Below are 267,440 nucleotides of genomic sequence, written 5' to 3' on the forward strand. Positions count from 1 at the left end.
AAAATGAAATGAAATCATGGAAAGATACCTGAAAAGGTCAATAAGAAAAATATGTAGTTATCAAAATACGATATCTGAAAAACCAACAGAATTACCAACACCAGATTCCCCAGATACTTTGGAAGAAACCATGACAAAAAAAAACTAAGTAAAGCCCTGCTGGATCAGAACATTGCGGCATCCTGTTTCCCATGATGGCGAATAATATTCCCCAAGAAGTTTTAGGGATACAAGAATAATTTACATTTGTAAAGTGTGCATCACAGGTTGGAAGCAAAGGTTGGAATGTTAGATAATTTACAGTGGGTAGCCGTGTTAGTCTGTCTGCAGCAGTAGAAAAGGGCAAGAGTCCAGTAGCACCTTAAAGACTAACAAAAATATTTTCTGGTAGGGTATGAGCTTTCGTGAGCCACAGCTCACTTCTTCAGATACCTGAAGAAGAAGTATCTGAAGAAGTGAGCTGTGGCTCACGAAAGCTCATACCCTACCAGAAAATATTTTTGGTAGTCTTTAAGGTGCTACTGGACTCTTGCCCTTTTCTACTGCTTCTATTTATTTTGCCGAATGGTTTTCTGTCCCCCTCCCCTGTATCTCAAAGCAATGATGTGTATCTTCATCCACCCTCACAGTAGTAGCCCAACGCCTTCTATATAGCAAATTCTGACTCCAGGGTGTCATAACCATCTGTGCTGTCAACAGTCTTCCTTACCATTTTCAAGTTAATTGTCCCTGCGTAGGCATGATTTGTTTGAATACCACATGGAATCTTGCAAAAAGGTTGTGTAGGAACCTGGGAGCAGTGTTTGGAGACACTTGCATAATCAAAAACCCCTTCCCACCGCTTTCTGCAATGCTACATTCTCTTGTCTTCTCCTCTCCAAGGACAAGGACGAGATTGCGGGTTAATCAATTGTAGTGTTTTCTGACACTGAAAATAATTAGAAGCCTTGTCCAAGCTGAAGAGCTACTCGGACATTTTCTATGCTAAGAAAGAGGCTAGTCAGCTCCCACCTGCACTGCTTAATGACATATAAGGCTTATGCATAGTCCTTGGTTTTGATCCAAGAAGTCTTCTTTTGAAAGACTCTTCAGGACTTTGGGTGAGAGCGTGTGCTGTTTATTGGAGGGGGGGTGATCGTGTATAGTTAACAGGAGAAAAATAAAGATGGGGAACAAAACAAAAGATCAATATCAGCGTCATTCGACTGGGTGATGAGAAGAGATTGCCTTTTAAATTTGTATGAGCAGAGATTGCTTTTTCCCCACCTCTTCCAAGTCGATGTGGGGATAGTGAAGGAGCAGCATGGCTCCGCTCCATCCAGAGCAGCACAGAACTCTTGGCAGGCAGCATGTGGGAAGTGAGTTAATGAAGGCAGTTGAGGACTAGTATAAAATACACTTGAAAACACAGAGCGGACTAATACTGAGTCATTTAATTTGATTATACTCCACCTTTCTCCCCAGTGGGCACCCAAAGCAGCTGACATCATTCTCCTCTCCTCCATTTTATCCTCGCAATAATCCTGTGAGGTATGTTAGATTGAGAGAGCATGACAGGCCCAAGGTCACCCAGCAAGTTTCCATGAAATGCGCGGGGATTCAAACCTGGGTCTTCCAGATACTAGTCTGACACTCTTACCTGTTCCTTTCAGCTGGAAATGTTGGGCATCAAACCTAGGACTTTCTTCATGCAAAGCAGATGCTCTGTTACTGAGCTATGGCTTTTCCTGAGGAAGCTTAGTAAGCACAGTGAATAATCTCAGTATTTACACCAAATGCTTTGAGTGTTCCAAGGGCTCCACACACATTCACATTACTTTATTACGATCCTTACAACCATCCTGTATAATAAGTAGACAACATTCTCCCCCATATTGTGTGAATAGCCTTAATCCCTGTGAAGAAGAGTCTGTAACTTTTCAGTCTAGTTCATAGAATCTGCCTAGGTCGGTGAAAAGAATTGGCCTAGGTCAGTGAAAAGTGTGCCAGGTTTCTCCCCCTGCCTGAATACCTCTGCAGCTACTTTGCAGCCTCCTCTCTCCTCATTGGACTTCTGCTGCACAGACTCCCTGCGATTCTCAACTTCTCTCTCACCTTGGGTTAGGTAGTATTAATCTCTTTCTCTCCCTGCCCTTGTCTCTTCTCCCTCATCCTTGTCCTCATTCTCAGTTCCATGCATGTGCATGTGTTTATTGGGGGAGAGGGTGGTTTTTATTCTGGGTTTTTGCATTTGTAGTTGCATTTGTGGTTTTAAAGGTTAGAAGCAATTTTGGTCTACCTATAGTAAGTCTGTCTGAGTGCTAGTAAATAAATATTTCATTTAGTTTGAATAGGTTGGTCTCTGTTGCTTGTGTAGGAATAAAAACTTTGTTTACATGGGCAAAAGATCCCTTGTTTATCTGGCTGGAGACCCTAATATGCTAATTCCCCCCCCCCCTCTGGGTCCAGTTCGGGTAACACTGCCACCCAAGTCTTAGGTATTAAGGGGAATTTTGCCGTGGGGAGTTCCCTTCCTCCAAACAGCTGCTCCAGTTCCTCTTTGCTTACCTTTGCTGGTATTTGTAGAACATCTGTTCTTCCCCCTTAAAAGGAAAATGAACATAACATAAGAACATAAGAAAGGCCCTGCTGGATCAAACCAAGGCCCATCAAGTCCAGCAGTCTGTTCACACAGTGGCCAACCAGGTGCCTTTAGGAAGCCACAAACAAGACGACTGTAGCAGCACCATCCTGCCTGTGTTCCACCGCACCCAAAATAATAGGCATGCTCCTCTGATACTAGAGAGAATAGGTATACAGCATGACTAGTATCCATTCTAACTAATAGCCATGAATACCCCTTTCTTCCATGAATATGTCCACTCCCCTCTTAAAGCCCTCCAAGCTGGCAGCCATCACCACATCCTGGGGCAGGGAGTTCCACAATTTAACATTTACATTTAAAATGGATGGGTGTTGCATTATTATGTATTGTGTTTGGGAAGCTATAGAATTAAAATGTTATTATCATTGTTACGTTATCCCTCCACAGGCTAATTTCTGTCTGGTTGATCCTTTCCACTCTAGGAAAAACAAAATTCATGGTTTAATAACAACAGCATCGCCCCCAGACGTATCTTCTCTCCACCTGAGCAATCAATCACTCATCCACCTCATCAGCAGCTGAGCCTAATCCACCTGGATCGTTCTGTTCATTGCATTAACTTCATTTCTATTCTTGCTTCGTCCCTCCGAAAGCCAAGTCTCCCTCTTCCAGCTCCTTTTGCTGATCAAATCGTATAACTCATCTCTGGTTTTGGAAGCTCTATCCTGCCGCACATGGCTCTGCTGATTGCAGCCTCCTGCACCCCTGTCACCTATGCACCACCTTTGCTAATCAGCTCTCGGCCTGAGCTCGCTTACCATTGGTTGCATGCACATTACCAGGCTCTGACCCTTGAGGCTCATGCCCTGCCATGTGTCTGCCTGGAACACACTCCTGTGCATGTGCCAACACCAGCTACAGCTTGCCCTAAGCTTTTGACCCATCTATATCTGTATGCTACTGGACCTTGCTGATAGAGAGGACAGCCCTGTAATAGTACGAGCTGTCCAGAAAGAGCCATGTAGCAAAATCCATCATTGTTGTTTGCATTATACTACTCAGGAACAAATATGGGGCAGCTCCCCACTACCTTTGTTTGTTTGCATTTTTATTTTCTAGTTGCTTTTCTGTTCTCTAGTAACCTTCTCGCTACTCTGTTTTTGCTTTATAGTGCCACTTAGGAATATACGTACAGCACTAGGCTGCACAGCCGAGTGTAGAACTGAGTTGTGACCCTGGCAGAGCTGAGAGCTAATCCTTGCTTTGGATGACAGCAAAGCAAGAAATGGAGAAACAGAAGCGTTGGAGGACAGGGAGCTGGTGAAGTGGGAGGCTGCATCTCCTTCAGCAAGCAACTACCGCCCTTCTTCAGCTGACACTCTTCATGGGTGTTTTACCAATTCCTATTAAAGTAAGGTTGACACATTGCACTTACATTCAGCTCAATAGCAGAGGATATTCTCTTTTTTCCCTGTAAAGCCAGCATGGAGTAGTGGTTAGAATGTCAGACTAGGATCTGAGAGACTTGGGTTCAGATCCCCACTCTGCTATGGAAGCTCACTGGGCGACCTTGGGGCAGTTGATGTATCTCAGCCTAACCTACTGTGCAGGGTTATTGTTGTGAGGATAAATCTGGAGAAAGCGATAATGATGTTTAAGCTGCTTTGGGTCTCCACTGGGGAGAAAAGCAAGGTATAACTGTGTAAACAAATAAATACAAACATTGGTACTGTACTCTACTACATAAAATCGCAGGAACGGAAGGGACCAAGGGAAGATCCTATCTAAACCCTTCCCTTTCCTCTCTGCTCCTTCCAGGAAAGAACACCCATCTAGTGTGTGTGTGTTAAGTGCTGTCAAGTCGCTTCCGACTCATGGCAACCCTATGAATCAATGTCCTCCAAAATATCTACCTGAGACCCCGGAGAGCTGTAGCCAGTCTACTCAACTGACATCGATGGACCAAGGGTCTAATTCAGTATACAGCAGCTTCATGTGTTGTGTCGTATCATTAAGAGCCTTGCTCAGGTCTTGTAAAACTGAGCGCAGTGGCTTCCTTGATAGAGTCAATCTCAATCTCTTTTCCTGCTGCCTTCAACTTTTCCTAGCATGATTGTCTTTTCCAGTGACTCTTGTCTTTTCATAATGTGACCAAAGTATGATAGCCTCAGTTTAGTCATTTAACTTCTAGGGATAGTTCAGGCTTGATTTGATCTAGTACCCACTTATTTTTTAGCGGTCCACAGTATCTGTAACAATCTCTTCCAGCACCACATTTCAAAGGAATCTACTTTGTTCCTGTCAGCTTTCTTCATTGTCCAGCTTTCACACCCATATATAGTAACAGGGAATATGATGGCTTGAATTAACTTGATCTTGGTTGCCAGTGACACATGCTTACACTTAAGAATCTTTTTTTCTAGCTCCTTCATGGCTTCCCTTCCCAGTTTCAATCTCTTTCTGATTTCTTGGTTGCAGTCTCCCTTTTGGTTGATGATGGAGCCAAGGAATACAAAGTCTTGAACAATTTCAATTTCCACCCATCTAGAGTGGACTAATAAAACACTGCCTGCTTGGGGGGGAAACATGGCTGGTGGGAGCACTACATGTCCTACCTACTTTGCCAAGACACGCCCATCACAAACCCCTCTCAGTCTGCCCACCTAATGCTCCTCCTCCTTGCACTAATCTAGCTCCACCCATGCATGCCCTCCCTCTGAATAATGCAAATTAAACAGAACTTCCATTTTCAGCAACCGTATGAACAATAAAAATGGCTGCCTAATACTGAGGGGTGACGTGTAAATTTTAAAAAAGGAGATCACAGAGGAGCCTCTAAATCTTGTTTGTAAGCTTTGTATAGGCATTTGGCTGTCTATTTTGGACAGGATGCTGAATTAGAGGGTGACTTGCCCACGTTTACAAAGCAGAGGTAGCATTTGAGCCTCACATTCCAAACCATTCCACATTTGCTACTGGAATATCACTTTTATAGAAGGCAAATTAATGAGGCTTAAGCTGCTTGCCCATTAGTACAAATCAAATGCAAGGCAGAACCTGGGTCTTGCAAAAAGGCTTCTTTCTGGATTTCTTGGGCAGTCACTGCCGGTCAGTGTGGAATAAGCACTATTGGTTCAGATGGACAACAACAGTATCAAGCAGATCCACATGGCCATGGAAGAAGGTGCTTCTGGAGTTCAGGGACAGTATCTACAAGAGTTTCCTAAAGCAACACAGAGTTCAGATTGATTCCTGTGATAAATTTGGGATCCCTCAGTAGTATATGGGAAGAAAAGAGCATGGGATTTTGTATTGCTCTTTGGAAATAAAGCTGGAGCCTTGCACTTTTTTATTGTACGTACCAGTCTTGAATGTCCATCAAAGGATCTTGAGATCAAAGTGAGTCAGACATCAAAGTGAATACCAGATAGGTGTATTAGTAGACTATTTCATGAATGACATGAGCCAAAGTCCCATACTGAATTAGTTTTCCAGTAAGTAGGATACTTTGCCAGAAAAAACTACCAACAGTGACTCTTTTATGATGCCCCCATCATTCTGTTTGCTCAGTAAATAGAACTCCTTGTGAAGAAATAGAAAAGGACTTTCCTGGCTTCATTCCTCGTTGATGCCCTCTGGCTGCCCTATATATTTTAGATACTAGTTTTCCTTTCCCCTTAGAGTCATTGGCTCTAACCTGCCACTTATTAAAAAAAAAAATCCCCAGCTCCCCCTCTCTGCTGCAGTTATATTACAAGAAGGTTCAGCCAAGGTGTCTACAGGGCAAAATGGGGGACTGGACAAGGCTTTGTGGACTCCACTGCTGCAGGTCTCAGGATACAGTGACACCTTTCCCCTAGTCATCCTGGAGGACGCCAGACAGGCTGGAGTTGCAGACCAAGAGCTCTCAGAATGAAGTAAGGTCCTCCTCACAATTGTCCCAGTTGGTGCCTTCTTTCATTGGGTGAGGGGCAGCACACTGTGATTCCTTCCTTTTGGTCAACACAACAGTCTTCCCCTCCATACCAGTAAACCTGTGTATTATCTTCTGCAGCTGCACATGAACATATGAAACTTACTTAGTCAGGCCATCTACAAAGGTTGGCAATTTGTGCTCCAACTGGCAATGGTTTTTCAGTGTCTGAGGTTGGCAATTTGTGCTCCAACTGGCAATGGTTTTTCAGTGTCTGAGGCAGAGGTCTTTCTTGGGATGTCAGCCCCCAGATGGGACCTGGGGGGTTCCCCAGAATTACAACTCATCTCCAGACTACAGGGATCAGTTACCCTGGAGAAAATGGATCCTTTGGAAGGTGGACTCTATGGCATTGGACCCCAATGGTCTCTGTCCTCCCCAGGTTCCACCCCTATATCTCCAGGAGTTTCCCAACCTGGATCTGGCAACCCTAGATTTTTCACATCTACTGTTACCTGATCCTTTAAACTGGAGATGCTGGGGTTTAAACCTACAACCTTGTGCATGCAAAGCAGATTCTGTACCACTGAGCCACAGCCCCTCTGCATTCATCCTCCACAGATATTCTTCAGCAGCATGAAGGAAGTATGCATGTATCACTAGGGTTGCCAGGTCCCTCTTCGCTGCCGATGAGAGATTTTTGGGGTGGAGCCTGAGGAGGGCGAGGTTTGGGGAGGGGAGGGACTTCAATGCCATAGAGTTCAATTGCTAAAGCAGCCATTTTTCTCCAGGCGATCTGATCTCTATCGGCTGGAGATCGGTTGAATTAGCAGTTAACCTGGCAGTTGGCAACCCTATGTACCACCCTTGCTATGGAAATTTTTTGGGGGGAAACAGGAGCCATTCCAGGCCCTGCAGTTCTACTATAAGGGTGGATCACTATCCAGGTTTACAATTAGGTCAGTGAATGGATGTAGTTACTGTATTAACTACTATGTATTTCACAATAATGCTATGGGCTCAGGCCTCTGAGGGCACTTTCCAAATTAAACATTCAGAATAGCTGTAACTTTGGCAGAAATTGGTGATGTGGGATTTGCCTTTTATTACTGGGAATATTCCTATTTATCCACTTATGAAAATGATTCCTAATGTGGTATTTGGTGGACCTTTTGCCCCATGTATGAATCATAAGTAATTAAACCTCATCACTTTCTTTTCCTTCATTTTAACTCTTCTCTGTTATCTTTAACACGGCTATGTAGGACTAATGATTGCCATTGTTTTCCCTGACAGCAACATTACAACTTTCACACCTGCATGACACACCCTTCTCTAGCCTGGTGGTGGCACTGGGATGGGAACTGCATCATTTCTTGAATTTCCTTCGACAAACCAAATGGCACCCCTGCTTATTTCTGGGATCAGTTTGAAGTGCTGAAGATCTTTAAAGCCCAAAATGGCTTTGAGGGCCTAGATATTGAAAGAAACTTATTCTCCAACAATAACTTGTTAATCAGTTAAAATCTTTATACAAATCCCTTCTCCCTGTACATTCCATCTTTTTTATTAATTAAAATATTTATAGTCCACCTTTCCCACTGTCAAATTATATATCTGAGAAGTGGCAGGTGGCTGTTGGAGACAGAGCCTCTTCTGTGGTGGCACCTAAGCTCTGGTGACTGGAAATACATTGGTGGGGGGCAGAGCTCTCATGCATGCCACATTGGGGATGACTGGGACAGAGTATTGGACTAGGACTGGGAAGACCCTGGTTCAAACCCCCAGTTGTCATGAAACTGACTGGGTGCCTTACCCAGTCACCCTCTCTCAGTCTAACCTGCCTCATAGGGTAGTAATAGGGTTGCCAACCTCCAGGTAGTGGCTGGAGATCTCCTGGGATTCCAACTGATCTCCAGGTGGCAGAGATCAGTTCACCTAGAGAAAATGGCCGCTTTGGAAGGTGGATTCTATGGCATTATACCCCACTGAAGTCTCTCCCCTCCCCAAACCCTGCCCTCCTCAGGCTCCACCTCCAGGAATTTCCTAACCCAGAGCTGGCAACCCTAGGTAGAAAGGAAGATAAAATGGAGGAAGAAGACTCATGTATGAGAGCTGCTTGGAAAATGGGTGAAGTAGAAATAAGTGTTGGCATACTCAAATTCAGCTATTAATGTGAAAGCTAATACTAGGCTTGCCAGATTTCTACTTCAGGCAGGGAATGTCCCACCCCGATGGGTCCTTCCCACCATGGCTCTGCTGGGCAGTGGGAGGAAAATGGGGGAGAAATGGGGATGGTGATTGCTGGGTTCTGATGCAATGGCGTCACTTCCACCATGACTGAACGCTAGAAAATTGCTGGTGGCATGGTGACATCACTTCCAGTCAAAATTCTAAAGTTAAACCGTAGACATATTGCTGATTTCTAGAGAGTCTCTGGCAATGTGGTGATGTCACTTTCTGTTGCGCTGGAAGTGACATCATCGTGTTGCCAGGGATATCATTGCATTGCCAGGGAGTGCCCCCCCCAACAAGTCAGTCTGCTAACACACTAACCTCTGTGCCACATAATGTGCCCTAACGTGGTTGGAGGAAGCATAGGAATGAATGTGACAGCCCAGCAAAAGATCTGAGGACATAAAATGCCTCCCTACTCCTAAAGCTAAGCATGTTTGACCTTGTAAGCTGCTTGAATGGGAGACTGCTTGGAAGCCATGTGTAAGCTTGGCTGAGCCCTTTAGACGATGAGAAACGTAGAAGTCTTAAAAACCTTAGCTGAAATTTGAGATTAGTCATTTTTCTAATTTCTGATGTGACAGTCCTGTTTAGAACTTTCCGCTGAATATTTTAAAGTAATCGAGACCAATAAAAATGTATGTTATTATCTATAGTTGTGTGTATGTGTGGGGGTTCATTTTTACTGTATGGGAATTGTTTTTTGTTTTTTTTGTTGTAATTTTTCTTTTTATTATTAATTATTTATTTTTATACAAGTTTCAAATATATATTTCTTATTCAACATACATTGTTTGTATATCGTACTTTTCTCATTCCCTTTCCACCCCTCCCATCCCCCTCCCTAACCCCGCTCCTTCTCCTTGTAATTTTTAGTCTCTTAACCCCAGCTACGGGCACAAAGTCTGGATCTTCCACCAAATGTCTTTTCTTCCTTCCATTGATATCCACTCTAAGTAGGTGATATGGCAAACAAGGGTTCGTGGGGGGAGAGAGAGACCTGAGATCAATATTTCAAGAAAACAGTTTATTTGCAGCTGCTGACTCAGAGGCCCTAATGGGCAGAAATCTCTGAGCCCCGATCATACTGAGGAAGAGTCCTTGCGGTTGCCCCACTTGCTGTATCTCCCGGCTTCGGGCCTGCCCTTGGCATGGGGGTTCACCAAGGTGGTCCATAAGTGACTGTCAATGAGATCCCAGCGCCATGCGGCGTTGTGAGAGGCCCGCCCCCCGGCCGCCAGTCACCGGGCGTCGTGCGCCCTGTCCCGGAGCGCGCCTGGTTCCCTGCCCTCCGTTGGCTGGGGCCATGATACCTGCGCGGGTTGCAGAGACACCGGCAGTCTAGGTCCGCTGCTGTGGCGTGATGGGGGGGGGGAGCGAGGAGCGGGGATCTCAGCGGCAACCGGCTGCGTGGAGGGCGAGCGGGGCTGCGCGGAAGCAAAACAAACCGCGTGGAGGGGGAAGAATGGCTGCGGCCGGGGGAGGGCTGCCTTATATCCTTCCCCCCGGCCCGCCGGCCGGAGCGTGCCCATTGGGTCGGGGCGGCCCCCGTGACCCCTGGGTCAGCCCGCCAGACCACATGAAGGGGTGGGCGGCCGGCCGCGGGGGTGGATGGGAGCCTGCGGCCGCTATGGCCCGTCCCGGGCCGCCGCACGTAGGGCCCGCGCGGCCCCGACCCGTGGGGCCAGCCGGCCCCTCTATCCCGACCCCTTGGACCAGCGCCGCCGTCTCGGACGGCAGCGCCGCCGGTAAGTGGGTGCGTGCCCTGCTCCCCCGCTCCTCCCCCCCCCCGCAGGTCCGCAAATCCGGATTCCCCCGATCGGGGATCCGCTGCTTCTTCCTTCCATTGATATCCACTCTAAGTAGGTGATATGGCAAACAAGGGTTCGTGGGGGGAGAGAGAGACCTGAGATCAATATTTCAAGAAAACAGTTTATTTGCAGCTGCTGACTCAGAGGCCCTAATGGGCAGAAATCTCTGAGCCCCGATCATACTGAGGAAGAGTCCTTGCGGTTGCCCCACTTGCTGTATCTCCCGGCTTCGGGCCTGCCCTTGGCATGGGGGTTCACCAAGGTGGTCCATAAGTGACTGTCAATGAGATCCCAGCGCCATGCGGCGTTGTGAGAGGCCCGCCCCCCGGCCGCCAGTCACCGGGCGTCGTGCGCCCTGTCCCGGAGCGCGCCTGGTTCCCTGCCCTCCGTTGGCTGGGGCCATGATACCTGCGCGGGTTGCAGAGACACCGGCAGTCTAGGTCCGCTGCTGTGGCGTGATGGGGGGGGGAGCGAGGAGCGGGGATCTCAGCGGCAACCGGCTGCGTGGAGGGCGAGCGGGGCTGCGCGGAAGCAAAACAAACCGCGTGGAGGGGGAAGAATGGCTGCGGCCGGGGGAGGGCTGCCTTATATCCTTCCCCCCGGCCCGCCGGCCGGAGCGTGCCCATTGGGTCGGGGCGGCCCCCGTGACCCCTGGGTCAGCCCGCCAGACCACATGAAGGGGTGGGCGGCCGGCCGCGGGGGTGGATGGGAGCCTGCGGCCGCTATGGCCCGTCCCGGGCCGCCGCACGTAGGGCCCGCGCGGCCCCGACCCGTGGGGCCAGCCGGCCCCTCTATCCCGACCCCTTGGACCAGCGCCGCCGTCTCGGACGGCAGCGCCGCCGGTAAGTGGGTGCGTGCCCTGCTCCCCCGCTCCTCCCCCCCCCCCGCAGGTCCGCAAATCCGGATTCCCCCGATCGGGGATCCGCTGCTTCTTCCTTCCATTGATATCCACTCTAAGTAGGTGATATGGCAAACAAGGGTTCGTGGGGGGAGAGAGAGACCTGAGATCAATATTTCAAGAAAACAGTTTATTTGCAGCTGCTGACTCAGAGGCCCTAATGGGCAGAAATCTCTGAGCCCTGATCATACTGAGGAAGGGATATTTATCCAAATTCAAGATATGACAACCCATCAACATTCAGGGTAGGCTGATAGAACTCCAGACATAGAGGCGGCGCAGTACAGTTCAGTTCTATCCAGTTTCTCCTATCAGTGTTTATAGTTCACTCTGACTCTCCATGACTCTTAACCCACTTCCTTAGCACACAGACATACAGGGATATTCTGCCCAGCAACAAGCTATTCCCTGGCTGTCCTAATACATTTTACAGAAAGGAAAAGAGATTATTACAAATTGCTAAATCAGTGGATCTTCCATAGTCAGGGGAAGTCTACCTGCTGTCACATAGGTCTTCCATCTACTCCTGATTTCCCTGTTCTTATCTTCCCATGAAGTCTTCTGACACATCATCTCGATGATATCCAACTGTATAAATTCAAACACATAGTTGTGCCAGATTTCTATAGTCCATTTACTTTTATCCTTCCAACCCAGAGCTATTACTGCTTTGCTTGCTAATAACATAGCCTTGAATGTGGCTTGATCCCTTTTGTTTACCTCCAAGTTCCCTGTTGTACTCATTAACATTAGCTTAAAATCTATGGTTAAGGGTACTTTACAAATTCTCCTTATAATTTTTAGTATTTGTGTCCAAAAGTCCCTAACCTCTGGGCATTCCCACCACATGTGGGAGAACCATCCTTTAGATTGTCTACAATGCCAGCACATGGGGCTTAGTCCCGGAATCATATTCGCTAATTGCGCTGGTGTTATATACCATTTTGTAAAAAAATTATGTTCCAACTCATTAAATTTAATCACTTTAATTTCCTCTAATCCTTTCATAATTTTACCTGCTGTGTTTTCTGATATCTGACCTTCCTTACTCCAAGTTTTTTGTAAATATGATATTGTCTTATCTTTTTTTGATATCATTTTCCTATAAATTTTTCCTGCCAATTCTTGTTTTGATTTTTGCATTTCTTTATATATTTCTTCCATTGGTTCCTCTAACCATATTTCCCCTTTTTCATTGATCATTTTAACCCTTCTGTAGAGGCCTGTTGTTTTTAACCAATGTTGCTTGCCTATCTCTTCTACTATCCCCTGTAAAGGTTTTAGGGTTCCTCCTCTGTACGTATATCCCAGTCTATAGTATCCTTTTGACCTTAGGATTTCCCACCATTTACATTCCCTCATTTCGGTGTGCATAGTCTCTAGCGGTGCCCATCTTGAAGTCCTTCCTAGCCATAAAGGTTGCCATTTATTCCATACCTCTAGCGCTGAGCGTCTGGGCCCTATGGTTAATTTTAAATCTTTACTTGTAACTTTTGAGAAAATACCAAATCTTCCTATGTCACTGTTGATCTTGTTTTCAAATCTAACCCATTTCTGGTCACTTTCTTCCCCTATCTCTAATAATGACTTTAATTGAAAGGCGGAGTAGTAGCTATTCAAATCAGGGAGTCCCCAACCCAATTCTGATCAGTGGCTATATACCAACCTTTTTAAATTCTACATTTTTTGCTATCAAATATCCACCCTCTTATCATTCTTTTCCAGTGTTCTATTTTTTTTGTACTAATTCCTAGTGGTATCGTCTGAAATAAATACTTTAACTTAGGCACCCAGAACATTTTAGTACTTCTTTGGTTCTTGTAGGTTATCCGGGCTGTGTAACCGTGGTCTTGGAATTTTCTTTCCTGACGTTTCGCCAGCAGCTGTGGCAGGCATCTTCAGAGTAGTAACACTGAAGGACAGTGTCTCTCAGTGTCAAGTGTGTAGGAAGAGTCAGAGAGGGGTTGGGTTTGAGCTGAGTACTGTCCTGCAGAAGTAATGTGCTAATCATTGCCCTGTACTTATCAAGATAATGTACTAATGAGGGTGTGGTATGTTAATATGGAACCATTGTATCCTGAAGTGATTTGTTAATGTGTGAAATCCAAAGCTAATCTGCATGGCTATTGTTGACTGTAGCCTTTGTTAGTCTGGAGGTTTTTCAGGGCAGGAAGCCAAGCCTTATTCATTCTTAAACTCTTCCTTTCTGTTAAAGTTGTGCTGATGTTTATGAATTTCAATGGCTTCTCTGTGCAATCTGACAAAATAGTTGGTAGAATTGTCCAGTCTTTCAGTGTCTTGGAATAAGACCCTGTGTCCTGTTTGTGTCAGTCCATGTTCAGCCACTGCTGATTTCTCAGGTTGGCCAAGTCTGCAGTATCTTTCATGTTCTTTTATCCTTGTTTGTATGCTGCGTTTTGTGGTCCCGATGTAAACTTCTCCACAGCTGCAAGGTATACGATATACTCCTGCAGAGGTGAGGGGGTCTCTTTTGTCTTTTGCTGATAGTAGCATTTGTTGTATTTTCTTGGTGGGTTTAAACACTGTTTGTAGGTTATGTTTTTTCAAAAGTTTCTCCATCCTATCAGTGACTCCTTTAATAAATGGCAAGAATACCTTTCCTATGGGAGACTGTTTTTCCTGAGTTTTCTGAATTTTGTTTGGTTTAATGGCCCTTCTGATTTCATTCCTGGAATAGCCGTTTGCTAGCAGTGCGTGATTTAAATGATTAGTTTCTTCCTTGAGAAACTGTGGTTCACAGATCCGTTTTGCACGGTCCATTAATGTTTTGATTATTCCTCTTTTCTGTCGGGGGTGGTGGTTGGAGTTTTTGTGTAAGTAGCGATCTGTGTGAGTTGGTTTCCGGTAGACCACTGGTTCCCAACCAGGGGTCCGTGGACCCCCAGGGGTCCGCGAGAACTAAATTAAGGTCCGCGAAACAAAGTTATAATCCCATAATAAATTAATATTTTCAATTAAAAGTTCTCTATTATAAAAATATACATTCAAATATTATTCTAAGTTTAATGTTTAACTAACAGTTATGATTAAAGTTTATTTTCAAATTCTCAGAATTTTTATTTTGAACCTTGGGGTCCCTGCACCGAACAAAAAAGTCCTAGTGGTCCCTGGTCAAAAAAAGGTTGGGAACCACTGCGGTAGACCTTGTGACCAAGACACCGAAAGACTGGACAATTCTACCAACTATTTTGTCAGATTGCACAGAGAAGCCATTGAAATTCATAAACATCAGCACAACTTTAACAGAAAGGAAGAGAGTTTAAGAATGAATAAGGCTTGGCTTCCTGCCCTGAAAAACTTCCAGACTAACAAAGGCTACAGTCAACAATAGCCATGCAGATTAGCTTTGGATTTCACACATTAACAAATCACTTCAGGATACAATGGTTACATATTAACATACCACACCCTCATTAGTACATTATCTTGATAATTACAGGGCAATGATTAGCACATTACTTCTGCAGGACAGTACTCAGCTCAAACCCAACCCCTCTCTGACTCTTCCTACACACTTGACACTGAGAGACACTGTCCTTCAGTGTTACTCCTCTGAAGATGCCTGCCACAGCTGCTGGCGAAACGTCAGGAAAGAAAATTCCAAGACCACGGTTACACAGCCCGGATAACCTACAAGAACCAATGAACTCTGACCGTGAAAGCCTTCGACAATATTTAGTACTTCTGATTCTAGAGGAGATTCCTAATGTTTTATTTCTCCATCTTTTCATATCCTTCTCTATCTTCCTCCATACGTTATTATAATTGACCTCTGATATTCTATTAATATTCTTTTGTAATACTATACCTAAGTATTTAAACTTTTTAGCTCCCATTCCTATATTTGTAATTTTATTTATCTCTTTTTTTTCCGTCCTTGTTCACAATGACATATATAATTTCTGATTTAGCCATATTGACTCTTAACCCTGAATACCTTTCAAAGTCTTCTAATATAATCTTTATTTCTTTTATCCCTTCTTTAGTGTTTGTCGTAATAACTATAATGTCATCAGCAAATAAATTAATTTTCATTTCTTCTTCCTTCATCTTATAGCCTTCTACCCTATTTCTTACCCTTTCTGCTAGCTGTTCTATCGCTATGATAAATAAGAGCCGTGAAAGTGGACAGCCCTGACTAACTCCTCTCTGAATCTGAAAAGCTTGCGAGTGATCATTGTTAACCTTCACCACTGCTGTTCCATCCCTATATATCTCCTGAATTGCATTTAAATAATTACTTCCTATTCCGTACTTGCGCATAACCTGCCACAGGTATTCTTGGGAAAGAGTGTCAAAGGCTTTGAATACATCCAGTTTTAGAAGGCCCAATTTTTTTCGTTGGCCATGTTGCAGGACGTTAATTATATTTCTAATACGGTGTGCTATATTCCTGTCTTTTACAAATCCATACTGGTCCTCTTTTATTATATTTGGGATAACCCTCTTTAGTCTATTTGCCAATATTTTTGTGAATATCTTATAGCCTTGGTTAAGAAGGCTTATAGGTCTATATGACCCTACCTCTTCAGGGTCTTTCTGTGGTTTTAAAATCACTATTATTTCTGTTTGTCTCCATGAGTCTGGAGCTTTCTTACCCTTCAAGACTTCATTAAACACTGACTGAAGTTACTGTATGGGAATTGTTAAGATGCAACAATTTCAGTGATTTGAGTGATGGGATTTTCTCTGCTTATAGCAGCTTACAAAAACCCAAACTGTGCAGCATATAGCATAATTTATTCCTAAATCAAAAAGAGGTGACACATTGAACACTGATTTTTTCAGACCTGTACCACAAGCAGCTTTTATACCTGTCAAAATTTCAGTTTTATAATCCTATGCTTCTTACAGCCAGGTGTAAAACTCTGGAGAAATACAATTAACCATTTCCATCCAGAGGGAATGTAGGCACTTGAAGCAGTCTGAACCACTTGTATTGTACAAAATCCATTACCATGCCTTCGATCTTTGTATTAAAAAATAAGCACTTCAGCAAAGGATGGGGGGCATATATGGGAGGCAGCTACACTTCATTAGATATTGTGCTATTTTCACTCTGTAGCAATCATTTGCAACTGAACTGGTTTGTCCGCATGGGATAACTCAGTTGCCAATAGCTATCATAGTTCATTGACAGTGCAATATCCAGTAATCTGCAGATACAGCTAAGTATCATTCAGACTTTCCTTTTCAGGTGAAAAAAATAACAAAGTCCCAAATCTCACGCCAATTTTGTTTTTTAAATTATGAAAATGAAGAGTACAATCTGGCCATTTTATTGTCTTTTATTTCCCATTGAATTTGTGTTTAATTTTGGCTGGGATTTTTTAAAGTTATTTCCTGGCATTCATGAACCTAATTAAGACAATTGCAATATTCTCTCTCCTTTTTTTAAAAAAATGGAGGCATTTATGTGAGACCTAACGAGAATATTGAATGTAATAGTATATAATTATTAATATTAGGATTTGCTGCAGTGACCTGAAACAGTAATTTGATGATTTATTAGTTGAAGTTTGTAATATAATCTCACTAGATTATACAATACCTTCTTGGCAGCCCGCGAGATTAATAATCAAGTTAAACCGATAATCTAGACAGGTTCATAATCTTAACATTTTACTTTAATAAACCAGAGTTAATATTTTTTTAGCTCACCAACACATCCGAGTGGGGTTTTGCATTCATTAATGGGCTTGACCTTTGAATATTGCTTTTTCAGCATCCCGCTGCTTCATTACATCTCCTGTAGTGAACTTTCCGGCGGCAACATAATGAACTCTTATTGTTATGTCTCATCGAGCAAGGGAAGAGAATTAGCTAAAGCAAATTTGGTGTAGCAGGTGATTTGCACATCATTTCACGTTGGGATTTATATATACATATATATTTCCCAATGCTAATAAATTTGCATTTGCAAGACGGTGAGAAATTTGAAAGCACATTGCATCGGCTTACAAATGTTTACATAACAGCACAGTCCAGGAAGACCAAATATTAGAGACAGTGGAAGCAACTCATGCGCAGCAACACAATAATCCATCAGGCATGGTGACTTAATAAATTCTGCCTACAAACACTGGGCACGGTCAGGTTTACATAGAGGTCAGGCTCATATAGATGTTGTTCTAGGGCTGCTTGACTCTGATTTTAACTGAGGATGTTCTCAGAAAGACTAATAGTATGCTAAGAGTACCTTTCCATTGCCCCAGTTTGTGTTTGTTAATGGATGTTGATGCAAGATGCCTAGAAGGGTTCAGACAGGGTGAGTCTGAAATTAAGTGTAGTTCTGTATACTAATCAGCAGTAAGCAAAGTAAGAATTTCAAACCCTTAGAATACAAAATATATTTTTACTGCTACAGCTGCATGTGACTTTAACTGTAGCCTTGAATTACTCTTAACACCTGAAAATGATTTTGCCCTTGATAAATTTGGATGGCCTTCGGCAAACTGCATTCAATTTCCCAGAGTGAGATTACCTTCCAGGAATCATAGCAATTCTGCATTTAATAAGAGACTAAGGATTGCTGAAGGGACAAAAACTGGACCTATGGTAATTGGACTGACATCGTTACACCAGAAAATACCACTTGATGAAGAGCATGCTGTTAAGGTAATGAAAAGATCCTGATAGTTGTTGAGGTAGAAGATTAACAAGTTGTGAGGGGGGACATGATTGCTCTCTTTAAGTATTTGAAGTTCTGTCACTTAGAGGAGGTCAGGGGGCTATTCCTATTGGGAGCAGAGGATAGGACTGGTAATAATGGGTTTTAATTGTGGGCGGAAAGGTACCGGCTGGATATTAGGAACTTTTTTTACAGTAAGAGTTGTTCAGCACTGGAATTGGCTGCCTAGGGAGGTGGTGAGCTCCCCCTCACTGGCAGTCTTCAGGCAGCGGTTGGATGAACACTTGTCAGGGACGCTGTAGGCTGATCCTGAATTGAGCAGGGGGGTTGGACTAGATGGCCTGTATGCCCCTTTCCAACTCTATGATTCTATGATAAGATAGATATTTCTGCAAGACTGAAAATGTCCCAGGTTTACAGAAAAATCTGACATCTAAAGATCTGCCGGGGAAATGGGTTACCCCTTGTTCAGGATGGGATTCTCCTCTTACAGGAGTAGGTTTGTAGCTTGGGGGTGATCCTGGACCTGGGCTTCCTGATGGATAAACAGGTGGCAGCAGTGGCCTGGGGTGCCTTCCAATAGCTTCGGCTGGTGAGCCAGCTGCAGCCCTTCCTGGACAGAAAAGATCTTAGCACTATGGTTCATGTACTGGTAACATCTAGATTAGATTACTGCAATGCACTCCATGTGGGGCTGCCCTTGAAGACTGCCCAGAAGCTGCAGTTGGTACAGAATGCTGCGGCCAGAGTGTTCACTGGAGTGGGGTTGTAGGGACCATATTATTCCAGTCTTGTTCCACCTACACTGGCTTCCAATTTGCTTCCAGGCTCAATTCAAGATGCTGATATGGACCTTTAAAGCCCTGTACAGACTGGGACCAACATACCTTAAGGACTGCCTTCCCCCATACAAATCTATCTGCTCACTCTGGTCATCCTTGGAGGCCTTGTTTTGGTTGCCCCTGTCATCTGAGGCTAGAAAGCTGGCGACTCGAAAAAAGGGTCTTCTCCATCATGGCACCAAAACTTTGGAACAGCCTCCCCCAGGGAAATTTGTTGGTCTCCCTGTACTGGTGACTTTTGTCAGCCGGGGAAGACTTCTTTGTTTTGTCTAGCATACCCCTAATAATGGCTTTTGGCCCTCCTTCTAGCATTGCTTAGTGTTTTAATTGAATTTTATATTTTAACTGTATTTTAATTGTTTAAATGTGTTCATGTTTTATGTTCGCCACCTTGTGGACCCTGATTGGGTGGAAAGGCGGCATAAAAATGTTTTCAATAAACAAAATTCTGTACCAACTGGAGTTTCCAAGTTGTCTTTAAGGGCTGACTCATGTAGAGTGCATTATAATAGTCTAGCCCTGAGGATAGTGAGGAATGGTTCTATATGGCCAGATTGGTTGGGTCAACAAACAACTAAAAGATTGTGATGGTACCAGGAAGATCCTTGGAGGAGTTCTATAGGTCAGTCATAACCATAGAAAAGGCTCTATATCTGGCAGACTCTCACAGGCAAAGGCACTCATTTCCAAAGGCACAGTATCCCAGAGAAGGGCGTCTGATGATGATCCCAACTGACAGGCAGGCTTCTATGGGAGAAGATGGTCCTTCAGCCACCCTGGCCATAGACCTTTATATGAAGTCACTCATTTCCAGATGTGGTTTTAGACACTGAATGCATTTTCAGACCTTGACATTAATGGTATGTATGTATTTTAAATGGTAGGCCATGAACACACAAAATCAGGATCATAAACACGATTGCCAACTTTTATTTACCAGCTCTGCTCCTGAGTTGAACAACAGCCTAATATATCCCTAACAGCTATATCTCCATGCCAGGAAAAGCTTCACTTTCTACATTCCTGGTGTCACAAACTCAGGAGCAGCTTCTTCCCCCCACCCCCATCAGTTCCTAGATTACATTTTTAGACAGCAAGCTGCCTTTCCATGATTAAAAACACAATATAGGAACAATATACATGCAAAATCTGAGAAAGAGGAGTTTCTAAATTCTCAACATATACAGATCTTTCTCAAAAGCAGAAAGGGGTACAAACTTCCTCCCTCCACCACCCCCATTGCTCTGAAACACAAGCATTATCCATGCTTTTATAACATTCGAAGATAGATTATACAGAAACATAGAGCTGGAAGGGAGCTCAAGGGATCATCTAGCCAACTCCCTGCACAACACAGGAAAGTCACAACTTCCTCCCCCTCCACTACCCCAGTGACCCCTGCTCTATGCCCAGAAGAAAGAAAAAAACCTCCAGGATCCCTGGCCAATTTGGCCTGGAGGAAAATTGCATCCTGACCCCAAAGTGGCGATAGGCATTATCCTGGACTATTTTCTCCGATGTAACTCTACCTGGTCTTTGAGGTCTAGTGAGAGAGGAAATCTATCTTCTGTGGGGCCGTTAGCAACAGCTGCATTCACCAGTTGCAATGTATTGAGGAAAGAGAGATATTTAGAAAAATCTGAAAAAGAGACTGGGGTATGTCTTTGTTCTGGGGCAAGAGGGATCGTAGATTGGACTGTTGTCCCGAGGCCCAGGTTGGGGAGCAAGGGAGGGAGCCAGGGATAATGAGGGGGTACCACAACCCACCTTCAAAATCCCCAGGCAGTGCCTGATAGAGAAACAATAGACGGAAGCACAAATATGTGGCCTTTCTACTCTTAATGTGTGAAGAGGAAAAACAGACCAGGTGTATATATTTGCGCTGTTGCTTTCCTGCTTCTGTCAGGAAGGTATGGGCTCCGGGACAAAGGGAGAGATGGCTGTTCCTGCACATTCAGCTTCTCACCAATGAGCGAGGCCAGGAATAAAGAACAGTTCAGTGCCCAATGACGCAAGGCCAACCTGAAGCACAAATGAGTGGCCTGCAGAGAATCAGTGGCATGCAGGACTCCTGCAGCTTAATAAAAATGTCAAGTGGTGGTATAACTCGGCTTGCTCTTCTTTTTTACTCTCACCATGTTAGAACAGCAGCTTTGCTCATCATTGCATTAACCGGACTGCTGCTTTTGCCAATATCAGTTCTCATCCTGTGGAACAGCTGTAGTCAGTCAGGTTTCTTATCAAGTGGCTCAGTGGTAGAGCATCTGCTTGGCATGCTGAAGGTCCCAGGTTCAATCCCTGGCATCTCCAGTTAAAGGGACCAGGCAAATGGGTGATGTGAAAGACCTCTGCCTGAGACCCTGGAGAGCCGCTGCCGGTCTGAGTAGACAATACTGACTTTGACGGACCAAGGGTCTGATTCTGTATAAGGCAGCTTCATGTGTTCACAAATTTCGGGTTGGGAAATTCCAGGAGACTTGGGGGTGGAGCTTGTAGAAGGCAGGGCTTATGGAGGGAAAGGACCTCAGTGGGGTATAATGCCCACGTCCACTCTCTAAAGCAGCCATTTTCTCCAGGGGAGCTGATCTCTGTTGTAATTGGTCGTAATTGTCTGTTGTAATCCTGGGAGATCTCCACGCCCCGGCTAGAGGTTGGCAACCATATTAACAAGTCAGAGCAAAAAGGAGGCTGCAGCTTCATTTAGGCAACTTAACACATCCCCATGTTTGGCGGGTGTTTGTCATGCGCACATCATGAAAAGCCTGTTTTTATACATGCTATTGATGTGCAACTGTCCTCTTTTCTGGTTTCGAAAAATGGATTTGTGTCCTGCACTTCTGTCCTCTGCTTATTTGTTTCACTGAAAGAGCAGCTCCTTAAGATATTGTTTGCTTAGCTGCCACTGGATAGCTGGCGTAAGATAAAACTTTTGCCAGCTTTCTTTTCAGCAGCTGGCCCATGTGCTATTAAGGAGAGCAGCTGGCCCATGTGCTATTGAAAACTCAGCTTAACACAAACACTTAGGTGCAGCTAGCAGAAGACCTAGACATTTTTCACATAGACCACCTGTTAGTCTACTGCCTAATCCTGTGTAAGTTTGACATGGCAGGCAGAGAAGTGAAGATCCGTCTAAGCTGACCTTTTTTCTCCTCATGTATTTAGCCTGGGTAGGGCCACTGGCCTTCACGGCAGAGGAAGGAAATGATCTTACAGGTTTGTGGCAGAAAGCTTGCAAGGCGAAGTCCATTTCCACTTTTCCTCCTCCTCTTACTGCAGGTATTTAGCCTGGGCAGGCCCATAGGTATTCCTGGAAAGGGGTGTATGTGAGGATGATCCTGCTTGCTACCCAGTAGCAAGCTAGCAGCAGCTGAATTCCATCTAGGATTCCCCCCCACCTTCCTGCAGGTATTTATGCCTGGGCTCTGTCAGAAATATGAGCTGTTGCCCCTTGCTGTGATGCATGGGACCTATGGTAATCAACTTGGTGACCCTGAACCAGCCTACGTTTGTTGTTGTCTATTGTATAAATTATTTGGTAACTTGGAGCTTTTTTGTAAACTTTGTGCCCCTCCAGGGAGAAAAGCAGGCTTAAAAAATGTTTAAATAAATAAATGTGCACCAGCACGAGAAGTCTGAGTTGGGAGAACTGACAGTATCACTTCAGACTGCAGATAATAGTTCAAGCTATGAAATATTCCCATAGGCAAATAAAAACCCTTTCTGCTAGAAGAAGAGTTGGTTTTTATATGTTGACTTTCTCTACCTTTTAAGGGGAATCAACCCAGTTTATAATCTCCTTCCCTTCCTCTCCCCACAACAGGCACCTTGTGAGGTAGGTGGGGCTAAGAGAGCTGTGACTAGCCCGAGGTCACCCAGCAGGCTTCATGTGGAGGAGTGGGCAAACCAACCTGGTTCTCCATATTAGAGTTCACCACTCCTAACCACTACACCACGCTATACAACAGGGACTAGGCTGTTTTAGAAACTCTAACACGCTAAGGATGCTTCCACATGGGGAGTATTGTTTATTAAAACAATCCTTTCCTTATATTCTGATGTAGCATAGTTCAAAATGCTGTCACCTTTTAATGTACATTTCAAATGTGATGCTGGAAAGCAAGAGGGATTGCATTGTCTTGCATTGGCACAGCATCTCCTTTAACCTGGACTGTCCCTCCACGTAAAGCAGTGATGTGTGTTTAGTCAGCTTTCCACACTCAAGTGTAATGCTGGCATGTTCGCTAAGCATGCTTTCCTACTTTAGCCAGGCAGCAACCCAGTTTAAATGAAGAAGGTTAGTTTTTATATGCTGACTTTCTCTACCACTCAAGGGAGAATCAAACCGGCTTACAATCACCTTCCCTTCCCCTCCCCACAACAGACACCCTGTGAGGTAGGTGAGGCTCAGAGAGTGTGACTAGCCCAGGGTCACCCAGCAGTCTTCATGTGTAGGAGTGGGGAAACAAATCCAGTTCACCAGATTCGCCTCCGCTGCTCATGTGGAGGAGAGGGGAATCAAACCCGGTTCTCCAGATCAGAGTCCACTGCTTCAAACCACCGCTCTTAACCACTGCACCACGCTGGCTGAGACGCTGTGTGAGAATGGAGTGCCACAAGTGAGTTCTTTTGCTTCGTCAGCATCATTTTAAAATTAGGCCATGTTTAAAGTGGGATGCTGCACAAACAATCCCACTACATGTGCTGCATCAGCGTACCACAGCAATGTTTATCCAATCTTTGTCTCTCTGGCATGCTAATACTGCATGTGTAGCAGCTGAGGCCCAGTTAAGAGTTTTCTCCCTCTCCCATAATACTAGAACGCGAGGTCATCTGTTGAAGCTGGAGGGTGACAGATTCAAAACAGATAAAAGGAAGTATTTTTTTCACACAACGCATAGTAAATTGTGGAATTCCCAGCCCCAGGATGTGGTGATGGCTGCCAGCTTGGAGGGCTTTAAGAGGGGAGTGGACATATTCATGGAGGAAAGGGGTATTCATGGCTATTAGTTAAAATGGATACTAGTCATGCTGGATAGCTATTCTCTCTAGTATCAGAGGAGCATGCCTATTATATTAGGTGCTGTGGAACAGAGGCAAGATGGTGCTGCTGCAGTCATCTTGTGGCTTCCTAGAGGCACCTGGTTGGCCACTGTGTGGACAGACTGCTGGACTTGATGGGCCTTGGTCTGATCCAGTAGGGCCTTTCTTATGTTCTTAAGAAGAGCTGCTCAGTGCATGCAATATGGCTCAGTTTCTTGTCTGCCAACGTCATTTTTCATTAAGCACTTTAGGTGTGGGCTCCACATGCAACCAAATTAAGTGAGGAATTTCTGAGAATAGGCTGGATCTCTTCAGACTACAGGTGACTGATCAATCTTTGTGAATAACTTCTATTTAGATAATTTTTGACTTGCAATGTGGAAGTATTCTAATGTTGCATTTTCTACCTACAGCCTATACAGAACTTTACCAACTCCGATTCCCCCCATTTTCTGCTACATGTATAAAGCAGGTCTCTAAGTCATGTGATAAGCCACCCAAGACTAGGGTTGCCAACCTCCAGGTGGTGACTGGAGATCTCGTGCTATTACAACTGATCTCCAGCTGACAGATCAGTTCAACTGGAGAAAATGGCCGCTTTGGAAAGTGGACTCGATGGTATTATACCCCATTGAAGTCCCTCCCTCCTTAGGCGCCACCCCCAAAATCTCAAGGTATTTCCCAACCCGGAGCCGGCAACCCTACCCAAGATGCTCGTTAGCCTACTGAAACTGGTTTGTCAAGTTCTCAGCCCTACCTGCACATTATCTGCTGTGCTTATCCACTAAGCATCACTCTAGGAATGCCATTTCCCCCCATGCTAAAAGAATTGGACTTTTATTTACTCTTCAATAACACTATGGTTAACAGTAGACACTGTGCTACAAGTTAAAGGAGGGGAGGAGAATAGTGTGGTCTAGGAAGGCTCCAGCCAAATGAAGAGGTGGCACCTTCCTAACGGAATTCTCTCACAGATATAGCATTTCTGAAGTATTGTGTCATACCATGCTTAATTAACTGCAGGGAGTGCCCTGGGGCCAGCTGATTCCTCATTGGCACTCATGCAAATTAAAGAAAAACCAAGACATCCCCTCTGTGACTAATCGCCTGGCTGGTTGATCTGCTGTTCTTGTTGTGGTAATGCTGTTTTCTCATTAACACATTTGATTTAATTGGCGTGCACTTAGCTCTCTGCAAATATTGGAATACTCTTGCTTAAGGGAACGAAAGGGTAAAAAGAGCAAGCAGAAACTGGCTTATTAAGCAAATACGTCTTGAATGCTCACGTCAGATTGCTTAGCACTGGCTTTGCATTGCAGTTTCTTCAAGACCTAGATACCTTAATCCACCAAACTTTGTATTTCTTTATTCCAAAATTTCAAAGTCTAGATTGGGTTGATGGAAAGAAGACCCTACTAGACTGACTCATTTCAGAATGTCCATTATAACTGCAACAACTGTCTTTTTATTTGTCCTGCTTATTGTATATGGGTTATCCCTTTGTTTTCTCTTTACCCCTCACCTTGGTTAGTGCACCAGTTATTAAAACCACCACCACGCCCCAGATGTTCACCTCAAAATCACCAAAAGTAATGCTTTGAATTGAAATGGGTTTGCAAAAATGTAGGCGCATGCATGCCACCCAGTTGTTTATGAGCGGACTGAACACTTCACGGCACAATGAAGCTGGGCTCCTTCTGCCATCACACTGAACTAACTTACAGGCTGGTAATTTTTACCAGCTTCACTGGGACTTGAGAACATGCACAGGAGTTTTTTTTTGTAAAAGTGAAAATAAACTATAAGCTGTTCTTCCAATTTCATGATCTGCAACATGTTAAAAAGAGACAAGATAGTGGCAACCAATTATACACTATAATTTATTATAAATTGTCTTTAAAAATTCAGGTATACATAATAGCTACATGAACAAGTTAGGTTTGAATGAAATTGTCACAGAAGGCCTGAAATGTATTACGTTGTTACGAAGCGATCTGTACTAGACCTGAAGCAATGTGAAAATAAGTCCCTCTATGCCTTTATAAATGAACCTGATAGGAAAGGGGCTGCTCATTTGCAAATCAGAGAACCTACAAAATGCTTCCTGTGCCTTGTTTCTTGTCATTCGTGCTCCCTCCACATCTGATTGGGGGCAAGACAAAAGTCCCACTTTCCTCAATAGATGGGGTGGGGTGAAGGGAAGGTAGGCTACTGGACCTCGGGAGGGAAATAATTGGGAAACATAGTAGTGCTGACCTCTCTTGATATGTTGGCTCTGGTAAAAAAATAGTAGGTTCTCCGGGATGCAAGGCTAACCTTGGTGGGGAAATCACCTATACGAGGCATTACTATTTAAACAGGCATTTCATACACTTGCCATAAAGCTGGATATTTTCTTAGGAGTCACACGTATTCTGTTGCTACTTTAAAACCAAAGTACACTTTCAGTAGTCTATTTCTTATAACAGGAGTATTCTTTATTTCCATCATTATTTTGTCGACTATAGCTACAATTTTTTTTCTGGGAATGTCTAAGTGGTTGCACTGGAATATTTATTGATTTTTAGAAAGGAGACAGAACCATCTGCACGGCATCTTAGGGTTCTTCCACCCATTTTCTCATCTTACTGGCTTTTTAATTACCATATCCTTCTATGGAAGTATTTCTGATGCAAAAACACCGTTTCCTAATCTGAAACACTAAGTAAATGTAGGAAAATGATACAGCATAAATTTACATGACATGTGGTCTAGTTCAGTTGGACTAAGTCTAATTTATGGGATGGTCACCCTAAGAGTTGGTTAGAAAAGATCTTTCAATGACCTCCATACTAGCAAAAAATTCCAGAAAATGCTTGTATTGCAAAGGAACAAAGAATTGCATCCAGCAAACTTTTAGCATCAGCTGTCCAGAATATCCAGCCTACAGTACAGTATTGTCTGTGTCTTCAGACTTCTTAAACTTGAGCAATGGAAGCCACAGCCTGTTTGCTTTCTAACTTCTATGAGTTCCTAACCTTAGCCGAGACAAGGAGGAGAGTTATTGAGAGCTACCCTCATTCCCTGCGACATCTGGCTTTCTTCCTTAAAGGCGACTGCCCTGATGAAAGCTCAAATAGCCTTTCTTTGCATAGCCCATAACTCTTAGGTTTCTTCTTGTGGAATCAAGATCCAGCCTCCACGCTCTATGCTTGGCCCTTATGCTTAAAGTACGGGCAAAACAAAACAGGTGCCTTTTTTTTGTAGATGTCAATCAGTGTTCTCACTGCATGGCCTGGGCTGGCCTCAGGAGCACACCCACTTGCGGAGGGATAAAGGTGCACATCAGTGTAGACTTTAGGGGTTGGATGAGCACACACATCTCCCACCTGAAAGCCGTTAAAATGGACACACCTTTAGTGTCTTACACTTCCTAATTATGGGCTACATGCCAGCCGCTGCTTTCACAACTGCTGTATGTTGCACTTTCAGTCCACTTTAGCGATCATTTGCAACGGGGATCTTTGCTATTTCACACAATAGCAAAATTTCCAGTTGCAAAGTGGACTGGAAGTGCATTATTCAGTGTGTGTGAAAGCACCCCCTATGCTGCAACATGGAGTTAAACCGTTGGACAATTCAACTTTGAACTCATTAAATGACAAAACTGTGCAACACATCACTATCGGCAGGCAGTGAATAACAGGAAAAAACTTTCATTGAGGGGAAAAAATCAATAAACTAATGTTTACAAATAGCTACCCTCAAAGATGGTTGAGTACCCTTAGTCTAACGCCTTCACCAGTGGAAATGTTCCCATTAGACAAGTTGATTGAGAATAAACCCTGCCCTTTTTTCACCTAATATGTCCAGAGACAAGCCCCTCCCCCCAAGACCGGGTACCACTGGATGTACCAAGCAGATGACTCTCTAGTTTAGCCTATGGAAGCAGCATTTCCCCAGCTGGAGAGAGTAAAAAAGCTTCAGCCTGCCCTCTGGCCAGCACAGCTGACGCTCCGCTATTTAAAAAAATATTCTAAAGTACTAACTTCTCTCCTTTGTACATCTGTATAAATTAACAGATTTTAAGAAAAATAATTTATGACATTTTTCCAAGGGAGGCTTCAAAGCCTGGCAAAGTGCTGCTTCAGTTGCTTGATGAGTTGCTGCGTGTCCAGGTGTTCTGGAAACGCTGCCTCGGACTTCTGAGCAGCGATGTAACTTCTTTGGAGATCTCCGACCTACAAGAAAGGTGTGTGGGGTTGAAAGACGTGAAAAGGCTTCAGACACTGTTAACTGGTAATTCAATTAAGTTGTGATAAGCTATCCTATGTCTTTCTTTTCCCCATAAAAAATTCAAAATTTCCTTCTTCCAAACTTTAAAAATCTTTACTCCTTTTATAATCGGCAAGTTCTGAAATAAAAAGAGCATCTTTGGTAATACCATCATTTTGATTACTGAGATCCATCCCCATAATGATAACGGTATCTTCTCCCTTTGCTTGAGATCTTTAACAATTTGTTGCCAAATTTTTACATAATTATTCCGAAATAAATTAAGATTATTTGGAGTTAACCATATTCCTAAATACCTGAATTTAGAGTCAATAGTAAACCCTGTTTTACTAGTTAAGTCTGCTTGTTGTGATAGAGTCATATTCTTTACCAAGATTTTCATTTTGCTCCTATTTATTTTAAATCCTGCAAGCTTTCCATAGACCTCTACAATGTTATTCCATTTTTCCATTTGACAATTAGGATTAGTCAAAATACACACTAAATCATCCGCATATGCTTTAACCTTATAATGATTTCTCCCAATTCTTATACCTACATTATCATCATCTTGTCTAAACTTATTCAATAAAACCTCTAAAACTAAAATAAACAATAAAGGTGAGAGAGGGCAACCTTGTCTGGTGCCCTTTTGAATTTCTAATTGTGGTGATAGTACTCCATTAACCATAAGTCTAGCTGTTTGTTGAGTATATATACTCCCAATTGCTGTTTTAAAACCAATACCCAATCCCATATGTTTTAATTTTTTTCCCATAAATTTCCAATTAACATTATCAAAAGCTTTCTCTGCATCTAAGAAGATCATAGCCAGTGGGGTTGGAGTATTCTCTGAGTATTCTAATAAATCTATCACCGTTCTAACATTTTGACTGATCATTCTACCAGGTAAAAAACCAGTTTGATCTTCATGTATATAATCATTTAATACCTTTTTTAGCCTCGTGGCTAAAATGTCAACAAATAATTTGTAATCGTTATTTAACACCGAAATAGGCCTATAATTCTTAACTTCCAACAAATGTATAAATTTATAATTGAAACAAATTTAGAGCAAGAGAGGATTAAACCAGTCATGATAAAATGGATGAGAGATTTGGGGTATAATATTAATCTTGAGGTTTGGGAAAGATTATGGAAAACAGAATTTAAATTCACAATCACTAATGAAATAAGAGAGAATTTATATAAGATGTTTTATAGATGGTATATTTCACCAGTTAGTAAATTTAAAGTGGGAAATTCTGATTTATGTTGGAAATGCGGATTGGAAAAAGGAACTTTTATGCATGCCTGGTGGGTTTGTAAAAAAATTAAAAAGTTTTGGAGAAAAGTAGTAAGGGAGACTAACAACTTGATTAATACCAAAATAAATATGAATCCAGTTTTTTATTATTAGGAATCCCTAGAGATAATATGAATAGGAATGATAGAGTCATATGTCAATATAGTTTTCACCAGCAGGGATTATTATTGCAAAATCCTGGAAGCTAGTACATAGACCTCTAATTAAGGACTGGAGAGAAAAATAATGGTTATATATGTGGATGGCTAAATTAACAGATTCCCTACATGGGAAGAATTTGTGGAAGAATTTAAAACTATGTGGTTAAAAGCCTTCACATATTGGGACAAGCTGGCAAAAATGAATTTTATTAATACAGTGAACGAATTGTAGATTCAATTTTTGGTAATTCAAATTATTATTAAAATAATGTATTAATAAACTGTTTAGACACTTCTCCGGAAGTTCAACACGGTGGTGGGAGGGATTAAGGGTACACTGGTGGAGGGCGGTGGGAATAAAATGGGTAGGATAAATGTAATAAGAATGTAATGAATGTATTTTGGGTCTTTTTAATTTTTTTATATATATATCATTCTTATTATGTAGTTCTCTATACTGTTATACTTTTGTTTGTTTGTATTATTTTTCTTTATGTTTGAAAATATAATAAAAATTTATATATATAAAAAAGATACTGTTAACTGGTCCCCCAACCAGTCAGTTTAATCCCATTTCAGCGGGTCCCCCACCCAGTCAGTTTAATATCCCATTTTAACAAATATATCCTAATATACTCCATCTGTCCTTTCATTTGTTTTAATGTGGAAGCTAAGAACATGTCTCTCTCCTGATGAAATCAATACTATTTCAAAGAGTTTAACGGTGGTAAAATCATTCTCTTACAGGCTTTCTAAAGACAGGGTTTGTTTATGCAACTTCGATTTGCTTTGAAAAAAAAACTATGCAACTGCAAAGCAGATTACTTGTTCTGTGGACATTTATTTCAACAAGACTTTAACAAGAGAGTTTTCCAAATTGTTCAGTTGTATACTGTGATCAGTAGGACTTAACGGTGCATGTGTCAGGGTAGACTGTATCCAGGACACGAATATTCCACGATCGACTTTTAAACAGGTAACGAAACAGACACTGCAATTCAAAGAAAATCACTTCTGGAACCCGCTTGTCGGACCAACTGCAGATAAAGGCTGCAGTTCCTAAGACCATGTTTTAGCGCACAGTCATTCATATGGAAATTTCCTTGATAATGCAGCGAGAAATCGTGATGCTCATTACGCTGCCTTGAGCCAAAAAGGAAAGGCTGGATATAAACATATATACAAACAAATAAACAAACAAATAGGCTTTATAAATGCTGTGGGATTCAACACACAACAACAACAAAATTAGGAACAGCATTACCTTATCAGACAGCACAGCGATATTGAAGTGTGGCTCGTAGATATGAGGTGCTAATGACGACGCAGTCTGCAGAAACACTCTTGCCTAAATAACAAACAACATAACAACACTTGGCTTGTGCATTTGTATAAGGCAAGAGACTAAACACTCCTACATTCTATGTCTCTGCGGCAGCAAGAATCACAGAGCCTGTTCGAGCCCTCAAAACGTGCTGTACATACATAGAGGAGGAGCAGGGTCACACCTGCTGACCCTATCCAGCATTGTTTTGAGGAGTCTAATGGCACATGAAAGTGTATGAGAGCAGGGGCTCCCTGTGGATACTGAAGTACAGATGTGTCATAGCAGTGGCAGTGGGCATAATACTGCTCCCCTGGACATGCATTCAACATTTGGCAGCTTTGAATTCCTGGACCAGCCTACGGTTAGTGGCAGATTTAGCAACGTACCATGGCTGAAAAAAACAGGACTGCTCTGAAAACCAGCAGGGCAAGAGTGAATTCTGCATCTGGTTGTATTATGTACTAAATGCATCTGGTCCTCCTTTTCCCTCAAGGTAAAATAAAAGGCCCTTTGTCTAAGTTCTTTATGAGATCGAGCACACTGTCTAAAAGCTGGGGGTCACATGAACACATGAAGCTGTCTTATACTGAATCAGACCCTTGGTTCACCAAAGTCAGTATTGTCTACTCAGACCATCAGTGGCTCTCCAGGGTCTCACCTACTTCACTAGTCCCTTTAACTGGAGATGCCGGGGATTGAACCTGGGACCTTCTGCATGCCAAGCAAATGCTCTACCATTGAGCCATCGCCCCTCCCCTTGAGAGATCACTAGTGGGATCACTAGCTGAGAAAAAACACACACACCCCATACACATATCATATTGCGCAAGCCTGCTGAGCTCCAGGGCTGGATCAGTCACTGCTCACCTACCTTGACCTTCAGTAGTTCAGTGCTGCAGTTCAATTGCCCTGTTGTGCTTTCTGCTGAGAGGCAGCTGTCCAGCTAATCATGAGTTTGAGTCTGCACAGCATGAGTGTGTGTCTATATGCATACATGCATTTTTATTGGTTAGTTTGTTTTTTGGAGGCAGCGGGTTAAGATTACCTACATCTCTCCCTGTAGTGTGGCTTTAGCCCAACCCCCATTTCTGTAATTGATCTCCCACTGCCTTGTAACATGCTAAAGAAAGCCCATATAGGTCTATATTATTCCTGTATACCACCTATTTTTGTACATTCACGGCTTTTTAACAGAATCTGTAACAAAATACAAAGACTAGTTTCCAAACCCGTGGCTGAGACTATTCAAGGTATAGCACAACGTACACCCTGACCCACGCACAGTGCAACACAATCCGAAACTGAGGAGCCACTTTTAACATTCCAAGATCCTGAGATGGAAAACATGAGAGGGGAAATGCCTCTGCTTTCATGCTGCCAACCCACCCCATCCTTTTCTGCTCCCAGATCTGTTCCTGCAGGATGGCAAGGGATTAGAATTGACAATTTCCTGCATTGTGCAGGGGGTTGGACTAGGTGACCCTGGTGGTCCCTTCCAAATCTATGATTCTAAGTGTTCTATCTTTTGAAGAGCTTGTAGAGCAGAATTCTTATCTCAGTGTTCCCCAGAGGCTCACCCCCCCCACAAAAAAAAAGGATTGTCAGAGAAAAATGACAAGCTGGACATATTTGCAGCCTTAAACCCATTTCACTTAACACTCATTTGCACAGTCTAAGAACTAGAGTAAAGACCATTGCAGTTCTGTTCTAGAGAAGCCAGAAGAAATATTTTTTTAAAAAAATCATCATTAAAAATAAGAGGCTCTGTAGAAAAGCAAGCATTTTTTTCTCATTTCCCTTGGCACAAAGGCACATTGTTGTTATGTATGCAGCACCCTCAATGTGCATTGCCTGCTACTGAGTACATGAAGACAGGTCTCTGCCCCAAGGTATGTATAACCTAAAACTGGATGTAATGGAGGTGAGGGTGTGTGTGAAAATGAACAGGGGAAACACATGTGTTCGTTCCAGTAATACATTCTTGTGCTTAGTTTCAGTAGGCAAGGGTTTAAAGGTTGTGCCAAAGGCTTAAAGGAAAAGGTGGGTTTTGAAAAACTATTAACATAAGAACATAAGAAAGGCCCTGCTGGATCAGACCAAGGCCCATCAAGTCCAGCGGTCTGTTCACACAGTGGCCAACCAGGTGACTCTAGGAAGCCACTAACAAGACGAGTGCAGCAGCACCATCCTTCCTGTGTTCCACCGCACCCAAAATAATAGGCATGCTCCTCTGATACTAGAGAGAATAGGTATGCAGCATGACTAATATACATTCTAACTAACAGCCATGAATACCCCTCTCCTCCATGAATATGTCCACTCCCCTCTTAAAGCCCTCCAATCTGACAGCCATCACATCCTGGGGCAGGGAGTTCCACAATTTAACTAAGCGTTGTGTGAAAAAATACTTCCTTTTATCTGTTTTGAATCTCTCACCCTCCAGCTTTAGCAGATGACCCCGTGTTCTAGTATTATGGGAGAAGGAGAAAAGCGTCTCCCTGTCTACTCTCTCCAAACCATACATAATTTTATAGACCTCTATCATGTCTCCCCTCAGCCGCCTTCTTTCCAAGCTAAACAGCCCTAAGCATCTTAACCGCTCCCCATAGGACAGTTGCTCTAGTCCCCTAATCATTTTGGTTGCTCTTTTCTGCACCTTCTCAAGCTCTGTATCCTTTTTTAGGTGTGGTGACCAGAACTGTACACAGTATTCCAAGTGTGGTCTCACCATAGATTTGTACAAGGGCAGTATGATACCAGCAGTTTTATTCTCTATTCCTCGTCTAATTATAGCCAGCATGGAATTTGCCTTTTTTTACAGTAGCCGCACACTGGGTTGACATCTTCATTGAGCTATCCACTACCACCCCAAGATCCCTTTCTTGGTCTGTCGCTGCCAGTGTATATGTGAAGTTGGGATTTTTTTGTCCCAATATGCATCACTTTACACTTACTCACATTGAATCTCAATTGTCATTTTAATGCCCATTCTTCCAGTATGCAGAGATCTTTCTGGAGCTCTTAACAGTCTGATTTTGTTTTAACCACCCTAAATAATTTGGTGTCATCTGCAAACTTGGCTACTTCACTGTTTAACCCCAACTTCAGGTCATTGATGAACAGGTTGAAAAGCACTGGTCCCAACACAGATCCCTGAGGCACCCCACTGCTCACATCCCGCCATTGTGAGAACTGACCATTGATTCCTACTCTCTGCTTCCTATTTTTCAGCCAGCTCTCAATCCATAAGAGGACTTGTCCTCTTATCCCGTGACTATGAAGTTTGCTTAGCAGTCTTTGGTGGGGGACTTTGTCAAAAGCTTTTTGGAAGGAAGTGAACACCTGTTCACTTACGGGTTTGGACACTAAACCTTATGAAGAAAGGCTGCAGAAAGTGGAGATGTTTAGCTTGGAGTGGAGCAGCTTGGGAGGGATATGATTATCCTTTAATTTTTTGAAGGGCTGTCATTTCAAGGATGGTAGGGTCCTATTTCAGTTGGCAGTGGAAAATAGGACACATAATAATGTGTTTAAATTACATGTGGGGAGGTTACTGGTTTGATATTAGGAAAAACCTTTTAACAAATAAGGACAGTTCAGTGTTAGAACTGGTTGCCTAGGGATGTTGTGGGTTCTCCCTCCTTGGATGTATTCAGCAGAGATTGGACATTAATTTGTCAGGGATACTTAAGGTCATCCTGCAGGGGATGGACTGGATGATCTTTATGCCCCTTCCAACTTTTTAATTCTATGTACACATGAAGCTGCTTTACATAGAGTCAGACCACTGGACTATCAAGGTCAGTATTGTCTACTCTGACTGGCAGCAGCTCTCCAGGAACTTAGGTTGAGGTCTTTCACATCACCTATTATCAGATCCTTTCACTGGAAATGCCAAGGATTGAACCAGGAATTCTCTGCATGCTCAGCCATTGATCCATGGCCCCTCCCTGAGCCAAAAGAGGTTGCATCACTCTGGTGTTCCGGGAGGCATAAGGAGCACAGGCATTTCAGCAAGTAGGAGATTTTAGGCCTGCTGAAGGTTGACAAGGAGGGGTGAAGGTGTTTTATGGATATATCAGGATATGTGAGTGAAGGGAGAACAAGGCACGAAAGGGCTTTAAAAGTAAGGCTGAGGAGTTAGAGCTACATCCAGGAGCAGACAGACAGGGATTTAAGGAATCGGATCACAAGATTGGAACAAGAGGGCTGAATGATTTTGGGGTCAAAGTGCTGAAAAGAGAAGGGCAAAGTGCATCCCCATAGAAGAGGAGAAAGGTTACAACAGCCAAGATTAGATGATCACAATATGAGCTAGAATTTAACAATGAGCAAGCAGAGAGGAAAAACTGCATCTTCACAGTTTTGGAAAGGGAAAGGTGTCACAATCTAGGGATGGACTAAATACAGGAAGAAATCAAATTCAGAGTCAAGGATTTGGGCTACAAGATAGGTGGTGATGTTCAGAGAAGGGACAGAGTATAAAGAGAAGAAGCCTCAGGAGGGGGGAAAATCAGAAGTTCAGTCTTGGGCATGTTGAGATTACGATCTAAGTGGAGATATCTAAGAGGCAACTGGAGATGCAGGACTGCATGCAGGGAGGAAGTTCAAGGGTAGAAAGGTAGAGATGGGGGCCTTCAGTTATAGGAGGTGCTGAAAAACATACAAGTTGACAAGATCACTCAAAGATAGATACTTGGTGCCAGAGGAATAAGACCTATTCCAAGAAGACCCCAACTGACAGAAGTAGAAGATCTGCTGCCCTCTGTGGAAACAGTGAATGAATGGTTACCCGGCAGGAAAACAGCTGAAAATAGAGGCAGGGTGTGAATAGAATCAAATCAGGAAAGAGTGACCAGCCTAACATCTTGGGAGGGAAAAGCAACAGGTTGATGAAGTCAGGCAGATACCTTTGACTTTGGCAGTTAGGAGCTGTCAGTGATTTTGGTGAGGGAGTTTCAGAGAATTGATAAAGGCAGATGCCAGATTATAGGAGACCAAGAGAAGAGATGAAAGAGAGAAAGATGAAATGGGAATAAGAAGCATGCTTCTGGAATTTGGAGGCAAAAGATAGAAAGGGAACTGGGTGGCAGATGAAGTGGGAAGATGGATCAAAGAATGACTTTTTAAGAATTGGGGGGAATCAATGGAGCGCTTCTGGCACCCATGGTTTGAAGATTTGGCCTTATTGCACATTGTGAAAGACTACTTCATAAAAAGGTGTTAGGCTGGTAACAGCAGCTTGGTGGCAAGCTGCAGCCAACCAAGTCTGGCCTTCTAATAACGCAGACAAGGCAACATTCTCAGACGGGAGCGTGAGATGGAATTTAGGGACTGCAAAATCTGAGGCAAACTGCTGCTCCAGGATTATAATCTGACCATCTGCAGCATCTTGCAGTAGTGGCGGCGGCAGCAGCAAGGAAGAATGTCTGAGATGAGAACAGGCATTCAGGCTGCATGAACATCTGGGTCTACGGCATGCAGAAAGCCCCAGACTCAGTCACTGAAATCACCTGATGAAGTATGTGTGTTGACAAAGGTATTTTCCCCCTGCTTTGGCAAAGACCTTTCTTCCCAGAGTCCTTGAAAAACTGCTGCACGTCACAGCCGACGAGGCGGAGTTAGATGGATCAATGGTATAAATGAGCTTTAAATACCGAAAGTTTCCTTCTGACGGCTGCCACGCTAAACCTCAAAAGGCAAAAAGATGCAGGCGGGCCCCGCAGTCACCATAATAGAAATTATATATAATTGAAAAAGGAGGCTTGTATGGAAGTAATAATCATTTTTTTCAACAAGTCACTTCTGCTCTCGCTGTTGTTATAGATAACATACATTAAGCTCCAAATGAAGCCTAAGTACACGCCAACTGAATACAACTCTGTAATGAAAGCTGATCATCATCTGTCACGGTAGAGAGCGATGCAGGAGTGCATTTGAATGTTGCCATAGTAATTGCTGGAATATTTATTATGGTAGCCCTGAAAGCAAGTTGCTGCTTAGAAACAGAGATTTAAATAAGGATTTATGCTATACTGTAGTTCATCAGCTGAAACTCTAAATCCACCAAAGCACTTTCACTATCCATTTCAAAATCCTCATTAAATCTTGTTCGCTGCAAACCAAGCTATAAGGCAGAAGCTGGCATTTTTAGAAATGTGAGTGCAATCAGAGCAACTGCAGAGATTTCAGTTCTTTGTTTGGTTTGGCAGAGATGACTGAAACATTTAAAACTGCTACCCCTAAGAAAAAATTTTAAGCCTTGCACAATGCTCTCTCCTTAAAAATGTGGCCAGAATACCTAAGAATTCAAAACAGATTTTCTTAGATCTTGGTCTTGCTGTGATTTTTACTGAAAATACCTTGCTTGCTTTTTGCCTATCTGTTTCTCTAAGGCTCAGTGCAGACATCACATGGAAACATGGTTCATTTAAACTAACTACGGCTAGTGTGGTTGTCTGAATGCAAGCCACTCTATTAACTATGGTTAGTTAGGGTTCATCAAGCCAGGATCGGAAGTTGGTTTATTAACCATAATTAGTCTTAACTATGGTTTCGTGTGATATCTGAATGTAGACATCCTAGCTTAATCTTGGCTTGTTCTCTGGTGTCACCCACCCAGGCCACAGAGAGAAGGCAATGAAACCAGCTCGTGCTGAGGCAAACCAAGATTGGAGTGACTGCTTGAGAACTGAGTCTTGGTTTCACAAATCAACAATAGTTAAAATAAACCATGGGTTCAGCTTAAACCTGAACCAAGCCTAAAAGTTGATCACTAGGAGTATTTAGACGTCCAGTACAAAATCTGAAATGCCTATTCAGGTCCAAGTATTTATTTTCCAACCAGAGTCCCCAAGTCCTGGTAGCCAGCTAAAGGTAAAGGTAGTCCCCTGTGCAAGCACCAGGTCATTCCTGACCCATGGGGTGACATCAATCATGATGTTTACTAGGCAGACTTTTTATGGGGTGGTTTGTCATTGCCTTCTCCAGTCATCTACACTTTACCCCAAGCAAGCTGGGTACTCATTTTACCGACCACAGAAGGATGGAAGGCTGAGTCAACCTTGAGCCGGCTACCTGAAACCAACTTCTGTTGGGATCGAACTCAGGTCGTGAGTAGAGCTTGGACTGCAGTACTGCAGCTTACCATGCCGTGCCACAGGGCTCATATTTATATACCAACAGGAGTCCCCAAGTCCTGGTAGCCAGCTACACAATAAATAAAGAGCATCTCATTCCAACACAGTATGTCTCTTCATTATTTTGTGCAACAGATCCCATACCATTTCTACTTTTCCTTTCTCCCAACCAGTATATTCTAATGTGATTGCTTTATTTTATGTGGACTTCGATCTACAAATTTAGGTTTTTTGTCCCTGACTCTTCAAAATTCTTAAAACAATATATGCTACAATGATGCTAATCAGGCTCTGGGGGTTAGTTGAGATGGTAGTTTGAGCATCTCATATATGGTATTGAGCAGGAAATCTAGGTGCCTAAAATCAGTGTGTCGCACTTTGAAACTCTGCCAGCTCTCCTAGCTAGCCTCCTCTCTCACGTTAACCAAAAAGTCCCCTGAAACAAACACATAAGCTACAGGTGCTCCTGCTTCCCTTCCTAATTTAACACCAACCTGCTCTATGCGGCCTTTTTGCATTTCCAGCACAGCCAAGTTGTTGTAAGCTTCTGCATGGTCATTGTTGTTTGCCAAGGCCAGCTTGAAACACTGGAAAGCCAAGCTCGTATCCCCTATCCCCTGAGGAGGAAAAGCAAAACAAAAATTATGACAAAGCTGATATAAAGCCAGCCACCAATACTCTGTTGTTCTACCAACATACTGTCACACTTGAGTGTGACCAAGAAACAGAACTGTGGATAGAAGCAGGTCCGGTTCTTAATGGCTGGTGACATCATTGGCAGGAAAGAGAATTTACCCCCTTTCCAACAGTGATGTCCTCAAGTGCATCACTTGACTTTCTTCCATAAGTGAAGGGATACCCTTCAGAAAAAAAAATACTTGTCCTTGATTATGACAGAGAACAGGAAAGTGCTACTCTTGATGGAGACACTTGCTCTCTGGCAGTGCTAATGGGTGGCTCATTGTCAGAAAGTGGTGAAGAAGGAGGAGGAGGAGGATATAGAGGAGGAGAAAGAAGAAGAGTTGGCTTTTATACTCTGCTTTTCTCTACTGTAAGGAGTCTCAAAGCAGTTTACAATCACGATCCCTTCCTTTCCCCACAACAGGCACCTTGTGAGGTGGGTGAGGCTGAGGGAGTTCTGAGAGAACTGTGACTAGCCCAAGGTGGAGGAGTTGGGAATTGAAACCGGTCCTCCAGATTAGAGTCCCTGTTCATGTGGTGAAGAGGGAATTAAACCCGGTTCTCCACATTAGAGTGCACTGCTCTTAACCACTACACCACGCTGGCTCTCTGGAGGGATGGGGGAGGATGCTATGTACTCTCATGCACAATGCTCACTAAACCCCCAAAGAGCCCCTGCAAATACAACACTCCTCTCCCCACACATACCTTCATTCCCCAACATAACATGAATTTTGCTAGAATATAATGAATTGCAAGTTGGTTTCGTGGCCTGCTCCTCCATCTCTTCAACTGCCACGCCTACCCAGGCAGGAGAGATCATCACAAAGGAGGAAGAAAAGGTGAGGTAACAGGCTGTGTTTAGGGAACCTGTGACCTGACACCCCTTAGAAATATCAGAGGGGAAAACCGGTATTCAAGCCTGGGCACAAACAGGTGCAAACCTTTGGGGCAAGAGCCAAAGGGCTCTTTGAATCTATGGTTCAAAGTCTGTGACCCCAAGGGGCACTTTTAAACATGCTGAATAATGCACTTTCAATGCACTTTGCAGATGGATTTTACTGCGTGAAATGGCAAAATCCACCTGCAAATGATTGTTAAAGTGGATTGAAAGTGGACTGAAAGTGCATTATTCAGCATGTATGAAAGTGCCGCGGCCAGAGTGAGCTGTCCAGGGGACCCATGACCAGCCCAGGAGTTGGTTGTATTTGCTGTTGTTTATATTATATTTTTGTGTTTCTTTGCAAGCCACTTTGTGTCCCCAGCAGGGAGGAAAGGTGTGCCTGATCCTTCAGGACAAAGTACAACCCCACCCGAACCCAATCAATTCTCTCTTGGCAAGATGTTACAGGCCATGATAGGTAAGGATCGAGCATAAAAACTGCAGCTCACATCTCTCTAAGCCCACTGTTGGTGTTCTCAAGCAGCAACAAATGACATTCAGTTGCGGGAAAGGTAGTCACTGCTATGGGGATGTCTTGCTAATGAAGTAGTATCTGTTTCAGAATGGGTGCTAGTGATTTCATCCACAAACTGCTTTCCACAGCAATTCCCCAAGGGGGTCCAATACTATTAACTATCTAGGACTTTAAAGGCTTCTGAAAAATTCCCTAGGCTTGCATTAATGTTTCAGCTTTTCTGCACAACTGTTATGGTGATGTAATCTTGCTCTTACCACAGCGACATGTCCCAGGTTGTACCAAACATCGGCCACCTCCTCTTCGTTTTCAGCCAGAGAGAGTGCACGTTCGAAGGAGCTGAGAATCATGTCATACTGCTGGGCGTAGAAGCAGCAGAGGCCCAGGTTGTTAAACAGCTGGCAATTATAAACACCCATCTGCAGAAGCCGCCTAGTTCAAGAGAAATGGGTGCGTTTATTTGTAACTTTGCAGCATGGTAGCGTGAAACTATCCAAATTACACAAGCATCTCACTTCATATTGAAACGGGCACTCAAGAGAAGCTTTAGAAGCATGGGAGTCGCTGTGGCATGGAACCTCACGATGCTAATGGGAAGCCTTAGAAAAACGTGGCCACATGGGAAGAATCCATAATCCACTCCCTTTCCTGTGTCTGCACAGCTCTCCTGGGAGCTGGAGCGAAGCTGGCTTGGGGACGAGATGTGGACTCTTATCACATTGGAGGGGAGGGGCTGTGGCTCAGAGGTAGAGTATCTGCTTGGCATGCAGAAGGTCCCAAGTTCAATTCCTGGCATCTCCAGTTAAAGGGACTAGGCAAGGAGGTGATGTGAAAGACCTCTGCCTGAGACCCTGGAGAGCCGCTGCCAGTCTGAGTAGACAATACTGATTTTGATGGACCGAGGGTCTGATTCAGTATAAGGCAGCTTCATGTGGTCACATATCAGAACAAGAGACTACAGGAAGCTGTGAAATCTCATCCCTAGTAGGTTTTAAAGAAAAGGTTGTACGGACGCTTATCAGGGAGGCTCTAAGCACAGCTAGGGCTGGCTCCCCCCAGGTCTACGATCCTAGGATTTCTGCTAAGTCCCATTCAGTCAGTTCAGTTTAATATTTGCTTCAATTTCCCTTTTTATGCAAGCATTTTACTATCTCACATAATTTCTGCACATGCAGAGACTTCCTCACCTATAAAACCGCAATGCTATCTCAAATTGGTCTGAATAGAAATGATTGCTTCCAATGCATGCAATGGCTTCCACATGTGTGTTGTCTTGTTTTAAGACTTCTTTATAGTATTCCGCAGCTGCAGAAATGTTGTTCATTTCCTACAGAAAGGTGGAAAAATTAAATTTAAAAATGTGTCCGCAGTTTTTATTGTACCTGATAACTATAGGTAAACTATGAGACCAACAAGAAGCAGAGGACCTGCAAGGTATACAAATGAATTGCTAGAAAAGAGACAATTAAGTTAAATTCAATCCTCTGGTTTAATTAAACAGTGTCTAGTGTAACTGGCTTACATATAATCTTATAAATCCCTCCCCCTATTATTTTATTGTTGAAGAACAAATGTATTTCAAATGATGTGCATACACACAAGTGTAAGTATTTCCCACTTCAAAAAATGTTCCACATATAAATTTTAATTATAGGATAGTAAGCATATCTGGATTTCACCTTTAAAGATACTTTAATTTGTTTATTTGTAGCAACATGTAAACATAAAAAAAGATTATTTTGGTGACTGGAATATGGCTTCAAAAGGCGATTTGCAATGTTCTAGTATATTCAGTGGAAAAGAGCAAGAGTCTAGTAGCACCTTAAAGACTAACAAAATTTCTGGCAGGGTAGGAGCTTTCTGAAGAAGTGAGCTGTTACTCACGAAAGCTCTTACCCTGTCAGATATTTTGTTAGTCTTTAAGGTGCTATTGGATTCTTGCTCTTTTCTACAGACTAGTACGGCTACCCATTGTGCTATATTGCAGATGTTCTAAATAACCCTATTGATCTAACCATACCTTTCCTACTGCAAGACCTTTCCACTAGAGAAGTTTGGGCTGGGAAGACTGGGGAAGGAGCCTGTGCTTCTAATGAACATTTGTTCTGCTAAAGTGAGACCTGTCTTCCACTTTGGGAAATGGGGCCTTTTAAATCAGATTTGGACTGTTACGAACAGAAATGATGGGGTGAACAACCAGAAATTAGCATGTTTTCAAGCTGCAGGAAATGGATACTATTATATAGTACTGTTTATCCTGTGGCAGTCTATAAATAGCAAGACAAAGTCAATAAACTACAGCCATTTAAGTGTGAACAAGCTTGCAGAAAACACCTTGGGCACCATTTAAAATAGACTGTTGCCATTAGGAAAATACACTGAAATCACTGGAAGAGCATTAAAAAGCCTTAAGCTTAAAACAGATGCTTCGCATTATACCCGTCTACCATCTTTTATTATGGAATGATCTACCCCCCGCCCCAACCCTCTCACACAAACACAAGGCCAGGAAGTCTGGGCTCCTTGTTTACTTTCAGGAAGCCCTATGTGAGCTTGGGTCGGATCCAGACTAAATTGGCATTTTCAATCAGTTCCCCCTTTGCGCTGCAGACTTCCGTCATGACATACTTCTGGGTCCCCAGTCCCCCAGAAGCGGTATTTTGTGAAGATCAGTGGGCTGTAGAAGGAGAGGGGGAGACAGGGAAATTCCATTCTACCACTGGGAAAATTTAGTCTGGATCCAACTCATCTGACCTGACTTGCAACCACTCTTGTTAGTATACAGTGTAGATTATTTTTGTTGTCGTCAGTTGAGCTGTGCTGTTTTTAAAGTTGTAATTTATTCTTTGCGTGTCTTGGATTGTCATGTCTATCCTTCATAACCTTCTCTGAGCATATGGAAAAGAGATCTATACAATGACTTCAATAAATACTAACCTTCTTTCTCTGCTGAAAATGAACTGTTATTTAATCTCTGGGGTATTTAGCCTATTCAGTAATTCTTACTGACTTAATGAATTCCCAATTACTCCCTTTGCTGATGAAGCACTGATCTGAAAAGACTAATGCTGGTTAATCCTGCTGATAGGCACTATGCCACAAAAAACATTTGTTGCTTTCAAACGGAAAAAGCAAGAACTACATAAGGAAGACCTAGGATCACAAGCTCTCAGCTAGTCCTGCCTCCCTTCACTGGATGCAGTTTTGCCTTCAAACTAGGAAATGCCGCTCCATCATAACAAAGTCATCTGGGCTTGATTTTAATTTTTTCTGTAGCATTATCCGATTAACATTTGAAAATGCTGGAAATCTATCCAGTGAATTTTTGAGGGCAACAATGGGCGTGCTGATCCTTTCTGTAAGCTGGTAGCTGGGCTTGCGTACCTCGTAGATCCTGGCCATACCACAAAGGAGGGAGACTTCTCCGGGAAACCGATCTAATCCTTGCTTGAAAACATTTAAAGCTGTCAATGGCTGATCCAAGCGGGAATACACCTGAGCAAACAAACGGCAGATGGGCCTGTGTCACTATACAAGATCTACACAAAGGTTCCGTAACTGACAATCGTAACCTAAGTGCCGCATGAGTCTACATACAAAACCGGTTGTAAGAATAATACGCAAAGGCAGAAAACCATGCTGAGCCTGCGCAGCAAGTGCCATTAGGTTTCACTACTACCTCTCCAGACTTCCATGATCATATTGAGCTGTACGTAAATGAGACATAGCTATGTTCTCAGGTTGGACTGACAATCTATTAGGGCTTTCAAAAAAAAAAACTGAGTTGCCCTTTTCATAATGTTTAGGGCAGGCCACCTTGCGTCTTTGTGCCCTAATGCAGAGAACTTTCCTATCCCCATTAGCCACTGTTGTGGAGGGAGGGAAATGTACACCATAATACTCTATGGCAAGTTGCACTGAATGCTACAGAAGGGAAGAACATAACACGCAGGTGGCATTCTGAGTGGCTGTACTGCGCAGTGTTTCTTACATACTTCCACCCTTAGATTCAGTGCCAACCAAATGCCATAGATGCAGACTACGGCTTGGATCTCATGAACTAGTCCTATGTGCACTTTTCTGCTGCAGTGCATGCTTCCTCTTCTTGAACACATGAATCTGCCTTATACTAAATCAGACCCTTGGTCCATCGAAGTCAGTGTTGTCTACTCAGACCGGCAGCGGCTCTCCAGAGTCTCATGTAGTTGGTCTTTCACATCATCTACTTACCTAGTTCCTTTAACTGGAGATGCTGGGGGTTGACCTGGGACCTTCTGCATATCTAGCAGATGCTCTACCCCTGAGCCACAGCCCCTTCTTCTAAAACACAAGGGCCCACTGAAAGCCATTGCTTGTGTGCAAACAGAAGATTCAGCAGAAAGAGGAAGCACACTCTGCAATCGAGTGTGAGCAGAATTTTTCAATAGGATTCCAGCCTCTGTAATGTCCAACAAGAATGAGGTAATACTGGATCTCCCACATACAGCCAAACTGGCCCCCTCTGACATTTTCTTAGCCAACCACGGAGGCACACAGGCACACAATAAACAATCCGTTCCTTCAGTTTCACTGTGCTTGCTTGCACAGCATTGGTATATTTCATCAAACCCATTGAGATCAAGTCATACCCATGAAATGACATAATGAATAATGTAATGCTGACACAGCCATACCAAACAACAGAAAGCCAGCTGTCACTGGTGTTCTCATTACACATAATAGGCAATACGGCATCGCACAAACTGTACCCACTTTAAAGGTAACAAAACAGATTATTGCTATGGCTACAACAGCAAACACTTCCAATACATAAATTGTGGCATTTTGACTGGGGGGAAAAAGACCACAACTGTCCTCCTTGAAAAAATACAACCAGCTCAGGGTTAACAACACCTCCAACAAGAACTATGTGACAAGCATACTATGGGAAAGGTTGACAAATCGGCTTAATGAAGAGCCATAAAAATAAGAACATCGGGATCAGTGCAGTAACTTTGCTAACTACTTCTTAATGTCTCCTATATTGTCAGGCAAAAGTAATTGCTTCTTGGGTAAAAGTAATAAATGAGACTGGTTAGCTTTGGTGGTGGTGGGGATATGTGAAGCTCTGGCTACATCAAAAGAGACATTACTAAGAAAGGAGTTGTTTTAAGCAATTTGACTGCAACAGCCTTTTGCTGGCAATTCTCATTTCTTGAGGTCATTGCTAAAGCTGTCTCTAAAGCATCCTTCAAAGCATTCGCTGTGAATTTCTGTTTATAATCGGTGCAGCAAATCTCAAAGGACTTGTCTCAGCCATGTCTGCATTAAACTCTACGGAAATTTCGACCTTGTGGCTGTCATAGTTATTTTCACTTTGTTAACACACGACATCTGAACTCATTTCTTCTATTAACATCACATCTGTGTAAACTGTTTCAGTGACAGATTTACATATATGAGGAGACTACAGGGCAATCTATTAGGTTTTTCCCCCACCCCTTCAACCTGGTCTTGGATTGCTTTTAAAGAACAGCTCAGCATGAAACATTTTGGGAAACAGCTGCTTTCAAATCTGACCTTTCTTAAAAAAACGAGGACAGGCTCATCAATATCAGCACCTTGGACAGTACCTTGCAGTTATACAGGGGGAGCGCCATACATACAGCCAGAGCAGTCTTTGAAGCGTCAACTGCAGCCACTCACACAGCTGGAAAGGAAAACTCATGTCCATTTAGAAAAGCCGTGTCTGTTTAATGGGGGCAAGTGGCTGCGGGAAAAACTTCACAGTCATCTGTACATACATTACTCCCCCAAGTACTCACATAACTTGGAAGGACTGTATAACCACGTGCTGAGTCTAGGACAAGTTGAACTTGCCCCCCGACCCACTTCTAATCAGGATTTTTGAAAGTGTATTCTTGTCATTTTACGAAATTATTTCTTTACCGAACTGAGGATACAAGAAATAATTGCAAGGTTGTTCTTGTTACAGCAAAGAAAAAAAAGAAAAAAAAGACTACTGCAAATACTACAACTATGATAACATGTTGAAAGTCTGGAGTGTCATTAAAATTTATTAAATATAAGATTTTTAAAAGGATAATAAAAAATGGCTGTATTTCAAAGTAACTGAGTGTTCTTTATCAGTGAATGAAAAACACTATACAAATGTTTCCACTGTCACATTTGAGCCTATAGTTCCACACCATTAACCTGAAAGGATGAATCTTAAATGGTAAATACCAACTTACTTTTGCCAAGTACAGTATTGTATCTACCATATCCTGCTGTTTGAGAGCCGATTTAAATTGTGTTTCTGCTTCACGATACAATCCTAACCTGAGGAAAGATACAATATAAAGATATGTATGAAAAACACACTATTTGGGGATAATTTTATGATTGTTTAAATTATGAGCTACAAAAAGGATAGAATACATAAAATTCATCAATATGGAAGAGTCATTGCATTAGAAATTACATTTCCAGACCCCCCCCCCCAGTTATATAATGGACTTTGAAACCCTTCCTGGACTTGCCCAAACATTGTTAAGAGTTCGCTTTACCCTAACAGTATTCCTGTTGGATACACCTTCCCATAATTCATTTAAAATAGAAAAAACATTCAAGGGGGAAATTCACAAACTATTTATGTGGGTAAATTATCAATGAACTCATTGGGACTATACTTATATATGATCTATAATATTTATGGTCCAACTTTTTGTTCCTTTCTGCAGTGCCAAAATATATTTTCCAGGGAGCACGTGAAAAAGTTACTGTAATTAATGCCTAAGTGAAGTTTTAAACCCTAATTTCATCCCCTTTCATTCACCAAGTCAAAGTGTGCAGGAAATTACTTAACAGCAAAATATATTAAGCTGGATTTCCCTCTCTTCTTTTCCTGCAGAACTTCTTAACAAAGACTGTGAAAATGAAGAGTTCAATCACAGCCCTATTCATTCTGCCTTCTCTTTCAGAATATGTTTAACGCATAGCAGGTTAAAAGGTAATGGAAACATTGTATTACAGCCAATTTATATATTACCGCAGTTGCATGGGAGCTATAAAAGCAACAGCAAGATTAGCAATGTAATAAAGACCCTTGAAGGCCTCTAGCTGCTCTGCATTATTTGTATCAGAAAGCATTAACAGGTCACAGAGAGGACGTACTAGACTAGTGGTTTAACTCCTCAGCCTCCTCAGCTCTAACTTTTAGCCACTCGTTTAGCAGATTCTGTGACAGCAAGAATATGGGTATGTCTCCTTTAAGCACTGTGCCAGGTTGTTAGTACTTTAAACCACACATGGGAGGAAAACCCATTATATAAAATTGGAATATCATAACCTTTTATTCCAAGAATATAAAGAAAACTAAACTGGAAACTGACGGATAGGACTATTCCCTTTAAAGGTTTGAGATACTGTTGTTTCCCTTGCTTATAAACATGTCTTAAGCCATGAATCACCAGACACAGCATCCTTGGGTTAATTTTGCTTCTGCCCTCTATAATGTCCAGAAGCCTTCAGTCTATGATATTGTACATTTCCTTAGACCCCACTGTATCGGAGGGATGGGGAAGCTCACATGATGGTAGTCTTGTGTAACAAGGAAAGGAGGTTGAGAGAGGAATCTGGTATCTGGCTGGAATGTCATGACACGAGGAAAATGTTTTTCCAGCTTCAGATATCACATGTTAATTGTCCCCACCGCTTGCAGTTCCAAACTCTTATCGATCAATTCTCTCTGTTTAGTTCTCTCTGTGTCAGCTGTTTGTTACATACATGTTTCTCTCATTATATAAATGAGTTGGTACAGAAGTTCCTCCAAGTCAGACATAATCCTGCGCTCCCCAGGGGACTGCATCATGCACTAGTTTGGAGAACGGACGAACTGTTTTTACCTGTAATAACACTTCCCAATTTGCACTTTCCACCACCAGTCCTTGAATTGGCCGTGCTGGGTGGCATACGCTGCCAGATCTATAGCCTTTAAAAAGAAATCACTTTTTGAAAAGGTCAGCTTCATTTCTGAGCTAAAACGTACTGTAAAGAAATAGCAAGATATAAAAAAAAAGTACAAGATTAAAGTAAAAAATTACCGGTATGTCATGCCAGAAGAAAATGTTGGTTTTCGCTTGCCTTCCCCATATTATGCAATACAGTTTAAACAGGGGGAAAACCCTCATTGTAGTAACTCTTGATGTTGAGCACTTGCAGAATTGATGGATTTGTTTTATTAATGCATTCTTGAAAAGCCCTCAAGACCAGGAAAAAACCCTTTAAGTTATATAATCAATTGCCAAGGCACTAAGAATACAACTCTTCCCCATCAGGAATTTTAATCACGGGCAAAGTGGATTGCACCTTAATCTTGTATATTCATATTAAATAAGTGTACAGATCATGAGAATGTTCCAGTCTCCCTGTACTGGTTGAGGAAGAGGCCATAAGGTTAGAGGCTGGCGAAAGCGGCAGAAGCAGCAAGCAGTATTATCAACCTCTGAAACCAAAACAAGAACAATGACCTCTATAGTCAGGAACAGCACGGAGGCACCTTTTAAACAGTGGCTGGCTAAGTAGCATCTGGCGATACACAATATGTTTCCCTTGCCCCTGAAGCCTCTAGGTTGAACTGCACAATTCCCAGAAACTATTTTTTGTGGGGGTGGGGGACTAAAGCCTCTGTCAATGGCCACAAATGGAGGCAATTTTTTTTAAAAAAAAACTCTGACGGAAAAAGGAGAGCAGGGTTCGTACAGCCAAAACACTTAACAATGCTCGACATGATATAAAATTCTTGTTTGAGCATACCAGCCCTCTGGCATTACCACCGCAAGGGATTGTTTTTACTCAAGCTCACCGACCTCCAAACTAAAAGGGGAACTTCATAAAGATGGCCTCACCAGTCAACCTGCCATCTCAACCCAGTCGTAGCTGTGCAGGGGCAGCGGATATGTCACTTTCAGGGATTTCAGTAAGTTAAGAAGGAATTAAACAACAAATGCTATTTAAGATCTAGATGAAGAGAGGTCATCAAGAGGTATGAGCTGCGGTGTCACCAATATGCGGATGATAGCCAGCTATACTTTTCTTTTCTGTCTAATTCTGAGGATGCTATTGATGCTCTGAACTGCTGCTTGGTGTCAATAATGGGCTGGATAAGGGCGAACAAGCTGAAACTTTATTTAAAACATTTATTAGCAGCCCTTTCTTCCATACAGAGCTCAAGGCCTCTTACAACATAGACAAAACACACAAAAATACATTACAAACATAAAACCCAAAATTTAAAATTACAACTCAGGACTGCTAGTAAACTTAACTGAATGCAGTCCTAAATAAAACCATCTCCAACGGCCTCCTAAAGATAGAAAGGTGCACTTCGAAAGATCGAAATGTGCACTTCCCTCGGGAGGTTGTTTCATAACTGTGGAGCTGCCACTGAAAAGGCCATCTCTCATGTACCCACCACATGAGCTTCTTTAATTGATGGGACAGTCAGGAGGGCCTCTCTCTGAGACCTTAATTCCTGGGCAGGTACATATCGGAGAAGATAGTGTAGTGGTTAAGAGTGGTGGTTTGGAGCGGTGGACTCTGATCTGGAGAACTGGGTTTGATTCCCCATTCCTCCACATGAGCAGTGGACACTAATCTGGTGAACCAGGTTTGCTTCCCTGCTGTTCCACATGAAGCCAGCTGGGTGACTTTGGGCTAGTCACAGCTCTTAGAGCTCTCTCAGCCCCACCTACATCACAGGGCGTCTGTTGTGGGGAGGGAAAGGGAAGGTGTTTGTAAGCTGGTTTGATTCTTCCTTAAGTGGTAGAGAAAGTCAGCATATAAAAGCCAACTTTTTTTCTTCTTCGGCTTCTCCTTCTTCTCTGAAGATGACCACAGTGGTTGGGTAGGTTTATAAGGCAGTAAGCAGACCTTCAGGCATGTTGGTCCCAGACCATACAGGGCTTTGAAGGTCACCACCAGCATCTTGAGGCTCTTTTCTCATTTTTTGGCATATGCCACATAAGCAATTATTCTATCCTTGGCACATACTTTATAGTTATCCCAAACTTTGAATCAGTAAATCCTAAATTCATTTCAACAAATTCTTTTTCTTCTTTCTGTATTTGGGAAACAAACTGCAGGGTGTTTGGTTGGGAGGAGTTGACACCTAGGTTTAGATTTTTCATCATTTCCCATTAGTAAATTTAATACTACTTGACTATGGTCAGATATGACCATAACAAAAAGGGTACCTGCTTGAATTAAAGTGGTGGAGTTGTGATATACATGAGAAAGGTGGGTTGATGGATATGTTTTAATTTTAATGGTTCTTAGTTTACATTTCTGATGCTGCTTTAAGATCTTTTCCATTGTGTTTGGAGGAGAGGGGCTGATACTGTATTCTGATTTGTGGCCTGGAAAATCTTCAAGCTCATTGTCAGGTTAGAAATTTTCTAAATAAACAAATATGAATTGCCTTATGTCTACCAAATTATAGTTCTCTAGGAAGGTTTATAGGGTATCTTGAGCTTCATTCAGTAGTCAAGAATTTGATAATACAAATGATCCAACAATGTAGATTGTGCTAATTACTTTTTCCAGTGGGGAAATTATTGAGCTAAACATCAGGAGCCAAGCAACAGATCTTCAACACCCTCAATTCATGCCATGTGCTCTTTTTATAGTTATTCGCGCACACATGGTTCACTGAGACAGAAACATCTGTATAACTATTATGTGTAACGATTTTGCATTTATCTTGTCTATAAGAACCTGCATGAGATCAGAGGGTGAACCTGAAGACTCTGCTATCTTCGATTCCTGGGATGTGTACTAGAACATTTTGTGTCTATTTTCTGCTTCCTCTCTAAAGATAATAGGGTTCGCCTGTCAGGGATATCTGTGTCAATATCCTGATGAATAATCAAGTTAACAAGAGCTTGAACTAGTCACTTTCCATTCCTGGAACTCTTCCCCTGTGCAATCCTTATATTTATGAGTTCCTTGTTAAAGTAAAAACATCACTGTATTTAAAGAGGACTCTAAACACAGTGTGGGTTTGATGCATCATCCACAAATGTTCTTCCTTTTGATAAAGAAACTAGTTATAGAAGGCCAATGAAATCAAAACACTAGTCAGAAACTAACCCTGTTGAGGACTCATAAATCACTTTTGGGAATCACCTTCTATTCTCACATGTTACTTTCTCCCAACCTCAATCATGGTTTGGTATTATGTCTGTGCAGAAATTAACCATGGTTAACATAAACCTGGTCTTGGAGGGCACTTAAGACAGGTTTTGGAGCCCATGTATTTCACATATTGAGTTATAATCACCATCCAAGGGATTCTTCCTGCTGAACTATAGACAAAGAATCCCCATTTTACAAGCTATTAGCATTCTCTCTTGTAGAGCAGGCACACTGAGATATGGGATGAGTTATTATACCTCCATCCTTTCTCAGTGCTAGGATTGTGATGTGGACAGGATGTGGCCTTTTTCCTGATCAGAAATAGTGATGTGGACTGAACCTCCCTCCAGCCTAAGGAGTGTTCCTCCAACTTAAATTACTCTTCTGTTGGAGGAAGAACAACTTATGCTGGAGGAAACCTCTACAGGAAGGTTTCCAACTTTGCTTAGTGCAGTGGTAGGATAAGAGTAGGCTCCACCCCACTGAAACGTGATAAGCCTGCCCACAGTACATGAATCCTGGTGTGAAGTTCATTTATTTCAGCAATAGGCTAAACATTAGGAAGAACTTTCTGACAGTTAAGAGTGGTTCCTCAGTGGAACAGGCTTCCTCGGAAGGTGGTGGGCTCTCCTTCTTTGGAGGTTTTTAAGCAGATGGCTATGTCAGCAATTCTGATTCTGTGAATTTAGGCGGATTATGAGAGGGAGGGCTGGAAGGGCTGCACCAGTGTTTGGCTCTCATGGCCCTTTCTTACATGGCCAGGGTAATGCCAATCACCCCTTGGGAGTCAGGAAGCAACTTTCCTCAGGCCAGATTGGCCAGAGATCCTGAAGGATTTTTGCTGCCATCTTCTGGGCATGGAGTAGGGGTCACTGGGGGTGTTGTGGGGGGAGGTAGTTGTGAATTTCCTGCGTTGTGCAGGGGGTGGACAAGGTGACCCTTGTGGTCCCTTCCAACTCTATGATTCTAACAATGTGCTTTCAAAGCCAGAGGACTTGCTTGGAGAAAAATTAAATGCTTTCAAACAGTGGATAACAGTGAGCTAAGGAGCGACAAAACATTTGGCCTTCCTTGGCCAGCAAGCTTTTTTTTTTTTTTTTTTTTTTTTAAGAAATGCGAATAGGCAAACTCATCCATAACTGAGACTTCTCAGGGAAATGCTGTGCACAGAAACATTAATCATCGTCGATGCTGGAGAAATAGGTAACTCTTCTAAATGGATGATGTGATCTGCCTGTAAGGTACATATTTGTAGACTTGCTAGGGCCTGAATCCACACCCTTATGCTGGTTTTCAACTGCCTGTCATTTTATTGGACAAGGATCCAAGATTCTAGAACAATATGTACAATTCTATGCATAAGTGTTGAGTTTCAATGCCATTTCCTATTTAGAAGGAATTGAAATTTTAAATAGATCTTTGGAGAGAACAAAATATTTAATAAACACTGATATAAGCAGAATTCAAGATTAACGGTTTGCATATGTCATGATCCTAGACCTAAGTTTAAAGACTGAGCAGCAGGTAGGGGGTTCCACTTGGTAGTTTGAATACTGAACAAGTGGTTCTGCCTGCTACCAAAAGAGTTGCAGCAACCCCAGAAGAAGCAATAGTACTCATTCCTTTTTTGGCAAACAGTAGCCAACATTTGTTTATAACAAATGCCACACCCAGCCTTTCTCCCCAGTGGGGACCTAAAGCAGCTCACATTTCTCTCTTCTCCATTTTATCCTCACAACCCTGTGAAGTAGGTCTGGCTGAAAGTGTGTGAATGGCCCAAGGTCTGCCAGCGTCTTCCAGTGGCAGAATGGGGATTTGAATCTGGATCTCCTCAATCCTAGTCCAACATTGTTAAACACCCATTGTTTTGTCAGAGAGGGGATGTTTTCCAGTCTTCCCATCGGCTGCCTGCACTTTAGTCCTTTTCCTGAGCAGAACTTTGCTTCCATTGCAAATAGCAGGGAGATGCTGTGGAGCTAACCTGTGCCAGGATGGGCAAAATTCTGTTCACTTTGGCACTGCAATTCCCACCGTTACCCTGAAGCTGGTCATCAAATCTGAGACCCCCCAGCTTTATTTTCTGAGAAGTTATCTCTGCCACATACAGAATGTCTCAGTTTCCATTGGAAATAGCAAGGGGTGAGCTGTTGCAATGACCTGGGCAAGGATGGTCCAATTCCCTTAATCTTGGGCACTACAACTCCCACCATCATTCTGAAGCTAGGGACAAATTTGGAAGCTCCTAGCTTTATTTTCGGATGAGTTATGCTTGCCAGGGGCAACTGTAGCCTCCATTATAAATGGTCTGCGCGTGTTTATGGCATCCAAACATTTGAGAGAATTTCTGCTGGTTTACTATTTTCTCTTTTAATATGTTTAATTGTAAGCCACCTTAAGGGCTTTGCAAGAAATGAGGGCATGTAAAAAAATAAAATAAAAAGGAACAAATGGCAAGGAAACAAAGATCAGGGTTGCCATAAGCTTATCCAGGTTTTGGCCAGATTCTTGCCATGGTACCTGGAGCATATTTGGGCCATTACTTTGGCCTGACACACAGCACGGATTTACAAATTATCAAGTCCCTAACCCTTGCACATGTAGAGGTATGAGGGGAAATGTGCAGGAAGCATTTTGCCTAATGGTTAAGTGAAAATAGTTATTGGTTGTATAGTAAACAAGGGCCAAATACAAAGGGGCACTACTTGCATAAGGAGCACTCTGAAATGCAAATACATTTCCCCTTAAAATATAGTGGCTTGTATCCTGCCACTTTTTTTCTGTCAGAGGAAGGTCCCTTAGCTTGGAGAAAGGCTTCAAGCTTTGCTGAGCAGATCCAAGTCAACACAATTTATTTTCAGCCCAGATAGATTAAAGTTTGGGATCTGGCTGCCCATTTTGGAGCTCTAATTCTGGGGAAATGCAAACTGGACAGCTATTTTAAAAACTTCAAGACATTGGTGGAAGAGGACAGTAATAACCATAACTCTCTTAACCTCAGGGCGGCCTAACATATACGATTTTCACTGCACACGCATAAATAGAAAAGGGCAAGAAACTGGTTATTGGGAAGCTTTTGAAGCATACTCCAATTTTCATGTCAACAATGATCTTTGATATTTCAAATACTGTGCCCTCTTCACCCTAGCCTTTCCACAGCGTTCCTGTCAACGCTATAGATAAAATATTCATTTGGTCTATGCTCAGTCACACTTAGACAATGTCATTATTTAATAGCAACTGCCAAGAAAAATAATGCTTTTTCTTCAGAGAAGCACTGCAGGGAATGCAGCAGGCTCCAACCATCCTCCCTGTGTGCTTTTATTTCACATTATGCTTGAAAAAATATTAGGAGCCCACATACTGGCTATCGCTAAGTTTGAAGGCCTACATGTATTCCTCTGGAAACATATGAAAAGCCTTCCTTCACATTTAGGCGGACAAAGAAGAAGGCAGAGAAGGTCGGCATATAAAAACCAACTCTTCTTCTCTAGCTGTCCTGGTGGCATCATTAACATGCTGCTCCCTGACTAGTGAGCTACAGAGTTGTTATGGATTCCAGGTCAACGGCAATGTTCCCTGCACATTGGAGTTGGCTGGTTTTGTGCATATTTCCCCTCTGCTGAGTGATTGTAAGATACTGACTAGCAGTGCTACATTTATGTCAGCAATACATGGGTGTCAGGACCTTGGGACTGGGTTGTAAATCCCTCAGTGGTAACTCATGTGTAAATCCCTCAGTGGTAACTCATGTGTATACTGTAATGTAATTTTGCTTCTGAAATTTCCACTTGCTTGAAAGTGCCAATTGCTGTAGAAACAATTTACATCTTTCACATCCCGCTGTTCTGATATGACATTTCAAAGGTCTGCACTCGTCGCTGGCTGTATTTTTTTATACCACTAAAGTTCAATTATCTCAAAATGTGCCTGCGCAACCAATTGATTAAGGCAGACAATTTAGACTAAACTGAAACCCACACACTCCCTTTCAGCTGCAGCAATTCCAATAAACGTTAACAGAAACTGTAGGTGCACTTGAAAATATTTCCAAACATGGGCTGGGATCCCAAAGAGAATGTATGCCTGATGAACTCACACTCCTGCAGAGTGTACAAACGGCAAGTTTACTGGCATCACTGCCCCTGTAAAAACCTCTTGCATCAAATTATTCTTTAACACCATAGACCTTAAAAAGGAAATCTGGGGGTACATGGGTGGCCCCTTCTGAAAGGAGGAGGAGGAACTGGTTTTTATACCCCACTTTCTCTACTGTAGGGAGTTTCAAAGCGACCAACAATCACCTTCCCCTCCCACCCCAGAGGCATTTTGTGAGATAGGTGGGGCTGAGAGAGTTCTAAGAGAACTGTGACTGGCCCAAGGTCACCCAGCAGGCTTCATGAAAAGGAACCTCTGAGGAAAAACTCAGGTCTTCTAGACCTTGGCCATGGTCAACTAACATCACTGTGGGAAAAAATACATCTTGGAATGTTGAATTTAAAAATCTAAGGGCTGAATTGTACATGCTTCTGCTATCTAAGACACAGGCAAGTTAAGAACATAAGAAAAGCCATGCTGGATCAGACCAAGGCCCATCAAGTCCAGCAGTCAGTTCACACAGTGGCCAACCAGGTGCCTCTAGGAAGCCCACAAAGTGACTGAAATCAATTGTACGTACAATTCAGTAATACACACACACATGCGTCACAAGAACACTATTGTTTCTTAGACTCTTTTCTCTCCAGCTGCTTCCTCTGTTTAAACATTCAAGCTACGTTTTACGATTGGAGAAACAGTCTGCAGCTTGGAGGAGAAGGCCTGCTGGAGGAAAACAGCTCAGCAATGCATCAGTGTTGCTAATCCCACATCTGTAAAGCATCTTGTACCACACATCGGTGCTACAACACTGAGAACATACACAGACAATTCTGCTTCTTGAACCTCTAGCACTTACTGCTTTCATTAAAAAATAACTAATGTATTGCCACATAGAAAGTAAAACAAAAAAACCCATTGAATTAAACAATTATATCTTTATTTTGAGATGGTGATCTGGTAAATAAAATAAGTGAAACATATGCTGCAAGGGCACGATTAGACAGTGCCATGAGCTGCAGAACTGTGACTTCTTGAGCATAATTTGTTGACTATCAGAAACCAATGGCTTCCTTTTTTAATATTACACCATTATTATTAACGACAGTGCAGGCATTAAAAAAATAGATTCCTAGGACAGGAAGGAAGCAAAGAGTAACTGATTGCAACTACCTGCTACATGGGAAGATCCTACAGAAAAGATTCTCCTGTAGACAAAAACACAGCATCCAGACATTGGGGGCAGACCTAAGCAAACAAAGAACGCACACAATGGATTTCCCCCATCTTTCCTTTCTTACAGTAGACTTCCGCACACCCTGAAAATCCTCTGCTGAAGGTCAGTGGTGGTGGTGGGGATTCTCAAAAACAAAATACACAATGGTGGGGGGGGGTCCTGCGGTGATGAGGGTGAATCAAGCAAAAGATCACAGTTTCTTCCTCTTAGGTAAACCCAGTAAGCTCCAAACCCAGCTCGCTGCACACATTCACGACCAGGGAGAAACCAACTCCAGCCCCCGCAGCATTTGGTTTAGAAAGCTCCTGACCAATCCTCAGCAGAAGATTTTCAGGGTGGTACAAGGGGACAGGGAAGAAGATGCAAGCAATCCTGTTCACACAAGGTGGGACCTATCCTACAGTACACTTTCCAGTCTAGGAATTTCTTTCACATTAAGAAATGTAGAAGGGGTTCGGTACTTGTTGCAAACAATACAGGTGATGCTCAACATGTTTAAAGTGCAGAATTTCCACAAAGCTCCCTAACCTATCCTGAATTCCCAGTTCGTAATTCTCTGCTCTCAAACATTTATTTATCTAAGGCAGGAAGAGCATGGGTTCTATGGAGCCGCCAAGTTGCTGCAGAAGCCCAATTGTATCCGTTCTTTCAAATGAGTTGCACAACATACCAAGCAGTGCACAGTTTCACAGACAAAAAACTTACATCGTGGCTATTTTTTTTTTGTAATGTCTCTGAAATTGACAGAGTCAAGATTCTAACAGCTGCAATTTCATCCCAATTAAAACTAGACTTTCCTTCAGCTTTATCACAACGGAAGGGCTTACATTCCAAGTGTCAGTTCAGCTGAAAAAAAGTTGAGAGTTCCAAAAATAAATAAAATAAAGAAGAGCAACTTACGTTCTTAACATCGTTCTCATGGTGAAAAATGTATTCAAACAATGCCTGGAAGGGGAACAATTTACAACACACTGTCAAGGTGGGAGAAACAAGCAAACACCATTTACAGTCATACAAAAATAAATAAGCACTGAAGCAGCTCATTTAAAATGTCCACGGATGCAACAGGGAACTCACATCAGTAATGCCTGCATATGCTGCTGGGTCAAGAAAGGAACCTTATTTTGACAACTTAATCAAGGAAATGTTTCTGTAAAATGGGACTGGACCCAAAGAGCCCCGCTTCTGAGCAGAAAATGTTTCAGTGTGCAAACAGGGAAGGAAAGAGGTGCTGGTTTTCTTTGCAGCTGTTACTTTTACTATTTATTGATTTCGTACATTTGTCTCCCATCCTTTTCCTGAGGAACTCATGGCGGCCTACATCATTCTCCTCTACTCCATTTCATTTTCACACACACACACAAAACCCATGAAATTGATCAGGATGAGAGAACAAGAGAGAGAACGAGAGAGAGAACGAAGCTGGGATTTGACTCCTAGCCTCCTAGATCCTTCTGACACTGCAACTGCTACAATCAGTAGCACCTGGCGCCAGCCTGGTGGAATGCTCTGTCTGGTGACATCAGGGCCCTGTGGGACCTTAAAGAGTTCTGCAGGGCCTGCAAGACGGGGCTATTCAGCCAGGCCTATGGCTGAGGACAGCCGCAAATATCATCTGCTGGCTTCCCTATTACCCCTCCTTCCTGTTATATTATCCGTGTCAACGGAGGGGTGACCTGCTGCAAATATCCAGAAATACGAGTGTGGTTAGGCACCATTTGAAATTTTGTAATTTTGTGTTTTAAGTTTTACTTGGGATTTTATTATTTTAAAATTAGATTTTTATATTGATGCAGTAATGCTTTTATATGATGTTATCTGCTCTGAGCCAGCTTAGGCCGGGGAGGGCGGGTTATAAATCACAAAATAAATAAATAAATCACATTGGCTTCCTTACCAAAGGATCATCACGCTGGCAACAGCAGATTGCTTGTGTATCTGTATGTGCAATGGAGGTGCAGAAAAGCCCCACTGCATGGCAGAACACCACATGAAGCCCTCTGGTTCCAGGCCATCATATATCAGACAGCAATGGGTGGCCTTCCCACAGAGGTAGAAAATCCACTGGAGGGAGGGAAGGGATGTAACCAGGGCAAGGGCACTTGGCTTTCTTTTGTAATCCTCTCCGATTTCCCCCCCCCCTTAACTGTGCTCATATCTGGACAGCATGATAAACTACACTGTGCTCAAAGGAGGAAGGAAGAGAAGAAATTAAGTGCATTGGCAAAGAAAGGAGTGGAAGGGAAAGAGTGCTTGTGGCATGCTTCTTGATCCTCCAGAATCATGCCTTGGAGGACTGAGAATATAATGTCTGTGCCTTTGATAATTCTGTACTCACATTCTCAGTGTTGTTTAATAACACCAATAACATTAATGATCATGTACCAATGGCTCCTTTCTCCCAATGGAATCCTGCCCACGCTGACAGAACTAATCTACCCAGCTGCCTATTTTGATTGGTTTGCAGATTTATATCCCACCAATCTGGCCCCATAGGCAGCTTGCACAAAGACAATGAGATACAGACAGCCATTGTGTCCTCTCAGACAAGGTATCCACACGAAATTTTAGATGTAGACAGTATCTATAACTGGATCCATTCAGGCACAATCTCCCTTGGGTGTACCTTGGGAAGGAAGAGGGAGGGAAGGAAAAAAGGAGGCTAATCTTAATTCCCTGCTTCTCTCCATGACCTTCCTCAGTGTGAAGATTAATCACAGGTCAGGGGCCCCACATTCCACAAACTGCAGGTTATTCACTTCTCCCAGTGACAAGAGCATGAGGGAATGAAGCAAGCCAACAGCGCACTCCTCATCTCTCCCCAGGGAGCAACCTTGGCCACGGGAAGGGGAATAAAATCTGAACAGGCTGTCAGAGGATAGCAATGAGCTGTGATCGTTTCTGATGTGCCCCTCAGTGCTGAACTAGTTCCCTACCCTTGCATTAAATACTGCCACCAGCAAGCGGCTGAAAGCAAAACCCAAAATGCACAGATTGCGACATAATGAGGTGAGGAAAGACAGACAAGTTTTCATTTTGGCTGGCTTTCAGTTTCCTTGACAATAATTATGAGAAGTGTATTTTTTAAAAAATCCAGTACTCTAATAAAGGGGGGGAAGCACTACAGCTACCACCATGAAATCAAAAGGAAAAAATCCATGCAATATGAGCTTTTAGATTAACAGAACATTCATACATTTGTATTCTGAGTGCATCTAGAAAGCTGGCCAGAGATTTTTTAATGTTTTGTTTGTCTTCCACATATGCTTTAAAACCCATTAGCTAAGGCTATTTGCTTCCTTTCAACTTAGCAAGTGTCCTACTTCCAGCAAATTATGAATTTATCTGCAATGCCTCTGCTTAAATCATTACAATTGTATTTTCTGTCCGCATGGTAAGAAAAAAGTGCAAACACATCTGGAAATAAAAATATAAACGCTCTCAAAACAGAATTACATTTAACTATAGTTTCTTCACATGATGACTCTATGTATTCGATATGTCTGAAAAAGTCATAACTGTAGCATCATACCACTCCAGGGTAATATGCAAGGCTACCATTAGTTTTAAAATAAGCCCACTGCTAAGATTGCACACATTTGTTCAAATTCACTAAAGCACCTTTCATTTCAAGTCGAGTCCCTGGAGAGCAGCAAGAGACAGCTGAAGCTAGGCTGGCCCCTATTGACTTTGGCCAGATGCTGATAACATTTAACCATAGCTAAGTCATTGGGATTGGACTGCAGGGTTTCATGCTCTCTTACTCCTACGCCTTACTTTTGGGAAGGGGAGTCCTGCTGCCAACCTTAACTACATTGTGAGTTAGCTTAAGCATAAGACAGTTAACCACTGTTAAGACTAACCAGGACTGCTGCTTAATCAGAATTTAAAAGAAGCTGTTGATGTGATACCCACCCATGATGGTAGGAACTATGTTAAAAAAGGGGGAGCGGGAGAAGGAAGCACAGCCTTGCTAACACTCAGCCATGATTAAACAACTGAGTGTTGTGGCTTGGATCCCACCTAGAATTTTTACAGGTGTGCAGGGTGTGTGCGTGTGTGAGAGTGTCGCTTATCACCACCTTTTGCTGGACACCTCTGACCCCCCCTCCCCCAAGATACTCCTGGAAGTCTCTTGTCCTCCAGGAGGATCATGGGAGGGACATTCAGGGCTGCTGTGGGAAGAGGGACATCACCTCTCTTTATTGCACTGGACCAGCCCTTCACACCTCCTTCTGAGACCAACCTAGAAACAGATCCCGATTTGACCACAAGAAGCAAGAAAGCTAGCTGCTTCAGAACTGATACACTGAACGCATATACCAAACATCTATTGTAAATAAGGGGAGAAAGATATTCAGAGACACAAGAAATATTGTGTTCAAGCAAACACATACCTTTGCTAACTTTGGTTTTTGAGCATAATTATTTAAGTTCAGTTTAGCCACATTTATAAAGGGGCCATCAGGATTTGTGAGCAAAGAGGCCTGAAGAAGGAAAAACAATACAGAACTGCATTAAACACATGCTTGAAAATTACTATTCGCAGAAGAAACTCTGAGGAAAGAAATATCTGAATGAAGAATGAAATTTACTAAGGGGAAGTAACAGCTGTCGTTTACACATGTTTGGGATTCACTTAGATCTCGGTGATCACTGGCTCCCAGCCCAGAAATGCACACACAAAGCTTCATATACTCAATGGAGATTTTAAGCGTCTTTCCTTAAAACACCTTTCCCAATGAAATTGCTTCTGTTACTCATGAAGCTGTCAGAAGCAGCTTCTATTCTGGTGCATAGTAGCTGCCACTTTAAAAAAAAACTTTAAAGACTGTATCATCACTAAAACAGACAAAGAGCGTTGAGAGTTAATCTAATGTGATTTACAGTAACTCTGCACAGGACTGCACTATTGGCAGCTTCATTTTACCTAATGAAAACTGATCCCTAATAGAATTGTTTATCTGGATGGTTATTTAGGCTTTGCTAGTGAAACTCCTATTACTTTCAGATTGACATTCTGTCTTTCCCCCCTAGTTTCTGGAAGTATCAAGAGTAAATTATTCCCATTCTATGGGAAAAAAACAAAACAAAGGACTTATTGATGTTTTGCATTCAGCGGAATTGAAAAATCCCCATATTTTTTTTGCGAAAAATGAATTCACCTACCCTGGGAGGCTACACCCTGGACTTTTGGAAATCACAGTTGTCAACCAAATTCTTATACGCTGAAACTTTACAATCTCTGATGTTAAACATGGTGAAAATCCACTGACAAGATGAAAACAAAAACTGAAGCTTTGGTATTTTCCCCCATTGTCATTAGTACAGAAACTATATTGTGGGAAGCTTGGCCTTGCTAGTATGTCTGGAAGACTGTCAAAGTTGGCAGACCATCCTCCTCTATATATAAATAAGTAGTAGCTTTTATATACAATGCAGATTGAAGAGATTTCAATTAAATGCCCTACATCATAGAGATAATATTCTGAAGTTGCAACTTTTACAATTACATAGTGGGGGGGGGGGGAACTATGCAGCAAGGTAAAGTACACAGTATGGACTAGGCAGACCAACAGGAAGGAATCAGCTTGCTGGTTTAGCTTATGGGACGTAGTGAAGACAAACAGAGACCACGTGACTAACAGTACAAGCAGTTTGATCTATCCAGTCCCTCACCGTTCCAAGCCTGACATATCTCCCAGAAGCACTAGTCATTGGGCGGGCAGTGCGGGCAGTTCTTGGAGTCTTTATGGCCTGTTCCATAGTACCTGGACGTCCGCTTTGTGTGCTGGGTCGCACGAACCCTGTAATGGGTCTCCCTGTCTGAGTCACTGGCCTGAAATGATACACAGATGCAACGATGCTAGTGCTGAACTGACATGCTCTACTGGTAATAACAAAGAAAGCTTACATGCCCAAACCTGGAGTTTTAAAATAAAGATATACCTGCTTGTTTTCATGTGCATGCACCTGACTATATCAGTATACGGCTTTTGTAATCCATACCTTTTTGGGGGGAGGGGTTGCATAAAAATAAGCAAGTAATTAGATCGGTAACCATAACTCAACGGCTTGGGTCCAAGCGCACTGTTCCCCCCCGTGCTGGTCTCTGGCCATTGCAGAGGCTTTCCTCTGCTGCAGCGCTCACTTTTTCTGCCTCTAGCACATCAGTGTGTGCACGGGCTCCTTGAAAAACATTGATCTTGAGTGAAGGTCTCCACGGAAGCCAGAGAGAAGCTCGAGGGGAACAACGTCATAGGATCCAAGTAAGCGTATTTTTATTAGGACAGATGATCTATATCACCCTTCATACTGACTAATATTACTTCCCCATTATTCAAATGTTTATGGGTTTAAAAAATTAACTAATTTCTTCCTATTCAGACTTCCAGGCAATCCTAAAGACACTTTCCTGGAGTAAACCCCATTGAATAACATGGGACTTACTTCCAGGTAGACCAGCCTAGGATTCCCGCCCCCCCCCCCCCGCTTCAGCTACCTCCAATCCCAGAGAGCTAGTGTTTCCACCGTTTTTGTTTGCAATGCAGCACAATTATAGTTTATGTAATGACCATACAACTGGGGGAGGGGAAATCACCCAGCCCCCCAAATGAGCCAATCGTTCTATTTATTTAAAAACATATATTCTGTATTTTAATAACACAAGGTGGCTTATAGCTCAATAAAATACAACGAGAACTATAAACGACATCATAACAACCAGCAGAATAAAATCAAGAATATCTCAGAAGGGCATTATCAACAAAAATCCAAACAAACAAATAACTTCTTCCTCCACCACCTTAATTCAAAACAGGATAGTTGGGACTGAAGGAAACACACAAGGGTAGGAAACACCAGAAAACCAGCAGGGGGGTAATCCAGCACAAAAGGAAGTGTGAAGAGTAGAAGGGACAAATACTAAGTCACCTGAGAGACTTCTCATTGGATAGCATTTACCAGTTAAGCCCAACAGTGACCTGAGTACAATAATTTTTTTAACCAGTTAAGCGAATTGAGTACCTGACAGCTTGGCTGGGACCTCCACCCTGACTAGTTCCAGGGAGCTTCAGTGAAGTACCAGGACCTACACAATAAAAAGGTGTCATTAATATTTTAAAGCTCAATTCTGCTTCCATTCTTTCTCTCCATTCACCATTTTTTTCTTTTGTTGCCTTCCCCACTAAAAAGAAAGCGAGGCTCAAGTCACAGGATCTAAATACAACGGGGAACCGCTGGCATACAAAGGGGCTATCTCAAATAATGCAGATAGTGCAACTGGATTATCATGTTTGTACATGCAAAGTCACTCACTGCTGACAATGTCTTTAGGCATACAAAAATTTAAACAAATAAAATGAAGACATTAAAATTCGCAAGATGAAGTCAAGTTAACAGAACAAAATTTTGAAAGCGTGTATGTCTAAAATAGACAAATCAGTTTAAAATACTTTACAGGGCAATTGGCATTCATTAGACAGTGCTCATATCCACAGTATACCATGTGGAAACATAGTCACCATGTAAGCAACTGTTAAATAGTTTTGAAACCTTGGGAACATAAGAACATAAGAAAGGCCCTACTGGATCAAACCAAGGACCATCAAGTCCAGCAGTCTGTTCACACAGTGGCCAACCAGGTGCCTCTAGGAAGCCACAAACAAGATGAGTGCAGCACCACCATCCTGCCTGTGTTCCACAGCACCTAATATAATAGGCATGCTCCTCTGATACTGGAGAGAATAGGTATGCAGCATGACTATCATCCATTTTAACTAATAGCCATGACTACCCCTTTCCTCCATATGTCCACTCCCCTCTTAAAGCCTTCCAAGTTGACAGCGATCACCACATCCCGGGGCAGGGAGTTCCACAATTTACTATGCGTTGTGTGAAAAAATACTTCCTTTTATCTGTTTTGAATCTGTCACCCTCCAGCTTCAACAGATGACCTCATGTTCTAGCATTATGGGAGAGGGAGAAAAACTTCTCCCTGTCCACTCTCTCCAAACCATGCATAATTTTATAGGCCTCTACCATGTCACCCCTTAGCCGCCTGTGGTCTGAATGACCAGGAATTAAGCCAAGCAAAACCCCCAAATCCTTGCTTTTTTAAAACTAGGTACAAGACATTCTGAGATTCAATTATAGCTACAACAAGGCGATAAATTTTGTGGCTCCTATAAATGCAGTGCTTACGTGCAACTTGCGCAATAGCATTTTCATCAAGCATGATCTCAGCAATGCCTTCCTGATCCACATCTATTTCATCCACATAAACCATTTCTGTTAAGGCTCGTATTTTCAAGCACCAAGCAGCCTAGATCAGAGATGAAAGGACCAGCGTTAATATTCAGTCGCTTGAAATGAACGTCAAAGCAACACAGCATAGCATTGGCGGGCTTTAATGTTTTTATTTTATATATGAGACTATACATTAATCTATAATAATGTGGAAGTAGGAAGAGGGGATCAAATGGTGGGACATTAGGACTGAGTGGAAACTGACTGGATTCTCACTTGCAGCACAAGACTGAAAACTAAAAGCTAGAAAGAACCACACGAGAAGACTGAAATGGGTAAAGACTGGCGAAATACGGCTTGCATCTTCCCCTTCCCCCAGAAGCCCCTTTTAATGCCTAAAAAGGGGATGTTGGATGTTGCAGGACTGATAGGGACAAAAAGAAATGCAGATCAGGCAGCTGCACTAAGGGGGCTGCAGCAGGGCTGCCAAGGGGGGGGGACCTGGGGGACAAAATTCCCAGGGCCCAAGACAGCTGGAGGGCCCCTGAAGCCAGTGTCATGCTGCAGTCACAGAATGCATTTACTCTCCCCCCTTCTAGCTTGTCAAGCAGAGTTAGATCCTAAAAAGTGACCCAAATGTCCAGGAGCTCTAGTTGAGGACTCTCTCTACTAAAAGTAAAGAATCTTTAAAAATCAACACTAAATTAGGGGATTCTGTTACCAGGATATTTGACTAGTAAATGTATTAATTCACCATATTTTACATTATAATACATAACAGTGCATCACCCATACACTGATTTTCCTCAGTTTGCTTCAAAAACAAGAAATACTTTTGACATATATGGTTTTCTTCCAATGCCCCCTTTTAAAAGCTCTTGTACCAAATTTTGCAAATGCTTAGTTCAACGATATTTTAAAAAGGAGGAGGAGAAAGTGTGTGTGAGCTTTCTGAGAGGGAAAACTCTTGAGGAAAACTCAGGTGCAGGTACAGATCTGCCTGACACAAGTTAGAAATCCTGATTCTTCAAGGATAGGCAGGTTTAAAAAAAAAAATGGAAAAATATCCATACCCCCACAGCAATAATTGCAAATGGCTCTGGTAAAGATCTGCACTGACCTCAACGAATTGCATTAACTAGATATCTACAGTGTTCAGTGAAGACAAATCAGGTTATCAAATGAAAGCTCAAAACCTTCCTTCTAATGGATAAAAAAACCCCATGGACAACAAGAAGTGCAGGTCCACATGTTCCCCTGATAACTAGAATGCCGGAAACTTACAAAAATGAAAGGAAAGAGCTAGAACAAACTACCATATTCTTTTGGAGTAAAAATTGGGCTTTTATCCCCCACAGCCTAAAAAAGCACAGCAAAGTACGTATTTCAAACCAAAAGAATAATGGAAAATATGGATACAAAAAGCCCAACCACCTACAATAAGAGGATAGTTAGCAAAAAGCTATTACAGTAGTGGCAATTGTACCCCTTCAAAATACAGTATACAGTTTAATAAAGGAACAGCTTAATGCACTTCAACTGTCTAAATCTTATACAGGCTACAGCCTCTCAAAAACCTTTCATGTATTCATCCCAGGAGGCAAAGGCCTCCATGAACAAGTAGGAAAGAAAGCAGTGTACTTTAAGGCAGTCCAGACACTGGAAGACAATGTTATATAACCAACTATTTACCACGCACTTTAAAATAACCTACAGAAAACAAGATGCCTATAATATCTAAATCTATGGCAAATATGTGTCCGCGTTCGAAAGGAGCAGAGCAGATACGGTGCACATTTTGCAACCAATAAAAAAGTCCCTGGCCATCCCAGAGAGAAAAAAAAGGGGGGGGCAGAGAGCCAACAGAGGATGCAGGACCAGCTTATTTCAGTCACTCTAACTGGAGGAGGCCCTGACCTGGATGGCCCAGGCTAGCCTAATCTCGTCAGATCTCAGAAGCTAAGCAGGGTCAGCCCTGGTTAGTATTTGGATGGGGGACCACCAAGGAATACCAGGGTTGCTACGCAGAGGAAGGCACTGGCAAACCACCTCTGCTAGTCTCTTGCCATGAAAACCCCAAAAAGGGGTCGCCATAAGTCGGCTGCGACTTGACGGCACTTCACACACACACACACAACTGGAGGAGAATAGTAATTTCAAGTGGAAGTCTGACTCAGGGTCCAGAATTCAAAGTCCATTCCCACATAGGTTACCTGCTCTAGGCTCAATGCTGTTAGGAAGTGGGGGGGCTACTGCTTCCCACAGCATTGTGGTGCATTTGTGCACCTGCTGGGGTTTCCCTGGCTTTTGTCCAATCTTTTTCAAACCTGCTTTGCTTCAAACTTTTGGGAAAGACTGCAGTAAAGCCTGGATGGATACCAGTTGGGTGTGAAAATTCAGATTCAGACAACAATATCTATCACGTGTTCTGTGAATTCCCAGCTTTCATTTACAAAGGAAGTCTCTAGCCCACTATCTTGTGGAGACATGCTTGATGCACAGGGATAGAGACTTTTTTCCTCCAGGAATCTGGGAATTCACAGAATCTGTTACACATATTGTTATAACATTGTACAGGTTGAGTATCCCTTATCCGGAATGCTTGGGACCAGAAGTGCTCTGTATTTTGGATCATTCCGTATTTTGGAATATTTGCATATACATAATGAGATATCTTGGGGATGGGACCCAAGCCTAAACTCTAAATTCATTTATGTTTACATATGTTTTGTATACGCTTTATACACATAGCCTGAACGTAATTGTAAACAATATTTTAAATTGGTTCTTGTAGGTTATCCGGGCTGTGTAACCGTGGTCTTGGAATTTTCTTTCCTGACGTTTCGCCAGCAGCTGTGGCAGGCATCTTCAGAGTAGTAACACTGAAGGACAGTGTCTCTCAGTGTCAGGTGTGTAGGAAGAGTCAGAGAGGGGTTGGGTTTGAGCTGAGTACTGTCCTGCAGACGTAATGTGCTAATCATTGTCCTGTAAGTATCAAGATAATGTACTAATGGGAGTGTGGTATGTTAATATGGAAGCATTGTATCCTGAAATGATCTGGTAATGTGTGAAATCCAAAGCTAATCTGCATGGCTATTGTTGACTGTAGCCTTTGTTAGTCTGGATAAGGCTTGGCTTCCTGCCCTGAAAAACCTCCAGACTAACAAAGGCTATAGTCAACAATAGCCATGCAGATTAGCTTTGGATTTCACACATTACCAGATCATTTCAGGATACAATGCTTCCATATTAACATACCACACTCTCATTAGTACATTATCTTGATACTTACAGAACAATGATTAGCACATTACGTCTGCAGGACAGTACTCAGCTCAAACCCAACCCCTCTCTGACTCTTCCTACACACTTGACACTGAGAGACACTGTCCTTCAGTGTTACTACTCTGAAGATGCCTGCCACAGCTGCTGGCGAAACGTCAGGAAAGAAAATTCCAAGACCACAGTTACACAGCCCGGATAACCTACAAGAACCAATGAACTCTGACCGTGAAAGCCTTCGACAATATTTTAAATAATTTTGTGTACACTGAACCATCAGAAAGCTTCTAGGCGCACTGCTGAGGGCCTGTAATATGCATGCAGGTAGGCTCAAAATGTCCATATTTCGGATCTTTCCGTATTTTGGATGTCTGGATAAGGGATACTCAACCTGTATCGATATAACAATATTCTACTGCTTTTTTTTCTAATAAAAAAGCCTGAGTGGCCCTGTGGTGGGTGGGGGAGAGATAGCCACTGTTGGGGAACTGGGACAGTTGAAACTACAGAGAAACCTGCTATGTGATCTGGCCATGGCAATTTATGCTCTTATTACATCCAGGTTAGAGTACTGTTGCAGCCCAATTAAACCAGTGTGGCCTGAGCTTGTCAGGTTCTGGGAGCTCAGCAGGGTCAGCCACAATTACGGAGAGCCAGCGTGGTGTAGTGGTTAACAGCAGTGGTTTGGAGCAGTGGACTCTGGAGACCTGGGTTTGATTCCCCACTCCTTCACATGAGCAGCGAAGGCTAATCTGGTGAACTGCATTTGATTCCCCACTACTCCACATGAAGCCAACTGGGTAGCCTTGGGCTAGTCACAGCTCTCTTAGAGCTCTCTCAGCCCCTCATCGTGTGTCTGTTGTGGGGAGGGGGGAAGGGACGTGATTGTAAGCCGATTTGATTCTCCCTTAAGTGGTAGAGAAAGTTGGCATATAAAAAAACCAACTCCAACTCAATTAGTACTTAGATGGGAAGTCTCTACCAAGGAAGGCTGGAATTGCTCGGTGGAGGCAGGCAAGTGACAAACCACATTGGCTCATCACATGCCTGGAAGGCCACATGGAAGAGGTTGCCATGAGGTGGTTGCAACTCACCAGTATGTTCTTCATCTTCTTTGAAAACTGTCATACAATCTACATGGGGCTGCCTTTGAAAATGGACCAGAAACTTCTACTCATAAGACAGCTATGCTGCTGTCAGGGGCAGGATACAGGGATCATATCACTCCAGTGCTGAAATACCTGCACTGGCTGCCCGTTTGCTTCCAAGCACAGTTCAAAGAATTTAATGGTAAGGATAAAGTCCTAAATGGCTTGGGGCCGGGGTACTGGAAGGATCGCCTCCTTTCACGTTGTCCAGCCCATGGGCTGAGACCCTCCTCACAATCCCTGCTCACAAACCAGGCCTAAAGCCAGACTAAAGAATCTAAACAATTGGCTTCCTCCAGGAAAGCTTAAAGTCATTCAATCATCTTGCTCAAGAATAAAACATCTGAGACTGGTTGATGGTTATTGAGATCTCCGGTGTCCAAGGCAGGCGTCCTTAAAAATAGACGCAGAACAGCCTGTTTCAAGGCTGAGGTGAACACCCCCTCTCTGAAGCATTAACTACCTCTTGGATTCAGTCAGCCAGCTGCCCCACAACCGATTTAAGTAGCCAGGAAGGGCAAGCGTTTACAAGCAGGTGGTACGCCCCATACCTCCAAGAAGCCTGTCCACAACCTCAGACTGAATAAACTGAAGAGTACCCCAAACAACTTCCCAAGGCAACACCCTGGCTCCATCTGACCCTGTTGAGTCCAAGTGCGAACAGAGGCAGGAACTTTTATCTGCAAAGTGCTGAGCAAAACGGTTACACTTACAATTCCATTTAATAAATTTTATTTCTGGCTTTCGCTCTATCCAAACCTCACTGTTTCTTCCAAATATGTAGTGGCACCTTGCCATTTGAACACAGATCATTCCTTACTAATATGCGAGTCACTAAGTATAAAGAGGTCAGTGTAGAACCTAAACCAGAAGCTCCAGACTGAGCAATATAGGGTGAGAGACAACAGAAGGTAGGTAGCTTCCTATGCTTGGACTGTTTTAGTGTGAATTACACACAGCAACAGCAGGAGCTTGACAAAAGACATAAGGGGAACATGTTTGTGCAGATTACAGACACTGCACCAGCCTGAAAAATGCAGCTTCGCCAATCTTCAGAACAACCATTCTGTCACAAAAGGCCATGCTGCTTGTACAAGTCATATTTTACCACAATATATCTGATGACATATGAAAGAGAACCTACCATCTATAGCAAGTAGCAAGTAGATATCAGAAATATGACATGGCTATGAAGGAGCCAGATTCAAACCCCAGCCATTCCTGTGTTGAAAAGCATGCCATTGGGGTAACCATGATGTTTGCTGCAGCAAAAGCACGCAAGTGTTGTGGCACCTTAAAGACTAAAAAACCCAAAAAACAATCTTACTCATCACAGGTCCCAACTATCTTAGCAAAACTTGGGACTCTCTACTCAGCACAGGTGTCAACTGGTTTAGTACGAATTGTAAATGGGCCCTGTATTTTTCTTGATTGGATTTGATTTTTACATAATTACATTTCACTCGGTACTTCCAGAATTTCATGGGTCCTTGATGGTGCTGTTTTTTCATATCTCTACCTTTAAAAGACTGCTTAGTGAGGAGCTGTTTAGTGCTTCTGAACAGGAAGCAACCAGTCCATGAAAGCTTATGCTGGAATAAAATTTTGTTAGCCTTTAAGGTGCCCCAAGTCTCTTGTCTATCCTATGTTAAAGAATCAGACATAGTGTATCCCTTCTCTGCACTACACACTATGACCAAAAGGCAAAAGTAACCTGTTATATCAGGGTGAAGGTAAACTAGATAGTGATCCAGATAGATACAGATGCTGTTGTTTTTAAACAAACCGTGACTTGGAAATACCAGAGCATTTGGGTCTGGTGGCTCCAACCCACTAATTCTGTGATAGCCACAAACTGGAACAGATCTACTTTTGAAAAGTTAGAGCCAAGGAAAAGCAATGGGGAAGCTGCCTGTCACAACAGTGTGTGTTGACCACATCTAATTGTGACTGAAGGGAATGGTCCTCCTTTGCCGGGCAGAAACTGGCAGCATAAATTGGACTGGAGAGCCTTACATCATGTCAGATGTAATAAAGACATTACAAGTGACTTAGAGACAAAAACATTGTTTTTATGCAAGAGATAAAAGCAAAGATAGAATTTGGAAAGCTCCTGTGTGGTAGAACAGGAGCTTTCCAAATTCCACAAAGCATGCTCAGTATCATATGTACTGAGAGAACCACTGGACAGGAAAACAAAAGTACCGTAAACACTAGAATTTTCTCTGCAGGGGCACTTATTGTGTGGGCCCATAGTTGTGGTGACTAGCAGATCCTGATAAACGCCTGACGGGAGTTGACTAATATCCAAATCCCAGACCACAGGATCAGTTTACTAAAACTGCAAGGGGGTGGGTAAATTTATTCCTAGTCCAATGAGGGCTGAGGTAGCCCCTGATAGGACAGAATCAAATGCTGTTGAACATGAGCAGGTATCAGGAGACGCACCTAGTTCTCCACACAGATGCTCTTAGTCACTGTGAAACTGCAAACCACTAGACAGGTTAAATTTGTGTGATACATGGAACAGTTCTCTTAGAAAGACTGCTCTGTTTAAAACAAACAAACAAACAAACAAACAGGCCCTGGTTGTTAAACTTGTATTCTAATTCTGCAGTGAACAAAAAACTGCTATTCCACTGTGTGTTTGTTCATTCTACTGTTTTCTAGGTTTACATACTTTTTGCTCTCCAAATAAAGCTAGCTTGGGACTTCACAATGTCTATCATGAGAAGTCCATACATCTTGTCTGAACTATGGCATGAAGACACAATTGGGGGATCTGGATGCACAGCTGCCTATGGCTGATTCAGGAAAAGTGGCCTTGGCAGCCCTGGTTTATAGGGCATACTTTCTTGAATTAATGAGCATTCTTGACTGCGCATTAGTGGGGTGAATCCCACAGAAGCTTCCAGGTGTGGAACAGTCCTTGTGCAAGTGTAAATGCTAAAATTACTCCTTGCTACTTGCTTGCAATAAGTGAAAGAATTGTATTCCCCCTGTGTTTTCCATGCCCTGACCTGGATAGGCCAGGATAGTCCAATCTCATCAAATCTCAGAAGCTAAGCAGAGTCAACCCTTGTTAGTATTTGGATGCAATACCAGAGTCACAGTGCAGAGGCAGGCAATGGCAAACCACCCCTGAATGTCTCTTGCCTTGAAAACCTTACGGGGGTCGCCATAAGTCAGCTGTGACTTGATGGCAAAAAAAGAGAGGGTATTCCCCCCTATATGCACTAGACATTAAGTATTTCTTCTGATATGTGAACCCTATGTAGTATGTTCCATTGTTCCACATGGGCAATGTTATTTCATTAAAAAAAATTAAGAAAATGCTATGTGTTGTTGCAGCTTTTGTGCTACTTTAGCACAATTTCAGTTGCACTACATTTTCCTTTCTGCTCACACACAGTTAGATCCAACACTGTAAGCTGCATTTATATAAAGCAAGAAAAGGGAAAGCAGCTATTTCTTTGAAAATAAAAAGTACAATAAGGAATAACTAAGTACTGGTTTCAACAGAGGTAGCCAATTACTTAGTCACCAACAATTTTTTTGGAGGATAAATTCACGGTATAGGCAAGATTCAAATTTGTTTATCAGGAAACAAAAACTCCATGCAGTATCTGAACTTGTATTTTCCTGAGGATGGCTAGAAATAAACTCTGTTCAGCTGAGCCCCCTCTCTGAAACCCTCTAATTAAGCAACAGCGAGCAAATTGGATCTGCTAATTAAATATATTTCTATGTAATTAAGGAATTAATGTTCCAATGGGGGGGGGAAACAAATTCTGATGAAAATAATTCCATATTTAAATTGTTGTAGAAAGAAACTATCTTATCAAATCTTCACAGGCACAAAAGATTAGAGAACTTTCCATCAAAAAATGAGAGCAGAGAAAATGGCATTTGCGTTCTTCTGTTAATGCTGGAGATGTAAAGTAATCCCTTCAGCAAGTTGCTAGAGAAAGGACTAGCCTGGGAAAAGTTTATGCAGATGTACTTTTGATGAGAATTTTAAAGATGGGCAGGGAATGTGCACTGCAAAGATATACAGTAACAACATGGAAGACAACAAAAGAAAAAGCCATAATCCTGAGGCAGGAAGAGAAGTAGCAAAAGTAAAGCCAGTGCTGGAGGAAATACCACTGGAAATGAGCAGCGAGCAATGAACTGCAGCCCTATTGGTGCTGCTGCAGCCCCCTTAACTATCTCATCCTTGGTAAACCTCAGGTACGCCTTGGATGTGGAGACAGCATGACCCACAGGCTGCAAAGAAGCAAAAACACACTGTTGTGACTGGTTACATCAGTTCCCAACCAGGAGCCATCAGCCTATAGAACATTGCTCTTAAACAGCAGCAGTTCAGGCAGTCACAAGCAGTGGTAATGACGGCTGCAAAGATAGCAAGAAATTATCTTGCCTCTTTCCAACAGTTCCAGTCTCTGTGGGATGATCCATATACATATAAATCTCAAAACCACATTTAGAAAAATTTGTATCACTCTCAAATAAAAACAGGCTGGCTAGAGGAAGCAGAACAGTGTCTGGCTAGAAGCTGATTAGTGAAATTAAGTTTTTAAATGTACATTTCTGCAACAAAACCAGTTAAGGTTGAACAGAGGGTTCGTGTTTTGCTCAAGATAAATACAACATTAATACACAAAGAGGCTCAGTGATAAGAGCACCTGCTCAGTATGCAGAAGGTACCAAGTTCGATCTCTGGCATCTCCAGTTAAATGTATCAGGTTGAGGTGAAAGCCCTCTATCTGTGGCCTCTAAGAGCTGCTGTCAATCAGAATAAACAATACTGATCTTGACGGACAAACGGTCTAACTCAATGCAAGGCAATTTCATGTGAGCATCAAAGGCATGCTTCTGCACCACTATCACACAAACCATCTGGCTGAATATTTTTTCCTCCCAAATACTTAGAAAAAGTAGTTTTACCTGAAATACTGTGAACTCAGAATCTGATTCCTGTAAAGTATAACAAAGGACAGGTATAAACATATCAGAAGTACAGTTGACAAACACATTTGATTTCTATTTTTTTATCTTTATATTCCCTTAAAGCTGGGTTGCACCATTTACAAGATATTGAACATTACTGTTATTAGCAATTATTGCTAGAAGCAAATTTCTGTGCCCAGAAGCAGCATATTACTAAACACCAAATACTGGGGCAAAGCAACATGTGGCCATCATGACCTGCCTGAATGCTTCCTGGAGGCATCTGACTGCCCTCTGTTGGAAACAGAATACTATGTCTCATTTGATTCATCGTTTCATTTGAAAGCATCCCATGCATATCAGGAGTAGAAAAACTAACAGTGAAACCCTAAACTCTGAAGGTTCAGAAACAAAAAAGGAACAAGCAGTCCCAAGCATTTTCAAACTTCTGCCTGGCAGAAGATGGCAATCCCAAAGCCTTTATGCATACCATCTGGTGGGAATTTAGTGGCTAGTACACAATCAATAACTACCCAGTCCATCTGCTCTGAGGATTAACTGACCCAACTTTAAAATATTACAGATTTTCTGAGAGTAATTTTTTTTGCAAGTTAATGTTTTTTGGGGGAAAGGACACAAAACTCAGATTACATTTGAGTGTGATTGTTAAACACTTGTCCGCAATCAACATTTCAGCTAAAGGTACTGTGATATAATGATACTGTGAAACAAAGTATTGTGTTTCTCCCGCTGAGATTTCTGCAACATGACTTATTCTACAGCATAATAAAGACCAAATAAAATTCAGTTCAGTTTTGGTTATGGCCCACAGGCCATGCAGAAGCAGAAAAAGAACACTTTTATAAAATGAACTACCTACGTAAAATCTCAGCAACATCATTCATCTTAAAATAATGTATAACGTAAGGGTTAGAATCCAAGAAGATTATACATGGGATTTAACTAGGCCCGTATTTTCATTACAGAGAACAGAAACTTAGCCAGCTACAGCAGTTCTTTGGTCAAGCCCTGCCAGTAAGATTTTGAAGGTCTTCTGCTCACTGAACAGTTTTTGATCAACTAACGCAGGTCCCAATAAATCCAAGCGTGCCTCTGCACACTTCAGCAGGACACATACTAAAATTGGGACAACCAAATAAAATTACATTTAGCACACAAGGAGGGAGGATAATCAAATTAATTGTAAAATCATTGGCTACCAGTCTATGTGCAGGGGATTTTTGTGAGGGGGGGGGATTCAGCTGAAGATGCTTCTTTAGAAATAAAGGTAATGATAGTACTTTGCAGCTATGTAACACATGGAACATACGCTCCAAAGGATTTCACGTGCATCACCTTTACATCAACCTTTGAAGAAGGAGTGAGTCAAGTGGCTGAGAATGAGAGGCAAGCTTAAGACTTAACAGCAGTTTCATGAAAGGCAAGAGTGGAACTGAGGACATCCTGATTTGTAGCTGTCACTAAACTACATCCCCTCTCAGGGTTGAATTTACGTTTCTTACGTTTCTTGCCTGGAAATATGTTGGTTTCTTCACACACACCCCAGTATTTTACCTTTGACCCTTTCTGTACAGAAGGCACGTAAGTTTACCTCAATAAGCAAATCATGTATTTAAATGGGAGTTTATAATACAGAATTTTAACACTGAAAAACAAATTGTAATAGCACACCTCAACAGGGGTACACAACTATTTTTCCTTTTTGCGTACATCAGTAAACTACAGTTCATTTCCTGCCTTCAAATTGACATATGGAACACAAAGGGCAATAATCAGATTAGCCAACTAAGCAGGAGGATCAAGCAAGACAGCAGCACAGAAACATGTTCCTGCTAGGTCATGCTACTGCAATAAACATAGAGAAGCAAAGACACTAAAAAAAACATGGCTGACATTATTTCTAGCAGCAATTGCTGATTTTGTTTTGCCCTCAAATAATTACAGTTTTAGCATCAAGCCAAGAATGTTCCTCTTTTGAGTTATATATGATATATATGTATTATTTATATTACATTTTAGTTATTTACAAAATTTATACCCCTGCCTTTCTGCCTTCATCAGGGCCACCAAGGCAGCTAACAGATTATAATAAAAACACATCTTAAAAACAATTAAAACCAAACAAAAACACATAATTCAAACAATTAAAACCAGAGCACACATACAATACAATACATACATATACATAAGCAACAATTAAAAACAGGGCAGGAAGGAGGGCTCAATGACTGAATGCCAGATGAAACAAAGAAGTCTTAACTCGCTGGTGGAAGATGCCAACAGACGAGGACAGGTGAATCACTCTGGGGAGGAAATTCCAGTTTCGATGCCATGACTGAGAAGACCATCTCCTGGGTTGCCACCTGCCTAATCTCAGATGTCAGGGGCACTTGAAGCAGGGCCTCAGAAGATTACCATAGCGGCCAGGCAAGTTCATAAGGTTTGCATACGTACACACACATAAATGGTCTACGCATTCCATACGGATATTTTTTTTAAGTTTGGTAAAATAATCACTCAGTAATCAGATCTTAAGAACTACAGTAAAATATCATAAGGGCACATATTTTTGGATTAATATTTTGAAAATAATACTATTAAATGAATAGTTGTTTAAAAATCAACACAGTCTTTCAGATATGAGGAGACTGGCTCAGTCCGCTTTTGAATGAAAAACATGTAAGCTCTTGATCAGATAAATAGGGAAAATTAAAATCTAGAAGGGGTAAGTCATGTACACTTAAGCTCCTTGGGGGGAAGGACAGGATAAAATTGTTTAAATAAATATAAACTTTGGAATAATGCTACTTAAAATGAATATACAAGTGGTGGTAATGTTTAAGAATACTACATTAAAAATCTCTTTTCAAATTTTCTCTCAGGCATGCAAAACATTTTATTTAGATATGTATTTAAAATATTTATAAGTGGCTTTATGTGCACAATTCAAGGCAGCTAACAGAACAGCAAAAGCAGCAAAGATGAAACGGTGTCCATTACAACCAAACCAAATTAAAAACATGCAGTTGAAAACAGTTCACCCTCTATCAAATGCCCTCTCCAACAGAAACAGCCCTGCACGCCTTCCTGAATGAAGGCACCCAATACACTAGGGTTGCCATCTCTGGGTTGGGAAATTCCTGGAGATTTGGGGGTGGAACCTGGCAAGGGTGGGGTATGGGGAGTGCAGAGACCTCCTCTGGATATAATGCTATACAGTCCACCCTCCACAGAAGCCATTTTCTTCAGATAACTGATCTCTGTCATCTGGCCAACACCTGGAGGTTGGCAAGTCTACAACACACTCACATTCCAGAGGAATGGACTTTCCTCAGAGAATGCCCATGACCTAAGTGTTACCAAACAAACAATCCCACGTGAAGGTTTCACTAGGAGAAGGCTATCTGAGGACCATAACAGGTAAATGGGAATACATTGGGAGATGTGGTTTGAGAAGTGTGGTGGGTGTGGCGGGCCACATGGGGGATTGTCTAATGTGGATATCCCCTCCTCCCAGGAGCCCTCTAGCTTCACGCTCTCTCCTTCCCTCTTCAGCTCTGGAGCTGGCAAGCTACCACCACTCTGATCTGTGGATTCAAACCGGGAGGGGGTATAAAAGTACCCTCTTCACCCTTCCAAACAGTACCCCTCCACTGATGAGGGCGTTGCCAGGTGAATGGTCAAGCTTGAGGCATAAGGAGCCAGGTAGATTAAAACAACCTGTTTTACTAAACAAAGTGAGTAGTAACCAAACAGATGAAGGGGAGGCACATTTGGAAACAACAATATGTTTTCAGCCAACAAAGCAAAATTAGCAGCAGCAGAAGACTTGGTTTTTATATGCCAACTTTCTCTACCTTTTTAAGGAGAATCAAACTGTCTTACAATCTCCTTGCCTTCCCCTCCCCACAACAGACACCTTGCGAGGTAGGTGGGGCTGAGAGAATTCAGAGAGAACTGTGACTAGCCCAAGGTCACCCAGCAGGCTTCATGTGAAGGACTGGGGAAACCAACCCGGCTCATGAGATTAGAGTTCGCCGCTCACGTGGAGGAGTGGGGAATCAAGCTAGGTTCTCCAGCTTAGAGTCCACCACTCTTAACCACTGTACCACACTGGAAAGAAAATAAAATGTCCTAACGCAGCTGTCCCTAGGGTACCTGTTCCTTCCTGGGTCCAACCCACCCTCCTTGGATGAGGGATCCTCTCCTGCTGTTAGCAGCCTCTCTGCAACTCAGCTCCTGGGAGAAGAACACCCTCCCGCTTCAGGGGGGCCTTATATTATTTTTCTCAAGGCCCAGTCTCCTTGGTGGTGACTAGCCTTCCCTTTCTCTCCAATTTTACCCCAGTCTATGTAAAAAGCCATACCAAACTAGGAAAACCGTGGTCACAGGGGAAACCTGCCGTGCAACACTCTTGCGCAAATGTTCTAAGAAAGAGGGGACAGAGGCTATAACCCCACTGCGCACATTTTCGTGTCCATCCGCACAGGGCCCGAGCAGCAGGCACAACCGTCTCCACCCGTTTTATTGCACCCTCTCGACACATATGTGAAATCCTTAAAACACTTTTTTTGGGTGTGTGTGTTAAGTGCCGTCAAGTCGCTTCCGACTCATGGCGACCCTATGAATGAAAGCCCTCCAAAATGTCCTATCTTTGACAGCCTTGCTCAGATCTTGCAAATTGAGGGCTGTGACTTCCTTTATTGAGCCAGTCCATCTCTTGTTGGGTCTTCCTCTTTTCCCGCTGCCCTCAACTTTTCCTAGCATGACTGTCTTTCCCAGTGACTCTTGTCGTCTCATGGCGTGACCAAAATACGACAGCCTCAGTTTAGTCATTTTAGCTTCTAGGGTCAGTTCAGGCTTTGTTTTGATCTATAACCCACTGATTTGTTTTTTTGGCGGTCCACGGCATCCGTAACCCTCTCCTCCAACACCACAATAGCGGAGGCGTAAAATTATCCTCCAACACCACATTTCAAAGGAATCTATTTTCTTCCTATCAGCTTTCTTCACTGTCCAGCTTTCCATAGTAATAGGGAGTACGATAGCATGAATTAATCTAGTCAAAAAGGGCAAGAGTCCAGTAGCACCTTAAAGACTAACAAAAATATTTTCTGGTAGGGTATGAGCTTTCGTGAGCCACAGCTCACTTCTTCAGATACAGCTAGAATGTGAATCCATAGGTCTTTAAGTAGAGGAACAGTATGTAAATGTGAATAGCAGGCGTGATGGGATTAGGTGTGATATGCAGAAGAGTCTGTGATGTCCAGGGGAGAGATGGGTGTGGAGAAATCAGCATTGGTAATGGGCCATGAATGCAAGGTCTTTATTCAGCCCAGGTAAATGCATTACAGCCCAGGTAAATGCCCAGGTAAATGCATTGACTTTGGTTTGAATAATGAATTAATCTAGTCTTGGTGGCCAGTGACACATCCTTACACTTCAAAATCTTTTCCAGCTCCTTCATGGCTGCCCTCCCCAGTCTCAATCTCCTTCTGATTTCTTGGCTGCAGTCTCCCTTTTGGCTGATGGTGGAGCCAAGGAAGAGAAAGTCTAAACCCCAAGACTCCCTCAAGCCAAAGCGACGAAGCCTTCCTGTAGTTTGCATGCATGCATGCAAACAGGCGCTCGCGCTGCAGCCCTGTGCAGAGGGCAGGAATAACTTCCGACACGGGATTGCACCGTCGCTTTGCGAGGTCTGGTCCCGCTCCGGCCCAGAGCCTCGGAGTCTACACTGGACTCCTTCCCCCCCCCCCCGCTCCCAACCCCCTTATTTTAACGCCGTATCCCAGTCCCGCTCCCCCAAGCTCCTCCTTACCTGGTCGCCCGGTTCTTTCTCCAGCAACTTCGAGCAGAGCTCCGAGCACAGCTGGAACTTCCTCCGCCTGAAGTAACTCCAGGCGTGGAGCAGGGGGTCCATTTCAACCCACCCCCCACCGGCGCACTAGGCGGCGGCCCGGCGGCCCAGAACCCCCTACTTCCTCGAGTCCCTGGCTAGGCCCGGCCTGCACGCCTCCCTTTGCCAAGCAACGCGGCAGCAAAGGTCCCCGCCCGGGCATAGGCGGCTAAGCAACTGCCTGAGGAGGAGGAGAAAGCAAAGCTGGGAGATGGCCAGCCGTGAGGGTCGCCGCCCTCTTCCAGCCATTTTCGGTTTGCTACTCTTTAGATGCGCTTCTGCCCCATCTATATTCTCAAAACTCAAAGAATAAGCCGCCATGCAGAGTTTTGAGAATTCAGATGGGGGAAATGTGCATCTCTAGAGTGGCAAATCCAATGCAAAATCCTTCCATGAATAAATGGCCAGTGGGTAGCCGTGTTAGTCTGTCTGCAGTAGTAGAAAAGGGCAAGAGTCCAGTAGCACCTTAAAGACTAACCAAAATATTTTCTGGTAGGGTATGAGCTTTCGCTGTGGCTCACGAAAGCTCATACCCTACCAGAAAATATTTTTGTACCATACCCTACTAGAAAATATTTTTTGTACCAGAAAATATTTTTGTACCATACCCTACCAGAAAATATTTTTGTACCAGAAAATATTTTTGTACCATACCCTACCAGAAAATATTTTTGTTAGTCTTTAAGGTGCTACTGGGCTCTTGCCCTTTTCTACTATTTTCGAGCAGAGCTTTTCTCCCGCTCTACAATGAGTCGTCCTGGACAAATTGCAAAAAGGGCAGGGTTGTTCCCCCCCCCCCCCAGCATCGAGGGAAGGGAGGAAGCTTCCCCAGTGTCCCTTTAAAAAATGCACAATGGACTTGTTTGATGCTCTACAGCCCGGTTTGGAGAGTGGAGGCATGGCAATCCTGTTTTGGGAATAGGGCTCTAGAATTGGGGTGGGGGAAGGGAAACAGATACACTTTCTGAGGGGTGCAGTAGAACTTTGCTCAGGTTGCAAGCCTTTTACCATAATATATGCTGTTTATGTAATCTAATAATAAAAGGATCTGTCAGTTTGTTAGTGGCAGGCATCATTCATCAGGAAATGAAGCTTGGAGGTTCAGGGTGCTGATCTCGATGGACATTACAGTGCCAAAAACAAAGGGAACTGGAACATCCTGGCCCAGACCAGAGTAGCTCTTGAACATAGGGTTGCCAACCTCCAGGTACTAGCTGGAGATCTGCTATTACAACTGATCTCCAGCCAATAGAGATCAGTTCAGCTGGAGAAAAGGGCTGCTTTGGTAACTGGACTCTATGGCATTGAAGTGCCTCCCCAAACCCCGCCCTCCTTAGGCTCCGCCCAAAAACCTCCGTCTGGTTGCGAACAGGGACCTGGCAACCCTACTTGAACATCCCTGTACTATCTGTAATGAATGCAAAAGTTTGCTCATGAGACGCTAGTAAGATGGAGGCAGCACAGAAAATATTCCCTCTGCTACAAAACAAAGGGGGCTTAACAACTTCACTGGCCTATCAGAGCTAGTGTGCTGTAGTGGTTAGAGGATCTGACTGGGGTCTAGGAGACGCAGGTTTGAATCCCATCTCTCCCACAGAAGGTTGCTGAGTAACCTTGGGCCAGCCACAGTCAGTCTAACGTACCAGTGGGCTCTTCAGAGGACTATCACTAAACCGGACCATGTTTACTGGTAATAATTCCAGACAGGTATCCATGTGAATCTGTTGCAGTAAAAACAAACAGGAAGACTTGTGGTGCCTTAAAGACTGACTTTAAAAAATTGTTCTAGCCCGAACCTTGGTGCATCTGACAAATTGGGCTCCAATCCTACAAAGTTTAGCCTAAATAGATTAAAATTTGCTATTGTTTAAGATTCCACAAATCTCCTGTTGCTCTTTCCCAGGTGCTGTGCATGGGACTTCATGCAAAAGGCTGTGACTAGGGTGATAAACAGAATTCCTGGAACTTTGATCATTGTATAGCAAAAGGAGTCTTTGGCAAAAGGACTAGTCTAAGAAAATTTACTGGGCTGAAATTAACTATTCTACGTCATTCTTAAAGACAGAACTGTCCTCCTCTTTGTTTGACCACCCTAAATGTGTCTCTTCTGTATCCTTAGAATGCCCAGCACACAATGCTGGGAAACAGGGAGGTAACAGAACATTTGAGAACCCATCAAAGGCAACATGTGACTGGCACTGCCCATTGGAACATATTTCCCCAATATTTAAAAATATGTACCTTTTTTTTACCTATAAAGCCCTAAACATCCTGAGACTTAAGGGTGTTTTAAAAACTTCTTCCTCCCATTTGAACTTGACCATCAGTAAGTATTTTTGTTCAATATGTTTATTCAGATGCCTTTACCTTCAGAGACTAGACAGATGGCTACCAGGGTCTTTTTTGTGGTGGTGTCCCAATAAGGGAACCCCCCCCCCCCCAGCAATAGAGGGAGCTGCAGCTGTGTAACCTCTTCTCTGGAGGAAAAGCAGATCAGTCATTTGCTGGGTACGTTTTCAGAATGAGGTAACCTGAATTAGAAAAAGAGGACTTGAATTAAATGTGTCAGTGGCTTCTTGCAACTTTATGATCACAAGTATATAAGAAACTGAGAAGTAGGGGTACTTATATTTTACTAGGGACCTGCCCCAGCTTGTTCTGCTTGCCAGCCCTGTAGCTTGATGCACTCACAACATTTTGTAGGGGCTCTGTCCCTGCGCATTCTGCAGGCTAACTCCAAAAGTGGCATTTGGCCATATTTTTTCCTATAGCAATAAGCATTTGGTTCAACAAAAGGTAACTATTCTGTAAAAGAAATTAATTAGAATACTGAAATTTAACAGCATGCTGAATTTGGATGTTAATTGGTTAAAATGTCATGCATTTTTTATATAGAATGTAGCAATTCAGTTTAACAATATTTGATATTGGACCCCCCCCCCCCATTCCCTTGCTCCACTCACCAATGCCATAGCTCAATGTACTTGCAATATTGTATAATAGGGACTCGGCCCCTGTACACTCTGCTGGCTAACACCAGCAACTGGTGTTGGCCATGTTTTTCTTCTGTAAGTATTTCAATTTAGTTGCTTCCCCTAGATCTTCCTTTGGTGTTTCTTCTAAAGTATTCTTTGTGTGTATACCATGCTTAAGAAGGTCTGTTAATTCCTTGTGTAAAGGAGGGCATATACTTCATCCTCCCTGTATACCGCCTCTACCTTCCTGTCTTCTTATATCCTGGCCTAGGTCATTTCTAGAAACACCCTTCCCCTTGCTACTTGCAATTATTATTACTTCTTTTATATCCCGCTTTTCTCATCAATAGGAACCCAAAGCTCCTTACAGCATTCTCCTCTTCTCCATTTTATTCTTGCAACAGCCTTTGAGGTAGATTAGGCCGTAAGGGAGTGACTGGCCCAAGATCACCCAGTAAGATTCCATGGCAGAGTGGGATTTGAACCTATAGTGCCAACTCTCTGGAACAGACTGCTGGAGGAGATTCAAAAGGGGCCTACATTGGTCTGGTTTTGGATGCATTTTAAAGTTTAAATTGATATTTGGCAGAGGCTGATGTCTTTCCTGCCAGTTTGGGGAAATTGTATATTGGTCTGTGTTTGAATTTTGTTGATTATGGTTTTTAATTGTTTAGTTCAGTACTTGGTTAGCACCATTTTGCAAGGTGCCTTGAGCCCCAATGGATGGTGGGAAAGGCACGTATAAACATTTAACTAAATAAATAGTGAAAATTTTGCCCATGCAAGGTAAACAAGAAAGAGCACAAATTCTGGACAACAAATGTAAGTTGCCAGGGTGGGGAAAAATAGAATACAAGAAACACATTGCTAAAACCATTAAGACAAAAATAAGAATTTATTTAAGTATATCAGAGGGAGAAAATGAACATGGGAAGCAGTGGTGCCCTTAAATGACAAAGTGGTGAAAGGATTGCTAAAGGGAAAAGATTGCAGAGAAACTGACTGAATTCTTTGCATCATTTTTCACTTTGTAAAGTGTGAGCCTGTTCTCCTACCAGAGCCCCTATTTCAGGAAATAGTATCAGAGGGTAGCCATGTTGGACTGTAGTAGAACAACTGGATTCAAATCCAGTAGCACCTTAGATATTAACATGATTTTCAGGGTATTTTTTGAGAGTCAGGACTCCTTTCATCAGATGCCTTCATTACTGATTCAGCCACTGCCCTTCAGTGCCATTACCCTTCCCACGGAGAGCCAGCAGACAGGGAGAGAAAGACCCACAGACAGTGTAATACCCAGAGACGCACATGTCCTGAGCATCCCCCTCCCCCAGCCCATACCGGAAGAGCACCTGTGCAGCTGACAAGGTACCCACCCCTTCCACATCAAGACTGACTGGCAGCAAAACTGCAACCCACATGCAACCATCCCTGCTTGAAGCCACACACACCCTTCCTCTGTAAAAGTAGTTTGCGGGGCGGGGGGAGAGAAAGAGGAAAAAAGAGGCCAGGCTCAAATTCACAGCCCCACACCCAAGAATAGCATCCTACCTATTGGGCCAAGAAGGCAGATGGAAAGTAGTCAGTGTTAGTAGGCACTCCATTGCAGCCCTAATGCCACCACCAGCCACATGGTGCCAGGCAGAGAACATTGCAAAGACAGGCTTGGCTCAGTGGAAAGGCACTGGGATGGTATGGCCAGGGTTCCTGGTTCTGTCCCCACATGGAGAGTGGTGAGAGGCAGGCAAAAGCCTAAGAGCTGATATTTTGCCCCTGCAAACTGCAGAAGGGGGAATGGGACACCCCTTCACAACCCTTCCATGCTGCACCCATGATAGAAGCTCTCTTGCTCCTCATCCACCTGGGCTCCCTGTTTGCATGGACTACTACTCTTGGGAGTATGCCCCATTGCATGACATGGGGAAAACTGCTGGAAGGGCCTGGCTTGGGTCACCCCCATACAAATATACCACAAGCCTTGGGTGTGGGAAGCCAGCATTGTTGACCAACTAGCACCCAGGCGCATGTGAAGGGGAGGCAGGTGTGGCCTGCTGGTCCGGGGCAGCTGGATATCCTCACCTGTTCACATGTTGGTGCATGGTCACCCTTTTGGTTTGTGCCCCCAGAAATTGGATACTTGAAAGGGATCTGAAACTAAGACATGTTAGCTGCATAGTATGGATTTTGCTCTCCCCTTTGGGGTGACAGTGTTACGTGGTTGCTCAGCAGTAATAAGTGTCCTCTCTTTGCCTCTCCTACCATCAAGGTGCAACACTGTATGTTCTATGTGTCCACATCAGAGACCTGTGCCACATACCTTACCTACTGAGCTATGGTGCATCCTGGATGGAATTTATGTAGTGTTGGGGAGGGGTACGGAACAGGAGGATTGGCCACCTCTGGGGAGATGAGTGCTTGGCTGTAGCTGGCATCCTATGCTACACTGGGGTTTGTGGGCAGGGACTTGCCAGTGTGGGTGCATTTTGACTTTCCCACTGTTTATGTGCCTATGGACTACATTGTGGTTTTTGCTGGCATAACTTTCTGCTGGTTCTTGGGAGCGTCACCTGGCTGGGTGGCTAAGGCAGTGTTTCCCAACCTGTGGGTCAGGAGCCAAAAGTGGGTCACGAAGCCTCTGAAAGTGGCTTGCAGGCCAGCCCTCCCTAATGGCGGCTGCTGCCCTTTGCATCCATCTCTGTCTTTTCTCCTCGCCAACTTCTCACATTCTCATCTCTGCGTCTCTCTTTGTGATAATAATGAAGGGGGAAAGCCCATCTGGAAACTAGTAACTTCATGATAGTAGCTGAAAGAAGGGGGGGGGGTTGGAGAGTAGGTGGGAGCCATTCCAATTGCCATGGAAAAACCAGAGGAGGATAGAAAGGGGCATGTTCCTGTGTGGGTTCTGTCTTGGTGCTTCTCCTTCAGCAGCCCAACCTCTTGCTTTAACCCAATACACCCCAAGCACCCCTCCTCAAACTCCAGCTCTGGCCCAGCTGGCAGAGGAGGACATGAACTCCCATTTGCTTGGGAGGCACTGGCACCCTTTGTGTGATGTTTGTTGGTTTCTCAAAAGATCTGTTTGGGCACTATAGAAGAAGAGTTGGTTTTTATATGCCGACTTTCTCTACCACATAAGGAAGAATCAAACTGGCTTACAATCACCTTCCCTTCCCCCTCCCCACAACAGATACCCTGTGAGGTAGGTGGGGCTGAGAGAGCTATAACTAGCCCAAGATAACCCAGCTGGTTTTATGTGGAGGAGTGGGGAAACAAATCCAATTCACCAGATTAGCCTTCATTGCTCATGTGGAGGAGTGGGGAATCAAACCCAGTTCTCCAGATCAGAGTCCACCGCTCCAAACCACCACTCTTAACCACTACACCATGCTGGCTCTCTATAGAAAATGGAATTCTGGAATAGATGGATGTCAAGTTTGACTCCTTGTGCACTTTCACTCCCCTTCCCCAGGATTGTGCTGTTAAAATATGTAGTTTAGTGACACATTTATATGCATCAAATATTTACAAATATAAATATTATATGAGATTTAGACTAATGAGCCTGGAGTGTTTTAGTTATACAGAAATATCCAAAAAAACAAGAAAAAATGAATAATGCATTTAAGGTTTATATCATTTAGATCACATTATGATAAGCTGGAACCAGCTCTTCAATTGCTGTCACAAAACTAGAATTTAGAAGAGTTCTATATTTAGTTCTGCTGCACTTCTGAATCGATTTCATCTGAGAGATGGAAATCAGATTTTCCATGAAAGAACACTGGTAGGAAAGGCAACGAAATTTAATCACCCTGCCTTTATGCACTTCATTTAGTGCCACTGAAGCTTTTGCATACAGTACAAGTTGATTGTGTTCCATGTAGATTGTCAACCTAAACAAGTTGGATTACGGTACATCCATTCATGAACAATAGACCAGCAGTGCAAAGATGGAAACAAGCCATGGAAACTGACAGTGCAATCCTTCACTGAGTTATATCCTTCTACATTGATTGACGTCAATGGGCTTTGAAGGGTGTAACTCTGCTTAGGATTGCACTGTCAGTTCTTTTGCACCTGGTGATTTTGAAGTTTGAGTGCATGTGTGTTAAGTGCTGTCAAGTTGCTTCTGACTCATGGCTACCCTATAAATCAGTGTCCTCCAATACATCCTATCGTTAATAGCCTTGCTCTGGTTTTGCAAGCAGAGAGCCTTGGCTTCCTTTATTGAATCAATCCATCTCATGTTGGGTCTTCCTCTTTTCTTGCTGCCTTCATCTTTTCCTAGCATTATTGCCAGTGCGGTGTAGTGGCTAAGTGTAGTGGACTTTAATTTGGAGAACTGGGTTTGATTCCCCATTCCTCCTTATGAGCAGCGGACTCTAATCTGGTGAACCGGGTTGGTTTCCCCATTCTTCCACATGAAGCCTGCTGGGTGACCTTGGGCTAGTCACAATTCTCTCAGCCCCACCTACCTCACAAGATGTCTGTTGAGGGGAGGGGAAAGGAAGGTGATTGTAAGCTGCTTTGAGACTCCTTAAAGATAGAGAAACTCGAGGTATAAAAACCAACTCTTCTTCTTTTCTGGTGAGTTACTGTAAGGGAAAAAATGTGAATAATGTTGGAAAACTCTTCTGACTAATAGCAAATAGTCAAAATTTTTAAGTGATGGATGCCACATTGGTTACCAAATTCAGGATACATTTTTTGCAGTGACTAGCAGAAGCATGAAGTAATAATTTTGCTGTCATTGATATCAGGTATTCTTTGGTTTCAAATCTTCAGTACAGCACCCTGTAGATTAATAATTATAAGCAAAATGAAACCATTTATGACTCTAGCATTTGTCATCAAACTTCTGAATTTGTTCTTACAAATAATACGTTATGTTATATTATTAATCTAGAACAACAGGGCTCAGAAAGTCCTCTATATGGGTCTTTGGAGAGCTGCTACCAGTGAAAAGTAAACAATGGTTAGCTGGACCACTGCTCTGAGTTAACATAAGAACATAAGAAAGGCCCTGCTGGATCAGACCAAGGCCCATCAAGTCCAGCAGTCTTCACACAGTGGCCAACCAGGTGCCTCTAGGAAGCCACAAACAAGACGAGTGCAGCAGCACCATCCTGCTTGTGTTCCACCACACCCAAAATAATAGGCATGCTCCTCTGATACTAGAGAGAATAGGTATGCAGCATGACTAGTATCCATTTTAACCAATAGCCATGAATACCCCTCTCCTCCATGAATATGTCCAGTCCCCTCTTAAAGCCCTCCAAGCTGGCAGCCATCACCACATCCTGGGGCAGGGAGTTCCACAATTTAACTGTGCGTTGTGTGAAAAAATACTTCCTATTATCTGTTTTGAATCTCTCACCCTCCAGCTTTAGCAGACGACCCCGTGTTCTAGTATTATGGGACAGGGAGAAACCTCTCCCTGTCCACTCTCTCCAAACCATGCATAATTTTATAGACCTCTATCATGTCTCCCCTCAGCCGCCTTCTTTCCAAGCTAAACAGCCCTAAGCGTCTTAACCGCTCCCCATAGGACAGTTGCTCTAGCCCCCTAATCATTTTGGTTGCTCTTTTCTGCACCTTCTCAAGCTCTGTAATATCCTTTTTTAGGTGTGGTGACCAGAACTGTACACAGTATTCCAAGAGTGTTCTCACCATAGATTTGTACAAGGGCAGTATGATATCAGTTGGTATAAGGTAGGTATAAGGTATAAGTTGGTATAAGGTAGCTTTGCATATTAATATATTAGAAAGCCTGCAGATGTTTTCCATTGTTCTGGAGATACTGTCTTCTTAGTTGCAGAGTAGGTGTCAAGTGAATTCCATCAAATAGAAGATGACAGATTCACTGTGCCATTCATTACCAGCTCCACTGGAGAACAGCGTCACTGGATGATCCATGTCAATCAGCAGGTTTCCATGTTAGCCAAGTGCCACCTGCACTCTAGTCATTCCACCCACAGTTCTTCTTCTGTATTCGAATGGGCCAAAGTTTTTGCTGCATGCTTGGAAAATTCATATAGAAATTGGCAACATGACTCAGCCTTAGTGAAGGCTTTAAAAAGCAAAATCTGTACTGGCTGTTGCTTGAAAAAGTGTGCTGTGTACAACACTGAACAGCAAACCTGTATTTAACTTAGTAGCATACACAGTAGCTGTTTGAAATAAATATACAGTGAATCACTAAGTAACAGTCACTACAATACACCTAATTAATGTCATTGTGTTTGATGCAGAACATAGGCAAGTATTATGCCACTACTATGAATCCAAGTTGTTCCTAATCTGACAATTAGTTTTAAGTCCTTGGTGCTCCAGGAGTTATATTTGGAGTTCTGGGTTGTGGTAGTGGCCTGGAATACATCCCTTTGTAGTATTTGAGGCAGCTTTTTTGAGAGGCCGATTTTACCAGTGTGGTGCCTCTGTAACTTTAAGGCTATACTGCTGTTGTAAACTCTTTGTGGGGCACCTTTCTCTTGGCTGGTACAGAAATAGGACAGCCCATTTCCTTACAGAGCATGCTGCTGAAAGTATGCAGTATTCATGCTCCAGTTTGGGTGCTTCCATTTGTTTTAGGCAAAATTCATTGCACTGGTTTAGAGCTTTAACATTGTGTGTGTGTGTTGTAAAGATTTACTACAATTAGTCTTTCAATGTAAACCTTGATTTTTTTCTTAAGGTTCTGAGTTTATGTGTGTGTGTGTGTGTGTGTTAAGTGTCGTCAAGTTCCTTCTGACTTATGGCAAACCCATGAATTAATGTTCTCCAAGATGTGCTGTCATTAACAGCTTGCAAACTGAGGGCTGTGGCTGCCTTTATAGAGTCAATCCATGTCATGTTGGGTCTTCCTCTATTTCTACTGCCTTCAACTTTTCCTAGCATAATTGTCTTGTCCAGTGACTCTTGTCTTCTCATGTGACCAAAGTACCATGTGTGTGTGTTAAGTGCCGTCAAGTCGCTTCCAACTCATAGCGACCCTATGAATGAAAGTCCTCCAAAATGTCCTATCTTTGACAGCCTTGCTCAGATCTTGCAAATTGAAGGCTGTGGCTTCCTTTATTGAGTCAATCCGTCTCTTGTTGGGTCTTCCTCTTTTCCTATTGCCCTCAACTTTTCCTAGCATGACTGTCTTTTCCAGTGACTCTTGTCGTCTCATGACGTGACCAAAATACGACAGCCTCAGTTTAGTCATTTTAGCTTCTAGGGTCAGTTCAGGCTTGATTTGATCTATAACCCACTGATTTTTTTTTTTTTGGTGGTCCATGGTATCTGTAAAATTTTCCTCCAATACCACATTTCAACGGAATCTACTTTCTTCCTGTCAGCTTTCTTAATTGTCCAACTTTCACACCCATACATATTAATGGAGAATACTACTAACATTATGAGGCCAACGTAATTAAGGGAATGCCTCTGTCCATCTCAAATGATCTCTAAGTTCAAAGGCAGAGAGTCTCTTGAGTTTACTGTTTGCCAAGTTTAAATTGCAAAGATATATGACAAAACATTCTCAATTGTTGAACTCCTCTACACTGGAGATTTGCCAAAATCCGAGTCTGATTTTATTACCTTTTTATTTGCACAGATTTTTGATGGTGGCCTGTGTGCAAGTAGTGGTGGTAATGGTGAAGGTTAGCATTCATTATGTTTTATCTATAAATCCTTTTTACTGCATAGTGTATATGCTGTGGACTGCTATCTTATGCAGTCGTTTGCAGGTACGAGGCATTTAAATCAATGAATCACAGAGAGCTGCTTTATATTGATTCAAACCATTGTTCTAGCAAGGTCAGTATTGTTTAATCTGACCGACAATGGCTCCTTGAGTCTCCGATGGCGTTATTTCAGATCACATACTGCCTGATCCTTTCTAATTGGAGATGCGGGAGATTGAATCTAGGACCTTCTGCAACAGCTCTACCACTCCCAAGTGCATGTAGGACTGCATCCTTGATAGATTGGGTAACAACAACTGTAACAATAATACCCACACAACTTCTCCTGTCCTTTAACCAGAAGTCAGATCAAAAACCATGGGAAGATAAAACGTGAACAACACTACATTCAGCACCATGGAGAGCGTAAAAAGCCTCTCGGTGAACAAAGGCCGTTTATGCAGGGGAGGTTTTGCCTTGGGTTTGCAGCTTTGTAGATGCACATTTCCCCCATCCAGATTCTCAGAACTCTGCATGGGGGATTGTTTTTTGAGTTTTGAGAACTCCGATGGGGAAAATGTGGCTCTACAGAGCGGCAAATCCAAGGCAAAAAACCCCCCGTGCATAAATGGCCAAAGTTTGCCTGGCGTGAGTGATTTCAGGGGACTTGCTCTGCAACAAACGACCACGAGCAGCGAGAGAGTTCAGCGGAATCAATGCTATTCCTATCGGGGTTTTGCGAAGTCCCTGGCGGTGGGTGGGTTGTCATTGTGACCCGAACAGGGGTCTAGTCATCGGCTTTTTAAAAGCCTCGGTTTTTCCTAGTCCAGCTGAAGCGGCGAGAAAGGGTGGACGTTATGTTTGCGCTTGGACTTGGTGAGGGGAAGCGGGGAAGCCCTTTCCCCTCACCTCACGCCCAGGGCGACATAGGGAACGTTTGGCTTTAAATACAAAAGCGGACGAAGCGACGAGATTGATTCTCGGGACCGGGCGACAGGGCCTTCCCCACTTCAGTCAAGCGGGGAGGTTGGGGGGGGGGGGAAGGGAGGGCCGCCATTCCTGCGGACTTGTGCTTTCCGGGTCCTTTCGCGTCCTTCGCAGCCGAGCGGCTTTGAACCGCAGGGCGCTCTTGTCCTCCCCGCCCGCCCCCCCCCCCACTCCACCTCACACGCGCCCTTTTCCGTGAGGGCGAGAGAGCCATTTTGTTCCGCCCCTCCCCCCACCCCCTTCGCGCCCTTTTCCGTGAGGGCAGGGTAGCCGTTTCACCGCATCCCTCTCCACAGTCCGAGGGGTGGGGGTGGGGGCGGTGAAAGGAAAGCCGCGCGGAGACCCCTTCCGCCTGTTGAAAAGGCGCCATGAGGGGAGGCCGGCGACGAGGGCGAGAGCGTCCGCGCAGCCGCAGAGCGCCGAAAGCGGCAGCGGCGGCGGCGGCGGCAGCGGCGGGTGGGGGCGGGGAAGGGCCTTGACGTCGCGGGCGGAGCGCGAGGCGAGCCGGAGCGCGGCGGGGCGCTGAGGCGGGGAAGGGGCAGGGATTTCTGTGGGCTCGGAGCTGCCGCCGCCGCCGCCGCCGCCGGGCCCAGCGGGCGGATGGTGGCCGGCGAGGAGCCGTGTGGCCGCGCAGCCCTGTCCAGCAGCATGAGGCAGAGGCGAGCCCAGCGCGGTCCGCGGCGCCCTCTGTGAGGAGGACCGACTGGCGGCGGCGGCTGACGGGGGGAGGCTCCATGGCGGCGGGCAGGGATTAAGCGAGGCGGGAGGGAGAGGCCGATCCCGGCGGCGGGAGCGGGGGCGCGCCGCCGACGCCTCCCTCGCTCCCTCCCTCTGGAGCTCCGGGCGGGGAGGGGGCCCCGAAGCGGGAAGGCGGGCCATGGCCGACCGGAGCCCCCCGAACTGCCACCTGAGGCTGGAGTGGGTCTACGGCTACCGGGGCCACCAGTGCCGCAACAACCTCTACTACACGGCGGCCAAGGAGATCGTGTACTTCGTGGCGGGCGTCGGGGTGGTCTACAGCCCCCGCGAGCACCGGCAGAAATTCTACCTGGGGCACCAGGACGACATCATCAGGTAGGTAGGCATGGACCCCCCCACCCCCTCCCCCCACACACACGCACGCCCTTTCCCCTCCCCCCTCTCTGCAGGGATCCCTGTCACAGGACGGCGCGCTCGGTGGCCTCAGACAGCCGCGTCCTGCCTCTCTCTCTCTCTCTCTCTTCCCCCTCCCCCCGCTCTCCGCTCGGAGAAACACAGCAGCGACGTGCAGGCGCCCTCCTTAGGGCATCGGGTCCTCGGCTGATCCCTGGGCGAAAACGCATGGGAGGTTTGGCCGCTCTCTAAATGCACATTTTCCCCAGCCGAATTCTCAAAAAGAAGCCCCCCCCCCCCCTGCAGAGTTTTTGAGAATTCAGGTGGGGGGAAATGTGCATCTAGAGAGCGGCAAATCCAAGGCGAAGCCTCCCGTGCGTTTTCGCCAGATGCACTGGGGTTGCTCTTCGGGATTCTTCATGGGGACTGTGTGTGTGTGTGTGGGGGGGGGGGGTTTCATGGCAAGAGACTAACAGAGGTGGTTTGCCAGTGCCTTCCTCTGCACAGCAACCCTGGACTTCTTTGGTGGTCTCCCATCCAAATACTAACCAGGGCTGACCCTGCTTAGCTTCTGAGATCTGACGAGATCAGGCTTACCACTGGACAGTTAGGTGGCATTAGCTGTATCTGATTTCCCGATATATTTCCCTTGAACTTCAGTCTTTCCTTTTGAATGATCTTTCTGGCATACAACAAATGGCGAGCGGTGTAAATGCCATGTGTGTACCCTTGAAAAGTACAAGCATCCATAGAAACTCGATTTCATTTAAAAAGTAAGACCCCTTTCCAGCCCATATGGCTGCAGGATTTGTGGGCAGGGTCTGATAAAATCTTGGTTGCTTAGAAGGGGTTGCACTGGCCAGGGGATGGGTTTTGAGTGATCTGCATATTTCTTTGCTCCTGGTGTGTCCTCCCTTTCACAGGCTCTTTCCCCCCCTTGGCTGCAGTTCTGCTCTCTTGTTCTTGACCCGGCAAATAGTCTGGGTGTGATCTTGACTCCAATGTCAAGGGCAGTGCCAATAAGCAGTGGTATATTTCCTCCCGCTCTTGGGGGAGGGAGAAAGGAAAAGTTTGGGTCCATGTGCATTTGGCTGGTGTGTGTTTGTTAAAAAGCGCCAAATTCAGAATCCATTTTTTAATTCTATAAATACCCTTTTGCATTCAGTGTCCAGGTTTCGTAATCCACCTCTACTTCTTTCTGCTTGTCTCTGTTGTGTGCACACACATCTGTTATCAGTGATCCGGAATGTTGCAGTGGGTGAGATCAACTGAGGACAGACTCTTAGTTTCATCCTTATGGCAGGTTCAGACATCAGAAGCATACGGCATTCTTAGGCTCCTGTCTTCCCCCTGTACCAATAAAATTCGTTCCCCTTGGAAATTTGCTGAAGCCCAAGCTTGAACATATTCCTGAAGCTTTTATTATAAGCTCTCTCTGTGTCATCCGAAGCAGGTTTACTCAGAATCTTACTCATCTAGTCGGTTGGGCTTACTCCAAGGAAAGTGTTCTTGGGTTTGCACTATGAATTTCTGGAGGGGCTGAAAGGTGTTGTGGTAATGTTAAACCTCTCCCTAAAATTTGGATCTGGATATATGTGATTCTTTTCATTCATTTGTATGATGTGCACTGAGGTGATTTGGATCATATTTGCCAACTTTGTCTCCCCCCTCCTGCCCCCCATCCCATGCTGCAACAAAAATCTGACCTATGCTGGCACTGCAGTACCATATACTTCCTGTCTTTGCTTCAGGTCATGGATTTTCCTGAATCTCTCTGGTTTGTTCAAGTCACTAAACTTAAAAAACAACAAAAACCTTCTTACACATTATGTAACTGTGACCCAATTCTGCAGCATTAAATATTATCTATATTTGTGTCAATACAGCTGTAGTATATGTGACTATGTAATCACAGTTGTCTAGTATTGGCTTTCATAGTTAAGGCAGAATTGCCAAATGATCTTAGAAAGGGATATAAAACCTTGGAAGTAAGTACTATTAATTATATATAATCTGTTTAGTGATTTAATATATAGTGATAATTGAAGAAGCTGAATATTGAATATTTGAAGCTGTTTTGCTCTGATAGTTGATGTTTATGTGTATTTTACATACACAAAATCCGGCAGTTGTGGATCCCTAGCAAGATACAGATAATTGCTTCCCAGTGAATTTTAAGCTTAGGTGATCTATTTTTGTGTTAAATGATGATTTGGGAAGTTTTAGTTAAATATCAGAATAAACGAACCATTGATTTGAAAGAATCTAAATCAGTTTCTGAGTGATGTTATTTCTCATTAATGCATTTTGACTCTGTAACAGACATTTTATCTTTGGTTATTTGTATTCCTGATTGTTTGCAACTGGAGTAACTCCCAAACATCCATTGGTACCTCAAGAAGACAACAGAATATATTTGCGTTTGCCCCATAAAATACCACTGGATAGTTGGGTGGCATTAGCTGTTCTAATTTCTTGATATGTTTCTCTTGAATTCCAGTCTTTCCTTTTGAATGATCTATCTTGCATACAACAAATGATGAGCAGTGTAAATGTCATGAGTGTATACTGAAAAGTACAAGTGTCCATAGAAACTCAATTTCATTTTAAAAGTAAAATGACTTTCTAGCCCATATGGCTGCAAAATTTGTGGCCAGTGTCTGATAAAATCTTGGGTGCTAAGAAGGGTTTACACTGGCCAGGGGATGGGTTTTGAGTGATCTTCATATTGCTTTGCCCTTTTTGAGCAGATGCAGTATAAAACAAGGGCAGAAAGGTGGGGTATGCATTTTGTAAATAAATAAAAATAAATTATCCCATTCTGTGGCTCAAGTTTTTGTCTTGCCCTGGTCTCGTGGCTAAAGCCCACACACACCTAGTTGCAGAAGTAGCAGCAAATTGTGTGGGCTTGATTCCAAATAGATCAGATGTTTACTGTGATGTTGGTCCAACAGTAAAAGCCAAGAACACAATAATGCACAATGGATTGTGTACTTCAGTACAAAACTAGCAGTGGAGCTGTCTATTGGGAACACTAACAGCAGGTCAATGGAGCTGTCCAGCCAGGTATCTAGGGCTAAACGCAGAATATATGCAAGTGGGGGTAGCGGGGTTTCAGCAGATTCCAGATTCTGGAATCTGGCAGGTTCCACCATTAGATCAGTGAGTGTCCCAGGACTGCCTTTAGGATTGGTTAAGCTTCTCTTAGAGCCCCATGGCACAGAGTGGTAAGCTGTAGTACTGCAGTCCAAGCTCTGCTCATGACCTGAGTTCGATCCTGATGGAAGTTGGTTTCAGGTAGCCGGCTCAAGGTTGACTCAGCCTTCCATCCTTCCGATGTCGGTAAAATGCATACCCAGCTTGCTGGGGGTAAAGGGAAGATGACTGGGGAAGGCACTGGCAAACCACTCCTTAGCAAAGTCTGCCTTGGAAACGTCGGGATGTGACGTCACCCCATGGGTCAGGAATGACCGCTTGCACAGGGGACCTTTACCTTTTAAGCGTCTCTTGTTTTCATTAGTAAACATGGCCACTCTTCTGGGGCTGAGAAGCTCCTGTCCAGATGCCTGAGTCCTAGTGACTCCGCCTACCCTGAGGATGTCCCACCAGGTTCAGGCTCTTCTGGTTGGTAGCTGATGACAAAATTATATCCAGATTTCCTTAATCTGCATAATTTATACAGTTTCTGAAGCTTTCTTTTCTTGGTGCAAAACATTTACTTTTAATGCATGACAATGGTGACACGTGTCTGTATCATCAATATTTCAGTGTTTTAAAGCAACTACTGAAAACCAGTAGGCAGCAGACCTGCTGAGGGAATACATTTATTTATTTATTTATTTATTTATTTATTTATTTATTTATTATATTTCTATGCCACTTCTTCAGAGTCTTGCTTGAGGCATCTTACAATTAAAAAAACATCACAATATACAAACATTAGACATAAGCAGCAGAAAAGGTTTCTATAAAACAGAACCAGACAATTTAAAAGCTGGTATCATAAAACCACTAATTAAAAGCTTGGGTTAAAAGATGTATTTTGGCCTGGTGCCTAAAATAAAGTAAAGTAGGCCCCAGGTGAGCCTTAATGTTCATAACTCTACATTGTTTTGTATAACTATGCAACAGCGCTACTACACCGCAGGTTAGGTGAAAATGCCATGAGATCAATGGCCTAGATTTTCTGATGCTGGAATGCATTGTTTATTTGTGATGTAAACAAAGCATGATTTGTATTTGGGTAAAGGAACTATGAATGAAATAAGGTTCTGGTAGAATCCCACCCAGAGTTCTTTAGCTGCTGGAATTTTTGTTAGTCAACAAATTCATTTTTATTTAAAGCATAGATTTGAAAAACATTGACATAATTGTATAGGAGTCATGGAAAATGTGAATGTTACTTATGTTCTTAAAACATTAATTAATGCCTTACTTGAAACACAGATGTATTGTTACAAGGGATTCTGAGAATTTTCACACCAACTCAATTGCTAGATGATCTAACTGTGAACAAATTTATACATGAATTAAGTCGCTTTGCTAGGTTGTATCAGTGTTTTGTTCAAAGTTTGGCTCCATTGCCATGCTGAACAGCTTCGTGGCTGTACAGTAGCCACTTGTGCTACTGGGACATGGCTAGGTTGTGCCTTGGCAGATAAATTACATTTGTAACATATATATTGAAAATTGTGGCTGCTTTTGCCCCTGTGCTGCTGCTATATTTAACATTGGAGAAGAAGGTGCATGTACCCCAGGTTCATATTCAGATCCATTGAAGTAACCTACTTGTCAAGCACATAGTCACTTTGTGGTTCATCCCCTTTCTTCCAGTGCATAATTTAAATAAACTATAGTTAATACATTGTCTGTAGTTTTGTTTTACTTTGTGCCTGTCGCATGACTCAGGAGGCTGCCTAGAGAACTATAGGTCTTCCCATGAAAAATAAATACAGCTTCACTGCAGGAATGTGCATGCATGAATTGATCTGGATCCAGACAACTTGACTGTCATTGGACATTCAGTGATGCTGCCATAACACACATAGAGACACCTAAGTGGTAGGGGTGGAAGCAACTGTGGCAGAGTTGTTTGTAATTGCTCATGTGGAGTTTTTTTCATATTGGGTAAGGGGGTACAATTTTATGGGTCCCCAAAATGGGTACCCCATCCATCCTCCATTGGAAACAATGGAGGAATTATGGAGCTCCATAAAATTGCCCCCCTGACCCAATCTTTACCAATCATGGGGGTTCTTCTAAGGAGAGTCACCAGCAACTATGCTGAAAATTTGGTGCCTCTACTGTTGGATGTAAATATACACTCTCCTCTGTGACCAGATTTATTATCACAAAGTAGAGACGACACCAGGTTTAAGAAGCAAAGGGAGAAAAAAAAGCTTTTTTTATTTTGCCAGGCAAAAGAGGAAGACATTTCAGCCCTTTTTGGGTTCAAAAGTGAAAGTCTCCTAACAGACTCCGCCTAGTTCTCATATTTATACTTTTCCAGAGTTCTTTGTTCTAAGAGGATTTGAATATCTCCTCCTCTCTAATCCACCCTAACTCTGATCTCATTTTGTGGTCACATGTATATGATCTCATCTGTTATTTGGTGATATCCTGTACCAGATACGAAAGATCACCTGCTTTGTTCAGTTTAAGTTAGACAGGACTATTTTCTACTGACTTATATAAATAACCACAGCTTACAAATATAATAGAAAAATAACATTTTTCCAATATGCTAGAATTAAATTAATTAAAAATCTTACACATCCCACAGTCCCCCCTCATGATCAAAATCAAAATTATTTTGAATCTTGATCATTCTATTATATTAACTTGCAATTTTAAAACAATAATGTAGACACAATGTTTCCCTAGCCACTTTTTCTTAACCCAAAGGACCAAATAATACATCAAAATGGCTTTCTAAAAGAGTCTCAAACATCTACTCTTGTTCTTTAGCTAACAATTGTGCTCTGGTTTCCAAGTTTTCAATCATAAGTCTTGTTGATTTTTGAATAAAAATTAAGTTCGCCTGCAGGTTCGACCAACCACTTCGAGCCTCTTGCACTTGAGCTCTCTCTCCAGTTGCAGTGGCTTTGGCTGCCACGACGTCATCTACTGCCCTTCTGATCTCGGCCTCACACGGTGGTAGCACTTTCTTGCATCTGGATTAATGGACCCAGCCTTCCTTTCCATTTACCTTCACTGCGACATCTGTGGTGAAAAGAATTTGGAACGGACCCGTCTACCTGAGCTGGAGAGTAGTATGCTTTTAAGAATTTACAAACACCCAGTCTCCTATTAAAAAAAGAATGGACAACAGAGTTTAGGGGGAGAGGTTGTACAACACAAGCCAGTTTTTGGGTTTCCTTCAAAGCTGCACTTAAAGTTTTTATATAGTTTTTCATATATCTGTTTCCAACCTCTTTATTGGGTGTTCCCTGATTCTAAAAATGCTAAAAGAGACATTCATACAGAGCCTCAAAGGGCAACAACTTGTGTGGCCCCCGGGCTAATATACGGATGCGTGTCAGTGTGATAGGCAATACATCTGACCATTTTAAATTAGTTTTTACACAAATTTTAATTAACATCTCTTTTTAGGGTCTGATTCATTTTTTTTACTGTCCCTGATAACTGGGATCGCCAAGCCATGTAAAAACTATATTTTATTTTCTTTCTTTCTTTTTTTTTTAAACTGTTCTATAACTTCCCTAACAAATAACCCCCTCTGTCTACATATACCCTTTGATATGTTACATGCTTTTGCTATGTGTTTTGTTTTCTGATAGATGCCCTTTCCATTGTATGATTGCAAGAATATTTCTGTTAACCCTGTTCCCCAGATGACTATTTTAGTGTAATTGTGTGAGGATGTGTGTGATGTGTACCCTTAGGCTTTTTTTTCAACCACCCCCCTCTTGTTTCTGTAGTCCCTACTTTTGCCATCCAGTTCCTTTTCTTCTTCAGTGCAGGGCCCTGTAGGTGGTAGTGTAAAAACTGGGGTTAAAGTCATTACCATATCACAGGATGTTGATTTTGCTGTAGTCACTTTTGCCATTTCATCAGCTCTGCAATTTCCTTTGGCCTCCTTGGTATGTCCAGTTTGATGTTATTGTCACCTGTAACTAAATATTGTCCAAAACCTGTAAAATCAAATTTCCATGCTTTACAGCTCCCCACTAGCTGTCAGGACTCCTCGTTCTTTTCAGATGTATTTATATGCTTGTACAACTCCAAAAGCATCTTTGCTGTCAGTATAAATGTTCACAGTCTTACCTGCTGCTTTAAGTAAGGCCTGGTTCAATGCATATAATTCGGCTGCTTGTGCTGAAAATGACGCTGGTAATGGCTTTGCTTCAAGCACTTTGCACTCAGTCACCAGGCTGTATCCACTCTGCCTTTTTCCACTCACCACTCGAGAAGATCCATCAATCCAAATCTCGAGATCTGTGTTGTGGGTAGGCTCATCCACCCGTGCCATGGTGCACATATCTACAGTCTGTAGACAGTCAGTTGTTACAGGCAGCAGACTAGCAGGATTTTTGTAAGCCACTTGGCTCCTTTCCGTTGTAACAAAATAGTCACTGCATGAGGGCAAAACACTCTGATTGGATGTTCAATAGTCAATTTTTTGCTTCCTTCACAGCCAGGGCAGTTGCAGCTACTGCCCTCAAGCATGGAGGCCACTCTTGTGCCACTGGATCCAGCTGTTTTGATAAATAAGCTACAGGTCTTTCAGTTAGCCCACAAGTTTGTGTGAGGACCCCCGCCATGCAACCCTCTTTTTGCAGGTCAGGGATACCCAGAGCTGGTGCTGTCATCAAAGCTTGCTTCAGCTCTTTTTACTTATGTGCATTTTCACGTTCCCACTACAATACTTCTGGTTCCTCATCATGGCATATTTTTATAAAGTCTCTGGTTAGTTTACTATATTCTTTTATCCACTCATGACAAAATTTCAATATTTCCAAGAAGGACCTTAGCTGTTTCTTAGTTTGAGGGAGTGGCATGCGATAAATAGTCTTCCCTGTGTTATTTTGTGTCCCAAATAAATTACTTCCCTTTGGGCTACTTGGAGTTTTTCTTTTGAGACCCTATATTCTTTCTGTCTTAAGAAATTCAGCAATTAGATCGCTCCCTCCAACACCAGCTTTTCTGTTTTTGCAGAGATTATCTGGATTCTTTTACCTCAGGAGAAACAGGTCCTTAGAGTTGGCATCCAGTGGAATGCTAAAAAGGCATTTTTCAAATTTGTCACACTAAACCATACATGGTGTCCTGATGGGGTGTACAGGAAAGTGTGAGGATCTGACACCATTGGATGCCCATGTTGAACAATCTCATTAATTTCCTTTAAATCCTCAACTAATCTCCATCCTCTTCTCTTTCCTTTTCTACCTGGCTTTGGCAATGCCAGAATAGGGATGTTGTCTCCCATTTGTCAGCAACTGCTGTACTACTGGTAATTTTAACTGGCATTTACACTCCCAGTCAAAGGTTACCTGTATGGGTGAAATGTTCAACTGGCCTGCATTGTCATCTTGCACTTACAGCATTCGTTTACAAATAATATATATATACCTTTTTTTTTTTAATTAATGATGCCACTTTTATGTTATAACAACATAAAAACAGAAAAACATAAAATAAAAAGACACTGTCCTTCAGTGTTACTCCTCTGAAGATGCCGGCCACAGCCGCTGGCGAAACGTCAGGAAAGAAAATTCCAAGACCACGGTTACACAGCCCAGATAACCTATGAGAACCAATGAACTTTGACCGTGAAAGCCTTCAATAATACCCTGGCTTTAATTTGACTGTGTTTTAAAACACTTAATATATTAACATGATTTCTCCGTCCCTGGAGAAAACAGGCACCTAGCATCACCAATATCCATCTCATTGAATAACCATAACTATCCTCTCTCTTTATAAACCCTTCTGCTTTCCTCTCTTAAAGTCTTTCCCAACCATACATAACACCTTTCCTCAGCCCTCTTAAGCCACAACACTTGCCCCTTCACAACACACTCAAAACATGCTCTAACTTTCTCATAACTTACTTATTCCCTCATATTAATACACATTGCCTTTCCACCTTGTAAGCATTTCCAGTCTGTTTCTTTTCTTATAAAGTTTTATACAGTTCACAAGACTCTGCTTTCCAAATTCCAAACACTTTTGACTTGACCCCTCCTCCTGCGTTCAGCAAGAGGGCTGGTTCAGTCAGAGTTAACTTAAAATTCCATTTTTTTTAAATTTTGTTTCACATTTTAAACTTCAGAGAAAGAAAGGATCTTCTGTTAACAAAACAGTATTTCTGCCTTGATTTACGACCAGTCTGAGAGAGAGAAGAAGAACAGAAACACTTTGAAGCGGAGAAAGGAGGGGCATGGGGGATTTTTTCTCTTCCAGTCTCTTCCTCAGAAAGAAGACAACCAGATTACTTTTCTCCCAGCAAAGAACAGATTTTCAACAGAAAACAACAACAACACACACAACAAAACCAGACTACTCAAACAATTTGATTTCCTTTCGGCAACACAGTTTGAAGGGAGGAGGGAAATTCCTTTTGGCTGACGCCGTCCAGTATCCCAGGCTGGCCCCATAAAAAAATAAACACGTTAACATTTGTCAAATAATTACATAACCCTTTATAAAATACTTCACAGAAAGAGAGGACATATAAGAGAGGACAAATCACGCTGGACAAGACAAAAGACAAAGCTACGTTCCCTTTTCTAGGCATTTACCTCTTCCAGTGCCCTGGAGGCAACTGGAAAAATTCCGGATCAGCACAGGATTCCACAATCCCTGCTCTTGCTTTTCACACTGACAATAAAATACCATTGGCTGAACCCTCTGTTACAGCCCCCGTTACCATTCCAACTCAGTGGCGTCCCACTGAGCCCCTTATCCATGGTGGCGTTGCTTCTGCCTTCTCCTCTTAGAAGGGCTTACCTCTAAGATCTGCCCCACCATTAAGGTCCCGTAATTCCTTTCCGCGGTTCCTTACCTCCAGCCCGTTGCTTCTCCTGGGTCGGTTTAAAAGTGGGACTCTGCAATTGCACTCACCCCCAGATGCTGTGTCTGCCAAGCTTGAGGACCAGCGAAATCGCCGGGTGCACCTGTCCTACAAAACTTCGACACCCGTCATCTGTGAGCAGTTGACAACCAGATGTCCCATTGGGGTGCCAGAAATCTGTTGGATGTAAATATACACTCTCCTCTGTGACCAGATTTATTATCACAAAGTAGAGACGACACCAGGTTTAAGAAGCAAAGGGAGAAAAAAAAGCTTTTTTTATTTTGCCAGGCAAAAGAGGAAGACATTTCAGCCCTTTTTGGGTTCAAAAGTGAAAGTCTCCTAACAGACTCCGCCTAGTTCTCATATTTATACTTTTCCAGAGTTCTTTGTTCTAAGAGGATTTGAATATCTTCTCCTCTCTAATCCACCCTAACTCTGATCTCATTTTGTGGTCACATGTATATGATCTCATCTGTTATTTGGTGATATCCTGTACCAGATACGAAAGATCACCTGCTTTGTTCAGTTTAAGTTAGACAGGACTATTTTCTACTGACTTATATAAATAACCACAGCTTACAAATATAATAGAAAAATAACATTTTTCCAATATGCTAGAATTAAATTAATTAAAAATCTTACACATCCCACACTACCTTCAAAAACAGCCCCCCCCCCCGAGCCCTGGAAAGATTTCCCATAGGCTACAGTAGAGCCGAAGAGTTAAATTTGAAAGCCCTGCAACCTGGTGCAAATGTGCTGATCGAAGAATTTTTTCCTTTTAAAGGGATCTCTTCCCTTTCTACTGTTGTAGCTGGGGATCCTGAAATGATCCAGAAAAAAGCTGGATTTTTGGCCGTTTCGGGATCAGGATTGCCGGGCACTACTGCTTAAACCACCATTTTTTCTGCTGAAAAAAAGCCAAAAACACCTGTAAGGTATTTTTCTTTCTTTTCTTTGGTTAAGCTTTATCTAATGTACACCCCTAGTCAGGAAGGCTCCCATTCTCCTAGCTTTCCGCAAACTATGCAAAACTGAATGATTCAAGAGGGCTTTTCTACGCAGGCAATAGGGCTTCACAAAGGTACTTGGATAAATGGTCTGTACTACTGTGTATAGTATTCTGTGGGTTCTATCCTGTTGTGTAATTTTGCATCATTTCATGTGTCATGTTAACAATTATATTTTGCTTCAGTTCTGTTTTTTAGACTTCTGGTTAGTTCTGCAATCCAAATCCTATTTCATTGTTTATTGAATATCCCATCTTGTTGATTGTATCGACTCACCCTGTGTAATCCGCCTTGAATCCCAGTGAGAAAGATGAGACTATAAATAACCTAAATAAATAAATTCAAGGTGCTACTTTGCAGTATATATTAAAATTACAAAGTACAGTATGCAAAACTACCTGGGAGTAAGCCCCCCTTTAAAAATGTATTTTGTAATACGTAATACATAACTATGCATAATATGTAATATTATATCCATAAAACAAGAACCTACAGTCTAAACCAGATTCAATATTTCTTTTTTAACTGATCCTTTTAACTAATTGTTATTCCAAAAAGTAATAAAAAGAAACCGAAGTTGTACACACTTATTTTTTGCATGTCTGGAACATATGACGATAGTGAGTAGGAAGGGAAAGGGTGACATAGGAAACTGTAAAGAAGAACAGCCACTTTAAATTCTTGAATAAAACTAGGCATAATTTAAAAAAAAAGATGGAATGACATAAAAGGTACATATTTGTACATTCTAATATACAAAGGAGCCCTGTTAACTTGCTTATTTAATGTCTTTTTACAAGGAAGTTTCATCTAGGTGGATAGCCACCCGAGTTGGTAGGAAATACTAGTATAAATGTGATATTTTATTGATATCAAGTTCTGTTTCCTTTGCCAAGTGTTATTTGTGAGTGAGCAGAGGGAAAAATTGAGCTTGATGGCTTGCCAAGGTATCATTTTCGATTTCTCAGCTTGATAGAATCTCCCCCCCACTCAGCAGCTTAACAACAGTGGTTCATTTAATTGGAAGATTCTGTGACCCTGCTGCTGCTCCAGCATGTTGCTCCCAATTTTCTTTTCTTTCCCTTTTCTTCTTTTGATTTGCTCTTTCTGATTTGTTGGTGACATTTTTTCTTTTATATTTGTTTGTGCTTGCTCTTGGTGCAGCTCTGTGAATGTGCAGTGTTTGTTTTTATGCAGTGGTGGCTGCAGGGAAGGTGGAACAGAAAAAAGGAAGGAGTTACTCATAGAGGGAGCTAGAACAGTAAAAAGGGGGAAGAGAAAGGTTCCTATGAAGCAGACAGTAATTTCCTTCTCTTCCTCAGAAACCCCTGATCCCAAATACTAATACAGCAGTATTGAAAACCCCTGTATTCTCTAATCCACCCTTCCTGTTGCAGCTTCCTTGCTTTTTATTACCTCTGGGCTCATACAGCTTTTGTTTAAAGGTCTGCCTAGGGCTGCAAAAATAGCACCTGCCAGGCCACAATATATTGCTTTCAGCTTGGAGGATCAAAAGATTGGTAAACAGGTCTAAAGTTTGTATACTAAAGGTATAGGTTTGTAACTGTATGCCAAATGTTAGTGTGAAGTGTTTTGTGTATAGCCTGTTGAGTCGGTAAAGTTGGGTGAGAACATTTTAAGTACAACATTTTATGTAGCTATGTATGACTTTTTTATTGGCTGTGAAGAGAACTCTGAGCATCTTGGTCCTTATCAACAATTTCCTCCTTCCAGTGTTGTGGTGATCTGTGAAGAATAAAGGTTGTGACTGACAGCTGTGTTTTCTTGCCAGCTATTTTGAGAGACAAGAGAGGAAGACATTCACTGGCACAAGTTTTTCTTCTTATGTTAATTTGTCCTTCCTCCAGCCCTTTACTTGCCAAGTGTGTTAAATATCACACAAAAGTTCTGCTTCTTTCAGAACTGTTTAGCAAGCAGCTGTTGCTTTTCTATAGAGAAAAATTCTGGCCTGCTGATAAGGCATAGAAGAGAAGAGGCTGCTTTTTATGATGTTGTAGTTTATATTTATTCGGAGACTGAAATTTCAGCACAGTTTTTGCTATGCATGAGGGATCATGTCACAGTGTTCTTTTAGTTACCTGTCAAAGGTCAATTGTAGAACTCTGTACTGTTCAGTTGTAGACTGTGGTTGTAGATAAACTTGAGGTAAACAATCTCCTTTTGGCCAACAGTTATGTTGTCTTGTTCTCATCAAGAATAGTACATGTATAACTTACCTCTACAACTAGAAAATCTTTTACAGTTTCCCAGGTAGACAGATCAGGAGAAATCATGATTATGACCACATAACATCAGACCACAGCTCCCTGAAAGAAAGTCAGTTAGTCTGGCAGAACTTGATTCTTCTGGGTTTGTGTTCAGAAAAGCAGGAAGGCAAGGGCAGAAGGATCTTTAGAAAACTGAAGATTTCTTAAAAGGATGCCTACTGATCCCCAGCATTCAAAAATAAGACAGGACATGGGACATGTCTTTTGTAATGTATTGATTTAGCTGCAAGGCATGGTAGATTCAAGAAGGGGCTCACCTTACATGTAGTGTATGAACTTCCCTGAAAGGCCCATATCACATTTTAAAAAGTACTTTTCCTATGCATATTGGAAAGGGAGGTTTTACTGACTGTACTTGTTCCAAACCAAGTTAACAGATACCAGTCTGATCAGGGAGCCTCTTGAAAAACAAAGTGAATACAGTTAGTTTGTATCTTATAAAAATATCATTAAGGAAAATGCAAAAAAAATTGCAAGAGAAACGGTTCCTGATCAGTTATCTAGATTTGTTCCAAATGCAACAAACCAGAGTTAGATGAGAGTGGAAACAGATGTTTAATTAGATATGGAGCTGCTGCTGCTGTGGCTGCTCCATGCATTTTTCTCCCTTTTTCTTTGTTTAACATAATGTGAAGTTGCCTTGTTCCTGCTGCCACCAGTCAGTGTTGTGAACTTGGGTTGGGCAGTACCCAGCATAATTCCTGTTATGTTGACTTCGATGTTGCCAAGAAAAGAGAGACAGAAATATGGAGTTGTGGCAGCTTTCTGTGTCTCATAACATCTAGTTCTGCTTTGAGTCATCCCATATCTCCGGTGGCCCATAGTCTGCCTCTCTATAGAGAATGTTAGTTCCTAATAGCACTGCTTTGCACAGTGATGATAGGGATCAAGAATCAAAATGTTTTGTTTTTCTCTGATTCTTGTGATAATGTTTATTTTCCCACTCTGGCTTATTTTTTCATGTGTGTTATTCTTGCAGTACAGTCCTAAGCAAAATTATACTCTTCTGAAGCCATTGACTTCAGTGGCCTCACTAGGGTGTAACTCTGCTTAGGGCTGCACTGTTGTTGACTGTAGTAGTGCAAATACAAAATATGTTTGTATGTGTCTGAGAGTGTGATGATGTTCCTTATTTTGCATATTTTGCATATCCTCTTACATGAGGATATACCAAATAAGATTGCAGATTTGTGCATCTCATATTCCTTCTACCCAATTCTTCACTTAGTTGTCCTCCCTTGCCTGTCATCAAGCAATATTAAAGTCCCACTTGCTATGTAGGTATGGAAGTTACAGTGAGCAAGAAAAGCAGAGGAAGAACGGCTGGGAAATATGGTGGATGCACATCTCATCTCCCTTTACAACATTAAAGGGTGGATGTGATTCTTCAGGTTGTGATCTTACAAATATCTCAGTTTCATCAGTAAACTGCTCAGTGTTTCTAGATTGTTTCTTAACTAATCGGTCATACATTTTTGAACCACATTTCTAGCTTTTCAAAGTACCTTCCTTAGATTTAGTCTGTGGGCAAGATCAGAGGCAGTATCAGGTAAGGTGGCAAAACTTCTTGATGTTTTTCTGAAAGGCGTATGTCTATGTATTATGTTTTGAAGTGATAACACATTCTGATTGGTTGCTTAAGCTTTTTATGATGTCATCAAGATAGCCGAAGCCAGTTTTTCCTACCTTTCCTAATTTAAGCTGTCACTTGTGAACCAAATAGCTGATTTAAAAATTTTACGTTTTTCAGAAAAACATCAAGAAACTTTGCCACCTTACTTGATATCATTATGCCAATTTTTGGGCCTTGGCACATGTACTAATTAGCATGTTTTGTCTGGCATCTTGATACACTGTTCGGCTCACAAAGAGATTATTGTACCTCTATCCTCCAGCTTTGGGGTATCAGAGGATGTTGCAGCTAGAGAAAGGATATTGAATTGGATGTCATATACTCCAGTAAAATGACATGCTACATTGGCAAGCCCTGTTCCATAAATTGCCAATGTATCACAAATGTGAGGGGGAGAGGTGTGTGTAGGGGAGAATAGGTAGATAGGAGGGTGCATAAAGACTGTTTCAGTGGGTAGTTTTATATTCTAGTTCTAATGGATATTTGACTGTGGGTGTTTCTTACTTCCCTTCAGTAATGTGCACTGGTTGACCTTGTCTTCTTCAGCCATCACTTAATATGGTGGCTCCTGTGTTCTTTAGCCATCATGGTGATTCTTATTCACTCCTCCTATTTTCTTGTAGCCTATTGTGGTTTATCATGTATTCAGTTGGAACATGATAAACCACAGTTTCCCCATAAAATGTCTTTGAGGGAGTGGACAGCTGGACTTTCTGATACTATCAACTCCCATGCCTCTACTATTGTGTTTTGTAATTCCAGTCAAATATTTAATTAAAATATAGTAAAATGTGATGTATATTAAGTAATGCCTTAAACTGTGGGCATGTGAATTTTTGTGATAATACATCCATTTGAAAATGTCATAATAATGTGAATTCCTTTGCCACCACTCTCTGAATGCAGATCTCCCCTATCCTGAGTAGAATATGCAGTTTTTTTCCAAATAATTAATCTTGCCCAGTGGGTCTAAACAGACCATCTGCCTAATTTCTTGGAACTTGGTCATATTTTCTAGTTATATTCTAATTATAGAAGTTAATTTGTTTCTCTTGGTCTTTTTCACTGTCTTGTCTGCTTGATCTGTTTTTCACCTGAGTTGAGCATTTAACTGCTAACAAATTCTGTCTCATTAATCAGCCATCTTAGCCAGTTGTAATTAGTTTTCCATTCTGTATTTAGATTGCTACTAGCACTCCAGGCAGGGAGAGAAAGAGAAAATTAAATTTATCAGAGCCTCAATGACCTGGTTCACTCTCCCTTTAGTGTTCAAAGCTGTCTCTTTTTTTGCTCTTGTTTTTTGAACAGAAATTACCTCATAGGTGTTGAGCTGGACATTTAACTAGAGTAGATTTGTTCCTGCCTGTGTAAATCCAGTGACAGAACTTATGCTAAAGAGAAAAAAATGACAAATCATGGCTGTTAAAAGGTCTTTTAATACCTGATGATATTGGAAAGTTTGACAATCTTGCTAGACAAATTTTTTTTCTACTGAAAAGTCAAAGTAATAATTTTAACGTATGTGAAAAAAATCAGTGGTAATCTGAATCCAGAGTAATTATTAGAAGTTTCAGCATTAATTTTTCCTTCTTTTTCTTCCCCCCCCCCCTGAAGTCTTGCTTTGCATCCTGAAAGAGTATTGGTGGCAACAGGTCAAGTTGGGAAAGAGCCATATATCTGCGTCTGGGACTCGTACACTGTGCAGACTATATCGGTAATGAAAGATGTTCACACACATGGTATAGCTTGCTTGGCATTTGACTTAGACGGCCAGGTATGTTTATGCATTCTGTGTTCTAGTTTCAAAACTGTACAATGTACAAGCCTTATATATCCTATGTTTAACTTTTCTATTTGTATTTATAGACATTTTTAAAAAATAGCAAGAAAGATGCAAGTACATCTACCTAGCTAAAACAGGTCCTGCATCATTCTCATATATGGAAAGCAAAATTATAGCATACAAAGTGAATTTCACCTCCATACTGACCAATTTAGTTTGTCCAATTGTATCTCTGAAGCAACATACATGATGGCAGTTCCTCCCAAGTTAATAAAATCTACCTGTAAAGCAAGCATTGACAAATTTTCTTTGGCTCTAGGCAGGAAAGATGCAACATTGAGGAAACACCAGGCAAAACAAAAGAAATCTTTACCTGCTGGCAGAAGTCTGTGGCAGAAAGGGACAAACAGACAGATATCCCTCAGGAGCATTCCATAGTTCAGGTGCAACATCTTAGAAGGCCCTTTCTCACATTGCTACTTTCCTAAGCTCAGAAGGTGGAGGCACTCAAAGTAGGGCCTTGGATGACCTTAGCAGTTGGGTGGGTTGTATGGGACTAGATGGTCCTTCAGATATGCTGCTCTCAAGCCATATAGGGCTTTAAAGGACAAAATGAGCAACTTGAATAGTGCCCCAAAACAGTGTATATGAGTCAAGACTGGATTGATATGGTCTCTATGACCTACTCCAGTCAACATCCTGGTTGCAGAGTTTTGCACTGTTTGAAGTTTCAAAGTATTTTTTAAGGGAGCGTGCATTTCAGTAATCTTAATTTAGTTGTTTCCAGGGTGTGTGTTCCAGGTCCAATCTTTTCTGCCCAAGAAAGGATGCAACTGGCTAACCAGTCAAAGCTAGTAAAAGGCACTTATCCAGCAAGTAGGCCTGGGTCCAGGAGAACCCCCAAGCTACAGGCCTAATCCTTCAAGGGGAATGCAAATCCATCCAGAACTAGTGATACCTTAAATCATGCATCAGACCTTCCGTTCACAAAACGTATTTCCATTCTGTCAGAATTAAGCCTCAGTTTATTAATTATTTATTTTAAACAGTTTTATCTTGCCTTTCTATCCGATCAGGGTCTCCAAGGTGGCAAACAAAAATGATTAAAACATTTGAACAATTAACAACAACATTTTAAATTATAAAATAATTCAATAAAACACATCAACCAACACTAGAACCAGGAGGAGGGCAATAACCATTATTGGGGGTCTACCAAACAAAATGAAAACACCTTCTGGCGGAAGATACTGGTAGCCCACATCTACCTCAAAACTGCCTCCAGGCACCAGTTCAGGGTCTCTACAGCCTCTCTGTGATCTGCCAGAAGCATGAGATAGAGCTGTATCACCCCCCCCCCCCATAGTGCTGACAGCCCAGCCCAAATCTCTGGATGGCCTAACCCAGCAGTTTCATGTAGATGTTGAAATGCATGGGGGAACAAGAAGGGATCCTTGCAGTACTCCAGAGGCCAAGGGGCTGAGCAGCAGACCTCCAGCACCACCTTTTGAAACCTATCTCCCAGGTAGGGCTGGAACCATTGAAAAGGATACCATGACCTTCCCTAGCCTGTCATTGACATGAATGAGTATAATCTTTACTTTTATAAATTTTGATATGTAAGGACACTGGCACAGATTTTCCAAAAACTAATTTCACTGTTAAGTACTTAATTTTAATTGAAGATCAGTGAAGGGTAGATACTTGTGTATCATTAACTGAGATCCTCTATGCCAGTCCAGATATTTGGTATGAGATTACCTTAACAGCAGAATGGGCAGTACAAGATGTTTTGAGTGATGCATTATGTCATTTACTGTACATGAAGGGCTTGCTTGCGCAGTAAGCTCAGTTGCTGCTGTCTGTAAAAGAATGAAGGAAAATGAAAGCGTAGTACCTGGAAAATATTGGTAGTAAAATTAAAGTCATACACAGAATTATTGCCAGGATTGCGATCATTCACATCACTGCTCACAATTTGCATGGTAGCACTTGGCATTTCTTTATGCATTCATCAAGTATAGCAGAGTGAACATAAGGTTTTGATGGAACTTGGAAAGAACCCATTGCAGAATACTGAAGGTTACTAATCCACCTTTAAAGATATGGACTACTGCTTTGGAAGGTTGCCGGTTTCTAGACTGGCCTAGAGGATCAATAAGAAAATGGGAATTTTCCCCCTCTTTTTTCTTTGAGATTCTCTATGCCAGCCTTTATTCAAATTAGTATCAGTCTACTTGTTACAATGTTTTAACTTTGAATAAATTACATTTAAAAGAAATATAGGAAGTTTAATAATGAGATGAAATGTTGCCTAAGGAAATGTGGGCTGTCTTCAAAATTGTTGTGGGAGCTAACAGAATTGGCAAGCCCTTTGTATACAGGGAATGACATTACCAAAAAGGATTTGTGTACTGTTTCCATCTGCTTGGCAGGGAGGATCTATATCCAAACATTTGGACTGGCACAGAAGCTCATGAAGAAAGGCAATTCTGAGGTAAGAAAACATTTCCAGACTTTGAAATTGTATGCTTTGTTCAACTGAATTACATGGGAAATGTTGTGTTTAAACGTATTTAAATGCAGAATTTAGATGAAAGGTTAGAGTAACTGACAGGTTTTTTTAAAAAGGGAATGCAAAACTGAATAATTCCTATCCTCAGAAGCCAGCACAGTATCATTTAATTTTGTACACCCAGTAAAAGGTATTGCCCCGCCCCCAATTAACATTATATTGACTTTGGACTGGATCCAAAGTTTCTGTATCACTGAAATTAGTTTGCCCTTCTGTACAGAGCCAGCGTGATATAGTGGTTAAGAGCTGTGGGCTCTAATCTGGAGAACAGGGTTTGGTTCCCCACTCCAACACACAAAGCCTGTTGGGTGACCTTGAGCTAGTCACAGTTCTGTCCGCTCTCAGTCCCACCTACCTCACAAGGTGTCTGGGGAGAGGACGTTGTAAGTTGTAAGTGATTGTAAGTTGGTTTGAGACTCCTTAAAGGTAGAGAAAATCGGGGTATAAAAACCAACTCTTCTACTTCTTCTTGTAGATTATTTGTGGTAAAACATTTGGATTACATTTGAAATATTTTAAAATTAAGAATAGGTTATTGCCATGTAAGTTTTCCTGTGTTCAGGAAGGTACTTATTTCTTTTGAGATGAATTCCTTTGGTAACAGTTATTTTATCTTGTCTATAAAACACTAAATGGGTAAACCCTTTGATAGTTTGACTTTAGAACTTTTGTTGATCCATCCTATAGCTAGAAAGAAACTACAACCAATAGCTAGAAAGAAACTATAGTAAATGTGCTGACACGGGTATTATGTTTTGGCAGCTTTGAATGTGTACTCACTCTACAACAGTTCATGAATTTTGAATTTGGGCCTTTTTCAGTAGTATTTTAGAAACTCGCTACCAGAAATCACTACACACATGTGTTTCAGAAAGGCTTCTGTATGCAAATAGCAAATGTGTTGACATGCATACAAAAAATCATAGGCTACTGTGTAATATAGAAGGATGTCGTTAATATATTTTGGCATTATGCGTAGTTCTACTACTTCACGTGTGATTCAGCCACTTCTGACTTCATAAATATTCAGATAATTCCATGGAACTAATGAAAATCATTAGTTTTTTTACAGAAGAGGGGAAAGACAGGGCTGAAAAGAGAGATATGAGAGGCTTTTGATTTTTATGAAATCAATTTCGTAACAACAACCAATGAAGCATGCCCTTGAGTCATTGTAACAAATTGTACAAGATATTCAGGCATTTTTTTAAAAAATGTCTTATAAGACATTTTTTCCCCTCTTGCTCTTGGGCAGTACAATCCTGAAAACTGCTTTGGTGGTGGAGGCCAGCCGCCACTGCAAAACCAGTGCCACTAGTCCGTTCTTTATGGGCATTCCATATGGGGAAATAACACCCCCCTCCATAAGGCCCAGACAGCATAGTAAGCATGCCAGAGTCTATATCAAACTCAACAATATCAGACAATTAGACAGTGGCAGCCAATGATGCCCCTGTAAGTGGCACTCACAGGTGCAGCCAATCACCACCCACTGACCTAACACTGCCCTTCAGTATCACTCCCCCCCCCAGAGGTAGCATACAGGTAGGAAAGATCCAGCAACAGCACAATCCCAATTAGAGGTACATATCCTGAGTTCCTCCCCAGCCGATGAGGAAGAGCACCTGTGTGGCAAGCAAGACACTTACCCTTTTCTTGGTAAAAGTCTGACTGGCAGCCACAGTGCTGCCAACATGCAGCCATCCCTGCTCTGAGCCATATACCCCCTTACTTTGAAAAAGTAAAAATGGGAAAACAAGAAAAGACAGGCCAGGCATGAACCCACAGCCCCCAAGCATCCATCCTAACCACTAAGCCAGGAGAGTAGGTTCAAAGGAGGGATGCCAGCAGGCATTAGGCACTCCACTGCACCCCTGACATCACCTCCAGCCACATGGGGCCAGACAGAGACCATTGCACAGACAGGCATGGCTCAATAAAAAAGGCCTGGGACAGTACGAACAGGAGTCCTAGTTTGATCCCCACATGGGGATGGGTGAGAGGCAGGCAAAAACCTTGGAGCTGATGTTTTCCCTTGCACACTGCAGAAGAAGGAATGGGACGGCCCAGGTAATGGCCTCCTCAGAGATCATTTTGGCAGGGACACTGTTCCACAACCCCTGTATGTTGCACCCATGGCAGCAGATCCCTTGCATCCACCCAGAGTCCTCTGTGCCTGCACCACCAAGCTGCCTGGCCTATCAGATGACAACTGTGCATTAGAGGAGTGTCGGGCCCAGAGACCTTCACCTCATGCTAAAGTAGCCACATACCCCCTTGGACCACCTACCATCCTGTTCCACATGCAGGGTGCACACATCTATCAGAGAGTGTGTGTGGGAAGGTTGTGGGGACCAATATGTGGGATCAGCCTTTAAGGTGCCACTTTCATCCTCCTGTGTTTTGCAGTTGAACAAAACAGAAGTCCACTGGCTCCAGAAAAATCAGCAACAGTGATCCCAGCATGGGCATCCCTGAGTCAGAGTCCTCCTTCTTGGGCGAATGAAAGGGCAGCCCTAAGGGGAAGTTGCAGATGAGGAGGAGAAGGTTGGACAGGGAGGGGCACGAACCAAGTCTCATCCCATCACAAACAGGGACAGAGTTATAGAACACCCCTGACTTTATTGAACAGCAAATCATGAATGAATTGGTAGGCCAGATTCCTCTGTCCAGTATGGCACCTGTGCCTTTGCAAGCTGCCCTGGGGGGACCATGAGGTGACAGGCTGAGCTGTCCCTAGCACAGCATGCATGTAAGTGAGGCTTGCTGGTCAGAAAGCCCCCCACCATCATAGGCAATGTTCCTGGGTACACTTTCCTGGGCATATGCCCCATTGCATGACATGGGGCATGATGCCAGGTGGCCCCAGCTTGAGTCACACTGATACACATATACACTGCTAGCCTTGTGTGTGGGAGCTGGCATGGTTAAGATGGTGCCCAGCCTTGTGCGACTGGTATGGGGGAGACTGGTGCAGACTTTTGAGCCAGGACAGCTGGATTCCCTGCCCTGCTTGCCTGTCCATGCATAGTCCTCCCTTTAGGTTGAGCCTCAAGAGATGGGGTACCTGTAAGATTTCTGAAATGAGACATGTTAGCCAGAAGGCATGGACTTTGCTCTCTCCCTTAGTTGTTAGTCCTATATGCTCCCTCATTGGTTCTAAGTGCCCTCTCCCGCCTCTGAATTGCAAGACCTCTGAGAGAGAGTCCTGTGTCATATGTCCTACCTACTGAATCATGGGGCATCCTGTCTGGCGATTAAGTAGTACTGAGGGGGGCTGTGATTGGGTACATGGAAGGGGGATTGGCTGCCAATGAGGAGGACTGTGATTGTTTGCCGCTATAGTCAGCATCCTGTGCTCTGTTGAGGCTTGTGAGTGGGACCATGCCTGTAGGAGGGCGCTTGGCCTCGCCTGTTCTATGGACTCCTATGGGCTACACTGTGGTTTTTGATGGGGCATCTTTCTGGCAGTTCTGGAGGGTGTTCCAGGGCTGGGTTGGTTCAGGGAGCTGACATAACTCCTGCCACACCTCTGGGTCTGCCCGTTTCTCTGCCAGCTCAGTGGTTTGTGCTGGAGTTGCTCTGTGGTGTTGCCATGCCAGAACCCAGCAAGGGCACAGCTCTGATGTGGTACTCCCCAGGAGCGTCTCAGAGAAACACTGGCGTACCACCTAGTAGACTCACTGGGCACTTTTTCCATGCTATAAGAAAATGTACATTTCCTTTCTGTCAAGTAAAGCTTTTTGGCATAATTCAGAGTTTCTTAGGCATGCACAAATGTTTCCATATTCCAACCCAGTAGATGCATAACACGGTTTCCCAAGTCATTCTCATGATTTTGAAACACAGATTGCAAGGAACTGGCATTACATCTGCATTAGGGATTTCATTTTTTCATATCAACCACGGTTCCTTCTGAGAGTTTCTGAAGCTCTCCATCAGGAAGTGTGGAAGGTGCTTTCAGGAGGGGGCAGAAGCCTTGTTATGCAAACACAATTTCCCCACATGGTCCTTTGGAAACAGGCCAGTGACTTCAGGACAATGGTAGTATATGGCTGACTTTTAAAAAATGCCTTGTAGTTGAAGTGATGTCTATTTTGTTTTTTAAAAAGTACATTTTGAATGCCAGTATCTTTTACTCCTTTTTTAATATTTTGGATATTTTCAGCGTTTGGTTTCAGTAGGTTTGGATTCAAAAAATACAATCTGTGTGTGGGACTGGAGAAAAGGAAAAATGTTATCTATGGCTCCTGGTCATACAGACAGGGTAGGTATGATTTTTTTTAAAAAAATAGCACAGTTGGAGATTTTACTAGTTACAACTTCTTTATGTATTTTATGAAATTGTTTTCAAGATATTTCTTAATATTTTAGAAGTGCACATTACACATAGTTTAAAAAAGGTAAAATAAGATTTTATAGCTGAAAACACAGTGGGTATTGGAATGAAATAAACATACAACAGTTGGCATTTCACCATAGGATTGTTACAATGTTAGGACATGAAGACCTTGCTGCTTCACTTAGTTTCATTTTTGTCATATATGGCTATTCATCTCTCAGCTTGAATATTTAAGACCATAAGGTTTGCCTTGCTGAATCAGACCATATGATGCTTCTGGATTTTCATAATGAGATCCACATAAGTTTATTCTCAAGGAGATCGTGAAGGTAATGACCTTCCCTGTTGATTGTCTGCAGCACAGTACTGAGAGATATACTTGTTCTAGATGCAGAGATTCCACTTACCGTCTATGTCATGGATAATAGATTATTAATTTAATTGTCTTCTAAAGCTATCAACATCTGACTGTAAAATAAATGTTAAAAATAAATGTTAGGAGAAAAGTCCAATTGATTTTAGTGGCATATACTGATAAAGACTGAGCCGTGACACCATTCAGTCCCCCTTAATCCTTATTTGGTTGATTCTTTAATTTTTTTGTCCGTTTTAGATTCTGGTACTTATTTTGGGGTTGTCAAGTACCTTTATTATATTAATTTCATCTTAACTACTGTAGTACAATTGGGGGACCTGCAGGGATTCATGGAGAGGGAATCTCATGCCCTTTCTATCTTTTACCTTTTTTGTCTCTCTCTCCTGCTTCCTCATGTTGACACTAAGCCAGGCTTAGAAGCTTCAGCAGTGTTGGTTCAGGGTGGCTGATTTTTCACATGATTCTTGCACTGGATCCAAGTTAATTTTTTTTAAACAGTCACCTTGATATTCTTCATTTATCATGAAAATAATCAGTACAGCTGAAAATCATTTGAAAGTAGAATGGTCTTACCTTAGATGTTCACAAGTTTCTGGAATCATAATACTTATGGTGAAGTTAAATATATGTTTAGAACAGGGAATCTGTCATAATCAAGCTTCTATGAATTAAAACCGCGGTGCCAAATATTATAGATTATGTTATATAAACTATAGTACTGTGAATAGATATATGCCATGGATGATATGAGTGTTGCTTTAGAATCACTGGAGAAATTCTCTAATAGAAAAAATATTTATAGGACAGCTTTATGTTTAGATTTCACTTTGTCATCTTCATGCACATTTTTTATCTTTCTCAGTTTATGGATAGTTCGGATTAATAGAAAAGCAATTTTCAGAACCAACTTTGACTATCTACCATTTCCCTCCCCAGATATTTGATATTTCTTGGGATTTGTACCAACCAAACAAACTCGTCAGCTGTGGTGTAAAACACATTAAGGTAAGGACCATTTGATATTTTTGTCTGTTTTAAAATCATTTTGACAAATTTATACATTGAACAGCAATTTTCAGCCTATAATATCCAAGTGCCATATTTATTTATTCATTTATTTAAAATATTTTACCCCACTTTTATGAAATCCACAAAAAAATACAATAAACTAGTAACATAACCCTTGCTCCTGCCCCCAGAAAGCTAAAGGGCAAGATGTTTCCGTGTCCTCTCTCCAGTCCTAAAGATGTTCCTGTTACAACTGCTGTGTCTGTTTAGGCTATAGTTGCCATGAAAAGATTGCTTTCCAGCCATCCCAGAAACAGGCTCTGAGTTATATTTTCTGTCAGTCTGTGCAGTCACACAGTTTTCATCCATGTGTTTCTGTCACTGTGTCTGGAACCTAGCTGTTATCTTCTTGGCTTTCTGTTGCCCAAAGAGGTACTGTGAAGCAGATGTTATTTCAGTGTTGCCTCATAAAGTCCTCAATTCTGTGGTGGCAGGACTGCTATCATCCCTCTCTCCAGTGGTATCAGCATTTGCCTTTGGAAGGTGGTGGGGGAGAGACCTTAGCTGCAGTTGGCCAGACATGATGGATTGGTCCCTGGCTGCCGCCTCCCTTCCCTCCAATGTTACAACCGTGCATCTTTCTGATAAAAACCCATACTTCTTAATGGAAAAAGCTATACACTTCCAGTGTTCCATTCCTCAACATATCTGGAAAGGTCTTCTCAAATATTCTGCACAGCATTGGACTAGTCCTAAGGTCAATACTGAGAGATCTACGTAGATGTTTTATTTGCTGCCTGGGTTGTTTCTGTATCTGTAGGATAGGTCATCATTCAGTTAGCCATTGAATCTTTCAACAGATGCCTGTCTGTCTTATCTGCTAGGTTTACAGTCTGCCCCATGCTGGATTAGAGTGCTTTACACAAATAACCTTACCCGCCCCAATACAAAAAAATTCCACAATCCAACCAGCAAAACAGAATACAGTTTTATCTAATTCATTTAAATATCTTCATCCTTTCCTGATAACTCTGAATCTCAAAGATTAACCCCAGCAGATAAGTCTTAGAACACTTCAGAAAGATGCTTGCGCTTGGACTTCGGCAAGCCTGAAGTAGGAGGTTGTTCAGTAATTGTGAAGTTGAACCACAGAAAATGCTTTTCTCTGTGCCCTTAGTATCTGATTTTTGTTTACAGTCTTGCAGTACACAGTGTTGTTTTTGAAATTCTGTTGACACTAATTTAAGATTCACATAGGGCTAATTCACACACAATACTTTTCCTTTATTGACATAATCAACATGTAGGAAAGAAACTTGTACTGTGTTGTGTCTAAAAATGGTAAAAAAATTATTTTACTTTGGAATCTGGACTGCAGGTGACTCCCAACCATGGACAGTGTTCTAGCTTTCACACAATGTGATATGCAAAGGTGTAGATTTTTTTCCTACATACAGATTATATAGGAAAAATATCATGTGTGAATCAGGCATTTTTGTTTGAGAACACTGATTTGACTAGACCTGGAAGTTGGGGCTGTTATATGTTACATCCAAATTGACACAATAATGATGTGTCTTCAGTGCTGTTATTCTGTACCTTTGGTTACTTCCTTAAATATTGTTCAATCAACTTTTAAACTTTTTAAATTTATAACTTTAAAAATTGATCTAACTAGAGGACAGCATAACAGTGCAGAAAGATATCCAAAGATTTCCTAACAGAGTACCCAGCTTTTGTTTTGTGATTACTATGAAAAGATAAAAACTAAAAGTAACAGGAAACTGAAGTACAGGGAAGATAGCAGAAGTTGTTAATCATTTCACCTATTTGACAGAAAACTGTTTTCAGATACTAGAATCTAACTTGAATTGCTAAGGATACATCTGGCAACTCCACCAAAGTTAAAAAGAAAAATGTGGCATTTCTATAAAAAGTATATTCTTTTCAGAACTGTGCCCTGGTAGTTTCAGATTTATTAAAATAATACCTGTTAGTTAAGCAAGATAGCAAGAAACTGGATGTATGTGTGCCTCTCAAAACAACAATTGGAGATAGCGTATCTCTGGTCTAGAGGTAACATTCTTGAAAATTGAGCACTAAAGACTGTAATTGAGGTCAGGAAGGATCACTAGCCAGCTCTGGACTGTAGTCAGCAACAAATGCATCCCCACTTAGCCTAGTTACATCTGATCATTACCTCTCCTGTGGCTCTTCCTAATGTTGGCAGTCAAGATACAAAGTGGTAATGAATGGTTAATGCCTAGAGTTAATAACCTGGAGTTAATAAGGATACTTTCCTGTTAAATTATTGTGCAGTCTATCTTATAACAAAGGAGGACATTGGTCACAGTGATAGGGAGATGCCCTGGCAAATGCCTACGTATACACTAAGATATTGCTGAAATAGATCCCTTGGCAGCCCACTGTTCAGAACATGATACAGCAAAGAATCTTACCCCCAGCTAAAGAAGTGTTCATGAAAGTAATTGATTGTCTTGTCAGAACCCGGTCAGCCTTGCAGCTCAGACGTGGCACTGATGGATTTCATGCTTCTCCTGGTTTGAGTGATCTAGTCTCATACTATGTTGATAGCTGGTAGAAGGCCAGGCAGCTGGGACAGAATAGCAAACAGTGCCGTCCTAAGCAGATTTTATCGTATTTTTGTAATTTTTGAAAACTTGATTAGCTGCCCTGAGTTTCCAGCTATGGAAAGAAATGCAGTATGGAATTTTTAAATAAAGTTACTTTTTTAAATAAAGTTAAAGTTAAATAAAGTTACTTTCCTCCTGGTTTTGTTCACAAATTATTTCCAATGATTTCCTGTCTCGTTTTAGTATTTATATTTATGCACCACAGGACAGATTATGTGTTAAATTTGTAACATTGTAGCTGAGTGCTCTGAAGTTTTGCACTGTACTTGTGGACAGAATGTATACTGGCCAAACATTTTGGCTAGGTAGAATGCAATTTTGTTTTAAACTGTTGCATACTTTAATTGAGGGAGTTCCATTAGCTTGATAGCTGTTCACCATCCCATCTATGCTAAAATGCAGAAAGGCTGTTTTGTTGATGCTGCAGCATTTTTCATCAAAAAATTTATACAAGACTCGGAATCCTGTCACAACCTATCAATTACAAAATAGAATTTTAGCATAACTCTAAAACATGCTATGTTTGGGTTTTTCTCCCCACTAAAGCAATAAATGCTAAAATGTTTTAAAAATTATACCCCTGGCCTAGGATTTAATTGTGATGATGTGAGCAGAAGTTCTTCCTGTTGGGTGTGTAGGTCTCCAGTTCCATTCTACCTCCCTCCCCCAGTCAGAGCCCTTTTCTCTACTTTGAAAAGCTGCTCCAGAGGGTTGGGGGACCCACTGGTACAGAATGTGGCACAACACAGGGAGCTGTCACGGGGTGGGGTTGGGGCACTGGTTTTTCTCCCCTGTCATGTGCTAGTTAGCGTAAGTGCTTACACTCACAAAAGTGGATTTTAGGATCTCTAAGCCAGTGACTTTGTCTCTGTACAAGGCTGTCTGATGAAACTTGTTTCAGCACAGCTTGCTGGAATACTTTCCTATTATTGTGCAGAAGGGCGTGCTTAATAGTATATTTTGTGAATCTATAAAATTATTTTATCCAGATAGTTGGTAGATTTTTCTATATCTACTAAGACTACTGTTGCAGTTCTAGGAGTGTCACAATTTGAATGGTTTTTCATATGCAAATATCTGTCCTTATACAGAAATATTAATTTCACATCTGATAATTGAATAATGGTGTCCATTTAAATAGTATTTAATTAACTAAAGCTTCATCCTGTTCTTGTTCCCTCTTTTTCTTCTTATTACATTGCGGTTTCAATAGTTACTCCTTACATAGCATTATATAGGCTCAGTGATCGAAGCAACTACATTATTTATTTTAAAGTCTAAATAATTTGGAACTTTGGTAACAATATGGCTTGCCTATACTATGGCGGTTTCTTGTTATGCATGATTTACAGCCCAGCCCTTGCCATGTTAACTCAGAAGTTAGACACAATACTTTCAGTGAGATTTAATTAAGTTTATTGAGCCATAGGATTGCAGCCTAACTGCTGAATCCCAAAAATATTTTCTCAGAAGCAAGCCCCACTGAATTTGTATGGACATTTTCTGGACAGTATGCTTACCGGTAGTTTAGAATTGCAGCCTAAAGTTGTAGTCCTGTGGACCCTTCCTTGAAAATAGTGACACCCTCCCCCAAGTAAATGTGCATAAGAATGAGATGTAAGTCTGCTTTTTGTAGTACTAATGGATGGGAGTGGGGGTGGGGGGAGAGGCTGAATATGAGCCCTGATGTAGTAAAACAATTCTGCAGGAGGCAATTTCTATATTTTATTTTCGCATTTCGCATAGGTAGTGTGTGTGTGTGTGTGTGTGTGTGTGTGTGTGTGTGTGTGGTGTAGTGGTTAAAGTGTTAAGGATGTGGGAAACCCAGGTTCAAATCCCCACTTGCGTCATGGAAGCTTACTGGGTGATCTTGGGCCAGTTACACACTCAGCCCTGACCCTGGCTAGTATTTGGATGGAAGACCTCCAAGGAATACCAAGGTTGTGACGCAGAGGCAGGCAATGACAAACCACCTCCAAAGGTCTCTTGCCTTGAAAACCCTGCAGGGTTGCCATAAATAAGCTGTGACTTGATGGTATAGTAAAGCTTTAATTGTAATTACGTTTGGAATTCTTAGGCAACATTCTTTTCCTTCTCCATACTGTGTTGCTTAAGGGGATGTATTATACTGTCTGTAGTGCCGCATCCTGTAACTGTGAAATCCAGTTTATGTGATGTATTATACTGTTTCTATTTCATTGTTCTTTAATTTGTGTAATCCAGTATTATTGCATTGTCTTTTATAAGTCTGTAATCCACCTTGAGTCTCAACAAGAAAGGTGAATGATAACCAAAGTAAATGAATAAATGAAAGAGATGTGGCCGCTGCCATTAATAGCAGCCCTTCATCTTGCTACTGTCATGATATCTACTGTGATGTGACATTATTATGATCCGAGCTTCCCTGTCTCCACAAGCATCTACTTGTGAAGTGGTGCAGAGGCAGAAAAACTTTAAGCATGGTAACATCCACATCACACTGTTGGCTTACTTCAGTCTATAGAGAAAAGTAAGAGAAAGAGATGTGGATTTGCTGTTTTCAGCGACAGCCACACATCTACATCTAGTTCCATCCTGAAACTTTGAATTATTTAAAACATTTTGCATGAACGCTGTCAACAAAATTACTTTGTTTTGCAGTTCTGGAGTTTATGTGGCAATTCATTAACACCGAAGCGTGGTGTTTTTGGTAAGACTGGTGATCTCCAAACTATATTGTGCCTCGCCTGTTCCAGAGATGAAGTAACATATTCTGGTGCACTTAATGGAGATATATATGTATGGAAAGGAATCAACCTTGTACGAACCATACAAGGAGCACATGCTGTAAGTAGTCTTTCAATACAATGAATGAAATTTTAAAGAATTTTTGGCTTTGTGAGATACGTATATTTTAAACTGAATGCATTCCAGTTAACCTATTACAGGGAGTTTTTGCTTGCAGTTTGAACCAAAAGATACACTTTCACTTGTGGTAGAGCATTTCACAAATTCAAGCTGAGTATAATAGAAGCTAGAGAAATTACAACAGTTTGTGCTGCAGATCAGTCCTTCACATTGATGTCTGGAACTATTTTTCTGGAGTCGCTGGAATCTGTGTGCATTAGTGGTCAGGAAGGAAGGTTCCACATTTGCAGCTCCAGAATCTGTTCTGGGTGAAGTTCAGGATGAATATGCATGCAGAGAAGTTGGGCAGAAATCATGTGGTCATCAATGTATTGCTTTTAATGCCTCAGCCCTCAGACAAAGCAAAGATTCCTCTTGATTTATTCCATGAGGTCTTCAATAGAACATCTTTGTGTACTTTATGGAGGGAACCACATGGTGTCATTTTATGTATCAGGTTTATATCTGCTTTTCCTTACAGGATCTTCTACCTCGTCTTCTAAGCAGGGGTGGGGCTGTGGCTCAGTGGTAGGGCATCTGCTCTGTGTTCAGAAGGTCTCAGGTTCAAGCCCCACCATTTCCAGTTAAAACGATCAGGTAGTTGGTGAGGTAAAAGACCCCTGCTTGAGATCCTGAAAAGCCACTACTACTCAGCGTAGATAATACTGATCTGATAAACCAACAGTTGAACTCAGTATTATTTATTTGTTTGTTTGGCTGTTTATACCCTGCTTTTCTTCCCAATCGGGACCCAAAGTGGCATACAGCATTGTTCTCCCTCTTCCATTTTATCTTCAGAACAACCCTATGGGATAGGCTAGGCTGAGAGATAGTGACTGGCTCAAGATGTTTCAGCAACCTCCCATGGCACATCTTCCAAATGCTTTTACAATACTCACACCTCTCCATTATACTGGCAGCTTCTTGTGTTCCATACAGACACTATTCTTGGATCTTGTTCATATGTCAGCTAGCCATTTCCCAAGCCTTACTGTGGTTATTAGAAGAAGCTGATGCTCATTACATCATACCCTTTGACCTATAAAACAAAAGAATGAATGGACGATGCCTTCTAAATTCACAGGAGTAATGACAGAAACACTACTCTATAAAAACCCTTAGAAATTTCATAGTAAGCTAAATGTTTTAGGAACTGAGGAGTGTGTGGTAAAATATCAAGTATCTGTAATTTTTGCAGGTCTTCTTAGAGTTCTCAAGCCAGCAAGCTCTTTACTGTGTGTGCTACGTACAGGCTTAGGGGTCATGGCTAGGCTTCCTGCTTATTCAGCAATGGTCAGAAGCTAGTATATAGCTCTTAATGATCTTCCCACACTAGCACAATCACATAACCCAGTTTTCTTGCTTTATGCCTCCTATGGATTTCCTTTCTTCTATCCGTAACCAGCAACAGATTTTACCAGCTCCTATTCTGTGACGTCACCCCATGGGTCAGTAACGACCCGGTGCTTGCACAGGGGACTACCTTTACCTTTTATTCACCTTTTATTTATCCTGAGGGGCCATTGGCCAGCTTGGCAGTGATAGCTGTAGGTGACCTTGGCCCTCCATCAATAAAGCAAAGGCTTGAGAATCTCCAAGAAACACATATGAGTTCTTTAACCATTTTGGGTCAAAATACTGGACTGCTGTAATAAAGACTTCAAATGTTGTCAGATTTGTAAACAATGGCAGTTGTTACACAGTAAAGCTCAATTCATGGAAACAGATGTAGGGAGAAGATAGTCTATTGAGCATTCCCTGCCTGAGCTGTTTAGGGCTTTCGAGGTGAACAGTGACTTTGAATTGTGCTGAAAGGCTAAGGAAAGTCTATGCAGATTCTATTGCTCTGTTACATTCTGCACTAGAACCTTCAAGACAGTCTTCAAAAGCAACCCCATTTATACCAAATTGCAGTAACTTAAACTTGCATGAATAACTGTCCACTAGTACTTAACCAAGATAAAGATTAGCGGATAGCAGTCATCTTCAGTCTTTCCAGACCCGGAAACCACTAAGCAGAAAATATGTGAATGGAAACCATGTCAGACCAGTCATGTGACAAGAAGAGGGGGAAGCAGAGTTATTATGAACTCACCGATGTCAAGATCAGAATCCTGTGTAGCAGGACAAAAGAGATGGGGACAAAAACTACCACCCAAGTGAGAAACAAGTCAAGAATTAGAGGAATCTTCACCACCTTGGCATGACTTTGCCTCACTATCCTGCTGCTGTTCTCAGCATGCGTATAAAGAGAGGCAGAAGTGCTCTCTATGTAGCACTTCCTTCCAAATGACAGCAACAAAAAAAGGCAGCTCAGGAGGGGTTTCACAACCCATCTGAGAGTGCCAAACCATGGGCTGAAGACACTGATAGGTTGCATAGCAATTTACAGATTCTTTTTTCATTCAGAATTTCAAAAATTTGACAAATTTCAGGAACAGCATGCTTGCAAACATATATTTAAACTATTAAGGATGCGAGGTTGTGCTGGTAGGACTTTACATGGGAAATGTATATAATACACCTTCTTAGCGGCTGAATAATTTATTTCAGTATTCTTTAACCAAGGTGAATACTCAAGTTGTGTGGATTGAAGCCAAAGCTGAGGTCAGATAACAAGCACCCTGTATAAAACATCACCCTGCCATGTTGCTTCACCAACTTTTAATTAAATATAAGTGGAAACAATATAGCAAACTTAAACGAGTGTTCTAACCCAGTTGTGAGCCAGCACATAGCACCCATTTTTTTTGCTCTGTCTTCAAGTACCAACCAGGATTATTTAAATTAAATTATTAGCACTTAGATTTGGGGTAACAGTCCTTCTTGTCGGTTCTTTATCCACAGCTCTGTGTACATGCTCACAACATTTATAGAGCTAGATTAATATTTCAGAATGTAAGGGGGAATTTAAGCTGGAACAGGTGCAAGTAAGAGAAAATAAAATGATAACATAAATGGAGAATGTGTTCTGTTTAGCTTTGACAAAAGATAACTTGGGGTGGGTGGGTGATAGCACTATGCAGCTGTATACGGGCAGGCAACACAATGGAGGCCAGAGAATGCTTTAGTATAAAGAAGACTGTGGTACAAAAATAAATGTCAACTAATTGGACACTAACTCTCTAGCAAATGAGTGAACATTTCACCTAATATTAGGTAAAACATTTTACCTAATAGAAGTGCAAATTGTGGAATAATATCCTAATATGCATTTTTTCTCTATTTCCATGGGGGCTTCATAGGCTGCCACAATTATTTATCCATTTACGTTATTTATACTCCGTCTTTCCCACTTGGATTTAAGGTGGATTACAGAGGGTGAGTCAATACAATTGATGGCTGGGACATTTAATAGACAGTGGAATAGGATTAGGGCCGTAGAACCAAACAGAAGTCTAAAAACAGAACTGAAGCAAAGCATAAGTATTAAATTGGCACATTAACTGATGCAAAATTCCATAGTAAGATCCAAGTTTCAGCAAGCTATACACAGTAGTATAGAGCACATTCCCTAATTTTTCTAAGCAACTTTGTGAATCATTTAGTACAGTTCAAATCTTTTGCCTGTGTAGAAAATCCCTCTTGAATAATTTAATCTTGCAGTTTGTGGAAAACCATGAGAGTGAGAGCCTTCCTGACCTCCTCAGGCAGGCCATTCCACAAGGTGGGAGCCACAATTGAGAAGGCATGTGTATGGGAGTTGTTGACTTTGCCCATTTGCAGGTTGGCACTTGCAGAAGACCCTGCTCCGATGAGTGAAGCTGTCATGGTGGAGCCTAGGAGGAGATATGGTCTCACAGATATGAGTGTCCAAGGCCATGAAGGGCTTTGTATGTGATAGCTAATACCTTAAATAGAGCTCAGTAACTGATGGGCAGCCAGTGAAATGCCTGCAGGATGGTAGTAATATGCATGCACCATTAGCTCCCGATAATAGTTGAGCTATGGCATTCTGCACCAACTGGAGTTTCTGAATTGATTTTGAGGGGAGGCCAATGTACCATTGTGATGGTTTATTCTCGATGTTACTGTGGTGTGGACCCAAGTGTCCAGATCAGCCATATCAAGATCATCCGTATCAAGATAAGGGGCCATTTTTCAGGCTAGGCTGAGTTGGAAGAAAGAATTTTTAGCAACTGCATTAATGTGTTTCTCCAGTACAATCATAGAGTTGGAAAGGGCCATGTAGTCCAACCCCCTGTAGGATCAGCTTAAAGCATCCCTGACAAGTGTTTGTCCGGCCACTGCTGGAAGACTGCCAGTAGTGGATTTGTGATTAGCCTATTCATCCAGTGATTACACAGGGTGAAAATGTTTGATATTCGTTAAATTAAGCTAACTAAATGAAGAAAATGTTTTAAATCATCCAGGTCATATGCTACATTGATCGTTCCCAGACTAGTATTAAAAGGACTTGGACATTTGTTTGGCACTTACTGGTTCATCTGTGTAATTGCAGTGATCAGATGGAGCTGATTGAAGTTTGGGGTATGGGAAAATGCACTGGCAGCTTTTCCTAGAAAACCTGGATAGAGTTGTATGTAGTTTTTTTAATGTTAATGCCTTCCTAAAACACAAGAGATTTGCTGTTTATATAAACATACAGTGCTTTTTACAGTTTGATGGCTACACATTGTGACTCTTGAACAATTGTTTGCATAATCATGCTTGCATATAGTTAAATGTATTCTTTTCCCCCCTTTAGGCAGGAATTTTCAGCATGAATGCATGTGAAGAAGGCTTTGCCACTGGTGGCAGGGATGGCTGTGTTCGCCTCTGGGATTTAACTTTTAAACCAATTACTGTGATTGATCTCAGGGAAACAGACCAGGGGTATAAAGGTAAAAGTAAAAGTACCTTATTATTTTAATGACTTTATTTATTTGGGAAATTTATATGCCCTCCTTTTCAAGAACCTAGTTGAAGCAGCTTACAGCTAAAATAATAGAACAAAAGATGGTTAAACCATTAAAACAATCCAATGAAGAAGTTTTTTTAAAGTAAGAAAAAGGACATAGTAAAGATATGATTCTGTCCTGTGTGTGCAGAGAGCAGGGGGCACAGTGTTCAATGGGGAAAGATCCTGTGTTTTTGCTGGGGGCTGTAGGATAATGTACATAGTTTTGATGGTGATGGAATAGGGGGCTTCCAGTTCCCTCTACAACCAGGCTGTTTTGGTTACGGGATACAAGGAGACCCTACCCACATGTCTATATTGCCTTGAAGTCCCCAGAACAATATGTGGTGTATGTATTCTCTGTATAACATGTGAGCAGGTGCCTGTGGTAATGGATACCTGGATAGGGATAGCAGAGTCATGCCATTCTCTGAGGTGGGCATGCATCTAGAAGAAGAAGGGTTGGTTTTCATACCCCGCCTTTTCTCTACTGTAAGGAGTCCCAAAGCTGCTTACAACTGCCTTCACTCCTCCTCCCCACAACAGGCACCTTGTGAGGTAGATGGGGATGAGAGAGTTCTCAAAGAACTGTGACTGGCCCAAGGTCACCCAGCAGGCTTCATGTGGAGGAGCGGAGAATCAAACCTGGTTCTCCAGATTAGAGTCCACCACTCTTAACCACTATACCACGCTGGCTCTCTGGCACAACTCTTTCTCCCAGTAGTGTGGGACCCAAGGTATGTTTTTAAAGGGTTAAACAGTAAAAAAAGTCAAACAGCAAAAATATAGATTAAAACTTAAATCAAAATCTAGAAACAAAATTCACCAAGGTGCTTTGTCATCTAAAACTTCTGTACAGCTGCTTTCTAAAAAATACCATGTGCCTGTCTCTGATTTATCTCAAGTCTTCTGCCAATGATGCTCTAGTAATCTCCCAGTCTGTTTATTTCCCTGGTAAACTACAGAACTGGGGGCCTACCAGAGTGTGGGAGGGGATGCCAAGGGTGTGGGAGGGGATGCCAAGGGTAGACCCTGTTTACAGACCCAACCAGCACATCCTTTCATGCAGCAGCAAAAGTTCTAATCGAGGCTTACTCCCAAGTGTGCATAAGATTGTAGCCTTATTTCATTAATTTTCTTATATATTCTTCTGGAATATGATGCATAACACCTTGAACTGTTTCACAGTAACTGTTTATTATTTATATATGTATTGTATAATTAAATTTGTATACATCCTTTCAAAGTCAGTTCTCAAACTGGTTTGCAGCCTAAAAACAATACAAATTACAAAACAAGCAATAAAATTAGTGAAATAAGCAAGCCAAATATCTGTAACCTCAAAATCTGTCCTAAATGCCTAGTAGAATAATTTTGTCAACTCCCTACAAGAGTCAAGCAATAGGGCCAAATGCATTTTCTCAGGAAAAGGATTCCACAGCAATAGGCATTCGTTCCACAGAAAAGACCACAGCTCTAGTGGATGCCAGTCTTGCAAAAGGAGGTGCCCAAAGCAGGGCCTCAGCGGACTTTTAAAATACCCAGGAAGAGAGAGGATATCACACAGGGGAAACTGTATGAATGCCTCTGTGCTTTATTATTTTGTGAATTAAACATAGCAGTACATTTACTTGTTGCAGGTCTGTCTGTGAGAAGTGTTTGCTGGCGAGGAGATCACATTCTAGTCGGAACACAAGACAGTGAAATTTTCGAGATTGTGGTGCACGAACGCAATAAGCCTTTTCTTATCATGCAAGGGCACTGTGAAGGAGAGCTTTGGGCCCTGGCAGTTCATCCTACAAAACCACTGGCCATGACTGGAAGTGATGATCGATCAGTCAGGTTAGCTCATTTGGATCCTCAAAAGAGATGTATAACCGTGTATTGAGTTTACATATGCAAATTGATTTGTGACTTTTATGTGACGTTCATTCTTTCTTATGTATGCCCCCCCAAGTTTTGATATAATTTTATTTATTTACTTCACATATTCTATTTTACCCCTGAAGAACTCAAGGCAGCTTACAAAAATATGTATGGCATCAAAAATTACACTGAATTGGAAGAAGACAAGGGTTTTGGAAGGGTAGGGAAAGTGACTATATGGAATTTTGTACGATTCCTTTTGTAAAATAGAGGAAAGGAGAACATCACCACCCTGAACTCCTTGAAGGAAAGGTGGGATAAAAATATGATAGATAGAACTATTAAATATATTTATTAATTACAAGTAAGTCATCTGGTTTTCAGTTGAGCTGAATTTTTTAATCAAAACTTCCTAGTTTACCTATTTAAATTCAGACTTAAGTATATAACCCAGCATGTACAGATATATTTAAATCAAGGAAGCACTTCTGCATGTTTTATCCTAAGTTTCTGGATATCAGTAATGTTACTGTACCCTGAATAGCTACCCTAGTCTCTTGTGCTCTTGTACAATACAGTACTTTGTTATTGTTTCGTGGTTTCTGTGCATCACCCTGATAGGCTTTGTGCCTGCTTAGATTCAGAAATTTTTTACACTGGAGTGTAGGTGTGAAAATCCTTTTCCTTCAGAGAAACAGTCTAGATTGAACATGCCCAAGGTGGAGGAACTGTGTTTTCCTTCTCAGTTCCTCTTCAGTGGTCATCTATATATTCAAATGATTTGCCTGCCTTCCTTGTAACAGCTGTTCTTAGCTCTGTAGTATCTTTTGGGGAAGAACTGAGCAGGAAGAGGCAACTCCTCCCCCTCAGGCATGCACAATCAAGATTATGCCTCTGAAGGGAAGGACTTGCATACCTTAAAACAATCCCTAGATTTTTTCACTGGTGCAAAGTCCATCATTCTGAATGTTCAGATAAACACTTGAAAAGAAGGTACAGGTAATCAAAATATGTGTTCTTTTTTGCATCACATTCTGCTTTCTTTATAGTGAATAACGATTTTTTATTGGAAAATGTTGCCTTGCTTGCATCTGATCCTAATTCTTACTAAACCACAGAAGTGGTTAGCAATAGGGCAATGTTGAATATTCATGGCATTCAGATTTTGATGTGAAAATTGCCATTTCAGGAGGACAGATGTCCTACTGAAAGACGACAACTTTTGAAAAAATTTGTCCTCTGCAATGAAAATGCACAGTGCTTTCCATGTATCGGCAATCACTATGTTGAGAAATGAAAAAGGTGTGGATTGTGTAGTTTATCACTTTATTTAAAGTAGCAGTTGTTGATCCTGACACATCCATATGAGATGTATATACATTGGAAGCGGTTGGTCATAAACTTATGTGCATCATTGTGTTATATATGATTGGAGCACTTGATCATATAACTAAAGTTTTATAGCACATATTCCCACCACATCCATTCAGGTTCTATGTAGAAATGCAGCCATTCCACCCCAAATCATCTCTGCTTTTGTGGTGATCCGAATCTACATTAAAGGTGATGTCACAACTAGTGAAGTGGTCATTGGATTGCCATGGAAAATGGCCACACCAGAATGATTTTTATTGTGTGATGCGGTGAATAGAAAAAAATAATTCATCTTATTGTGATCTTGACAAAAATTAAGCAGCAGCAATTAGATTACCAGTTTGCTGCACAACCAGCAATATTGTTCAATAATTACTGTACAATTTTCAGGGATGTTTTGGGGACTTTGGCCCTGGGTCCAGTCCTGGATACAGGAAGCTCATGAAGATAAGACATAGGCTTCCTCATGGAATTTTTTAAAGATAATACTATTTCTTTACAATGTTTATACTGAATACTTTTCTTGTAGAATATGGAGCCTTATAGACCATGCACTGATTGCACGGTGCAATATGGAAGAACCAATTCGTTGTGCAGCTGTTAGTACTGATGGAATTCATCTTGCACTTGGAATGAAAGATGGTTCTTTCACAGTACTTCGAGTTAGGTATGTTTATAAATTAGAGACTATTAAACAAAAATAAACCAAAAAACCAACTAATTATTTCAGATTAGTTATGTCACACTGATACACTGCGTTTAAAAAGTGTAACAGCATGCTGGTAAAAGTTTATTTTCACAGGCAAAGTTCTGCCTTCTACCTGGCATTGCTGCATGGCATTATTGCCAAATCCATCCTTCCGTTTAGACCCCTGTGATGTATTTGTGTGGTACCCACAAGGCTAGTGCTGCTGTAGACAGCTGGTTTTTGTGGATTTATCTGGTAGTTGGGGGAATTCTGCATGAACAGGACCCAAGCCCACTACAAACCTGGCCCACATTCCCCCCTCCCCCAAACATACATGACCCTGGCCTCTTCATGAAAACACATTCTCTTTTATTTCTGAAATGTAGCTAAGGCTACAAGCCTTAGAACACTTTCCTGAGAGTAAGCCCTATTGAATAAAAAGGGACTTACTTCCAAGTAGACCAGTTTAGAATTGCTCCCAAAGAAAGCATATCCTGGTAATGAGCTTGCAGTCTGCACCAGTCCTCCTGACCCCAACCCCAGCCTAGTAAAGTGTACTAATTTCCCCCCATATCTTTGGGCCCTGTTCACAAGCAATGGCTGGATCCTACAAGTGATCTGCTGATGGAAAATAGAAGAGGGATGTTCTCTCCTGATTTTCCTTGTCAATGCACCTTCCTCAAACTGGGGCTTTCGTCAGTGAGAGTCCCCTGACCTCCCACAATGCTCTCTTGGAGCTTAGAGGGCAACTTAGGGGAGGGGGAAAGTGAGGAAATAATGTTTCTGCTAGTAGGGCATCAGTAGGATCAAATCCATTTTTTATTTTGCAAATTGAGAGACTCTTTACCTTATTTTGGTCTCCCAGACAGGTAAGTGCACACGTATGAAGACTTCCTTATTAACCTTTAGATGCCTCAACTTGAAACTGGGTATTGTCTTCTAGCTTTTTAGAAGTAGAGTGTCTTCTTGATAAGGAGTATAAGACCTGTATGTGTGAACATGGAAAATGGCAGAGAGCTAGGTATAAAACACAATGAAATTAATAGTGCAATCCTAAGAGCATGTTCCTGGGAGTAAACCTCATTGAATAAAGTGGGACTTGCTTCTGAGTAGACCTCCTTAGGATTGCTCCCTAAATATCTTTACCTATAGTCTTAACCATCTGATATTTTTCTTTTTCTGTGTTGCAGAGATATGACAGAGGTTGTTCATATTAAAGATAGAAAAGAAGCGATACATGAATTAAAATATTCCCCTGATGGAAATTTCCTTGCAGTTGGCTCCAATGACAGCTCTGTTGATATTTATGGTGTTGTTCAGCGGTACAAAAAGGTTGGAGAGTGTGCTGGATCCACAAGTTTCATCACTCATATGGACTGGTCATTGGACAGTAAATATTTGCAAACCAATGATGGCAGCGGGAAAAGGCTATTTTACAGAATGCCTGGTGAGATTTTATTCATGTGTGAATATAGGCAGAAATCTTGATGTTTGGGTTGCCAAATGCTTTTATAACACATTCTTGTTGCAGTGGTTGTGGCCAGTATTTCCTCTCCAAACCAGTCCCCACTAGGCATGGCACCCTGTTATCCTTCTCTGTAGAAATAGGTTTGCACTTCAACTGTCTTCCTATCTGAATATGACAGTTTAGCTTTAGTGCATGAAAAAGAGTCAGAATGCTGGAACTGTCAGTAATGCATAAAGATTACACATTTCTGCGCTTTTATTATTGCACTGAATTTTGGGTAGGGCAGTGGTATCTTGCAAAAGGATAGCCATTTCGGCCTATCAATATAAAAAATCTTGTGACACCTTAGTCTAACCACAGATATACTATATATGTTCTACTCCTCTCCCACTTTGTCAGGATATTTATTACATTTCCTTTAGTTCTCACATTATCTACTAAGTTTATCTAACTTTTTACTTCAGGTCATGAATATAAATTACAAACTTATGTTCCATCCCAATAATTGGTTTATTTATTCATTAATTTTATGTTATATCTGGTGTTTCTATCCAAACAGGAATAGCAGACACTTTACATTATAAACTATAGAAACAAATCAACAGTAATAAAAAACTAAAAATCTCAGTCACAAACTTGAATTCGTGCACCTGAAGAAATGGGAAGCTGCTTAGAAAAGTTGTGTTTATAAACCACTCTAAAGTGGTGCATTATTTTCCCCCCAGACAATTAAAACAATGAATGTAATCATGACATGAACGATTAAAAGCTGTGTCTTTTATGATTAGGTGGAAAAGAAGTGGCAAATAAAGAAGAACTAAAAGGTATCCAGTGGGCTTCATGGACCTCAATTTCAGGCCTTGAAGTTAATGGAATATGGCCTAAATATTCAGATATTAATGATATCAATTCCGTAGATGCAAATTTTATGGGCCAAGTTTTAGTTACTGCTGATGACTATGGAATAGTGAAACTGTTTCGGTATCCTTGTTTAAGAAAAGGTAACTTTTCTGTTTGGGCATTGGATTTAATTAATAATGGGTTTTACACATATGGAAAGCAGAGAATTTTTTTAAGCTTGAAAATTTAATAATTAAGAGTGGGATCAAAAGAGCTAGTTTAAATGTGTCTAAATGCTGGGCCATGCCCAGTAGAATACAGTGAGGGGGAAAAGTATTTGATCCCCTGCTAAATTTGCAAAAGATGACTTAGTACTTGGTGGCAAAACCCTTGTTGGCAATTACAGAGGTCAGACGTTTCTTGTAGGCAGCCACCAGGTTTGCACACATCTCAGGAGGTACTTTGTCCCACTCTTTGCAGATCCTCTCCAAGTCAGTAAGATTTCGAGGCTGATGTGTAGCTACTCGAACCTTCAGCTCCCTCCACAGATTTTCGATGGGATTAAGGTCTGGAGACTGGCTAGGCCACTCCAGGACCTTAATGTGCTTCTTCTTGAGCCACTCCTTTGTTGCCTTGGCCATGTGTTTTGGGTCATTGTCATGCTGGAATACCCATCTTCGACCCATTTTCAATGCCCTAGCTAAGGGAAGGAGGTGCTCACCCAAGATTTGATGATACATGGTCCCGTCCATCGTCCCTTTGATGCGGTGAAGGTGTCCTGTCCCCTTAGCAGAAAAACACCCCCAAAGCATAATATGTCCCCCTCCATGTTTGACGGTGGGGATGGTGTTCTTGGGGTCGTAGGCAGCATTCCTCCTCCTCCAAACACGGCGAGTTGAGTTGATGCCAAAGAGCTCGATTTTGGTCTCATCTGACCACAACACTTTCACCCAGTTCTCCTCTGGGTCATTCAGATATGCATTGGCAAACTGCAGACGGGCCTGTACATGTGCTGTCTTGAGCAAGGGGACCTTGTGGGCTCTGCAAGATCTCAGTCCTTCACTGCGTAGTGTGTTACCAACTGTTTTCATGGTGACTATGGTCCCAGCTTCCCTGAGATCATTGACAAGTTCCCCCCGTGTAGTTCTGGGCTGCTTCATCACCGTTCTCATGATCATTGCAACTCCATGAGATGAGATCTTGCATGGAGCCCCAGACCGAGGGAGGTTGACAGTTAGGGTTGGGTTGTCACCTTCTCACCAAGCTGCTTGGCAATAGTCTTGTAGCCCAGTCCAGCCTTGTGCAGGTCTACAATCTTGTCCCTGACATCCTTGGACAGCTCTTTGGTCTTGGTCACGGTGGCTAGTTTGGAATCTGATGGATTGATTGCTTCTGTCAACAGCAGAACCCTAACCCTAATCTGGCTGGTTGATAGGGGATCAAATACTTATTTCACTCATTATAATGCACATCAATCTCGGACTTCTGTCTTCTGGGGTTTTTCCTGTTGTTATTCTGTCTCTCACAGCTACAATAAACCTACCATTAAAATTATGGACTGGTCATTTCTTCGTCAGAGGGCAAACGGGTAAATTCAGCAGGGGATCAAATACTTTTTCCCCTCACCGTATTTAACCCCCCTCCCCATTTAAACTGCTGGCTTCCATGTGATATCGCAAACTACTTTTGGGGATCCCCTGAATTTTAAAATCAGCTCGCCATATTTCTTGGAGAGTTGTTGTTTGAGAAACACAAGCAGAAAGTATTCCCAATTACATGAATTGTACAGTTCTTCGGATTCCACCATTTTGCTTAAATAATGGAATCTGCCCTCAAGACTGACCGGGAAACTCCAGCTTGTACAGAATGCCGCAGTAAGGGTCCTTATGGGGACTCCACTGAGGCCCCATATTCAGCCAGTGCTATGTCAACTGCACTGGCTCCAGCTGGAACACCGATCAGGTTCAAGGTGCTGTTTTAACATTTAAAGCCTTATATGATCTGGGGCCATTGTATCTGTGGGACCGTCTCTCCCGGTATGCCCCCCAGAGAGCTCTACGCTCCTCAAACAACAACTTACTGGTGGTGCCTGGCCCAAAGAGTGTCCGGCTGTCCCCAACTAGGGCTACAGCTTTTTCTGCCCTGGCCTGGTGGAATTCCCTTGCTAGTGAGACCAGGGCCCTGAGGAACCTTAAAGAATTCCGCAGGGCCTTTAAGACAGAGATATTCTGCCAGGCCTGTAGTTGAGGGCAGCAAGGGTTTATCATCAGAGCTGGCCTCCCTCCCCCCTTCCCCTGTGATGTGCCAACTTAAATTTTGGGGATCCTGTAGGGTTGCCAACCTCCAGGTACTAGCTGGAGATCTCCTGCTGTTACAACTGATCTCCAGCCGATAGAGATCAGTTCCCCTGGAGAAAATGGTCGCTTTGGCAATTGGACTCTATGGCCCTCCCTAGGGTTGCCAGGTGCCCGGTGGTGGCGGGCAACCCCCTGGCAATTAGCCCCTCTGCCCGCCGACCACCTGAGGGTCGCACCCACAGCATCATAGCTCCTGCCGGAGCAGAGGAGGGGCCTGGTAAGCCTAGCCCTCCCCAAACCCCACCCTCCTCAGGCTCCACCCCAAAAACCTCCCGCCGGTGGCGAAGAGGGACTTGGCAACCCTAGGGCCTTGACTGCTCTTCCATGCCAACTGCAGTCCTATGCTCCCATGATGGGTGCCTCTTGTTTATTTATTTAACTGATTAATGATTGGAACAGTTTTTATAATGTTAAGGTTGATTGTATTTTATGGTTTTATTATATTATATGTTGTTTTGAGACTCTTAGTGCCCTGAGCCCGGCCTCGGCCGAGGATAGAAGGCGGGGTAGAAATCACTAAATAAATAAATAAATAATATTGAATTTTAGCATTCATGACCTTAGCTTGTGCTTTAGGTAAGAAATATTGCAGTATCAAGGAGATTCTATATTCAAATTAGCATCGTGGACCCAGATAGTGGGATTTTTTTGTTTTTGTTCAGTAAAGGAGTTGGGGAGAGATGAATAAGGGTGGGCAAGAACCCAGACTGAAATCTCTTCCTGGAAAGTAATAAATGAACCACTGTTTATGATTCAAATAAAAACATTTGATTGGTTTAGGCTGGAGTCCTAAGAGCACTTTTCTAGGAGTAAGCCCCACTGAATAAAATGGGGCTTACTTCTGAGTAGACTTATTTCGGATTGCTCCCTTAGCTCTTCCCAGTGATTTCACAGTTTGGCAAAGTAGCATAATAAACTTTTAGCTGGCTAAATTGATATAAAAGATATTCTGCATTGTGCTGTCTAATTAATGCATCTTTTAAAAACCCAAGATTTTGTATTATTGTCTTTCGCCAGTAGGTGAAGACTTGTTTTGCACTCCCAATAACTGTTATTGGCTTTCTTCCCTGGTTTTAGTGTTATGTGCTTATATATTTTTATTGAATTATTTTATACATACTTTATTTTAAATGTTGTTTTAATGTTGAAATAATTTGATGTTCACTACCTTGGGGAACCTGTTTGGGTGGAAAGGCAGCATAGAAATGTTTTAAGTAAAATAAAACATCATTTGATACATAATTTTTTTTTTTTTTTTTTTTGCAGGAGCCAAGTTTAAAAAATATCTTGGTCATTCAGCACATGTGACAAATGTCAGATGGTCACATGATTATCAGTGGGTTATTTCTATTGGTGGAGCAGATCATTCTGTTTTTCAGTGGAAATTTGTTCCTGAAAGAAAACTGAAGGATGCTTTTCACATAGCACCACAAGGTGAGAGAAATGGACACTGAGTGTGACAGAGACTAAGGGTTACCCGAGACTTCTATATTGTGGTTTGTTCTTTCTTTTGATTCTCTACCAGGCCACACAGTTGTGTTATTCCTGTCTTGATTTCCCCCATTGCAGACTGCTTCATACTCTTTATCCTTATCCTGCTGTCTGACCACTGGAGATCTTACTTTCTTGAGTGTCATAAGTGTCACTGGCATCTGAAGTACTCTGGAATTCGACCTTGATCACAAACAAACAAAAAACATAATTACTAGGAAAAAAAATTTCAGATGTCACAGGGTAATCAACAGTCCTCTCTGTAGCATTGCTTTGCACTCATGAAATACACGTTCTTTTACCATCCAAAGTCTGCTCATGGTGCCCCACTTTGATATATATATTTTATTTGATTTTTACCAATGGTGGATAGAGCAAATTGGGTAAACCAACCAAATTTCAAATGCCTTTTTATAAAATATTATGAAAACTTACAGAGAACATTCAAATGCCCATCATCCCATCCAATTCAACTACCTAACTACTCAAGTGAGTTTTAAAGTGGACAGATTAGGGATGGTAAATGCACAGCGATCGTAATGAGGTCTATGTTGGGAGATTTTCTTTTGTCCTCCCCTTGTAGTTCGTTGTGCATGGTTTTTCTCTGCCCGCCTCACTTACCAAAAAGCAACCCAGAGAGATCTGGATCCTTGCACACAGAGAAACACTCTTACACAGTCACTCTTAAACAGCATTCAAACCATATGAAGAGTTAATCAAACAGTTTTATTGAACTTACAAAAAGAATATAAAGCAAAGGAAAAAGCAATACTTAACTAAATATATATGACATAAAGTAACAGACTCACAGACAGACAGACAGTAACAAAGGCCTTTGGGTCACTTCCAAAGAGAGAGACAGAGATGGCATCCATTGAATGGGTCTGTGGTCTCTGTGGAAGGACAAAACTGGGCATCTGGATTAGCCTTTTATGGGCTGGACCGTGAGGAGAGGGTCTCAAATGACCCCTCCCTGTCACATTCTTTAGGAAATGAGTTTCCACAAATCATGACTAGATTGTTTAGAAATATCTTGTTCCATAATAATTCTTTCAGTGTCCGGGCCTGCTAACTGATTGTCCTGTCCATCACTCAATGTACCAAAAACAATCTCCCCACTACGTGGGCAGATAATTTGTTGTCTGTTTTAATAACCTTGGTGTTATAAACATAAATTTGGGGCATCTGATGTGCTGTGGGTGATTAACTGTTGGCAATGCAATTTCTTATGACCCTTTAGGTCAGAGTCCTAATTGGAGCTGATGTCAGCTAAAAGTCAGGTCTTCACTTAGAATGGCTTCTAAGTTATAGATTAATAATCTACAGATTAATTGGTTTTTCTTAACACAAACTAATAATATTTAATATAAACTAATAATCTTAATATAAACTAATGTTCAATACCAAAAATTCCCGCCACAGTCTACTCAGAATAAAGTACCGTGTTGTTCACCGGGCATAAGCATAGCTTGTTGTGCATGTGTGTTCCCTTCTGCCTGCACAGTTGAAGTCTTCTTGGTTTGGGAAGCCTTGACTCAAGCTCTTCATTTATGATGATGTACTGAGCCAAATGGAGATTGATTCCTTTCCCAAAAAGGGGATTCTAAACCATGGACAAATGCCGTTTTCTGAATTTTAAATCCAAATTAAGAAGTCTTCTGTGCAAGAGGGAATGAATGAGGGAGGGAGCACAGAAGCATCCCATACAAGCTTATGGTTTCTCATGATGTATGACTGGCCTTAGAAGCAGGAAGAATAAACTAGAAAACTCATGAAGTGTAACTGAAGATAAAACTGACTTTCGTTTTTATATCGGTTCATATAACTGCTTTATAAGTAGTTTTATTATGTCAAGAATTCTCATAGCTTTGTTATTTGTAATTACTTGGGATATTTAGTGGAGTAGTTTTAAATTACTTTAATGTTGTTTCGTTATCAATTTTATTTATTTTGTGACACAGAAAGCCTGGTTGATTCTAATAGCGAGGAATCAGATTCTGATCAGTCTGATGTTCCAGAGCTGGACTCTGAAATTGAGCAAGAGACTCAGCTCACATACCGTCGACAGGTATGTTTTAATGAAACAGTGTGATTTACTCCCCCCCCCCAATTTTTTTTTAGCAAGCCCTTTGTAATGTAGAGATTGGATATTGCTCAGACCATAGACTGTGCAAGAAATGGCAATGCAAAGTGGTCGGAGCAGTTACAACAGCTGTTGGCCAGGAGCCCCAAGCCCATGGCATCCTGTCTGCCTAGGAGCAGTTATTGATCTTCGTTTAACCCTTACAAACTTACTTGGTTGGGCTGTGATGATCAGACATGAGCCGGTTACTGGGTTGGTTCAATTCAGCACCGAAAGACTCAAATGCATGATGAACACGTTTGTATCAGTTTTTTTCAAAACTGTGCATGCACAAAAACGCTGCCAGTCCAAACCGATCAGCATCCATTAACGTTGCTAAGAACTACTTAGATCAACATCAAACAGTGGGATTTAAATTTTTTAACTGATTTAACTATATATTTAAATAATTCCCTGCTGAGTGGAACAGCAGTTTTGCATGGTGGGGCGGGGTGGGGGCAGTAGAAAGTTCAGGTGTGTCTGTGAAATCATGCATGTGTGAAAAGTTGTTTATCCTATTAGGAAGGAATAGAGTGAAGCTACTTGCTGAACAGCCATGAATAGGTTGACAAAGAGTCCATTGAAAAATCTTCTCGCTATGCAACTGACGAACAGGACATGAGTTGAACTAGCAGATATTTGAGCTTCCCTGATTTAGTAATCGTGATTTCTTTAGAAGCACTGTTTCAAAACTGTGTTCAACTCAAATTATATTGGGAATTAGCTTTGTGTTTTACTTTCAGTGCGATGTTTTATTATTTTCAGGCTTTTCTCCAAGGTTAATTCAGTGTTATGTATTATGTTGTGCATTTTTATAGATTCCTGTGAAGACAGTGAAATCTATCAGAAACTGTATCCAAAAATTTTTAGTTAACTATTTTCTTTCATACATTTTTGGCTGTGCCTGAGTCCTGTTCTTCAGTGTTTGGTGCCACCCCTCTTATTATTTCTAGAAGCTGTTGCAACATCTCGACCTAGTTCAGGTTGTTGCAGTGGAAGTTTTTGCAAAGCTCTTGGACATGCATATCTTGGTTCCTGAGTACATATTGGGGGCTTGGCTGTCTGTCCAGGTACCAGAGTACAGAACCATCAACACAGTGCTGCACAGGGAGCAATCCTAATCAGATCTGCTCAGAAGCAAGTCCCATTTTACTCAGTGGGGCTTATGTCTAGGAAAATGTTCCTAAGATCGCAGCCATAATTAGAAGAAGAGGTGGTTTTTATACTCCATTTTTCTCTACTGTAAGGAGTCTCAAAGCGGCTTACAATCACCTTCCCTTCCTTTCCATGCAACAGGCATCTTGTGAGGTAGGTGGGGCTGAGAGAATTCTGAAAGACTGTGCCTAGCCCAATGTCACCCAGCAGGCTTCATGTGGAGGAGTGGGGGATCAAACCTGGTTCTCCAGATTAGAGTCCACAGCTCTTAACCCACTACACCACGCTGGCTGTCATGCCTCTGATTATAGATCATGCCTCTGCTATCAAATCTGTGCAAATTTTTTCAGCCTCCCTAACGTAAAGCCTCTGAAGTCAGTGGAAATTAGCCCTAGTACTCAGAGTAATTACAGCAAATAGAAAGAGCAGAGGATGTATCTTTTTACAATACTTTAATTAATTGTATTGCAATTTCTGTCAAGTGTTATCATAAACAACTACAATGTGCTGCTTTTGTAAAAAAGTAAGAAAACTAGCTGTAAACCTCTGTTCAGACAGATTTACTTTTCAGACGTATGCTATTATAAAGAGCATATATATTCTCTGCTAAGGTTTACAAAGAAGATCTACCTCAGCTTAAAGAGCAATGCAAAGAAAAACGAAAAACTGCAGCATCAAAAAGAAGAGAACGGGCTCCAATCAATAGTATAAGGTTGCACTTTGTTCATGGGTATGTAAACAATTAATTTATGCCTTAAAGCATTTCACAAAGATTATTTTCTTGCATGCAGAATTTGACATCTAAATTAATATCTAAAGAATTCACCAAAATTATGAAGTTTGTTTGTTTCAACTTGGCATTTGCATTTAGTGGAGGAGTTATGGGTTGGATTCTGTCAGTTTTTTCATTTAACTTCACCTAATTCCTCTAATTTCTAAAGCCCCTATCCCAGATGTCTCTGCAGATCCCTTGATCACTTGCATAGGCTTTTTGCTGGTCAGAAGGGACCTTCTCTTCACTTTTACAGTAGAGGAAATCTAATTGGCTCCAACCCTACGGACTTAGTGCCATCCTAAGCAGAGTTACATCCTTTTAAGTCCAGTGAAGTGAATGGACTTCAATGAGTGTAACTCTTTTTAGGATAGTTACATTGGAGTCCAGTAGTCCATTAGAGACCAACAAGAGTTTCTGGGTGCAAGCTTTTGAGAGGCAAAGCTCCCTTCATCAGACTCAGTAAAGTAGAAATGGAGATCTTTTTAGGATGATAATGTTACAGCCCAATCCTAAGGAGTGGGGGCTGAAAGGGGATAGGAGCCGGTGTGACCCACCGTTTGTGGCCACTTGTGCCATTAACTGTCACTAATGCCTATGCAGAGCCACTTATGCTGGCTCTGGGGTGCCGTGAGGCAGCCCAAGCTGTGGGTGCCAGCGCAGCTTCGCCAGCAGCGTTTTCCTAGTGCAAGGGCTCATGCTGGCGTCAAAGGGAGCATCCCCAGGGATGAAGCTAACTTTATTCAGTTCCTTAAGTCATTTTGGCGCAGGAACGCCCCTTTTCACAGGCACTGAGTTACACCTGCAAAAAGGCAGGCATAGGCCCATGGAACTCAATGGAGAGTTTCACGGGGTTTTCTCTGAAGTCACATTTTTGGCTTGCTGCTCCCTGCAGCAAGCTGCTCAGGAGGCCGCATGGCTTCCCCATCCCCAGCCGCTGTACAACCACCCACTCCTTAGGATTGTGCAGTTAGGGTATTAATGGAGTTATAAATACAATATCTGGTTATTGTAAAGCGCTTGATAGTTATCTGGTTAGGATGAGTGTGTGTGCCTGTTAGGTTTCATGCCAAATAAATTTCAGCTAAATTGCGGTGTTTACCAGATTGTGTTCCTTGAGATATTCTTCTAGTAAGTAGCAATTCATTCTTAGATAATTTTGATGAAACTATTGTTTTGAAAGTCATTTTACTTAAATTTTTGTAATTTAAAAACCAACATGTTTACATTATTTTACTATTTAATGGTGTATATGGTCTTAATGCCAAACTGTTTTATTAGTTACAGAGGCTATGACTGTCGAAGTAATTTATTTTACACCCAGACTGGTGAAATTGTATACCATGTTGCGGCAGTAGGTGTGGTGTACAATCGACAGCAAAACACACAACGCTTTTATTTGGGTCACGATGATGACATTCTCTGTCTTGCTATTCATCCATTAAAGGACTATGTGGCAACGGGCCAGGTAGGACTAATGTTTAATTAATCAAGAGATCTAATATTCATTAAAACTTTACCAAGTAATATTTCATAAATAGTGTCACCTGTATCTGTGAACACATTTGAAAGGAATCACTTTTGTAAGGTCTATTTTTTCCATCAGTTGTGTTGAATTTTTAAAAAAGGACTTTTTAATCTCTCCCCCTCAGTATCTCCCCCAGTTCCTCAGTGGTGCCTTTCACTGGTGTTACCTCTTTTGTGCGTAAACCATTCAAACCCATGGCCACATTTCCATAGTCATTCCTTTCCATGAAAACTCTTTTTCTAGTGGCAATTAGTTTGTCTTACAGGGTTAGCAAACTAGCATCCTAGCACTGTGCCCCTCTTTTCGTCAAATTTCACTCAAACAAACTGGTCCTTTCTTCCTAAAGCAGTTTCTCATCCTCCCAGTATTTTTCCGGTATCTCTGGCAGTATTTTTCCAATCTACCACCAGTGATTATGAATGTACACTCTATACTTTGAGTGTAAAAGAAGCTTTTTTAAAAACAGACACCCCCCCCTTAGGAGGGATACCTGTTTTTTCCCGTTTTTCTTCTCCAAAAATGGATAGAATGGTCTCCTCAGAAAACCCTGATCTGATGGATTCTCAACTGTCAAACATTGTTACGTCCGTGCAGCCATCTCTTGTCTGATCCAGATTACTGCTGATTCTGCCAGGGCCCAAGCATCTTCCACTGCTTTTCTCCAAGGGGTCACACTCAGGGAAATCTGCAGGGGTGCTACAGGGCCATCAGCTTCCAGATTTGTGAAATGTGCCTCTGTTTGCATGAATGCCAGGCATGAATCAGCAGTTGGAAAGGCAGCTCTTCAAAGTTTATTTATCCGAGAGCTCCACACACCCCTCCGTGGTAAGGGAGCTTTATATATACCCTCTATGTGGCACAGCACACATAACCTGAAGATTAAAACCAGGTTGCAGTTATCTGTAACTGTTGCTCATCAAGAGTCTTCTGCGCAGGCACCCATTCCCTCCCTCCAGGCCCTATTGTCAGCTCTACATGATTTTTAAAAAGTTTTAATTGTAATTATGTGAAATACCATGATGCTTTTATTCCTTTCCTTTAGAACTCCTTCTGTGGCTACAAAGAACTGAAGGAAGGCGGTGCTCTTCCAGCTGAACTGCATGACAGTTCTGGTGGGAAGGCCCCCTTGAACATCCGAAGGCCAGAATAGCAATGAACTACTGGAATTTTTAAAAAAAATCATATATTTAAGTTAAAGAGAGTGTTGTAATCCCATAAAAGGAGGACAGATTGGTTAGGATATAGAAGCTATGAAGAAATAATAAAATGTTAGTAATACTGCTCCTGTAGTACTACTAGTTTTATTTTGATTTGGCTCTGTCTGTAAACTATTTTTTTTAAATACATATAATCAGATGTGAAATAATTGTGCTTTCTGTTTTATTCAAGGTTGGTCGGGACAGCTCAATTCATATTTGGGATACCGAGACAATCAAGCCACTGTCCGTGTTAAAGGGCTATCACCAATATGGTGTTTGTGCAGTTGACTTTTCAGGTATTCATTATTATCGCTCATCTCTGAAATTAGAGTCCTCATATATTTATATCTGTATATATTTATATATCTGTGCTCCTTATGGTTAGAATCCCTTTCTTGATCTTTCTCATAATACTTCCTCAGTTTCCATTTTAAAATCTTTTCTCCGAAGCTATTGTTTGTTTAGTTTTCCATGGCTCTTTTGCAGTTAAGTTGGCTTGAGTGCTTCCTTTTGTAACTCTGGAACCTCTGCTTATGTTCCCCTTCCTGTGTTTACACTCTCCTCTCTAGGAGTTATGTTGTACCTGGGTGAGGGTGCGGGGGACAAAGATAACTTTGGGCAATTGGGCCCAGCACCAGCTGTTAGCCTGTCAGCTCTCAAGCAGTTTCCCGTAGCTGACCCATCTGCCGTTTCTTAGGATACTTAGCCTTGCAGTGCCTTGTGCTCCAGGCCTCCTCTTTTTCTGGGGTCGGGGGTGGGTGGGGGTTACCGTCAGCCAGGAGCAGCGAAAGGAAGGGAAGGTGGCAGACTGCACCTTTGTCATTTGTTTTAGTGATGGGTGCAAATGAGACCTTCCCTTTGCTGAGAGAGAGTTGCTGGATGCCAAGCACTTCTTCAGCCTGCTCCTTTCAATCTGAGCTGCATACCAGGGAGAAGCCTGCAGGTCTGTGTGCCCCACCCATCCTGTAATCAGCTGACCTCTGGGTGGGCTACAGGAAGCTACTTGAGAGCTGACTGACTGACAGCCAGTGCTGGGCCCAATTGCCCAAAGTTATCTTTGTCCCCCCACCCCACCCAGGCACAAATGATGCCCCAGCTCATGGCTGGAGCTACACTTTATATGGAGACAGACACAACACTCTGGCACTTTTGAAATAACTCCGGACCCTCAAACACTGATGGGGCTGATCATTTCCTAACTGCAGGACGGTAATTGATCTCTACCTCAGGTTCTACCCTAGGCTATTCCAAATCTTGCTTCTCAAACTCTAAATTTACAAGTACCCTCCTCTAATAATCCTAACCCTAAAGAGGACGAAGAAAACAGTTGTGGATCTGATTCTCATAATTCCAGGTGGCGGTTCTCAGACTAAGAGGCCATTCTAGATTAGAACAGTGGTCTGTCTAGTCCAACATCATGTAGTTATGAGAGCATAACATTCCTGAGCAAACCATTAAGCCCTGCGTGTTAGACTCTTCTCTTACTCTTTATTAAATGTTTTCTTTAAACCTGAATACTAGATATCATAAATGCCCCCCAGTTTTTTGAAGAACTTCCTGTTAGTTCCTTTGTTTAACAAGCAAGGGCAGAACACCTCCTGCCTCGTTACATGCACACTGATGACAGCAGCAGAATCTAATTCACTCACTGGTAGAGAGGATTCCTCCATGGCTTGTTCCTCACTGCAGTACACCTCTTGGTGCTTGATGCTTGACTTGTGCATCTTGCTAGATACAGAATAATAATTCATATGTACCCTTCTCATCATTCATTTCCTTTTACAGCGGATGGCAAATGCCTGGCTTCAGTTGGAATAGATGATGCTTGACTTGTGCATCTTGTTAGATACAGAATAATAATTCATATGTACCCTTCTCATCATTCATTTCCTTTTACAGCGGATGGCAAACGCCTAGCTTCAGTTGGAATAGATGACAATCACACTATTGTTCTTTGGGACTGGAGGAAAGGGGAGAAACTTTCAGCTGTAAGGTAGGAATGTAGCTATTTATGAAAACTGTAGCAAAAGCATAATTCAAATAGCATTAACCAGGATGAAAGTATAACCGATATGAGCTGAACTGGACCATATCCATATACACAACTGGAGAACAAGATCACACCTTCCTGCCCCATCCTCTGGGTCAGTTGGGCATCCACAGAGGGTCATAAATTGCATAGGCTCAGTTTTTCACTATTGATATCCCACATTCAATCAGGATGTGAACTGTATGAATCTGATCTTATGCATTGATGTTACCGAAACTGCTCTTTGATTGGGGAAATTAGCATGAGCAGCGGCACTAATTTATTTATATAGTGGAATCACCCAATGTATACAGGGTTCTTTTCAGTGAACCTCAGAATAACGACAGACCAAGGATTTCCAGATTAAAAGTGTTTATGTATTCATTCATTCAGTGTTGCAAATACATACATACAAGAAAATAAGAATAAAAGGAGGTAGGATTAGAGACATTTCTCAAAGGAGAGGATATTGTTGATTGGGTAATACGTTACCGATCTAGAAGTGGAGATGTCCAAAATCCGTGGCACATAGGTACAAAATGAAATATAGCGGGGAATGGGAGAGGGACGTATCGGAGACTTGAGCCAGCCAAGTCACCGGAAAGGAGGGGTGTGTGTGGAGCTCTGTGAAACTCAACACACACGGTAAAAAGGAGAGACAGGTAGAGCAGAAGAACAACAACTTGCTTTGTCAGGGAGGGCAAAATATACCCTTCTCTGGGGTGGCGAGAGTTGAGATTCCCCATATGGCTCCTATCTAAAACAATAGGGATCAAAGACTTTGGCTGCAGAGATAGGGCAAAGTGATAATTTGTAAACTAAGCTGGCACCAATGATTTACATATCTCCGGGATGTCTTGACTCGATCTTCTCATGTTCGACAGTACCTCAGGAAGATGTGAATCTTTACACTCCAGGGATGCGGCGGATGTTTTTCTCACAGGATAGAGGGGTGGGGGGGTGGCAGGAGAGAGCAACGTGATGCTCTCGCTTCAGTGTTATGGCTTCCCTTTGGATCAGGAAATAATCAAGATCATGGCTTCCCTTTGGATGGTTCTGCAGGGGTGACCCGGTCTCTTGTTCTGGACAGCCTGGTAATGCAGCGGAGCACTAGCCCAGAATAGCAGGCTATAACGCTTAGACAGTACAGTGAGTCTCTGGTGTGGTTGCCATGACCAGGGCGGGAGGTCAGGCAGCGTATATGGCAACATTGAAGTCCTATGAACACATTGGGTTGGATCCAGCAGAAAATTTCTGGTAGTGCTACGGCTCTTGTGAAAGCAGAAGTGCAAAAAAAACTGCGGTAGCAGCTTGTGCTAAGTCAGACTTATTGGATCTCTGCTTGTGTTTCCACATGTGCAAGATTTTGTGCAACCAATTTCTGGGCAAAAAATATAAGAAAGAAAGCACTAGGCATTACATAAATGAAACTACACTAAGACCATTTGTGTTTCTTCTTGTGGTTCGCTCGATCCAAGCTATAATATCCAAGATGTCCAGCAGGCCTGGGGGGGGGGGGTGTTTACAAAAATATTGTGGCAATTAAAAGGAGCCGAAAAGCAAATCCTGAATAATGCCGAATTACAACTTCGTTTTCAGGTATTGCTCTTAGAAGAGTTAAGAGTTTTTTGGGTATACAATGATGTTGTGATAAAGCATCTACTTGGCATGCAGAAGGTCCCAGATTCAATCCCTGCCATCTCAAGTTAAAGGGAAGAGGTGATAGGTGATATGAAATACCTCTGCCTGAGACCCTGGAGATCCACTGCAAGTCTGAGTAGACAATACTGACCGTGATGAACCAAAGATTTGATTCAGAATAAGGTGGCTGCATGTATTTTACAGAGCAGAGGTATCTTTAATGATCAAGGCCGCTATCAAAAATAATACTTCAGAGTCTGCCATAAGTGTATTGTTTAGGCAATCTAAACTTTTTTGTGAAAGTAAAAATAATCATACACCTCCTTTTATTAGAGTTACATTACCTAGAACAGTTTTAAAGGAATATTTAACTATTGTGTTTTGTTTTGTATTACAGAACATAAAAATGAAATATCTGATCAAGGTTTTAAAAGTTAAATAGATAATCCTTTTATTTTTCTGATGTAAGCATGCACTACTAAATGTTTTAACTTCGCCATTTCAACATCGACAGCTTTTGCAGATTTTGTTTGTCTTAATTTTATGCCCATGCAGAAATCTTTTTCCACATATCAGAGAGAGTCTATTTTGTGTATTGTTTTAGGGGGAGCAAAGACAAGATCTTTGTTGTTAAGATTAACCCCTACATGCCTGATAAACTTATTACAGCTGGAATTAAACACATAAAGTTCTGGCGAAGAGCAGGTAAGAAAAGTAATTTAAGGTACTGACATATTTTTAAAAGTCACTTTAATTTCTGGGCACCAAAATATCCAATGCCTACACAAGGGGGATATAGTGACACATTGTGCCAAAACATAGATTCCAGTGTGTAATCCCATAGACAGGAGCCATTGCAGAGAAGAAAATAGAGTTTGTCTCTTTGTCTTGCCTCTTATGATACCATAATTAAATCATATGCCGATTTACTTACTTTTTCTCACTTATTTATCTCAGTTGCTTTCCCTGACACCTCAAAACAGAGGAAACTATGAAAAAACAGCAAGAAGTGATTTAAAATGATAAATAGCATTGGATAAAAACTGCTTTGTGTGGTCTTTTAGACATCTTTGCTGAAGGATATATGTAATGATTTGTTTTTATTTTACTCAAGGAGGTGGACTGATTGGGAAAAAGGGCTACGTAGGCCCAATGGGGAAGATTGATACAATGATGTGTGCTGTTTATGGCTGGACAGAGGAGATGTCTTTTTCTGGAACATCAACTGGAGATGTGTGTATATGGAGAGATATGTTCCTTATTAAAACTGTGAAATCACACGATGGTCCAGTATTCAGCATGCACGCACTAGAAAAAGTGAGTGGCTTATTTTGGATATGAATCAGTAATAAATAGATGGTCAGGACCCAGAGAGCTAATTTCTATATGCCTAATGGCTTGAGCATGTAATTTGGGAAATTCCACTATTTTTCTTTAAACAGACCATTGTGCCATATCACAAATTGTTCTTGCAAGTTTCAAAAGGCGTTTTTATCATGCGACCTAAAGGCCACTTGGATGCACAGGTTCTTAGAATTCCAGCCTAGGACTGCAGGGTCTAATATCTATTGCTATATTTTCTGTTTTATGATAAATCTGTGAGGGTCTCTGTCTTTGTGTCTCTGCTTTCCATCACCTGCGGTGTTATCAGTGAACTCGTAAAAGCAGTTCACACCTTCTGGTCTCAGGCGCCAGGCCTGATGGCCCATGTATCTTCCCCCCCGCTGTTCTTCCTGCCAGTACTCCCTCAGGCCGGTGCGGCCTTGGAAGTGTGATAGCCGCACCAGACTTCCTGGGATCCGTCTGATGTTTTGTATTATGCCAAGCTTGTAACTTCCCATAACAATAAGTGTGAACCCCAGTGCCCCAGTGCCCTGGAGTCAATATATTCTGTAAACCCGTATAGCCCCTCACTTGCAACTTTCTACCTGTGCCTGTCTCATCTCCTGAAGGCTTCAATAAATCTATTGTTTCTGTATCAACGTCTGAGCAACTGATTTGGAGAAGCAAACTCTGAGAGGGGGATCTCTCACATTAAGTTGCAAGTCTTTGCCTCTCGGACTGCAGCTGTACCGCTTTGGACAGAATGTCAGCCGACGAGGACACCACCCCTAACCCCGATGCCCCCAAGGAACCGGACGAGCCGGAGAAGCCGGACCCGAAGGAGGAGGGAGCCAAGCCAAAGAAACCGAAGGGTCGTGCCCCCGACCAAGATCGGGACGAACGTCCCCGGGGGCTTACTTATTGGCTGGACTCTCCCAAGGGCTGGTCGCTCTCGCGGACTGCGGCGAAGGATCGCCGGTTGGCCTTCCCCAGCACGGGACTCGAAGGGGACCCGGCCCGCAAAGAGGCCCTCATGGAGGAAGAACGAAAGCAGTGGCAGGAAGACCGCCGGGCTATGCAGGAGCAGATGGAGACCATGCAACGCGTAATGGGTGAGATGGCCACGACCCTAGATGCGCTGAAGTTGCAACCTCCAGCCGGTGCTCCCCCAGACGGGGCGCCGGTAGTTCCGCCCGCAACCCCTGCCCCCCCGGCCCGTCGGGACCTGAAAGTCACGTATGACGGGTCGGGAGACCAGTTGACCTTTTTTATGGTCCAAGTAGACATTTTTATGCGGGAACAAGGCCGAACCTTCGTTTCTGAGGAGTCCCGGGTGCAGTACGTGGCTTCCTTACTGCAAGGGGAGGCGGCTGCCTGGATGGTGTTGCAGTATGAACTCCGCTCGCCGGTGCTGCGAACCCTGGACGAGTTCATGGTAGCACTCCGAAACCGTTTTGAGGACCCGACTCTGGGTGAGCGGGCTAAAGCCTCCCTGATGCAACTGCGCCAAGGGACTAAGTCGGTGGCGCAGTATGCAAGTGAGTTCCAGTCACTGGCTAGCCGAATTCTGGACTGGAGTGAAGCTACCTTGGTACAATGTTTCAGGGAGGGTCTCAACCCAGACCTCCAACATTGGGCCTTCATGCAAGGGAACCCCCCGGATGTGGAAGGTTGGGTTCGCCATGCTGCTGACATCGAGAATCGCAAACAACTCCTGAACTTGTCCAAGCAACGGCTTGGGCGAGACCCCAGGCCCCGAGGTGACCGTGGCCGGGAACTCCGGCAAGGGGGTGGCGGGGGTCTCTCGGCCGCGGAACGCCGCAAGCGGTTCGAGGCCGGCGTCTGCCTGATCTGCGGGGGAAAGGGTCACTTTGCATCGCAATGCCCCTCTCGCTCAGGCCGTCCGACCCCCCCTCGCCAGACCCAGGCCGAGCCGACGAAACCGGCCGCCGACAGCCAGCCTCGCCGCAGAAGTGGACCACTGAGCCGGCGCTCCGGCGCACCCTCCGCTCTCCACGCGCGCCCCCAGGATGGGGCATCCGACTCTACGGTCCCATCGGGGTCCCGGATTACAAATACCGTCTTTGATTCGGACGGCTCCCCGGAAGCCACCACCCCGTCCCCCTCTTCCAGCGAGGAGGAAGAGTGGGAACAGCCGGCAAAAAACGCCGTCGGTCTGCTGTAGAGGGGGCTCCGCAGCAGACCGTCCCTATCGTTGTGCAAGGAGCTCCACCGATGGTAAGCGCCCAAGAGGACAATGTATTTGTGCGTGTTCATCTGTCCCTACCCAAAGGGGGTCCCCCGTTAGAGGTCCCCGCGTTGGTCGACTCGGGGTGTGCCCGCACCATGATAAATGAGGAAACTGCCAAGAAGTTGGGTGTCCGGCGCAAGCGGCTTCCGGGACCCCTCCGTTTTTCCCAAATGGACGGGAGTGACTTTAAACGGGGCCCTGTGACCCACAGAACTGCAGCCGTGATTATGTCCGTGGGGGAACATTGGGAACGGTTGTATTTCACCATCGCCCCTATTGTAACCCCTGTGGTGTTAGGGATGAACTGGTTAAGGGGACACAATCCCTCCATTGATTGGGTTAAACGGGTGCTTTCCTTCCCCGAAAACCCCTGTGGGTTGCATGACAAGGAACGGGTACTCAGAACTCCAGCCGCCGCACTGGTAGGGTCCCCCGCCCCAGTCTCTCCTCAATTACCCTCTGAGTACTCGCAGTTTACTGATGTTTTCGATGTTAGAGAGTGCGACGAACTGCCTCCCCACAGAGAAACGGACTGTGCCATCGAGATTGTAGGGGAAGGCAAACTGTCTAAGGGAAAGGTTTACCCCATGAGCCCTAGTGAAAAGACCGTATTGCGAGACTATCTGGATGTCAATCTGGCGAGGGGTTTCATACGCCCCTCCAAGGCTCCTTATTCAGCCCCAGCTTTCTTTGTAAAGAAAAAGACGGGAGATTTAAGACTGTGTATTGACTTTCGCAGACTGAACGCAGTCACCCAGTCTAATGCTTACCCCCTCCCTCTTATTCCTGACCTTCTAGCACAATTAAAGGAGGGCCGAATCTTCACCAAACTGGACTTGGTAGAAGCCTACCACCGCATTCGCATCAAAGAAGGAGACGAACCCAAAACGGCCTTTTCCAGTTGTTTTGGGATGTTTGAGTACCTGGTCATGCCGTTCGGACTTTCGGGGGCTCCGAGTGTCTTTATGCAATTAATTAATGAAGTTTTGCATGATTTACTGTTTCGGGGGGTGGTGGTATTTCTCGATGACATTCTTATTTACTCTGAGACCATGGAAGAACATGTGCGCCTAGTGCGAGAAGTGCTCCAGCGGCTGCGGGAGCACAAACTGTATGCTAAGGTGTCCAAGTGTGAATTCCACCAACCTTCTATTACATTTCTGGGGTATGTGATTTCCCACCAAGGGTTGGAAATGGACCCCGCCAAGGTCCAGGCGGTGCGGGACTGGGAAACCCCCACTACCCGCCGCCAACTTCAACAGTTTTTGGGGTTTGCCAACTTTTACCGGAATTTCATTCCCAACTTTGCCCAAGTTGCACTTCCCCTCACTGCCCTGTTGCGTACCAAGGACAGGGGGGCTAGCGCCGCACTCCCCTCAGCCCGTCTGCAATGGTCTCCCCAGTGCCAGCAAGCTTTTGAACGTTTAAAGCTACTTTTTTCATCCGAACCCGTTTTGGCTCACCCGGATTGCACCAAGCCCTTCGTGGTGCAGGTGGATGCCTCGGATGTAGCCATGGGCGGGGCCCTATTGCAGAGGGATGAGGGGGGACGGTTGAGGCCATGCGCCTACTTCTCCAAGAAGTTTTCCCAGTCCGAAATCAACTGGGCCATTTGGGAGAAGGAGGCAGCAGCGGTCAAACATGCCCTTACCATATGGAGACACTTCTTGGAGGGGGCCGAGCTGCCGTTCGAAGTGTGCACAGATCACAAGAATCTGAAGACTCTCAAGGGAGTTCATCCAGTCTTCCATATAAGCCTCCTCAAACCTTATGTAGCAGCTCCCCAGTTCCACCCCCCTCCCGCTCATGAGATTCCTACCGTAGTAGGAGGGGATACCCATTTGGAATTATCCAAGGTTTTAGATTCCAAATGGAAGAAAGGGAAACTGTTTTACTTTGTTCGCTGGAAAAACCTTGGCTCCGCTCATGACGAATGGGTGGCCGCACCCCACATGGCAGCTCCTCGCTTAGTCCGAGAATTCCACCTCGCTTATCCCGATAAGCCTCGTCCTCTCGGAGGGGGCCTTAAGGGGGGCAGAATGTGAGGGTCTCTGTCTTTGTGTCTCTGCTTTCCATCACCTGCGGTGTTATCAGTGAACTCGTAAAAGCAGTTCACACCTTCTGGTCTCAGGCGCCAGGCCTGATGGCCCATGTATCTTCCCCCCCGCTGTTCTTCCTGCCAGTACTCCCTCAGGCCGGTGCGGCCTTGGAAGTGTGATAGCCGCACCAGACTTCCTGGGATCCGTCTGATGTTTTGTATTATGCCAAGCTTGTAACTTCCCATAACAATAAGTGTGAACCCCAGTGCCCCAGTGCCCTGGAGTCAATATATTCTGTAAACCCGTATAGCCCCTCACTTGCAACTTTCTACCTGTGCCTGTCTCATCTCCTGAAGGCTTCAATAAATCTATTGTTTCTGTATCAACGTCTGAGCAACTGATTTGGAGAAGCAAACTCTGAGAGGGGGATCTCTCACAAAATCGTTGTTCTTCTACCTGATTTTCAGTGGGATTTTTTTTTTAATGTAACAGTTTTAAAATCCATTTTGTAAACTTCCTTAAGTGTTGTTTTACTAGAAAGTCTAGCTAGAAATTTTCTAAATAAACAAACAAAACAATGGTATGAGTGTCTTTTAATAATATGAAATGAATTGATTTGGCTGAAAAGCACAATTAAATGTAAAGTAACTGAGTAGTTTGTGTAATTCAGTTGGTCTGTCAAATTTAGAGAACTGGAATTGAATATATAACACATTTCACATGAATCTGAAAACACCACTGAAATGTCAGTGTGGTGGTCTGAATTCATTCGTCTTTATTCTGCACATATTTACTCACTGGCTTGGATCCCACCTAGATTTCCACGAACATGGAGACATGCAATTTTTCTGAGTCCTCCCTCCTGCGACAGCCTAAAACATACCCTGAAATGCTTCTTCTGGGGGATGGGGGGTCCTCCAGGAATAGCTTGGGGGTATTGGAGGTCTCCCATAGGAGGCAGGGTTGATGAAAATTCCTCTTCACCTGAAGAAATCTTGGCAGGCCAGGCCACTATCTCATCTGCGTTCAGTGGAAGCTTACTCCATTCAAAATAACTGTGCACAAATTTCCACCACTGACAGTATGTTAAGCAGAGTTAAGCAGAATAACAATATGTGTTCTTCAGGATTGTAGTGAAAGTTTGAAAGCTGAACAATATTAAAACTTAAATGAGATACTAATAGAGATTACAGTGTAGAATATTTCTGCTGTATACCTATTATACATATAATATTTATGCTGCATACCTATTCTCTCTAGTATCAGAGGAGCATGCCTATTATTTTGGGTGCTGTGGAACACAGGCAGGATGGTGCTGCTGCACTCGTCTTGTTAGTGGCTTCCTAGAGGCACCTGTTTGGCCACTGTGTAAACAGACTGCTGGACTTGATGGGCCTTGGTCTGATCCAGCAGGGCCTTTCTTATGTTCTTATGCTGTTCATTTTCTAATATTTTTTCAGGGATTTGTAACCGGAGGCAAAGATGGAGTAGTAGCTCTTTGGGATGACACTTTTGAACGATGCCTGAAAACATATGCCATCAAAAGAGCTGCCTTGGCCCCTGGCTCCAAAGGTAACTTGTCCTGTCTTCTTCTGTTGTTTATAAATTTGAATTTTTGGTATTCTGGTTTAGTGACCGTTTTCCTGCACAGTATGAGGAAGTGTGAAGGTCGGGGTTTTAAGTGCTGTTTAAAATGAAGCGGTGCGCTGTGTAGTTTGGTCAGTGTGGTCTCTACAGCAACCTCCACCTGACAGTCAGGCCTTATGGCTTCTGAAAGCATTAATTCCAGATGAGGCTTCAGGTTAGCAGGGAAATGAACAGTAGCTTTTATTAACTTTCTTGGATGAAACAACAACAATGCTGATTCTGTGAATTTAGGCAGATCATGAGTGGCAGGGCAGGAAAGGATGTTTCTAACTTGTTTTTTACCCTTAAAAGCCATGGTGGTGCTATTTAGATTGAGATGCAGCACTGAGTGAGGAGTTCTGCTTCTGCTGATCTGTGTCCATGACATAAACCTACCAAGTTTACAATTAGCCCTGTTAAGGAGAGGAGACAGGCAAAGATAGGGTTTGTCATCTTTTCCATCGGGGTCTGATTACACCCCAGGGCTGGTGGTGGTCTTTGTTAGGAATATGGTGCAAGGGAGAAAGTGTTAACTTCTCCCCCCCCCTCGAACTTCAACCACAGATCTCCAATGTAATGTGTAGAATGGCCCTAATAAAGTAATTAAAACGTAGCTTTATTTCTTAGCATAATGTGATATTCTCTAAAACTCTCTCCTGTGTAGGTCTCCTTTTAGAAGATAACCCCTCTATACGTGCCATATCATTAGGACATGGTCATATTTTAGTGGGTACAAAGAATGGTGAAATATTGGAAGTGGATAAAAGTGGACCAATAACTTTGCTGGTTCAGGTGAATATAAACAATTTGTTCGTGTTTTTGCTTGTCATATTTGTGAAACTTTAAATAATGGGTGTTTTAACATTTTGCTGTCAGTCATGTAAAGGTCCTGTGAAAGGTGAAATAGGATCAATAATTGGATAGGCTTCTGTTTATGGGTGTGTACAAATATATCTTTAAACATGACACCTTTTTGGGGTTTTCCTTCCGCGGACTGAAGCCAGCTTTTCTTTGCTTCAGCAGTGCATTTAACAGCAATTCTGGGAGGGGCCAAAGCTCAGTGGTAAAAGAGTCATGTCTCCATGGTAGAGCACCAGCCTGGCATGCAGAAGGTCTCAGGCTCAATCCCTGGCATCTCCAATTAAAGGAGATGTGAAAGTCTGCTTGAGGCCCTGGAGACCTGCTGCTAGTCTAAGTAAACAAAACCAAGCATGGTAAACCAATGATCTCGCTCAGTATAGGGCAGCTTGATATGATTCAAGTGCTACTTTTGTCAACAGTCTTGTCTGCTACTCTCCACCTCAATGCTTCAGATGGTCTGTCCCCTTTTAAATTTGTTTTAACATAAATGTGTGTGAACATTTTTTAGTTTAAATGTTTGCATGTCATTTTGTTTATTTATTCTCTCTGCCCTAACCTGGATAGCCCAGGGTAGCCCAATCTTTTCAGATCTTGGTAGCTACGCAGGGTTGGCCCTGGTTAGTGTTTGGATGGGAGACCACAAAGGAAGTCCAAGGTTGCGATGCAGAAGCAGGCAATGGCAAACCACCTCTGAACAACTCTTGCCTTGAAAATCCCATGGGGTCACCATAAGCTGAAAATCTCATGGGGTCACCATAGGTCAGCTGTGACTTAATGGCAAAAAAAATCTGGTCTCAATATCCAGAAATAGCACCTCTTCCTGGTTGAAGAACTTCTGATTCCACCAGGGTGAGGATCTCCTCAGTTTCCCAGATGAGCTATGTAGTTTTGGCAATAAGTATGCTCTGTGTGGAGCTTCTGCTGTGAAATGGCAGAACCAGACCTCCTTCGTTCTGGAGAGAAAATTGTTCATGTGTGCACCATCTTGTGAGTGTAAACCATAGCATCTTGACTGCTCAAAGAATACATTGTTAATCAGAGGCGTAAGAAAACTCTCAGAATAATGCCTAAATTAAAAATAGAAATCTGAAACTAGTGAAGTGTTCCTGAAGCTGCTAGGTGGCCACAGTTAAAGACTGCCTGGTACCTGGTCAGGATATTAATGCCAGGAAGTGATTTTGTAAATAGAGGACCCTCCTGGAAATAGAATTAATTAAGTTTCCAGTAAGGGCACCATTTTTTTCTAATCGATCCTTACCTATAAGGAGAGACATGGATCAAGCTTGTACATTTTGTCTGCATTCCAATCAACATATCCTTTACATCAGTAAGTGAAAGGGCCCAACAACATGTTACATTTTCCTTGCATTCTGGCAATCAAACATGCTCTGCCACTCCCATTCTTGGAACTCCATTCCAGTAGACAATTTGGATCAGTGCCATGGCACGCAGGGAGAAAGGACGTATGCTGATCCAGAGCAGTCCCTGGGGGCTAGTTGTCTCACTGGGGAAAGTTATGTGCAGCCCATCTGTACACATGGTTTCTCCTGTAGCGGCCTTTGTCTGCTTAGTAGGTGATAAACCCTGCATACCCTGACCTGTATAGCCCCAGGCTAGCCTGATCTCCTCAGACCTCAGAAGCTAAGCAGGGTTGGCCCTGGCTAGTATTTGGATAGGAGACCTAAAAAAAAAAAAACCCTGCATAGGAGATCACATTTGTCTTTGATTCCAAGAAAATGTACCATGTATAAGTATCTTTCTAGGATGCAGTGAGGTCCATTTTACTATGCCGAAGACAGTTGTGCTTGCTGCCATCTATAGATAATATAGAAGAATGCCTTCTCTACTGTTACCTCAGCCATAGAATACACCTTTCAAATTGTGCAATAGCGATAGAGCAGGACCAGTCAGGCATCAATCAGAACACTGAATGGGTGTATACTTCCTTTTGAAGCCTTGGGTTTCTGATCTTCAGCCCTGAGAATACAGACACCTCAAGAAGATGGCTGTTAGCAGTACTCCAGAACACAATACGTGATAAAAAGAACCACAATCTAAGCACTAAGCATGCAAAAATCATGCAGTGTCAGAGATGATGCCTACATTTCTAAAGCTACCGTTACTTTCTAGTAGTTCATCCTCACACTTCAGTGGTATCCACTCTCCTCTCTAGCCAAGGAACCCGTGTTTCTGTGCTTTCAGAACTTGTTTTTTAAAATCCATAATTTTAAGCAGTGTGTAAATCTTGCATTTCAAATTGTGGAATAATGATAGTTTTACAAATCGAAAGTAACAAGAAGATTTGTGAGGTGCTGCTATTGATGGAATTTCAGCTATAGAATAAGGTAATTTTATTCTCCAAGGTTTTTAATGGTTGTTGAATGCTCTTTTAGGTGATGTACTGATTTCTGTTGTTTTATTTTCTATATGTTTTTATCTGAATGATTATGTTATTATTTTGTTGCCACCTTAATCATTTTATTTTGCTTTAAACTGATTTTTCTTGTGTACTATTTAGAGGTTTTGGAAATGCAGCCTATAACTTTTCTAAATAAATAATAAGATAAACCTAATTTGATATTTGACATCAGCATATTCATTTATAGCCATCTAACTCATAATAGTTTCCGGTACGACTGAGTAGGTTGTCACCATCTTTTCTAAGTTTTAGAACTAATTCTTCATTGTGATGCACAAATGACCACTCAAAGGTTGCAGGTAAGCAACCATTTTTTGTAGCATAGCAAATAAAACTGAATTAATTTTTTTACAGGGTCACATGGAAGGAGAAGTTTGGGGCTTAGCTACCCATCCTCATTTACCTATTTGTGCCACTGTGAGTGATGATAAAACCTTAAGAATATGGGATCTTTCTCCAAGCCATTGCATGCTAGCTGTTAGAAAACTGAAGAAGGGTAAATTGCTATTTTTCCTTGTATTTATTTGTTAGACATTTGTTAAGTTTGGTTTTTAAAAATTAAAATATAAGCAGATCTAAGCTTTTAAAAGTGTAAGACTGAAATCGAGTACCCAAATGGAGATGCCTACTTGCCAGGGCAAATGAATTTTCCATGGCAGAAAGGTCTCATAAGCTAACTGAAATTTTTACTCAGCAGCTTCAAGGATGTGGCAAGCTGCAGATAAAAGATACCTCAGTGGGATAAGGGTTAAAATATGCTGCAGGAAAATATTGATTTTATACTAGTTGCTACTGGGAAAAATTGAGTTGGATCCAGCCAGCCTTTTCATTCAGTCTCACCCAGTTCCCCTCCTTACTATAGCCCCATCCCATTATCCCCTAATAACTTTTTTTGCTGGTCAAAGGGGACCCCCTCCTCCTTTTCTCATCAGAAGAAAAGCTGGTTGAATCCAACCAATTATTAAGTGTTAATCTGTTTATTTTGCTTTCTTTATCATTCCTGGAAGAACTGTGCTTGAGCCATAGCTATATCAATAGGGCTGTGTTGGCTAGGAACCACTGAGGAGGTAGCTTCAAAGGCAATCGTTAGATACCAAAAAAGAGCACATAGTCTATGCTTCTCCTTCCAAACTGTCCAACAGTTACTAACCTCCAGGTCCCAGTCAGACATTAGTTGCTGGACACCATCATTTCTGTTGCTATTCCCTCTTGAGAAGAGATGAAGTGCACAGAGAACAATCACCTCTGACATGAGCTGAACCTTAATGTACATGTGGGTAGTAGGATGGTACTGTAAGTTACTCTCCGGATGTATGTCTTCTCTGAGAGGCATGAGTGTTGAAAGAGAGACACTGATTTCTGCCAGGCTTTCTATTCCAAAGGAGGCAGAGGTGCTGGACCCCTTGGCACAAGGCTTGTGCAGAGAAACACAGGAACTTATGCCTTGCCTGGAACTTGCCTGGAAACCAAGGAATGCAATTTGACCTGAGTAAAATAAGCTCTTATGCTATATTCACCATGTCCAGGCATCAGGTAGGAAGTGCAGGGTAACTAGTCCTACCTCCCCTCATGTCTTCTTGAGGGTGGTCCAAATAATAGTACCATTTCATACACTGCACAATTGTCCTGTGGCAGGGAATTCCATAAGCGGTGGTGATGACCGCTAACTTAGATGATCTTTAAAAAGGTGAAATAGATTTGTGGGAGTTAGGTATGTCAATAGATATTAGCAATGACAGGTAAATGAAACTTTAATTGTCAGAAGCATTGTAATTCTGATCATCAGGTACTGGGAACAAACAACAAGGAGGCCTGTTGCCTTCATATCCTGCACGTAGGAGTACTGGAGGCATCTGACTAGTCATTGTTGGAAACAAAATGCTGGAGGGGACTAAATGAATTCTAATTAATTAATTAATTAAACCATTTGTATCTTGCCTTTTCTCAAGGTGGCATACAATAATCGTTGAAAGCATTTCCACTGAAACCAGAAAAAAATAACAATCCCCAAATATTTCCCTTCCTCCCCATCCCTCCTTAAAAGATTCCTGCCATTCAGACCACCTGGCAAACAAGCCTTGCAGAGCTCTCCAAGGAGCCCCCCCCCTTTCAGGGAGGTTGTTACACAGAGCAGAAGCCACAATGGAAAAGGCCGGGGCTCTGATCGGTGCCAGAGGGTCCCCCCTGAGTGGTAGATCAGTATACAAATGGCTTGGTCTGATGCAGTTGGGCTCATGCCATATTCTGAGGGCAGGAGAAAAGGCATACACTGCCTGTTATCCCAAAACTGGCAATCACTGAAAAAATAGCAGTGGACTTGCATCTTGCACAGAATTTAGGGACAGAATGTGAATTGTGCCATTGGTAAGAAAAGAGAAGCCATTTGTTCAACATGATCCTGAACTAGGAACTCACAGAGGCAGCAGTGGGGGAGAACTGCTCTTCATATAGTAATTGGGCAAGTGTAATGTAGTGACTAACACTATGAATGCTGAGTCAGGAAATATAGTTCAAATTTTGCCTAGGCCGAGGACTCACTGGTTGGCCTTAAGAAAAGCACTGCTACCTCAGCCTTAGGCCCTCATCTTCAGTCTGGTGATAAGAAGATTGACCTGCTTTACAAGGTTGTTGTAAGGATCACTGAGATGTTGTATACAAATGATTTTGAACATTTGAAACTACAACATAAATGTTAAGTATTTACTAGCCAAATCTTGGGCTGTGAGGCTCTAGTCAAAACTGAAATGTGTCTATTTGAAATTTGTCAGGAGGACGATGTTGCTGTTTTTCTCCTGATGGGAAGGCACTGGCAGTAGGTCTCAATGATGGAAGTTTCTTGATGGTAAATGCAGACACCCTGGAGGATCTTGTTTCCTTTCACCACAGGAAGGATGTTGTTTCGGAGATACGATTTTCTCCTGGTAAGTGATGAGCTTCTGATGTGATGATGCCCAGCTTAGCAATGCTCATCTTTATAACACAGCATTATGACAAAACAGTATCCCCAGTTTGCCTCCAGTTTAAACTATTTAAAAGGCACCCTTTCTCATGACGCCTACAAAGTCACACTATATAGCAGACTCAATATCTTTAAATGCCTTCTCTTGTGTCCTTGCCATAATCCGACAAACATGCTGCAACTGCATTTTGTCCCCAGTGCAATACTCCCAGCCTGGTTCTGTCCACCACCCCTGCACTCTCCTGCACACAAAATTGCTGGCATAGAAGAAGTGATAGACTTACAGCAAGTGGAGTAGTTACAGTGAAGAACTGTCTCTTCCTATATGTCCCCATGCGCCAATTACAGTCTTCTGGTTGCTTTCTCTGTTTAAGCTTGCCTGCTCTGCCTCTACTGGAGCCTGGTCATTTTCGATAGCGATTCCTAACTTGTGGAACAAACTCCCTAGAAAGATGTACTGGGCACCATCTTTTGAAGTTTTGGGGAGGCACCAAAAGGCCAAGGGTTCCCCCCTCCCCCGGCTCTTATTTTCCCCACAAAGTGTTCCCTCTATAAATTACTCTTAGAAAGTGATCGGTGTTTAAGTAAGTCCTTGTCACCACAGTCCTTTTCACATCGGTTTCACTTTGTTCTTACTTGAAATAGGACTAATCATTACACATTTCCTGCATTGTATGTGTTTCTTTTCTTGGGATTATAGGCTGTTCTTTCACCTTTCTAAATAACACTGAATTTGTGAAATTGTGCATCCATGTTTACATGTGTAACATTAACTTTGATGTCTATTTGCACAAAACCAGCTTTAAGTATTTTTAAGGCAAAAAGTTGCTATGAAAAGGAGGGAATCTTGAGACGTACATGTGAGAAATCAGAGTTATGTAATATTGAAAACAACCCGTGACTCCATCCTTCCAAGAAAGAAATGGGAAATATACGATTAATGGGTATTTAAATCAGGTTACTTGCTCATAAAATACTGAAAAAGTCAGAAAAGTATTCATCTTCTGACCATTGTCTTTTAGGTGCTGGAAAATACTTAGCTGTAGCATCATATGACAGCTTTGCAGATATTTACAGTGTCATGAGCAGTAAGCGGGTTGGAATTTGCAAGGGATCCTCCAGTTACATAACACACATGGATTGGGACAGCAGAGGTAAAAAAAAATGCAACTTTGTATCTCTTTCTGTAAGTTGGTAACTGTGTGAATATTTAGGAAAGCTTCAATTTTCCCGCAACATTCACAGATTTATTTTATTATTTAAAGACATTTATTAGCCACCTTTCTTCTTTGTGGAGCTCAAGGCAGCTTATAAATATTGATAAATCACATCAAATAAAATACATTAAAAATATAAAGACAATTTTTCAAAATGCTACTGAGGACTGCTACCTTAGGCCTTATCCAGGTGGATGGGATATAAATATTTTAATTAATAAATATAAATTCAAAGGGTAATAATAAAATAGAAATATTGAATATTCTGTTGAGATAAAAGCCTTGAATAAGATATTCTAATTGGTGTTAACCATGAACAATATGGCATTTTCTCAGGCAAGCTTTTACAAGTCAACACTGGTGCTAAGGAACAGTTATTTTTTGAAGCTCCTCGTGGAAAAAAACAGACCATTCCAAGTTCAGAGGTAAGATTACTTACAATTTAGTTTCATTGTAAGGCTGAAACTACACATTTGCTGAGGCAGCTTTTTGTCTTTTACGCAGTTTTCAAATACAATTTATTTGAACAACATTGATCTATACAGCAATCTAGCACCAAAGGAGATTATGACATTCTCATTTGTAAAAAATGAACTTAAAACATTTTAAAAATAGAGTTACTTATGAACAGTTTAGATTAAATCTGTGAAAGTTTTAATACTGTGAATTAGTAAAAAGTTACTTCCTTTGAAGTCACTGAATATTGCTATACAATAAAAATGATCATTGTAAAACCTATGTAGTTACATTTCATAATTTAGGGTGGTTTTTTCAAGATAGCTGCTGCTATTTCATAACTTGCCTATCCCAGTTGCTTTCTACTTATAGAACATAAGAAAGGCCGTGATGGATCAGACCAAAGTCCATCAAGTCCAGCAGTTTGTTCACATAGTGGCCAACCAGGTCAGCCAGGGTTATAATAATGATCAAGTTCCCTAAGGAATCTTTGGATGTTCTTGGTCAGTAGTAGTCATCCATGGCCTCTGGGAGACAACAGAAATTGGCAATGAGGGAACACGAAGAGACACAGGGGTTACCACAATCCCACAAACCCATGAACATACATTCAGATTAACATGGGGAAATTATCTTGCGTGTTTGTGCAGGATGCAGTAAACCAGGATTGTTTACCTAAACAAGTGGCTGTAAATAGCACATTTTCAGTAGGAAAAGGATTACAGCAGACCTGACTTAAAAGGAATACAGAGTTTATTGAGGGATTAAGACCTGATTTAAAAGGAATGCAGAGATTATTGAGGGATTTGGTTCAATAGTTTGGGGTGGGGAGAGATTTATCCTAAGCAAATACTAGTGATATCAAAGCACAGACATGTTCCTTATGCTGACTAATATAGCAACAACAATCAAACATTCAGCAGAGCTAATCCAGTTTGGAGCAGGAGTTACTCTTTGAGCTAAAGGTGTAAATGTGGGAAGATGGGCAATAGGTCAGAGGAGAAGTAAAATCAGTTGGGGCAGAAGTGTCCGCTGTTCCAGATGCAAGAGCCTAAAGAGCAGAGAGGAGCAATGTGCCAGGTCTCTGTGTCGTGCAAGTGCGGTTTGGGAAGGGGGGTATATCAGATGGGGAGCAAAGATACCTGTCCTAGTCTGCAAAGAAATCAGATGAAAGAAGGAGGGATCCAGTGTGTGTTGGGAGCCTTTGTTGCAGTTCAGTTGGTAGTCAGGATCAGACTCCAAATTACTGACTATAAAAGCCAGGCTAGTTATGTTTTGGCCCTTTTCAACAGAAGGTATAAGGAATATTTGACAGCTGCACAAGTTATCAGGAAAAAACTTTAAAACTGACTCAATGGCGCTGGGGAAGAGCAACAGGAAAGGAAGTTTTTGATTGAATTATAATTCAGGATTATAAATCTGGTGACATAAAGTTGACTCATGTATTTGGCAGGAACTTTGCGGACAATGGGAAGATTTGAATCGGAGGTTCCTCACTGTCACAGGGCACTTAGAATCATAGAATCATAATCAAATAGATCAGCTTAAATCAAAACAAAGAGTTGGAAGGACGCTTAGATGACGGACTAAAATCTCCACCAATGAGAAGCAACTTTGAGGGAAGGGGAGGGTGAATTTCTTCCTGATTCTCTGGTGAAAAAGAATTTCCTGCCACGTTAGCAGCAAGGGATTCATCAGACCGGAAGCCCCTCTATACCACCCTCTCTATCATCTGAGTCACAACAACAGGAAACAAGTCGTAGGACCGGATACGCGTCGCACTTGAGTAACACAGAAACAATTCCTGAAGGAAACAACCATCGAGATGAGGCGGTAGAAGGTCCACGGCATATTCAACTTCCAGAATACTTCCTGGTAGATCCGACCTAGAGCGTCCAGTAAAACTCGTTGGTATTTCAAAACTTTATTAAGCTGTTTTAAAGCCAAATTTGGCTCTTTTCAACCCGAAAAAATTATTAAGCTGATCATTGAATTACCCTCTATCAGTCACCATCTGGAGGGCCCTGTCTGAGGACATGACTTTTACCAGCTTTATTCCAATGTAAATGTCTGGAACCCGGCCCCGTTCTGGCTCACTGCAAAGCCCTGCCTATACTAAACTGAAGGAGTCAGCACAAGTTTCAGCTATGGAAAAGAAATTACAGGATATGTTAGCCAAACAAACAGAGGCAACAACCAAGCAGTTTGAACAGATGTCTACACAGATGGCACAGCTAACTTCTATGATGACAAATCTTGGACAAGCATCTCAAGCTATTAACCACAAATTGGATGTGGTAACAGGAGACCTTAAAGAAGTAAAAACTCAAATGAGCACTATGCAGTCAGATATGCAAGCAATGGATTCATTAGTAAAGAAAGTGATGGAAGAGCATAAGGATACAAAGAAAAAATTAGCAAGCCAAGAAAAACAGATTGAAACAATACAATTAAATCAGACTGCTGTAAAAGATCAAATAGCCATGATGGAGATGAGAGTGAGAGAGACCAACCTTCGTCTGCGCAATTTTCCAGATATGATGGGAGATAACAAAGTAACTGCAGTTCCAAATCTGGCCTACCTGTTTCAAATGGACGAACAAGAATTGAACCAAGCTATTAACAGAGTATACAGAATACCATTACCTGCTAGAATGAAAAGGTCTAAGCCAAGAGACCTGATGATAGTATTCTATGACACTAGGATTAAGGATAAGATCATGAAGATGCATTATGACAATCCGGTGTCAGCAGGAGACACTCCTCTAATTTTATTAAAGGACATACCAAGACATCTACTCTCACAGAGGAATAATTATAAAGAATTCGTGTCTGTTTTGAAAGCTAATGGTATCAAATATCGCTGGATTATGCCACAAGGCTTGGCTTTTACCTACAAAGAAATGAAAATGACAATTACATCTACAGCAGATGTGGGAAAATTTCTGAGGAAATATAAATCAGATCTTAAAGGATTAACGGGATCAAAAGGAAGAGGAAGAAGAACAACAAGAAGAAGAAGAATCACAGGGAGCAGCAGGAGGAACTAAATTATAGACTGCATATTTTGCTTCAATAATCATTGTACCATGGCAAAAGTAATTTCTTGGAATGTGAACGGTTTGAATGAAAAAACTAAAAGGGCTAGAATTTTCAAATATCTACAGAAATACAAATACTCCCTAATTTGTTTACAAGAGACTCATATAGCAAAAAAACACAAAAAATATTTGGATAGGCAAATGCTTGGACAACCATTTGTGGCATCGGCCAAAACAAAAACTAAGGGAGTAGTAATATATGCTCATTCTAGCCTTAGTCCTGAATTACTATATAAAGACAACGAAGGGAGAATTGTAATTATAAAAACTAAAATGTTGGGGCAAAAGACGATTGTGGTAGGTATATATGCTCCCAATGAAGGAAAAACAAAATTTTATGGACAATTGCATGAACTGATCTCTCAGTATGCCAATGACCAGATTCTATTGATGGGTGACTTAAATGGCGTTATCCTCCCAATTTTGGACAAAAAATCAAAAGCAAAAGACGAAAATGAAGGATGTTTACCCAAAACCTTCTTCACCATGGCTACAGAATTGGAATTACAAGACATCTGGAGAACAATGAATACTACAGCCAAAGAATATACCTTTTATTCAGCGAGACATGATTCACACTCCAGAATAGACATGATTTGGGCTAGTAAATCAATTTTCACGCAACTACGTAAAATACATATTTTACCAAGAACTTTTTCTGATCACAATCCGGTTACATTTGAGTGGAACAATAAACAAGCATTTAGATGGCGATTGAATGATAAACTTTTAAAGGAAAATAAGATTCAAAAAGAATTATATGATTTGATTAAAGACTTTTTTGAAGTTAATCTTAATGGAGAAACTACGCTGAATATAGTGTGGGATGCATTTAAAGCAGTTCTAAGAGGATTTATGATACAGAAACATGCAGCGTGGAGGAAAACTCAACTACAATTTACCAATAATATACTTTGGGATTTACAAAATTTGGAACAAAAACTTGTTATGGCGTTACAAGAAGAAGAGAAAAACAAAATACAAATGAAGATCTCTGTATCTAAACACCAATTAAATTTGGTCATAATGGAGGAAATGAATAAAAACTTAAAATTTGCCAAACAAAAATATTTTGAACATGCTAATAAACCTGGGAAATTTTTAGCAACACAACTGAAAGACTCATTTCAGAAGAAGATTATAACAAAAATTCAAACTGCTAAAGGACCAGTTCATTCAACTACAGATATACAAAAAGAATTTGTTTCATTTTACACTAAGCTGTATCAGAAAGAAAATATTTCAAAACAGAAAATAGATAAGTTCTTAAATTCAATACAGATGAATATTCTTTCCATAGACCAATGAGAATGGATAGATGCTCCAATTACAAGGGAAGAAATACAAGAAGCAATAATGAAACAAAAACCGGACAAGACACCTGGACCAGATGGAATTACTGCACTATTTTATAGAACATTTAGTGACAACCTAGCAGACTTTTTTGTATTACTTTGCAATACAATTTTGGATAAGGGAGTAGCCCCAGAGACTTGGTCGCATGCATATATATCGTTGATACCCAAGGAAGGAAGAGATCCAGAAAAAACATCAAACTATAGACCTATTTCGTTGTTAAATGTGGACTATAAGATTTATGCTTCAGTCTTATCGAATAGGATAAGAAAATTTATTAAAGACCTTATACATGAAGATCAGGCGGGCTTTGTTCCAGGAAGGCAAATTAAAGACAATATAAGAATCTTATTGGACTCATTAGAATATTATGATCAGAATATTCAACGATCAGCCGCCTTTGTATTTTTGGATGCGGAAAAAGCCTTTGATATGGTCTCATGGGATTTTATGGAAAAAACATTGGAAAAATTAAATTTTGGAGACCGTTTTTTGAAAGGTATATCGGCTATTTACACATCCCAACAAGCGAAAATCTTGGTGAATGAATCAATGTCGGAAAATTGTCAAATTAAGAAAGGAACTAGACAAGGTTGTCCTTTGTCTCCGTTATTATTTTTGTTGGTGTTGGAAACATTATGTTGTAAACTAAGGAGCATGGAGGACATTCGCGGTCTAAAAATTAAAAAACATGAATTTAAATTGAGAGCATTCGCGGATGACCTCCTGTTAATTCTAGAAAACCCAACACAATCAATGAAGATACTACAAGAAACTCTGGACGACTTTGGGGAGATATCGGGATTTAAAGTTAATCAAGAAAAAACAAAGACAATATTCAAGAATTTACCAGAAATAGAGCAACAGGAATTCATCTCGTTTACAGGTTGGGAGAAGGCCAACAAAGTTAAATATTTGGGAATCTGGATCTCAGCGAAGAACAAAGAATTGTTAATTAACAACTACTTTAAACTATGGGGTAAAATAAAAACTGATATGATCATTTGGTCAAATAAAAAGTTGTCACTACTGGGACGTATTTCAATAATTCAAATGAATGTGTTACCAAGGATGCTCTTCTTATTCCAAAACTTGCCTATAATATCACATGTTAAATACTTTGATATTTGGAGGAAGGACATTTTAAACTTCATCTGGCAAGGGAAAAAACCGAGGATTGCTTATAAATATTTGGTGGACCTTAAAGTCAGAGGAGGTTTAGCATTACCAAACTTTCAACTTTACGCTGAAGCGGTAGCCTTAACATGGCTAAAAGACTGGATTACCTTATCAAATACACGTTTACTGGAGCTTGAAGGCTTTAATAATATTAGTGGATGGCATGGCTATTTATGGTATGACAAAATCAAGATACAAGCATCATTTAGGAATCATATAATCAGGTCCTCTTTATTGCGTATTTGGATGAAATATAAACATATTTTGGAACCAGCAACACCGATGTGGATTTCACCGCAAGAAATGTTAACACTACGTCCACTTAGACCGGACAAATTTATAATCTACCAGGAATTAATTAAATGGGAAGGGAAAAAATGTTCATTAAAGGAATTTCAATTTTTTAAAGAGGATCTACAATGGTTGCAATACTGTCAGATTAAATCAGTTTTTGTACAAGATATGAAAAATGGATTTTCTAAAGAAAAGTCCCCTTTCCACAAGATGTTATTAGATAACAATTTGAAATTGATCTCGAAAATGTATAATCTACTTTTAACAATATATTGTGAGCAGGAGACAATTAAACCAACTATGATCGACTGGGCTCAAAACATGGGACATGATATTGCTTTAAATAAATGGGAAAGACTATGGTCAAAAGATTTGAAAGGAATAAATGCGCAATCAATTCGAGAAAACATTTATAAAATGATGTATAGATGGCATTTAACACCTAAGAAGATTGCAAAGATATATAAAGTGACATCCCCTAAGTGTTGGAAATGTAATAAGGAAATTGGTTCCTTCTATCATATGTGGTGGACTTGTGATAAAGCTAAAGATTTTTGGGATATGATCTACAATGAATTGAGATTAATAGTACAAAAAAATATACCCAAAACACCAGAAATGATGCTATTAAGTATGATACCTGATGATTTGCTAATACAAAGAACTTTTTTGATCTATGCTACAACAGCTGCGAGACTGCTTTATGCAGCAAAATGGAAAGGGGCAGAAATTCCCGAGAAAAAAGACTGGATTGGGAAAATGTTTGAATTGGTGGAAATGGCAAAACTTACAGCCATTTTAAATGAAAAAGACAATGTTCGATTTTTAGGGGAATGGGAGGATTGGATGAAATATTGTGAATATGAATTAAAACTGGGGAAAATGGAAGAATACTTATTAATCTGATCTAGAGGACACAATTAATATTAAGAGTTATAATCATTTATATTAATAGAAGATGTTTTATGAAAGTTAAATGAATTTATGATAGTTAAGATCAGACCAATTACGATGGGATGAATACTTTATTAAGAGGCGGAGAGAGGTGATGGGGAAGTCATAAATTTTCCTTTAATTTGTTTTTTTTGTTATGAATTCAAGAAACCATAACAACATAGAGTTAGAATTTTGAATTTCATATTGCTTTTATTGTTGTTTACTATCATGGAAAATTTGTATTATAAAAACCAATAAAATTATTATTAAAAAAAAGAATCATAGAATCATAGAGTTGGAAGGGACCACCAGGGTCATCTAGTCCAACCCCCTGCACAATGCAGGAAATTCACAACTACCTCCCCCCCCACACCCCCAGTGACCCCTACTCCATGCCCAGAAGATGGCCAAGATGCCCTCCCTCTCATGATCTGTCTAAGGTCATAGAACCAGCATTGCTGACAGATGGCCATCTAGCCTCCAAACGTCCAAATTGTGTTAATGGTCAGTGATTGCATATCAAGTACAAGACAATACAGGAAGAGGAATCTTTATCTCCTAGCCTGGTGTGGCTTAATTGCTGTTGTCCTGTTGGCACTCCCTGATTTCTCCTGAAAAGGCTTCCTTGGAAGCGTTTGCTGTTGTCGCAAGATCCTCTGCTATGTTCACTGCTGAAAGTTTCTCTGTGAGACACAAAACATTGCTGTTGCTCCACATGTGCTGTGTGCGCCTCATGGGACTTGCACACTGTGTTACACATACAGTACATACATTCAGGCTGAAAGGGCTGTGCCAATGAAAGAGCAGCGGGGGGGGGGGCTGGCAACACAAACTTGTTAGAAGGATTTAGTGAACATATGGGCTACCTAATGAAAAACAGAAAAATAGGGTCTCTTTCATAAATCTAGGAGTTTCATTTGAATATTTTTAATGTTTTAAAAAAAGTTTTTTAATGTTATATTTACCTAGATAACTGTATAAGGATCAGGCAGTGATTATGGCATAGTATTACTCCATTTCTGAATAGGGGTAGCCCGATTACATCAGAACTTGGAAGCTAAACAGGGCCAGCCCTGGCCAGTATTTCAATGGGAGACCGCAAAAGAGATCCAAGTATAACATTGGTAGGGGCCAAGTATCTCTCCACCATATTTTCTTTAAAGAAATAGGGGAAAAAACCCTCCCCATAAACTGTTCAAAATAAAAAAAAACTCCCCATTAACCCCATTAACTGGGGAGGAGCTGTGGTTCACTGGTAGAGCATCTGCTTGGTATGCAGAAAGTCCCAGTTTCACTCTGTGGCATCTCCAGTTAAAGGGACTAGGCAAGTAGGTGATGTGAAAGACCTCTGCCTGAGACCCTGGAGAGCCCCTGCCAGTCTGACAATACTGACTTTGATGGATCAAGGGTCTGATTCAGTAGAAGGCAGCTTTATGTGTTATGTGTTTACAAAGGAAGTCCATGGTTGCTATGAAGAGGCAGGCAATGGCAAACCACCTCTGTTTGTCTATTGCCTTGAAAACCCCACAAGGTCACTATAAGTCAGCTGTGACTTGCCTGCAGAATTCTTGTCGTCCGAAGCATAACAAATATTAAAAATAATAGTATATGAGATGGCTATATGGTCTGAAACACAAAGATTTTATTCCATTACGGTAGACATTTTTCAGGAATGTGCAATGTGACTTGGACATGTGAGAACAATATTGGGTTTCTGAAACTATTGTGAATTGCCTCCCTGCAAGCCCATCAGCCACCCTTCATCCTTCTTAAACTTTACAATGTGATTTGGGTCTTAGAAAAAGAGTAATTGGATTGGATCCCATCTAAAACATCTCTGTGTGTAAGGACTTCTGTGCGTAGAAGTGCAACCTCTCCCCTCCCTCTTCAGCATGAAATGCCCTCCAGTGTTGCTCCTCGGCGACAGGGGCCAATGGGAGCAGCCTGAGCAGGGAGTTAGAGAGTTGCTAGGAATTTACCCCTTCATGGGGATTTCTTTGATGGCATCCAACCAATTCTCCTCTCCTAGTCAGTTTTATTTGAAGCTACAGCTTGGTTGGAACCTGAGAATCGTATCTAAAATTCTGAATGTTGCCATATTAAACAAAAAGTAACAACAGTCGCACTTATCTACATACAAGAACAAAGTGTATAAAGCTCTTTGCATATGCAAAAGATAAATTGCCTAAATAGAACTTTTTTCAGTGAAGCTCAAAGTCTCAGCCCACAAAAAAAAAGCTGTATTTTTTAATTCAGAGTTTTAATTTGAACTTTAAACTTAGAATGCAGTCGTTAGGTTCTTCAAGCAGACCTGAAGAAACAGGATAAATAAATTAGTGAGTTCTGTATGATCCCGATCTCTTGCTAGGCATATCAACTGCACCAAAGTCTCACTGGATGTCACTAGAATACAGTTTCATCCACAATACCAGATACTTCCCCTAGCAACATGAAATTCCTAGTGATACTACAGAAATTATAGTACTTGATGAAAATATCATGACAGTAAACATTGGTGGCAATATATCATCCCAGAAAGCCAGAAAAAAATAATTTGTGGCACTGTCCTTGTCTGTGTGCCTCAAACAATATGCTTATTTCCTGGAACAGCAAGTCTTGGAATCAGCCATTACATAATAAAAATAAGCACTACAAGAGATTTAAGAGAACAGGACAGAATAGCGTAGTGAGTATTCCTGTGTTGCACTTGCAGGGAAACTAAGAAAATCACCTCTATGAATTCAGTTCAATTGCTACAAGTATGGTTTACATGAACTAATCACCAAGAAGGCAAGGTATGTCCAGGGAATCTTTGAGATTTCCTTATAAGCAATTCCGTCCCACCCCCTACCCCCCAAATTCATACAAATGGACACAGGAGCACAGCACATTAAGGAGTGTGGATTTTTCTTCTTGTGGTTTATACCGTCAATTCCCCAAGCTCACTTAGGCAAGCCACTCCTCCTTGGCCTCAGTCCCCACCCCCAAATCTGCAATATGAAGGTAATAATATTGTCTTACAGAGTTGTTGTAAAGGTTACAACATGGTGATGTATGTGAAGTTGTCACGGCTTGTGGCGTTAAGGGATCTACACTCCTAGAATGTACCATTTACTGAGAAATGGAGTTATCTATTCAGCGAGACCTCACAGCCAGAAGTCAATGATAATTCCTACAAGGACTGTAGGCTTTCTATTGAGAAGTGCCAGAAAATTTATGAACAAGGGACTTCCTTTAAATAACATTTATTTCACATAAAATATATATGCATGTGAATACATATTCTCAAAACATGTCATAAAGTACAAACATTATGATTCTTTAACATGTTCAGTTATGTTAACATATGCAAGCAGTTTCATACAATCTTTATAAGCAATTTCTCTATGTAAGGTTTCCTAACCTTAAACCTTTAATACATTTCTCTTTATGAGATTCTAACTAGTATCTCTAGATTTATTCAGAATACTACAGTTACAGAATCTTGTAAAAACCTGATTAGTTTCACAGAGAGAAGATATGGTTAAATATAATGGGAAAAAGATTTGTTATAGCAAAAAGCTTCTTTATCCAAAGTACCTGAAATATAAACTATAAGTTATAGTAAATTAAGTACAACCTTATATTATTTCTAAAACCTCTCCAGCTCATATGCATAGCTGATATTTAAGATATTGCAAACCTTTTCTGTAAGGACATAGACTTTTCCCATGCTTCTATGTCTTTACCATATCTTTGATTCTCTGGTTCTTAGTTTATTTAAGAATTATAGTCCAAAGCTCATTGAGTATTTCATGCCAGTTTAGGTTCATTGAAATACTGTTCTGAAGTCTATTTATCAGAGAAAGCTGAAATTAGAGCTATTTGAGCTATAGTCAATTATTACAGCTAAGTGTAGTATCTTTACCCATTGCAGTGTGCAGAGGATAAGATACTATGATCTTTATATTTAAACCATTCTATGTTTATAGATGTCTGATCACTTTCAAGATCAGGAATGCTTCATACATGCTGATGGTATGTGTATCTCTTAACAGTCAGCAATGCAGAGCTTATATATTATTTATTATGTGCAAGCTTAAGGCTGTATTAGTGTTTGTATGGAAGACTCAGCTATTCTCTAGCTTTGTCAATTTCAGTGAATATGTTTCCTGAACTAAGAGTCTCCATGAATAGGCCTAATAGATTTTGTATATGTTTTATGTAAGCATTTTATATGTGCCTTAAGCTTCATTACAGAGAAAAGAGATTCTTCTTTTTCCCCCAGGAACATCTCTTGCCTCTTATTCTGAGTACAGAAGCCTCCCCTATGATGTTGGGGGAGCCTCTGACTCCTTTCTTCCCTGTTTCTGGTTCTAAGAACTGTATGGACCAGTTCTGTAGTTTAGGTTTCACAACTTCCATGTTGTGAAATGGTATAGTTTCATATCACGCAAGACATGAAATAATAGAATATAATGGAAATGAGTTATGGCCAGACAGACTTGCTGCCCTCTCTGTAACTCACTTCATGTGTCTCACGCAAGAGACAAGTATAGAGAGTGAGGTCGGTCAGCGTCAGCCAACTTCCATCAACTCTCTGCTTTCCTAGTTTAACATCTTAGGAGGATGTCCAGGAGATCTAGCAGCCAGACAGCATTCAGCTGTCCTCTACCAGTCCTCCTCCTTTTGGCCGTTTGAGGCTTCCTTATATCCTCTCAGATCAGTGGTTATCTGAGCTGAGTCGGGAATCTTCAGGCCTCTGTCATGGATCCAAATCAGGATCCATGGCAGTATCATTTTCACTCATCTATGGGGAAAATATTAAGTCACCAGGTTTACAAGTGCAAAATCCCCAGTACAAGGTTTATTGTACTGCTGCACTGTCTTATCGGACAGCGGCATAATTCCGTCCGACAGTGGCATAATTCCGTCCTTTACACTGTATCTTAGAGCAGAGACGAAAAAACCCCAAAACAGAGATGACCTTCCATTCTATGCCTGGAAAAGCACCTCAGATAAGCAAGTGCCAACTTTTCAGACTTAACTATCAAGCAGGCAGCATGAAGTGCCTTTAACCTTGTAGCCGTGTAGTTATTTCAAAACAGCTATAAGTGGCATAACGTTTACCCCACATTACTGCATTAGGTCCCAAGGAATGCTTTTTATTTATTTAGATCCAGAGGAAAACCATATGCTCAAGCCAATTATTGCCACGGGCTGCGACACCCCCTCCTTGAGGATATGGGAGTCATATGGATCTTTATCAATTCATCCTACATTGATTCATCATTTTCATAAAAATATTTGTTAAACACATGCATTCACCAAACCAAAAAACAGCAAAGGCATCATATATAATGACTAATACAAATTATAGAAATACACATTTGGTTAAGCCAGAATATATAAATCAAATACTATAAATTACAATATCAAAGTTTTGTCTTCACATAACATTGTCCGTGATGTCGCCTTTGCTACTCAGGAATCTTCAATGACGCTGCTGTGTCTGAAGATTCATTGCTTCATCAGCAGTCTAACTCAGTAGGGAAAAATATTGAATTCAGTTAATTTTAACTGTATAAAGAAAAGCAACCTGTCAGTATCCATTTTATACATATCGAACTAGCCATGTTATTAACATGATGCGTAATGAAGAAAATCTCCTTTCATTCATTCATTTACAGAAAAACATTTATTTGTAGCTACTGTGTAAGCCTTAAAGCCGAATATTATCAAAACAAAACCAAGAAAGATAACATAGAGGAGTTGTTATCTTTGTACTGGCTGAACGCCCAGAATCTCTACGGCTGGCCCCCCTTTTTTCTTTTGCAGCCGCTTGACTTTAAAACAACACTTTTTTCCTGTGAATGTTATTAAACACATTATGGGCTATATTGACTATTTTCAAAGATAATTACCCAGTATTGGCATTCAGAGGTTTTCTTTTTCTTGCACTGAGATTCTTTAAACTCAGTTTCCTCACTGGAAGAATCTTCAGCTGTAAAGGAATCTAAGAAGAAGTAACCCAGGCAGTTTAACCGCACCTAACTGATTATAAATAACATAACATTCTACAAAGCATGGTGGAAAGTTTTTCACCCAGCATTTCATATACAATACATACAAAACACAACTTCTATTAATATATCCATTTCATCTCCACCTTATTCTAGGTGCTTTTTAAAGATTTAGGAACTATATCTTTTGTGTTTTGGAATCACAAACCTACAACTTCTTTTGTGGTTTTTCTATCTTCCACTTCAATTTTATCTTTAGGAAGAATAAGATTACAGTTTTTTCTTCTGTATCATTTGTAAAAAATATTATTTTCTCATTCTGGTCATCATAATACAATTCTTCTTATTGTGCTGTTTAGTCCTGGATAATCATCCGCAATGAACTCTGTTGTGGGCCATTCACGAAGTTTTTTCCAAGAGGAACAACACAAAAAAGAGTCTCAATGTCTCGTTTACCTAGCCACATATCTTGAAGTTGAGTAAACTGAAGTCCCCCTCCTTGGTCACTATAGGATGAGGTTGAAGCTTCCAGCTTTTCTTGTATATGGATCTTCCATCATACAGACTCACTGATCTTCAGTGTTTTTTTTCAATGGCATTGTTACCTTGCATTTTTCCATCAGCACTACACTTCTCATGGTGCACATGCTGAATGTACTGTGCTGGTTACGCATGTATAGATGTATCCCTCCAGGAAGGCCTGTAGCTTTTCTTCAGAAATATAAAGTTAGTAACAGCCATCATAGTTCATATGATATCATTCATCAATTCATCAATCAAAGGATCATCTTCTTATGTATGCTTCTTATTATATATACAGCAACTGGGAGTTCCAGAGCATCAATGGTATTACATTTCTTCTTAATAATGTATACATTTACACATACAGACTCACACTGTTGTGCAGATGAGGTTGTTTCCCACTTCAAGGATATTCTTCAGGTCAGAGACACGCCAGATTGTCTTCTCTCTGCATTCTCCTTGTCCTGAATCCTTTTCATTGGTAAATATTTATCTCTTGAGTTTCAGAGTCATATAAGCATAGTTTCAAAAATCATATAAGTAAGCCACTTATTTCATATGAAGGCTATCTTCACAGTCAATGACTGCATTGTGAAAACATTTTGTAAAGTACATTGTTGGGTACTCACATTTAATCACATGGGGTATATCTTTATGATTGATTTCTTCATAGCTTCCATCTCATATTGTACTCATGTAGATTCTTCTTGTATCCTTTATTTAACAATCAATTGCTACATGTTGATTCCAGTTGGTATGGCTATATCCACTTCTTCATGTATACTTTTCCTGAAAGATAACATCATCTGGAAAATATATTCATGTCAGCTTCATAGGTTTTGTAAGCCAAAACGTAACCAATGTTCTAGACACCAAGAAATTATTTAAACTACATGGAGATGGAAAAGAGATATTTTACAATAATATTTCATGTCTAATCAGAATGCACAAAAGTCACATAAGTCATCACGTAGGTATTACAAATAGGAGTTCAATCATATTACATGTCATTCTGCCATTTTACACTCCACTTTCTTACTACTTTAAGAGTGATAAGCGCTCTCGTATCTGAAGGTATATTGCTTAGGTCCACATACAGTTTGCAACCTGACTGTGCCCTGATACAACAACTGCTACAAATAGCATATGAGAAACAGAATATTGAGTAATAGACATCTCTGCTACCATCCATATCCCTCATGGGATGACAAATAGAAACATTCATACATTTCATGTACATTATTATATTTCTTATATATGTCATTTTGTATCATATACAAATATGTGACATTTTCCATATGAACCCAGATATTTTCAAACCTGAAACATAGTATTTGCATTGTATGCATTTGTACCTTGTACATATCAATACATTTCATCAATACATAACATAACATAAAGTTGCTTGCTTGCTTTGCCATATGTTGGCTATTCAATAGGCTATTGTTTAAGCCTTTATTTCCCTTATTTGGGAAATATCCATTGGTTTAGTTATGCCCCGGCTCAATTGTGTACTGTATACACTTGGGCTATTGTTTAGTAAACATATTACCATAAACCTTCAAAAGATGAAGTTTAACCGCTCATCTCTGACTTGTAATCTCATTATTGTGGTCTTGTTTACGAAGTTTGCATATTTTGCAAATATATAGAGCCATTAACTCCCAAACATTGCTTAGGATCCTGCAGGAAAATATACCAATGGTTAAAAATAATTTACTGTGAATTCAAACCCACGTCTGAGTCGAACCCGTTACCGCGGAGTCCCATCTGGGGTGCCATCTGTCACGGCTTGTGGCGTTAAGGGATCTACACTCCTAGAATGTACCATTTACTGAGAAATGGAGTTATCTATTCAGCGAGACCTCACAGCCAGAAGTCAATGATAATTCCTACAAGGACTGTAGGCTTTCTATTGAGAAGTGCCAGAAAATTTATGAACAAGGGACTTCCTTTAAATAACATTTATTTCACATAAAATATATATGCATGTGAATACATATTCTCAAAACATGTCATAAAGTACAAACATTATGATTCTTTAACATGTTCAGTTATGTTAACATATGCAAGCAGTTTCATACAATCTTTATAAGCAATTTCTCTATGTAAGGTTTCCTAACCTTAAACCTTTAATACATTTCTCTTTATGAGATTCTAACTAGTATCTCTAGATTTATTCAGAATACTACAGTTACAGAATCTTGTAAAAACCTGATTAGTTTCACAGAGAGAAGATATGGTTAAATATAATGGGAAAAAGATTTGTTATAGCAAAAAGCTTCTTTATCCAAAGTACCTGAAATATAAACTATAAGTTATAGTAAATTAAGTACAACCTTATATTATTTCTAAAACCTCTCCAGCTCATATGCATAGCTGATATTTAAGATATTGCAAACCTTTTCTGTAAGGACATAGACTTTTCCCATGCTTCTATGTCTTTACCATATCTTTGATTCTCTGGTTCTTAGTTTATTTAAGAATTATAGTCCAAAGCTCATTGAGTATTTCATGCCAGTTTAGGTTCATTGAAATACTGTTCTGAAGTCTATTTATCAGAGAAAGCTGAAATTAGAGCTATTTGAGCTATAGTCAATTATTACAGCTAAGTGTAGTATCTTTACCCATTGCAGTGTGCAGAGGATAAGATACTATGATCTTTATATTTAAACCATTCTATGTTTATAGATGTCTGATCACTTTCAAGATCAGGAATGCTTCATACATGCTGATGGTATGTGTATCTCTTAACAGTCAGCAATGCAGAGCTTATATATTATTTATTATGTGCAAGCTTAAGGCTGTATTAGTGTTTGTATGGAAGACTCAGCTATTCTCTAGCTTTGTCAATTTCAGTGAATATGTTTCCTGAACTAAGAGTCTCCATGAATAGGCCTAATAGATTTTGTATATGTTTTATGTAAGCATTTTATATGTGCCTTAAGCTTCATTACAGAGAAAAGAGATTCTTCTTTTTCCCCCAGGAACATCTCTTGCCTCTTATTCTGAGTACAGAAGCCTCCCCTATGATGTTGGGGGAGCCTCTGACTCCTTTCTTCCCTGTTTCTGGTTCTAAGAACTGTATGGACCAGTTCTGTAGTTTAGGTTTCACAACTTCCATGTTGTGAAATGGTATAGTTTCATATCACGCAAGACATGAAATAATAGAATATAATGGAAATGAGTTATGGCCAGACAGACTTGCTGCCCTCTCTGTAACTCACTTCATGTGTCTCACGCAAGAGACAAGTATAGAGAGTGAGGTCGGTCAGCGTCAGCCAACTTCCATCAACTCTCTGCTTTCCTAGTTTAACATCTTAGGAGGATGTCCAGGAGATCTAGCAGCCAGACAGCATTCAGCTGTCCTCTACCAGTCCTCCTCCTTTTGGCCGTTTGAGGCTTCCTTATATCCTCTCAGATCAGTGGTTATCTGAGCTGAGTCGGGAATCTTCAGGCCTCTGTCATGGATCCAAATCAGGATCCATGGCAGTATCATTTTCACTCATCTATGGGGAAAATATTAAGTCACCAGGTTTACAAGTGCAAAATCCCCAGTACAAGGTTTATTGTACTGCTGCACTGTCTTATCGGACAGCGGCATAATTCCGTCCGACAGTGGCATAATTCCGTCCTTTACACTGTATCTTAGAGCAGAGACGAAAAAACCCCAAAACAGAGATGACCTTCCATTCTATGCCTGGAAAAGCACCTCAGATAAGCAAGTGCCAACTTTTCAGACTTAACTATCAAGCAGGCAGCATGAAGTGCCTTTAACCTTGTAGCCGTGTAGTTATTTCAAAACAGCTATAAGTGGCATAACGTTTACCCCACATTACTGCATTAGGTCCCAAGGAATGCTTTTTATTTATTTAGATCCAGAGGAAAACCATATGCTCAAGCCAATTATTGCCACGGGCTGCGACAAAGTGAATGCTGAAATGTTTGATAAATATTAACCAGATAAAAGCACTGTTAGCTACGGGAGGCAAAGGACAATCTGTGCATAGCAAACTGCGACAGGTTCCTGGACACACATGTGGTGTTCAGATTCAGAATTTCAGCCGAAGCTTACAGTCAAGAAGACAGTTACAACACAAATGATTACAAATAAATTTATCTAAGGTGTAACGGTGCTTCCTACAATAGATCAGAATCACATAAATAGATTTTAATGTATGTGAAGTTAAGATGAGAGTACTTTTGGGAAACCTGAACCACTGTTAAGAGAGATACAATTGACTGAAATACTGGTCATGATAGCATATTCCTATAAGGTATTCATATATTTTTTCTTCAGTTTGAAAGCTTTTTGTCTGCAGTTCTTGTGGACAACATAAAATAAGCATAGTAATGAGCTTCTAGGACTGTGATATTTATTTTCAGGTCAGATGTATAACTATGGACAAGTATCCTGTCTCAAACAGGCTATTTTTGTAGGCAGAAAAAATTTCCTGGACATCATGGACAAGTGTTTTAGGCTCCTGCTGTGAAGGAATCTGGCCAATAATTGGAGAGGTCACTGATGTAACTGCCTCATGCCTCACCAGTGATGGCACAGTCTTGGCAACTGGAGATGATTTTGGATTTGTAAAACTCTTCCGATACCCTGCCAAAGTAAGTAAATATGCAATTATTATATAATGAGGGTTACAAATATTATATAACAAAGCCCTACCATATTCTTATTTCAAAATCATACATGTATTCTCACCTCTCAGTGAACACAACATCAGTTAATGATTTGCATATGTGAAAGACCTCTGCCAGTGATCAATACCACAGAGTTTTTATATTGCCTCATATCAAACGTCAACATTATCTGTGGTAATTCCACATATCTGTCAGTCATTACGTGTTACCCGATATGTGAATCACCCCTTATTTGTCTCTGGGACTGGGAAGCTCTAGATTCAAAACATGCCTCAAGCAAGATGGCTGTTCAGTGACTTTAGGTCAGTCGCTGTCTCCCAACTTAACCTACCTTACAGAGTGCTTGTGAGAACAAAATTGGAGATAGTCAAGAAAGTTGTCCTGAGCAATTTGAAGGAACATTTGGACACACAAATATAACAGAAGATTGGGATCAACATAAACCAACATTCTTTCTTCACACACTGCCGTAGTCACACTAATAATGTACGCCCATTTATGTGCATTAAATTGAGCCAAACCCTTGGCCCATCTACCCCTCGACTGTCCAGTTTTACTGACAGTGGTAGTGGCTGTTTAAGGTCCCTCCTTTTGAGACTTGCTACTTAAAAGGATTTCAGCCAGGGATGACAGAATTGAAATTGAGGCTACCTATAGCATGTGCCCAGCAAAGAACATTCACCCTGGCATCATGATATTAGTTGAAGCCAACTTTCTCTTCACAACTACATACACAGATGTTTAGAATCCCCCACTTTGGGGGTGTACCATTGGTAATACAACATTGGATAGTAATGTTATTTTTCTGCACACCTTGTGTTCATTTTAGTTTGAATGAAATATTAGTAGTTCTTTCTGTATTTTCATACTTAGGGAAAATATGGGAAATTTAAGAGGTATGTGGCTCATAGTACACATGTAACAAATGTTCGTTGGACTCATGATGACAGTTTACTGGTCAGTGTTGGTGGTGGAGACACGTCTTTAATGCTATGGACCCATGAGATGGAGGGCCATCGAGAAAGCAGGCAATGTGACAGTGAAGAATCTGATCTAGATTCTGAGGAAGATGGGGGTAAGTCATAAAGTTAAATATACTTATTCTAGAGGGCAGTTTCTTGGAGGTTTAGAAATAGTTAATAAAAGCCCAGCTTCTATGGTCTGGATCTCAATTTTCAAACCAAATCTTTGAAGTTGGTTTACATATATTATAATTCTTAATAATACTTCTTGAAGTAGTATTTTTCCTTTGTCTCTGGTGCTCTGGATGAAGAGCACTTATATAAGTACACTAAGTAACTTCTTAGTTCAAATAGTTCTTGTGATTATGAATATTTTACTAGGATATGACAGTGATGTCACAAGAGAAAATGAATTTATTTACACCATCAAAGCCTTATCAACCAACATCAGACCAATGTTTGGAATCAAGCCTCATCTGCAGCAAAAAGAGCCTTCAGTAGATGAAAGGTAACTTCCAACTTTGGGGAGGAAATGTGTCATTTCGTGTATAGAAAGGGCTGCAATATTTTTGTTTTTCAGCTGCCACCTTTAAGTACTGTCTGTCCTTTCTTTTAATTTTGTATGGATTGAAAATCTCAATCTTGAGATCCTCAGCTGCTGCAGTAGGATCACCACTGCCAAGGAAATGAACAGTGCTGTCAATTTTGACAATATTGATCACCTACTGGGAAGGGATGTCCCTGCCTCCCCCACCCCCCAAATGCTCCCCTCCAGTTGACATTTTGTTTCATCATGTAGATGCAAGGTAAAAGGCAGTCTTTTCCTCAAGGGAGACAGTATTTGTGCATGTGTATCAGCTGAATGGGGAGAGAAGGTGGCATGGTATATCCCTGCCCCATCAGATCTTGGAAGCTAAGCAGAGTCAGTACTTGGGAGACCATCAAGGAAGGCTCTGCAGAGGAAGGCAATGGCAAACCACTTATGCGTCTCACTTGTCTTGAAAGCCCCTTTCAGGGGTCTCCATAAGTCAACTGTGACTTAGAACCATGGAATCATTGCGCTGGAAGGAGCCATGCAGGTCATCTAGTCCAACCCTCTGCTCAATGCAGGATCAGCCTAAAGCATCCCTGACAAGTGCTTGCCCTGCCTCTGCTTAAAGACTGCCACTGAGGGGGGAGCTCAACACCTCCCTAGGTAGCTGATTCCACTGTCGAACAACTCTTACTGTAAAAAACGGTTTCCTAATATCCAGCCGGAATCTTTCCACCTGCAGTTTAAACCTATTATTGTGAGTCCTATCCTCTGCTGTCAATAGGAATAGCTTCCTGCCCTCCTCCAAGTGACAGCCTTTCAAATACTTAAGAAAACAATCATGTCCCCCCTCAACTTCATCTTCTCCAGACTGAACATTCCCAAGTGCCTCAGCCTTTCCTCATAGGGCTTGGTCTCCAGGCCCCTGATCATCCTCATCGCTCTCCTCTTCACCCGTTCCATTATATTCACATCCTTTTTGAAGTGAGGCCTCCAGAACTGCACACTGTACTCCAGGTGCGGCCTGACTTGATGGCACTTTACACACACACATCAACTGAATGTAGGTAGCCAAATACACAGTAGGTCTGAGATCCTGCATGGCTGGGAGCAGATCAGACAGTAGGGCCAAAAGAGAGCTACTTTGGAGGCACATTAAGAAGAGCTTTCACTGACCAAGGTCATGGAAGCTTTTCAAAAAAAATGTTTTTTGCACAAAAAAAGATCACACACTGGAATACATACATACTCACACCAACACATATTCAGGAACGATATAAGCAGATATCATACAAGCTATTGATTAAACAATCTCCAAAAGTGAAAAAAAGAAACAGGTTTAATCACCATTATCCTAAACATACATTTATTTCCCAAAGAAATAGCCTTTTACCTCCTATTTTCAAACAATATTTAATTTTAGACTTCAAGGACTTGCATCTTTATACTCCACTCAGTATGGACTTCCATGTAAAAACATAACAGTGTTCCACTTTGATATTATATTGCTAATATTTAGTAGTCCTCCACAGTCCTCAATAGATTAGTTTCTACCTTTCGTAATCCCAGGAACTTTTCATAAGGCGGCTGGTACTGGGATCCTGGATAATATGAAAAGTGGAAGACCGGGAGGGACGCAAACAGCAAACAAATGGAGAACAAAGGATAGGTAGGCTGACAGGCAGAGGCAACCAGAGAGCAACTAAGGAGTGGACAAGGCTATCTAGGCAAAGACCTAGATCTGCCTTGGTGTGATTGTTAATACATTTTTATTTTAAAGATATGTTTAATTTTAAGTCCTTCTAATACTTAATATTTTGCTGTTTAAATAATTCCAGAAGTAGAGAAAGATCTCATTTTGCGTGTACAGTGCTGCCCCTTCCCATGTTAACAGTGGGCAAATTCCATTTGTATTTTGTTCTCCAGTTCAGAGACTAAGGGGCAAAATACTGAGCCCTGTCTTTAAGTCTGAAGGATATACACATGTTAAATCCAACACATCTCTTCAGAATACTTGGTAATTGGGAAACAAAGGTGTGGGCCCCCGATTTTCAAGTATTTCACTCAAATGCATGAATTTTATATATAAATGTACTTTAGACTCGCCAATAAATGTATTATTTTGTACTTGGGTGTCCCATACATGTGTAAAGTGAGAATCAGCTCTGATAGAGAGCCTATGGACAATGAAATGTGGAGTTTATTTATGCTAATGCCACTAAAATCCCTATAAATACTGTACATCATAATCCCTCCCTGAATCCTGATGAAGGTGGATAAAAAGCTTGAGTAATAAATTGGATGAGCAAAGGAAGAAATGTTTTGTCTACAATGTTAATTTTAGTTTTCTTTACCCTAGATTATGATATATATGATTTAGATTTTAATATCCCTGCTTAATTTTTATGCTTCCTATGAAGACAAGGAGTTGTAAGGTAAGGTTTTTTTCCTTATCAATCAATAATGACAAAGTTTACATTTTAATATATTTGTGAGTTACTTCTTCTTTTCCCAACAGAACAAATATAGCATGTGTGTGTAAATGTGTAAGCAGTTAAATGTTAAATCTGATATGTTATTCAGGATTGAAAGATTTTACAGCACCAGGACAGATCTTCCTTTCTTATTGCTGAAAAGTCTCTTGCTATTACCGTAATTGGTTAATGCTGTACATAACGGCTTGTATTTTCAAAAGACCTCACACAGTTAGATGCTCAATTGTCACCGAAAATAAAGGTGATTTTTTTTTCACGATTTCACTTATCTGTCATTAGCATTTGGGCAAAATGTCATGGTATAATTCCTTGAATCACAAATAATAGATTGGACCATGCTTTTCTCTTGATATCCAGGTTTTGGTTTGCTGTTTGTGTGAGGCATTAGCAAGGGTTTTAGGATCCCGTTGTCTTTGAGAGCTTGATTATATCTGTTAAATGAATAATGTAGTGGGGGAGATTGATTTGCATTACAGTGTAACCAATGCATGTGACATTTTGATGAGTTGGCCTCAAGCCCATTTTTGGATGGTTGGTTAAAGAAGCCATCGCCTGTGAATTGAGCTAAAATACGGCCATATTGAAATTGCTTATTGTCGAAGCATCTAGAGAAGCATTGCGTAATTCTGTAGGTTAGCAGAAATCAGTTAATAGTGAGACTTGGCATGGCTTTCAGAAAGTCTCTTATGTTTTGTTGAGTTCTCAAGTATAGCTTATCCTCAGAATAGTGTCTGTGTTGGAGCACGAGTAATGTGGTCCTGTTTTAATTGTTGTATCTAGATATCAACAGGACCTGTTTACCACACAAGCAACCCAAACAGCTGATAGGGGTGCCAAATTGGCAGAGGCAGTATGAGAAGAAGCATATGCCCCCTGGTGAGGTCCAAGGCCTGTGAAGTATGCCTGGCTGGCAAGGGCAGCCTGGGAGGAGACATACCCTTGTCCCATGCTGCTGCTGCCACCGCCAGAATCTACTATGGGTTGCAAAGGCACTGCCTGTGGCACCTGCCTGATCTAGTGGGTATGGCATAGGAAGACGGTGTTTGGGGCAGAAAAATGCCTTGAGCTGGTCCTAGATATCAAACATTAAGCATTATCTTAGGCTGATTCTTCTTTACAGTTCACAGGGTGCAGTAAATAGTCTCAAAGACCTAGAGATGCTGCGTAATCTCTCAGTGAGAAAGACAGGCTATAAATAAAGTTGATTAATGGATAAATGATGCCAACATAAGAAGAGCCCTGCTAGATCACACCAGTGGTCCATCTAGTCCACCATCCTGTCTCACACAGTGGCCAACCAGTTCCTCTGGTGGTCCAACAACAGGGCATAGAGGCCAAGGCCTTCCCCTGATGTTGCCTCTTGGCACTGGGATTTAGTGCCTCTGAAAGTGGAGGTTCTCTTTAGTCCCTTTACTTACCCTTTAGACAGATAGAATCTGTCTAATCTCCTTTGAAAGCTGTCTATGCCTGTGGCCATCACTACATCCTTTGGCAGCAAGTTCCACATTTTAATCACTCTCTGTGTAAAGAAGTATTTCCTTTTGTACGTCCTGAACTGACTGCCCATTAGCTTCATTGGATGCCTCCATCTACCACCTCGAGTTCTAGTATTTTGGGAGAGTTAGAAAAACCCTAGCAATGGGGTTTTCAAGGCAAGTGAGAAACAGTGGTGGTTTGCCAATGCCTTTCTCTGCAGAACCTTCCTTGGTGGTCTCCCTTCCAAGTATTGACCCTGCTTAGCTTCTGAGATCTTATGAGATCGGGCTGTACCGAGCTGCCTTCCCTCCCTATTGATCTATATAGGAGCATTATAATATCAGCTGTTTTATTTTCAGTCCCTTTCCTAATAATCCCTAACATGGGGGTTGCCTTTTCCACTGTTGTAGCATATTGGATTGACACTTTCATTGAGCTATCTACTACGACCCCAAGATCTTTTTTCCTCTCAGTTTCAGCAAGTTCAGACCCCATTAGCCTAGACTTAAAGTTGGGATTTTTTAGCACATTTAGCACCTTTAATACTTTTAGCACATTACCTTTAATAATTAGCACATTACCTTTAATACTTTGCAGGACAATGACTCAGCTCAAACCCAACCCCCTTCTGACTATATATTACTCTTCCTACACACTTGACACTGAGAGACACTGTCCTTCAGTGTTACTCCTCTGAAGATGCCTGCCACTGCTGCTGGCGAAACGTCAGGAAAGAAAATCCCAAGACCACTGTTACACAGCCTGGATAACCTACAAGAACCGTTGGGATTTTTTGTTCCAGTGTGCATCACCTTACACATACCGACACTGAACTTCATCTGCCACATTTGTTGCCCACTCACCCAACTTGTGGAGATCCTCCTGGAGTTCTTCACAGTCATCCTTGGTTTTCACCATCCTGAATAATTTTGTATCATCTGCAAACTTGGCCACTACACTACTCATTCTTAGTTCCAGATAATTTTATGAACAAATGACATAGTACTGGCCCTAAGACCGATCCTTGTGTGAGCCCATTGCTTCCTTCCTTCCATTGTGAGAACTGTCCATTCATTTCTATTTTTCACTTCCTGCCATTTAACCAATTTTTAATCCATAAGAGAACCTGTCCTCGTATCCCATGACTAATAAGCTCATTCAGGAGTCTTTGGTGAGGTTCCTTGTCAAAAGCCTTTTGAAAGTCTAGGGATATAATGTCTGCTGGGTCACCGTTATCTATATGCTTGTTCACTTTCTCACAGGGACCTTCAGTTTCCCTATGGTTATGTGCATATGTAAAAGAGCTGGATAGGTCTTCTGCTGGGAGATGTCACCACTCCTGCTTTTCTCTTTGAGTCTTGTTTGTCAGAGAAAAGGACACTTAGTAACCTCTGAGCATGGGTAGAGAACAGAACTTTGATGGAAATTCTGGGGTGCTGGGTACTTTATCACACTGGGTGATTGTGAATGATATCAGATTGGATTTGTGGGATCAGTTGTGTGCTGTCCGAGCACTGCTGATGGACAGTGTTTATATACTGGAAGGGATTGTGGTGCCCATTTTGGATGAAGTTGACTTGATTCTGACTGAGTCAGCAGACTAGAGGAGTGCTTCTTGATCTAGCCTTGCTTTTTGTGAAGCAAGTTAGTGTGGTAGTGAATAATACAATTTTCAACTGTATCAAGCAATAGGTTTTCAATTCTGGACTCAGCCAATCTTGCCTTGCTGATCCATGCTACTGTATTGAGGTTCTATATTGGGTTGCCTCTGAAAATGATTCCGGAATTTCAGCTAGTGTAAAATACAGCAGCTCATCTTTAACAACAGCCTGTTGATTTGAACCCATAATGTTCTAGGACATCTGCACTGGCTTCCAGTTTGTTTCCAGGCCTGATTCAACATGTTGGAATTGATATTTAAAGCCCTTTATTGCCTAGGATCAACAAACTTGCAGGACCATCTCTCTATCAACTCATGTGTGAACTGCACTGTGCCTTGCAGCTCCTGTTAAATGTGTCTTCTTATAAGGCTGAAAGAGCAGCTGCATACTGAGCATCAAAATTTAACAGTTATAATCCTGTCACTGAAGAATGACCTTTCAGAGGAGGTCAGTTGATCAGCCTCCTTAATAGAATTTAAGAGGCAATACAAGTTGAATTTTTTTTAATGGGCATTTCGTAGTTACAGGCAATATTGTGTCCTGGACAGGAAGGATTGTTTTTATTTACGGTATATCTGTTGCTCTTATGAAATTGTGAACCATACATGAAGCTGCCTTTACTGAATCAGACCCTTGGTCCATCAAGTCAGTATTGTTTACTCAGACTGGCTGTGGCTCTCCAGGCTCTCAGGTAGAGGTTTTTCACATCACCTACTTGCCTAATCCCTTTAACTGGAGATGCCGGGGATTGAACCTGGGACCTTCTGCAAGCCAAGCAGAGGCTCTACCACTGAGCCACGGTCCCTCCCTGCCTACCACCTTTAGACAGGTAAAGAAGAAAGGGCAATATTCAAAATTTCAGATAAGAGGTAAATTAAAGATTGCTGTACCTGTCTAAAAACTGCTTTCATTATTCAATTTCTATTTCTTCAGGACCAACTGTAGTTGCTAGTGATATTACAATATTTCTTCCCTCTAAGTAGCTATTGTCATTTTATCCTAATATAATTAAAGTATATGTGTTGTCTTTATATGAATATATATTTACTTAATGTGACATGAACTTATTCCTGTCTTCCTATTTCAATAAATTAACTTCCATTGGATTTACCTTTTAAATTCTTCTACTGTATTAGTCACACTTTCTTATGTTATTTTTTCACACAAAATTATCCTTCATGTTCCCTCTGCAGCCATTGACATATTTCCCTGTCATATCCTTATAAATAATTACTTAAAAAGTAAATACATACTTCCTAAACCCATCTCCTGCTCCATTCATCTCTTCTGTCACCATTTCTTTAAACGTCTTGAGCCCCCTCATGCAGTTAACTCTGCACTGCCCTGTGTTGGACAATGTCAGATCTAGTACAATTGAAACTTTGCTTTCCCCACAAAACTTAGAAGAGGGAGGAACAGTGATGGTGTATTGCTTGCAGCAGGAGTCTCTCTTGGGAGCAACTGCACGTAACTATATGTGAGTGAAAAATTGTAAGTCACTCCCCTCTTGACAGATGAACTTTCAGTAAGTAACAATAACTTGGTATAAGAATTAGAGGAGAGTCCTATGTTTACCCAAAGTAATTGACCCAGCAATGTGATACAAAAAGGAGAAATGTCATAATAATAAAACGAACGCAAATTTCTCAATTCAGGGTTTTTGCTGTAAAACCCATCTTCTTTAAACAAACATTTTCTGTTTGATCCATTGCCTTTCTCTAAAGATACTGTGAAATCTATAGATTTTTGCTAAAAGTGCTGTGAAAATTCAAGTTTCCCATCACTAGTCTGTGGTGGGCAACCCTGATAAGTCAAGCATATAATTGTTACCATTAGCAAGCTCACTCTTTTACCCCCTGTTCATTTTTCCCTACCTCCCAAATGACTACCCTTCCAAACACCTTCCCCTTATTATTATTTTTCTTTGTGTAACAAGATCATTGCTGTATACTCAATCAGACCTTGCCATCCTTCTTTTCTGCACATCCATTTGGTATTTTTTAAGTCTGCGGCATGGAGAGAACCGTCAGATTTTGAATTCTCTGTAAAAATGTGCATATACGATAATGGTCTGGCAGAACTTTGTATATTCATAATATATGTACAGTTTAATTTTGTCTGACATTGCCCTTGAAAATCAAGAAGGAAAAGAAACTTTCTTCTTACTCCACATTAATAAATTGTCTTACACTTGGATATTGTCAGTGGAGATGCAAATAAACATAATTCTGTATGTTATCCTTTCTGCCGTGGAAACATTTTAGGAATTTATTAAAATACTTATTTCCTTATCTTTTTAAACACACATTTCACCCAGTCAAAATTCAATCTAATTGGAATAAGTAATCACTGTCTTTTTTTTAACCTGCTGCTGAAAAGAGGTTCCAGGTAACGCTTTCATTTTGTAAGGCCTGTTCCATATTTCAGCATCCTCTTTCATATCCCACACACAAAACACTGACTGTCATTTTGGTGTCCCTAACATAAATATTCCTGATCCTAGCAAGTTGTATGTTGTCATACAACTTTCAGTATACCTTCATATTCCATAAATACCAACATTCCATGTGTTTTTGTATATTTGTCAGATTTCAACATGTTTAAAAAGCTGCACTCGTATTAAACACCACATTATATATTTTCTTAGAAATCTCTCCTGCAGTGCTAGTTTAACGCTCTTAGTACGCAGAGGGTGAGGCAAATGTATGCTTTGGGGAAGCTATAGGGCCAGCAGGAAAGGCATGGAAATAGAAGTTTGTTTTCTTTATAGGCTGGGAAACAAAAAGGAACAGAGGTGAGGGCTTGATAGATATCTAAACTGTGATGATGAGATAGAATTGGATTGATCCTAGACAAGGAGGTGGCCAGGGGCAAATTCCAATTGTATGGAAGCAGAAACCAAATTTGAAGGTGACTTCTTTCAAATATCGACATAGATTCAGTGTGAGATAATGGCTATGCTAAGGACAATAAGTAAAGTTTCTTGAGGAGAGGGTTAAACAAGAGTATATATTAATGGCAGCAGGGACAATGGTTTTGTGGGAAAAGGCACACAGATGAAATTACTGGATGTTCCTATTTGTTGTCTGATGGCCTCTGATTCCCAGACTTTGGGGTGAAGCATTGTCTTAGGTGTTGTTGCTTTTTTCTTCTTCTGCGCCCATCCTAGATCTCTGTCAGCTAGCATGGCTGAATTAGGTGTGGCCCCATTCTTCACTTCAGTTTCTGCATTCTGGCATTTGCCTGAGTCTCACTGCATCATCCATATTTAAGTCTAAAGCACACTGAGGGATGGGAAACAGGCCTCAGAACTGAATAGGGACTTGAAATAACAAGATGGGGTTTTGCCTGTAATTTTTTAAAAACTGAATTATATGTACATGGCAAACTCATGTGTATGATCATTACACAGACGATGATCTGATAGGTTCCCCTTAAACATGCACACCTAAGTGTAAGGCCATCAAGAAAATACCTATAATAATTAAGAAACATTCCTTCCTTTCTGTTGTCATAAGCTCCAGCTGCTCTAAGGCAAGCCACTTTAGACCAACTCCTATCCACAAATAAGCTTCTAAATCCATAACACTAGAAATATACTTCCTCTTTAGTAAATGTGCTTAGATGGCATCCCTACAGTGCTACCCTAAGCAAAGTTACTTCAATGGTCTTAGAATAGTTTAACTCTCTTCCAGGCCACATAATAGGGATTGCACGCATTCACAGATATCTGGGTGGATTCAGCAATCCTCTAAAGAACCTTACTCCAACTGAGGTGGCTTTTCTTCTAATAGAAGAGCCACTTAAAGTTGGAGTAGGTCTCCTTAGATTAGAGGAGGATTCACGTGTGAGCCAAAACAAAAGGTGTGATATAAATATTTAAATAAATAAATAAACTTTGCTCAGTGGAGAGATAGAATAAGGGTAGGGTCCACCCACCTATGCAGTACAGTACCTAGTGGTATGAACTACACATCATGCTGCTATTCAGTGTGACTTCACCAGGCCCCAATCATGACATCACTGGAACCCTTGATGACATCATCACGGCCCACTCAAGTGTCTAAGGGTTTGAGAAGAGGATCCTACACTTAACACTCATACTCTCTCACTATAACATTTCTGCTGATGGGCCTGGTTGCACAGTTTAATGCAAATTAAAGGAATCCCTCTTCAGCAGGTCTTCTGTAAGGGATGTGTCAGATATAATTTCTCTTGGTGTAAGAATCAGTACCATGAGAAAGATAACTTATATGTAAAACAATGAAATTAAATTTCCATTAAATTTAGCAGATCTCCAATTGTAGCGACTTATTTAATAACTCGGTTAAGAGTGTGGGTGACCAAGAATAATTTTTCCTTTTCTCTAAAAGACGAACCAGTTATGGAATACTTAATGAGACAGACAGTGCTAAACACAATAGAACATCTTTTGGGAGAACTAAGTAGGGTAGATTTTTTTTTCATGGCTTGTGGTATTTGGGGAGAAGAAAGAATTTCTTCTTTCAGGACAAATTTCATGTCAGGAGTTGGCATCCTTGGACACCTGGCAAAAAACCACTCCTGCTAGGTGCTACTGCTGCAGCCGCCTTTCTGTTTTCATTTGTTAATTCTACCTCTTTGTTTTATTATTGGCTATATCTATACCATATGCATGCATTTTGGGAAATGATTATGAAGTCTGCAGATGTAAACGTTTTCCAACTTGCTAGAGCTTCTAATGGCACCCAATAAACTCCTGCATCATCATAGGAATGGTTATTGTGAATTGATGGTTGTACTTACATTATTTATATTTTAATATCCTTCCCTCATTAGCAACCTGCCCTCCCCAACAGATGGAGAAGAATAAAAACAGCGAGTGAGTTAAGAGACATGGCAATCTCCTGAAGCCGAATTAACCAGGCAGTTAACTAAGATCTTTATTCCAAGGAGCAGGGTGAACAAAGAAATTTAAAAGGAGGAAAAATGATATTTTAAAAATTCCTAGGCACAGCTGCTGTTACAAGCATTATAGCTATCACATGTGATGAAAAGAATGGGGTGGGGGGTTGAATGAATTGCAGCATAAAAAGAGGACACTGGCATGACAAAAAAACCTGAAAAATAACTTTCCACAAGTTAACTCTACTATTCCTAGCAAGCAGCACTTACTTCACCTCAAGTAGTCTGGAGTTCCAAACCTTTTGAGAGGCTCTGTCCGTGAGGCATGGATCGACACATACTTACAAAAGGGACCTGCTAACTTTTGTATACTCCAAGGGAAACGGGCAAGGAAGTTTTCTTTTTTTCTGGGATTTGAAGGAGCTGGCAGAGGTCCCACATCTGTTCTGAGACTGGACTGTGACTTTTGATAAGCACCTGGCATTTCCTTCTTTAAAGAGGACTAGGCAATTTTTATGGTCATAGTTCGAGGAGGAGCATGGTGAGATTTTCACAGCATCTCAAATAAATGGCCCTTTCTCAGTTTCTTGAGTAACTGTTTCTGAGGCATAGATGTGGGTAGAATGTGATAAACTTTTCTGGGGAGCTTACTCAACAAAGGAGAAGGTATACAAAGTAAGGAAAAGTATGAGTATAAGGGGATCATCATTACAACTTCACACAAACCCAATGATAGTTCTGACCTACTGTTCCATTAAAATACTTCAAGAGATGTTTCCAGGCACCATGTGACAACACATGAATAACAACAACAATAATAATTGTGGAGTATATCAAATGCCAAAAAAGTGTCTAAATATGAGCCCCCCTTTACCTTGAGGCCAAGTCAATTGGCTGTCCTGCCCCACCCCCTCTATTAGCCCTGGGTGTCTCTTTATTTGCCGGGATTTTCAAAGTACTGTGTTACCTGGTTCATGTTGTTATTAGGGCTGCTGGGTGAAGGAGTAGGAGAGAAATTCTGGGGGTCCTGGTCACTGTAGTGACCCATGTAGCCAGCCAGCAGCCCATTCCTGAGCTGACGGCATAGGGGAACAGCGGAGAAGAGGCGCAGCGGCACCTCTTCCTAAGCCATTTCGCCTACGCTGTTGAAGGAAAAAAAGCCGTTTCACAGCTTTTTTCCCTTTAAGTGGGTTTTTTTGCCCCATAGGGAACAGCGAGGCTGCGCCTGCTAAAAAGCAGGCGCAGCACCGTGGGCGCCAGCATACCGGGCCAAAATGGGTTAGGGAGCCGCCTAACCGGCGGCTCTCCCCCGCCCTGCCCCCGGAACGCCCCCCTGCGCCAGCGCGGCCTCTCTATGCCGTTGCTGGCGCCACAGAGAGGCCGCGCCGGTGGAAGAGCAAGGTGCGGTCCCATGGCACTAGGCTGCTGGCGGGACTGGCCTCACTGCCAGTGTAAGTATGCATAATCGCATGATTACACACACTTACACTGGCGGCGGGGTCACGCCGCCTCCTATTTAGTTTGGCCACATTCTCAGGAATGGGCTGTAAGTGATGTAATTTGCTTTTGCATGATGTTTGGGTTGTGTCTGGGTAGGGCCTAGAGGAAATTGAGGGCTAGAGGGAAATAGCTGTCTGCAGCCCTAGCGTACCATAGACATGTACACACTTCAGAACTGTACCCAATATCTCTGGTCCATCACCATGCACTGTAAGCCAAGTCTGGTAACACCATATAAAGCCCCCTCTTTTCACTTGAAGCCCATTCCTTGCCCTCTGTTTCTGAGGTGAGGCCATGCCAGCCCATCATCAGATCGTCAACCCATCTCTGCTGCACCTGTACACATTATCATCAGTCTCAGTAAGTGTTGTATTTGGGACTGAAGATCTCTGCCATATGTCTGTGTTCTATCTCAAGCTTGTCAAAATGTCTTCATTCTGTGTTTTTGTAATAAAAAGTATGACTGGAGAAGTTTAAAATCAGTTTGCTGTAAGGTGCAGCAAAACCTTTCTGAAGAGGGAGTTTAATTTTTGAATCCTGGTCAATATCTGGCATTCATCCTTGTTTATGAACCATTAGTATTCAGGAATATTGTCGAAGGCTTTCACGGTCAGAGTTCATTGGTTCTTGTGGGTTATCCGGGCTGTGTAACCGTGGTCTTGGTATTTTCTTTCCTGACGTTTCGCCAGCAGCTGTGGCAAGCATCTTCAGAGGAGTAACACTCTTCCTACACACTTGACACTGAGAGACACTGTCCTTCAGTGTTACTCCTCTGAAGATGCCTGCCACAGCTGCTGGCGAAACGTCAGGAAAGAAAATACCAAGACCACGGTTACACAGCCCGGATAACCCACAAGAACCAGTATTCAGGAAGACCAGTAGCAGAAGGTGAATGAAGAAAGGATTAGGAAAGAGTGAACAAGAGAACTAGGAAACAGCAGTGAAGCCTTTCCAGGGAAAACTTTGGTAATCTAGTAATTATTGGGTTAGAGAGGAAGAGGAAAGAGACAAATTGCTAGGAAAAGCCAGGTGTACTTAATTCCTTTATATATGTGAAATAGAATTAAATTAGTATTTTCAGTGTTGACAGAATATAGAATGTTGGTTAAAACAAATGATAAAATACACATAATTGAACAGCCTTTTTGTTTTTAAAGTGGTCCATGTGATGCTGCTTAAAGACTATAGAAATGTAACAGTTTTCTCTATCCAGGTGACAGTTCAGAAGATACTGTTTTAGTACTGAATGGGTGACGGACAACCTTTTCTTATTCACAGTTCTTTGTTTCAGACCACCAGTTAGTAGGGCTTTGCCTCAGCCTGAAAAACTTCAGACAAATAATGTTGGTAAAAAAAAGAGACCCATAGAGGTAAGGAAAACTGTGTTGTTCTTTTTAACACCTGCCTTTAAACTTTAGCAGACAACATAGAGATATAAAACAGTGTTTGAAGAACTTCTTGGATGTCAGCAGGGAAATGAAGAGATATCGTTATATATGTGCTGTTCTGTCAATCTTTCAAAAAGATGCAGAGTGAACATTCCAACAACCAAACAGTATGTTGGTATGAATGGGCAATGCGGGGGGGGGGGGGGGAGGATTTAGGTGTGGACTCCCCTACATGTAGAATTATTGGGGGTCAGGTCCCCTGCTTCCCCCAGATACATAAAAATACAGTAAGTTAGAGGAATATTTTGTTGTCTGTGGGCATTATTAAAATAAAGAAGCACAATCCTATGCAGAGTTACACCCTTCTAAAAATCAGTTGAATGCAGGAGGACGCAGTGCTTAGGATTGCACTGTTAGTCAAACGAGAAAGCTTTAAAGCGCAGGTGATTGTTAATCTGTTTTCTTAGGATCTAATGCTGGAGCTTGTGTTTGGATACCGAGGCAGAGACTGCAGGAACAATGTACACTATATGAATGATGGTGCTGATATAATTTACCACACTGCATCTGTTGGGATCCTGTACAATGTGGCAACAGGTAGGAATCGTACACACCTTTAAAAAAAATTGCCATCTAAATAATTCCTGCCCTGTATTTGTTTAGCATTTTGGGGTTTTCCCCCTCTGTTTTCCTTTCACACATGTGCTATTGTTCTTCAAATAATGAACCCTATTTTTCCCTTTAGGCTCTCAGTCTTTTTACCAAGAGCATACTGATGATATTTTGTGCCTCACTATAAATCAGCATCCCAAGTTTACCAACCTTGTGGCTACTGGCCAAGTAGGTATGTTTGTATTTTGTTTAAAAAACAATATATAGATATAAACACGAACAGTCATGTGAATTCATGGATATATGAACGCATTTGCTTATGCTGCTTCTGTTTGTATAAATGTTACTCAGTTACCTGTGCCATCTACATTTTTTCTTGAAGGATCACTGGAAAACACTTTTAAAATTATTGATGCTTTCAAAAAGCCAACACTATTATTTTCAGCATATCGTTTATCAAAATAATTTTTAATGCTGAGTCCCATTTAAACATACTTTTCCTTTTAGACTTTTTTATGCTTAGAGCATTGTAAACCATAATCCAAAATAAATTCAGAATTGCCTAGTGCCATTCTAATTAGAGAAAAGACCATTATTTTGGCATACAGTAAGGCCTCATTGCAGGAATCCCTATGAATTCAAATCAGTTTTGTACAGATTACACATTGCACCTGCACATACGCACAAACACACACACACATGCTCTGTGAGTGAGGGACAGAGAGGTACAATGTACACAGTAGGTTGTGCCTTCCAGTAGAAGTTAAGACAGACAGCAAAGCTATCCCAGTGTGAGCTGTCTCACCCCAAAATAGCTGGACATCTTATCTTTTTGCTAAGTGATGAAGATTTTATCACACTTTAACTACCAAAGTGTGGTAAAACATGATAAAATGGTTGCCCATGTCTTCCAAGTACCTCGAGGATTTCTTTTTTCTAAACAGATTAGCATTCTCTTAAGTGGAGGAAAATAAGAAGGAAAAAACAATCCAACATTCAGTGACCAGAACAAATCTCACAAAGTGGATAACTACAACTTCAGAAGCACCAATGATGAGTCTCTATGCAATTAACACTATTTATTAGCAGTCAAGTTGTTAAGACACGTTTCATTCTCAAGGTTTTCCACAGTGGTTTACAAATCTAAGCAACCTTGAATTAAAAGAACTGCTGTGAATCCAGATTATTATGGCAGCAGTCATCTTCTTGCTGTCCAGCAGGTTTTTTCAACTTTGCAGTATCTTTTCATGTTGAATTCATCCATTATCAGAGTGCTGTGTTTCCTCACTCACATTGACTAAATTATGCAGGGCCCAAAGCAATCGTGATTTTTGGGTTAGAAAACATTTGTGTGATTTATTCTTTAATATGCCAAATCCATTCTAGGACACAAACCATTTAGCCTTCCTGTTATGGAATACCCTAACATACAAATATTAAAAGTCTACCTTTGATTTAAATAGCAGGGTTTAAGGGATGTATGTGCCTTGATCCAGAAATCTTTTTCAGGTGTAATAATGTAAATATATGCATGGAATTTCCCTGTATGTAACACAGTGGTTTTCTCACCCAGTGGAAGGCAGTTATCAAATCAATGCATCAGATCTCCATGTACAAGTAGGAATGTAAACAGAATGCTTGATCTGAGCAGTGAATTCACTATCACCTGAAAGTTGTTGCCACTGTTGTTACTGGATCAGATGTGCCTCTGGATATATGGCAGACAGTAGTTGGGTTTATTGAACCTCTGTCAATTATTCTTAGCTGTAGAAACAGTATTTAGCCAACTTCAGGCAAGTAGCCTCTGGAAGGCACTTAGAATTCCATGTAAAGAATCCTATGTAATTCAGGTTCGTGCAATCACTAACCAACATATTTTGTTTATCCTGTCCTTGGAAACAACACTGAAATAGCTAACTACATGCAGAAGTTATTTTCAGTTTAACTATAGCTGCTGAATAATTGATGTTGCAAGACAACAATTCTGAAATCAAAACCTGTACTGTATGACACATATACTTTAGTTATTTTCTTCATTCTGGTTGTAATTATTTTTCTGCTGCTTTTCCATTACAGGAGACTCAGCAGATATGTCAGGTAAGGGAAACTAAATTCTAACATCTTCAGGTATAACTAGGCTATTTTAGAATTTATCTACAGTGTTGTAGATAGGTAATTGAATTTATTTCCCTAATATTAGAACACAACAGTATTAATTCCTTAGCACAAAACACAATCAAAATACATGTATACAAGATTTACCTTTACTGAAGTCAGATCCTTAATTTAATATATATTAATTTTATTTCAGCATTTTCCCCTTTTGTTTTGACAAATGATAAACCACTTGTAACACATATGTTGCTATGTACGTGTTAATCCAGTTTTTGGGAAATTACTGGCGCTGACAACAAATGTTTATTTTATAAATTATTTTTGTTTTAATTGTAGTTGATTACTGAAAAGGCCTGGGTGACTGAGTTAATAAAAATCATCTTTCATGTTTACGGCATTGCTGTCATGCAGTTTTTACCGGTCATCCAAGATAATTTGTAATGTCATCAAATTTATTTTGTCTAATTTCATTTTGTTTCTTTAGAGAGCCACAGAGTCATGATCCTGTACATTTGTAACCATCTTGCATGAATAGTTGTCCTGTGTAAGGCAGTCATGTAGTTGTCTGTCCATAAAAAGAATAATATGTATGCTTGCATACGTAGAACAATTGTATTTCTTATCCATGTGATTACTATGACTTCTCGTGCTACTGACCGAGTAGTGTAGCCCTCATAAAATAGAAATTGTAGCATAACAAATGTTTCAGGGAAGTATCTATCTCTCATGATGTTTCTTTGTCCTGGGGACATTCTAGCGGTAAGTGAAAAAGGCTAGCCTTGAGGAGTCAGCAGTCATGGTGGTCTTTTTTTTATCATGGTCACAATCCACACAGAATAAATCATTCTTAAAACCATTGATATCATTAAGTATAGCTATAGAGGTATTACTGCAAATTACTACATAGATTACTTGCTGGGATACCTGGTATTCAAGCATGGCACTGTAATCAAATGAATAGTGAATGGAGCTCCTACCAGTGTAGAATATTCAAAATCACAGCCTTAGATTATGTTCAGGATGTAATAAATGTATTATGTTTCATAAATGCTACTGTTCATGAAGACCCAGATCAGGAGGATGTTGAAACCTTTGTAAAAAATGAAATTAAAGTCAAATCTTGCCAACTTAATTTTTGCAAAGGAATGGCTTCAACTACTGAAAGCTCCCCTTCCATGCATTCCCTATTCCCTTGTTATTAAAGAAATGTATATGTGGCGAGGAAGTATTATATGCATATACATAAATGTAATGATATAATATTTAGCACTGTCTTTGGGGTCTATGAGAAATAGGAGTGACCTTAAGAAAAAGTGCTCATGGGGGATCTTTCCTAGACTGTGGCTACACTTGTCAGACTGAAATAAATAGCAAGCTTTTATAGTGAATAATGACCTCCTTGGTGATATTGCCTTTGGAAGACAAGATTAAACTTTGACCTCAAATAGTGTTTAAAATCTTATATGCTTTCACTAATAAAATAAATCATTGCTGTTCTTATATTTATTCAGCTACTGCACCTTGTATTCATGTTTGGGATGCAATGAACAAGCAGACACTGTCTGTACTGCGATGCTACCATTCAAAAGGAGTTTGTTCAGTCAGCTTTAGTGCCACTGGCAAGCTTCTTCTATCTGTAGGGCTGGATCCAGAACATACTATTACCATTTGGAAGTGGCAGGAAGGTAGGAAAATATTTTGTTTGTATGAAATGCAAGTATATTCCTCATGAATCATTGACATATTTCCCCAAAACATTTATCATGTCACTTCAAACTGGTCACCTCTTCCAGAAGCGGGATCTGCAATACACATGCAAAGATCCCTTTCCCAATCTACATAAATGTTCATTTGTACCTTCAGGGGTTGGTTTACTTCCACTGAATTATAGGGACTCCAGCACATGCCAGAGGGATGTGTGTGTGTGAGAGAGTTCTTTTTAAGAGCTATTTCACGTACTTCACGTATTTAAACTTGCATTTCCTCCCTGGTGCACACAAAATGTGTACTCTGGTATCTTACTGCATATAGTTGTTTATCTTTCCATGGGCTAAATATGTGGAGATGATATGTTACCCTGTATAAGCTGTAGATTTAGCTACAGACAGTGAACTTAATTCAGTGGAATGGTTTGAAGTGATCTTCTTCACAGCAATGGAGACATCCAGTTTTTAAAGCAGGCACCAACATCTGCTAACTCATTCTTTGGGACAGATCAGCTTAATCACTTAATGAAGAGCATGGAGGGCAGATTACTGTTGCTATGTCTGCTTACGTGGCAGCATAATGTTTGGGCTAATGGAAAGTCATACATCTCAGTTACAGTACTGTGTGCAATTTCTGAAGCTCCAAGCTTCTGAGGTCATAGAATTTCTATGGCAAATATCCATAAGTAACCACTTAACATACAAGTAGAGACTTCATATATAGGAACTGGTACGGCTGAGTGGCAAAGGATCTCAAGAAGTTCCTGGTTTGAACCTTGTCTCTGCCACAAACTTCCTAGTTGGCCGTAGGCAAGCCACCAGCATCTGCTCTGTGGGGATAAAAATGCTGATGTATTTTATAGCATTCTTGCAAGTTTTACAGCATAATAATGTCAACCACTTTGAATTTTCTAAAGCCATATATAAAAGCAAAATATTAGCAGCAGCAGTAGTTGTTTTTTTTTAAGCAGCTAACAGGAATGCCTAAGTCAGGGTTGTCAAACATAAGGTCCGTGGGCCGGATCCAGCCCCTTGAGAGTTCTTATCCGGCCCACGAGCCAGCCAAGGCAGCCACCCCCCACAATCTTGATCTGGGCTGGCGAGGCATGGCCTGGCCCGACCAAGTGACACTGATGTCATATCTGGCCCTCATAACAATTGAGTTTGACACCCCTGGCCTAAATGGAAGAAAACTGGTATAACTGTAGAGAGCAGTGATAGTACAACTACCACTTCCCAGTCTTGAAACTTCAGAAGATTACATCAAGTACAATTCCTTGACGCTACCTATTAGTAGGATTATGCAAATGTAACTTTACATGCTGATTTTTTTCTTTCCACTAGGTGCCAAAATTGCCAGTAGACCTGGTCATAATCAGCGTATTTTCGTAGCAGAATTCAGGCCTGACTCAGATACACAGTTTGTTTCAGTAGGAGTAAAACATGTGAGGTTCTGGACGCTTGCTGGAAGAGCACTTCTCAGTAAAAAAGGACAGACAAGTTCAATAGAAGATGCACGAATGCAGACCATGCTGTCCGTTGCGTTTGGAGCTGTATGTAACATTTAGCAGATTATTTTTAAAATGCACATATTTGATAAATGTCTTCCTGTTCTTCTGCCATAGTAGATAAGCAGCAAAAACATAGTTCAGATGACCTAATCATTTACTTGATTCTTGAAGATAATTCACAGTGGGTAGCCGTGTTAGCCTGCAGTAGTAGAAAAGAACAAGAGTCCAGTAGCACCTTAAAGACTAACAAAAATATTTTCTGGCAGGGTATGAGCTTTCGTGAGCCACAGCTCACTTCTTCAGCTCACCTGATTCTTGAAGGCTGCTGAAAAGAATATATAAAATGCTATTTCTTTTTAAAACAGATAGTATAAAGCAGGACACTTTGGATGTATAGAATACTAACTTGTTTATATTTTGCTAATTAAACATTGAGATGATTGTGGAATATTGTAGTGGTGCTTCAGACTTCTCTGATTGAGGCTACTTCTGTAGAGCTTAGAATAATGTGATCCTTTGGTCCCTTAGCAGTTATTTTTCAAATTAAGTCTGGAAGATGCACAAAGGTGTTGTTGTATTTATCAGTGCATTAGTTGTCATTTATATTTGTATTTATCGACTCATTGTGAAACTGTTAGAACCACAAAGAGAATCATTCTTCTGTGGTATTTCCAGTGGGGTGATATGAGAATAATTACACCTGAATAGCAAAACCAAAGTGTGGGTTAGCGTAGTAGGCATGGAGTGACTGCAGAGTAACTTTGTAAGTAGCCATCATACTGTGTATAGAAATCAGATTCTGTTCATTCAGGAGGCAGAAGCTAGTGGGTGGCTCTTCTTTTGGATGGGTCCCTTCCTTCTTGGGATGTTCTCACCGTTTGCATGGCAGTTTGGGGATTATAAAGCCAAAGAGGAAATGTGAGGCTACCAGCTTCATAAAACAAAAGAAAACCACAGTCTGGCGCACAGGGAGAATTTATTGATACAAATACTGTACTCAATGTGTTCGGACAAAATAACTTCCTTGGTAATGAGGACTCAGTAATGCAGAGTAAAATAATTGTGAAAACAATAATACCATTCATTGAAACTTGTAAATAACATTTTAAACTCAGTGACAAAACGGAAAATATGAGGGTTTAACATTATGCAACACATACCTGCCTAGTAACATTATAACTGAATCCTTTTCTGATAACAAAAAACTAGATATTTGTTAGTCATGTATGCTTGCCCAAATATTCATCCATATGATACTAAAACAGCTGTGGGCTGGCTACCTCACATGTAGTGCTGCCTAGTCACAAAACCATATTGTGATTACAGATGTCTTGCAAATTCTCATGTTGTTGCTCCATCCTCTTCCTATCCTCACCAGTTCTACCCTCCTTTCTCTTGTTGATGTTAACTATAGTGAACTGTACTAAATACTTCTTAATAACCAAAGTAATGTGGAAATGTCCCCAGAAGGTCTATCTTTCCTTCTCTTCCAGCGTGCCTGGTCTGGTACTATGGTTGAATTCCCTTTTTGTACAATGGACAGATTAATTCTGTTACTGTTGTTTTAATAACTCCCTGATCATCCAACAGCTCTTAACAGAAAATTCTTCATATATCTTAATTTAGAAAGTGTCTGTTTCATGATGGCTGTGTCCACAACATGACACGTTGGCCAGATCCATATTCTTTGCCCATGGATCGGTGGAGAGTTTATATTGTCTTTCAAAAAAGCAGAGCTATTGTACCTTCCTGCTGCATTTACCCCCACCCCTTGTACACACCCGCTGTCTTTAGAAGTCATCTTTCTTTCCTCTGCATATACAGTGATCTTATGAATTACTACAGTTGAATACTCTTCCATAAGAATCCCTAATCAGCTAAGCTCTCAGCTGAGGTCCAAATGTGAATTTTTTTAAAACTATGTTAGAAACTCTCTACACTAAAAATATTTATTCCTATTTGAAATAATATAATAAGTATATTATCTTTCCCTCCCCCCCCTTTTTCAGAATAACTTGACATTTACAGGTACCATCAGTGGAGATGTGTGTGTTTGGAAAGAACATATATTGAATCGAATTGTGGCCAAAGCTCATAATGGGCCTGTGTTTGCAATGTACACAACACTGCGAGATGGCTTAATTGTCACCGGAGGCAAGGAAAGGCCGTGAGTTCTGGCTGTATAAATATTATTGTAGTAAATTATGTTAAAGTATTTCTGCTTTCAAATATTTACAGTTAGTTATATTTTATGTATGTATATTGGCAGCCAAAGCCTGTTTATCCACATTAGCTTCTAATGCCACAGCTGCCATGGGATGCTAAATCTGGTTACATGGCAGAAAAATTCTCTACCTAGCTCTGTGGTATAAGTAAAGCAGCAAACTGGGTTGCATAGCTTTTAGTGGTCCTTTCCAAGATGCATGCTTGTGGAATAACTAGTGGCTCCACATCTTTTAGTGCAACATGATTTGATTCAAGTTGGACTCTTCTTCAGCAGTCACACCAACAAGCCATTCCAAAACAGTAATTAGTTCAGAATGACTGTCTTTCAGAAATAATCTTGGAAAATGTTCTGATTTTCTTAATGCAACCAAATACCTTACAGAGCAAAGAGTACCCTCAGTCATGGTCTTTCACATAGGAAACCGTGGACTGGATTACACAATCTGTTTGCACCAAGATCAGAGATCTTTCCCACATTCTCTTGCCCCAGCAGCTCCTCAGGTCCCTGCGAAAATTGATTCCCCCGGGGTCATGGAGCTCACACTGGCTATTAGCGATATGACTTGAGTGCATTCAGGAGGGGGAAAGAAGTGAAATTATCCTCCCCTTCTGCAAGTGCCAGCTTCTCTGACTCAAGAAGCAAGAGGGAGATTTCACCCCCTTTTCCCCTGTCACGACAGCCTCCGGCTCACATGGCTATTAGCCCACATGGGTGCCCACAATCTTGGAAAGGGCAGCTGCAGGGAGGAGAATGCAGGTAGGATCCGCAAGCCTCAGCACCTTCTGCCAACAGTTTGTGAGATCCAGTTCTGTGTTCTTAAAGATACTTACAATGTTCTTAAAGATACTTTAGATACTTACAATGTAAGTATCTAAAGTCAAGGAAATGAAAAATCGAACAACCCTGTTCTCAGTATTGGTCTATTGTGGTGCGGCATGAAATAGTTAAAATTATGAAATAGCCATGTTTGGATGACACCTTTAACAACTGTGACTAATGTGAAAATGTAAAACTACCCATAGGGATTCACCACTGAGCAAAAATCCATGCACGTAATATATTGTGGACAGCAAAACCAGGTCACTATAGTATATTTTCAAACTGCAGTTTTGAGTACTCATTTGTGGAGCTTAATTGTGATAGCCAGTTAATTAACGATTTATGGGATTTGTAGGTTCATCTTTGATTACCAGAGACAATTTTACCTAATAACCAGTCAGTAATGTTTTATATTTTCATTAGATCCAAAGAAGGAGGGGCTGTAAAACTATGGGATCAGGACCTGAGACGATGTCGTGCCTTCAGATTAGAGACAGGACAGATAACTGATTGTGTTCGCTCTGTATGCAGAGGCAAAGTAAGTCTTGGTCATTTTAATTAACTCATTTTAGGGTTATTGTGTCACAGCCAGATACACAGATTCATGCTGCCCCCCCCCCTTACTGAATAGCTCGATCATTTCTTTTAAAAGGATTGAGTGCCTGATCATTCTTATTGGTTTAGTATTTTGGGGTTATGTTGTCACTAACCTGCTCCTTCTGCACATGGATATCCACAATGCATATCAATTAGTCTTTAAAGGAAGAGTGTAGAACGTACAGCACAAGGGCCTCATAAAGCTTGCCGACACATGTGGTGTGTGACACACAACTCCCATACCAGTTTGATGGCTCAAGAGGCATTGTTGGGCTCCATGTCCTTCATTGACTGCAGCTCTGAGCAGGGGTCAGCTCAACAATGTCAGGGCAAATGGATGCTGATGATGTTCTGTCACAAGAGATTAAAGGGACTAGGTTTCATGACTAAGGAAGAACCAATTGTTTGCAAGGATTTTAGGAATGAGTGCTCCACTGCTCTTTCATCTTGGCAGGTGGTGGTGGTGGGGGGCTTGGGAGGAACAACTTAAATGGTAGACTAGACAGTATGGGAAGAGCTAGTCCTGCATGTACCCAAGCCTCAAGCTGATTAGAGCCTTATGCCTGCAAACAGACAGGTAGCCAGTGGAGATCACTTAGCAAAGGGGTGCTAGGATCCCCTGACAATCATCAAGCTGCCATATTTTGGACGCATTGAAGTTTCCAGAAAGTTTTCAATGGCATCCCCATGTTGAATGTATTACTATAATCTAACCTGGAAGTCATCAGAGCATGGATCACTATGGTCAGACCACACTTTTTGAGGAATGGCCATAGCTGCTGTGGTGATGGGCGATGGAATCGAGCCTCCAATCATAGGCCAGGATTCAGCAGCATCCCCACGCTATGAATCTTATCCTCCAGGGGGAGGGCACCCCTTCTGAGACAAGATGACTCCTCAGTCTTCAAGCAGCTGTGTCATTGACCAAGAGGACCTCAATCTGGATAAGCTTCAGTTTACCCAAGGAGGTCGGACCAGAACCAACGGGTTGAAATTAAATCAAAAGAGTTTCCGTCTAGACATTAAGAAGAATTTTCTAATAGTTAGAGTGGTTCCTCAGTGGAACAGGCTTCCTCGGGAGGTGGTAAGCGCTCCTTCCCTGGAGGTTTTTAAGAAATTAGATGGCCATCTGTCAGCAATGCTGATTCTGTGACCTTAGGCAGATGATGAGAGGGAGGGCATCTTGGCCATCTTCTGGTCACTGGGGAGGGGGGAGGTAGTTGTGAATTTCCTGCATTGTGCAGGGGGTTGGACTTGATGGCCCTGGTGGTCCCTTCCAACTCTATGATTCTATGATTCTACTGGCTCTCATCCTGGCACCTATTACCAGGCACCGGTTCAGGACCTCCACTGACTCATGCAAGTCAGCTGATAGGGAGAAAAAGTGCTGGATGTCATCTGCATATTGGTTGCACCCTACTCCAAACCCCTGAGTGGTCTCTCCTAGTGGTTTCATGTAGAAGTCAAATAGCATAGGGAGCAAGATGGATCTTTTCAGGACCCCAGAGCATAAATGTCACAGGACTGAGCAGCAGTCCCAGCACCACTGTCTGGAACTGGCCAGCCACAGAAGAGTGGAATTACTGAAGCAAACTGCCCCCCCCCCACTCCCAGTCCTGCCAGCCCTCTAGCAGGGTACTGTGGTCGATGGCACTGAACGCTGCCAAGAGATTTACTCACCCTGTCACTCTCCTGGAGGTCAGGGCAACAAAGACTGCTTCTGTACCAAATCCAGGCCTGAATCTGGACTGAAATGCTACCAAAAGATAACTTGGTGGGAAACAGGCTGACCTACTTGGATATATCAATTTATTATTTGTTTTTATAGCCCCATTTGGTGCAGTTAATGCTTATTTTCTTCAAAGGGATTGTTGATATCATACTTTTAGGGGGTAGCCATGTTGGTCTGCAGTAGAACAGTTACATCCGAGTCCAGCAGCACTTAAGAGACCAACAATATTTTCAGGGTATGAGCTTTCAAAACTCCATGTCTGATGAAGGGATTCTATTTCCTGAATACTTTGAGCAATATTAAGATACCACAACGAGGGTCAAATGAAAACTAAAACTAAATAATGATGTCCATTAACTCACCGTTGTTTCAGGGAAAAATTCTTGTTGGGACAAGGAATGCTGAAATAATAGAAGTTGGAGAGAAAAACGCAGCATGTAACATTCTAATTAATGGTCATATGGATGGGCCTATCTGGGGCCTGGCAACACATCCTTCTCGTGATGTTTTCCTGTCTGCTGCAGAGGATGGGACAGTTAGACTCTGGGATATTGCTGATAAAGTAGGTGTGAAATGGTATTAAGTTATAATAATTTATTACATTATAAATTAAAGAGATCAGTTGAGAAAATGTTTAAATAGCTAAAAATAAGTCAAGATACGACCTTGATTTGCTCTCTTGAATGTACATAAATAAAAACATTTCATCTGTGTTTCCCCCTTCTTTCTTTCTTTTTTTTTTTTAAACCTTCTCACAGAAGATGATGAACAAAGTCAGCTTGGGCCATGCAGCACGTACTGTGTCATATAGCCCGGAAGGAGACATGGTGGCTATTGGCATGAACAATGGAGAATTTATTATCTTGTTAGTGAATTCTCTGAAAATATGGGGGAAGAAAAGGGACAGAAGATCAGCTATTCAAGACATCAGGTGAGGAATCCCGTTTCCCTGCTCTGATCCTAGATTCCCAAAGAAAGGTAACTTGCATGTGGAACTTTGCTAGAAATTAATTATATGCAAGCATAATGGTGCTGTATATGCACATCCCTCAACAGTAGTCAGTTGTGACACTATCAAAAATCTCTGCTTGAGGAGACAGGGCCACTGTTTGGAAGGTGCATATGCAAGCCAGAAAGAGAAAAATGACCCTTGAAGTGATATAGAGCAAATTGGGAGAACTGTAACCATAAGAGATATCAGTATGTAAATATTTGCACCAACAGGAGCAGGGAAAGCACTATTATAAGAAGCCCCAAGCAGCCTGAACGATCCAGACCAGCCTATGAGCTTGTCATAGTTTGGAAGCTAAACAGCGTTGGCCATGGTTAGTACTTGGATGGTAAACCGCCAAGGAAGACCAGAGTTGCTACGCAGAGGCAGGCAATGGCAAACCACCTCTGTTCGTTTCTTGCCCTAAAAACCCTATGGGAGTCACCATAAATTGACTGTGACTTGATGGCACTTAAATTACTGTTAAGGCACCCCACGTCAAACCTAGTCTTTCAAGATAATAAACTACTGATTGTCTTGGTGGAAATTTTTCTCATACAGTATAAAATTAGGAAGACAGATAAAGGAAATAGAAGAAAACAAGATAGGGGGAGTCATATAGTATGCAGAGGGAACTGTGCATCTCTGGACACAATAAAATACCTAAAATGAAACCGGACCATTAAAAGGTCTCAAAATCACAATGGAAAATATTTGAGTTGGAGATGTTTATACAGATAAGGATAAAAAATATTGGTTTTTTAACAGTCTTGGCATATACTGTAAAAAGTTTTAATACTACTAATTCATGTAAAATAATTATAGGTACATAAAAAGAAAAAAATGATAATCTGATATTTTACGTATTTGTTTGTGAGCAGAAAACATTAATTTGAAGATGTTTATGTACTTAGGTTCAGCCCAGATTCTCATTACTTAGCAGTGGGTTCCAGTGAAAATGCAGTGGATTTTTATGACCTGACATTGGGACCTAGTCTTAACCGAGCCAGCTACTGCAAAGATATCCCTAGCTTTGTAATTCAAATGGACTTCTCTGCAGACAGCTGTTACCTTCAGGTAAATGTAGTCGCCCTATAGGTTTACTTTTGTACAGATTTTGGTTCCAAGAGTTAAAAACATGTCTTTATTTTATCTATTATATAGCCGAAACTCTAGAACTCCCTCCCCAGGGAGATTTGCCTGTCTCCCTTGACCACTGTCCTCTACCCACAGCGGAAGCCTTGTTTTGTTTGGTGTACCCCAATAACTGTTATTGACCCTCCTCCCTGGTTGTGTGTTTATATGTTCTATTGCATTTAAATATTTTATTTCCTTTAAATGCTGTTATAATGTCTCAGATGGTTTAATGTTTTGGTGTTTGCCACTTTTGCAACCCTGTTTGGGTGGAAAGGTGGCATAGACATATTCTAAATAAATAAATACTTGATGTAATGGTGGTCTCCACAAGAGTACCTAGGAGAAAGGAATGTATGCCAACTGGCACCTTCATGTTTGGCTGTCTGCGTGGTCACCATGATTTGTGGACTTTTTCAAACCACTGCTATCTTGTCAAATAGCCAGCCAATGCATAGACTGGTTCATAGACTGGAAGCCATCTTTATACCTGAACCAAATCAGTGGTTTTATACTTTGTGTTATGTTTCTGCATTGTTTGTAATGGGGTTTGAATTATGTATGAAAGTGCATGAGTTTTCTATTTTCTGAATACTTTGAGCAATATTAAGGTACCACAACAAGGGTCAAATGAATACTAAAACTAAATAATAGGGCAATTGTTGGAATAGACTAGATCACGACTAGGTAAATACACAGATTTATTGCTGGTATCGACAGTAAGGCTAGTATGTATGTTTTGGTACTTTCCTGGATCCTGGTTCTTAGCAGATGTTCTATTAAAATGTAGAACATTACAGATATCGGGTTGGACCCAACCAGCTTTTCTGCTGATGAAAAAGACACGGTCTTAGGATCATGGATCCTGAATGAACAAAAACACATGTGGGATGGAGGCTGGTATAAGGATGAGAACTGAAAGAGATTAAACGGAAAAAAATCTGGGTCAAATCATCTTCTTGTAATGAACATTATGGGAAGGGTGTAGCTCAGTGGTAGTCCCAAATTCAGTTCCTGGCATCTCCAATTGAAAGGATCAGGTTGGAGGTGAATGTGAAAGTTCTCTGCCTGAGATGCTGGAGAGGCACCACCAGCCAAATCATTTTTGGCCTTGCTAGACCAGTAGTCTAATTCAGAATAAGGCAGCTTCATGTATTCAAGCTATTTATTTATTCTTAAAGGTCTCTACTGGGTCTTACAAAAGGCAGATTTATGAAGTGCCTTCAGGAAAACAGCTCCTGGATCAAGCAGTGATCGATAGAATAACATGGGCCACTTGGACCAGGTAAATCCATTCTTGCTTAGAGTTGTAAAAATATGACATGCCATCTCCCAACTGAAAGAGAACTGCATAATTCTTATTGTTCCCACTTTCAGTTTCTTCATTCTTTGTGACATAAAGAACTTCCACAAGTAAAGGAAAAAGCAGTTTGAGTTCCCACAAGCATAGCTTACACTAACAGTGCAGTGCTTTGTTATTGGAATGCGAAGGGTTGAGAGAGAATGGTACTCATTTCTATAGCAGGGGAAAGAGCAGGTGGATAGTATGTGTGTGATTATATATGTATAATGGAAATAAATAAGCAAGATGGTGTCTCTTTTGTTATACACTCTAGGGTAAACAAACTTTTATGTTGCATTGTTTATGTTTAATGGAGTCCTAACACTATTCACAAGCTATGGCAACTAAATAATGTGTTTGTGTCAAAAACGTACATTTATCGTCTGGATCGAGACTTATTTTTCAAACAGCTTCTCTTCCTACCTTTGGTTTCAGTGTTCTAGGAGATGAAGTTGTTGGGATTTGGTCCAGGCATGCTGAGAAAGCCGATGTAAATTGTGCCTGCGTTTCTCACTCGGGAATCAGCCTTGTAACAGGCGACGACTTTGGCATGGTCAAGTTGTTTGACTTCCCTTGTCCGGAAAAATTTGTAAGAAACTTTTGCTTGAACATTATGCGCACTCTTTCACATTACTGTGATAGTAGAAAAGAGCAAGAGTCCAGTAGCACCTTAAAGACTAACAAAAATATTTTCTGGCAGGGTATGAGCATTCGTGAGCCACAGCTCACTTCTTCAGATACCTGTACACCTTAAAGATACAGTAGCACCTTAAAGACTAACAAAAATATTTTCTGGCAGGGTATGAGCTTTCGTGAGCCGCAGCTCACTTCTTCAGATACCATAAGAAGTGAGCTGTGGCTCACGAAAGCTCATACCCTGCCAGAAAATATTTTTGTTAGTCTTTAAGGTGCTATTGGACTCTTGCTCTTTTCTACTACTGCAGACAGACTAACATGGCTACCCACTGTGAATACACTACTGTGATATTTGAGTAGGAGACTGGCAGGATGCTTTCCTTTGCCACTTAAAAGTAGAGTAACCTGCTTGACCTCACATGTCCTGTTAGTAGACTGACTGTTTCCTGAACACTATTGCTTGAATATTCAACTTTAAACAATCTTGCCACTCACCTAGGGCACATTGAGGTGTCTCTGGCTTAGGGAATGCTTAGCTGTACTAGCCTTTCCTTCATTCCCACCGATTCACCCAACCGTGCTGTTTCCAGAGGAACACAGCATTAAGAGAGCCAAGGAAAGGATGGATGTGCAGTAGCACTGTATTGCTTTTTCTCCATTGGTCCCACTGCCGGCCCTAGACTTGAAGAGAGGAGCTGGGATACTGCTTGGTGGGAGGCAGTAAGAGAGAAACGTTTAATATTATTTACACATAAAAGAAGGAGATGACGCATTTCAAACAAGCAATGCTAACATGCAGCCTTTTTGTTTTGTTTTAAAGGCAAAACATAAAAGATTTATGGGTCACTCAGCCCATGTGACTAATATTCGCTTTACAAGTGGAGACAGATATGTTGTTAGTGCTGGTGGAGATGACTGCAGGTATGGAAATGTTTTCTGACTGTTGGGAAAAAAAGAACTCTAGAGACTGTAGTAATAATTGATTTCCACTGTTTCTAAAACAGGAATTAGATAACTTAAAGAACAGTATTAATTAAAATTAGCAAAAACAAGTGGAACTTCTTTAGTAACTACTGGAACTGTTTGAAGCGATCTTTTTGGAAGTAATACTGAGGATTTTTTTTCTTTTTAAAAATCCATGAACATGCAGTAACTTTTTATGTCTCCTTTTGCTTCTGTTTAAAAATGCAGCTTGTTTGTCTGGAAATGTGTACATATGCCTCATTGAAAGACTTGGAGACCTTCCAAAGAGGACATTGCATGAAATAAAGAGGCATGAATGCCCCATGGTTGCAATGAGACATTCTCCAGTGCCCTGCATGCTTCAAAGAAATGGTGCTGATAACGACAGACAGTCGTCTGCCTGAATGACTAGAGTCCATCGGAAGGATGGACAGCTGCAAATATATTGAGTCATGTATCAGATAGCTTACATCTATTTCCCACTCACTGCCAGATGCTGAAACACATGAATGAGAGGAAGAAGTGAGTTTTAGCTGGGTGTATATTAAGATATTGGATTTGTAATCAAGAGACATTCTTTCTGACCTAGTGCTGTACAATGTGTTTACTTTCAGCATGAATGTTTTCATTAGGTACTGGGGACTGATTCTCACAAAACTAGAAAACTCCTTATTTTATTACTGAAAAGAAAACCACCTTGCAGCTCTTAAACTATAGGTGTTTTTTTTTAAGTGAAATAGATAAAATAGAAAATATTTGATTGGTCCAGCAAACGTTTTGTCTAGTTCACCAAAAACAAGCAAACAAAATCCCAAGAATGAAATATGTTCCTAGGACCTGCAGAATTCTATTTTTTTAAGGCCTGGGTTGTTGTAATCATGTCTGGTGAATGCTAGTAGGCATACATGAACCGGTTCTTAGCGTTATTGTTTTGCATAAGCATTAAATTAGTTCTGTGAGCAGATTCTGATTTTGCTCACACTGTGAGTGCCTTGCCCACAACCTAAAAGTCAAACTCCAGTTTATGCCTTGTGAATAAAAATGTTCTCAGTGGAAGAGAAATGGCTGTTTGCTTGCCGAGCTGTGCTGGAAACACAGACCACAGGTTGATCATTTTTAGTATTCATTAGTTGATGAAGCTTTGGGTTGTCACCAGATGCAAAAACATAATTTCATAGCAATATAAATTGTTAAATTTATTATGACAGCATCAGTTGACAGGTTCACATGTATTTTGGAAATTCATTTTTTTTTATCTTATTCACTTGGTCATAAGCCCGCTTAAACATGCAGCCATCTACATCATGCGCCATGACCACTTGGCTTTGTACTGAAAAATCATGTAGATTACAATGCCAAATTCACCCAACAGAATGCTTTGAAAGAGTGGGAGAAAGCCACTTTTTTATCATTGTAGCCATACTGATTGAGACTAGCCAAGTACCTAAATCTAGATCGCATTATCTTGAGTGTTCCCTACAGTTCTTCTTTAGCACACAACTATCTGTACTCTTCAATACAGTTGATATGACGGGCTATTTTTTCAGTTAACATGATTCCACAGTATGCCAGAATTTTTCCTGAAATAGCATGTGTAATGAAGTGTTTGATTATAAGGATGCATGGCAAATGCAATTTGTTTTCATTTGTCCATCCCATTGGGACCAATGCCAAAGGCTTCCATTAATGCCCTGTTCCTCTTTCTTTGCAAACTTTCAACTGGCAGGATTTAGATCAGCAATTAAAAGACAAGTTTGCATTATTTTCTGTCAACCATTGCTTCACACTATAAAGTTTTTCTGTTCATTCCATACACAAGAATGGTGGTCTGAAATGGAAGGAATGCACCTTATGCTCAGAAAGCGGAAAGAGTAATCAAAAGCACAGCAGTTACTGGACGAGTAGCGAGAGCTGTAAAGAGCCCAACTGAGCCACTGGCTGCGAGATTGGTGATCAGACCTATGGGCCACCAAAGGGCAAACTGAGAGTGATTCTTTCCCAATTAACAATAATGTTTCAGTCACCATGTGATGACAACCAAATGAAACAATTTTGTCAGAAAGGCCCAACTCACCACTAGAGATTACTTTTGTACAAGAGATTTCCAGCTGGTTATTTTAAATGAACATGTAAACCTCTGCTTTCCTCATCTCTGCCTGTCTTCCCATTTTCTTTCGAGATTCCTCCGGCTCTCAGACACCATGCACTGGCCTTCTTTTACCCTCTTTCCACTGGATTATTCCTTCTTCCTACCCTCATTTCCTTGTGTATTTCTTTCCCTTCAAAAAAGAGGGGGAAAATCACATACGCATGGCCTTCATCTCATTACTTTATATGAAGAGTAGAGGAAGAAGTGCAAGGATCATTGCATAATTGCTGCTGTATTTGGGATTGTTGTATAGGAAAGCATGTGTAGAGACCTTCAGAGATGTGGAGCTTCCCAAAATTCTGTATATATTACAGAGTACCATTGATAGATATGGACACATTCCAATCTAAAGCTAAGTAATTTTTTACTTTGAACACTAGACCCCTATGTCTTATGACAAACTGGTTTTAAAAGCTGTCACAACTTTTGAGTGTCGTAGAAGATACTCAAGTGAGCTGGCTAGGTTTCAGATGGTTCTATTTTATTTTATTGCCGTCAAGTCACAGCTGACTTAGGGCGACCTCGCAGGGTTTTTAAGGTGAGAGATGTTTGGAGGTGGTTTGCCACTGCCTGCCTCTGCGTCACGATCCTGTTAATCTTTGGAGAATCTCCAGGGTCGAACCTTCTTAGCTTCCGAAATCTAATGAGATCGGGCAGGGGCCCTGCCACCCAGCTGAGCCATGCGTGCCAGCAGAGAGGGCGACGCGTGCCGACTCCGGCATGCGTCGCCCTCTCTGCTGGCACGCATGGCTCAGCTGGGTGGCAGGGCCCCTGCCCTCCCCGCCGCTAGCTTTGAACTGCTTTGCGCTGCCTGCAAGCAGCGTGGAGCAGTTCAAAGGCCCCACCCCCTTCCCTGGACTCTCCGCCGCCCAGCCTTTCCCCTCTCCCCCCCTCCCCGGCCAAAAACCCGTTTGCGGGGTGCACGAGGCGGATGCCGCCCTCCAGCCCCCTTCTCCCTTTCCCTCCCCTCCTTCCCGGTCAAAAACCCCTTTGCAGAGCGCACGAGGCAGCTGCCGCCCTCCAGCCCCCTTCTCTCCCTCCCCCTCCCTGGCCAAAAACCCCTTTGCAGGGTGCACGAGGCGGCTGTCGTCCTCCAGTCCCCTTCTCCCTTTCCCTCCCCCCCTCCCCGGCCAAAAAACCCTTTGCAGAGCGCACGAGGCGGCTGCCGCCTCGCGAGCCGGCCCTCCAGCCCCCTTCCCTTTCTCCCTCGGTGCCTGCCATGGCCAAAAACCCTTTTCCTGGGTCGCAAGGCAGCTGCCCTGCAGCCCCCTTTCCCCTCTCCCTTCAAAACCCCTTTCCTGGGCGCGCAAGGTGGCAGACCGCTGGCCCAGAAGCCTCATTCTCCCCCCCCCCCCGCCAGAAGCCCCTTTTCTCAGCTTGCGAGGCTGCAGCTGCCTCTCATGCTGGCCCAGAAGCCCCCTTCCCCACCAAAACCCCCTTTCCTTGGCACACGAGGTGGCTGTCGCCCTACTCAACAGCCCAGAAGCCCCCTTCCTTCCCTGGCCAGAAAGCTCTTCCTTCCTTCCTTCCTTCCTTCCTTCCTTCCTTCCTCTCCCTCTGTCCCTCCCTGAAAACTTTCCTGATTCCAGCAAATGCCTGCTAGGTCTCTCCAGGACTTCCTCAAGAATGGAGAATACAGCCCTCCCACAACTGGTAGACTGCCTCTGAATGTGAAGGTACCACTATGGATGTCTGGTTCCCAGCTATATTAGGTCTAATGCAGTTTTTGTTCTAATGCAGTTTTTGCAGGCAGCGTGGAGCATTTCAAAGGCCCTGCCCCCTTCTCTGGACTCCCCGCTGCCCAGCGGGGAGTCCAGGGAAGTTGTTTTTTCTAAACTAAAACCTCAGTATTCAGGTTAAATTGCCGTGTTGGCACTTTGCAATAAATAAGTGGGTTTTGGGTTGCAGTTTGGGCACTCAGTCTCTAAAAGGTTCGCCATCACTGTGCTAGGGTCTGCTATTCAAGAATATTAGACATAACTTAGATAATGCAGAAGATGGTATTACATGTATAAAAAAGCAGTGAAAATAGGATAATGCTTACAGCAAACAGATAATATATACTGTACACACTGGTTCAGTTCACAGTCCCATTCCCTTTACACAAGTGCCTTCTTTACCCATGTTGTAACAATAGGGCCCTATTACCTTTATAAAAATGTCCTCCTGAGCAATTCTGTTTTACATAGTTTGTGGAATTATGGAAGTGTGAGAGCCTTTCTGACCACCTTGGGCAGACCCTTCCACATTGGGGGGGGGGGGGCACAACAGAGGCTGTGCTTGTATGGGCAGTTGTTAATCTTGCCCATCTGTAGGGTGGCACTCGCAGAAGGCTCTGTTCAGATGAGCAGAACTGTCAAGCAGTCCTGTAGATGTGAGAGCCCAGTGCCATGAAGGGTTTTCTATGTGATAGCCAGAACCTTGGATTAAAACTGGTAGCCAATGTAGTGACTGCAGAATGGGTACAATATGCATGCTCTGGATAGTTCCCAATAATAACCGAGCTGCAGCATTCTGTACCATCTGGAGTCTACGAATTGACTTCAAGGGCAGACCCACACAGAATGCTTTACAATAATCTAGTCTTGAGGTTACCGTGGTGTGGATCCAGGTGGCCAGATCAGCTAAGTAATGGTAGGGGGCTATCTTTTGGGCTAAACAAAGTTGGAAGAAAGCATTTTTTTACAGCTGCATCAACTTGTTTCTCCACTAGAAATGCTGGATCCAGTATATAATCCCTAGGCTCTTATCCGAGCCTTCTGATTTGTCAGGGATCAGTTTCAGTTGACTGCTCTTAGTCATTTGACCACAGCAGTGAGGTGGTGGCTCAGGCCCTCTACTGCATGACACGGAAATCTGGATATAGAGCTGGGTGTTGACAGCATATTGATGACACCAAATTCCAAAACTAGGAAAGATTTCTCCTAAGGTTCTTGTAGGTTATCCGGGTTGTGTAACCATGGTCTTGGAATTTTCTTTCCTGATGTTTCGCCAGCAGCTGTGGCAGGCATCTTCAGAGTAGTAACACTGTTACTACTATCTTCAGTGTTACTCCTCTGAAGATGCCTGCCACAGCTGCTGGCGAAACGTCAGGAAAGAAAATTCCAAGACCACGGTTACACAACCCGGATAACCTACAAGAACCAATGAACTCTGACCGTGAAAGCCTTCGACAATATTTCTCCTAAGGGTTTTATGTAGAGATTGAATAGCATGGGGATAGTATTGCACCCTGAAGACAGGAAAAATCCCACACTGATAACAACTGCTCTCACAGGGCAACCCTTTAAGGAACTATTTAAACCAGTCCAAAGAACACCCCCTGATACTTCCTTCTCCCTCTAAATGTCTCAACAAAATGGCATGGACCACTGTGATAAATCCAGTAGGAGGCATGGTCTTTGTCTGCATTCAGATGGAGATCACCAACTGAGGCCACCAGCGCCATCTTCATCCCATAGCCCAGCCTGAAACTGGACTGAACAGGGTCCAGAGCAAATGAGTTATCCACGAAGACTGGGAGCTGGTCTGCTACCACTTTCAAACCACCTTGCCCGGCAAGGGCAGATTAGAAACTGGGAAATAGACAGAGAAGGCACTTTGAGTCAATGACTGATTTATGATGGATGCAAACTGCATCTCTCTTTCTTGATGCTGAAAGCCTTTGTGTGGAAAACAAAATTAAAACCAGTTAAACTTTAAACAAAAATAACTAATATGACCCCCTTCTTGATAGCATTCAACCATTTAGAATTCCTAAGGCTAAACCACTAGATCCTTGCAACCAATCAGTGTGTTGTCTGGCTAATGCTCTGAGATGATCTTAAAGTTAGGCGACAGCAGATGGTGGCAGTTCTGTACAAAAGAGGAGGCCAATTCTGCCCCCTTGGAGATGAAGAGTCCCTTACCCTTTTCCTAGAAAACAGGGGTACCAATTTCACATTTGCCTCATGGGCATGAGAAGCTGTCCTCTGTTCTTACAAAGGACTCACAGACCCACAAGGGTCCCTGGACCCCTCTGAGAAAAGGTGGTGTAAGCTACAATTTTTGATCTATGTAACTCTATGAATTGTTTAGTTGCATACTGACTTCCCTCAACTTGGATACATAACCACTTTTTATCTATCCAAGTGTCCCCTGTATCCAGTTACCATGAAGAAAAAGTACTGACTTGAACACTTTTACAATGTGCCATATTTCTCCTTATTCAGGGGACGTAGATTTTTCTGCTGATCATTCAATATGTGGATTCAAAGGATCCTTTTTGTCATATCATGAAGATTTTTGCAGACAGAGGGATCCTTGGAGTTGCCTCAAAAGTTCTAATGCCTAACAGATTCTCTAGCAGCCCAAGTTCCAAAACTCTGGCTTTCAGAAGGCAGGAACAGCAGTAGTCTAGCCCATAATTGCCCTCAGTTATATCCTTCAATACAGAAAGAAGCTGCTTTATAGTCTGTTTTTCTGAACATCCTTTGAGAGGTGGTTTTCCACTAGTCTTTTGGCAAAAGCTCTCAAAACATTATACAAGCATTCTCACATTAAGCACAGTAGCAGTGATGACTTGTTCCTGACTTACAACTTATACAGGCAGTTGGACCAGGCAGGGGGGCATTTAAGATATCCTGAGTGGGAAATTAAAGTTTCTTAGCAAGAGATTTCCAACTTTTACAAACAGTACAGGCTGTGGAATACGTTGCACAGATTAGGAGAAACAGGCTGAGAACAAGCCTGTCCCATGCTTGCATTTCCCCTGGCAACTCTTGGTGCCTTGCTAGGGAGGCATATGTCACTCTTCCAAGAACCATTGCTTCTGGGTGACCATTTAGGCCGAGAACAGCTTGACTCTACCCCATACATTATTTGGAAATATGGTACACTTACTAAGGATACATTTTAGCTTGTGGCAAAAGTAACAGCAGCTAGTTTAGAACTACCTGTCTTCACGGAGTCTTTATCTTGAGCCTTACAGTGGACTGTCTATTAACCAACATTAGTTTTTCCTAATGAATACAAAAGATACAGAAAATGTTAAATAGAGGTATCACATTATTAATATTGCCCCAAAGAAAGAATCTGACGTGGAGCTCTAATTATTAACTTGAATCCAACATAAAGACCCAAGTGTCAGAAAGTCTGTATAAAGTATGTGAAGCATAGAATTTACCTTTCCCTCCATGTCTGATTCCTAGTTGCAAAACTGCAGAGTGCAGCAGTATACCTGGCAATTGGTGAATGTTCTAAGAATTCTGTGAACTAGTTCTTAACCAAAAAAACACTGCATGAAATCTTGCACAGACTGAATGACTTTGTTTCACTGTTACTTTCTGAAAAGTTCTGGTGCTGTCAAATAATAATTTTCACACTAAGCCTGTTTTTCTTTTACTGCAAATATTCTGGCATGTTATCTTTCCTTTAGGACAGGGATGGGGAACCTCAGGCCCGGGGGCCGTATGTGGCCCCCGAGGACATTTTTTGTGGCCCTCGGGGCTCCGGAGCCCCGCCGTGGAGGTGCAGCACAGGGTGGCCCTCCCTGAGGGTGTTCCTGGGGCCACGGCTTGCAGGGGCGCTGCGGCACCCTTTGGACCTCCTCTCGCCGACTGACGGCTGTAGGTCGGCAAGAGTAGGGACGCTTTCCCCAAGGCTGCCCCCTATCACCACAGCGTGCAGGAAAGCCAGGGCACACTGTAAGCCCCTCTTGCTGCCTGTCGGCTGTTGAGCAGCGAGAGGGAGGGGGGAAAAGAGGGCCATGGCTCCTGGCGGTAGAGCATGCGGGCAGGAGCCGATCGGGCTTCAGGGGGGTCTTTTGTGGACTCTGGGGGTGGGAAGGCATGGAGCCTGGGGCCAGGTCACGTGGGGCCGGCAGATGTGTGTGTGTGTGTGTGGGGGGGGAAGGCTTTTCTCCCTATCTTTCTGTCTCTTTCTTTGTCTGTCTCCCTCCATCCTTTTCTTTCTCCCCCTCTTTCCATTTCTTTCTCCCTCTCTCCCTTTTCCTCTTTCTCTGTTTTCCTTCCTTCCTCCCTTGCTGATCGACTGCGGGCTGCACCCCCCTGGCGCCTCGTTTGCTCGGGCCCCCCGCTGGCTGCCCTCCCGCCTGGGGGGGAGTGGGGCGCCCTCCAGGACTTCTCTGCGTGGCCTCCCCTGGGGTTGCCAACCTCCAGGTGGTGGCCGGAGACCTGGAAACCCTAGCCTCTCCCCCCCCCACCGGGAGATCTACACCTGGTATGGCCCCCGAATGATGTTATAAATGTGCAAATGGCCCTTGGCAGGAAAAAGGTTCCCCACCCCTGCTTTAGGTCATTGGGGCAGCTGTTGTAATTTAAATAATCTGCTGGTTAAATGCAAAGCTTCATCTAGCTACTGGTTAGGGTGCTTCTCAAATACAGTCCCTTGAAATGGTTAAATTGAATGTTACATTTGCAAGCAAGATGACATTTTAGGTGCACTTTTATATAAATATGAATCTCCATTAGGACAAAAATATCATCCATATGCTTACTGGAAACATCATCATACACTGGACCGACTTGTCCTTCTGACCACATGAACTGGATACCCACTGTGAGGTTTTTCTAACCAGGGGCGGAAACAGCTCTGACAGCTGTCAATGAATAGTACTTTGGCTGTGATACTCAACTTAATAGACTGTGTTTGGCACACTGACCCTGAATTATACAGATTTAAAGGAAGGAAAATTGTATCCTTAGGTGGGCCAATTTAGATTCACAGACAGGATGCAAAGTTACCTGTAACTTGTTCAACATGTACAGGCATGTGTTAGGAACTGCACAAGCACAGTATATGTAGAACAGGTATGCACAGCACCTGGGTTAGCACCAAATCCAGCTGTTTTACAGAGCAATCCTATGCAGTTACTCCAGTCTACAGCCATTCATTTCAATAGGCTTAGACTGGCATGCTTCTGCATACCCAGTTAATATTTATTCACTTCATTTGTGCCCCACTTTTCTCCCCAATGGAGACCCAAAGTGGCCTACAACATCCCCCCCCCCTTTCTTCATTTTATCCTCACAACAAGCCTGCGAGGTAGCTTGGGCTGAGAGAGTGACTGGCCCCGGTCACCCAATCAGTTTCCATGGCAGAGTGGGGATTCAAACCTATCTCTCAGATCCTAGTCCCACACTGTCACTATACCACACCTGTTCTAAGTGTCCACTGGAAGTTTGACAGACCTGATTCTTCTGTCTGGCTGCGCTTGTGAAAACTGAGGGGCTGAGGGGAGTTGTCCTGCACCCGACATTACAAGGGTGGTAGGCTGAACTTGATTTCATGTCCCTGAGAAAAATCTATATTAGAACGTAGACAAGATTTGCATTGTTAATAGCAGACTACAGGTTATGTGGGAAAAGTGGGTCATGTGGATAGAGACGATACTCTTTCTATTCTGCCTGTGAACCCTAAAAGCTTGCATACTCCACTCTTAAGCGGGCCTACCTACTTAGCATTGTCAATACCATGTACTATAAAGTAAGTCAATAGAACTTCCTTACATGTAAATACATTTCGATTCAAGATAAGAAGCATTCGGAAGTCAAATGAGGTTGGGGTGGGGAATAATTCTGCTTGGCTTGCCCAGCCAGATTTTGTGTGATTTGGGTTGTGAACGAACCCTTCTCTTTGCCAGTTAATGTTCTAGCTGGAATGCATGCTGGCCTAGTGTGGGCTGTAAACAGCAGAAAAATGGGCACAGATTTAAAGACAAACTGCTTAAGCCAGCTTCTGGCCTTACCACAGCAGGGCTGGTCTAGCCCAGCAAAACAGCCAGTCATTACACTGCATGATCCTCCATGAAATAAAAATAGCTTCCTTCTCTTGGAAAGCATTTCTATTAGACAGTGAAAGGAGACTGCAATTAGGAAAATTATACGAACAGTCGATTTTCAGAAGCCCCACAATATGTATTTTTATTAATCAAGACCAGAAGCTTTCAGTAGCTGAAAGCAGCATTTTCTTATTATCCCTAATAAAGAAAAATTCATTCTTATGTCCCTCGGTCTAGTTGTCTGTTTGAATATATGATTTCATTAAGTTTACAATTGTTGATTTGCTTTCCACATCTCAGTCTGGAGTGTTTATCAGACAATCAGAAGAGTCCAAAGGTATATTTTAATTTGATGCTGTAATAAAGATCTTGGGTTTCCAATGTGTCCCCTTTGGGGTTTTCGTCATAAAGAGCTAATCCTTCTGATCATTCAATCCTACAGTTTGTTATTTTAAAAAGTATATCAATTAAGCCTTTTTTGCATTTAAATTTGTTTTTTAAAAAATATGAACTGAACTTTTAAGTACATTATCTGCAAAATTAACGATTTCAAAATAATTTCCTCCTGTATTTAAAGTTCAGAATTCAAGAATATATTTGTCATGTCTGAGTTTGAAATACTGAGATAACTTTGTTTTCTGATATTTCATGTAAATATTTGTACAAAATACTATCTTTTGTATATTTTTGTGAAAATGTAGTTCCCCAAAAGATTTAATAAAAAAGTTAATTCAAGTTACTGGTTAATCTTACATTATTCTAACACCTAAACTGCAGATCGCGAACTCCTACGGCCTAAAAGTATACTAATTCCTGCTATATGGATTTCATTATCAATGTGTTTACAAGCATGACGAAGTACTCCAGCTAAATGTTTCAAGGATAATGGATATTTCAACCAAGAAGTGTATAATGGACCCTTCCATACACCTTTGTTCCCAGCACTGGCTATCTGGTTCAATTGCATCAAAGGTGTTCCTTAAAGTACAGATAGGAGACTGAATGTGCCCTGAAAGATTACTTCTCCCTTTCTGCGGCAACTTTCCTTCTGGGAACAAATTTCTCCCACCAACCCACTACACATACATTTTCACATTTAAAGGGTTAACCACGTTAGGCAGATATCTCAGCTACCTTGACCTGTGGTTAACCCGTGACAACTGACTTTATATATTAGATTTATTTAGGCTGGAAGAGGGGCATTAACTCCATGGTATGGGAAGTTGCAGGGCAGAAATGTCCAAACCTATCTTATCCTCTTATCTGCAGCTGAGAAAGGCATTTTACACATGCACCATTCCCATTTCAGTTAGAAATAGCAACATTGTAATTACATACTTCAGATATCTCTAAACATATAAATGACATACTTTTAGTAGCTTATTTATTTATTTATTTGAAAGAAATATAGGGAAAAAACTCTAGAAGAGGATACCCATCCTGAAGATGATGTATCATCCTTTCTGGATTTCATAGGAGCCATTTCTCAAAATGACATAAGTTCCAGCCTTGGTCTGAATGGTCCCTAATGGATTTTTATGTAATTGACCAAAACAAGGAAGAAGCTAGCTCAACATTAGAAGGATAAAAACCCATGCCTTGTTGTTTTAATTAAGGTTAAAGTAAAATTCTCCTCCCTACACATACATCTTTTTACAATAGAAATATGTAAAATCAGTAATTAAATATACAATTTTGCAAAGTACATGTTTCAAGTATGCAATCAACTACATTTTAAGAAACAATATATATTCAAGGCTTGGCATATATGATGTAACTTTTACAGCATCTTGGTTCCATCAACAAGTGTCTTTCCATCAGAGTACAACAGTGAAAATGTAATGGGTCGTGTGATAATTATTCGCTGGGGGGGGAAAAGAGATAGACACAATCAGCAAATTTTCCCCCCCATAAACATAATGTGACAATTATTGTTCTACACTAGCAATCACCAAATCCCAAATACTTCAAATTTAGGTAGAATGAACTGTGAAAAATGACATTTTCAACATGTGATTATAAACTATTCAAACTTCGTGCCTTTTTTTTTGCCAAGGGCCTTTATTTATTCATTATAGTTCATCTTTCTCACTGAGACTCAAGGCAGATTACACGGTTTAAAACAATGCAATCAAATAGACATTTATTAAGCAACACAACAGAACAAAAATAACAAAAATTAGAAACAATGCAAAAAGTAGCAGTGTTATCAGAAATGCAGAAAATGCATTGATTTTGATCCTGCAGTTGCATGGTTTGGTTAGCAAGTACAATTTGACAAAGTAAAAACAACAGTTAACTACCTGGTCTGAGTTCGAGTCCATTTCAAGGCATGACGCGGTGGTACAGAAACAGAAGGATGGTAGAATGTACAGTCTACTCTGGTACAATGAGTGTTAAACCGACAATGCTAAAAAGGGGGGAAGGGGAGATTCAGAAAATGCTACTGAAACCGTTCAATTTAGCTAGTTTAACTGGGTCTCCCCAGCTCTAGTCCTAGTCCTTTGCCACACTAGCAGCCCCCACCATCTTCTTCTTTCTCTCTCTCTTCCTTCCTCCCTCCCTCTGCACTTGTCCCAGGCTGTATCCTCCAAGGCTGGTCATGAGTAGGCAAAGTGCCAGCGCCGCCAGCACACTACAATGAAGGATACTCCTGAATATGCAATTATGAAGATGCTGCACTAGTTCTTGAGCTCCAGAATGCAATGTCTGTGAGCCAGCATAAATGAATTTCAGCCCTATTAAGTATGGGCCACTCGCCTATGGTAAAGAGGCCTTCATTTCAGACTCTCTCTGTAGAAGGAGACTAAAATACAGTACTTACTTTCGGATGGTAGAATGGACATTCCATTTTCTTACACGCAGGGAAAAATCGGCAAAGCTGGCTGGTAGAAGACGCTGCTGGTACTGGAGGTGGGGCTGTGACACCAATTAAGGGGAAATAAATTAAAAGCAATGCCAGGCACCAAAGTGAATGCTTAGTTAAAAGGAACACAGTTCTTCCAAACAAACATTCCATGATCTAATGGTACCCCTTTCCACTTTCTTAGAAATCTTCCATCAGAGGAAGGGAGCCCACAACTTCTTCAGAAAGGAGCAACAAAGGTGTAAGCGGCCTTTACCTGGTTTTGAAGGTGGCAGTGGAGTCCGCCGGCTGGCATGTGTGTAAGGACAGTCTGGCTTACTGCACTTGGCATCGTATTTGCAGTTTGGATGGATGAACAAACATTTGTCGGCAAACTTGCAATTGGGAAAAGCTCTGAAATTTAGACAACAAACAAGCACAATACTTGCTGAGTACACTTTTTACAATAAGGCTGTGCCCAAATGCCTGCCCCTCCCTCATTCCTGCTGTCAAATATAGCTCTTTTAACATTGTACTCTAAGGCTATCACTCTACACTTTTAAGAGAGGACTCCCGTTTCATTTAAATAATAACAGATCAAAATTTAGGAAGAACACCTAGGAGTACTGGTAGAGCCCAACTCCAAAACCACCAAACTAGTGTGTGTGTGGGGGGTCTACTTTCTTCAGACCCATCTGGGGGCGGCCTTCCTGGAGTGCCAAATGGTATCACCAGGGATGTAAAGGAGCCCATCCAATTGATAATGGAGCAGGGAAAAACTGATTTAAATTTGGAGGCCCCCAGATAATGAATTTAGTGTCCCCGCCGGCCTCACAGCCTGGGGTCCAGGGCAGCCCTGCCTCCTCCTTGGCTAGAGAAGCCTGCTGAGCAGCGGGCCAGGGGCTTTTCCCGAGCCCCCATACCGAGGGCGGAACTGAAGTCATGCTGATCACCTCCAGGCCTAATTTCTGCAACGCTTTTGCTGGAGGCCAATCTACTTGCACCGAGACACTTTTGGGCACTAACTTGCACGGCAGTGTGGGATGATGGAAGGCACATTCATCTCCATTTTTGCAGGCCGGCCAGTACTTGCAGCGCTCCGGGACTTTCTCCGCTTTCTGAAGGACAGCCATCTCCCCCATCTCCACTGTGGGAAGAAACCAGAGGCGTTCTTTCAGCATCCTAGTTGACTCCTGAGTCTCACTGTTCTCAAGCAAAGGGCTGTCACACAGAGGAGGGTGCTGAGTTATTTTCTGTTGCCCCAGAAGGTTGGATCAGAACCAACGTGTTGAAATTAAATCAAAAGAGTTTCCGTCCAGACATTAGGAAGAATTTTCTAACATTTAGAGCGGTTCCTCAGTGGAACAGGCTTCCTTGGGAGGTGGTAAGCTCTCCTTCCCTGGAGGTTTTTAAGCAGAGGCGAGATGGCCATCTGTCAGCAATGCTGATTCTATGACCTTAGGCAGATCATGAGAGGGAGCGTACCCTCGCCATCTTCTCGGCATGGAGTAGGAGTCACTGGGGTTGTGGGGGAGAGGTAGTTGTAAATTTCCTGCATTGTGCATGGGGTTGGACTAGATGACCCTGGTGGCCCCTTCCAACTCTATGATTCTATGATGTTTGCATCGTATGTCTTATTTACATGAACTGAAACCGTGCAGGGGCATACTCGGGATCCCTTCACAGAGAACATTACATGGGAAGAGATGCAAGTACTCGTATCACTGTGATGGTCTGAATAATTAGAGAGATAAGAATCAGAATTAATTAGAATAAATAATAATTATTAGAATAATTAGAGAGTCCACCAAGGGGAGTTTAAACTTTTGGGTTTTTTTTTATTATAACCCCTCCCCCTGGCGTCACTTCCCAAACAGCATTCAAAACTCATCTGACAGCCCAAGACATTTTTGGCACCCAAAGCAAAAATGCCTCTTGGAACCAAATTATGAAATAAATGTCCATTTGTCTTCCCTTCACAGTGCCCAGAGTCTGCCACATACAGAAGCCACTTCCAGTCTGATTAATGGAGATACTGATACCGTCTCAGTCTGCCTCTACGGAAATGTTGGCTTATACTATCAAAGACAATCATCGCTATTTACACGTTGCTTACGATGTTACACTTACTCTAAGAATTCCAGGAGGTAGTTGTGAATTTCCTGCATTGTGCAGGGGGTTGGACTAGATGACCCTGGTGGTCCCTTCCAACTCTATGATTAACACCCAGAAGGGCCCCTGGAAGACAGTTTGAAAATCACCAATCGAAGCCCACAAAATTTACCAGTTGCCTTGAAGTTCAATGTGGTACAGAGATGCCTGATAGAAAGATCCCATCACTGGAAATCTGGTTTGCAGTTCAGTCACTGTGCTCCTGCCCCAAAGAAAGCCAGACTAACAGAGATGCTTCCCAATCAAGCTACCCTAAGAGGCTTATCTACTGAACATGAGTGAGTTACCGTCAGCACTCCCCAGCTGTCGGGAGATAATATGCATCTGCTGCGCTCGAAGGCTTCTTAATCCCTTACTGGCTGGTGCTTTGGGGGGGACCGGTCTGACTCCTTCCATAAGACTCACTTCCTCCTCCTCTTGATCTGATAGGTACCCGGGAGGGCTGGGCACGCCATCCAAGGTGACAATGAACTTGGGACTAGCTGGTTTCTCAGGCTGCAGAAGCTGCTCTCTACAAAAGATGTAAGAAAGGTCAAAGCTACCAAAACAGACAGCAGAATAAAGAACAGTCACTTACACCAACACAACCACACACGGTTCATGACAGGGGGTCATTTCATTTACAAGAGGCGGGGGTGCCGTCTTCAACAACAGAGCTCTATCACTCTTCAGAGGCTTAAACCACTTCCTCCCCCCCCAAAAAAAAACAGCTGATGGCTGAAATGGGAAGCACACGTCACTCTTATGTCCCCAAAAGTTTTCTTTCACCCTGCATTAAAGGGTCCCCCTCCTATGTCTCTACATGAGTCACTGCTCTGGGTTTGCCTCCTGGATGGGCAGAGACAAGCCCAGAGCTGTAACTGATGAAGAGATTCAAAAGCCAGCCTCTCTGGGTAAGAAATCCTGTGGCCTCTCTGCATCAGAAACGACTCCAAGACAATTAGTGCAGAGATGGGGCACAGTTACGCGATCCCAACTACTTCAGGGCAGAGGTTTGGGTTCCTGGGAGCCTTTAAGTAAATTACATTTGGGGAATGAATGGCCTAAAGGGCCTTAGTGAACAATCTGATGGCAGGTGAAACAAATTAAGTAAAGAATAAAAAGCGTCCTTCACTGTGACTATTACCTCTATAAACGAGCAAGGACCCCTGTTCTCCAAAACCCATAACAGGGCAGGGGGCGACGTCTCTGTGGGCTGCCCCTGAGACCAAAACTCATTATTTGGGTATCTTCTTGGCTGTGTGACCTCCAAGAGCAAGCGACATGGTGAAATTCCAAGGTACCTCTTCTTACCGTGTCTGTATAAGTCGCCCCGAAAGTGCCTGCACGGGCCCTGCGGTGTTCTTCCCGACTTCCAGGTTCTGGGGCACCACGGCCTCCGCAGCCAGCTTCGGCTTCTTCAGGATAAATGACCTGGTATCTGTGTGGACCATGGATTCCAAGTCATAATAATCTAAGGCAGAGGGGAAATGATAAAAGATAACTTTGGTGCAATCAGAAAATGGGGACGAGGGTGAAGATAATTATAAGACAGAACAAGCCAGGCAAGCATGCCTCGAAGCAGCACGTAGACAGGGACAGAGCTGAAGAAGCAGATGCACTGAGCTTAAGATGAATTACCTTGCTCTAGCATGGCTGCGCATGCGCACTCTCGCTCCTGCCCTTGGAGCCAGTTATCCTTAAATTCATGAAGAGACCAGGAGTACAGAAAATGGGTTGGTTTTTATATGCCAATTTTCTCTACCTTTAAGGAGTCTCAACACAGCTTATAATCACCTTCCCTTCCCCTCCCCACAACAGGCAGCTTGTGAGGTAGGTACGGCTGAGAGAGCTCTAAGAGAACTGTGACTAGCCCAAGGTCACCCAGCTGGCTTCATGTGGCGGAGTGGGGAAACCAACCCGGTTCACCAGATTAGAGTCCCACCGCTCATGTGGAGGAGTGGGGAATCAAATCCGGTTCTCCAGATTAGAGTCCACCACTCCTAACCACTATACCCGCAAGAGAATATTAAGGTTATTGAATCCTTTTTGCCATTTCTAAGCTGGCCAAAGTAAGTGGCAGACAAGAGTGGCATTAGGTGGGGGAAAGGGGGGGGAGTCCCAACAACAGTTACTTGCAGCACAGCAGTAACAGTTACTCTGGAATAGACATCACCATCCAAAGAAGCACTTTGTTTGGAAATATGTTTTCAAAAAATCAAACGTTTGAACCAAGATGGCTTTCATCAGCACCAGTAGCATCGACACAGCGCCAGAAATTCTCCCACTGAAATGAAAGGTAGAGCGCATCTGCTTGCTCCAGCAAGTCACTGACCGTTTATTTTATTTATTATATTTATAACCCGCCCTCCCCCCACCAAAGGGGGGCACACACACAAGGATTTTCCCAGTACAGCAGACAATACATCCACGCTCAGTGAACTTCTCCATTAATCTGGCGCTCAATTAACTGGGTTGCTCAGGATGTCACACCTTGGAATAATGTAACTTTGCACTTCTTTCTTTGCCACAAAAACAAGGTCAACATCAGAAACAGGCACAGGTAGGATGGTGCTGCTGCAGTTGTCTTGTTTGGGGGCTTCCTAGAGGCACCTGGTTGGCCACTGTGTGAACAGACTGCTGGACTTCATGGGCCTTGGTCTGATCCAGCAGGGCCTTTCTTATGTTCTTAAACAGGCGCGTAAGGATGGATGCAGATTGGCCCGTTTTGATGCTGAAACAGCAGGAGAAACTACGTACCATAGCAGAAGTCAAATCCCATTTCCCTTGAGGAAACTGGGGGCAGATGTGGGAAAGGAATGCAGAAAGTCTGCAATACTGGGCTTTTAGCCCGTTATCTTTTAGCACATTCTATTTTATGCCCAAAATATAAAGATAAATTGAGACATGACTGGAGCACTTGGCAAACTTGTTTTGTAAAGGGACTCTGGCTAACCTGGGGTGTTTTGCAATGTCGCTTCGATGCCTGGTTCAAGCTGGAGGCGGGAGAGCAGCTGCCTTTGTTGTGTTCCTAAAATAAATGTGGAATGAAAAAGTTTAGGATTGCTAGTTCAATCCAAATTGAGATGCATGTTGGGAAAAATTCCCCTCAACTCTATCCTTCGGAGGTGCCCTTTTCCCCCACAAGACAAATTATCTCTCCCCTTACAATCCATTTCAGCAGATTCCTACAAAAAGTGCCATGCTTGGGGATTTCTCCCTCTCCCTATGAGCCTGTTGGGACATGATGCTTCTGGATTCAACCTAATGGGAGACTTCTCTTCCTCACTATAACATCAGGTTTTCTCTCACAGGATCAAGGAGATTCCTGTTTCCAAATCGACAGGGAATCTTCCTTGTTCCTTCATGAAAAGTGTCGTCTCTTGATGCCCCGACCGACCCTCCCCTGCCACCAATTCCTGAGTGGACCAGGGAAGAAAGGAAAGGGCAATTGTCACAACTGCTCTCTGCAGAACGTTCCGTACAAATGTTAGTAAAATTCTGCACGTTCTGTTTAAAAACAGGAAGGGGGTTGTCAGGCAGATAATGCATTTAAACAGGCAAGGATTAGGTGTTGGTTTCTCTCCATGCCAAAGATTATGCAAGAACCTGAGACTCTTATGAATTGAGATTTCGACCCAGTAACACGGAACAGGCTCTATTACAAAAGTCCACATGCTAGCTGTAATTAATCAGCCTGGCACAAGCCTTCAGGGAGAAGAGTTCCCTTTTGTATGGTAGCACGGTGGCATTCTCAGCCTTACCTGGAACTCTCCCCAATGTCTGTTCCTTTGGCTCGTCTTCCTGTATCTGGGTGTCCACTCTGGATGGCCGGTTCTGGATGTTCATCATTTCTAGGAGGGCTTCATCATGGGAAGTCCGCGTTCTGGGAGCCACGGGAACTGTCTGCTTTGGTGGAACTTTCCACAAAGCAAGCAAACAGCCAAGAGAGTAATGTGAAGTGCTTTATTGCTAAGAAATTACGTTATCCTTTCCTTTATTTCAGGCTCATCTGACCAGAGGTCTTGAGCACAACATGCATGGGATAAAATACTTTTAACAATATAAATAAATTATGTTATCTAAAAAACCCAGTTAAAATGGACCAAAATAATAGCAGTTTCTGATCAAAGAGAGTTTGGCTTTCAGATTAGCTTTTGAGTTTTCAGGGAAAGAAAACACAGAGCTCTGATCCTATGCCATGCAAGCAGAACTTTCCTGTCTCTCATCTCCTGCTGCAACCTTGTGCCCCCTGAAACTGTGGTCCCAGTGGTCTGTGGAGACAAGGAAAACCATAAGGGTCAAAGTATGGGGTTGCATGGGGGGTGGGGAGAGAGAATTCTGCTCTCCACAAGAAGAAAATGCTACGATAAGCACGGCCACAATATCAAGCTTGGGTTTGTGGTTTTAATGTTCTCCTTTTCAGCGCTTTGTGAATTTATTTTTACTGTTCTGATGTGGTCCTTTTAAATGTGAATTTGTTGTAAAAGCCTCTGGTTATAAGAGGTAGAATATAAATATTTTAGATTACTAAGGCAAGATGTGCACTGCAAACGTATACTAGATGTATACGATTAAACTATCACAGCTTTCCCCAAAGAGTCTTGGGAGCAATAGCTTGGCGTGGGTGCAGGGAATTCTCTGTTTGGGCATCTTTCTGGTATCTTACAGTTCCCAGAATTGCCTGGGGAAAAGAGAATGATTGTTAAACCAGCTTAAGTCTACATGCCATCTTAAGCAGTCATGGGGATTTTCCCTGACAAGTGGGATTTCTGCCTTACTTGCAATACTTTTAGATGTCTCAATAATAAACTTCTGCTTGCAATGTTGCAGTTAAAATTGATTGACAGTACTGTAATCTTAAATGTCAGTTTCTTTCTGCAACAATGAAGATTCACTTGGGCCTAATGAACTGGGCTCAATGTATCATTGCCAAGCATAGTTAAAAATGGTAAAGGTCTCCTGTGCAAGCACTGGGTCATTCCTGACCCTTGGGGTGACGTCACATCTCGACGTTTACTAGGCAGACTTTGTTCACAGGGTGGTTTGCCAGTGCCTTCCCCAGTCATTTTCCCTTTATCCCCAGCAAGCCAGGTACTCATTTGACCAACCTCGGAATGATGGAAGGCTGAGTCAACCTTGAGCTGGCTACCTGAAACTGACTTCCTTCAGGATCAAACTCAGGTCATTAGCAGAGCTTTTGACTGCAGTACTGCAGCTTACCACTCTGCGCCACGGGGCTCCAAGCATAGTTACCTGTAGCATAGTTGGTGGTCTTTGTCACCGATTCCTGAGCTTCAGATATTGCTTTCAATATTAAATTCTTATTGGCTTGTTTGGAAGGTGGCAGTGAAGGCCTGGAAAGAGTGAACCCAAGAGATACAGGCAAAGCAATTAATGGGATCATTGTTATAGATATTCATCTTTTCCTTCGTAATATAAAGCATATGGTCTACTGCCATGTTCCATGAGCTTCTGGAGGCTTGCCTCTGCTCAGCTACCCCCTTCCCCCATTCTGTACTATTCTGTGGACCGAATGCCTACCGACTGAATCACTTAACTGCTCTCTTTATAGAGAGTCTTGCGTTCACTTCACGGGGGAGATCTAGATGTTGGACAGCTCTGCAAAATAACCCTAACACGTGCTGAAGTGCCTGGCAACTTCAAAAACTGGACCTCTGCTCTGGTGGCAGAGGACATACTACTATAAACCTCTCCAATCACACAAACACATGAAGCTGCCTTCCCAGAATAGGACCCTTGGTCTATTAGGGTCAGTATTGTCTACTCAGACTGGCAGTGGCTCTCCAGGATCTCAGGCAGAGAGGTCTTCCACATTACCTACTAACTGGTCCTTTCAACTGGAGATGCCGGGGATCAAACCTGAGAACTTCCACATGCCAAGCAGAGGCTCTACGGCTGAGCCATGGTCCCTCCCTGAGCCTTGTACGATAACACAATGTATAAGCAACTACTAACCTAAAAGCATTCACATCATAGCAAAGTTAAGGCTGAGATGCTTTTCTCACTCCATTAAGAGCAAGCAAGCATCTATTATAAAAATCATATATTAAATAATCAAATGGTATCACATAAATCCAAAGATAATATATATTTTTCTAGGTGAGTTATATGGCATAACTTGATCAGTTTGGGAACATCTCCATGGAAAGGTCTCACATTCCTGGTTTAGCACTTCAGAGTACCGTATATACCCGAGTATAAGCCGACCCGCGTATAAGCCGAGGTGCCTAATTTCTCCCCAAAAATGGGGAAAAATTAGGCACCCGTGTATAAGCCGAGGATCGGCTTATAACCCCTCCCCCCCCGCGCAGACTTACCTTCTGGGCTCCTGATGGCAAAAGCGGCGGATCCGGCGGGGGTGGCCTTCCTGCAGCTGCAGGAGGCTCCCCCAGGCCGCTCCTGGCGGCGGGAAGTGGTGCGGCCCGGCGGGGGCGGCGGAGCAGCCTCCCCGCGGCCGCAGGGGGCCTCTGAAGGCCTCTCCCGGCCGGGAGAAGCCGGCGGGGGCGGCGGAGCGCCCTCCCCGCGGCCGCAGAGGGCCTTTAGAGGCCTCTCCCGGCCGGGAGAAGCCGGCGGGGGGGGCGGAGCGCCCTCCCCGCGGCCGCAGAGGTCCTTTAGAGGCCTCTCCCGGCCGGGAGAAGCCGGCGGGGGGGAGTCGGAGCGCCCTCCCCGCGGCCGCAGGGGGCCTCTGAAGGCCTCTCCCGGCCAAGAGAAGCCGGCGGGGGGGGGGCGGAGCGCCCTCCCCGCGGCCGCAGGGGGCCTCTGAAGGCCTCTCACGGCCGGGAGAAGCCGGCGGGGGCGGCGGAGCGCCCTCCCCGCGGCCGCAGGGGGCCTCTGAAGGCCTTTCCCGGCCGGGAGAAGCCGGTGGGGGCGGCGGAGCGCCCTGCCCGCGGCCGCAGAGGTCCTTTAGAGGCCTCTCCCGGCCGGGAGAAGCCGGCGGGGGGGGGGGGGCGGAGCGCCCTCCCCGCGGCCGCAGGGGGCCTCTGAAGGCCTCTCCCGGCCGGGAGAAGCCGGCGGGGGGGGCAGAGCGCCCTCCCCGCGGCCGCAGGGGGCCTCTGAAGGCCTCTCCCGGCCGGGAGAAGCCGGCGGGGGCGGCGGAGCGCCCTCCCCGCGGCCGCAGAGGGCCTTTAGAGGCCTCTCCCGGCCGGGAGAAGCCGGCGGGGGCGGCGGAGCGCCCTCCCCGCGGCCGCAGAGGGCCTTTAGAGGCCGCTCCCGGCAGAGAAAAAATGGCGGCGGTAAGTTCCCCCCTCCCTCCCCCCTCTACCGTATTGACCCGCGTATAAGCCGAGGCCGGCTTTTTCAGCCCTTTTTTTGGGCTGAAAAACTCGGCTTATACGCAAGTATATACGGTAAGTTCCTTTTCTGGAAATCGATGTATCTATTTCAGTCTTCCCATTCACTGGCTTTTATAAAACAAACATCCAGATCTTCCTGTACCTTCTTTCAGGCTTTGCAGGCACAGACACGCTGCTGGAAATGCCTCCCAGTCGCAGGCCATAATCTTCCTCCTCCTCCTCCTCCTCCTCTTCCTCTCCCCCTTCGTTACTGAACCGTTTCACTCGGACCACTGAGCTAACAACGGGCAGCTTCCTTTTCCTGGAGCTTTCTTCCTGCAAGCAATAGAACAACTCAATAATCGTTGGTTTTATCCACGCAAAAAAAGAAAGGAAAATTCTCATGTTCTTGTCAGAGTCAAAAAAGTGTGTTTTAACTGGGCAGGCTGAAAGCCCTGAAGAAACCTGTAATCTTTGGAACCACATGGGGAAAATGCAGTTTTCATCCTAAATTAGAAACATCCACTGTTTTTCCTGAACAAGGTACAAAAACCCAGAAACAGGAAAAAAAATTCAGTATGCATCGCTCTATATTAGGACAGCAATACCATGTATACAACCCAGCTTTTGGGGGGAGAATACAAAACACATTATGGCAGAAGGGATATAGTTACAGGAGGGACAAGGAGCAACAGAAAGAGAAAACACTTGTTTGGGGCAGGTGTGTAATTGGCTAAACACTATGTGTGACGGCCAGAAATCCACATTCCCTGAACAACAAAGATTACGCATACACTTCCATGTGTATATGGGTATGGAAATTGTACAGTTCCCTTACCCAGGAAGGTTAGAAAATTTCCTCCCAAAGGAAACGGGCTGAGATTTTTAGAATCCAAATGTGACAGCTATTAGGTTCTATATGAAATATGGAACACGTCACTCTATTTATATCCCCAACCATTTACCCATCTTTACCCAATGCAACCTGATGAACCTGAGAAGGTGATGACATGGATTGTCCTCTCACCCTGTCACACAAGAGACGCTGGAAGCCATTCATAACATGGCAAAAAGAGGGTGGAAATGACAGCCGCATTCATAATGGAGGAAACTAAATAACACTGTGACAGGCTGTAGGAAGCTTGGACACAGTTGTCGAGAGCAGGAATCTCAACTCTGTAAGAACAACTGTTAAAATGAAGGATTTATTATGAAGGGTTAGTGTTCCTAATATCTAATTTAGTAACGCTTCCTTTGATACAAAGGAAGAAAACAGTGCTGGCTAGACAATGGGAGAGGCCTGGATATAAAAAGACTGAATATGAGGGGGGTAATTTCCCATCCTTCTTCTCAGTCAGGAATATGAAGCAGAAAGTTAAGCCAAAAGCTTCCTGAGGGGGGACTTCACAATGACCAATTCTAAGAGCCTTGTACATTCCACGCTATCTTATAGAAGAAGAAGAATTGGTTTTTATATACCAACTTTCTCTATCACTTAAGAAAGAATCAAACCAGCTTACAATCACCGTCCCTTCCCCTCCCCACAACAGACACTCTGTGAGGTAGGTGGGGCTGAGAGAGCTCTAAGAGAGCTGTGACTAGCCCAAGATCACCCAGCTGGCTTCATGTGGAGGAGTGGGGAAACCAACCTGGTTCTCCAGATCAGAGTCCACTGCTCCAAACCACTACTTTTAACCACTACACCATGCTGGCTCCATTCTAAGCAAGCCACTGTCATCTGCAACTGACCTGTCTTGTAATAATGGATTATTTGCCTTAGCAAAAGGCTTAGAATGCTTTTGGAGGAAAGCAGGATCTCAGCGCCAAGAACAACTAGTCAGAAAAAAGCTTCAGTTGGAAGAAGATGCATCGCTGTTCCCTCTTTACTAGTAAGTGCATTTGCCTTATAGAGAATGGTCCACTGGTCCACAAAGGTCAACACTATTTACTCTGACAAGACAGTGGCTCTCAGGCAGAAAAATGTCTTTCCCAACACTGGATACCTGAAGACATTTTAACGGGAGATACCAAAGGCTGAATTTGGGACCTTCTGCATATGCCAAAATGTGGGCTTTGTCCCTCCCAATGATTAATCAGTACGAGATGGCAGTTATCCGATTTCCTTTCTGGCAGTATTCTTTAGGTTACAAAAGGCCAGAGACTCGATGCGATAGATTGACCACAGGCTGACTTGGTGATAAATGCTAAACTATACAGGGATCTGAAAGTCAGGATTTGCACAACTCAACCTTAAGGCATACAAGGTACTAAGAATTTGCAGCCAGATGAACAAGGAAGGTTGTTTTCATCTTAACCATCAAGATTTAGTACAGTGTTTTTCAAACTACATCCTGAGGGACCCTGAATTCCCTTGGAAGCGCCTCAAAGAAAAAGTTGCTAATTACAGACCAGCTTCTCTCAGAAACAGTGTGACGACTGGTGGATCTCCCTCTCAAATTAGACCAGGGCCCTGCGGGACTTACTGCAATTTCTCAGGGCCTGTAAGACAGAGTTCTTCCACCAGGCCTATATTTGAGGGCAACAACGGTCTATCATCTGCCGGCCTCCCTACACTGCCCCTCACCATCACGTTCTATGTCTGTGTGCACCCGCCTCCTGCCTGAAGCCTACATGAAGGCTCCACCACCACTGACTTAGAAACTATCTTGGAGCCATCTGAATTGAAACTATTACTTTTAAGCTGTTAATTCAGCTTGTTGTTTTAATCATTTAGTTTCAAAATTTTTTTATTGTATTATATTTCTGTTATTATAGATGCTTACGCCGGACGCAAGCCTCCTTGAGCCCTGCCTTGGTAAGTGAAGGCAGGATACAAATCTAATAAATAAATAACTTAATCCATACTACAACTATTCATCTTCTTCCTCAAAATGCATAGCCACAGAAGACTGCTGGAGGTGTACTAAGGAACACGCAGCAGTGGTGCCGTGTTAACTGCTTGCGCACCCGAGATGACCTATCTTTGACCCAAAGCGGTTCTACAGCAGACACAGCAATGTACTACGGCTTCGTTGAAGGTATAAAGACTGAAACCATGGGTTTCATACCAGGCATTCCATGTGCCTTGGCAAGGTGCAGTTCTACAGGACACCTGTACAAGACCACAACTATGCCACTTCCTACTTCTCCTATTTAAGGCTAACATTGCGCCCACGCACACTTTTCACCTCTGCGGCACTCAAGTACTGGAGTCTGGATGCCACAAAGTTCAGATGCCAGCCATGGGAGTATTTTTGATCACCCTAGCTAAGTTTAGAAGAGGGGACTCCAGGTGTCCATGGTGACCTCCGTTTGTTGAGTATGTGTTAAATTACCAGCATAGCTTGGGCTTACGTACTTACCTCACAGCTAATTTTATCAGTGTTCACTCTGAGAGGGGGCCTGTAACTCTCAGCCAAGCTGCCAAATGCGTCTGGATCACAGAGCGGGAGGGCTTCCTGTGACCTGATGCCCTGCGTCTCGAGCAGCTTGCCAGTCGGTATGTTGCTCTGTTGTGGCAGCCTCTGCAGAAGAACACTGCCTTCTGTGTTTCGACTCGCCGGAGGCCGGTAGATTTCAAGAGATGGGCGGGAAGAGCCGTAAGTCACTGTGACGAGGGGCTTCTTCCGGGGCATCCGATTCTCCTGAACAAAATTGAGGTCTTCGTCAATGAGATCGTCCGGTTCAGGTTTAATGTCAATTACGGCTTCTGAGGGGGACAGTTCCCTTAGAGGTTTCACTGTGGACATTAAGAGAGAGGTGGAGCCATCTTGGCAAGACTGCCTGTGTGAGAGAAGACAGAATATCAAGTTACTTTCCTACATAAAAAATAGAAGAAAAACTTAAGGAGGAACTGAAGAAGCAAGATGCCCTTTCTAAGCCCTAGAAATACTATGTCTTCTTTCAGTAAGTTAAATCCAACATACTTTATTTATTTGAAAGGAAGACTAGGTTTTTCTCCACCTGTGCTTTCATGAAGAAGAGAGGGTCATCTTAAATTCACATAGAAGTTATAGTTCAGTAACAAAACAGTTTTTGAGTATAACCTTTTTTAATGGGGATCATCTTATATCATCTTCTTTTCTGGCAAATACAATCAACTACAGCAGGGAAGAAGCTTTTGTAGAGCACAACCTGTTGCCACGGATCCCATTCATCTTAATGAATGTCAAGTAGAAGATTCTGCTCAACCTCGTCTTCCATCTCATCGGTCAGTTATTTCCCACTGCTCTCAAAACAGCCAAAGAGCTTTTTTGCCAAGAACAGCAGCAATATTTACTAGCAGGTATACTGGACCGCATCCCTCTAGATTCCAGGCTTTGGTGCAAAGCTTCATGCCCGCCTTACCATTCCCAGGGACATTTGGCTGGCCAGGAGGGGGAAGAGAATGCTGGGCTAACAGGTCTCTCCAAGCCAGACTTCTTGCAGGTTTTTATTGAGATAGTGCTTATTTAGATAGTAGACAGACAGTGTAGTATAGAAGAGCACTGGATTAGAACAATAAAACCAAGATTCAATTCCGTCCTTAATGGTGGTCACTAGGTGACCTTCAGCCAGTGACTCTTGCTCTCTCAGCCTAACCTTCCTCCCAGGGCTGTTGTGAGGATTAAATGACTGGGGAAACCATATATGAAGAAGAAGAAGAGTTGGTTTTTATATGCCAACTTTCTCTACCACTTAAGGGAGACTCAAACCAGCTTACAATCACCTTACCTTCCCCTCCCCACAACAGACACCCTGTAAGGTAGGTGGGGCTGAGAGAGCTCTAACAGAGCTGTGACTTGCCCAAGGTCACCCAGCTGGCTTCGTGTGTAGGAGTGCGGAAACAAACCCAGTTCACCAGATTAGCCTCCGCCGCTCACGTGGAGGAGTGGAGAATCAAACCCGGATCTCCAGATCATACTCCACTGCTCCAAACCACCGCTCTTAACCACTACACCCTGCTGGTGTAGTGCCCTCCATATGCAGAGCCACATATGGGGCTGGGACAAACAAACAATCCTCTCAATAGCCCTCACAACTATATTTTAGGGTAGGCCAATATTGTTACTCCCCTGTTGCACATGGAAGCTGAGGAAGAGTGACTGGCCCAAGTCTGCACAGCGAGTTCATGGCAGAGCTGAGATCTGAACCAGGGACTTCCCAACTCCCAGTCCCACGGTTACATTAAACCAGGCCTTGAGCGAAAACCTTACCGGGCAGCAACAGCCCTCTGGTCCTGGAAGCTAGTTGAAACTCTGGCTTCAGTCCTTTCTGGCCGAGAACTTGAGACTGCAAGAGGCGGCAGGATTTCTTCCCCCATCTTCTCCTCAATCCCGCCTGAAGTGCTTTTGCCCAAAGACAGGCTGTTCTCAAAAACGTTAGGCTCTGAAGTTTTTAGGCTGGGAGGGTCTGGGAAGAGAGGCATAGTTGATCTTAGCTCAAAGTTACCACACAGTTTACAAAATCACCACAGAATGTCTCCCTATGTAGATTTTAATAGAAGGCAATGATCTCTGATTACCAGGATGGTAAAGGAGGCTTTCAAAGTCATATTCCCCTCTTCCAGTGGATGAGAACCTCTTTTAAAGTCCTGATTCCTACATAAATTATAGGAACAAGTAGGGAACCCACTAAGACTTGCAGGGAGCATCTTGCTTTCCCCTCCCCCACTATTTCCACTTTCTCCTCCGTGAACACCCCCATAGCCTCTCTTTTCCTCCTTTGTTCTCACCTTTCCACTCACCAGCTAACTTTCTTTTACCTGCACCCCACCTCAGCATCTTCAGCTTTCCCGCCTTCCATTCCTCTGGCTTCCAGGAGAACTCTGGCCAGTTACGTGGTGCCAGCCACCAGACTCAGGCCCAGCTGCGCTGTGGGCTATTTGCAAGGGGACTTGTGTGAGGGGCACCTCATTTTCCCTTGTATCCCTTTTACCACACCATTTCCTCTGTCCCTTCCTCTGGCTACCTTCATCTGCTTTTCCCTTTCCCTGCTTCCTTCTCTCCTTCCCATCCACAACCCACCTTTTATCTGTCCCCCATTTTCAGCTATATTTATTATCTAGTTACTTCATTTTTACCTTGCCTTCCTCTACAATGGGGACCCATAAGAAAAGCCCCGCTGGATCAGACCAAGGCCCATCAAGTCCAGCAGTCTGTTCACAGTGGCCAACAAGGTGCCTCTAGGAAGCCCCCAAACAAGACGACTGCAGCAGCATTGTCCTGCCTGTGTACCACAGCACCTAAGATAACAGGCATGCTTCTCTGATCCTGGAGAGAATAGGCATGCATCATGACTAGTATCCATTTTAACCAGTAGCCATGAATACCCCTTTCCTCCATGAACATGTCCACTCTCCTCTTAAAGTCTTCCAAGTTGGCAGCCATCACCACATTTTGGGGCAGGGAATTCCACAATTTAACTATGCGTTGTGTGAAAAAATACTTCCTTTTATCTGTTTTGAATATCTCACCCTCCAGCTTCAGCAGATGACCCCACATTCTAGTATTATGGGAGAGGGAGAAAAATCCAAAGCAGCTAATATCATTCTCCTTCATGTTATCTTCACAACTTATCCCTGTGAGATAAGTTAGACTGAGAATGAGTAACTGGAAGCTCACTGGTCACTAAGTGAACATCCACGGCAGAGTGGTGATTCGAACCGGAGTCTCTCAGGTCCTACTGGCTTTTATGTGGTGGCTACTGCTAAACGGTAGCCAGACCTGGATGAGTAATGCAAGTTGAGTGGTAGCAAGTCACCTAGTGGTGCTGCCAGGCCTCGCCCCTTAAAGGACAAAACAGCCCCCTCCTCATGCCTTTTAGTGACAGAAACTAAGAATCCTCAACAATAGGGTTGAGGTAGCCTAGCAACGGCCACTGAGGGCATTTCATCCTTAAAGCTACCGGTGCTACTTCTATTATTTGAGTGTATTTAACCCTCCCCCCCCTGCAGTATTTTGGGTTTTTTTATATTTCAGATTTTTTGTAAAGTTGGGGCTTTATTCAGGTTTGTAGAAAGATCTGTTGTCTGTTCATGACCCCAATCTCTAGATTTAAGTATCCATGGATGGGAACCATGTTGAGAATTAAATATACTGATTATATATAAATGACTAATTCCAAAGCTTTTAAAAAAGATCTTGCTAAAAGTGTATGCAAATACATCTGAACACTCTCTCTACCTGAAGATTTTCATTTCCAGTTGAAAGATCTTTCCTTTACCTACCTGTAGTTACAGACCGGAGTTTGTCTAACACACCATGAAGCCTGGGGGGGGGGGGGGAGAGAAAGAAAATTATTTAACATACATTGCGAATGTCTTAAATTAAAATTCTGAAGGCAACTTCCACTTTTCATTATGACCTCTGCCATCAACAAGGAACATGCAAGGAGACCAGTGTGAGGCACTGTTGGGTTGGGACACTGGTGACCTGACTTCAATCCCCTCCGTCCATTACAAAGCTCTCAAAATCACACGCTACTCAGGGTTATAAAAATTATCAGTAACATCAGACCATTTTCTTGTATAACCATTTTATCAACACAAACAGCTCAACTACATGAAGCCCCTGTGAAAGGTCATCCAGAGCTTTGGAAAGAGGCATCATCAATATGATGACAATACTGCATTCTACTTTTCCATTTTCACTGAATCAGTCGAATCCCTATGCGTTCTGTACCTGTAGTTCAAAAAGGTAATGGGCTAGCTGAAGTTCAGTCCAGACAACACCCAGGTGCTGTTGATCAATGATATTATAAATCAGGGACTAAGGGATCAGCATGTTCTGGATGGGATTGCACACACACCCTGCAGGGGCAAATTTGCAGATCTGTCCTGACAAATGGAGGTACAGGCCACCTCTGTGAGACTTCAGGCATTTGCCCAACTTTAATTGCTGTGTCAAACATGGTCTCAGCCACGGTTACCCATGCTCTGATCATATCTAAACTGGACTACTGTAATGCTCTCTACTTGGGGAAGGGAAGGTGATTGTAAGCTGGTTTGAATCTTCCTTAAGTGGTAGAGAAAGTCGGCATATAAAAACCAACTCTTCTTCTTCCTAGAAGCTATTCAGAAGCTTCGAATAGTGCAAAATACAGAAGCTAGATTACTAACTGGTGCTAGTTACTCAGATAATATTCTACCAGTACTGAAAGAGCTACACTGTCTGCTCCTTAGCACAACTCAGAGTGCTGCTTATCACCTTTAAAGTCCTCGACAATTTGTGACTACGGTAGTTTAAAGATCTTTTACTCCCTTATATACCTATTTCAAGTGAAATAGTCTCTCAGAGGTGACATGGGTGCCTATCAGGAAATGGGTCTTTTCCACAGTGGCAGAAAATTTACGGAATTCTCACACCACAGCTACTCACCTGGCTCTTAGTTTTGACAGCTTTAGGTACCATATGGAAACCTCTCTTTTTGTTCAGACTTCTGTGAATTAACACTGCTGTCCGTGAGTACTGGGGGATGCTGCTTGATTTTGCAATTAGCTACTATAAATGGTTTGTTTTGCCATGACTGTAACTGTATTTATTGCCTTGCATCCTACCACTCCACTCAACAAAGTCTGAAGCCTTCCTCTAGGCTTAGCAGACTTCCACCAACAAAAGCTGGCCCTTCCTCCAGAGAAAGAGCCACTTCCATAGGAGGAATGCTCCTTAGGCTGGAGAAAAGCTTCAAACTTCGCTGAGCAGAGTGGTAGGGTGCAAGCAATGGCTTTGAAGAGTCAACTGCCTCAAACTTTGAGTACTTTCAAATAAGTAAACAAACACATAACTTCATTGATGCATGCATACATAAGTGGAAAAATGATCAGCCGCGCATGTCAGGGGTGGGGGAGAGATACCACAAAATGCTCGGTTATGCGTATTACTCCCATTCTGCAGACAATCCACTGGATGTCTATTTGTTACCAGGCTCAATTTAGGGTACTTGTTATCACATACAAAGCACTTCATGGACTTTGTTCCTCATATCAGCAGGACCGCCTCTCCCCCTATGCTCTGCCACAACAGGTTTGCTCATCGGAGCAGAACCTTCTGCAGGTGCCACCCTGCAAAATGGGCAAAATCAACAACCGTCCATACACATGCATTCTGTTGCAGCACCCTCACACCTTATGAGGCCCTTGGACAAACATGTATGCTCAGCAAGCTGCGTGTAGACTTAACCCAAATACCCTCTCCTGGTCATCTGCATTAGTGTCTCTATGTGTAATGGTCATGTTTGCCTAGACACAGCTAGTGACATATACCTGTGCAGAAAGTTTTACAATGAAAAACTTAGCAGAAATCCTAAACAGAGTAACAACCTCCTAAAACCATGGATTTAGAAGAGTGCTTTGAATTACACTGGTAGTTATGCACGTTCATGTAATTAAATAGGTAACAAACATACCATACAGTAAATCTCACAGTATTGTTTCCTAGAAAGAGGGAAAGGTCCTCCGTCATCTGTTCCTGGCTTTTCTTGTTAGCCACCATGACCATGATATAATCAGGAAGTTCTTCATCTAATTTAAAGAAATACAACCAGTATCAATTTTAAGGATTAACATACACATACATAAAATTCTTCTGTGGAATTTAAGGCAGGAAAGACAGAAATCTCAGCTGGTCTCCCATCCAGGAACTGACCTGATAAAAATCTGCTTAGCTGCAGGAAGGTTACTGTATCATCATGTGTTCCATGATCTGAGACCAATCATAGACTCTAACAACTACAGGAACAAACCTTGGAAGTTATCAGTTTAATGCTGATTTGTAGTTAAGGGAAGAAAGCATAGTTTGCCGTTTTGTCCAATTCAGAAATCACAACAAATTATGGTTTGCTGGGAATATAGAAGTCTTCGACATCAAAACCATATGTGGGAAGAAGAACTGACAAGCTGAAGGACTTGCTCAGCTTGTTCCGAACTCAGCCGCAGAGTTTAGGTAACACATACAACATTTCCAGTAAACAATCTATTTCCCCAAGGGTTCAGCCCAGTATTTTTCCAGTTTTACTAGAGAAATGACAGAAGAGAGTACATTAAATACAGGGCACACATTTCAAAACAGAGAAAGCCTCTTCCTTCTGGAGCTTCAAAGCAGGTTTCCCAGGTGCACCTTACAGAGCTGTAGTGACAAGAAAAACAGCGCCGACCAACAGTGGCCCTGCACAGAGTTCTTACAGGCAAAAACCCCCACTTTTGGAATAGGTCTAATTATCCTATGTGCTGCACAATAGAAGGAACAGTATAAATACAGAAGAATGGAGATGTCATCAATCAGAAACCTGTTAAGCCAAGTACCATGACAATTTTCTGTTATAAGAATCCCATGGAAAGAGGTTTACATTTAAAACATTAATATTAGAGTACAGATTCTGTGTACTATGCTCAACGATGGACTTTTCCATTTTACTTTTTTCATTTTCTACTCATTTTGTTCTTAAATAACTCCAGGAAGGAGGACTATAACTGTTAAATTGTTTGTAGCATATCTTGACACTGGTACCATAACTGCTCTTCTATTTAAAAATTATTTGTACAATACCAACAACCTGGTGTTTTATACTTTTTGTTTCTAAAGGTTCCCACTTAAGAAGACACATACAAGAGCTGCTAGCTGCAGCAGGAATGCTTCCGTTATTCTTTGACAGAGTCTCAGGACATTTAAGAAGTGCACAAATGCAAAATTGAACAAGTGCAGTTTATTCTGCCAAGGTGATAAAGGGGAAAGTGCTATACCAAGCTACAAAACACTGTCGTTACATTTCAGAATACAGGACTTGTTATCATAAAAAAGAACAGTTAATTTGCACATATGTACATGTAGAAGGACATGCATAAATTTAACACAATGTTCTCTTTTTATTAAGAACAACCAAAGCTATTGTGAAACCTACCGACATATGCTCCCAGTTCCTGTAGTTTTCCCTTTATAGCACTCTAAAAGAAGATTTAAAAAGTAATTTTAGGCTGCATATTTTCAAGCAAAAGACATTCAGAAGTGATTCTAAACTCCCAAATGCAAACTTAACTCTTATAATTTAAATAGGCTTGCTGCCAATTATTACCTGATGCAAGTGGTGGCAAAGTTATGCTCTTCTTGGCCTAGATGTGAGCCAATAACATGTTATCTTCTAAATATTACCAGGTTTATAGTCATGAATAGGCTAGTTTAATCAGATTAGCAAGAATAAGGGCAGTATTGAGCAATGGAATAGCTTTCACGGACATCAGGGGTTACCGCATTATGTATTCCCAGCAATGTATTAAGAGTTTGAAAATGTTATTAAAAACATCACTCTAAAAGGGTTTTTGGATGCCACGGCTAAAAAATGGTTGGAAGACATCTTCAGAGCTAAAGGGGCCAAACAAGGGGGTTACCGCACTTGTATTCCCAGCGATGTATTAAGAGTTTGAAAACGTTATAAAAAATACTGTTCGCACTTTTTATGTATTCCCACCGATGTATTAAGAGTTTGAAAACGTTATAAAAAATACTGTTCACACTTTCTTTGGCCCCTTTAGCTGTGAAGACGTCTTCCAACCATTTATAAGCCGTGGTATCCAAAAACCCTTTTAAAGCGATGTTTTTTACAATATTTTAAAACTCTTAATACATCAAAATATTGTCGAAGGCTTTCACGGTCAGAGTTCATTGGTTCTTGTAGGTTATCCGGGCTGTGTGACCGTGGTCTTGGTATTTTCTTTCCTGACGTTTCGCCAGCAGCTGTAGCAGGCATCTTCAAAGGAGTAACACTGAAGGACAGTGTCTCTCAGTGTCAAGTGTGTAGGAAGAGAAATATATAGTCAGAAAGGGGTTGGGTTTGAGCTGAGTCATTGTCCTGCAAAAAGTATCAAAGGTAATGTGCTAATCATTGTCCTGTAAGTATCAAGATAATGTGCTAATGAGGGTGTGGTATATTAATATGGAACTATTGTATCCTGAAGTGATCTGTTAATGTGTGAAATCCAAAGCTAATCCGCATGGCTATTGCGGACTGTAGTCTTTGTTAGTCTGGAATACAAAGTGCTGGGAATACAAAGTGCGGTAACCCCCAAAGTGCGAACAGTATTTTTTATAACATTTATTATAACATTATAACATTTTCAAACTCTTAATACATCGCTGGGAATACATAATGTGGTAACACCCATCTACTGCTCTGAGACCGCAATGCTTTGCACACTTATTAGTGAGCAAATCCTGAAATCCTCTGGTTTACATAGTAATTTTCTCACTGTTTACACAATAATTATGTTCCTCCACAAATTATTGCTTGTGCTAAGAATGCTAAAATTCCTGTGAAATATTTGTCCCTCTGATGTACTTATGCATAAGTACATATTGCCCTGACCTAGATGGCCCAAGTTAGCCTGATCTCATCAGATCTTGGAAACTAGGCAGGGTTGGCCCTGGTTAGTACTTGGATGGGAGACCTCTAAGGAAGTCTATGATTGATATGCTGAGGCAGACAATGGCAAACCAGCTCTGAATGCCTCTTGCCTTGAAAGCCCTATTGGGTTGCCATACGGTTGCTGCGACTTGACAGCACGTTCCACCAAGGTACATCTCAAAAGATGCAATCTATTCTACAAAGTTACACAAAGATATCTGTGTTATGGAACAGGAACATGGAAGGGTTGTTGGTTTCTGTTACTATTAGCTCTGTGTGGCTAATAGTAAGATAAGGATATCTGCGCTGTGGGTTTATTCCTACAGAGACGGGACGTCAAGTCCAGACCCTGTGAGTACCGCTTCTCAATGACTAGGAACTGCATAAAAAGAAAAGCAGATATGAACATTTAAGCAAACAAATGCTTCTGTCACTACAGCACTGACAGAGGGCTTTTTGTGCAACAAAACTCTTTATGAACATAAGAACAGCCATGCTGGATCAGACCAAGGTCCATCATGTCCAGCAGTCTGTTCACACAGTGGCCAACCAGGTGGCTCTAGGAAGCCCACAAAAAAGAATTTACACTGAATGACAAGAGCTTTGTTTAAATGAGCAAAATCAGGGTCGGGGGGATTTGGCACATCATACCTCCTGACTATGCCCACCCCGCCCTCTACAAGGTGATCCAGCTAGAAGTTGTATGCAGCTAGGCTCTCTCCATACAACCTAGGATCCTACACTTTGCAGAATTCCAAACCATGCACATAGAACTTTTGTGCATATGACCCGTACAAAGGAAGCACATCTTCACAAAACGCATAACTAACAGGCACAGGATGTCATGATGGCCACTAACTTGTGTGTGAGTAAAGTGCTGTCAAGTTGCAGCAGACTTATGGCGAACCCAGCAAGGTGTTTTCAAGGCAAGTGAGAAGCAGAGGTGGTTTGTCATTACCGTCCTCTGTAGAGTCTTCCTTGGTTTTCTCCCTTCCAAGTATCAACCCTGCTTAGCTTCCAAAATCTGACGAGATTGGGCTATACTATGCCGCCTTCCCTCCTGACCACTAGCTTAAATGGCTTTAAAAGGTGATGAGATATATTCACAGAGGATTGATCTATCAATGGCTATTATTCATGACAGCTGGATGGATCTTCCATGTTTGGAGCAGACATCTAAATACCAATGACAACATGACTAGCCATCCATGATTATATTGCATGATTCTAGGTCACTCACACACCTCATGAATAGCTGCACAACTAGCCATATAATTACAGATAAAAAGTACTATTTTTTTCTAATTATGAGTGAGATTTCTGTATTTGAGCAAAACTGGCTGAAAAGCACCAATTCATATGAAGTATCTCTAGAGAGCTGGAAACCATCCCTATTATAACAGAATGGATCCTTTGAAAATTGCAAAGCAGATGTGGTTAATTGGTTTTTGTTGGTTATCCGGGCTGTGTGACCGTGGTCTTGGTATTTTTTTTCCTGACGTTTCGCCAGCAGCTGTGGCAGGCATCTTCAGAGGAGTAACACTGAAGGACAGTGTCCTTCACTGAGACCCTGTCCTTCAGTGTTACTCCTCTGAAGAAGCCTGCCACAGCTGCTGCCGAAACGTCAGGAACGAAAATACCAAGACCACGGTCACACAGCCCGGATAACCTACAAGAACCAATGAACTCTGACCGTGAAACCCTTCGACAAAAGTGGTTAAGTGTGGTTTAACGTAACATTTCAGTATGATTAATATATCGAAACCCCTTTAATACTCCATTACCATAATGTATTTTTATCATACCTTAATGTGACTTTAAAAAAAGTGTGCGCCGCCCCCCCCCTCCCCAGGTTTCTAAGTCAACCTGGAGGGAGCTGAAAGGAAGCAATCTCTTCAGAAATATTGTGAAATTACCTACACGGAGGCGGCTACGGAGAGCTACTCTGGCCTCGAAGCTATATCAACACGTGTGCGCGTGTATACCCTTTATTTGTTTGGCAGGGTAGGAGCTTTCGGGAGCCACAGCTCACTTCTTCAGATTCTGAAGAAGTGAGCTGTGGCTCCCGAAAGCTCCTACCCTGCCAGAAAATATTTTGGTTAGTCTTGAAGGTGCGACTGGGCTCTTGCCCTTTTCTACCACTGCAGACAGACCAACCCGGCTACCCACTGTGAATTATCTTTATGTATTTATAAATCCTTCTATGGACCCCCCCTCCCCCTCCCCCGCGTGCATTATTATCTGCCCCGCGAGCGCCTGCAAGAGGTGCAGGGCTGGGGCCGTCCGCCCCACGCTCTGAAAACCCCAAGGAGTCGGAGGCCCCGGCGGCAGCCCCAGAGAGGCTTCCGAGCCGCCCGCGGCCCGGCAGAGCTCAGCCCGCTGCCTCTCGGGTCGGAGCTGGGCCCAGCGCGGCGGGCCGAGCGGGAGGCGAGAAGGCCGGCGGCCGGTGGGAGGGGGGGGCTCCTTTCCCTCCGCCCCGCGCTCCCTCAGCCCCAGCCGCCCTTCCCCACCCCGCACCCCCGCGCGGGGCTGTCTCACCCGGATCTTGCGGCTGATCTCGGTGCCGATCTCCATGGCCCCCGACTCCGCCAAGCGCCGCCCGTCCCGGGATCACCGGATGGGGGGGGGGGAAACAAACACACACCAAAGTAGGCCCGACCCAAGGCCTTGGGAGAGCGCGACGGGGCTCAGCCGCCTAAAGGCCTCCGCCGACAGCGCCCCCTGCTGGGCAATGGCGGGAGATAATTCGCAGTGGGTAGCCGTGTTCGTCTGTCTGCAGTGGTAGAAAAGGGCCAGAGTCCAGGAGCACCTTCAAGACTAACCAAAATATTTTCTAGCAGGGTATGAGCTTTCGTGAGCCACAGCGTGAGCCGTGTTAGTCTGCCTGCAGTAGCAGAAGAGGACAAGAGCCCAGGAGCACCTTAAAGACTAACCAAAATATTTTCTGCCAGGGTATGAGCTTTCGGGAGCCACAGCTCACTTCAAAGAAGTTAGTCTGTCTGCAGTAGTAGAAAAGGGCAAGAGTCCAGTAGCACCTGAAAGACTAACCAAAATATTTTCTGGCAGAGTCCAATAGCAAGGAAAGTAGTAGAAAAGGGCAAGAGCCCAGTAGCACCTTAAAGACTAACACAAATATTTTCTGGCATTCGCAGTGGGTAGCCGTGTTCGTCTGTCTGCAGTGGTAGAAAAGGGCAAGAGCCCAGGAGCACCTTAAAGACTAACCAAAATATTTTCTGGCAGGGTAGGAGCTTTCGGGAGCCACCGCTCACTTCGAAGAAGTTAGTCTGCCTGCAGTAGTAGAAAAGAGCAAGAGCCCAGTAGCACCTTAAAGACTAACCAAAATATTTTCTGGCAGAGTCCAATAGCAAGAAAAGTAGTAGAAAAGGGCAAGAGCCCAGTAGCACCTTAAAGACTAACACAAATATTTTCTGGCATTCGCAGTGGGTCGCCGTGTTAGTCTGTCTGCAGTAGTAGAAAAGGGCAAGAGCCCAGTAGCACCTTAAAGACTAACCAAAATATTTTCTGGTAGGGTAGGAGCTTTCGTGAGCCACGAAAGCTCATACCCTACCAGAAAATATTTTGGTTAGTCTTTAAGGTGCTACTGGACTCTTGCCCTTTTCTACTAATGGCGGGAGAGTAAGAGATGACCTGTGGCTCCCCAGAGAGAAAGATGGGGAGGCGGGAAGCTGGTCACACTGCTTGCTTTTTGAAGCTGTACTGTTTTAACGGAGGCTTATAAAACTTCGCTCATTTCATCGCTTTTTGATTTAACCCGTTTTGGGAGGGTTGCTTTTTCTTTTCTTTTGGTTTTGTACCCGCTTCTCGGAACATTTCTACTCGCGTCAGGCAGCTTCCAAACCTGAAAAGCCGTCGTTGCGAAACAATGAAACAGCTGTGAAAACAATAAAACTCCCGCAGGGACTAAGCCGCCTAGAAGCGAAAATGTCGTGAACAACAGCAGCACACCCAGCCTGCACTGAAGGCCCATTTTAAAAGCACACTACCATCTCTGCTGACTGAACACATGAAGCTGCCTTCTAGTGAATCAGACCCTGGGTCCATCAAAGTCAGTATCATCTACTCAGACCGGCAGCGGCTCTCCAGGGTCTCAGGCAGAGGTGTTTCACATCACCTACCGCCTGGTCCTTTTAACTGGAGATACCCGGGATCGAACCAGGGAACTTCTGCGTGCAAAGCAGAGGCTCTTCCACTGAGCCATAGCTCCTCTTAAAAACGACAAAGCAGTTTTTAATCTGGTCACTTGGCAACTGAGAGGTGTTGTTTGTTTGTTTCAGTGTTGCCTAGAGTAAGGGAAGTTTCCCAAATAAGAAAAAGAGGTGAAATGTTAGGAAACAGCAAGCAAATAACCTAGTTTTATTTTTTGTTCCTGTGCACTGTGCAGACCGGTAGGTTTACCAACCTCAAGTAGGGGCCTGGAGTTCACCCAAGAGTTACAGTTGATTCCCAGACTGGAGAGATTGGGTCCCGTGGAGGGAATAATCAGCTTTGGAGGGTGGGCTCTGGTAGACCATCAAATCTAGGAAATATGGAAGTCCTAGAGTGCCATCACATTCTAGTTGATTTCACTCCCTTGCCAGGTGGTGCCCCCAAATCTGGAGTTCCCACTGGAGTCAATGGTCCCACAAACTATTTGTGTATACATTATTTTTCATTTGGCAAGGAGCTCCCACTTTTAATTGAGGTGGTTCCGTCTTTTTATGCTCTGCTTCTGGCCTGGTAATGGTTTTATAAATTTCATTTATACACCGTTCTTATGCACCGTTCTTATGTTTTAATATTGACTATTCTTATGTTGTTTTTATTATTTCATTGTATTGCTTTTAGTTTGTGATTCACCCCAAACAGATCTCTGGAGAGGCAGTATTTACATTTTCTAAATTAATTAAAATAAGCATCATGTACTTTATTTCTTACTATTACCTATCAGCCTCAGAACAATAGTAGCAGTTTTTTTAAAAATAGGTAACTGATATAAGAAAAAGCCATCCTCTTAATGGTCGGGAGTATATTCTCTGTAAAACATTTTGTGTGAAGTCTACTTCACGGTGTATTTGTCAAGAGGGTATGCATCTTGAAGGAACTTTCCAGCCTGAACTAGTTTCTGCCTCTCGCAGGTGCAAAGTGGACACTCCCATAGCAGGCTCTCTCAAGGACATGTTCCCAGGTAGGCTTCACTGGAACATGCACTTCAACTGAGAAGTTGCTCTTTCCCTGGAAGCATCTATGATTGGTTAATGGGGAGGGTCAGCAGGTTAGGGCCAGCTTTTCCCATAAGAGTAGCTAGTGAGAGCCCTGACCTGGATGGCCCAGGCTAGCCTGATCTGGTCAGATCTCAGAAGCTAAGCAGGGCCAGCCCTGGTTAGTATTTGGATGGGAGACCACCAAGGAAGTCCAGGGTTGCTGGGCAGAGGAAGGCACTGGCAAACCACCTCTGTGAGTCTCTTGCCCTGAAAACCCCAAAAGGGATCGCCATAAGTTGGCTGCGACTTGAAGGCACTTTACACACACACAGCTAGTGAGAAGAATAGTCTCTCATCCCTTTTCCCCCTTCCCCCTCCTCGCTGCCGGAAAGACACTTGTATTAAGCTCTGGAAACTTTATGCCTCAAGAATCAACTACGCTTAGGACTTCGGTAAGTGGTCAGCAAGTTGACTGTTATTTTTCTATGCATCCTCTCATCACTGAACTGTTTGCCTTGTTTTAATATCTTTTCTAATTTTTTTCTAATAAATCTCTGTTTAGCTTTTTACTGTGTGAGCTGATTGGTGCCAAACCCAGGTAAGCTTGGCCACGTTACTGCCCCACGGCTGGCCTGCGGTGATAGTATTGTTTCTTATTTATTTATTATTTACAGCTTTTGCCAGAACATAGTATTGTTTCTTCCCTCTCTGCCCCTGCCCACCTCATCCACCTACCAGTCTGCTGCTCACCTCAGAACTAAACTACATGTTACAAGGGAGACCCATGGTAGTGTCTTTCAACACTTTTTAAGATTTCAAAGGAGTTAGGAGGGCATTTTAGATTAGTGACATGGATAGATTGTTTATTTGCGGCCCTTGGCCAGATAAAACAAGATACATGGACTAAAATGGTCTTACCGACAAAGGTTTACAATTAGTGACATGGTGTTGCCTTATTGTACCTGTCCCCCCTCCAGTGTGGCTAATAGCAGCAGTCTCTGTTGGGGAAAGCAATCTTGATCCAGAATATGGTGCACTCCAAAATCATGAGTCTTCAAGGGTTATTCCGGTTGCCTTCCTAATCATAACAATCAACAGTGGGTCCCAATCACTGGGACCCTTCTCAGTGGGTTTTAGTCCCAATTTTTTATTATTATTATTAATATTATTTACAATATGTACACCTTGCCTTTCTGCCCAATCAGGGCCACTGAGGCAGCTGCCAGTTATAATAAATATAATAAAAATTCATCGAAAAGCCAATTAAAACTAGAGCTAAAAATCATATCTAATAGCCAACTGTATGCCGTTCCATGGATATGTCCAGATTGGGGCCATGTTGACAGAATGGAGACTTTTCTTTAAACATGGTGGAAGCTCCAGGCTTTCAGAAAAATCCTAAAACTAAAAGAGGGGGGTGTTACAAAACAACAACAACAGAGAACAGTTGACTGCGCAAGCACACAGAACTGTTCTCTGAATATAGGCAGGCATGTGAGGATGAGGAGGATGGGAGGGGAAGAGCAACAATAACATACTGCCAGGCCGCTAACAGGGATGATGAGGGGGAAGATGATGGCACTTTGTCGTCATCCCCCCCCCCCTTGGCCAAGTTTCAGGCATGTGGGGAGGAGGAATCTCAACTGGGGGGAAGGGGGAAGCAGAGGTTGTGGCTCACTTCCCCCCTTGGGTGACGATGATGATGAGACAGCTGCACTGGAACCCACTGTAGGTACCACCTCCCCCACCTGCAAAGCTCAGGCAAAAGGAGGAGAAGGAGGAAGGGGAGTCGCTGCTGCCCCCAACTGCTCCCTTCCACCAATGCAACAAATTGGTTCCCCACAAACAGTGGCTGCAGGCAAACAGGGAAGGGCAGAAGCCACCTGCTGCCATCATTTCCCTCAGAGCAATGGAGAGGAGGACATATTATTGGTCTGAGCTCTGGGACGGAGCACTGGGTTGGAATGGGGAAGGATGGGGCCTAGCTTTTTTAAATTCAGTATAGTGATATATATCACAGTGGGAGCTGTTACTGTTCATATGTACTGAAAGAATTAGGGAAACTACCAGCAGAATTATAAGTGTACATATCTCAGAAAATGCACAAGTCTTCTTTCACACGTTCATAATTCAGAACGTACCACTGCATGACTGAGCTCCAAAGTAATGCTGATGATACTGATACTGTTGGGAAGTGAACATCACTATTAGCTGCAATATTTAAGTTGACCTGTACACTACCAGCACCCAGTCCACCATTTTTCTTGTTCTTGAACCTTTTTAAAGAATGCAGTTGTTTGCAATGGCAATAATACAGATCGATCAGAAAGAAAGTTGTTGGGGATTTTGCCTCCTGTTCTCAAAAGCTTGTTCTAGCAGAAACAATGCCTTCTAAAACTTTCTAAAACCAGAGTTTCTGTATAATTATCAATATGGAAAACACTCATTTCCCCTCCTATATTTGATCCATTTTGGAGTATGGTTTTTTTAGTTTTCTTTTTTATATTTCAGAGTCTGCTGAAAAAGAGGGCAAGAGGATTTTTGTATACTATTCTCAGCTGCTGCATCACAAATATTTTTGCTGCAGGTCACAGACATTTAAATACATGCCCAATGGCCCATTTATAGCATCTGTAAGCCTAATTTAAAGGAAAGATTACAATATTCCTAGGGGCTACAACTATAAGGCAAATACATTTGGAAAGTGGTTTACTTTAATTAGAAAGGCTTAATATAAATGATCGTATAATGAAACAGAACTGATCAGCTGTTATTTGCTGTAACCCTCATATGTATTTCTGAAATGCCCCTTAGCCAAAGAAGCAGCTGCTCCATTGCTGACATTCTCTCTGCTCAGCGTTCCAACTTTCAAAGGTAATGACTGCAAGGCTACATGGTCTTCTCTTAGATGGGTTAAATAGATCGCGTGTCTTCCTATCTCCTGCTGCAAATACATTTTCCAGCCCTTGGATTATTTTTGAAGTTCTTTTCTGAGTTTTTCATAGTTAGTTTCCAGTTATTTTGTTTCAATGGCTATCTTTATTCTCCGTTGCCTCGCTGCTGCTCCTCATTTTTCTGTTTATCCCAGAGTCCCAGAGAATGCATAGTCTTGAGCTTCATTATTAGTTGTAATTCAGCAGTCTCTCTAATCTGATTCTATGGAATATTGTAGTATTTGCTTTAGTTATAAATGTACTAAGCACCAGTGCAGGCAAAATGGCATTTTTTTACAGGGTGGCAGATCCACTTCCCCACATCAGAAAGAGAGTGCTTGAGCCAACTCTCAGCTGTGTCCGTATCTTCCTCTTTGTCTCTACCAAAATTTAACTGCTCTCCCACAGCCTCTCGGCTTGGAGAGGGACCATTTTTCCAAGTCCTGGAAGGTGCTTAGGGAGAACCATTTCCTCATACTTAAGGCCCATTGGAGTGATCTTTACAAGGCTTAAGAAAATTACGATTATCTTTTCATACCACTTTAATTCAGGTCCATAGGATAAACTCATTCACAGCAACCAGAATCCTAGCTCTGTATAATATATAAAGAAGACACAGTGCTTCACTTTCTTTCTTTCATGACCACAATGATGCAGCAAGAAACCCACATACAAGTCCCTATGCACTTTTGTTTAGAAGTCATTGTGTGTACAGAAACGCATTTATAAACAAAGCTTTTTTTAAAAAGTATCTTTTCCCTTCATCTGGCAATGAGAATCCCACAAGTGCTGATTCTTTTCTCATGAAGATGCATGTTGGACAGGCAGCAGATCATATAGTCATTTCCAGGATTAATGGATTAATGAGCAAATCCATTTTAAGGAGTAATTCATACCTTTGGGTTTGAAAGCTTTGACAGATCAGTCATATGATGAATTAGGCCCATTCATTCATGACAACGGAAGCTGTTCCTTATTTTAAAAGGTTTAGGGCTTTGTTGCGTTATTATGATAAACATGCTACTTGTATCCCTTAATTCGTATGATACTCATGCAACCCCATCCTATGCATGATTACAAGCCCCTAGGCACAGTGGGGCAAATGGGTAATGTCCCATCAAGCATCTATCGCATCCCTCTGAACAGCCAAACAGCATCGGCTTCTACTAGGCTACTTGATAGCAAATGGCACAAGTCAAAGAAGTTAGAGTAGCCATTCAGTAGGTAATGTGGTACCATGTATATGGTAATGATTGCTGCCCCAGATAACAAAGGACAGCCAGGTGTGGCAAGAGAGCATGTATGCAAATATATACCTTTCCTTCAGCCCTAAATGGTTTTAAGCCCCCCCCCCCAATATACAGGGGAAGTGTTGGGGGGGGGGCTGCTGATATGTTCTCTATAGGTTAGATTTAGTGCAAAGCTAGCAAATACTAGTAATGATCTTTTGACTTGTAGACCTCTTATTGCTGAGAAAATGGTCGTTGACAGGAGACAAATCATAAAGGGCTTAGTCCCAGAGGTAAGTGAGCATAAATTTTCTTTTGTAACTTCACATATACACTGATGGGATCTGTGCTGGCAGCAACAGACCAAGAAAGGGATCTTGGGGTGGTAGCGGATAGCTCGATGAAGACGTCAACCCAGTGTGCGGCAGCTGTGAAAAAGGTAAATTCTGTGCTGGCCATAATTAGACAGGGAATAGAGAATAAAACTGCTGCTATCATACTGCCCTTGTACAAATCTATGGTGAGACAACACTTGGAACACTGTGTACTGTTCTGGTCACCACACCTAAAAACGGATATTGCAGAGCTTGAGAAGGTGCAGAAAAGAGCAACCAAACTGATCAGGGGACTACAGCAACTGCCCTATGAGAAGTGGTTAAAATGCTTAGGGTTGTTTAGTTTGGAAAGAAGGAGGTTAAGGGGAGACATGATAGACGTCTACAAAATTATGCATGGTATGGAGAGAGTGGACAGGGAAAAGCTTTCCTCTTTCATAATTCTAGAATGTGGGGCCACCTGCTGAAGCTGGAGGGTGAGAGATTCAAAAGAGATAAAAGGAAGTATTTCTTCACACAAGGCATAGTTAAATTGTAGAACTCCCTGCCTCAGGATGTGGTGATGGCTGCCAACTTGGAGGGCTTTAAGAGGGTAGGGGACATGTGATGTGATGGGGCCACCCCCACTGTGCTTATTTGCCCTTCTAACCAAACATTTCTAGCTATGGGCCTGGCTCAGGGGTAGGAACTGTTGATTTCAATAGCTCTCTTTGCAGACGATTTCAGCCTTATTTGAAAGAAAGTCACATTGAGTTTGTGGGACTTCTCAAGTAAGTGTGCCAGGATTGCAATCTTAACTTTTTCCCCTACCATGGGATTATCATGACACAAACCAAGTTGTCAAAACTGTTAATAAATAAGATTTTCTTTGTAAGCCTCATTTATAAAAAAAACAAAAACCCCTGAGACTTATTTCTGAGTGAAGATAGTGGATTGTTCATTTTGTAGGGTTGCCAACTCAGGGTTGGGAAATTCCTGGAGATCTGGGGTGGAAGCTGGGGAGGGTGGGATTTGTGAAGAGGAGGGACCTCAGCAGGGTATAATGGCATAGAGTCCACCTTCCAAAACAGCCATTTTCTCCAGGGGACGATCTCTGTTGTCTGGAAATCATTTGTAATTCTGGGAGATTGCCAGGCTCCATCTGGAGGCTGACAAAACTATACATTTGTTACTATCATTCTCCTCATACAACCTTGAAGATAATATTCTGTAGGACTGTAAGGGACCTACTTATAGCAAAGGGATTTCTAGTGGAAGGCCTGATACTGTTCCATCTGTGATGCCAAGCAAGCTGGGACTTGACCAGTACTTAGACTGAGGACTGCTTGGTGCCACATTTGAAGCTTGAGGACTAGTACACTGTCTAACAGTGCAATCTTTAGAACACTTTCCTGGGTGTAGGCTGCATTGAATAGACCTGAGTAGGATTCTGAGTATACCTGCTTAGGATTGCTCTGTAGAGTGTGATTGTGAGGCGGGAATTTCCTGATTCCTCTAGACATTTAACAAAATAGAAGGCGAAATTAATTACTGAGGAACCCCACTGAGAATTCCTTTGGGAAGGAGCAATAATCTCCCCTAACTACCTTCTGCAATTTTGGTGCAGCAAGGCATTGGGATTTGGGATAAGTTATTTTGAATATTCGTATATGATTAGTGAAAGATGTTTCATAAGCATTTCCAAAGCAGGCTCATTCACTAGTCAGCTTACACAGCCCAAGATAACAAACTTGCTGTAGAATCGGCTCCCAAGGTCCTTTTCCTGATCTCCTCTGTCCAGAAAATAGGTTGATTGACTGGAGAGAAGTCCCTTTTAGTGGAGGCACTAGGTGACTGTCCTCCTCAGACTCATTTCCAAGATGCCAGGATCTTATTCTTTTCTGCTCCTAGCTGAAACTTTTTTTTAATTCTCCAAGATTCTTGATGCCTGTTTCTGTTCTGCTTTCAACCGGCCAATTTTTTGTTTTTGTTATTTCACTGCCTTTTTTGAAATCTGTCAAAGCAAGCTCTACCGCTTGAAAGCTTATATATATATATTTTTAAGTTAGCCATTAAGATGCCATAAGATTCCTTTTTTTGTTATTTCTGTAACATCTGCACACGGTCGACCGTTCCGGATTTATTTCTATAGTTTCCATCAGGATGTTGTAATTTTCTGAACTTCTTTGGAGGCCCTCGTTTTTTGTTTTTTTTTACATTGAAGAAGCAGGAGCCACTTAAGACAAAACAGTCTTCAAACACGGGCGCAAAACTCTTGTCCGCTGCAGTACACCCAGCCATCGCTTTTTCTTGAACCAGAAAGGTTTCAAAGAAGCAGTCGAAAAAAGCAAGAGTCCAGTAGCACCTTAAAGACGAATCAGGATGTTGTAATTTTCTGAACTTCTTTGGAGGCCCTCGTTTTTGTTTTTTGTAACATTGGAGAAGCAGGATCCACCTAAGACAAAACAGTCTTCAAACACGGGCACAAAACTCTTGTCCACTGCAGTACACCCAGCCATCGCTTTTTCTTGAACCGGAAAGGTTTCAAAGAAGCAGTCGAAAAAAGCAAGAGTCCAGTAGCACCTTAAAGACGAATAAAATTTCTGGCAGGGTATGAGCTGAAAAGAAGCAGAATTTCCTTAAAAAAAAAAAAAAAAAAGAGCAAGAGTCCAGTAGCACCTTAAAGACTAACAAAAAAATTTTCTGGCAGGGTATGAGCTTTCGTGAGCCACAGCTCATGAAAGCTCGTGTGTGTGTGTGTGTGTGTGTAAAGTGCTGTCAAGTCGCAGCTGACTTATGGCGACCCCTTTTGGGGTTTTCATGGCAAGAGACTAACAGAGGTGGTTTGTCAGTGCCTTCCTCTGCACAGCAACCCTGGTTTTCCTTGGTGGTCTCCCATCCAAATACTAACCAGGGCTGACCCTGCTTAGCTTCTGAGATCTGAGAGATCAGGCTAGCCTGGGCCATCCAGGTCAGGGCTGAAAGCTCATACCCAACCAGAAAATATTTTTGTTAGTCTTTAAGGTGCTACTAGACTTGCCAGAAAATATTTTTGTTAGTCTTTCAGGTGCTACTGGACTCTTGCTCTTTTCTACTACTTTCCTTGCTATTGGACTCTGCCAGAAAATATTTTGGTTAGTCTTTAAGGCGCTACTGGACTCTTGCCCTTTTCTACTACTTTCCTTGCTATTGGACTCTGCCGGAAAATATTTTTGTTAGTCTTTAAGGTGCTACTGGGCTCTTGCTCTTTTCTACTACTGCAGACAGACTAACTTCTTCGAAGTGAGCGGTGGCTCCCGAAAGCTCCTACCCTGCCAGAAAATATTTTGGTTAGTCTTTCAGGTGCTACTGGACTCTTGCTCTTTTCTACTACTTTTCTTGCTATTGGACTCTGCCGGAAAATATTTTTGTTAGTCTTTAAGGTGCTACTGGGCTCTTGCTCTTTTCTACTACTGCAGACAGACTAACTTCTTCGAAGTGAGCGGTGGCTCCCGAAAGCTCCTACCCTGCCAGAAAAGATTTTGGTTAGTCTTGAAGGTGCGACTGGGCTCTTGCCCTTTTCTACCACTGCAGACAGACGAACCCGGCTACCCACTGCGAATTTTTTTTAAGGTACCGAACGTTGATCACTAGAAGCTCTTTTGGACTGTTCGTATTTATTATTGTGGTTGTGTGTGTGTGTGTGCGCGTGTGTTTTTAAGTCACTCCCCTCCCTCCCTGCAAAGGCCGCCGTCCCAGCCAGGGAAGCATCAGCTCCCCGGCAGCTGTCCCGCTGCTGACATCCCTCCCCCCCGCCCCAGCCCGGCATTCCAACTCTCTGAGGTCATGGGGCCGCAAACATAGAGGGCTGCGCTTTAATGCCTGCACGGGTTCCTTCCGCATGGCTGGAGCAAAGGGGAACGCCCCTAAAAGGGGAAGGAAGGGGGAGAAAGAAAGAAAGAAAGAAAGAAAGAAAGAAAGAAAGAAAGAAAGAAAGAAAGAAAGACACCCACCCCACGCTCCCGCATTCGTACTGCAAAACACCTCCCCGGGGCGCGCGTGGAGAGACTCGCCCTGCGCGCCCAGGGCGGCTGTCCGGGGAAAGCCGTCTCCGGCGCGAGAGCCAGGCCGGGTCCTCCTCGCTGTGGTGGCGGAGGCAGGAAGTGAGGAGTGTTTGCACTGTGACTGACTGGAGGAGGCGGCTGCTTTCCACCCGGGGTGGGAGGTGGAGAGACACCCGAGGAGCCGCTATCAACGCAAGACACGCGAAAGGGCTTTCTCCCCCTGGCGAGCTCCCCGCCCAGGGCGCGCCTGGCTTTGTCCAGCGGACGGAGCCCTCTTTTCCTGGGACGCCTGTGAGCAGGTAAACGGAACGGGGGCAGGGGGGGGGGAGAAAGTATTGCAGGGATGCGTCTTCTTGTCTTCCCCTCCCCTTTTCAATAACATGCTCTTATAAGAGCATGCTCTTTTCAGTAACGTGCTCTTCTGCCGCAAGTGGATGGCCCAGGCTAGCCTGATCTCGCCAGATCTCAGAAGCTGACCCTGGTTAGTATTTGGATGGGAGACCACCAAGGAAGTCCAGGGTTGCTGTGCAGAGGAAGGCACTGGCAAACCACCTCTGTTGGTCTCTTGCCATGAAAACCCCAAAAAAGGGGTCACCATAAGTCGGCTGCGACTTGACGGCACTTTACACACACACACACACACACACACACACACACACACACACACACACACACACACACACACACCCGCTTGCTTTGGAGTTGCCTTCGAGCCATGGATTGAAACTGCCGAAGGCGACAGAACCAGCAAGTGGGCAATGTTGAACTTCCAGCCAAGTCTTCTTGGCGTTAGTTGGAGTTAATGCTGAGAAGGGCTGGTGAGGCTCGGGCTCCAGGGTGCTTCTGGCTCACGGTAGCCTGAAGACCATGTTGTGTCTCTGGGCAGAACCTTGTTATCCCGGGCACCCTCGTTTATTTCTTTGCTTGGCAGTATGTTGGATTGACCTTTCTAAAAAGAAATTGCCGTGAAGTTTGGCTTTCTTCGTGTTCTGCACGTGTGCACTGAAGTGCGTGGAGAGGTTTTCTTTGTTTCAGTGTGCCTACAGACCTGTCCTGTGTTTCATACATAGGGAGTTGTCAGAAGGAAGACTCTTTGTTTACATTCGTGCCAGTCTCTTGTTGTTATTTCTGGTGCTTGAAGCAAAGAATGGGGACGCTGCATGCCTTACAATTGTGTTCCATTTGCAGATTGCCAGACTGTTTGAGAACAGATCAAAATGCATCTTCCATTCATGTCTTTCTCCCACTAATTAATATTTCTTCATTGTTGTGACCATTAACACAGTGAACAGGGATTTGATTGCAGAATCTTTAACCAGAAAAACCAGCAGTTTATAACGAATCAAAGGAAAATGCTTTTCCCTTACCATATGCTGCTATTTCTTTCTTTGAATGTTTAATTTGGTGACATGGGCACACTGACAAGTAGAAGCCCTGTATACAAATGGAAAAGCTGAGCTTTTGGAAACAGTATGCTAAAACAGAATGTAGTATTTAAAGTGTTCTAGGCCTGCTAAAAACAGAATGGATTTGCTCCTATGGTGCTATCCTCTTACCACTTGCAAACTCGCTTAATCGTGCTGATAGACATTATTTTGAAGCAGACGTGTGTGCGTGTGAGGGGGGAGTTCAACATGACAGCAGCTGGCAGCAGAAAATAACAGCTGCTGAACAAAACTGGTTGTGCTGCGTTTGCACGAATTGTGCTTGGCTAGCATGAAAAGTTGTTGAATAGGTTCAAAGCATTATTTCCCTCCCCCCAGACATTTTCTAATTGGCATGCTACTAAACGCATTTACTTGGGGCATTGTATATGCTGTGTCTGTCATTTTTGGGGGTAAGTGAAATAAAAAATAAATTATGGGAAGAGAATGTCTTGATGTCTCATTTCAGAGGGCAGCCATGTCCAGTCTAGTAGCATCTTACAGACCAACACGTTTTTTGGGGGGGCATAAACTTCTGAGAAAGAAATCTCCCTTTGTCAGATACGAAGGGAGCTTTGATTCTCGGAAACTTATGCACCAAAAAACTTGTTGGTCTCTAAGGTGCTACTGGACTTGAATCTAGCTCTTGATGTCTCACTGTAAGCTGCCTGTGGATGTCCCCCCCACACACACACACACCACCTACCTTGTAAAAAAACATTGCCCATAAGTCAGAAAAAATTGTCCCCTTTATGGGAATGGCAAGTAAAAACAAACGTGGTGAGGAAATGCACAAGTGAATGTTGTACATCTGTCTGAGATTTTGAGCATAATGGGCACAATCCAGCCAAATTTGTGTACCTTTAAGTCTACTCACTTCCATGGAAGAGAGGTGAAGCCTGCTCTCATCTGGGTCTACTCTGAAGTGAGTCCTGCTAATTCCAGTGGGTTTTCTTCCAAATAACTTTGCATTACATTGTAGCTTTCGACATGTACTCCCATTAATTTCAACAGGATTTAAAAGTGCTTAACTTGCTGGATTGTGTTGTATAACAGGTAATCAAGACCCATTAAGAATTCCCTCATTTTAAAAACACACACACCAAAATGTTGCTAATATTTCAGGCATGTTCCCAAGTGAGTCAGTGTTCAGATTGTCCCATTGCTAGGAATCGATTTGTTCTTTGATAAATAAGCAGAGAGTTCGGCAGAATGCTACATTTCTAGCGGTTTTGCTTAGGTGTATGATATTTCTCTTCAGTGAAGAGCTAAACATAAATAAATAATAAATAAAATGTAGCACTGGCAGGAAAAAAATTGGGAATCCTTGGAGAGTTTCAAAAGAGGGGAAGGAAGGAGGCCTGGCAAGGAAATTCCACATGTGAAGAGCTGTGCGTGTGGAGATAAAGAGGCAGAGAGTGGAGGTGCAGAACTGAGTGACTAAAGGAGGAGTATAAGGCTGCCTTGTGAATAAATTAGGCAGAGAGGCTGTGGGTCAGTGGTTGGGTGTAGTGGTTACAGCCTTGGACTAAGATCTGGGAGCTTGCTGGGTGACAACCGGGCCAGTCACAGACTCTCAGCATAACCTAGCTCACAGGGTTGTTGTGAGGATAAAATGATGGAGAGGAGAACGATGTAACCGCTTGGGTCCCCATTGGGGAGAAAGGCTGGGTATAAATGAGGTAAATATTTAAACATCAGCTTCCACTCCACATGCCTGCATCCTTTCTGCTGTTGAAAGCTATTCCACTCCCACACACTCTCTGCTGCAACAGAGGTGTGCCAGGTTTTTAGGCACGCATGCAAAGCCAGGACCGGCCTTGAGGGCTGCATGCTCAACTGCCGGTTGTTTGCTTAGCTGACATAGCACAGGGCTGCCCGCCCAAGCTTTAAAGGGCTGGGCCAAGTACCTGGGATATTTATTGCAGCAGTGGCATGCATGGCTAGTCAGCAGATGGAGGGAGAGGGTAATTGGTAGCTTTTGAGGAGAGGAAGTGTAGTTGCTCACGGGACCGCTTGCCTGGAGGCCAACCCAGTCCGAACCCGAGGAAGGGAATCTTAAAAGTGAAGATCCTTGACACTTCACGTATCTGATGCAGTGAGCTCTGACTCATGAAACCTCATGTTGGGACAGATGTTTTTGGTGTCTGAAGTGCCAGCGGACTTCTGTTTCATTTTTCTGCAGTAGAGTAACACGGGCAAATCACACTCTCTCAGCCTAACCTACCTCACATTTTTGTTGTGAGTGTAAAGTGGAGGAGAGGAGAAGGATGTAAGCCAATTTGGGTACCAGTTGGGAAGAAGTAAATAAACTATTTCTCACAGGGTAAGCATTGGATCTTGAGATGGGTAATATTGCACATGAGCCTCAGATTATTATCACACATGAAGCGTTCTTCTCCTGAGTCAGTCCATTGGACTTTCACAATCAGTATCGCCAACTCTGACTGGCAGCAGCTCTCCAGGATCTCTGGTAGAACTCTTTCATATCACCTACTACCTGATTCTTTTTATCTGGAAATGCTGGGGATTGAACCTGTGGCCTTCTGAATACCAACCAGGTGCTCTATTCTATCATTGACCTATGGCCCCTCCCCTCAGACATTCATAGCAATAAAAGTTTTGGAATGTTTGTATGACTCTTGGGTTCTCTAACAAATAATATCCCCCCCAGTACTGTTTCTGCCCTTCCAGATAACGGTAGAATATACAGAAAAAGCCCTAACAGTGATACGTAGAGATATACCACTCTGACTGTTACTCTTATTATTTAGCCTAAATGCAGCTTTAATTGCATATTTAAAGGCAAAAGAAAACATGAAAGTGATGAGGTTCCTATGTGTTAACATTTAAATCCTGTATTCTGAAGTAGTTTTTCATAAATGTCTCTGATTCCCTTACAGTATTTGGAATTTAGCAAAATCCATTTAGCTAAATAAATAAATAAAAATTAAAAACCCTTTTTCTTTACAGTATACAAGCAATGTTGATATAATGATACTAAAGGCCTAGAAGGTTCCAGGGGAGCTGATACGATTAAGGGCATGAGTTGGAAAGTTCCCTGTTCAAATGTCATTCAAGAATGTAACATCCTGCTGAATCAGATCAATGTTCACTCATCCTGTTTCTCATAGTGGCCAGCCAGATGCCTCGAAAGGCCCACAAGGAAGGGAGCAGAGGCTAAAACCTCCCCCTAGTTAGATGGGTAGACGTGTTCTTTGTACCATGTATTATTTTATTAACCTCTATTGCAGGATCCAGCAACCTTTTATAAAAAAACAGCCAAACTCTGACAAAATTCAGAGCAAGAGATCAACAAAATGCCAATATCATAAAGCCCACGTGCATGACTGAAAATATAAAGCTTAACATTATTGATAATTGGCACATTGAATGCTAATCCATAAAGGTTCTAAAGATCAAACTCTGGGGTTGCAGTTTCTTTATTACAGTAGGTGGTGGCACACACAAGGTCTCACAATGATAAATATACATAGGAGCACACTCTGTGTATATCCTGTTTTAGCACACTGGTATAATTCTGAGCATAGTTCATATTTGGATTACTGGCAACTGTGCACCTCAAGTGCTTCCCTTTCTATAGAGCATCTCTAAGAATTCCTTTAGTCCCATTAAAAAATCTGCTATTCCCTTCATCTGAATATTTTAACAACCCATGTACCCCTCCAATATACCTGAACCTAAATGTTTTGCTTTATGTTTTAGAGCCATCCCTAGTTGGTTCCACACTGAGCCAGATCTGGCTGCAGAGCCATAGACTGAAGGCCCTTGCTCTATTCCTGCCTCTCCGTAGTTGTCTTTTTTCATTTTGTTTTCAGGGAACTGAAAAGCCCCAAATTCTTTTGCGTTCCCTGGCAAGGGAGGTGTTCATTTCGGTTGCCTTTTCCTGCAACTCTAAGCCTTCCTAAATGGCTTTAGGCAAGCCACTTTTCTCCCTGCCTTACCCTCTCTCCTCTCCATTTGTAATACAGGGATGTTAATCCGACCTAGCCTATGTGAAAGGCTCTGGGCAGTTAGGGAAAGGGGCGTGCAATGGATACTTTCAGGCTGGGTTTTGCAAATTATTGGCACGGTGAGTGACCGAAGGCTGACCACCTCATCTGTTCCAGAGCCAGTGTGGTGTAGAGGTTAAGAGTGTTGGACTAG

At 42.2% G+C, this 267,440-nt stretch overlaps 3 protein-coding genes across 10 annotated transcripts; 1 reads left to right on the forward strand and 2 right to left on the reverse strand.

The window, feature by feature from the left end:
* Positions 1-28,027: 28,027 nt before the first annotated feature.
* TTC8 (tetratricopeptide repeat domain 8) lies at positions 28,028-80,338 on the reverse strand. Of its 4 annotated transcripts, XM_056851156.1 has the most exons (14): positions 80,235-80,338; positions 64,968-65,088; positions 63,792-63,855; positions 62,445-62,604; positions 61,163-61,252; positions 57,666-57,710; positions 48,148-48,233; positions 46,495-46,582; positions 43,646-43,756; positions 41,449-41,588; positions 40,519-40,693; positions 38,657-38,779; positions 30,961-31,044; positions 28,028-28,195 (listed from the first exon to the last, which is right to left on the reverse strand). In XM_056851156.1, the coding sequence occupies exons 1-14, from the start codon at positions 80,334-80,336 to the stop codon at positions 28,079-28,081; spliced, it is 1,506 nt and encodes a 501-aa protein (XP_056707134.1). In that variant the 5' UTR covers positions 80,337-80,338; the 3' UTR covers positions 28,028-28,078. The 4 variants fall into 4 exon arrangements, with proteins under 4 accessions (XP_056707134.1, XP_056707135.1, XP_056707137.1 ...); XM_056851157.1 differs by lacking the exon at positions 43,646-43,756; XM_056851159.1 differs by lacking the exons at positions 63,792-63,855; positions 64,968-65,088.
* Positions 80,339-92,821: 12,483 nt separating this feature from the next.
* On the forward strand, positions 92,822-214,264 carry EML5 (EMAP like 5). Of its 5 annotated transcripts, none has more exons than XM_056851056.1 (42): positions 92,822-93,018; positions 109,621-109,780; positions 116,533-116,631; positions 118,019-118,087; positions 123,385-123,570; positions 128,339-128,474; positions 130,171-130,372; positions 132,300-132,437; positions 133,649-133,905; positions 134,715-134,927; positions 138,390-138,557; positions 140,576-140,682; positions 142,503-142,621; positions 143,945-144,131; positions 145,581-145,686; positions 147,290-147,383; positions 149,665-149,765; positions 150,175-150,377; positions 156,134-156,245; positions 156,964-157,091; positions 159,934-160,075; positions 162,348-162,500; positions 163,561-163,692; positions 164,092-164,180; positions 182,042-182,218; positions 183,128-183,329; positions 183,598-183,724; positions 197,056-197,134; positions 197,620-197,749; positions 197,898-197,996; positions 199,841-199,861; positions 201,391-201,564; positions 202,930-203,138; positions 205,106-205,263; positions 206,566-206,680; positions 208,845-209,033; positions 209,230-209,402; positions 210,377-210,539; positions 211,778-211,881; positions 212,374-212,527; positions 213,395-213,495; positions 213,766-214,264. In XM_056851056.1, exons 1-42 carry the CDS (start codon positions 92,822-92,824, stop codon positions 213,800-213,802), a joined length of 5,910 nt encoding a protein of 1,969 aa, XP_056707034.1. In that variant the 3' UTR covers positions 213,803-214,264. The 5 variants fall into 5 exon arrangements, with proteins under 5 accessions (XP_056707034.1, XP_056707035.1, XP_056707036.1 ...); XM_056851057.1 differs by having other exon boundaries at positions 209,233-209,402; XM_056851059.1 differs by lacking the exon at positions 92,822-93,018 and adding an exon at positions 112,225-112,286 and having other exon boundaries at positions 109,688-109,780.
* A 10,785-nt stretch (positions 214,265-225,049) lies between these two features.
* Positions 225,050-250,746, reverse strand: ZC3H14 (zinc finger CCCH-type containing 14). Its single transcript, XM_056851548.1, has 17 exons — positions 250,668-250,746; positions 246,633-246,675; positions 245,142-245,256; positions 242,965-243,005; positions 240,953-241,148; positions 239,120-239,540; positions 235,921-236,093; positions 233,719-233,819; positions 232,227-232,382; positions 231,419-231,493; positions 229,777-229,936; positions 228,771-228,994; positions 227,338-227,458; positions 226,589-226,725; positions 226,291-226,385; positions 225,770-225,876; positions 225,050-225,330 (listed from the first exon to the last, which is right to left on the reverse strand). Exons 1-17 carry the CDS (start codon positions 250,701-250,703, stop codon positions 225,324-225,326), a joined length of 2,208 nt encoding a protein of 735 aa, XP_056707526.1. The 5' UTR covers positions 250,704-250,746; the 3' UTR covers positions 225,050-225,323.
* Between the last annotated feature and the right edge of the window lie 16,694 nt (positions 250,747-267,440).

Source organism: Euleptes europaea, chromosome 6, assembly GCF_029931775.1.
Source record: "Euleptes europaea isolate rEulEur1 chromosome 6, rEulEur1.hap1, whole genome shotgun sequence".
Taxonomy (NCBI): Eukaryota; Metazoa; Chordata; class Lepidosauria; order Squamata; family Sphaerodactylidae; genus Euleptes; species Euleptes europaea.

Bases quoted from the DNA above. Each gene is read 5' to 3' on its own strand.
- TTC8 (XM_056851156.1), bottom strand. From the start codon at position 80,336: ATGGACCCCCTGCTCCACGCCTGGAGTTACTTCAGGCGGAGGAAGTTC. The intron at 48,234-57,665 runs GTAAGTTGCTCT...TTCTTTTTAAAG, and splicing joins ATGAGAACGATGTTAAGAAC to GCTATAGATCTGGCAGCGTA. The intron at 43,757-46,494 runs GTAAGTTGGTAT...TTGTTTGCTCAG, and splicing joins CAATACTGTACTTGGCAAAA to GTGTATTCCCGCTTGGATCA.
- EML5 (XM_056851056.1), top strand. From the start codon at position 92,822: ATGGCCGACCGGAGCCCCCCGAACTGCCACCTGAGGCTGGAGTGGGTC. The intron at 128,475-130,170 runs GTAAAAGTAAAA...TACTTGTTGCAG, and splicing joins AACAGACCAGGGGTATAAAG to GTCTGTCTGTGAGAAGTGTT. The intron at 203,139-205,105 runs GTATGTAACATT...CCCCTTTTTCAG, and splicing joins TGTCCGTTGCGTTTGGAGCT to AATAACTTGACATTTACAGG.
- ZC3H14 (XM_056851548.1), bottom strand. From the start codon at position 250,703: ATGGAGATCGGCACCGAGATCAGCCGCAAGATCCGG. The intron at 233,820-235,920 runs GTACAGGAAGAT...CACTCTTTCCAG, and splicing joins CCTGCAAAGCCTGAAAGAAG to GCCTTCACTGCCACCTTCCA. The intron at 226,726-227,337 runs GTTAGTGCCCAA...TCTAAATTTCAG, and splicing joins CATCCCACACTGCCGTGCAA to AGCTTTTCCCAATTGCAAGT.